The sequence below is a fragment of the Hemiscyllium ocellatum genome, chromosome 30, assembly GCF_020745735.1.
Source record: "Hemiscyllium ocellatum isolate sHemOce1 chromosome 30, sHemOce1.pat.X.cur, whole genome shotgun sequence".
NCBI lineage: Eukaryota > Metazoa > Chordata > Chondrichthyes > Orectolobiformes > Hemiscylliidae > Hemiscyllium > Hemiscyllium ocellatum.
In genome coordinates this window covers 11,382,866-11,644,965 of record NC_083430.1, presented here as the reverse complement: position 1 = coordinate 11,644,965, position 262,100 = coordinate 11,382,866, and the positions used below count along the sequence as shown (strand labels likewise).

At 41.4% G+C, this 262,100-nt stretch overlaps 1 protein-coding gene across 4 annotated transcripts; it reads right to left on the bottom strand.

Moving 5' to 3' along the window:
- Positions 1-33,960: 33,960 nt before the first annotated feature.
- inpp5b (inositol polyphosphate-5-phosphatase B) lies at positions 33,961-212,999 on the bottom strand. Of its 4 annotated transcripts, none has more exons than XM_060847209.1 (24): positions 212,927-212,999; positions 190,951-191,043; positions 186,309-186,406; positions 178,556-178,579; positions 174,277-174,387; positions 138,774-138,917; positions 98,867-98,954; positions 97,762-97,830; positions 93,984-94,154; positions 92,927-93,028; positions 91,639-91,753; positions 86,724-86,840; positions 74,383-74,570; positions 70,692-70,803; positions 68,461-68,570; positions 65,843-65,978; positions 63,968-64,078; positions 61,437-61,602; positions 60,122-60,357; positions 49,978-50,094; positions 49,780-49,864; positions 47,873-48,000; positions 42,201-42,312; positions 33,961-34,152 (listed from the first exon to the last, which is right to left on the bottom strand). In XM_060847209.1, the coding sequence occupies exons 1-24, from the start codon at positions 212,971-212,973 to the stop codon at positions 34,028-34,030; spliced, it is 2,805 nt and encodes a 934-aa protein (XP_060703192.1). In that variant the 5' UTR covers positions 212,974-212,999; the 3' UTR covers positions 33,961-34,027. The 4 variants fall into 4 exon arrangements, with proteins under 4 accessions (XP_060703192.1, XP_060703193.1, XP_060703195.1 ...); XM_060847210.1 differs by lacking the exon at positions 212,927-212,999 and adding an exon at positions 197,387-197,815 and having other exon boundaries at positions 190,951-191,030; XM_060847212.1 differs by lacking the exons at positions 174,277-174,387; positions 178,556-178,579; positions 186,309-186,406; positions 190,951-191,043; positions 212,927-212,999 and adding an exon at positions 146,681-146,804.
- Between the last annotated feature and the right edge of the window lie 49,101 nt (positions 213,000-262,100).

The following is a 262,100-nucleotide window of genomic DNA, read 5'->3' as shown; positions in this document are numbered from 1 at the left end:
GACGCTGATGTCATCCCAGTGGCACGTGATCCTGGGGCCCCGCCTCCTGCGGTGGAGGGGCGGGGTTTCCAGAAAGTTCAGGTCCCTTCTCCCCAGGACATGAGCAGGCAGCTGTGTTTATGATTAATTCAAGAACTCTGCTTTCAGATCCATCTTTAATCCTGTTCCAGTTATTAACATATTACCATCTGATATTGTTCCTCTCCAGAATTATGGAAAGGGGTGGTTAGCTCCCCAAGTTGGCCATGACATTGAAGGAGGAGAAAGTGTGGACTGCAGATGCTGGAGATCAGAGTGTTGCTGGAAAAGCGCAGCAGGTCAGGCAGCATCAGAGGAGCAGGAGAGTCAAAAGTACACCACATTCTGCAAGTTACCCTCCAACTCACTCAACTGACTTGGAAATATATGGCTGTCCCTTTGCTGCCGCTGGGTTAACGTTGTGGAACTCCCTGCCTGTCAGCCTTGCAGGCCTATCTCCAGCTCCTGGATTGCATTAGTTCACGTAAGGGGCTTACCACCACTTCAGGGGCTAATAGGACATGGGCTTAAATGCTGGCCCAAGATTAGAGTGGTGCTGGAAAAGCACAGCAGGTCATGCAGCATCCGAGGAGCAGGAAAAATTATGTTTCGGGCAGAAGCCCCTCATTAGCTCCTCAGATGCTGCCTGACCTGGTGTGCTTTTCCAGCACCACTCTAATCTCCAGTATCTGCAGTCTTCACTTTCACCTGCTTAAATACTGGCCCAGCCCACATACCCTTCATTCCATGCCTGAATTTAAAAATCACTATTCTCTCAAGTAAAATCCCAAATGTTGACTTGAAAACTGTTGCCAATGGTTTTACCATAAGATTACAGTAAGATGGCAGCAGATTAGGACACTCCAGTCAGAGCCAGAATAATTTCTCTGCTGTCACCTTGGATTCTTGGCCTCAGACACTGGCCCTAGCCTCCGACTCCCAGCCTCTGAAAGAGGGTCAGCCGCCCGGAGCGGGGACGTCAGCGGCCCAGAGCAGGGAAGCCAGCAGCCTGGGCGGGGATGCCAGCGATCTGTGTGGCCAGAGCAGGACAACAGTGAACCAATGCAGTTTGCTGCAGAGAGCCCTTGGAAAGAGACTGTGATGTTTGTCTTTTTAACTTTGCTTCTTGTTTATCTGTTACAGTTATACTGTTTATAGCTGTAATGTAACTTTTTTTTTCATTTTTCTATTCTGTAACTAAGGATTGTACCTAGGTACCTTTATACCTGAGATGGCGCAATAAGTGGTGACTTAGAGACTTTTCACTGGACTCATTTGAGTGCAAGAGAAAGTGAGGTCTGCAGATGCTGGAGATCAGAGCTGAAAATGTGTTGCTGGAAAAGCGCAGCAGGTCAGGCAGCATCCAAGGAGCAGGAGATTCGACGTTTCAGGCATAAGCCCTTCTTCAGAACCTGTTGCGCTTTTCCAGCAACACATTTTCAGCTCATTTGAGTGCACATGACAATAAACCTAATTCAGTTAAATCCAATGCAATGCTGAATGCCAACACTTCTCCTATTATCCCTCAAAAGAAACCATCAAACTGTCATATCCTGGTCCATATCTAACCTCACTCTCTCTATTGATGTTCCCTGCACAGCCTCTGACCTCACTGTCTTGCAATTGCCTACCTCTACCTCCTTCCTAAGATTAACACGTCAGAAATTAGTTCAACTCATTCTTGGTCCACGTAACTGATTTCCTCTGACGTGAACTCTTTTCCACCGTGCCTGAAGTCATTTTCCCCCTCTAATGAAGGGGAAAAATTAATTGATTTTGACCCCAAGCATCTCCTATTCAGTAAAATCATGGTTGCTCTAATTGATTGGACAAAGAGAGTTAGGTCACAGAGCAGCCATGATTTAATAACTTGAATTATCTTAAATTGATATCAGTCTCAGATTTTAAATTAACAGTTGGTCTAGCATCATTTGCCATTCACAGGAGAGTAATCCAAATTTCTACCATCCATTCTGTGTGAAAGTGTTGCATAATTTCACTCCTGAAGCGTTTGGCTTTTAGGCTATGTGCCCCAAAGAAAGATGGACTAGCATCCCACCTAGAAAAAAAGTTTGTCTCCACCTACCCTTTCTATTTCCCTCAGAAATGATTGATGAAATTACCTATGATGGCCCTTTAAAAGCTCAAGAATACTGAACATTCCCTTAGAAACAGCCTTGTATGATCACGTCTCAGTGAAAACACCATTGCACAGTCATGATCTTTTTCAATAAACTTCTGTATACCAATTCCATGCATTGTTCATACCTAACTGGTCCAATTCAAGCTGCGACTTAATGGTGTTAGCTCAGTTGGCTTGACAGCTGATCTGTGATACGGAGTAGTGTTAACAGTATGGGTTCAATTCCTTACATTGGCTGAGGCCACCGCGAAAGACTCGCCTTCTCAATCTTGCCTCTTACCTGAGATGTCATGAATCTTAGGTTAAACCTCCACTCATCTCTAAAAAGTAAGCAGCCCAATGATCTGATAAGACTGTGGCAACTTTATATGATTTAGAGTCATAGAAATGTACAGCACAGAAACAGACCCTTTGGTCCACCTCGTCCATGCTGACCAAATATCCTAACCTAATCTAGTCCCAGCACTTGGCCCACATCCCTTTGAACCCTTCCTATTCATATACCCATCCAAAAACCTTTTAAATGCTGTAATTGTACAAGCCTTCACCACTTCCTCTGGCTGCTCATTCCATACACGGACCACCCTCTCTGTGAAAATGTTGCCCCTTAGGTCCCTTTTATGTCTTTCCCCTCTCAGCCTAAATCTATGCTCTCTAATTCTTGACTCCCCCATCCCAAGAAAAAGACCTTGTCTATTTATCCTATCCATGTCCCTCATGATTTTATAAAACTCTATAAGGTCATCCCTTAGCCTCCGATACTCCCGGGAAAACAGCCCCAGCCTGTTCAGCCTCTCCCTATAGTTCAAATCCTCCAACCCTGGCAACATCCTTGTAAATCTTTTCTGAATCCTTTCAAATTTAACAACATTCCTGTGCTTCTGACAGTTGTTCCATGTAGTCCTACTTCTATAACTTCTGCTTTTTAGTGATGATAACTGGTCTGATGTGAAACTTACATTTGCCCTTGTATTGAGCATGGAACCGACATGTTTATTGATGTAGACAAGTTCTGTCCCTTCTGGGTCATTTGGGAATACCTCATGGAACCAAATGTCTATGGTAGCAATTTGTTTTGAGAGGTGAGAACTTCCTTTTAGATTCTTTTTCTACTCTTTTGTCATTTTTCTTGAAGTTAACGCTTAAGAATCTCTAACTTTATCTCCTGAAGCTTTCAGTTGCTCCATAAAGAGTCTCTTTCACTCAGGCCCTGACATTTTGATATGCTGGTTTTTCTCTCACTTCCTGTGAAATACGTGAAGTTTTGGTGTTGTATTTAAGAAAGAATGTCCTGGCATTGAAGGACAGCTCTTAGAAGAATGTTTTCCTTCAACCAAAGGTGATACAGTGTTCCAATATCAATCTCCATTAGAACTGAAAAACCATTTAACCAGATGTTTATTTTGATTGGGTCTGATTTGGATGTTGCTGAGCAATTTAACTGTTCTGGAGAAGATGTAGGTTAACTTTCCAGAGTATAAACTGTCCTGGATACTGGCCTACGAGTTATCTGAATTTAGGTCTAGTAGGAATCTTCAGCTGTATCGAGTACGCACCTCGGCAGCAACTACAAGGGATTGTCAGCCCGGATCCTGAAGAAAATTTTAACTCTTTGTCCAAGGCTTGGCTTAGTTTTGGGGTTTTGCTGTGGGCCAACCTAGAGTCCCTCTGTTCAGGATATACCCTGAGTGTGACTATGCAATGGCCTTTAGTCAAATGTTGCTCCCCTAACAGAATCAGCCTGGCGAGGGTGTCCATTTTTGTCAGAATACCCTGCAACACTTATGCTTCACTTGCCACTTTTTCCCATGATTAAGTCAGTTGCAGGGCCTGATTGAGGTCCAGCTGAGCTCCAGCTAGTAGGCATTTTTGCATTGTTACACCGTTAATCCCACATACCAAACAAACAGTCTCTCAGCCTATCAATGTGTTAAACCAAAGTCACAGGTTTCTGCCAGTCTGCTTAACCTAGTCAAATGTTCTCATATGGACTACCTCGGTACCCCAGACATGATCGACGATGCCCTCCACCGCATCTCCTCCACTTCCCGCTCCTCCGCCCTTGAGCCCCGCTCCTCCAACCGCCACCAAGACAGAACCCCACTGGTTCTCACCTACCACCCACCAACCTCCGCATACAACGTATCATCCGCCGTCATTTCCGCCACCTCCAAACGGACCCCACCACCAAGGATATATTTCCCTCCCCTCCCCTATCAGCGTTCCGCAAGGACCACTCCCTTTGTGACTCCCTCGTCAGATCCACACCCCCCACCAACCCAACCTCCACCCCCGGCACCTTCCCCTGCAACCGCAGGAAATGTAAAACTTGCGGCCACACCTCCACACTCACTTCCCTCCAAGGCCCCAAGGGATCCTTTCATATCCGCCACAAGTTCACCTGTACCTCCACACACATCATCTATTGCATCCGCTGCACCCGATGTGGCCTCCTCTATATTGGTGAGACAGGCCGCTTACTTGCGGAACGTTTCAGAGAACACCTCAGGGACGCCCGGACCAACCAACCCAACCACCCCGTGGCTCAACACTTTAACTCTCCCTCCCACTCCACCGAGGACATGCAGGTCCTTGGACTGCTCCACCGGCAGAACATAACAACACGACGGCTGGAGGAGGAGCGCCTCATCTTTCGCCTGGGAACCCTCCAACCACAAGGTATGAATTCAGATTTCTCCAGTTTCCTCATTTCCCCTCCCCCCAACTTGTCTCAGTCGGTTCCCTCAACTCAGCACCGCCCTCCTAACCTGCAATCTTCTTCCTGACCTCTCCGCCCCCACCCCACTCCGGCCTATCACCCTCACCTTGACCTCCTTCCACCTATCCCACCTCCATCGCCCCTCCCCCAAGTCCCTCCTCCCTACCTTTTATCTTAGCCTGCTTGGCTACTCTCTCTCATTCCTGATGAAGGGCTTATGCTCGAAACGTCGAATTCTCTATTCCTGAGATGCTGCCTGGCCTGCTGTGCTTTGACCAGCAACACATTTTCAGCTGTGATCTCCAGCATCTGCAGACCTCATTTTTTAGCTCGGTTCTTAAACTGCCAAGTAAAAATGATAGCGACTCAGAATTACAGGAGGCTTGGAGCCGTACTACTCCTTGGCTATGTCCGTCAATTCTTGAAAGGTTTTAGTATCTGATTGCTCAGGGAACATTAGGCTCCTTGTAACAGAAAAAGCTGTGGCTTCATAAGCGGTTAAGAGAATTACCTGTTGCTTTTCATCAGCCACAATGCCACTTGCCCAGAAAATATAACATATCCTTTCCAACATACTGAACCCAGTCGCCAACAGCAGGGTTGAACTAATCAAGCTTCCCAAAGAAAGGCATGATGTACTCAAAGAAGACTATTACAAGCATGTTTCTTAAGGATTGCACTTTACTCTTATTGCCATAGAAAAAATTCCACAGAAGCCAGTATTGCGATAGCAAGTCACTCTTTACTTACACATGAACAATCCTTGACTCTCATACTGCCTTTTCTGAGTCAGCTATCAGAATATATTTGTCAGCCAGTGCTCTCTGATTGGACCAGATTAACAGTCCCCATCAGGGGGCTATGAGGTCCAACTGGCTGACCTCATTACAATCATTACCAAGGTATTAGAAACCTGGTGCCGAGGTGTCTTTTCCATGGAAAGCAGAGTAAATAGCTTTAGGTTTTTTATTTAGACAAAAGAAGCATGACTGGGTGAGTCAGGCTCACACAGTCCCAGGGTTTTAGTTTTAGAACATAGAATGTTACAGCGCAGTACAGGCCCTTCGGCCCTCGATGTTGCGCCGACCTGTGAAATTAATCTGATGCCCATCAAACCTACACCATTCCATTATTATCCATATGTATGTTCAATGCCCATTTAAATGCCCATAAGTCAGCAAGTCTCCTACTGTTGTAGGCAGGCCGTTCCACAGCCCTGCTACTCTCTGATACCCTGATATCTGTCCTAAATCTATCACCCTTTGATTTAAAGCTATATCCCCTTATGTTAGCCTTCACCTGCTAAACCTGCTAAAAACCAGGCGTGAGGCCTTCAGATCAGTCCTACTCAAATATAAGGAATCCAAGTATGACCTTCACAGAGCCATTAAGACAGTCAAAGACCAATACCGATCCAACCTAGAGACCCAGACAGACACCCGGCGACAATGGGAAGGACTGAATGACATCACAGGTTCTAAAAAGAGACAGTGCAAGATAGCAGACGATGGCTTTGAGCAGACTTTCGGTGGAGAGGTAACACCTATTCCAACAAGTCCTGACACACTTATCCCAACAGTGACTGCATCAGAGATGGGATCAGTTTTCCTTTGTATGATTCCAAGGAAAGTGATTGGTCCTGACGGAGTATCAGACCGTGCACTCAGAGCGTGTGCAGATCAACTGGCAGCGGGCTTCTCGGATATCTTCAACCTCTCCCTGCAGCAGGCCACTGTCCCTGCCTGTTCCAAAAGGGCCAACATCATCCTAAGAAGGCTCATGCAGCATGTCTCAATGACTACTGCCTAGTGACCCTAACTTCGGTGGTCATGAAGTGCTTTGAAAGGCTGGTCATGGCATTAATCAACTCCAGCCTCCCCACTACTTTTGACCCACTCCAATTTGCCTAGTGGACCAACAGATCCACATCAGATGCCATACACTTGCCCTTCACTTCTCCCTAGAATATCTTGACACCAAGAACAGCTACGTAAGAATCCTACTCATTGACTACAGTTCAGCCTCAACACTATTAGCCCCTCGAGACTGATTACTAAACTTAATGATCTGTAACTGGATCCTCAGTTTCCTGACACACAGGCCACAACCAGTGAAGATTGCAGACTATATTTCATCCTCACTAACACTCAACACTGGAGCCCCCCAGGGGTGCATCCCCCTCAGGGGTACAGCCTCCTACTGTATTCACTGTAAACCCATCAGTGCGGTGCCAAATACCAGACCAATGCCATTTACAAGTTCATAGTTGGTCAAATCTCAGATGGCAACAAAACTCTCTGGATGTATCACTACCTGGTATGGCAACCGTCTCCATTCAAGATCGGAGACGGTTACAGAGAGTGGTGAACTCGGCCCGGACAATCACAAAGGCCAACCTCCCATCTACAGAAACCATCTACCAGGCCCACTGTCAAGGAAAGGCCGCCAGCATTCTTAAAGATCCATCCCACCCTGGCAAAGTTTTTCTACAACCTCTACCATTGGGGAGAAGGTACAGAAGCCTGAACACACACACCAGCCGGTTTCAAAATAGTTTCCAACCTGATGTTGTTCGAATACTGAATGGACTCACAAACTCTTAACATTCGTCTATACCTTGTTTTTGATTTTGCCGCTGTTTACCTGTTATTTAATTACCTATGCTACTTAACTCTGTGATCTGCCTGTATTGCTCACAAGACAAAACTTTTCAATGTGCCAGGGTTCTTTCAATTCAATTCACCATTCGAGGAAAAAGGCTCTCACTGTCGACCCTATCTAACCTTCTAATTATCTCATATGCCTCAATTAAGTCACCTCTCAACCTTCTTCTCTCAAATGAAAACAGCCTCAGTTCCCTCAGCCTTTCCTCATAAGACCTTCCTTCCATACCAGGCAACATCCTAGTAAATCTCCTCTGAACCCTTTCCAAAGCTTCCACATCTTTCCTATAATGTTGTGACCAAAACTGTACACAATACTCTAGGTGTGGCCTTACTAGTGTCATGTGCTGCTGAAGCATGAACACGTGCCTCTGAATCTCAATTCTCCCTATCAATAAAAGCCGACACATCATGGGCCTTTTTAACAACCCTATCAATCTGGATGGCAAATTTCAGGTATTTATGCACCTGGACACCGAGATCTCTTTGTTCATCTGCACTGCCAAGAATTTTACCATTAGCCCAGTACTCTGTATTCCTGTTATTTCTTCTGAAGTGAACCACCTCACACCTTTCTGTATTAAACTCTATTTGCCACTTCTCTGCCCAGCTCTGCATCTTATCTATGTCCCTCTGTAACCCACAACATCCTTTGGCACTATCCAAACTCTGCCTACCTTAGTGTCATCCACAAATTTATTAACCCATCCTCTACGCCCACATCCAGATCATTTATTAAAATGACAAATGCAGTGGCCTGAAAACAGATCCTTGCGGTACACCACTGGTAACTGAGCTCCAGGATGAACATTTCCCATCAACCACCACCCTTTCTCTTCTTTCAGCAAGCCAATTTCTGATCCAATTCACTAAATCACTTTTAATCCCAAAACTCCATATTTTGTGCAATAGCCTACCATGTGGAACCTTAGCAAATGCCTTACTGAAGTGCATATACATTACATCAACCGCTTTACTTTCATCCATCTGTTCTGTCACCTTCTCAAAGAACTCGAGGTTAGTTAGGCACAACCTAACCTTCACAAAACTGAGTTGACCATCTCTAATCAAATTATTCCTTTCCAGATGATTATAAATCCTATCTCTTATAAACTTTTCCAACACCTTACACACAACAGAAGTAAAGCTCACTGGTCTATAATTACCAGGGTTGTCTCAACTCCCCTTCTTAAACAAGGGAATATTTGCTGTCCTCCTGTCTTCTGGCACTACTCCTGTCAACAATGATGACATAAAGATCAAAGCCACTTTTACTTTCAGTTGCTGAAGTTGGGGTTTGGAGTTGAAGCTGCTAGATGCAGCTCTCTGTCTGCTGCTGCAAGAAGCTTGAGTTCTTTCTCTCCTGCTAGATTCATTCTGTCAGTGTTCCTTCTGAACTGGAGGAGATAGCAAGTGAGGGTATTCGCTTTTGCTGAACTTGCCTTTGCCATGGGTGTATTTATGATTGCCACTATTTTGACAGGGTAAAGTTATGCCAATTCTTCTTTTCTATTTTTAATTTTAACTATGGTGCCAAATAAAGTGTATTTTACTTAAAGCCTAGTAGTTTGATCAATTGATTCACAACTGAAAAGCAGTACCTTATACTTTCATAAAAGTTAGCATGTGGACTATCTCCTTGATATGTTTTGGAGGGTTTGGTCTGGTAAATAACACCTGGGGTGTGATGGACATCATCCTAGGATGTTGGAGAGATGACTACTGATAGAGTTAATGCATTGGTTTTAATGGGATGGGATTAGTTTAGAATGACAGCAGATGATGGGCAAAGGGTCTGTTCCTGTACTGTACTGTTCTATGCTCAGTGTTTTGATTAGACTTACAGTGTGGAAACAGGCCCTCCGGCCCAACAAGTCCACACCGACCCGCCGAAGCGCAACCCACCCATACCCCTACATTTACCCCTTACCTAACACTACGGGCAATTTAGCATGGCCAATTCACCTGACCCGCACATCTTTGGACTGTGGGAGGAAACCGGAGCACCCGGAGGAAACCCACGCAGACACGGGGAGAACGTGCAAACTCCACACGTTCTAATGAGAGATGATCTTTTTGAAATGTAAGAGATGCTAAGAGGGTTTGAGAGGATAGATATTGAGAAGACATTTCTACTGACAGGGAAATCTTAAACGAGGGACTGAATCTTAATTGAGTAGTGTTTGAGTTTTTTTGCAGGTTTTCACACTATGAAGCCAAGCAAATTTCTTATCCTATCCTGCCAAACTTGACTCACTAATTACCAACTCCACTCCATGTCATCTCTTTCATCTAATTTTCATCCTATTTTACCTCTGACTCTTACCAGAATAACTCATCACACAGCAGATTTCCCAGAATACACTGGCATCCCTTGTGCCTGATCCATATTTAAGAGTCGATTATGCAACCAGGTAAGTGTCAGTTCAGAGTTGCCCTGCACAGTTCCTGACATTTGCCTCGGATATGGCAGTCTGGAGTAAATTGGCACCCTACTTTATGAGAAGGGTCCTGGAGGTCTTGCTGGATAAGATGGTGCACAGAAAGGACTATTTCTTATCCCAGAAACAGCAGTAGAGGCCATAATGGCAGATTATTCCACACCCTGGTCGACTCCTCCATCACTACAAACACTCCTCACTCCCCACTCCGGCACATTCCCATACAATCGCATAAGATGTAACACTCGTCCATTCACATCCTCCCTCCTCACTGTTCAAGGCCACAAACTCGCCTTCAAAGTGAAGCAATGTTTCACATGTATTTCTTTCAATTTATTGTATTCAAATGCAACAAGATCTGGACAATATCCAGGCTTGGGCCAACAAGTGGCAAGTAACATTCATGCCAGACAAATGCAGGCAATTACCATTACCAATAAGAGACACTCTAACCACCACCCCTTGACGGTGATATGACCATCACTGAATCCCCCATTATCAATATCCTTGAGGTTACCACTGACCAGAAACTCAACTGGACTCACCACATAAACACATTGGCTACAAGAGCAGGTCAGAGACTAGGGATATTGCGGTGAGTAACTAACCTCCTGACACACCCAAGTCTATCCACCATCTACAAGGCACAAGTCAGGAGTGTGTTAGAATACTCCCCACTTGCCTGGATGGGTGTAGCTCCAACAACACTCAAGAAGCTTGACACTTTCCAGGACAAAGCAACTTGCTTGATTGGCATCACATCTACCAACATTCAATTCCTCCACCACTGGCATTCAGTAGCAGCAGTGTGTACTATCTACAAGATGTCCTGCAGAAATTCACCAAAGATCCTGAGATAGCACCTTCAAAACTCACGCTCACTTCCATCTAGAAGGTCAAGGACAGCAGGTAGTTGGGAACACCATCACCTGCAAGATCTCCTCCAAACCACTCACCACCCTGACTTGGAAATATACTGCCATTCCTTCATAGTCATCGGGTCAAAATCCTGAAATTCCCTCCTTACCAGCAATGTGGATCAACCCATCGCAACTGCACTGCAGCTATTCAAGAAGGCAGCTCACCACCACCTTCTCCAGGGCAAATAGGGGTGGGCTATCAATGCTGACCAACCAGCAATGCCCAAGTCCCACAGAAATGAATTTTTGAAAAATTTAGTGCTCCCATTGCACTCTACATCAATGAGACCGAAAGCGGATTGGGTGGTTGTTTTGCAGAACACTTCTGCCTGCCCATAGGAATGGCCCTGACCTCCCCGTTGTTTCCCATTTCAGTAAACTATCTTGCTCTCATGTAAACATTTCTGTCCCGGGCCTGTTACAATATTCCAATGAAGCACAACACAAGCTCGAGGAACAACACCTCATTTTCCACTTCAACACTTTACAGCCTCGAAGTCTCAGCATTGAAGTAATAATTTAAGAAACTGACCACTTCATGTGCCGTCCATTTTCCTTACATTCCCTGCCCCTTCCCTGCCCCACAGCTGTGTCATGTTTGTGTCTTGTTTACTTTGCACTTAACAGCGATGACTCATTCCCCGCCTTTCACACCTTAATTTACACCCTTTTAACATAATTGTTTTCTTTCTCCACAATTAACACAGTTTATCTTCTGCATTCGGCCTCTTGTCATCTGAGTCCTTGCTTCTCCACTGCCTCTGTCAAAAATAAAAAAGACTAATTTTCCAACACCTTTAATTTCCACAGAAGAATTGTACCAGACTCAAAACATTAACTCTGTTTCTCTCTCTCCACAGACAAATTCCTAGAGTTTCTCAAGTGTTCTGTTATACCAGACCACACCAGCCTGATCTAAATTGCCAAAACAGTCAATGTAGTCTCAGCAATCTGGAGGAAAGCACTGTACTATAAGGAGAGGTACATCACCTTCTCCATTGTGTCAGCTGGAGCGTGGCTATCTTTTCTCTGATACAAAACACCCATTCCATCTCTGCTACTGTACCCATTTCCCAAGAAGATTCATTGTCTAGCACTCTCACTATCGTCTGCAATATTGTTCCCACTTGCTCACACACACCCCAATTCCCTGACGCCACTCACTCTACATGATGTCCACGCTGCCTGATCACTCACTCGGCACACCTCCACATCTATACTGACAGAGACAGCTATGCCACCCACTTTCAACTCTTGTTAATACCTGCCCATCCCTCAAAGCAGGAGGCAAACAGCCCACAATAGGGCAGGACAATGGGTCGTTTGGTTCCTCTTCACATATGAAGAGAGGATCTTGCCCCAACCAGGGCCTGAATAGGTATTGGAGGCTGCCCATGACGTTTCTTGTATTCACCTGTGAGATGTGGGTGTCACTGACTGGGGTCAGCACTTATTGCTTGTCCTCAGTTGCCTTTGATAAGGTGAAGGTGAGCTGTCTTCTTGAACTGCTGCAGTCCACATGCTGTAGGTTGACCCACAATGCCCTTCAGGAGGGAATTCTAGGATTTTGATTGTGATGTATTTCCAAGTCAGATGGTGAGTGACCTGGAGGGGAACTTGCAGGTAATGCTGTTCCCATGTATCTGCTGTATCATGTATCATCTTTCTAGGTGAAAGTGGTCATGGGTTTAGAAAGTGCTGTCTAAAGGATCTTTGGTGAATTTCTGAAGTACATCTTGTAGCTCATACACACTGCTGCTATTGAAGGTCAATGTGGATGGAGTGATGTTTGTGAATGTGTTGCCCATCATGTGAGTTGCTTTGTCCTGGATGGTGTCTAGTTGTTGGAGGTACACCCATCCAGGCAACTGGGGACTTTTCCATCACACTCCTGAGTTGTGCCTTGTAGATGGCAGACGAGCTTTGGGGAGTCAGGAAGTGAGTTACTCCCTATAGTATTCTTAGCCTCTGACCTGCTGTTACAGTCATTGTGTTTATGTGACAAGTTAGTTGAGTTTCTGGTCAACCCTGAGGATTTTGATATTGGGGAAGTATATGATGGTAACCATTGAATGTCAAAGGGTGGTGGTTAGATTGTCTCCTACTGGAGATGGTCATTGCTTGGCATTTGTGCGAATGTTATTTGTCACTTTCTCAGCCCAAGACTGGATATTGTCCAGATCTTCTTGCATTTGAACATGGACTGCCTCAGTATCTGAGCAGTTGTGTATAATGCTGAACATTGTCAAACACTGGCGAACATCCCCACTTCAGACCTTATAGTGAAGGGAAAGTCATTGATGAAGCAGCAGAAGATAGTTGGACCTAGGACACTACCCTGAGGAACTCCTGCAGAGATGTCCTGGAGCTGAGATAACTGGACATTGGGACCAGTTCTGGGGAAGGTAGGACTATTATAAAATGGACGGTCTACATCTGAACCAGATCAGAACCAATATCCTTGGGGGAGTTTTTGCAACTGCTGTTGGGGAGATTTTAACATAATGTGGCAGGGGACTGGGAACCAGAAGAGAAAACAAGTAGGCAGCAAGATGGAGACTGTAGACTGTAAGAATTATGAAGATAACATTAATAAAGGGAAGAGTAGGCAGAGAGCAGATGAGCGCAATAAAACTGGTGGCCTGAAATGTATCTACTTTAATGCATGGAGTATAGTGTGGAAGGCAAATGAACTTAAGGCTTAGATTGGTGCCTGGGAGTATGATGTTATTGCAACCACAGACACTTGGTTGAAGGAAGGGCATGATGATGGGCAACTAAATGTTCCAGGATATAGACATTTCAGACAGGACAGGGAAGAAAGTGAAAAGGTGGGTGGAGTTGCATTGCTGGTCAGGGACGAAAGCTGAAAATGTGTTGCTGGAAAAGCGCAGCAGGTCCGGCAGCATCCAAGGAACAGGAGATTCGATGTTTTGGGCATAAGCCCTTCTTCAGGAATGGCTTGTCATGGTCAGGGACGATATCACGGCTATGCTAAAGGAGGACACTATGGAGGGCTTCAGTAGTGAGGCATTATGGCTGGAGCTGAGAAATAAGAAGGGTGCAGTTACAGTGTTGGGGATGTATTACAGGCCTCCCAACAGTGAGCATGAGGTAGAAGAACAAATAGGTAAACAGATTAAGGAAAGATGTAGAGGCAATAGGATAGTGGTGATGAAAGATTTTAATTTTCCCAACATTGACTGAGATACACTTAGCATCAGAGGTCTGGATGGGGTAGAATTTGTAAGCAGCGTCCAGGAGAGTTATCTAGAGCAGTATGTCAATAATCCGACGAGGGAAGGGGCCATATTGGACCTGGTACTACGGAACAAGCCAGAACAGGTGGTAGAAGTTGCAGTGCGGGATTTCTTTGGGAACAGTGACCATAATTCTGTAAGTTTTAGAATACTCACAGATAAAGAAGAGAGTGGTCCGAAGGGAAGAGGACCAAGGCCAATTATATCAAAATTAGGCTGGAGCTCGGAAATGTGGATTCGACACAGCTATTCGAAGGGAAGTCCACATTTGAGATGTGGGAGTCTTTCAAAGATAGGTTAAAGATAGTGCAGGATAGGCATGCCCCGTTGAAGGCAAAGGATAGCAAAGGCAAGATTCATGAACTGTGGATGACAGGAGACTAGCCAAGAGGAAAAGGGAAGTGGACATAAATAAGGTCGAGGCAGCTAAGAATAGAATGGGCCCTGGAGGAATATCAGAAGAGTAGAACCAGTCTTAAATGAGGAATCAAGCAGGCTAAAAGGGGTCATGAAATAGCTTTAGTGAGCAGAATTAAGGAGAATCCCAAAGCATTTTATTCATATATAAGAAGCAAGCGGGTAACTAGAGAAACGATTGGTCCATTAAAGGATAATGAAAGAAGGCTGTGTGTCAAACCTGAGAGAATGGGTGAGATTCTGAATGATTACTTTGCATCAGTGTTCACTGAGGAGAGGAACATGATGAATGTTGAGATTAGAGATAGAAGTTTGAATATTTTGGATCACGTTGACATAAGTAGGGAAGATGTGTTGGGTAGGCTAGAAGTTATTAAGGTGGGCAAATCCCCAGGACCGGATGGGATCTATCCCAGGCTGCTGAGGGAGGCGAGAGAGGAAATAGCTGGGGCTCTGACAGATATCTTTGTGGCATCCTTAAATACAGGGGAGGTGCCAGAGGACTGGAGGGTTGCTCATGTTGTCCCCCTGTACAAGAAGGGTAGTAGGGATATTCTGGGTAACTACAGACCAGTGAGCCTGACGTCGGTGGTGGGAAAGTTGCAAGAGAAGGTACTGAGGGATAGGATCTATTTATATTTAGAAAAGAATGGGCCTATCAGTGATAGGCAAGATGGTTTTGTGCGGGGGAGATCATGCCTTACCAACTTAATAGAGTTCTTTGAGGAAGTGACCAAGTTGATAAATGAAGATGTTGATGTCATATACATGGACTTTAGTAAGGCATTTGATAAGGTTCCCCATGGCAGACTAATGGAGAAAGTGAAGTCACATGGTGTGCAGGGTGTTCTAGCTAGGTGGATAAAGAACTGGTTGAGCAACAGGAGACAGAGAGTAGTAGTTGAAGGGAGTTTCTCGAAATGGAGAAAGGTGACCAGTGGTGTTCCACAGGCGTCAGTGTTGCGGCCAATGTTGTTTGTAATATACATAAATAATCTGGAAGAGGGCACTGTTGGTACGGTCAGCAAGTTTGCAGATGACATGAAGATTGTTGGAGTAGCAGAAAGCATAAACGACTGTCAAAGAATACAGGAGGATATAGATAGACTGGAGAGTTGGGCAGAAAGTGTCAGATGGCTTTCAATCCAGACAAATGTGAGGTAATGCGTTTAGGTAAGACTAATTCTAGAACAAATTATACAACGAACGGAAGAGCCTTGGGAAAAGTTGATAGGCAGAGAGATCTGGGAGTGCAGGTCCATTGTATCTTGGAGTTTACTGCACAGGTGGATAGAGTGGTCAAGAAGGTAAATAGTGTGCTTGTCTTCATTGGACGGGGTATTGAGTATAAGAACTGGCAAGTCATGTAAAAATTGTACACGACATTGGTTCAGCCGCATTTAGAATACTGTGTACAGTTCTGGTCGCCACATTACCAAAAGGATGTGGATGCATTGGAGAGGGTGCAGAGAAGATTCACAAGGATGTTGCCTGGTATGGAAGGTGTTAGCTATGAAGAGAGGTTGAGTAAATTAGGTTTACTTTCATTAGAAAAAAAGGAGATTGAGGGGGGGCCCTGATTGAGGTTTACAAAATGATGAAGGGTATAGACAGGGTGGATGGAGACAAGCTTTTTCCCAGGGTGAAGGATTCAATAACGAGAGGTCATGCTTTCAAGGTGAGAGGTGGAAAGTTTGAGGGGATACACGCAGCAAGTACTTCACACAGAGGGTGATGAGCGTTTGGAACGCGTTGCCAGCAGAGGTGGTAGAGGCAGGCATGGTAGATTCATTTAAGATGCGTTTGGACAGATGCATGAGTAGGTGGGGAGCAGAACGATACAGATGCTTAGGAATTAACCAACAGGATTAGACAGTACATTTGGATCCCCTCAGGCTTGAGGGGCCGAAGGGCCTGTTCCTGGGCTGTAAATTTTCTTTATTTTTGTTCTTTAATCTTCAACAACTTGGTGAAAGTGGGTACTACAGATGCTGGAGATTAGAGTCAAGATTAGAGTAGCGCTGGAAAAGCACAGCAGGTCAGGCAGCCTCCGAGGAGCAGGAAAATCGATGTTTCGGGCAGGAGCCCTTCGTCAGGAACTCATTTATTGTCACTTGTACCGAAGTAGTGAAAAGCTTTGTTTACCAGCAGTCCAGGCAAATCATAATAAGCCAACAAAAGGTTCAGGCACGAGGTAACATTGCACAAAAGTTAGCAAAAATCGGTGTTATTTGAGGCTAGAGTCCATTCAAATGTCTAATAATGGCCAGGAAGAAGCTGACCCTGAACCTACTGGTGGATGTTCATGCTTCTGTGTCTTCTGCCTGATGGAAGAGATTATTATCAGGATGTGATGAGTCTTTGATTTGTTGGCAGCGAGCCATGTAAGTAGGATCCATGCATGGCAGATGGGCTCCCTCCTCTGCCAGGGAGTTGTTTAATTGTGACCTTTATTCATTACTGGATGTGGAAGGACTGCAGAGCTCAGATCAGATCTGGTTATGGGAATGCTAAGCCTTGTTGTTTATGTTGGCATGCAAATAGTCCTGTTTGGCATTTTCACCAGGGTGACACTTCACTTTAGTGTGAATTTACCATCATCCCTGATGCTGCTCCTTGTGTGCCCTCTTGCACTCTCCATTAAATCAGGGTTGATCCCCAGCTTGATAGTAGTGGTTGAATGGGAGCTATATTGGGCCAGAAGGTTGCAGATTGTGCTGGAGTACAATTCTATTGCTGTGATGGCACACGATGCCTTATGGATGCTGAGTCTTGAGTTGCTAGATCTGTTTAAAGTCTGTCCCATTAATACAAGGATAATGCCACACAGTATGATAGAGCTTATTCTCAATGAAAACGCGGAACTTCGTCTCCACGGGGACTATGCAGTGGTCATGCTTAGCAACAGTTTCATGGACAGATGCATCTGCAGCCAGCAGATTGCTTAGGATGAAGTCAGGTCTTTCTTTTCCTCTTGTTGGTTCCCTCACCACCTGCTGCAGACCCAGTTTAACAGCTGTCTTTAGAACATGTACAGCTTGTCAGTAGTAATGCTGTCAAGGCACATTCTGTGGGGGACATGAAATCCCCCAACAAGAGTACATTCTTTGCCTTTGCCACCCTCAATGCTTCCTTCATGTGGTGTCAAACATGGAAGAGCACTAATTTATCAACCAAGGGAGGATGGTACATGATAACCAGCAGGTTTCCTTGCCCATATTTAACCTGAAGCCATGAGATTTGATGTGTTCCAGAGTCAATGTTGAGGACTGTGAGGGAAATTCCCTCCTGGGTGTACACCGTTGCACTGGTGGGACAGGACATATCCAGGGATGGTGATGGTGTTGTCAGGGACATTGTCTGTAAGATATGATTCTCTGAGTATGACTGTGTCAGACTGTTGCTTGACTTGTCTGTTGGATAGCTTTCCCAATTTTGGCACTAACTCCCAGACTTTGAAGGGTAGAAAGGACTGTTTCTGCTGTTATCTTTTCTGATGTCGAGGTTGATGCCAGGTGGTCCCTCTGGTTGCATTTTTTTGTTGAGACTTTATTGCAATTGATACAACTGAGTGGCTGACTTGACCATTTCAGAAGGCAGCTGAGAATCAACCACATTGTGATGGGTCTGGAGTCATATATCGGCCAGGCTAGGTGAGGATGGCAGATTTCCTTCTCTGAAGGACATGAGTGAAACAATTGTTTTTGACAATCAGCAATGTTTTCATGGCCATCAGTAAATTCTTAATCCCAGATATTTTTTCTTGAATTCAAATTCTGTTATCTGCTGTGGCGGGCTTTGAGCCCGGGTTCCCGAAACATTAACTTAGTCTGAGAATGTCAGGAATTCTTTATTTCAGAGAATTTCAGAGGCCACATCATTGAAAATATTCAAAGGGGAGATAAGTGGATTTTTAAAATGTTGGGGAGTTGAAGATTGCAATGAGCTGGCATAAAACAAGAGTTGAGGCCTGGGGCATGCTTGAGGGGTGAAATGGCCTATTTGTGCTCCTGTTTCTTATGTTCTTATATGATTTGTCCATAGCCAACAATCTTGCCTCAATATTCCATTCCAGCATCTGAATAAAGTATTGCTTTTAGAGTGGTGAGCTGGAGTTTTTGCTCCTTCCATGTCTGCTGCTGCCTCTCTGTAAGTTATTGTATTCAGCCATTGACCAACTGTCTTCCAGAGTGACAAAAGTGAGGACTGCAGATGCTGGAGATCAGAGTCTAGATTAGAGTGGTGCTGGAAAAGCACTGCAGGTCATTCCTGATGAAGGGTTTTTGCACGAAACGTTGATTTTCCTGCTCCTCGGATGCTGTCTGACCTGCTGTGCTTTTCCAGCACCACTCTAATCAAGACTTTGGCTTCCAGAGTGGTAATGTTCTTAAAATAGTTCACTCAATTGCTTGAATTTCTTTTCCTCCTGGGGAAGTCAAATTTGCACTGCTACAACCAAGTGCTTTTGTTCCCAGAGACCACTCCTGGTACCTTGCAATATTTGCCACCTCTGCAGTATATGGTGCTGGGTAAAGGGCTGTTTGAAGTGGTTCACTATCGCTGTTCCTCCTTTGCTTTTGCTTTGTCTTAGGTTGACCTAATAACTCGTGGTTGAAGATATACCACCATAGAATATTTCCAGAAGAGGTATTGTTCTTAGATAAAGGGGAAGGTTTATTGCATGATACCAGTCAGCACAATTACACTTGGTAATTATGGTAGTTACCAGGATCTTAGTGAGTTGGCATAGTTACAGCTGATTCCTCGAAATGCAAGAGAACACTTCCCTGTCTCCTCCCAGAGATTACACGTGATAGCAGTAGAATGGGTGGAACCAATGTAATATGAATACTAGTTCATTTAATTTCATCTTATACAAGAAAGCTCCTGATTAAGAATGTCACGTGCTACAAGTTTTGTGCAATGCGGGATCCCAAAGTGTTGTAAGTTACTCTTGGACTCTGGGCTGGCCCCAAGCAGTGAAGAGCACCATCTGGGTTTGGAACTGTGAGACTGATTGATGCAGGGATTTAAATGGAAACTACTTGATAAGGAAGACTGAGCCCAGCTTGTTCCACTCTCAGAGCTGTCCATGAGCAGGGGATTGGCCATCTTTGATGCAATCATAAATTAACAGGGTCGAGTTCAGTATCATATTAAGCTCATTAAAGTTTAAATATTTCAAACTAAAATACTGGACATAAAGGCTTTTGACATCAGACAGGACACAGACTAACAAACTGACTGTCCACCAAAAAGACTGAATGAATGGCTACCTAAAATAATTCCTCAACCATCTAAATTCCAGGGATTATAATCCTAGTTTTCTTAATCTCATTTTGTAATTTCACTCTAGAAGCGTAGTTTCCAGTGACTTGTATTCTAATACAATAGATATAAAGGCTGGGATTCCATTACCTTTTTGGATTTTTTTTTGTACCTGGCATTGTCATAATGTATGAAATGCAAGTTCTTGTTGTTTTTAATAGCTGAAGAACCCGTGATGTTCCAGCCTCTTTTCATAATATTTATCTCATTTCATTCTCCTCCTTCATACCACATTCACACCAGTTAATTTGCTTATTCTTTCTTGACCAGTGTTGAATTTAATGCTGACTGTGCCAACTGAGCAAAATGTTATGTAGCTTTGTTTACACTGGACTGATTTGATAAAGTAGTCCAGCATTCTGTTTACTTTGGTGATTGTTGCCATGTGATGACTGGACATTGTAAACATTGAGTCTACCAAAGTCTACCATCACTCTTAGATCTTTAGATGCTTAAACTTTATTCATTAGCTTCCTATTGAATTTAATTAATCATAAAACTGACAGCTTATTATTTTGGGGTCAATCCTCTTGCAAAATGGGAACCATCCAAGTGAATAGTTGATATACCACAATTTTAAATCTTAACCTGTTGTTCTGGACAGGCATCAGATCATGAAGATATCCAGTGTATACCATTAATTTTGGGTGATCTATTGGTTTGAAGCTCTTTGAACCCAGCTGATAACATTTTACAAGTGATCTCCAAGTCATAGAGTTCATGGTGGAACTTTTTATGATGCATGGTATTTTACTAGTGTCTTCTTCAGTCAATAATGTTACAAAGCAATTTGTAAAATTTGTACCGATTAATTTTGGCTTATCTTGACTTCTTTGTTTGCTCTTTTGCTATATTATCGGCAGAGTGTCTTCCTGTTGAGTTTGGTGTCTGTTGTACTGTCTGTTTCTATTTACATCATTCATATTTTTTTGGTAGGTTCTCATGTTCTTCACGAGTGGCTTAGCTGTGTCATCCCCCTCTCACCTACACATCAGAAGATTCTGTGCAGCATTAGGGAATTAAGCAGGTTATGTTGTGAGGTCAGGATCATTTCCAGGTTCCGTTCCCACACAGTGTGGATGATCTTTTGAATTGGCCAGGGGTGTGTTCACCATCCAATCTCAGATGGCAAGCAAGTTCCCAGTACCTGAGAGTGAATAGGAGGTACTCCAGGACGTAATAAGCAGAAGTCTGACAATGGAGATAACGTGGAGAAGAGAGAGCCTTAAGACACAGTCACGTTCTCTGCATATTTACAACTTTTCAGAATATAAATGCGACAGCTGTCAGACAACCATTTCAAGATGGAAGCCCGTTCCTCCACCTGGCTCTGGAGAATTCCAGACTCATTCAGCTTTGTTCCTGTCAACAGCAGCCCTGTGTTTCTGACGAAGCTTAGGCTGAGGCCCAGCCTCTGAAGTGGATATAAGAGATTCCAGGGTGTTGGTTGAAGAAGAGAAATCTGTCCCCTAGTGTCCAGGACAATGTTTGCCTCTAACCAACAGCATGAAAACAGATTAACTGTCATTCAGTGTTTAGACGGTGCCATAGAATTTGGCTGATTCCATAATAACAGTGCCAATCAGTGGCGAAAGTGAAGTGGCAAAAACCACTCATAGGCTGTTATTTCTTTGTAATGCTCCAAGAAGAATACAATTCTTATTAAGATCACAAAATCACAAAACTTTTCTTTCCACTCCTCACTTTTCCCTTCAGAGTTTGTAATTTCTACTTTTTAATTCTAAGTTACATTGTCTTGTCAAACCATTTAGATTTAAATCACCTCAGTCTGCACATCATTGTTCTGATATAAAGTTGATCCAAAGACAAATACTAAAATGCTTCATTAGGAATGAAGAGTCTAGGTAGCAATATTATGTAAACTGGTTAAATAGAGGATGTGTGTAAGAAAATGGCCTAATTACAGTGTGTGAGGGTGAGAGTGCAAGGGGCACAGTCTAGTTTTTATTACTATGATGCAGAGGTGAGAAGTCCCTCTCCCTTTTTCCCAAAGAAAGACAACCAATAAGGAGGCTGGCAGATCCAACAGCACTCGCTCTGAGCCATTGGGTAGTTGCGGTCCTGTAAGCAACATTTATAAATGGAGAAGACTGTGCTGAGAGCTTAGATCAGACCCAGATCAGAAAGTTTCAGTTAAAAAAGGACAAAATGTTTTCCCACCTTACCAGTTCATTTCACTTTCATAATATAGCAACAAAGTGCAGAGTACAGAATAAGAGAGAGAAACAACCAGATGGGCTCGGCCAGTTGCTGCCTCAGCCTCAGCACCAGTGAAAGGAGCACTCTACAAGGTTGGGAGCTCATGATCTGATTTGCTGCTTCTGTTGCCCCAGTTGATGTTCCAGCCTACAGCTTGGGAAGCGCTGCACTGGAGCAGCAGGATGACTCAATGGTTAGCATTGCTGTTCCACAGGGCCAGGGATCCAGGGTCGGTTCCAGCCTTGGGTGATGGTGTGGAGTTTGCACGTCCCTCCCGTGTCTTCATGGATTTCGACTGGCTGCTTCTGTTCCTTTCCACTGTCTGAAGACATATAGGCTAGGTGGATTAGCCAGGGTAAATGCAAGGTTACGGGAGCAGGGTTGCGTAGGATGCTCTTCAGAGGGTTCGCGCAGACTTGATGGGCCGAGTGGCCTCTCGCTGCACTGTAAAGACTCTATGAGTATTACATCTGAAAATATTCACAGTCATTGATCCTTAGTTGACCTCTCTAGTGATGAAACCATCTCTGAGGCACCAAGTCAAGCTTACTTGTAGAAGGTCTGAGTTGTGACAATGCATTCACATCAAAACTGGGAACACATAATATCTAGGTGTATCTTAGCAGTCAATTTTAAATGATAGGGTTGATGTTCAAGAATGAGGGGAAAATAAATGCTAATTAACTGCAGAATGTTCTTATGTACACCTGGAATCAGTAATATAGTGGATAGAAATCTGGAGCAGTGGAATAACATTCAATTATTTCCAGTTTATTTTGGATTGTTGATGACAGCTGCTTAAGACTCTTTACAGTCAGAAATTGCATTCAGAAAATCTTTTTTTTCACCATTAAATACACACTACATAATAAGTGATAGCTTTGTAAGTAATATAATCTCACGGTAGTCTTAAAATGCACAGTGGCAATTGGAAAACTATTTCATAATTTAAACAGTTGTTTTAACTGTGGACGCTCAGAGGTTCTGTTACAGAGAGGGATTAATCTTTGCTGGCCCTGGCTTGTTTTTTTTTACTTTTAGAATTGACTTAAAACAACAAAGCTTCAGACAACCAAGACACATGTGAAGGCGTTTCCAAATCACAACCCAACACAAGATACTGATGGAAAGGACCTCTTAGCATCTGGGAGTTTTCAATCATCAATATTTTCCAGCCTTGAGGAAAGAGCATTGCTTCAATTTTCTTCCTCATATACAACATTTCATATAAAAAGGGGAAATTCCTTTCTCTCTGTAATTGAGGAACCTCAACATCATTTCTATTGGTAATTTAAAAGCCATTGTTTTCCAGGTTTTATTTTCGGTGTTTAGAAAGGAGAAAGTCAATGGAAAACTTTTGAATGTGTAAAATCCAAGTAAAGTTGCAGAATACTAGTAAGAAATAATAATTTCTTCAATGCCAAAACCCAAAAAGCAAGGCATTTGGCAATTAAGCTAAATTACGATGTGAAAGTATTCACTTTAGGGCATCACTTTAAGGGCCTCACCATCCGGCTTCACCTCTACATAATTTAAAAGATAACTAAAAGTAAAATTGAAGAGTTGCTATTTATTTTTGTGGTTTTAGCCATTTGATCCGAGCTGTGATAGTTTGGGAGGAAAAGCTGTCACAGATGTGACATTTATTTGCTGTGCCAACTGTATCAGCAGTAGCTCAATGACCACAGCCTTAGGCTTGATAAGCCTCGAGGTACACCCTAGTCTCTCCAAGAATTAAAAATTGCTCTTCAAGATACTGTTATTATTATGGTATGCTAGTACTATGATTTTCACTGGACCACGAATCCAGAAGGCTGAAATAATAACACACAAAGACAAATCCCAATGTTTTAATAATATACAGAAGCTATCAGACTGTTGCAAAAACTCATCTCAATTTTTTATGCCCTTTAGGGAATAAAATATACTGTCCTAACAACATGATCTGGTTTACATCACAATTAGTTGACTCCTAACTTCCCTCCAAGTAGTTTGACAAGTTACTCAGTTGCATCAAAAGCAATACAAAAGCTTTTCCAAAAGGACTGCTGTGGTTCAGGAAGGTGGGTCTCAATCACGTTCTCAAGGACAAGTAAGATTGTTGGTCAAGAAATGCTTACCTTGTCAGCAATTGCCACATCCCGTGACAGAATTTAAATATTTTTTAAACAGTTTTTCAAGTAATGAAAATATTGTATTGGGTCAAGAAGAGTGATCGTCATCAACCATCCAATCAGGTAAAGAACAAGCTGTTCATTTTCTGATCATTGTGGGAAGACCTCAAACTGTGAGGTTGAGAACTCTGTTTGGCCTTCAGTGCAAGCAGCAGGTTAACTATTGATACTGTACAGTCCCTGCTCCTTATTCAATTAGTGAAGGGTAATTTTGGCTGGGACTGATTAGTCCTCCAATTCTTGTCTTTTGTCAATCCCCCAACTTTCTTCTCTATCAGCTGTCCATGCCCAAGCTCTACAATTCCTTTCCCAAAACACTGACACCTACCTATAAAACCTTCCATTTTTTAAAACACCCTTTAGGCCATCTGTTACATTTGTCTCTATTTCAGTTTTTGTTTGATTACACACGTATTGAGTTTTCTCCTTTAAATATTCTGAATAATGCAAGACTTTATTGTATTTACAGCAATACGTGAATAGAGATAACATCCTACATTTGATTCAACATTTGAAAATTGTACAACCCTCATTGCTTACTTTGTTGAATGTCAGGTGCAGTGATACATATACATTCTGTTTTTGATATATAGTAACATTCCTGTAGTTTCTCAAATCTGGTAAGAAGCATTTTTCCCATTTGACCACTGAACAGTTGCCATTGCTCACTGAAGGTGTCAAACCAGTGTCAAAGATAGAGTGCTGTTAAGCATAAAATATATTTGCATGATCTACTACTGTTGGCTAGCTTACTGTGAAGAGCAACAGTGTGTGCGAGCCTCTCCTGCTAGATTATAATCTCTGCATACCAATACCACCTGGAGTGCTTCCTCATGGTGTAAGAAGGTAACCAGACACCCTGTGGTCCTTGGCGGAAAGGCAGAGAATCTTGGAGAAACCTTGGTCCCAAACATGAGATATGCATGTCCCCTGGCATAACCTGGAACGTGGAGGAAATTGGAGCCGGAGTGATCGAGTTTGAGAGAGTCAAAGACCAGGTGTGAGTCCGATAAGTGGCTGTATTCCAGTAGCCTCCTGATGCTCGGCAGATCTCTGTCTCCAATCCTGTCCAGTCTGTGTAGCCAAATCGCAGATTTCCCTTCTTCCTAACCTACTACTGACCATCCCCTCACCTTTTCATACAGCATGATCAAATCAGATTTCTACTACTCGAGGTTCCAAGGAATATAGAACTCAAAATATTTTTTTCTTTTTCCACAGATAGTGCCAGACCTGCTGAGCTTTTGCAATTTCTATTTCAATTCCGGATCACGAGCATCCACGGTAGCTTTCTTAAGAAATTAAAAGACATCAACCAACAGCAATTTTCAAAGCCGTGACCCCCTATTACATAGTAGGTGGCATTATCATGATATGAAATGGTTTATTGATTTTCAAATTTCGTCATCTGACTTTAGTGGCTGGGTCATCCATGGACTGAAATTAAGTTAAAAATAAATAAATACTAACTTAAAATGGCCACCACAATCAACTGGTTAGCTAACCACTGTAAAATCATTGAAGAGTAAGCAACATCATCTGAGCTGAAATTTAAACATTGACACTGGAACTAGTCCACCCAGTCAGCTAAGAAGAATCCCTCGTTTCCTATTTTGATGTATACCTAGAATCATATAATCCCTGCAGTTCAGATAGAGGCCATTCAGCCCATTGAGTCTGCCCTGCCCCTCCAAAGGGCATCCCAACCTATACTTGTAACCCGCCATTACCATAGTTAAACCACCTAGCCTGGATATCCCTGAATATTTGCAAATCAATTTAGAATGGCCAAGGGACCTAACAGCCACATCTTTGGACTATGTGAGGAAACTGAGCACATGGCGGAGGTCTACACAGACCATTGCCTGAGACTGGAATTGAACTGTTCTGGTCACCCTATTATAGGAAAGATGTGGATGCTTTGGAGAGGGTTCAGAGGAGGTTTACCAGGATGCTGCCTGAAATGGAGGGCTTATGAAGAGAGGTTGACTGAGCTCAGACCTTTCTCATTGGAAAAAAGGAAGAGAGGGGACCGAATTGAGGTGTACAAGATAATGAGAGGCATAGATAGAGTTGATAGCCAGAGACTTTTTCCCAGGGCAGAAATTGTTAACACGAGGGGGCATAGTTTTAAGCTGTTTGGCAGAATTTTGGAGGGGATGTCAGAGGCTGGTTCTTTACACAGTGAGTTGTGAGAACAAGGAATGCGTTGCCAGCAGCAGTTGTGGAAGCGAGGTCATTGGGGTTATTTTAAGAGACTGCTGGACATGCATATGGTCACAGAAATTTGAGGGTTCATACATTAGGTTTACCTTACATGAGGATCAATGGTCAGCACAACATCGTGGCCTGTTCTGTGCTATACTGTTCAATGTTCTATGAACCTGGGTGCCTGTTAACAACTGTGCCACCACGCAGCTGTGAAGATTAGTTTCACAATTATCAATGTTGCAAACACTAAAGACATTGGAATAAACTAAGCATCTTTATGTCAGGAAGCTCTTTTGGCCGAGCAGGGGAGATATATTTATAACTTCATCCAGCTGGAGAAAATGGTCTCTTGGCCCCTCAAGAAAGAATCATGCCTAGTGACATAACTGATAAAAAAAAAACATCTGAACAAGGAGAACTCAAGGGACAACTGAAATATTCACTACTGCTGAGGCTACAAGATATAAATTAAACATGGTGTCAGATTAAACTGTATATCTCAAGGCCACCTTGAGGACTGTAAACCGTATTCCTTTTGCCCTGAACATGATCCCTTTTTAACTCTGGGCTTGTGTATTTGCATGCATGACTCCATGTCTTTCTTAACATTTTCAGTGTTGGCAAAACATTAAATTGCTTTTTGCGTCACTGAAGAGACCCTTATAACTGGCTTCTTACTGATACACCCTTCTTCACTTGGTTGTAGCTCATGATTAAGGGCAGGTGCACAATAACATCACGATCTGTAAGTTCTTCAAGCCACACATCCTGACTTTGAACTGTAATTGCTGGTTGTTCACAGCGCTGGATCAAACTCCTGGAACTCCCTTCCTGTTAGCACTGACAGTACACCTATTACCCAAGGACAATAGTGTTTTAAGAAGCAGTAATTTAGCATAACCTTGTCCAGAACAATTAAGAATGGACAATAAACACTAGCGAAGCATGTGATGCTCACATCTCATGAATGAACCAAAATGATTTGGAAGATGATCTACAAAAGGTGTAAGGTTAGTCTCACTGAAATGGTCACTGAATCATACAATACAGAGGACGCCATTTGGCCAAGTGGGTCTGCAAAATCAACAGTGTTTATCCATAGCAATTACAAATGTATTAAGCCAAAGTCCATCCTGGAAAGTGTTTATAAAGTTGTTTTCTTTGTCTGTTCAGATTCCTTTCAAAACCACTTTTACTTTCGGACTGTGGGACAGTTGAAAGCTTATTTACTATTTTTGCCTTTTGTTTGGTTAAATTAACAGGTGACAAAATTTGAAATCGAGAAACATTATGCTTCCCCGCCATACTGCAGATGGAATAGACCAGTTTCTAAAACCAGACAGAAAAGATGCATTTCACCCCAGTCAAATTCTAAAGGTCATACCGAGAGTAAATTGCATCACAATAGCAACCAATCCATGTGATATTTATGCTCCACTCAAGCTTCCTTCCATCATTCCTCATGGAAATCTAATATCATAACTCTTTATGATCATCCTCCCAATATGCTTATCCAGCTTCCCCAACATCTGTCCTGTTTCCTTCAGTCACTCTCTGGAGTAGTGAATTCTATTCTGTATGAGGAAGAGACTTAGTCTGAATTCTCAATTGGATTTACTGGTAACTGTTATATTCATGGCCTATAGTAATGGTCCGCTCAACGTGGCAACTTTCTATTTCTATCCATTCCATCAAAAATTTTCAGGAGTTATGAATTACGTCATTCTTCCACCTTTGCTGTAGAGAAAGGGGACACAATTTTTCAATATTTTCCTGATATGTTTACCCATGAATTTCTGGTATCATCATTGTAAAATTTTTCTGCACCTTGCAGTGCCTCTATATGCATTTTGAAAATTACTGATCTAGCATGATGTCGAGTTTAATGTCCTCTACTAAGGTGTTTTTGGTAGAGGGCTCCTTTAATCAGTTGGCAGGGTGATGAGTAGGTACTCTGCTGCCTTCCCATTTGAAACCCATGATAGGAAGGCTGGTTGATGTCCTTCTCACCATTTCACCATTGAAGGCCAAAAGCAGACAATGCCAAGCTGAGAGCATCAACCAGTTTCTCTGGTATTTATCCAGCAGCAGGTTAGGAATTGCTATGAGGACAGCATGACAAGTAAGCCGAATTGGGATTGCTTGCTGGTTCCCAGGAGCTGGTGTTTTGGGCCTGGTACAAAAGCTTAAGTGCTTAATTGAGGGATCGAACGTTGGTAAGAGGGATGTGGGAGGGCACGGAGAACCACCTCCAATCTCCATCCTGCCCTCTCCCACCTGTGGTCTGGAATCCATAATGATGTGAGGCGTTGTGTGGCTATTACATGAGAAAGGTGTGTCAGCTGGGTGCCTTCCTCCCCTCTACTCCCATCTTACCGTAGTCCAGTTAAATGATTGAGTAGCATTTAATTTAGCAGCCTTCCTGAAAAGAGACAATACAGGCTCCTGATGGTGTCCAAGACCCCTGTTGCTTCTGTGAAATCCTGTCCAGTGTTTGTTGAATGAAAGTGATTAAAAGGCTGATGGTGGTAAAAGTTGGATTGGTGATGAGGGACAAAACAAAAACAGATAAAACATGCAATTCTTTAATACTTAATGTTAGGTTTCACCTCAAACTTCAGCTCAAGACTATAATCTGCAAAATGTGCTTACAGAGCAAAATAATGCATAGCTTCAGGATACCTGTGTTTATTCAAGTTGTGATGTTAACAAGTTATATAGTATTAAAAATGATGAAGCCTTCTATCAATGTATAAATAATTTTAATAAATCACATACGTACAAAAGTAACAATTTTGCACTACATAACAGAATATTAAATAGTTGGTCCAGCAATGTGATAGGTCTTGTGACATACACATTGTTACGCAATGATTCATTTTGACACATACTGCATCATAAACTTTCAGCATAGACAGAAAGACTGGCCAAACATAATCATGTCAACAAAATCAGCAAAAGGTATGGTGTTTCTACAAGATTTTTGCTGCTGAAATTTCTTCAAATTGCACATAGGAAGTTTAAATAATTAAGCACCTCTTGCTTACCCCATGCTTTTATTTTCCATGCGTAAAGGGGTGCAATGGCCTCTGCAACAGGTCTCTCTATTAATGTTGATAGATAAGACAAGTCACATTGTTAACCCTTCTACCCTTTTTCTTGACAGATGAAGCACTGTGCCATCATTAATATTAATCAGTCTAGTGAACATATACTCGAGTCCATCAGTTACAGCTAATACAAGCCTTACCTAGAAAGTGATGCTTGAGTATCCAATGGGTTGCTTAGTCAACATTTGCTCTACAGGATTACTCTGAATGTCACTTTATCCTAGATGCTGCTGGATTGAAAAGGCTGCTCGTGATGTCCTCATGCTGCCTGGAGCTTGGGATCTGCCTATTCTGGCCTCACTCCATATTATGATTAACTACAAGGGAGAAATCTTTGCTCTTTATTTTAAACAGTACCATACCTGTATCCTTTCTTCACTATGGTGGTTGGTATTTCAGTCCATACATCACCATATTAGTTTCATACAATAATAAACTATTAATATGTATGCTCTGGAGGGATTCCTGATTTATCCTAAATGTTGATTACTTTTGTGCATGGAGATGCCCAATTAATTAAAATTTGTGTCACTGCCTGTGGTCAGTGAATTGGATGTAAATGTGAAAGTCTGCATTGTAACTGCGATCGTGACACTGCTAACAGAGGTAAAGAACATGCAAAATATTAATGTGTCTCAGTCAATGATTTAGCACTAGTTTCCAAGATAGCTTTAACTATGCTAAAATGCAATACATTCTGAGTTGTACTGAAGCTTGCAAATGATCATTATGCATGGTAAGGTTTATAGTTTCAAAAGAGATAATTTCAAAGATGGGAGGAGCAGGTTCAACAGTATTTCCATAGTCGAGTAGTGGTATACTTTTAAGGGCATAATGTTACACATACAGGACAAATATATACACACAACCACCAGCTGTACCTCTATATAGGTCAGAATTCAATGAACTAAAATGGAGCCAAGATGACGGAAACCAGTAGTAGGGGTTAAAACAGGTGGATGCACAGGATTCAAGATCCAGTGAAATGGAGAGATTATAGAGTATGGGTATTGTAGAAGTTGAGCAGTTGCATCTAGACAGGGTTTAATTGTATTGATATGAATTTTAAACTGAAGGCATTAGGGTCTTGTGAACTGTGATCAATCAATAAAGGCAGATGTCACTCATGAGCAGAACTTGATATAGGATAGTCAGGGAAGATCCAGGCCACAAACATAGTTAACTTGGTTTTGAGGATGAGACATCCCAAGTAGACTGAAGTAGGCCACAAGCAAGACTATCAGTTTAGCTCAAAGCTGCAAGAATTCTGGGTAAATTTACAGATCACATGTGTAAACAAGTAAATGCTTGTGCATTACCAGGAATGCTTCTTCTTACACAGAATTTCTAATTTTCATAAAGAGGAGTGGAGGCAAAAATACCATAACAAATGACAAATAAACTGGACAATGGAATAAATGGACTTATGGTTCAGTCTGGATAAACTAAGATAATTCAAATTGCTTTCATGTTGCCTGTAATTATTTAATGATGCCATTGAATTGGTATTCAAACTCAAATCTATTATTTGAATATTTTTACATTCCAACTCTGAGCTAACAAGCCAGAATCTGTTACACCATACCTCCTGCTGTTACAGCATGGATTCAAAGACTGCAGTTGAAAATAAAGCATCTATTTCACATAAAAGTTATGAAATTTAAATACTTTCAGCACCATGTTAGAATTCTCAAACAACAAATGCATTACCGGAATATGAACCTGGAAATCCGAGACATCTGTATATTAAAAGAGAGACTGTACACAACCTAAAATCAACCAAATTTCCAGTTGACTCAATTGGTGACCAGTTTATTTAAAGTGTGCGTGTCTAAGCAGAGTGGAAACATTCAGCAATTAGCATCAGCCCTCTGTCAAAGTGGAACAGTGGAAAGATGGTTTTTCATAACGCCGTACAGTTTTAAAGAAGTACAGTTGAGGTGTAGTGTAGGGATGTTACTTCAAGCCTCAAATGCTACTCAGTTCCCCTTCTCTGTGATGTTGCTGTGGGAAGCTGTTCAGCTACTCCATGAGAGAAAGAAATGGGAGAAACTATATAACGAGTAAGGAGTTATATTGTAGCCACTGTGAGATGTCTCCTGACAGCTTGTCAAGAGCAATGTTGTATCAGTAGCTTGGGAGTGGGCATCATTTGATATCCTCACAGCTCTACTGGCTTCAAGAGCTAATGGTTCTCAAGTGAGTCCTGAGGAGATATGGTTAGCAAGGGGCAAAAATGTTAACTTCCCTCAGCCAGATAACAAAATGGAATAGGACAACAGTGAAGAACAATATCTTGGAGGAATCCCCTGAGTTTTGTCTGACATGTAAAATCAGTCAATACCAGAAAAGTCTTATATACAATAAAAGCTTCAGAATTCTGTTCACGGGAAAGACTGAAATTACTTGACACTGTAAAGCATGTACAATGGCTTGATTCTGCTTTTGTGTAGATGAATTGGTTTTGAGCGAGTTAAAATTTGGCCCATAAATTGGAAAAATAAAATGGAAATTACACCATCAAACTAATTAAAAGGGGTAAAAAAAATGGACTGACATGGAAAGATAGTGTAATAATAAGAGTTATTACAGTGAATTTAAGATTTAAGAATACACATGATCCAAACATGAAATGGAATAAATCAACTCAATCCTGCCACATGCAAGTTCAGTACAAGATTAACAAATTCATCCAAACATACAGATTTAATGCTACGATAACCACTTTACCTGATGACACCAGAATTTAGGTGTTGAATTACAAATATTTAAAATACCTTATCTTTTATTCAGTGCTTATTAGCTCTGATAGTAGTTGCTATGTTACAAAGATAAACAAATTTATCCAGGAGTCCTGATCTTGGCAAACCTTTGAACAGGAATAAGGAAAGAAAAGCTTTCGTATATACACAAATCCCTTTTATAACTCTAACTCTAAAAGAATCAATGAAACACATTTTGTGGCCTGAGATCTGTGAATGCTCCATATTGCTCCATCAGTTTCTCTTTCAGTCACTTAGAAATTCTCTGCTGATTATTCACTTTGTTTAAACACAGAAAATGTTTTGCATAAGTCTGGTTCCATTTTTCTCTCTGTGAATGGGTCTGTGTACTGGACAGGCGTACTGTCAAATTAAATCTACCCTAGTATTAGTAGCTTGAAATAACATCTATCATTGCAGTGTTTTGTCAACTCATGAGGTAACAAACCATATTTGTTGCATGGGGGCAACTTCTTCTGGCTGACATTCAATCCACAAAGACTATCATTCTGTTAACTTTGTAAATATCTTACAAATGTGAATTGTCCACCAAATGCAGTAACCAGTACACTGGGTTAGACCAATTTTATGCAAAATTTTGACAACTTCAGAAATTAAAACTGAACATTTTTGTTCGTCAAGTTCTGTCATCAGCTATCTAATCCTTCTATCTTTCTTACAGAGATGCTTCTGGGAAATAGTGGTCAGATAGCAGCTCCATGAAGGCAGTGTCCCAATTCTCTCCCTCTCACAGTCAAAACTGGCTCTTGTTCATCTGAAGAGGACTCCCTAAATTCTATATAGCTCTATTTATCTACTATCTTTAGAAAATACACCTAGCTACAGATTATACAAGATGAAAGGTTTTAATTACATCGTGCAGGGAGAGCAGAATAGAACAGAGTAGGCAGTGGTTTGGTCACTTCATCACTACAGACGGCGTTGTCGATACAACTCCAGATTCAGTCAGCTCGACAAGTTGAGACTGCCTAAAAAGACTAAATGATAGGCAATTACATTTGAACTATATAGGAAGCAGTTAGTTGAATTCCCCAAATACTTTGTGCTTAAATAAGTTAAGTACTGCCTTTGTAATGAGAACATATAGCAAATGGCATGCACTATTTGTCTGATATGAGCAGGGACAGACTAAGTGGTGAGCACAAAGCAGAGTCAACATTTTGTGCTCTGAAAAAGGGTCGCTGGACCCAAAAAGTTAACTCTGATTTCTCTCCACAGGTGCTACCAGACCTGCTGAGCTTTTCCAGCAATTTCTGTTTTGTTTCTGATTTCCAGCAGTTCTGGATTTTCTTGGAATTTTTTGTTAAACGGTGACTGCGTTTCCAAAAAATAAAAAAAACTGTGTGCTCGCAAAATTGTCAGTTCCCTGAACCTGATGCATGACAAAATACAATATCTAAAGCATTGTAGCCATAAAATGGAGGTGACAAGAATGACTCCAGCTTTGAAACTTTAACCATACGAAGATAATTAGATTACAAGTACATAGAATCTTCTTAAAATTGCTTGTATAACTCTTAAGATATTTACCTTTATACAAAAATACTCTTGACTGAAATTGTACAATTTTATTGAAAAGTATAAAATAAACACTATGTTGGCTGGGTCAGGCTGCTTCAGTTAACAATCCTTCCATGTTATCAAACGTGCAATGAACAACTGTGCTGCCTTCTTATTCTCAATAACATTATCCTGATTTGTGGCATTGGGAGGTGGTCTCAGCAAAAGTGTCCCAAAGATGCTTGCTGTGAAGAGAGGAAAAAGGAGCTTGTGAAGTTCCAATTACAGACTGGAATCCTGAATTATAACATCATGTGAAGGGTGCAGCACAGAATCCAGAGATACCTTTTTAAAAACTGTAAATTACTTACATACAAAATGATATTCATCTACATCTGATGCATTCTAACATTTCCTAAAGATCTTTTATTCCTATCATTCAGTATCTCTCAGGTGCATCCATTTTACTATTCTGATAAAGGGCAGGAGGACTGAAGTTGCTACAATATCCCGGCCAATATTTATCCCTCAATTAACATTAAAAGGGTACATTATCTGGTCATTATGACAGTGCAGTTTTCTAAGTTATAACAGTGACCGCATTTCAAAAGTACTTTATGTGATGTTCTGAATAACGTGCTATATAAATATAACAAACATGGAGCATGCTGGAAACATCTGTGGAAAGATAAATAGTGTTAACATTTCAAGTCTGGTTTGATCCTACTTCAGAACATATAAACGTAAGCCCTTTGTTTCTTTTACAGCATCCACTGTACTGCTCCAGGATCTGGTGCACACTTCAGTGCTGGAACTGCAAACGTGAAATTTAATAGATATTTCCTTCACTTAAATATTGCAAAGTCTGAAGCCATTGTTTTTGGTTCTCACTCAACTCCATTCTCTTGTCCCAACCTTGATGTCACATTTGATTCTGAGCTGAGCTTCTGACCTCATGAGCAGCATCTCTAGGGCGGGTTATTTCCACCTCTGTTGCATCTTGACTTCACCTGCCTCAACTCATCCAATGCAGGAACCCTCATTCATGCTGCTGTGACCTCCAGCTCAACTATTCCAACATAATCCAGGCTGGTCTCTGACATCTTACACTCCATAAACATGAGGTCATCCAAAATTTTTGTTGGTCATGTATTAACTCACAGCAAGTCCTGTTGCCTCTATGTTTGCTAATCTACAATGGTTCCCACTTAACTGTTCCAATCCCATTTTCCAACAGTTGTGCCACAACCTTGTATGCCTTGGCTTTGTAAGTGCACATCTAAATACTTCTAAATTGTTGAGGGTTTTTGCCTCTCTCAGCCTTTCAGGCAGAGGATTCCAGATTCCCAGCACTGGGTGAACAAGTTTTCCTCACATCTCCCATAAACCTCTGCCCCTCACCTTATATCTATGCCCTCCGATCAAAGATCCCTCCATCAAGGGGAAAAGTTTCTTCCTGTCTACTCTGTCTATTCTCGTTAATTTTACTCGGTCATGTCCCCTCTCATGTTGTAGCACCTAAGACAAATAACAAAGGAAATCTATGTAGTCTTTACACACAAATTAAGTTGTGAATAAACTTAATGCATGAAGCAAATGAAATGGAGCAAATGAAATGTCTTTGATTTGTATAAAAGCTGCGGATGCTGGAAATCTGAAAAAAGTGATTGCTGGAGAAACAGAACGGCTCTGGCAGCACGTGTAAAGAAAAAAAGAGTTAACATTTCAAGTTACATATCAAAATATTAACTCTGCTTTTTCTCTTTAGATGCTGCCAAGCCTGCTGTGCTTCTCCAGCACTCTGCTCTTGTCTTTGACAACAAGGCATTATACAAATCAATGTCAGGAACGACTTTACACACTGTATCAAGAACAATACAGCACAGGAACAGGACCTTCAGCCCACCTACCCTGCACAACACAGGATGCTCTTCTAAACTAAAAACCCCATGTCTCTGTGAGGTCCATATCTCTCTATTTCCTGCCTTATCTGCCTTAACCACCTCTTCTAGCAGCAGATTCCAGGCACTTACCACCATCTGTGTTAAAAAAAATTGCCTCTCACATCTTCTTTATACTTTCCACCTTTTACCTTAAACCTATGACCCCAAGTAATTGACATTTCTATACTGGGGAAAAAGACTCCCACTATCCATGCCTCTCAATCTTGTAAACTTCCATCAGACCACCCCTGAGCCTCCAACATTCAAGTAAAAACAAACCAAGTTTGTCCAATCTCTCCTCACAGCCAGGCAACATCCTGGCAAACTTTTTCCGTATCCTCTCCAAAGTTTCCACATCCTTCTGGTAGTGTGGTGACCAGAACTGTGTCCAATATTCCCAACTGTGACCTGATTAAAATTCTATACAGCCTCAACATGACTTGCCAATCCGTGCCTTGACCGATGAAGGCAACCATGCCATGATCCTTACTGACCACCTTACCTGATTGTGAACTTCAGTGATTCAGTGCCAGTGTTGCTTTGCAGGCAAGATAAAGTTGAGTGTCTTAACAACACCTTTAATAAAATGTTATGAATCCTTCACAGGAGGAAGTATGACACTGAGTCACAGAAAGAAATATTAAGTCGGATTATCCAAAATCTGATTAAAGGGTTGTTTTAAAGTGTGTCTTAAAGGAGGAAACTGAGCAAGACAGACTAAGAATTATAATGAAGGAATTTCAGAGCTTGTGGTCTCAACAGTTAAAACCATGGCCATCAATGTTGGAGCAATGACGAATGGGAAAATGCGAGAGGTCAGAATTAGACAATCACAGATAGGTTGGAAGGTCGTAGGCCTGTCCAAGATAGGGAGGGATGAGACCATGCTGCTCTTTGTAAACAATGAGAATTTTCGAATCAAGGGCCTTTTCTCCTGCGCTGTAGGTCTCTATGACTCTATAACAATTGATCAATGCCCCAATAGCTGCCAAAATTTCACTTGCAACATCTCTTCACTTTATAACTTTCTCTGACCTTAATTTATTTAATTTGTATCACGTGTCCTTTGCAAAATTCCCCAGCACCAACTACTAGTTACTGTCTTCAATGAAAGGATCACCCTGAGGATTTTGAAGAGGTATTTGATTTCACTGATATGTAACATATCAGAACTGGGCTTGTCCGACAAACCGGCTAGCTTTTAAAAAGATATTAGTTATACAATGGAAGCCAATTTTACCAGAGAAGCATGACAACAGAAATAACTTTAAAGAAGTGTTGATTTATGTGGGCAATATCATATTTCTGAAGATGGAGATCCCATACTATATAGAGGCTTCACAAACTCCAGAGCGTGATCCCTACTAGGTTTGTGAGTCAAGATTTTTGTGTTTAGAGCTGTATAGCAGGAATGATAGAAGTGGCCTAAAAGGCAGATCTGTAAAGATTCTGTAAATAAAGCTGTAAAATGTAGATGCTCATTTCTACTGGTCAAAAAAATCTGCAGTTTAAACAATTCTCACCACACTGAGCTCCCCCTCCAGCTGCAGAGACTAACTTACCCCCATCCCCAGCTGCTGAACTGCACTACACCCGTTCAGGTCACAGTCTAAGGTATTTAAACGAGGTCATGTTTTGAAAAAGTTTGGGATGCCCTGCATTACAGATCACAGCAAGATGGGACAAGAAACATGGTGGCTAATTGCTCTCACTGTTCCAAGTATCACAATTTCATTGCTACAAATTTTATAGATTATTTTGAAGTGCACTTTTCATTATGACAACACAGTCATCTTTTAGACAGACTTATATAACACAGGTCCAACTCGTCCATGCCAACCAAATATCCTAAACTGCTCTAGTCCCATTTGCCAGCACTTGGCCCATATTCCTCCAAACCTTTCCTATCCATATACCCATCCCGATGCCTTTTAAAATGATGCAACTGTACTAGCTTCCACCTCTAGCCACTCATTCCATACGCACATCACCCTCTGCATGAAAAAGTTACCCCTCAGATCCCTTTTAAATCTTTCCCCTCTCGCCCTAAATGTAAGCCATTTCAGTTTGGACTCCCCTAACATAGTAAAAAGACCTTGACTATTCATCCAATCTATGCCCCTAATGCCCTCTATAAGGTCACCCCTCAGCCTCTAGAGAAAACAGCCCCAACCTATTCAACCTCTCCCTATAACTCAAACCCTCCAATCTTGGCAACATCCTTGTAAATCTTTTCTGAATCTTTTCAAGTTTAACAACATCTTTCTGATAATAGGGAGACCAGAATTGAACACAATATTCTAAAAGTAGCCAAACCAATGCATCATAAACATTAACCTGGGCACTGATGGGAGCTGCCTGTACCTTTCCTGTACCTTGCTAAACATCATGTTGAAATAGATCAAGTGGGCAGGGTTTCAGTTCAAAGGGTGCTAACATTTTGACGAGCTCTGATACTTGGAAAGGAGGAAATTATTTCTGCCCATTGCAGAGTCAATGACAAATTGGCACGAAGACTAAGGAGAAGGATTCGGAGAAATTGTAGCAGGTGAAGTGCAGTTCAGCAACTGGGGATGAGGGTGGGTTAGTCTCTGCAGCTGGAGGAGGAGCTCAGTGTGGTGAGAATTGTTTAAACTGCAGATTTTTTGTCCAGTAGAAATGAGCATCTACATTTCACAGGCTTTATTTACAGAAACTTTACAGATCTGTCTTTTAGGCCACTTCTGTCGTTACTGCCGTTGAGCATTTTTGCCACAGCCAAGTGATTGAAGTAGATTCCAATTCATTAGATTAGACTTCCTACAGTGTGGAAACAGGCCCTTCGGCCCAACCAGTCCACACCGACCCTGCGAACAGTAACCCACCCAGACCCATTTCCGTCTGACTAACGCACTTAACACTATAGGCAATTTAACATGGCCAATTCACCTCACCAGCACATTTTTGGACTGTGGGAGGAAACTGGAGCACTTGGAAGAAACCCATGCAGCCAAAGGAAGAATGTGCAAACTCCACACAGACAGTCGCCTGAGGCCAGAATCGAACCTGTGATCCTGGTGCTGTGAGGGTGCAGTGCTAACCACTGAGCCACCGTGCTGCCCTAGATATGTAGCTGAAAAATCAACTGATATTTATACAGTATCTTTAACAGAGGACAATATCCCAAAGTACTTCACAGGAGCATAATGAGACAGAAATTAACACTGCAACATGTACTAGTAACGGACTAGTATTCCACAGGCCAAGGTCTGGCAACATTCAAATTCCATGGGAGTGGCTGGGAAAATCGGAATTCAATGAATCACTACTTTTAAATGGAAAATTTCCCAAGTAGTCAGCAGTAGTTTTTAGCTCAGTCTCACTTTATCAGTTGCCATTCATTCAAGTATTTTACTCAAAATGAAACCCACAAAGGTCCTCCTGAGAAGCTTGCTCAAATACTAGATGAATGCAGGCATTTTATCTTTTCTGGAATTCTCACTTCCTTTCTAATTCCTTTCAAATAGATTGAACTGACTCAACGTCAAGTATTATATCTGTCATTTCGAGAATTGAGTGTTCCCTTTTTGTGGCATTAAGATGTCACTTTTAAATATTAAGAAGCACTGTGCAGTTGGATAGAATATAAAATTCTGGTGGATAACATACAAGTTAGTGTCAGTGTTAGAGCATCACTCAACAGAAACCTACATTAGATCTTGATGAGCCAAGTAAAAGTGAACTGAAGGAAAATGCATCTCAAGAGCAGATTGAGAAAACATTCAGATGCCATGATATTCAGATAAACTTTATGACTTACAAATTGCATATCATTTCAGGAAACCTACTTTTATTGCTGTTATATGCACTTTAAATTTGTGATCGAAACCACTCTATACTTGTGTTTTTTGTTCATTTACAGAAAATAATACACTGACTAATATGTATACCATTAGAAATCAAAATGACACCGAGATCAGCTAGACCAGCAAGTCAAAAAGTCCCTTCAGTCGAAGGTCAGTAACATCTTAGCAGACCCCAGAATCAATTATATATTCACTGTTCAGTAAAATCTATCTGGAATCTAAAATCATTAGAAAAATGTTGCCCCTCAAAATTCAATGCTGTATCCATTTTTCAAGCTTCAAGCAACAAATAAACTTAAAATTCTGCAGCCAGGAAATGTGCAGACATTTCTGACATCAAATGCACTGCACATGAATAGGGAAGGTTTGGAGGGGTATGGCCCAGGAGCAGGCAGGTGGGATTAGTTTACTTTGGGATTATGATTGGCGGGGACTGATTAGATCAAAGGACCTGTTTCCATGCTGTATGACTCTATGGCTCTGTACTGGATCAGGGACATATACATTTGACTGGTGTGCACATAGGGGACATTTGTTGTTCTGATGAAGGGCTTATGCCCGAAATGTCGCTTCTTCTGCTCCTCGGATGCTGCCTGACCTGCTGTACTTTTCCAGCACCACATTCTCGACTCTGATCTCCAGCAAATGCAGTCCTCATTTCCTCCCTTCCGACATTTGTAGTTCTGCCATCTCAAATTGGAGTGTTATGCAGGATCTACTTTCAATTTTGGAAGGCCTCTGCATTTCACACTCAAAGCACAAATTATAGATTTGGAGAATCATACAACACGTCCATGCCAACCAAGTTTTCCAAACAAAATTAGTCGTATTTGCCTGCATTTGGCCCCTTTCCCGTCAAACCTTTCCTATTGATGTAACTGTTCAAATGTCTTTTAAATGTTGTAATTGTACCTGCATTTACCACTTGGATCTCTGGTGCTGGGAGGCAGCAGTGCTAACCAAGTCCCAGAAACTTCCTTGGAAATCTTTTCTGAACTCTCTCCAATTTAATAATACCTTTTCTATAGCAGGGCAACACAGTTCCAGATCAATGTTCCGTACGTCATCAACAGGACAATGCGCTGACCAGCAGGAAGGGACTGTTGCTGACCAGAATTGAAAGAGCACACGTTGCTCCTCACAGGCAATGATTACCTCCTTCTTTAGAGGCCGCAATTTCCCTTTATATGTGGTTAAAGATGCCCTCCAACGCATCTTGTCCACATCCCGCACCTCCGCTCTCAGACCCCACCCCTCCAACCATAATAAGGACAGAACGCCTCTGGTGCTCACCTTCCACCCTACCAACCTTCACATAAACCAAATCATCCACTGACATTTCCGCCACCTCCAAACAGATCCCACCACCAGGAATATATTTCCCTCCCCACCCCTTTCCGCCTTCTGCAAAGCCCATTCCCTTCGTGACTACCTGGTCAGGTCCACACCCCCCTACAACCCACCCTCCCATCCTGGCACCTTCCCCTGCCACCGCAGGAATTGCAAAACCTGTGCCCACACCTCCTCCCTCACCTCCATCCAATGCCCTAAAGGAGCCTTCCACATCCATCAAAGTTTTACCTCACACCCACCAATATCATTTATTGTATCCGTTGCTCCCCATGCGGTCTCCTCTACATTGGGGAGACTGGACGCCTCCTAGCAGAGCGCTTTAGGGAACATCTCCGGGACACCCGCACCAATCAACCATACCGCCCTGTGGCCCAACATTTCAACTCCCCCTCCCACTCTGCCGAGGACATGGAGGTCCTGTGCCTCCTTCACCGCCGTTCCCTCACCACCAGACGCCTGGAGGAAGAACGCCTCATCTTCCGCCTCGGAACACTTCAACCCCAGGGCATCAATGTGGACTTCAACAGTTTCCTCATTTTCCCTTCCCCCACCTCACCCCAGTTCCAAACTTCCAGCTCAGCACTGTCCCCATGACTTGTCCTACCTGCCTATCTTCTTTTCCATCTATCCACTCCACCCTCCCCCGACCTATCACCTTCATCCCCTCCCCACTCACCCATTGTACTCTATGCTACTTTCTCCCCACCCCCACTCTCCTCTAGTTTATCTCTCCAGGCTCTCTGCCTGTATTCCTGATGAAGGACTTTCGTCCGATGCTCCTCGGATGCTGCCTGAACTGCTGTGCTGTTCTAGCACCACTAATCCAGAATCTGGTTTCCAGCATCTGCAGTCATTGTTTTTACCTTCTACCCTCCCACACCTATCTGAGATTTATTGGATAGCCAGCAGGGGGCACAATCCACATTTCGATTTCCTGTCAATTCTGTGCAGCCTCAAGAAAATGAAGCAAGAAGTTCAAAAATGGGAACACGTCAGTTGTCAATATTTAGATGCAGTTATCTTTCCAAATACAGTAATTTCACAGTCAATACATCTGTTTGATTCTCAACATTTAATTCTCCAATTCTGATTTGATCAGTTTTCCCCTGGGAACTCATAGCAATTGATCTCGAGAGGAACCTTTTCACTTACCAAGTGTAGGCACATCAAGGTTATTGTGATCAGCATTTTTCAGAAGGTCTTGGAGGAAAGCCATTAAGTAATTGAACACATTCTTATGGACTTGAGGTAGCATGGCAACAACCTTCAGGAGGAAAAGGTAAAGAAATGTAGAACAAAGATGATGGGTATAATGCACTCACCGTTTACCAAAAGTACAAAATTATTCTTTGCGATCAGTTTACAGATGGAAGATTAATGCATCAACAATAAAAATGCATTTATAGAGCCCTCGCAACATTGAAAATCATTTCTAGGTGTGCGTGTGGGCCGAATGTGGATGCCAATATTTACAGGATAGTTAGAAGAGATTGGGGAAAATTTAGTAAGATGACTGTGCAATTCCACTACTAAGGATTTTAAAGAGAAAAATATTCATGTTTCTGCTTCAAAAACTTTTAAATTGAAAAACTTAAACTTGAAAAGTCCCTTAAACATGAAAATCACAGCAGATGGTCTCTTATGCAGGGCTGGTTCAAAGCCGTACAATTTTATTAACAATTGAACAATGAGTTACTTTGTATGGTGAGAATTCAAATCTTCTGGGAAAGTAAGAGACAGAAAAGCACATCCACAAAATTAACTTATTTGGTTAGGCAATAGCCCAACATGATTTAGCACAGCAGCATTTTGTTTTGGTTGTGATAAAGGCAAGTTGTGAAAATCATTTTGTGCATAACCCTCAAAGAAGTAATCAGAGACAGCATCAGAGGAGTTTTTGGCCATTGGAGCTCAAGGTACAAGGCCTTCAAGAATAACTGCTGTTCTGATGGAAGAGTCCAGGAAATCTGCAAGTGCCATAATCACAGAACCAGTGAAGAATAATAAAACCTTTTCTCTCTTACCCCAAATCCTGCTGAATTCACCTGTACAGTCAAATGCTGACGATTCAACTACAGAGGTCAATGTATCTTCAATATGAATTCAGGTTTAAACGTATTTGCTTCAGAAAGGGAAACTTGAACAAGTAATAGGCCTTCAATATTCTTCAAAACTAACTTTTCTTTTATTTCTAAAGTATCTTTTATCATTACCTCCCTTTCATCTTTTAATGTGTACATTTAGTTAATAATTTTATTACTTTTAAGTGTATAACAATAGCAATTATTTTGTAATAAATTAATCTTCATCTTGTTGAATACTAAAACTTTTTTGCTTGTTATTTCTACATTGAACCACTCAAAAATTTAAAAGGGATTACAAATGAACTTTTTATAATTGTTTGCTCATGAAATACTGTTAGGATATGTCTGGTTTATAGTTGTGACATTAATCAAAGGATGGATTTTGCCAATATTTCTGAAGCAGGAGAGAAAGCTAAGAGATGAAAGAACTTTATAATGAACTCTGAGAGAGCGTGGCAGAGGCAAGTGAATGCAGGAAGGGCAAAAGCTAGTGAAGGGATGCCCAGAAACCAAAGTCTAAGCACTGGGAGTATTCAGGGTGTTACACTTGAGGAGCTGATGGAGATAGGTCAGAAAAGGCTGTGGAGGGGAAAACGATTACTTAAAATTCAATCTTGGGTTATGAGAAACTAGTGTAAGGTATCAAAGTCGAGGGTGATGATTGAGTGAGCAGCAAATGGGGCAGGGAAGTTTTGAACAATTTTACTTCTTCTTTTGTCCCTACAGTGTGGAAACAGGCCCTTCGGCCAAACAAGTTCACACTGACCCTCCAAAGAGTCAACCCAAACGCATTCCTTATCCTGTACTCTACATTTACCCCCAACTAATGCACATAACCTACACATCCTTGAACACTTTGGGCAATTTAGCATGGCCAATTCACCTAACCTGATTGTTGGAGGAAATCCACATAGACATAGGGAGAATGTGCAAACTCCACACAGACATTTGCCCGAGGCTAGAATTGAACCCGGCTCCCTGGCACTGTTAGGCAGCAGTGCTAACCACTGAGCCACCATGAGTGATCTTGCTCGAAATTATGGCATTACATCCTTTTTGTTCTCGGCGTTCCACCACAGGAAGTACATTTTGTCTACATACCTGATTAAATCCTTTAATCACATTGTTTACATTTCAACAATGTGGAAAATTGTACATTTACTGACGAAACATTTACTATCCCTCCGTATGTGCCAAGTAAAACTCTAACTATTACCCTTCAGCTGATTACAATAAAACACAATCAATATACAATAAAGCTGTAGGCTTTAAGCCATACCATTTGGACTTGGAAATGATTAATGTTCTTTCACTGCCCATTGTTCAAAATCCCAAAACTCGTCCCTAACAGAACAGTGCATTCATCACAGGGGACTGTAGCAGTTCAAGGAGGTGGTTCACCACCACTTTTGAAAGGGAATTAGAGATGGTTAATAAATGCTGGCCTTGACAGCAGTATCCACATTCCATGAACAAATAAAAATACTTCCATAGATTCATCCCTTGTCCTTCAACATTCATGTGAACATAGGTCTCACCTATGCCACACAGTCCTCATTACTTCATCATTTTAGCCCCAGTATCATTCTTGTGAATCTATATTGTCGCCTCTTCATGGTCAATATAAAATTTTAATGAAGTCTAGTGTCCAGAACTGAAACAGTACTCTGAACAGGATAAAAAAACAGTTCTGTATAACTACGATTTCAAGCTCCCTGCATTGCAGTCTTTTCAGTTAAACTGCAACGTGCCATTCACCTTTTAAATTCTTTTCTATACCTCTTGACTTGTTTGTGATATCTGTACTTTAATCCAGAAATCTCTCTGCTCCCCTACAGTAGCTCAGAACCGAGTACACAGTTCATTTTAAACTCTCTTTCCCACAGTTCTGCCCGTTCACATTGTCTATCAAAGTCCCCTTCTGTACTGTGTACATTTAAGAAAGGAAATGGAACTTGAGACCCAATTTGTTAACTAAAGGATCCTGACTGAAAGAAGTCTCCAGAAGACCAAGAAGATATTTGTCTGTTTTATAGATTATGAGAAAGTTTTTGACAGAGTACCCTATGATAAATTCAGATTTTTAAAGACAGATGAGATACCAAGGTAAGATACCAGAATTATCGGAATTTTGTGTTGAGAATACTGAACAGAAATGAATGCATAAGAAACAGGAGCAAGTATAGACCAGACAGCTCCGAGTCTCTTTGACCATTTAATACAATCACAACCGTTCACGGACATTCCCTCCACTCTTTTCACATTCCCCATATCCTTTGATACCCAAATTGAATAAAAATCCATTAACCTTAGCATTAAATATATTCAGTTGTGAAGCATCCACAATCCGTTGGGAGTAAAGAATTCTAAAGATTCACAATGCTTGAAGTGTCCTACATGATACACAACTTCACAACCTCCTTGCTTTTATACACTATTCATAAAAGATCCTGTGCGCCTTGGAACTACTTTTGCAACTTGCCTGCCACCCACAATTCACTGCAATGTCAGATGCAAGTTGTTAGTGGGAATCCTGAGGGAAAGGATTTACATGTATTTGGAAAGGCAAGGACTGATTAGGGATAGTCAACATGGCTTTGTGCGTGAGAAATCATGTCTCATAAACTTGATTTGAGGTTATTTTAAAGAAGTAACAGAGGATAAATGAGGGCAAAGTGATGGAACTGATCTGTATGGACTTCCGTAAGATTCCTCATGCTAGGCTGATTAGCAAGGTTAGATCACATGGAATACAGGGAGAACTAGCCATTTGGATACAGAACTGCTCTAAGGTAGAAGACAGAGCGTAGTGGTAGAGAGTTGCTTTGCAGACTGAAGGCCTGTGACCAGTGGTGTGTCACAAGGATTGGTGCTGGTTCACTGCTTTCCATCACTTATATAAATGATTTGGATGTGAGCATAAGAGGTTTAGTCAGTAAGTTTACAAATGACACCAAAAGTGGAGGTGTAGTGGGCTGCATAGAAGGTTACCTCAGAGTACAACAGGATCTTGATCAGATGGGCCAATGGGCTGAGGAGTAGCAGATGGAGTTTAATTTAGATAAATGTGAGGTGCTGCATTTTGGAAAGACAAATCAGGGCAGGACTTATACACTTAATGGTAAGGTCCTGGGAAATGTTGCTGAACAAAGAGACCTTGGACTGCAGGCTCATAGTTCCTTGAAAATGGAGTCTCAGGATGGAATAGTGGAGAAGGCATTCAGCATGCTTTTCTTTATTGGTCATAGCATTGAGTATCATAGAATCATAGATCGTAGAATCCCTACACTGTGGAAACAGGCCCTTCAGCCAAGCAAGTCCACACCGACCCTTTGAAGAGTAACCCACCCAGACCCACTCCCTCACTTTCCCCCTGACTAATGACCTATCCTATACATCCCTGAATATTATGGGCAATTCAGCATGGCTAATTCAACAAACCTGCACATCACTGCATTGCGGGAGGAAACCCATGCAGACACAGGACGAATGTGCAAACCCTACACAGACAGTTGCTCAAGGCTGAAATCGAGCCTGGGTCCCTGGTGCTGGGAGGCAGCAGTGCTAACCAATGAGCCACTGTGTGTCATCCATTTTTTTTGAACAATTTATTTTTTCCATTGGTGACAGATATTACATTTAATAATATAGAGCCCAGATCCCAGCTTCTGGTACAATTTAAGACAAATCACTATTTCTCTTTCCTCCTGCTACTGTAGGAAAAATAGGCAAGCTACAATTATAAACAGCACCAAACTAAACTTGCTCCCTGCTATCAGTTCAGTTGCTCTCCCCCAGGGTGAGCCTGTCAAACAGGTACTCTCCCAGGCCATTCTCAGGGGCTCCCAGGCTCTTCAGGTTGGTGATGTGATTTCCCAGCTTCTTGATCATCTTCACTTGCTCATCCCAGTAGTGCCTCTCCAGCAAGTCACAAAGGAGAGGGTCCATGTGGTCAGAGAAGAGTTTGTGCAAATCCAACAGACTGTGGGTCACATCCTCCTCCATCTGCTGAGTTCTCAAAAGTTCAGAGTATAGGAGTTGGGAGGTCATGTTGCAGCTGTACAGGACGTTGGTTAGGCCAGTTTTGGAATATTGTGTGCAATTCTGGTCTCCTTCCTATTGGAAGGATGTTGTGAAACTTGAAAGGGTTCAGAAAAGATTTACAAGGATGTTGGCAAGGTCGGGGGGGGTTTGAGATATATGGAGAAGCTGAATAGGCTGGTGCTGTTTTCCCTGGAGCATCAGAAGCTGAGGTGTGACCTTATAGAGGTTTATAAAATCATGAGGGGCATGGATAGGGTAAATAGACAAGGTCCTTTTCCTGGGTTGGGAGAGTCCAGAACTAGAGGGCATAAGTTTAGGGTGAGAGGGGAAAAGATTTAAAACAGGCAAGTTTTTCACGCAAAAGGTGGTGCACGTATGGAATGAGCTGCCAGAGAAAGTGCTGGAAGTTGGTACGATTACAACATTTAAAAGATATCTGGATGGGAGCATGAATAGGAAGGCTTTAGAGGGATACAGACCATGTGCTGGCAAATGGGATGAAATTAATTTGGGATATCTGGCTGGCATGGACGAGTTGGACCAAAGGATCTGTTTCTGTGCTATAGATTTCTATGATTCTATCTGTATAGGAGGTTTATATGATTGCAATCCTCTGATTTGCTTAGAATTACCTCAAATAATCACACTGGGAATACAAGCAATCTGTGCCTTAAAGCAGTGGATTATGCTCTTTACCTGTTTGCTGAGAGTGTAGTTGCACGAACTCTCCAAACATTTCTTGTAGAATTTGTAAGGGATGACTGGTTCTGGAAGGGCATCCAGAAAGAGCAACAGTGCTTCAGTTACAGAATGGTTACTGCCAGCTGTAAACACAAGTTAAAGAAAAATGCAAAGTACCTACTTCTACACAGAAAAAAATATTCATCAGCTCACTGCAGAAATGATGTTAAGCAGGGAAAGGGGAAGTTAACAAGTATCACTGTAAGAGAATGATTGGATTTCCTTCCAATCTAATAGTACAAACAAAAGTTAAACATGAACTGATCCAGGATTTTCACCAGTAAGTTTGCACTGGTGTCTCTCCATTGCATTTTGTTACTAAAAATGCTGGAATTGCAACTGTTTTTTGTGCAAACCACTGTCACAATGGTCATCCTGAAGGTCTACTCAAGCAGCATTATGCGTAATGATCACCGCCGCATATCCCTCCCACAACCCCTCGAAAGCAGATAAATATTTTGAAGAATAGTTTCCTCCCTTCCACACATACCTCACTCTGTATTTTGTGTTAATGGAGTACAGAACATAACCAATATTATTCTAACATGAACTCTTAAATGTGCTTATACGAAATTGCTCTATAGACTTTTTTAAATAGAAGCTGTAACCAATCTAAAATAATGCAATTCAAGACTGGCTTCAGGTAGCATGAAATGGAATTTACTACAAGTGATGGTCAGATAAGTATAAATTAATTGCAAAGTAAGCTATTCCAATGAGAAATTTTGTATTTCTCCTCAAGGCATCTCAATGGATCTCACAACTAATAATTAGTTTTGAAGACTAATTATTAGTTTTGAAGCTGTTTCATGACAAAAAAAAGGTCCTGAGTCTCCAGATCTGTGTTACACTTCCAAGAGATCTCGATATGCAGCTTTCATGGTACATGTGCTGTCTGATTCTCTGAAAACCAGAAAATCTGGCCTGTTTTACCTGTAAATAAACACAAATATTTGTCCAGCTTAAAAAGCTGGTTAAAGGTCAGATGCTGACAGCAGCGAAGCAAACAGCTGCTGTCTTGTCAAAGAGCGATACACAAGTTTCAAGTTGGAAATGATCATTCAAGCCATCATGCTTTGGCTGGTTCTTTGCTCGAGTACAGGAACTGGTGTGAGAAACCACATGCACGATGGTATTGAAGCTCAGAGACATGAAAAAATTAATCTGTTCAAAGAGAGTTTTGTGGCAGCATTACTCTTGGATCATTAACAAATTACAGATCATATTCTGTTACCATGAGATACGTAAAGTTAATTTTCATTAGTTCTGTTTTTTTCAACTGCCTCATGATTTGTGTCTAATTCTGATAGCGAAGTACAGAATAAGACAGCACAAAAAGAAAAAAAAATGTTTGGAAGAGTTACCCACTTTGTCTCTCTTTCCAAACTTTGTCTTTAAGTATTTACCCAATTTCCTCTTCAAATTTAGAAGTGAATTTTCTACTACCTTTTCAGGCAATGTATTTCAGAATGGAGCAACTTTTAAAAAAAAACATCTCATTTCTAATTCTTCAGTGTTCAATCTGCATCAACTATCACCAAACCTTCTGCAAAGGAAAAGACCTCTTGAATTGCTCCATCAATACTATTCATGTTGTGAACATTTTTACTAAATCTTCCTCGGGTTGACCAAAAGATATCAACTTGGGCTGACCTAATGATTACTCAATGTTTTGCACAAGCTCTCTTTTAAGCTAAGTACCTGCACAATTTTTCAAACTTCTTTAACTTTCCTTATCGCATTCATGGTTTGTGTACTAACAAGCCCTGGTTTCTCTGCTTCTGAACCCTGTTTAAAATCATATCATTGACAATCATAATGAGGCACATTTTATAATTCAGTTACAATTTAGCCAAGGATACGGAGGAAGTCTGGGATTCCAGTATCTAAACAGTCTCGTATTTCCTCAAATTCTGACTTCAGTCCTGGCTGTTGGAACAGATCATCCTGCAAATAACAAATCCATGAAGAGCAGGGTGAAAAGGGGCAGGAAAATACAGACTGAGACTCATAGTTTGGAATTGGTTACTATTGCAATAAACATATTTTTCTGACAAGACCTGGAGTGAAGCATTTCGGTGCAAGTGGTCAACCAACATCCAGAGTTCTTTAGGGATGTCAAGTGGCTCCTCATTTGCAAAGATATCAAAAGATCTATTCTCCTTGACCATTCTTTCCTGCAAAGTAAACAAATTCATGTTAAAAATTTAACACAATGGAGATAAAGTACATTTTTTCATCTGCCCAGGAATAATGGCATTTTCACTCATTTTCAGATATGGCAAACAGCAGCTTTCATCATTCACTGCAAGATTTGGCTGGTATACAGCACAGGCGGTGTGCTACCCTGACACTGCTCTCATCGGTTGACATAACTTAAGATAACAAAACCATTCTTTTCTCCAGTTAAACTATGTTCTTAAATCCTTTTCCTTTATCTCCTCCATCCTCACCTCCAACAGTAACTCTGAGGGCCTCATAGATAGCCATCTTTGTTATGTCGCTCCTTTCCACGAGCACAAGTGGCCAAAGTTTCTTGAAAGCTGTCCTAGCTTTGACCTTGCATCTTTCTCTTGGTTATTGCTCATCTGCCCTCATACCCTCTCCCAGCTCATCCTTAAATGTGTAGTCACTTCCCAAACGCAGTCTAATCTTTCCTGGAACTCCACATTGTATCCCACCAATCAGGTTTCCACTGTCCCTCACTGCATGGATACAGCTCTTAACAAATTAATAATGACATTCTGTTTGTGATTTTCAACCAGTTTGCTCTGATAGGCTGTTTTACTGTGAGATCTGTCCAAAAGTGCTGTGGAATTTTGTTCTAAGGTAATGAAAATCAATGTAAAACAAACAATATTCTATCCAACTAAAATTATAAAACATAAAATCCATGAAAATTAACATATTTTTCTAATCAACCTGTTCAGAGATGCTATTACACACCTCCAAAGCTGGTAGGACCTGAACCTGCGTCTTCCCATCCAGCCTTAGGGACACTACGCCACAAGATGATTCCAGATAAGGGACATAGAGTCAGAGAGATGTACAGCATAGAAACAGACCCTTCGGTCCAAACCGTCCATGCCAACCAGATATCCCAACCCAATCTAGTCCCACCTGCCAGTACCCGGCCCGTATCCCTCCAAATCATTCCTATTCATATATCCATTCAAATGCCTCTTAGATGTTGCAATTGTACCAGCCTCCACCACTTCCGCTGGCTGCTCACTCTATGCAAATACCACCCACTGCGTGAAAAAGTTGTCCCTTAGGTCTCTTTTATATATTTCCACTCTCACCCTAAACCTATGCCCTCTAGTTCTGGACTCCCTGACCCCAGGGAAAAGACTTTGTCTATTTATCCTTTCCATGCCCCTCATAATTTTGTAAACCTCTATAAGGTCACCCCCTCAGACTCCGACGCTCCAGGGAAAACAGCCCCAGTCTGTTCAGCATCTCCCTGTAGCTCAAATCCTCCAACCCTGGCAACATCCTTGTAAATCTTTTCTGAACCTTTTCAAGTTTCACAACATCTTTCCGATAGGAAGGAGACCAGAACTGCACGCAATATTCCAACAGTGGCCGAACCAATGTCCTGTACAGCCGCAACATGACCTCCCAACTCTTGTACTCAATACTCTGACCAATAAAAGAAAGCATACCAAACACATTCTTCACTATCCCATCTACCTGCGTCTCCACTTTCAAGGAGCTATGAACCTGCACTCCAAGGTCTCTTTGTTCAGCTCCCTAGAACCTTACCATTACGTGTGTAAGTCCTGCGAAGATTTGCTTTCCCAAAATGCAGCATCTCGCATTTATCTGAATTAAACTCCATCTGCCACTTCTCAGCCCATTGGTCCATCTGGTCCAGATCCTGTTGTAATCTGAGGTATCCCTCCTTGCTGTCCAATACACCTCCACTTTTGGTGTCATCTGCAAACGTCGATTTTCCTGCTCCTCGGATGCTGCCTGACCTGCTGAGCTTTTCCAGCATCACTGACTGTACCTCTTTTTCTTGCATCTAAATAATTTTTATAAATGACAAAAAGTAGAGGACGCAGCACCAATCCTTGTGGCATTCCACTGGTCACAGGCCTCCAGTCTGAAAAACAACCCTCCAAGATCGCACTCCGTCTTCTACCTTTGAGCCAGTTCTGTATCCACATGGATAGCTCTCCCTGTATTCTATGAGATCTAACCTTGCTAATCAGTCTCCCATGGGGAACCTTGTCGAAAGCCTTACTGAAGTCCATATAGATCACATCTACTGCTCTGCCCTCATCAATCCTCTTTGTTACTTTTTCAAAAAACTCAATCAAGTTTGTGAGACTTGATTTCCCATGCACAAAGCCATGTTGACTATCCCGAATCAGTCCTTGCCTTTCCAAATGCATGTACATTCTGTCCCTCAGGATTTCCTCCAACAACTTGCCCACCACTGATGTCAGGCTCACTGGTCTATAATTCCCTGGCTTGTCCTTACCACCCTTCTTGAACAGTGGCACCATGTTAGCCAACCTCCAGTATTCAGAAACCTCACCTGTGACTATCGATGATACAATTATCTCAGCAAGAGGCCCAGCAATCACTTCTCTAGCTTCCCACAGAGTTCTAGGGTACACCTGATCAGGTCCTGGGGATTTATCCACGTTTTTGCGTTTCAAGACATCCAGCACTACTTCATCTGTAATACGGACATTTTGCAAGGTGTCACCATCTATCTCCCTACAGTCTGTATCTTCCATATCCTTTTCCACAGTAAATACTGATGCAAAATACTCGTTTAGTATTTCCCCCATTTTCCATGGCTCCACACAAAGGCAGCCTTGCTGATCTCTGAGGGGCCCTATTCTCTCCCTAGTTACCCTTTTGCTCTTAATGTATTTGTAAAACCCCTTTGGATTCTCCTTAATTCTATTCGCCAAAGCTATCTTATGTCCCCGCTTTGCCCTCCTGATTTCCCTCTTAAGTATACTCCTACTGCCTTTCTACTCTTCCAAGGATTCACTTGATCTATCCTGTCTATACCTGACATGTGCTTCCTTCTTTTTCTTAACCATACCCTCAATTTCTTTAGTCATCCAGCATTCCCTATACCTACCAGCCTTTCCTTTCACCCTGACAGGAATATACTTTCTCTGGATTCTCGTTGGCTTACTTCTGAAGGCTTTCCATTTTCCAGCCGTCCCTTTACCTGTGAACATCTGCCTCCAATCAGCTTTTGAAAGTTCTTGCCTAATACCGTCGAAATTGGCCTTTCTCCAATTTAGAACTTCAACTTTTAGATCTGGTCTATCCTTTTCCATCACTATTTTAAATCTAATAGAATTATGGTCGCTGGCCCCAAAGTGCTCCCCCATTGACACCTCAGTCACCTGCCCTGCAATTGTGCCAGCCTCCACCACGTCCTCTGGCAGCTCATTCCATAGATGTCCCATCCTCTGCATGAAGTAGTTGCACCATAAGCCTCTTTTATATATTTCCCCCTCACCCTAAACCTATGCCCTCTAGGTCTGGATTGCCCCCAACCCAGGGGAAAGACTTTGTCCATTTACCCTATCCATGCTCCTCATTATTTAATCAACCTATATAAGGTCACCCCTCAGCCTCCGAAGCTCCAGGGAAAACAGCCCCAACCTAATCAGCTTCTCTCTGTAGCTCAAATCCTCTAACCCTGGCAACATCCTTGTAAATCTTTTCTGAACTATTTCAAGTTTCACAACATCCTTCTGATAGGAAAAAGACCAGAACTGCATGCAACATTCCAAAAGTGGCCTAACCAATGACTTGTACAGCCACAACATGATCTCCCAAATCCTGTTTTCAATACACTGACCAATAAAGGAAAGCATACCAAATGCCTTCTTCACTATCCTATTTACACACGTCACTACTTTCAAAGAACTATAAACCTGCACTCCGAGGTCTCTTTGTTCAGCAACATTCCCTAGAACCTTACCATTAAGTATATATCCTGCTAAAATTTGCTTTTCCAAAATGTAGTACCTCACATTTATCTAAATTAAACTCTATTGGCACTCCTCAGCCCATTGGCCCATCTGATCAAGATCTCACTGAGGTAACCTTCTTCACTGTCCACTACACCTCCAATTTTGGTGTCTTCTGCAAATTTACTAACTATAGCCCGTATGTTCACATCCAAATCATTTATATCAATGATGAAAAGTAGAGGACCCAGCACCAACCCTTGTGGCACTCCACTGGTCATAGACCTACAGTCTGACATTATAAAAATTACTATTTTTCAAGAAGCACTATATTGAGTACAAAGTAGTATGAAACACCCTTACTGCCCAATATCACATTTCTCCTGTAGTTTGTCAACACGGAGATAAATGAGACTCACTAGCTGTAATACAGGACACTGTGTGATGTGAAACCTCTGGAAGGTAGGTTTTTATACACAGGCAATTCAATCCAGACTTCGGTTTCTAGCAGTTCTGAAAGTTCCAATTTTACTGCAGTTTGTTTTTATCTTCCTAATTTCTGTCATATAATGCTGACCCATATCTCAGTAATTCCGAAATAAAGCTGTTCAGATGATAGAAGAAACTATTAATATTAATAGATAATACCAAAGTAAACCTTTTTCGACTGAAGTTTGCCAGCCGTATGTTGATACTGAAGCTGTTGAGTTACCAGCCTACTTGAACCCAGCAACTCGTGACGGCAAGCTACTTTCTAAATTGTTGGCCACGCTGCCACCTACCATATGCTGAGGTAGGTCTCTTTTTGGTTGCAGGACTTCCAGGTTGCAAGATTCAGCCCAAAGTTTCTGATATTTTACTCTGCATCCTCACACTTCCTTTTCCTTTTCTTCCCCTGTTTGCCCAAATTAAATCTTAATTCTGAGAAACACAATATAATTTAGCTTTTCCATGACCTCTTACTTGATGTTTGGCCCTTTGAAATTATACTTACTTCTTTGCCTGTCTGTACATTAAACTTACAGACACTAACCACACTGTGGAAGACCACCTCTGGCGGTCAGGTTTTAGCAAATCAAGATTCAGGAAGTGAATCATTGGTGTAGCCAGTTAAAAGTCAGACTATTATAATTTCTGAGAGACCAAGATGAAAGCATGCTTTCTGAATGAAAGAAATGAAACTGCAAGGATAACAAAATATCTGGTCCAAAGCGTTTCTGTAATTATCGTGCTTACAAAGTGCCTTTTATGTCCTGAGAACGACTAAGACACTTCACAATCATTGTGACACTGTTCTCATTTGGCTATAAATTCTGTGTCTTATGATCTTATTCTCCACAACCACCTGATGAAGGAGTAGTGCTCCGAAAGCTAATGTTTCCAGGTAAGCCTGTTGGACTGTAATCTAGTGTTGTGTGATTTTTAATTTTGTCCACCCCAGTCCAACACCGGCACCTCCAAGTCATCACAATTATTAAAGTACTTTTAAAATGCTTTTTGTGTCACTATGTAGTGAAATATGTCAGCTGATTTGTGAAGGGTAAGGACTCGCATAAACCGAGCGTAATAAATAATATTATTATTTATAGTAAGACATCGACTGCTCCATTCTCCACAATCAGACCATAAAGCTGTGCTCCTTCTCCCAGCTTACAAGCGTACACTGAAGTGTAAGGAGCCGGGACAGAATATTGTACAGTGCTGGTCTGAGGTAATGGATGAGCTCCGACGTGACTGCTTCACGTGGATGGACTGGTCCAGGTTCAAGAACACTGTGGCCAATCGAAAAGAGTATCCCACTACCACCACAGACTTCATCATTACGTGTGTAGAGGACTGCAAACCGAAGAAGTTAATCCGAGTGTTCCCCAACCGGAAACCACGGATGAGCCGAAAGAACCTTCCTTATGGGAGTCCAGGTCTGAGGCATTCAAGTCAAGTAACCCTGACCTATACAGGAAATCTAGGTATGATGTTCATAAAGCCATCAGGTACGCCAACAGATAATACCAGACTAAACTAGGGTCCCAGATTAACTACACAAACACATTGATAGCGGTAAGGCTTACACGATATAAAAGGCTACAAAGTAGCATCCTGAAAACAATGCATCCTTTCCCATTGGGCTCGATGTATTCTTTGCTTGTTTTGAACAGAAGGTCAGTGAAATGATGTCGCCTGCCCCGATGGCCTCAGGTGCACCTGTACCCACAATCACTGCCACAGATGCCGGGTTGACCTTCTTGAGAATGAACCCATGGAAAGCAACTAGCCTGATGGAGTCCCCAGTCAATGCATCAGATCCTGCACAGATCAACTGGCGGGAGTATATGCAGACAACGTAAACCTCTCCTTACTATGATGTGAGGTTCCCACCTGCTTTAAAAAGGCCGCTATCATCACAATGCTAAAAACAAAGGCACACATCAACTCCAGCCTCCAAGATTGCTTTGATCCACTACAATTTGCCAACCATTACAAAAGGTCCATGGCATATGCCATCTCCCTGGCTCTACACTCATCCCTGGAACAGCCAGATAACAATCATTCCCTCAATGTCAGCAAATAAAGGAGTTGACTGCAGGAAGCAGAGTGGAGGACATGGCCCTATCTGTATCAATGGTGTTGAGGTGGAGGTAGTTGAAAGCTTTAAGTTCCTTGGAGTAAATGTCCCCAAACTGTCCTGGTCCCTCCATATCAATGTTAAAGTTAAGAAAGAACACCAAATACTTCGACTCCCTCAGAAGACTAAGGAAATTCAGCATGTCCCCAGTGACTCTGACCCATTTTTTTTTTAGATGAACCATACAAGGCATCCTATCCACATGCATCATAGCTTGGTATGGCAACTGTTCTGTGCAAGACTGCAAAAAATTACACAGCATTGTGAACACAGCCCAGTCCAACATGAAAGACAGCTGACCTTCCATTAACTCCATCCGTACTTACTTCTGTTTAGGAAAGCAGCCAACATCATCAAAGACCCTCTCCCACCCCAGTTATACTTTCTCCCACCCTCTTCCCTCAGGCAGAAGATCTAAAAATTTGAAAACACGTACCAATAGATTTAAGAATAGCTGCTTCCTCACTGTTATCAGACTTATGAATGGACTTCTCATATATTAGAGTTGATCCTTCTCTGCACCTTCTCTGTAGCTGTAACACTATTTTCTGCATTCTGTTCTATTACCCTGATGTACTTTTGTTGTAAGATTTGTCTGGTTAGCACACAAAACAATGCTTTTCACTATTTCTCAGTATGTGACAATCATAAATCAAATTATGTTATTTATTTTGGCAATGTACTGGTTAAAGATTAAGTTTTAAGAATGTTATGCTATTCTTCAAGTAATTAAGCAGAATCGTGTCCATCCACCTCAAAGAAGGTTAACGAGTGTCTAACGTTGTTTTATTTCACAAATATACCATATACATAAAAAAACTTTATACACAAACATAGTCACTGAAGCAGCTCAGTTCTGCACAGTCTTTGCATATGGAGAAAAAAAGAAATATTAGAATTTTATTTGCCCGACAATTCCACAAACTCAAAGGCATTTCTGACTTACGCAAGATAGTATTTACCCATATATTTGAGGCACTGGGAGGGTCTGATAAACTGAACAAAGCTCCATTGTACCTTAGCCAAAAGACCTTAGATGGTAGTCATAGAGTCCTTATAGCACAGAGACAGGCCCTTTGGCCCAAATGTGTCCATGCCGACAAAAATGTATGTTCACGCTAACTCATCTCCCCACACTTGGTCCATGTCCTTCTAAACACTTCCTATCCATGTATTTGTCCAAATACCTTTGAAATATTTTGTTGAGGTACCTGCCTCAACCACTTCCATTGGCAGCTCATTCCATATGTGTATCATCCTTTGTAAAAAAATTGCCCCATAGGCTCCCTTTTATTCTTTCCACTCTAACTTTAAACTGATGCCCTCCAGTCCTCAATTCCCCATTCCTGGGAAAAAGATTGAATGCATTAATCCTTTCCATGCCTCTCATGATCTTATATACCTCTAAGGTTGTCCCTCAGTCTCCAATGCCCTAAAGAAACAGGCCCTAGTTTGTGCAACCTCTCCCTATAACTCAGACCATTGAGTCCTGGCAATATCCTTTTAAATTTCTTCTGCACTCTTTCCAGTTTAGTAACATCCTTCCTATAACAAGGTGATCAAAACTGAACACAACATTCCAAGTGCAGCCTCATCAATATCCTGTATAGCTGCATCATAACTTCCCAACTTCTATACTCAGTGCCCTGACTGATGAAGGCCAGTGTGCCGAAAGACTTCTTTTTCACTGCTCTGTCTACCTGTGAGTCTACATTTAGAGAACTGTGAACCTGAACTCCAAGATTTGTCTGTTCCAGTACACTCCCCAAGGCTTTACCATTCATCATGAAACTCCTACCTTGATTTGACTTTCCAAAATGTAAAACCTCACACATATCTATAATTTAACTTCATTTGCCATTTCTCTGCCCAGTTCTGCAGATGATCAAGGCTTTGTTGCGATTTCTGATAACCTTCCTCACTGTCCACAATACCGCCTATTTTAGTGTCATCAGCAAACTCACCAATCATACCGTGTACATTCTCATCCAAATCATTGACATAGATAACAAACAGTACTAGGCCCAAAACTGACCCCTGAAGCACTCCACTCGTCACAGGCCTCCAGTACAACAAGCATCCTTCCACTATTACCCTCTACTTCCTACCAGCAAGCCAATTTTGTATCCAATTTGCTAGCTCACCCTAGATTCTATGTGATCTAACCTTCCAGAGCAGCCTACCATGGGGAAGCTTATCAAAGGCCGTATTGAAATCTATATACACTAAGTCTATGGTCCTGCCCTCATCAACCTTCTTGGTCACTTCATTAAAGAACTCTTAACAAAGGGTGAGGCATGATCTCACACTCACAAAGCCATACTGACTATTCCTAATCAAACCCTGTCTTCCCAAATGTAGTCCTGAGAATCTTTTCAAATAACTTACCCACTACAGATGTTAGGTTTATTGGTCTATAGTTCTCAGGATTTTCTTTGCAGCACTTCTTGAATATTGGCACAACATTTGCTACTCTCCAGTCTTCCGGGACCTCAACCATGGCTTACGATGATGCAAACATATCAGCCAGGGCCCCCACAATTTCTTCTCTAGCTTCTTGCAGTGGTCTTTCCCAACTTTCCACTAGTGGCAGCTGTCCCAAGTTTTAGTGCATCCCTCAGCACATAGTCCTTGACTTCGGAATGTGCAACACTGAGTCAAGGTCAATCCCTTGCACAGGAAGACCAACAAATGTTGGGCAGACCAAAGACTGCCTTTCACTGAATTGACGGTCATCCAGGCGCAGTCTATTTTTGTCTCAGTGTGTCCCAGGGAACAGACTATAGAGCATGGAGTTGTGCATCACAGACTTAAATCAGGACGAACAATGCATTTCTCTTCAGACTTCCTTTACAAAGGTATATTCCAGCAGAACATGTATGACATTCTCTACCTTCCCACAGCTGCTTTGAGGGCAGTGTGCGGTGGCAAAGAGAGTCCAGGCATGCATGAAGGATCTCACGTGTTATGCCCTTCTCATCACCAGCTAACCTAAGTCTTGGTGCTTGTTGGGAAGTTCTATTGATGAGGCATTCTGTCAAATGTTTCTGACAGTCTGCTCAAGGAACCACCCAACAGGATCCCTCTGTTCCTCCTCGCAGGATCTCAAGGATGCTATGAGCGTCCTGATGGACTTGTGGTCAAAGGTGTTTTTCTTTGCAAGTTTCTCCATGAAGGACAGATGACACAGAATGATCCAACTATTTGGAGTGTTTCGCAGTGCTGAGGCCACTCCCATCCTTCACAACACCAAGGAGCGGTAGAATCTCAGTACGTAATGACACTTGGTGTTTGTGTACCAAGTTCCTACTCACAGCTTGATGCAGCTACACACAAAGATGGCCATTAGGATGAGAGCGATATTGGGTACATCTTCTCCCCCTTCCTTATCCAGAGCTTTGATGCAGCATAGCATTCACTCAAGTGAGTGTCATCCAAAAATACATACCCCAATCCTGGAGTACTACTTGACTCAAAAACCTCATGGGTGTGGAAACAACTATAGCCTATCACAGATATTAAAACAGAGCAAACAAGTAAATATTGTGCCACTTTGCATAACAGTTTTAGAAGCAAAGCTACTTCCATCACTGTAGCTGCTTTAGAATAACAAGCTCATTTTCTCACCAGCTCCTCTATTCTTTCAGGTTTCACTTCTCGGATTGGCTCCTTCATGTAACAAAGTGCTTGTAACGAGGATCCAAAGCAACTTGGGAGGTAATTCCCACAAATGGCCACGAAGTAGTCCTTTCCTCGTTGCAGATGCAAAATTAAAATATCGTCAATGCGGTCGGTTCCCATATTTAATGAGAGTGCAGTAAATTTATTCACATACACTTCTAATTCAATTTCTACTCTTTCCCCTGCAAAGAAATGTAAAACCATGTTGATCAGTTGTTTCAAACCAACCCAAAACCAAATAATCTTCATCTGATTATTGCAAGAAATGACTCATTTAATTTGAAGAGAATTTCAAGACAACATTCTTCTGTACCTTTGTAACAAATTGAATTATTGTGGCTGTTATCGACAAAAACTGAATTGTAAATATATTTCAACTAACGAAATTAGGGAACAAGTGCTGATTTGTGACAATGATGAGATAAGTGACTCTTAAGTAACTGTATTTCCAAGGATTGAATGAATTCAATCCTACAATTAAGAAAGGGAACTGTATTTGTCGGCGGCACGGTGGCACAGTGATTAGCACTGCTGCCTCACAGCGCCAGAGACCCAGGTCAGACTCAGGCGACTGACTCTGTGGAGATTGCACATTCTCCCTGTGTCTGCGTGGGTTTCCTCCCACAGTCCAATGATGCGCGGTTCAGGTGAATTGGCCATGCTAAATTGCCCATCGTGTTAGGTAAGGGGTATGGGTGGGTTGCGCTTCGGAGGGTTGGTGTGGACTTGTTGGGCTGAAGCGTTGAGCCTGTTTCCACACTGTAAGTAATCTAATCTAGTTGAAAAGATGTTGTTGTCAGCCAGGAAATAGCTGACTGGTTACATCTCTCAGAAGAGTCACCACAGACTAAACATCTTCTTTCTATACTGTATCATTCTAATCTCAACTCTCTCCTTTCTGGATTTCCAGAAAATATGCATGTGTTTTTGTCATATGTTTAATGTGGTAGTCTCACTATTAAGCAACTTATCCTGCCCACGGCATATTATGGCTGTGGAGCCGGTTGTTTTAGTGGAAGCTGGCGTCTGGCAATCCCCTTGTAAAATGTAGCCCATGATTTTACACTAATTGTATGATTCTTTCTACTGAGTGTGAGAACTTTCCTCATACCCTGCCTTGAAAATCAACGTGGAACAACAATAGGTTAATTCAGTCTGGTACACTGTAGCATATATTTTTCATTTTTAAAGTTTTTCTCATAAATATGAAATAAAATATGGCTCAATGTTCAAAAGAGATGCATCAAAAGACAGGACTTACCCTCACTCAAAATCCCCTTATTCGGTGTAGCACTGAACCATGGTTTGCAGTACGAAGGCTCATCCAGCTTGGTGATGAATTCAAACTGACAGGGAACTAGTCCAGTGTTTGCAATTGTGAGTGTTTGAACCTGAAGCTGCATGAACTTCACATTCTCAAAATGAAACTGAGAAAAAGAAAACATCACAATATGCTGTAAACAAGAACGGAATCTTATACCATCTTTAGTTTTTGCAAATACTGTACACATGTCTATCAGATTTCATTAAAGTCGTAATGAGACAAAACGAATAGTAAAAACACCGTAGTGTGATAAGACAATGTTAGTCTTAACTTGCTCCATGCAAGATATCTGATCTCTGGCATCCAAATATTCCAGGGAAAGATAATATTACCCACCCAAATCGTAAATGAATCTCACTGTCTTCACAGTCAGGGTATGATCACCAGAGTGAAATATATTATGATGTGGAAAAATATGAACTCAGCTCCTCCTTCAACACACCCTCACTCATTCAAGAGTCATTCAGATTTTCAGAAGACAGAAAACCTGGAAGGTGAGTGGTGTCCATCAACCAGTTTCTTTCTAAAATCTAGGTGGAAAATTGCCAGACTCTCAAAAGATCTGGTTCCTTTGTCTGTTTCCTGTGGTCAATGCTGTTTTTCTCACAGTTCTCCTAAACAACTTTTAAGATACAGTGTAAGACCAGGAGAAATTCCAAGCCAACATTTTACTATTTGCACACTTTTTGTAAACATCACAGTGAAACAAATCTGCTTTTCTTTTTGTATTTGGACAGCAAATGTGATCAGATTCCAGAATTTATGAAAAATGAACGATCTGGTGTGATGGTGATGGCTCTCCAAGAGTCTAGGCTCAAGATCCACCTGTGGATCATCTCTGAAGAGGCTAATTAGAAAATGTCTTTATGGGCTCCCAGCAGTTCAAGATGGCAGCTCACCACCACGTTCTCAAGGGTAACTCGAATAGGTAATAAATGCTGGACCAGCCAGAAACATCCTGTGAGTGAATAAAAATTAAGTGCTGGGCTCTATAAATCATCAATGGTTTGATTTCAGTCCTTGATCTGTCCTATATCATAGAGCTCAGTCAAAGAGACTATGGATAAGCTTTAAAGCAGGGGGTAGGATTTCAAAATAAGTGAGCTCTATTTAAGTCAGAAATAAAGAGGAATTGCTTCTTTGAAAGGGTCGCTAATCTTTGGAATTCTCTTCTCCAAACACAAAGTCTTTGGACATAATAACAGCCAAGTTGGACAAATTTCTGAATAACGAGGAACTCAATGCACGGTGGCTCAGTGATTAGCACTGCTGTCTCACAGCACCAGGGTCCCAGGTTAGATTCCAACCTTGGGCGACTGTCTGTGTGGAGTTTGCACATTCTCCCCGTGTCTGCGTGGGTTTCCTCCGGGCGCTCTGGTTTCCTCCCACAGTCCAAAGTTGTGCAGGTTATCTGGATTGGCTGTGCTAAATTGCCAATGGGTCTGGGGTGGGTTCCTCTTCGGAGGGTCGGTGTGGACTTGTTGGACTGAAGAGCTTGTTTCCACACTGTAGGGTATCCAATCTAATCAATAACCAAGGTGGAGAGGTTGAAAAGTGGAGTTGAGGCCACAATCAGATCTGCCATAATGGAGGAACAAACTTGAGGGAGTGGCTTGGTCATATTTCTTACCTGCCTTATTAGTAAATTCAAAGACACTTCAGTCAAATGCTCAGAATGGGTCCCAAAACCCTCACAACAGCATCTTGGTTTCTCACAAGCAGGTGATTCAGTGCCATTTCAGAAGAATGACATCAAATTCAAAATGCCATAAATCACAGCACAGCGGATCAGTGGTTAGCACTGCCACCTCACTGCGCCAGGGACCCAGATTCAATTTCATCCTCAGGCAACTGTCCATGCGGAATTTGCACATTCTCCCAGTGTCTGCGTGTTTCTCCTCCTTGTGCTTCGGTTTCTGCCACAATCCAAAGATGTGGAGGTTAGGTGGATTGGTCATGCTAATTTGCCAGTTGTATCCAGGGATGGGCAAGTTAGGTGGGTTAGCCATCAGTATTGCAGGGTTAGGGAGGGAGGTGGATCTGCGTGGGATGCTTTTTGGAGTGTCGACGTGAGCTTGATGGGCTGAATAGCCTGCTCTCACACTGTTAGCTATTTGAAAGCTAGTTGGCAGTGGTCCATCTCAACTTGGTTATTCTGCTTAAAGAAAAAGACTTCAACTATATTTGGCTAGTTAAGTGCAAGTTTTGTGCAAATGAAAAGGGTGATCAAATCTATGATCAAATTTGTTTGGCAGTAACACAAGTTTGATTGAAGTAACAATATTTAAATGTTACATTGAAAAATTATTATGTCATTAAGTTGTCTATGAAGCCTGCAGTTTCACCTCATGGACAGATCCTTGATTCCTGTAGCAAGCAATTACTGCCCAAGGTGAACTGAAACGACAATTGCACATCATGGTAATTCAGAAAGATGGATGACTCTAACAGATAACGTAATGTCTTACCTCTGTTTTGGACAAGGATACTGAAGGAATAGAATCATTCTCCATCCTGTCTAAATGACGAACAATATTTTCATATGTCTTTTTGAATAATTCTTCATTGACCACCTTTATCTGTAATTAAAAAAGACTGTGCTTAAGATCCAAACACCAGAAAGTTCTACTTTTAAAGAACCTGGGAATTCGCTTATATTAAAGCAAAACAATGTGCGATACTGAACATTCTGATGCGAAAACAAATAGAAAACGTTGGAAAGAACTTAGTAGGTCAGGCAACAAAGTTAATGTTTCGAGGCAATGCCCTGCCATCACATCTAATGAAACAGTGCTTTGATATTAACCAGTCGATGAAGAGTGGAATAGGTTGTGAGGAGTGGACAGAATTGATGAATGAAAAACAGGGCAATGCAGTCACAATCTGTATCTTACACTGATGTTTTTATGGCACTGGATCGTAAACCATGTGAGCATTCTACTGTTCACAAAGGACATTCATCAATATGATTAAATAAGGTTCCAAAAGCACATTTGGGAGTCTGATCTAAATTTAATAGTTGTCAAATGTATTTTCAAGGATGATGGCTAGGGGCACTGCTGATTCCGGATGTAAAGTACCATTTGCAGCATGGCCAGGCGAACAGGAGCAAGAGCATCTCAACCCCCTCAGGAAACCGGCAGACTCACTTCTTTTGAAAACAAGCTCCCTTCTGCAATCACTGACCCTCATGCTCAATCTGTAGCTTTCTCCCTCTGAATATGGGACCATAACCATCTCCTCTCTCAGCATTTGCAGCTTTTAATTGTAAACTATTCCTGCTTAACCATTGCTGAAAGCTACTCCAAAATTATAAATATCCATAATAGAAATCACAATTAATAAGAAGAGCTTGATTCAATGCTGTGGCAGAGAATGGATTCAATTAACGTGGCAACATTAAAAGTGACTTAATTGGAGTGATGGGCGGTTCCTCATCGACTACTCTCTTGCTCAGTTAAGTAACCCTCAACCTCCTAATAGGCTTTGGGGAAAGGCATTAAGTTCTAATCAGAGTGACAAGGTGAAGAAATGTTATTTCTATTCATGACTGCACTATTTACGATTTTCCCTTCAAATCGTATCCCCTACCATTTTCTCAGGATATATACTAATTTGGAAACAAAGACTGCACCTCAGATTGCAATCAAACAATATGTTGACCACACTGCTTAGTTCCTGACAATCACAAATCTAGCCATCTGAATGAGGGATAGTGTTTCGTTTGTACTAACATGTCTTACAACAGTTAGAAATGCTATTGTCCTGGAAAGCAAAAATCAAATCTCTACAATGTAAAATTTAAAGTGAGGTTTTAAAGTAGGGTTGGAGATCTAAAGAATCCCTAAAAGGTTTCACATAGTATTCAATGTCTACACCACATATTTTCTAATGTCAGTACGCTGTCCTCCTCCTGTGTGCAATTTCAATCTACATCTGTTTATTCCTGTTGCATTGGCCTGGGTTGTGCTGTGAATTTAGTGTTGGGAAGAAGTAGAAGAAATCACTTCAAACTGCTACACTGTGAGAACTTTGAGAAACAGTGAAGCCCAATTGATATCAGCAATAATGCAAACAAGATCAATTTAGCATTATTCCTTTCACTCCAGCAAGTTCAGCAACTCCATTTTTAAGTTTTCTTTTTAATTCCAAGATGCTTTGAGTTTCAGTTCACTCTGTCTAATTAATTTAGACAACCACTGAGACTTATAATGCTTGATCATTTAAAAAATAAACTATTTGACATTTAAGCAAGCATGCAACTCCATCTGACAATTTCTCTTTACACAGGTAATCAAGAACTAGGTCTGAACAAGATTAAGTGTATTAAAATGTTTCCATACCCCAGCTAAAAAGATTGCGCTAACTGGTTTATGGTCACTGATTTTCAAAGCCATGTGACTGCGATATTCCAATTGCTTGATGTTGCTTCCTTTCCAAAGGATTCGATCACACCATGCGGGAACTCGACATTTCTCACTAAGTAGTAAATAAGACATCATATTGGTATAAAGCATTACAGACACTCTGCCTGTCCCTGAGTAGCCGAGACACAAACACACAAAACTGATGATGCATTCAGTTAAACCCTTGAAGTAATTAATTATTGATTCATAGCCTCATCTGAATTTGTTGATCTGAGTCAAGTATTTAGAATAATTGAATTTTAGCAGTCATTCACAAGAAAGGAGAGAAATTGATAAGGCTTCTCTATCCTGATTGTATTTATTCATTTTAATTAGTGGTATGTGGGTGGGGTAACTGATATTGGGGATTCGCGTTTGCTCCTTTCAAATCTCCAAGGAGAAAGTGAGGTCTGCAGATGCTGGAGATCAGAGCTGAAAATGTGTTGCTGGAAAAGCACAGCAGGTCAGGCAGCATCCAAGGAACAGGAGATTCGACGTTTCGGGCACAAGCCCTTCATCAGGGCTGATGAAGAGCTTGTGCCCGAAACGTCGAATCTCCTGTTCCTTGGATGCTGCCTGACCTGATGCGCTTTTCCAGCAACACATTTTCAGCTCCTTTCAAATCTCATCTACCTCATAACATATCCAAACAGAATGATTAAAAAATATTCCAAAAGAACAGCAGACAAGTCAGTTAGCCACGTGGTTAGTATGTAGTTCAGAATAACACCATTGGTGTGAATATGATTCCTATTCCAACTGAGATGGACTTGTGATCTGCCTCCTTGCTCTGCCCCAACAGTGGAAGGCAATGGCAATCCAACACTGAAAAACTGATACAGGGTGAAGCATTAGCAGATTATGGGGTTTCTTTTCCAGCCTGAGCCAAAAGCCTGCTCAGAGAGTGAGTCAAGAATCTGCCTTTGTGGCAGGCCATTGAGGGAATGAAGTACATCTGAGCTCTAACTCCTTGACATAATCACAACCTGTTAAGTAGGAACACACTGAAACTATCCTGTTGGATTGGGAGCTGTGCGTTTGTAGTCTGTATCTCTGTAAAAATATAAGCTTTTTAAAAAGGTATAAAGATTATCTCCAATCTATCATTAAACATCAGTCTTTCTGGAATATAACACTAAGCAGCATCAAGTAACTCCAGTGAAACATCCATACATACATGTCATACAAGAATGAGACTGGAATCAATTACCATGCTTTCCACGGTTGAATGTTACATTTACCAGTTTGCCAACAACCGAAATTTGGATTCTTTTGCTTCTTTACTTCTTCAACCTCAGTGAAACGGCTACTCAAAATTCAACTTTTAGACTGATCTTTAGCCACCACTGCTGAACCCTGTCAGCTTCTCTTGCTCTTACTGTCCCTTTGTAATGTGTCATGAAATAACGTGTTGTGTTATTGGTGCTCTATAAATGCAATTATTTAATTGTTATAGAATCATAAAGTCATAGAGTCATACAGCACAGAAAGTGACCCTTCAGTCCAACTAGTCAAAGCCAAACATAATTCCAAATTAAACCAGTCCACCTGTCTGATCCTGGCCCATATTCCTCCAAACCTTTCCCATTCATGCATCTATCCAAGTGGCTTTTAAACCCGCATTCACCACTTCCTCAGGAAGTTAATTCCACACGCGAAACATCTACTGCGTAAAAATATTTGCCTCATGTCTTTTTTAAATCTCTCTCCTCTCACCTTAATAATATACCCCCTAGTCTTGAAATCCCCCATCCTAGAGAAAAGACAACTATCATTAACTCTATCTATATCTCTCATTATTTTATAAACTTCCATCAGATCAACTCTCAACCTCCTACACTTGAGCGAAAAAAAGTCCCAGCCTTTCTTTATCACTTAAACCTTCCATATTCAGCAACATCCTGGTGAATCTCTTCTGAACATGTTCCAGCTTGCTAGTATCCTTCCTATAATTGAGCAAATAGAACTGGACAAAATATTCCAGAAGAGGCCTCATCAAAATGTCCTGAACAACTCAACATAGCTTCCCAACTCCTACATTCAAAGGACTGAGTAATGAAGGCAAGCGTGCCAAACATGTTTTTTCACCATGTTGACAAGAATGTGAAGCAAACTTCAAAGAATAATGTACCTGAAGCCCTAGGTCCTCCTGTTCTACAACACTAACCAAGGTCCTTTCATTGCATAAGCCCTACACTTTTTGTTGTACCAAAATGCAATATCCAACTGCCATTTTTCAGCCCATTGACCCATTTGATCAAGATCTCTTTGTAATTTTAGAAAACCTTCTTCGCTATTTACAATGTCACCAATTTTGGTATCATTCACAAACTTACTATAAATGCCCTCTGTATTCTCATCCAAATCATTTACATGAAGGACGCAGTAAAGTCAGGGGTGGACGGCATTTATTGTGGAATTGTACCCTAAGAGAAACTGGTAATCTGTATTTATAACTATCTAGTTGACCGTGATTGGACAATGTTTCAAGAAAACATCTGCCAGATCCAACATTGAAAAATTATTCATAATAAAAAGCCCAAGAGGCCAGTTACCTTGTGTCCCAATTATCAGAGCCAATATCGTATTTGTAGGTTGGTTGAAAGTTGATAGGTCCTTCCATGAATCCTTGAAATACACCCGACTCCTCCATATGTTTTGATAGCTAGGCAACAATAGTTGAAGTGCTCATTGGTTCAATATTTACTGCTGCATGACAACAACTGCACAATGTGTTATATCATAAATTAGTATTTTTGTTAAATCACCTAATTTTCATATATGAACTTTACGTCTTGATTAATCACTCTGATTCAGCCGCTAAAACAGAATTCAAATATGGTGGGTTAGACCATAAGTAGGCCCTTTAGTTAATTGAGTCTGCTCTGCCATTCAATGAGATCATGGCTGATCTGATAATATTCAACTCCACTTTCCTGCTTTTCCCCTTTGATTCCCCGAATTACAAATTTGTCCTTCTCAGCTTTGAATATGCCTGATGAGCCAACCTCAACAGCCCTCTGCAGAAAAGAATTCTACAGGTTCATTACATTCTAAGACAAATTCTACTGCATCCCTGTCATAAATGGATGACCTCTTTGTTGGAGATTATACCCTTCGGTCACAGACTTTCACACAACTGCAATCAACATTTCCACATCAAGCCCCTGAAGAACTTGGTACGTTTCAACAAGTTCATCTGTTATTCTTCCATATCGCAATGAGCACAGGCCTAATCGACTCAACTGTTCTTCATAAGACAATCCCTTAATGCTTGATACCAATCTAGTGAACATTCTCCAGACTGCCTCCTGTGCCACTATATCTTATCCTTAGATCAAAGGAGCAAATCTGTTCATACTGCTATGGCCTGACTAGCACCTTGTATAGTGTTAGCAAAACCTCTCCACTTTATATACCATTCCACTTGAAATAAAAGCGAACGTCCCCTATTATCCACAGAACTTGGATGCTACTTTTCTGCAATTTATGGACACAGACTCTCAATTCCATCTGTTCCATAGCTTTCTGCAGTATTTCACCATTTAAATAATACTCAGATTCTCTACTATTCGAGCAAAAATGCACAACCTGAAATTTCCCCGCATTATATTCCATCGGCCAAGTTTTTGTCCACTCACAACTTGTCTCCTCTAAATATGGAGTGATATATTGTGAGATTTTGTTTAAGTGAGTCTTGGAAGAATGAGGGGGGAAAAGGTATGAAATAAGTCAAAGCTACCAGACCCTACCAAATCTATTTCTGCCATGACCATCTACAAGCTATCATCAGCTGAAGCAATCATCTTAACCTGATTAGTTTTTATGATCTGCCCCCAAGTATTGGTCAAACCTTGGAACATAGATAATCATTTCCTCATTTGCTCTTGATGCATCTTACTTTAATTAGAATGACTATGGATTCAAGAGGTGTTGGCACCATGAGAATAGACTGCTGGCAAGTGGCAACAGATTACAGGTGGGCACCATGCAGTGCCCACCAGAATTAACCAGGTAGGTTAATTTTAATTGAGTTAAAATTTAAAAATAATGATGCTTTGCACTTGTAAACATAGTATTTTTTTGTCAACTCTTTTTTAAACAGGCGGATTTGTGACAGCGCACTTGTACCATTAGAGAGCTGACTGTTTCTCTCTGCATGAAATGTTCTACATTAATTTCCCCTCATCTCCAAGTCTCCCTAACATTCATCCCATAAGTAACTGTTTATCACACTCACCTGATCATTTTGATCTACACTTGTCCAATAAAATTTCCAAACTCATTTTCAACAAAATATATAACAAAGTGGTTTTTGAATGACTATTGCTGACATCTATTACACATTCGCTATTCTGCAGGGTGGAGGGAGAGGTATACTTCTTGTAATTTGTAGTTTTGCTGGAAATTGGTTTTGAATGTATGGCCTCCGCCATTGTTCTTCTAGCACAAAACAATTAGTATTTATATCCAAACCTTTCAACATTTTGAAGAACACTCCACCCTGCTCCTTCTCAGGCACCTGGATAACTTGACAAGTTCAGTTTTACGAATGACTCCACATAGCCTCAAGCACGAATCTTGCAATTAGCCCAGTTGCTTTTCTTAAAACTAAATAATTTGTTAACTGACAGCAGGCAAACATTTTCCTTTTAATGGTAACTTCTGTCTTTTTGGATCTATCTGAGCTAAACAGCAATAGAAACCCATGGAGACAACATTCTTCCAGTGGGTCAGAAGTTATTACAGTCCTAGGAGTGATAAGTCAATGTAATTTTTATCTTACCTGATCATATTTGAAGAGTTTCTGATAATCCTTCAATGCTATTAGCTTTTTAATTACTTCTACGTCTGGATGACATATTCTGTAGTTCAGATCTCCAAGCCAAATTATCATGCTTTACATAAAGAGATGGAAGAGAAAAAAGTAGTAAACATGACATAATTTATATTTAAAAATCTTCTTTTTTCCAAATCATAGTTTCGTTTAGAGCAAGGTTCTTTTAGTACAGACTTCAAGATACTTACCCTGTCAGTTCAACACTGAAATTTGATTATCAATGCAAAAGTCCAAGTGCCAGAAGGGTACTTAATGATGGAAAAGATGGCTGATGTTATCATCAACATTGCCATGGGCACTGTCCAGTGGGACTAACTGATTTAGCATAACAAGGAAATTAATTAAGACTCAATGTCCCACTATGTTTTGTCCCTTCAAGAATTTTCAGGTAAGGCAAAGCTCCCTCCATTTTGCTTCACCCTTAAGTAATAAAAGGACGAATATAAAAAAATGGTTATTCCCTATGTTAACAATTTCAAGTTTATATTCTACAAAGGACCAAATCTTCTGAGAGAAATACACAGCTCTAGTGGGTTTTTACATCAGCAGTAATTCAAAGGTTTGGACTAATGATATAAAGACAGATGGGAGAGGGGTCCTTGTGGTGCACTTGTGGTGCTCCTACCTCTGAGCCAGGAAACCTGGATTCAAGTCCCATTTGCTCCAGAAGTGTGTAATAACATTTTAGAAATGGTTAATTTGTAATATCACTCTTCTTAAAAAGTAAGTACAAATAAACAAAATAGTTTGGTCCCAAACCCAGTAAATTCACGGCACGTTTGTTGTTGCAAGACAGGATGATACTGAATGTTCTATCCCAGCTGGGAATGAAGGGAATTTAATTGGGGTAGTGAATGGTGGGTGGTGATACTGACTCCTTCCCACCTTTGCCCCAATTAAGTCAGAGCAAGGAAGGATCATGGATGGCCTTATCGCACTGAAACCCTTAACTGGGCAATTCGTTCATATTGCTGCCTTTGGTATTCAACCAGTAGCTGGCAGAGCACGTGCTATGTGGAAACTACTGAGAGCTACTTAAAGTAGGGTTACTATTCCTGCTTTCTTACTCAAATGTGCGTTTCTCCCTGTATCAAACTATCAGCCAGAGCGCTCCAGGTCTCCACAACTTCGGATGAAACAACTTCACTTCAAATTGAATCTACGCTGCCCTGGATATTGAGTTCCTGAAACATGCCTTTCTCATCCACCCTATCTTAGCACCCAAAATTTTAAAACATGGAATTAAATCTCTCGTCAGCCTCCTTTGTTCCAAAGAAAACAACCCAACTCTATATGATCTCTTCACCGCTAATATTCTCTTCTCCAGACAAGATACTCATAAATCTCCTCAATACTCATCCTTCCTGTAATTGAGCAGCTTCTTATGAGCAGATCTGGCTGCTGCACCTTGGGAAGGACATAATGGCACTGCAGGGAGTACAATGTAGATTTACAAAGATCTGGGCTTCAGGGGTTATGAGGAGGGATTATATAAATTAGGCCTGTTTTCTCTAGAATTGACAAGGTTAAGGAGTGATCTAATTGAAGTCTTCAAGGTTTTAACAAAAAAAGACAGGGTAGATAAAGATAAAATATTTCCAATTATTGGAGATTCTAGAACTAGCAATCATAGTCTGAGAATTATGGCTAGAGCATTCAGGAGAGATGTTAAGAAGCGCTTCAGCACACAAAGGTTTGGAGATATTTGGAACTCTCTTCCACACAGGACAGTAGATGCTAGATCATTTGTTAATTTTAAATCTGAGATCAAAAAAGCTTTGTTAAGAAAGTATTAGGGGTTAAGAGTCAAAGAAAGGTATATGGATCTAAGTCACAGATCAGTCATGATCCTATTGAATGGTAGCACAGACTTGTGGGCTGAATGGCCTACTTCTAATCCTATGTTTTTATAATAGGCTGACAGAACTGGATGCAGTATTCTTGCTGTAGCCCATCTTGCTGTCTATGCCTGGGCTAATAAAAAAAGGGTATCTGTATTGCCTTCTTAACCACCTTGTCCATCTGCCCTGCTTTCTCAAGGGATCTGTGCATACCAGTATTCGACCACTTATTCAGTTTCACTCTGCCGCATTTACCAAAATACATTTGTCACTATACTCCAGACGGAGTTTCATCTGCCTGCCCACTTGATTAGTCCATGATATCTTGCCACTGACTATCTCTTTCTTCAACATTATGAACTATATAGCCAATTGTGAGTCACTTATAAATTTAGTAATTCCTTCAACATGTCAGTTTAAGTCATTCATATATACCACAAAAAGCTTGGGACCTGGAACTGAACCCTCTGGAAGCTAGGCAGAAATAGCCCTCCAGAGACTGATTAGCAAGGTTAGATCTCATAGAATACAGGGAGAACTAGCCATTTGGATAAGGAACTGGCTCAAAGTTAGAAGACAGAGGGTGGTGGTGGAGGGTTGTTTTTCAGACTGGAGGCCTGTGACCAGTGGAATGCCACAAGGATCGGTGTTGGGCCCTCTACTTTTTGTCATTTACATAAATGATTTGAATGTGAGCATAAGAGGTACAGTTAGTACGTTTGCAGATGACACCAAAATTGGAGGTGCAGTGGACAGTGAAGAGGGTTACCTCAGATTACAGATGGAGTTTAATTCAGATAAATGCGAGGTGCTGCATTTTTGGTAAGCAAATCTTAGAAGGACTTATACACTTAATGGTAAAGTCCAAGGGAGAGTTGCTGAACAAAGAGACCTTGGCGTGCAGGTTCATAGCTCCTTGAAAGTGGAGACGCAGGTAGATAGTATCGTGAAGAAGGCGTTTGGTCTGCTTTCCTTTATGGGTCAGAGTATTGAGTACAAGAGTTGGGAGGTCATGTTGTGGCTGTCCAGGACATTGGTTAGGCCACTGTTGGAATATTGCGTGCAATTCTGGTCTCCTTTCTATTGGAAAGACGTTGTGAAACTTGAAAGGGTTCAGAAAAGATTTACCAGGATGTTGCCAGGGTTGGAGGATTTGAGCTACAGGGAGAGGCTGAACAGGCTGGGGCTATTTTCTGTGGAGCTTCAGAGGCTGAAGGGTGATCTTATAGAGGTTTACAAAATTATGAGGGGCACGGATAGAATAAATAGACAAAGTCTTTTCCCTGGGGTCAGGGAGTCCATAACTAGAGGGCATAGGTTTAAGGTGCGACGGAAAAGATATAAAAGAGACCTAAGGGGCAACTTTTTCACGCAGAGGGTGGTATGTGTATGGAATGAGCTGCCAGAGTAAGTGTTGTAGGCTTGTACAATTGCAACATTTAAGAGGCATTTGAATGGATATATGAATAGGAAGGGTTTGGAGGGATACGGGCCGGGTGCTGGCAGGTGGGACAAGATTGGGTTGGGGTATCTGGATGGGTTGGACCGAAGGGTCTGTTTCCATGCTGTACATCTCTATGACTCTAATCTCGAGCATCTGCAGTCCTCACTTTCGCTGGGCTGATTGTTATGTCAAAGACAGTCATATAGAGCAATCCTTAATAGATAAACAGGCTCCTTGAGAACAACTGCAAAGTATAAGGTATTTAAAGAATTATTTAAAGTATAAGGCTGCTTAAAGAATTACATCCTATGCAAAGTTTCAGAAGTATAACCCACCGATACTGGAGACTTACTCATGTTTCATGATTGTGAGAGAGGTTAGTGGCAGAGTGGATTGAATAAAACGCATTCTGCTACAGATGTCTTTGTAATCTTGATTTCGCCTATCACATTCTTCAGTATGAGCTGCAAGGTGCGAGTTAACGACACACAAGGTGGTGTTATGAAATTGAAACCTTACGCTTACTCCGCCTTTGTTACCCTAGGAGGGAAAAACAGGAAGACAACTTTTATGAGAAAGTTTAAGAAAGATTAAACAAAAAATCACACAGGACTTCACGAAGGATCAGAATTGTTGGAGAAATGTGTTAATGGCATATATTGTCATTAATGTCCAAATCTGAGAGATTCAGGGCTGTACTGTGAGTTTCTAATAACCAAGTTCCTGGTCAATTTGTGCTTGATCTACCATTTGCTTCACACAAATAGAATGCGACTTTATCCTCTGGATTATTTTCTTATTGTAAACATAACGGTTCTGCCATTGAAAGATATCTTTCAGTAATAGAACACATCTCATCAGTAATAGAACACGTATCTTCTTAGCATTGTGATAATTGCTAATGTCAATCAAACTGCTGTACATCTCTATGACCTCATAAATTATTCTAAGATTTTAAGTATAGTATCAAACCTTACATTACATTCTTACATTTCCTGTCACTCTTATCTATATGAATCCAATCTTCCTTAGCCTCTACTTCTCTTGTTGTAGAGAGTTAAACCATTGTCACCATATTTCTTTCTGTTAATCCTGTTTCTCAATCCTTAAATGTCAGTGGGTAGGTAAATGGATTATTGTTCTCACTGTTCATCAAGGTCTCGGAGATTCCATTGGCCTTGAACAGCATGGAAAACTGATGTTCCCATGCAAGTTGACCTCGTTAAAATTACCGTGTGTACATAGCTGAGCAAAAAATTTCAATTTACATAATTTGTCTGAACATAAGCAAAAAGGAATCAAAGGACTATTGTCCTCACTGCAGCATTATCAGCTGGCAATATCCATCAAGTTACAGGGCAAATTTATCAAGCCAGAAGATTCAGAACTAAAAATGGCAGGCCGCAAATTCTCCACTCCAGCATAATCTGGTAGCATTTCTGAGATCATCATTCCTGTCTGTTCTTCGTCTTTCTATTCACAGTCAGAGTACAATCAAACTTCAATGATCTGCAATTATCCATGAGACTCTGTGTTGATGGTGGGAGGCCAGCTCAGAGCTATTACCTCTTTCATTCTCACCACTTGCAGAAGTAAGGATCCTTTCCTTCAGATGAAAAGAGCAAAAGTATTCATTATTAAACATACTTTGCTATCCCAATGTCTCGAGGGCATTGGTTCAGTGACAAGCTGAGTTGATGTAGACTAGGATACTGAGATTTGATTCTCAGTCTGCGCTGATGTGCTTCCTATCAATTGGCTTGTTATGGAATTGGCACCATAACAAAACTCTCTGCTGTTTCCACTCTTAATCACTACTCACTGGTTTTGTTGGGTGCAGACGCAATGATCAGTGTACCAGTGTGATGTCTATTTGTACCTGAATAACCATCTGACAATCGCCATCAAACCCAACAGATCAGTTGCCAATTTGGGGAGTCCCTAGCCCATCTAGCCATTCCCCAATAAAGTCAGCTTTGAGGGGAGAGTGAGGCATAGCAGAAGACAAAATTGGTGAGCAATTAATTTATATTAGAGATTGGTAGCACCATTATAGTGGCCACTGAAATCAAGGGGTAACAGGTAGCATGAGCTCTTACAGTTCCAGGGTTAGTGCAGCAACCTCCTTGAGCTGGTTAGTGCTTCTGCCTGAAACGTCTGCGCCTTGGATGCTGCCTGACCTGCTGTGTTTTTCCAGCAACACATTCTTGACTCTGATCTCTAGGCATCTGCAGTCCTCACTTTCTCCTACAACAAATACTGCTAAAAGGTATACCATTTACTCCAAACAACTGTGAGCACAGCCACTGGAGATTTACATACATAGAAATGTGACAAATAAAATAAGTAAATGCTGATATCCTTATTTGCATATGAGAACATAAGAACTAGGAGCAGGAGTAGGCCATCCAACCCTTCGAGCCTGCTCCATCATTCAATACGATCATGGCTGAACTTTTCGTGGCCTCAGCTCCACTTATCCGTGCTCTCACAGTAACCCTTAATTCCTTTATTTTTCAAAATAAAACTATCTTAGCTTTAAAAGCATTTATTGAAGTAGCATCAACTACCTCACTAGGCAAGGAATTCCACAGAGAAACGACCCTCTGGGTGAAGTAGTTCCTTCTCAATTCAGTCCTAAATCTGCTCCCCCTAACCTTGAGGCAATGCCCTCTTATTCTCGCTTCACCTGCCAGTGGAAACATCCTCTCCAATTCTATCTTATGCACTCCCTTCATAATTTTAAATGTTTCTACAAGATCCCCCTCATTCTTCTGAATTTCAATGAATGAAATCCCAATCTATTCAGTCTCTCCTCATAAGCCAACCCCTCAACTCCTGAATCAACCTGGTGAACCTCCTCTGCACCCCCTCCAGTGCCAGTACATCCTTTCTCAAGTAAGGAGACCAAAACTGCACACAGTACTCCAGGTGTGGCCTCGCCAGCACCCTGTACAGCTGCAACATAACCTCCCTGCTTTTAAACTGCATCCCTTTAGCAATGAAGGACAAAGTTCCATTTGCCTTCCTAATTACCTGTTATACCTGCAGACCAACCTTCTGTGATTCATGCGCAAGGACACCAGGTCCCTCCGCATGGCAGCATGCTGCAACTTTTTACCGTTCAAGTGATTATCAAGTAATAACCTTTTTTACTGTTACTCTGACCTAAATGTATGACTCCACATTTATGAACATTGTATTCCATCTGCCAGACTTTATCCACTCACTCAACGTATCTATGTTCCTCTGCAAAGTTTCTCAGTCCTCTGCACACTTTGCTCTGCCACTCATCTTAGTGTCATCTGCAAACTTCGACACTGTACACATGGTCCCCAAACTCCAAATAATCGAAATAAATGGTAAATAATTGTGGTCCCACCACTGTTCCTTGAGGCACACCACTAGTCACTGATTCCCAGCCAGAATAGCACTCATTTATCTCCACTCTTTGCTTCCCGTTAGTCAACCAATCCTCTATCCATGCTAATACTCTACCCTAACTCCATGCATTCTTATCTTATGCAGCAGTGTCTTGTACGGTGCCCTGTTGAAGGCTTTTGGAAATCTATGTGCAACTGAGTTTTCATATTTTATTCTACAGCTACTGTACATGAAGGCACAGTAGTACAGTAGACCAATGTAGATCTTCTCATGACCAACATCTGAGGTGCCTCCAAACGGTTGGTCTTCATAAAAATGTGGCCTGGGCTGGAGCAATTTAGCTAAGGAGAGAGGCTGGGATTGCTTTTCTTAGAGTATAGAAGGCTGAGGGGGTCTGAGTGAATGAATAAAGTTATGAGGGGTAGGTTTATCCTGATTTACCTTTCTCCTTAGAGATGGGTCACTAACCGGGGGTATAGTTTTAAGGTTAGAATGTAGCAGGGAATTTAAGGGGAAAAGAAAATCCACCAAAGGGTGATGGATATCTGGAACTGAATTCTAAAAGAGTGTAAGAGGCAGTATCCATCAAAACATTTAAAAAGTATTCTAAATGGCTGAAGTGTTAATTGGATACTTTACTTACAAGGTAGATGGAGCCCAGGTCATGCTGACAAAGGACAAAGCATAGTTACTTGAAAGAGTTTAAATTGATAAAGAGATGGGTTTGAGTAAGTCAGTATGGAAAGTTGATAAGGTACTAGGATCAGATGAAATGCAGAGCTGAAAATGTGTTGCTGGAAAAGCGCAGCAGGTCAGGCAGCATCCAAGGAGCAGGAGAATCGACATTTCAGGCATGAGCCCTTCTTCAGGAATCTTGTAGAGGGAGGAAGAGAGCTCATTGCCGAAATGTCGAATCTCCTGCTCCTTGGATGCTGCCTGACCTGCTGCGCTTTTCCAGCAACACATTTTCAGCTCTGATCTCCAGCATCTGCAGTCCTCACTTTCTCCTAGAAGATTTTAACCTACTGCGAATCCTCTTACAAGGATGCCTTCCTTGAAGAAGCTCTTTTCCTCCCTCAGATGAAATGCATCCAATGATAGTGAAGGAAATAAGAGTGGAAATTGCAGAGGCACTGGACATAATACGATGATAAGACAGAGGAGCAGAGGTATGTCTTCCAATCTTCCTTGGATTCACGGATGGTGCCAGAGAATTGCAAATATTAGGCCCTTGTTGGGAGAAAAGAAAAAGTTTGTGGTGTGGGCACAGAGGCCCAAGTGGAGACCAGGCATTTTAACAGATGTGTTGTACGTGGACTTCCAAAAGATATTCAATACTGTGCCACCTAACAGACCTGTGAGGGTAGTGTTTCATGCACAAGAACACCCAGTTATGTCTTTCCAACCCGAAAAGACCCATTAATCCTGACTTTCTGTCTTCTGTGTGGTAATCTATCTTCAATCCCATGGACGAGTTGGACCAAAGGGTCTGTTTCCATGCTGTACATCTCTATGATTCTATGACCACATCCACTGGGCCCCCATTGTCCACCTTGTTCGAAATGTCTTCTTCAAATTCCAAAAGATTTGTCAAGCATGACCTGCCCTTCATGAACCCATGCTGAACCTGTCCAACAGGACAATTTTTTTGAGATGCCGTGCTACTTCTTCCTTGATAATAGACTCAAGCATCTTCTCCACTACAGACGTTAAGCTAAATAGTCTATAATTCCCTATTTGATAGCAGAAGCAGTAATGCAAAGGTTAGAAAAAACAGTTTTACCGCAACTACAACCCAAACTATGGGTCAGATACGTGGACGACACCTTTGTAATCATTAAACACACAGAAATAGAGAACACACACCGGATCATCAACGCCACACTCACAGGAATCCAATTCACGAGAGAAGAAGAAAAGGACAACCAGCTCCTATTCCTGGACGTGATGGTACAAAGAACACCGAACGGAGATTTCACCACGAAGGTATACAGAAAAGCCACACACACAGACCAAGTCCTGAACTATGAAAGCAACCACCCCAACACACACAAACGAAGTTGCATCAGGACATTATTCAAAAGGGCCACAACACACTGCAGTACACCTGAACTACAAAAAGAGGAAGAAGAACACCTATACAAGGTATTCAACAAAAACGGATACCCGTGCAATTTCACCAACAGATACCTCAGGGAAAGACAACGAAATGAGGACATGCCACAACCCAAAGGACTGGCCACACTTCCATACACCAGGAGCATTTCTGAACTGACAGCCAGACTGCTGCGACCACGAGGACTCATAACAGTACACAAACCAACAGCCACTCTCATACAACAACTCACCAGGACAAAGGACCCAATACCCAGCATGAGCAAAACCAACGTAGTGTACAAAATCCCATGCAAGGACTGCACAAAACACTACATAGGACAAACAGGAAGACAGCTAACAACCCGCATCCATGAACACCAACTGGCCACGAAACGACACGACCAGCTATCCCTAGTAGTCATACACTCAGATGACAAACAACATGAATTCGATTGGGACAACACCACTATTATAGGACAGGCCAAACAGAGAACAGCCAGGGAATTCCTAGAAGCATGGCACTCATCCACGAATTCGATCAATAGACACATCAACCTAGACCCTATATACCGGCCACTGCAGCGGACAGCAACTGACAACCGGAAGCGGCAGATTCAAACCAGTATAAATGCCGGAGGAATCAGCACAGAAGCGCTTCACAGGAGGCTCCCAAGCACTGAAGATGTCACCTAGAAAGGGGACGAAACGTTTGCAAGAAAAACTCCCAGCTCGGCGAACAGAACCACAACAACGAGCACCCGAGCTACAAATCTTCTCACAAACTTTGAATTCCCTATCTTTTGTCAACCTCCCTTTTTAAACAGTGGCATCACATTTGCTGTTTTTCAAATTGCTGATACTGACTTTCTATTGACCTTCAAAGTTTTCCCAATCTTCTAGTTTCATGCTGTTTTTAGCCACTTTGTATGCTTTCTCTTTCAATTTGATAGCCTCTCTTATTTCCTTAGACATCCATGGCAGATTACCCCCTTTTCTTACAGTCCTTCCTTTTCACTGGAATATACTTTGGCTGAGCACTTTGAAAAAATTCTTTGAAAGTCCTCCACTGCTCGTCAACTGTCCCACCGTAAAATCTTTGTTTCCAGTTTACTTTAGCCAAGTCATCCCTCATTCTATCAAGTCCCCCTTGTTCAAGCACAGGACCCAGGTATTGGATTTTATCTTCACACTCTCCTGCTGTATTCTAAATCCAACCATACTGTGATCACTCCTTCCAACAGGATCCCTAACTATGAGGTAATTAATTATTCCTGTCTCATTACACAGGACCAGATCTAGGTTAGCTTGCTACTTTGTTGGTTCCATTACATACTGTTCAAGAAAACTATCATGGATACGCTCAACAAACTCCCCCTCAAGGATACCCTGACTGAGCTGGTTCAACTAATCTACATGTAGATTAAAATTCCCCCATAATAATAGCAATAGTTATTTCTTTTCTATTGCCCGTCCTAATGTGATATTATTATTTGGTGGCCGATAGACTACGCTTATCAATGACTTTTTCTGCTTAGAATTTCTAACTTCCACCCAAATGGATACAACCTTATTTTCCATAGTACCCATATCAGCCTCGCCCTGAAGTGGTCCTTGAATATCAGCTACACCACCTCCCTTACCTTCCTGTCTGTTCTGCTGAATAGTCTGATACCCCTGGATATTTAACTCCCAGTTGTGACCATTCTATAACCATGTCTCAGTAATGACTACTAAATCATATTCATTCACAATGATTTGTGCCATTAACTCATCAACCTTGCTACAAAAGCAATGAGCAGTCAGGTAAAGTGCCTTTATGCTAGCTTTCTGACCGTCATGATTCACAACATCTCTAATATCTCCTGAGTTATCCTTCTTTTTTACTTCTTTCATAGTCTGCCTTGAACTTAAACCCTCCTGCATACATGCTAACCTGCTGGTGACCTTTTTATTTATCATATTTCCTGTCGCTTTCCTTTTCCCTTCCTCTCCTGACTAAGAGCACTACTAGCAGAGTTCCAGATTTCAGGCCAGTCCTGGGGATTGTACATGGAAACCACAATCAAGAATAGAGAATTTAATCTAAGTTTTAATAGTGTCCAAATCACCCTCTACCATGAAAATTTGGCCCAGGAAGGACAATCATTTAGCTAAATGGATTGTATACCCCTCAGTTAACAAATAGATATTTATTAATGCCTCCCATATATTAAATAAAAGTATAGAACTGCTAGAGTAACAGACAACTGCTGAACTAGGAGTAGCAGAATACTGGAAAATATGATTTTAGGGTGGCCATCATGCGTTTTGAATGACTCAGGATCAAATCGCTCACAACCTACGCCACACAGTAAGTTAATTCTCTTTCATCATTTCGACACTCCTTTGAAGTTCTATTATTAAATGCAGAGGCAATACAAAGTAAAATTAGCAAAATTATCACTACAAACTATAAAGTAACTATAAAACAAGCAACAAAAAATTTGAAAGCAAGGACTAAAAATGGATCATATTTCAGCCTTCATTCACTTTAGAGTTTATTATAATAGAGCTATGAATGTCAATGAAACAAATAAATAGTTACATAATAATTACGCTGTACAAAACAGCAGGAATGTTCTTTTTAAAAATAAAGCTAATTTAAATCAAGTGCAACTTATAAATCTGAGTTATGAACAACAGAAAACGGGAAATTGGAGTCTACTTTAATTTATACATTTCACATTAATATCACAGGAACAAATACACTCCGCAAGGAATGCTGTATCTAAATGAGAAGTCTACCACTCCATGATACAGCCTGAAATTGTATTAGTGTAGTGTAGCTTCAAACCCAGGCAAGAATTGATTTCCCTGGAGGGCAAGGATCATTACAAGTTGCAACCTGCAAAGCCTGAATGGACTTCTTCAAAATCAATGGGACTAACAATGTGGGCTGCACAGGCAACAGTCCACAATGGCAGCGTCTGCAGCAATGGTAATGTCTGCCCACAGGCCTATCACAGGAATCAAAGCAGTTAGTCAATGTAGTAATGCTGTGAAGTAGCACAGGTAAACGATCCTTTATCTGAAGTTCCAAAATCCAAAAAGCTCCGAAATCCAAAGATTTTTTGTCAATTTTTTTTCTCATTAACAAGGTTGTTTGGTGTGCGAACAGTTAACCCAAGTCGACACCTATTCGAAGTGTGTCACTCAGATGTGACGTGAGGGGGGCGTGGCCCAGCCATGGCAGACCTGGATTTTCTCTCAAGACCTGTTTCACTTTGTGAGTCATGCTCTTCTGATAAGGTTGTTAAAAATTTCACCATCAAACTGTCACTTATTCTGAAATTCAAAAAATTCTGAATTCCGAAAAACAGCTGGTCCTGACGATTTCAGATAAAGGATCACCTGTACTATATAAGTCGTTAGCTTAATTAATGTAACTTTGTTCAATCTGTGGAATTTCTTATTTCCAGCCACACTTAAGAAATTCCTGAATAACAGACACCATGAAGCATACCTACTATCAACATTCCTTTAGCTTGAGCAAGGGAAAGCGGAGTGGAATGATTCATCTGCAGAGGACCCATTCCACTGTTGTTTGTCATTTATAAAAACAATTTGGATGGGAATATCGGAGGCATGGTTAATAACCTTGCAGAGAACACCAAAACTGGACAGTGAAGAAGGTTAACTAAGACTACAAAGAGACATTGATCAACTGCGTCAATGGGCTGAGGAGTGGCAGATAGAGTTTAATTCAGATAAATGTGAGATGTTACATTTCGATAAGATAAACCAGGGCTGGACTTAAACAGTTAATGGTAGGGCCCTGGGGAGGGTTGTCGTACAGAGAGATCTAAGGGCTCAGGTACACAATTCCTAGAAAGTGGTGTCACGGGTAGACAGGGTGGTGAAGACGACATTTGGCACACTTGTCTTCAGTGATCAGAGCATTAAGTATTTGAGGTGGGATATCATGTTGCAACTGTAAGGCACTGGTGAGGCCACTTTTCGAATAATGTGTATACTTCTGGTCACTCTGCTATAAGAAGAATGTTATTAAAATGGGTCTGGTGCAGAAAAGATTTACAAGGATGTTACCATGACTGAAGGGTTGGAGTTATAAGAGGCTGGAGAGGCTGGAACTTTGTTCTCTGTAGCATAGGAGGTTGAAGGGTGACCCTTATTGAGAGACATAGATAAGGTGAATAGCCAAGGTCTTCTCATTAGTGTAACAGAGTCCAAAGCTAGAGGGTACTGGTTTAAGATGAGAGGAGAAAGATTGAATAGGGACTTCAGTAGTTATATACACAGGATGGTGCGTATATGGAATGAACTTGCCAGAGGAAGTGGTAGAGGTTGGTAGAATTACAACATTTAAAAGCTATTTGGACAGGAACATGAATAGAAAATGGGCCTAAAGCAAGCAAATGGGACTAGTTTAGTTTGGGAAACCTGGTTGGTATGAGCGAGTTGGACTGAAGGGTAGCTATTTCAGTGCTACAGGAGTCTATGGCTGGAAAGAAGTGGTAGAGACCATTGTGTCCGTTGTTCCCCTTGTTTTTTGGCTTCCCTGGGAGGGTCTATTCAGCCCCATGTCTTTAATAATGTCAGGTTTCTCCCTGAATGAGGTGGGAGGAGTATTCCTGACCTACTATCTTTTTTATTACCCATTCCTAACCAGTCAGCCATGACAGATGGGCAGCTCGTGGTCAATATGGTTTGACATCCTGTCTCTGTGTGCAGAATTAGATTCTTCATTCATCAATGTACTCAGAACAACTGAGACATCCATCAACAGGTGAGAAGACTCCAATGCTATACAGCTTCATGGGAAGGGCAGGTAAACTAGTCTTGACATTATACATAATCAATTTTGCAAAGGAGCGCCTTCGCTAATATTAATGCAAATCATTCAACTGATATTCTAAATGAGTACACAAAGCAAGATAAGCTTCTAATTAAAACTAAAAATGCATATTAATATATTATTCAATTAAAGGTACATTTGAAATTTCAAACATTTTTTCTGCATCAGTTCATTTGCAGTTCTGCTGTGAAATAAAAAAAAATTACCAGATTGACAGATAAATTATTAGCCATGTTATACTGCATCATGAGACTGTGTGAAGCAGGTATGGCATTTGCCTGTACCACCACAAATAAACCTGGCTTCTACATCTGAAAGGCAATGAACAGCCTGTTTCTCACTGCCACCTGCTGGCAGGGAGAGTTACAGGTTCTACCCCTGCAAGCAAATACTTTTCACTGAGTGTCCTGCAGTTTCTAAAAGACTGTTATCACCATTATTTTTTCTCTTTATACAACAATGCCTGTAAAGTTAAAGTAAATAAGTGGAACTTCCTGTTATATGTCTCTAAATATTACATTGGCACAATAACTGAACTGCAATGTGTGTTAGAGCACGTTGAATAAAGCACTACTTATAACCATGTCTACCTCAGCAGGGCAACAAATATGTACCGTGCTTTTGTTAACTGGTCCTGTTGTGCTAAAACATACTTCCGCTTTACATTTCCGAGGAATAGTTAGAACAGGAAGTTTCATAATTGGTAAGACCCAGAGTACTTTTCGCTTTTAAAAAAAACCCTAAGAACTTCAGATGCTGGAAACCAGAAACAGTAACAGAAATTGCTGAGAAAACTCAGCAAGTCTGGCAACATGACTGTCTGTAACTTGACTAGTCTCAACACTCCCAATAGTGAACAGTTAAAATATATTCAGCACTTATAGGCCTTGATACAGAGAAACACAACTAGAGGTAACACTGTCTATCCCTTGACACAAGAATAGGCTCTACTAGAGTGAAATTATATGTAAGATGCACAAGTACGACATTGCTATAATGTTGATACTCTAGTTTCTTAAAAATAATCATGTCCATTATGAAATTATATTTTTCTTCTGACAACTTACTTCCAGACTCCTCTCCTGTAGAACTGCCCTGCCCATGGAAACAAATCTTCTCAAAACTCACTAACATAAACAAGGTAAAAACTGGTCTCAAGCTTCGGGTCAAGATTATAGGATCAAGAGAAGGCTGTTCACTCTTCTAACTTGTTAATCAGATGGTGGTTTATTTGAATATCAATCTCAATTATGTTCCATATCCCTTGAACAAAGATCTATTGATCTCAACTCTGAAAATCTCAATTCTTCTTCAGCCACATACATCCACCTACCAAACAGAGTTCAGGATTTCCACAAGTCTCTCTGAGAAAAAGTGTTTCTTGATATTTCACCTCAATGATTCACGATTATTCCCCACTGCTCATAATTCTTCTACAAGAGGAAATAGTTTATCTGAATCTGCTCTCTTAAATTCTTTCATTATTGTAAAGGCCTTGATTAGAGGTGCATCTTAGCCTTCTGAACTCAAAGGAATCATAGAAGCCCTACAGTGCGGAAAGAGGCTATTTGGCCCATTGTGTCCACACCGACACTCCGAAGAGCATCCCACCCAGACCCAGCTCCCACCCTATCCGTGTAACCCCACGTAACATCATGTTAACATAAATGATTATGAGAACAGATTGCCAAAAATTAAGTCCAGATATCATTCTAGCAAATTTGTGCTGTATCCTCCTCAAATTCAATGTATCTTTCTTGATATTTGGAGCCCAAAACTAAAAACATTTTCAGGGAAGTATATGCTTGCACTGGAGGTGTTAGAGTGAAAGTTTAAGGATGAGTGGTTATCCTATGAAGAAAGGATGAGTAAATTGTGCCTGTGTATTCTTTGGAACATAGAAGAATGAGAGGTAATTTCATTAAAACATACAGGATTATGAAGGGGTTAAAGGTCAACTTAAAAGTTGTTTTCCCAGCTGGGAAATGTCAAACACAGCATCTTGGTCAAGGGGACTAAGACAAGGAAAAACATCCTCAAATTTAGAGGGTTGTGAACGTTTGTAATTCTCTACCCCAGGCATTATTGATGCTTCATCGTTGTATACATTTAAGAATAAAAGAGAAGACCTCCATTTTCACTTTTCTCGGGTCTGACCAAAGTTCTGTATAATTGAATACAGTACCCCATTGTATACCAACTACCTTTAACAAAGGTCTGACATCCACAATTTTGGCAAATTGTGTTTTACATAAAGAATTATTACCCTCACAATCTACTTGAGTTCTGAGAAATTGTAGCACTCATTCACCGAAAAGACAATAAACTGTCCTAGCATTTTTTTCAGTCTTTCTTACCATTCTTCCCATGATGCCTGTTCCCACTGTTTCCACTTCTACTTCAGTTACATAGGCAGCATGTTCTTTCTTCACAAACAACATGAGCATCATTCCAACCAACCGGACAAGCTTGATCTGAAATTAAAATTCTCTTTTACAGGGGTTTCAAATGTAGACATTTATGATGCCGCGCATAAGGACAAGGTAAAACACAGCAGGGCGTATGGCTACTATTTAATTGCTTCACCAGAATGCAGGCCTTTATATGTCATATTTGTCAAACCTAGAGTTTAATTAAATCCCTTTTAGCTGTTCTCAGTAATGCTTGTGTCACGAGGACGCAGGAGTAGAAACTAACTCCATTATATTTCACGATTGTAATTACTGCTGGAAGTGCGCCTAAGGACATTAAAGAACTAGGTAGGGATTGGTCTCAATAAGGGTTCCACTGTTTATTTTATATCAATATAGTGTAGTGCAGATTTTTTTTTAACATGTAATCCTGAGGCCCTGAATTATTAGGAAAAGAAGACTTGCATTCATAATGTTTCACAACCACCAGTTTGCTCAAACTGTTCTGCCAACAGTTAAGTATCTTTTGAAGTGTAGTCGCTGCTCTTAAGATAATATAGGAAACATGGCCGATAAGTGCTCAGCAAAATTCCACAAATGTTTTTTTATTACCAGATAACCTGTTTTATTAATGCTAATTCATAAAAGTCATTGAATCCTTCAGTGTAGAAACAGACCATTTGGCCTATGAAGTCCATACCGACCCTCTGAAGAGTAACCCAACTAGACCCATTCCCTGACCCTATTGTTCTACATTTATCCCTGACTAATGCACCTCATCCACACATCCCTGAATAATATGGGATAATTTAGCATGGCCAATTCATCTAACCTACACATCTTTGGATTGTGGGAGGAAACTGGAGCACCCGGAGGAAACCCACACAGACACGGGGAGAATGTGCAAACTCCACACAGACAGTCGCCCGAGGCTGGAACTGAACCCGGGGTCCCTGGCACTGTGAAGGAGCAATGCTAACCACTATGCCACCCAAAAATAAGGGCTCATTTGGGGTTAAGTATTGGGGAGTACACCAGGGGATAAATCCCATTCTCCAAAATAGAGCCATTGGATTGTGTTACTTCTAGTAAAAAGTGAGGTCTGCAGATGCTGGAGATCAGAGCTGAGAATGTATTGCTGGTTAAAGCGCAGCAGGTCAGGCAGCATCCAAGGAACAGGAAATTCGACGTTTCAGGCAAAATCCCTTCATCAGGATGAAACGTCGAATTTCCTGTTCCTTGGATGCTGCCTGACCTGCTGCGCTTTAACCAGCAACACATTTTCAGCATTGTGTTACTTCTATCCAAGCAGGATGATGGAGCCTTAGTTTTAAAGCATCTTCTGAAAAATGGCATTTCTAATACTGTTTCTTTGGTATAGCACTGGAACATCAGTTTTGACTCTTGTGCCCAAGCTCTGGAGGGTAACTGAACCCTGAACTGCATAATTCAGAGACATCAACTGAACAACAGCTGACACAACAATAATAGAGAAAATAAATTAAAATTTGGTCATGAGTGTTTGAAAATTTGCATCCAGTTTAAAATACATGGAATTCAATGAAAACTGGCTAAGTGACTATCGGATTATTATAAAAATTCAGGATGATTCAATAATAACCTGGAAGAAGGAAACTTACCATTCTTACCATCTGACTCCGGTTCCACATCAACATGGTTGACTAAAAATTACCCTTCAAAGTAGTTTAGCAAGCCACTCACTGAGGAAGTGTCATACTGAACTTGAAATGCTAAATCTGTTTCCCTCACTACAGATGCTGTCAGACCTGTTGGTTTTTCTCCAGCATTCTTTGTGTTTGTTAGCAGAGGAACGCCACATCTTCACAACTGCACCCCCAGTAATACTCCCCAGCTACAGGATTCTGATCAGGGAAAAATCAGTTATTTCCTTTCAGGTTGTCATGGCAAAAGCTTCAGACCCTATCAGTTTTCCTTCGAAGTTGAAACAAAATGCTTGCACTTCCCAAGTCCTCAAATTGTATATCAGACTTAAAATTGAGGTAACCAAGTACAGTTCTCTATTGTTTCTGGCATTTCATTACCATCAGCATATGACTGATGTTATAAAAATATTGGAGCTTAAATTGTGATAAAGTAATCAAGACTTTTAGGAAGAGATTGAGTGCTGACTCAACCATATCAAGCAAAGAATGTTGAAACCAATTCTCTATTACCAAATACAAAACAAAACAATAGTAACATTAGGGCACTATATTAGGAGGGTTAAAATCCTTTGGCAAACAGGATTAGGGAAAATCCCAAGATGTTTTATACATAAAGAATAAGAAGGTAGCAAGGGAAAAGGTAGGTCCACTCAAGGACAAAGGAAGGAATTTATACGTGGAGTCAAAGGAAGTGGGTGAGATACTTTACATTGATATTCAGAAAGGAGAAGGACCGCAGGAGGGGTATGTTGATATTATTGGGCATGTCAATGTATAAAACAAAGTCAGGTGTTTTAAAATGATTAAGGTAAACAAGTCCTGAGGATATAATGGGATCTCTAAGATCTGAGAATGCTGAGGCAGATAAGTGAGGAAATTGCTGGGGCCTTGTATGAAATCTTTAATCACAGATCACAGAAATCATCTAGTATCCTCTCCAGTCACAGGAAAGGTCCCAGATGACTGGAGAAGAGCCAATGTTGTTCTCTTTTTTAAATGAAGGGCAACAGGCATAATCCAGGAAATCACAGGTTGGTGACCCTTCTGTCAATGTTAGGGAAATTATTGAGAAGGTTCTCAGGGATAAGATTTACTCAGATTTGGAAAAATATGGACTTACTAATGATAGGCAACATGGATTTCTGTCAGAAAGATAGTGTTTCTTAACCTTGGTTGAGCTTTTTGTGGAAGTGACAAAGATGATTGATAAGAGCAGGACATAAATGCTGTCTATATGGACTTCAGCAAGGCCTCTGACAAGATCCCGCATGGCAGGCGAATACAAGGGGTGAAGTCACATGGGATTTGCGATGAACTGGTAAGATGGATATAGAACTGGCTTAGTTATAGAAGAAAGAATAGCGGTGGAAGGGTACTTTTCCGACAGGAGATCTGTGAATAGTGGTGTTGTGCAGGGATCAGTGCTGTGTCCCCTATTGTTTGTAATAGATGAATGATCTGGAGGAGAATGTGAGGCAGTCTGATTCGTAAGTTTGCAAATGACACGAAGGTTGGAGCTGCAGATAGTGAAGAGGATTGACAGAGAATACAACAGGATGTAGAAAGGTTGGAAACTTGGGTGGAGAAATGGCAGATGCAGTTTAATCTGGACAAATGCAAGATTTGGAAGATCTAATGACAGGAGGGAAGTGTACTGTAAATGGCAGAACCCTTAGTAGCATCAACAAAGAGAGGGATGCAGGCAAACAGGTCCACAATTTCCTGGAAGTGGCAACACAAGTGGATAATTTGGTCAAGAAAGTATTTGGCATGCTTCCTTCATCGTTCGAGATATAAATATTGGCAAGTCATATTGCAGCTGTATAGAACTTTAGTTGGGCCACTTTTGGAATATAATACAGAGTTCTGGTTAACACACTATGAGAAGGATGTGGTGACCTTAGAGAAGGTACAGAAATGGTTACCAGGATGTCGCCTGATTTGGAAAGTATTAGCTATGAGGAGAAATTGGACAAACTTGCTTTGTTTTCACTTCAATGTCAAAGGATGAAGGTGACCTGATACAAGTTTACAAAATCATGAGAAGCATGGACAGACTGCCAAGTTGGAGTCTTTTTCCCAGAATAGAAATGTCTTAGCTACTATCAGTTCTGAGGAAGGGTCACCAGACCCAAAACGTTAACTCTGATTTCACAGATGCTGCCAGACCTGTTGAGCCTTTCCAACAACTTCTGTTTTTGTTTCTGATTTACATCATCCACAGTTATTTTGGTTTTTATTAATAAACATCAATTTCGAGGAGAAATAGGTTTAAGGTAAAAGAGGGTAAATTTAAAGGAGACAGGAGAAGCAATTTTTTTTACACAGAGGGCGGTAAGTGCCTGAAATGCACTGCAGAGGAAGAAGCAATACAATAGTAAAAGACATCTTGAAAGAAAATGAATAGGTAGGGAATAGAGGGATATGGACTGCATACAGGCAAAAGGCTTTTGGTTTAGAAAAGCATCATGTGTCATCAGCACAGTCTTGGTGGGCTGAAGGGCCTTATCCTGTGTTGTACTGATCTTTGCTCTTATAACAAGGAGGCTGTGATGTAAATACTCTTACCCTGTAACAAGTGCGGTACCACTGTAGCAAAACAAAACAGGAAAGAATTTAAATATGGGAATAAGGCACAAGCATAAGCGCACTCAGTAGCTCTAACATCATGATTTGGGGAAAGACATACTATACATTAGATTTAATGGCAATCTTATCCTCCTGCACACACATTTAATTTTGTTTCTTATTTCCTGAAGCTGTGCTTAATTCAATATTGTTTGCAGCCTTCCAGTGCATTTTTCACTGGTGAGCCTTGACAAAATGACCAGGATTTTCCACGTCACAATGGTCAGACGATCATGGTTGGGGAAAAGCAATTTCTCAAAATGCGCTTTTGGCAAGCAGAAAATATATGCGAGCTGTCTGACCAAGAGGCCATTATCACCAGATCAAATCCTGTTTTCACCCTAGATCCGCTTATTTTGTTGTTGGACTGGGAGTAAGAAGTCTTTAATAATTTTGTTTCTCAATCCTGGTTCACAGTTTAATTCTGCTGTCTCAAAATTGCCCTGGGTGACACCAACTAACCAAAAAGAATTCAAGATAAAACCTATGCAATTTAATGCTGGTTAGATCACTTTAAGAGGGATGCAACAAAAATGCAATATACTTACCTTTGCGTATGCAGCTGATGGATGAAGACTTTCAGAAACAGCTATGAACCACTCCTCCTCCCTTGGTGTCTCATTAAAAAGGAATGTTTCTTTACTCAGGTCAATTTCCTGAAAACTTTTAAAAGCAAATAAATTTTGATTAGCCTGCTCTTAATCAGACACAATTATTTGAAATGGATTTGGATCGTAAACTATTAACAAGGCTTCAATTTTCATGAGCTTATAATTCTTCAATTATAACTGAGATGCAAATATCATTATGAGTTCACATGTTCTGGGCTTGCTACATTTGAGTTTTTACAGTGATGCCGATAATGCCTGTAAAATAGCACTGTGCATGAAAGTACCATTCAGACAACAGTACACGGCAAATTGGCATACTTCAGAGAGTTGCAGGTGCTGAGTCAATTGATTATATTCAAGACTGACAACGTTTTTGGATACCAAGGGAATCAAGGGATATTGGGAAAGTGTTTGATGGGTAGCTAATCAGCAATGATCTTACTGAATGTTGGGATTGGTCCAAGGGGCCAACTGTTCCCACAACTATTTTTAGTGTTCTTAAAAACTGTTCATGTTAGTGCAAAGTTTTGGAGTTGAGATGATTCATAGCTTTCAGCAACAAGACAGTATCAACTATCAATATTACATTATTTTAGGTTGCTTGAACAGAATTCACTCTTTTAAAAAAAAGTTATTTTTGACTCATAGTACACAGGAAGTCATTCAGCTACCACATGTATGCGTTCTCTACAAGAGCCACTTCCCTGTTTTCTTTTCTATATAATCCAGTGAAAAACCTATCCTTTTTAAATATATAACGAATTTGCAAGAGGGTCTTGTGGCACAGTAGTAGTGTCCCTGTCTCTGAGCCAGGAGAATTGTGTTCAAGTCTCGCATTCTCCGAACTGGTTGAGTAAAGATATCTATAACTAGTTCACTTTTGTTTCCACCACCCCTTCAGGGAGTGCACTCCAGTTCTTCATGCAAGCAAAAGGAAATGCTTCTCTTGCAGTGCCTATTCAGCAACTAGTTCTGTGCACATTGATTCTAAGTCAATGTTTCTAGTATATGTATTAAAATTCAGCAGGCAAAAATTCTTCATCCACCGTCCTTTCCAAGTCTGGACAATTTGGACTAGTTTGGGAGCAGTGTGTCATTTACACTTCAATTATGGTATTTTGTTTGATATACTGACAATTTCAAAATAAGAAGTGATTCCAAGGTTCTCACATTTATTACTAAAAATAGTATGAACAAAAATTGAGTTGTGTTGTCAGAGACATACCCAACACAGTAGATATCAGGTGGTTCAGAATCAGAGCTCAGCCAAGGCCTCAGATCCTCCTTAGGAGACTTGCCATTCACATTGTATGTCCCTGCAAAAATCCTACATGACATAAAATACTGTTTTTCAATATGAAATGCAGAATTAGAGCAATGCAAAAGGTGCAGACATAATTTCTAGTCTATTTTATTGTTGCATAATTCATTTGTTGGTTGGGCAAAATGATGCCAATTGCCCAAAGGGAAGGAAATCAGTTGTAAGTAATGTAAATGACAGCTTGTCATTGTCAACACACAAGACATATACCTTACTCTATAATTAGTCTTAAATGCATACATTTTTAAAAATGCACACCTAATGCATGAGGTACACTATGGTAGACTTAATTTGGAAGGCTCCAGCTTAAACAGTACATGGCTTGTCCTTGCTTTTTCCTTGAGCTTGCTTAGTGGAATGAGTGGCATATGTCGGAAACTCAATGAATCTGGCTGTGTACATCTAGAGCTCACATAAGTAACAGTAATGGTATCTTAGCTACAAGGTCAAAACCAAGTGAAGGTGCAGATAAATTGAAGAAAATAGTGATCTTCTAGTTTCCTCATCAGTCTCAATTGTTGATAAACTGACTGACATTTGATAAGCACATAAATACTGGATGAGCTACAGTTGGTGCTGCGGACTGAAGATGCATACAGTTTAGCGGGGATAAAAAAAGATGCTTCCTTCGAAAAAGCTGCCCTTGAGTGATCGACAAGCTAAGTTTCTAACTATTGCTTGATAATACAAGTGTTTGGAAATAGACTGACCCACGATAGGGATGAGGAGTAATGATCCCCACAATTAGGACAAGTGATTGGCGTGAGAAGGTTGGAAAGGGACTACGCTCACAGCGAGGGCTGGAAACTCCAAGACAGAGAATGGTTGAGGTGAAGATTGCAGATATGCATCTGTTTGGTGCTGTAGGGTATATACAATCAACATTTAAAGAGCTTACGCTGTACTCCTATTTCTCGAGATAAAATTGGTTCCAACAATATAGTTGTGCATTTAAACTAACCTATAGTTTCTGATGTAAGTGTATTTTTCTTCTTGCTTCAGCAACTCTGATTTGATCAGATTATCCCGCAGGCCAAACTGTGGCATCGTGAGGATTTGGGCTTTGCTTGTTGGCAAGATGTCAGCTTTGCGGACCTTGTCATCAGTTATGTCAGGTTTCATTTTCTCAGGCCTTGAAACACAAATACAATATTTTTGCCCTCTTATGTACATCAAGGCACAGCAAATTAACATTGAAGTGCAATGGTGAATCTCATACACAGAGCCTATGAAACCACAGTTGGAATTATTGTACCATTCCAGACTCCACACTATTGGAACTAAGTTGTGATAAGACAGAAAATACAGCATATAAACATTTTCTGTGACATGGGGAAATACAGATTTAACAAAATATTTAAAAGATTGAGGCTTTTAACTTGAACAGCGGAAATGAGGGAATGGCACAGAATAGGTACTAATGGGCTATTCTCAGTCATGGAACAAGGTTATGAAATTTAATTGCAACAGATTACAGCTGGAGACTGAAGAATTATTTTTCCATACACAACATTGTGAGATGGTGAAATGAATGCTAAGTCAAGGTGGGAAAGTTTCCGAAAAGAAAAAAAGGGAACAAAGGGACATAGAAGCACAAGAGGCTCATGGAATTATTAATACAGAACAGAAACATCACCACAGCCTGGCTGGCCTGCTTGCACATTGGAATTCCATTTAATCTCCTCTAGCAATAGCAATGGATAAACATATGGATGATAATGGGATAGTCTCGGTTAGATGAGCTCTAGATTGTTGCGCCAATCTGTAAAACCATCGAGAGCAGAAGAGCCTGTACTGTGCTGTACTGTTCTATGTCCTATACATCTCTTGTCACTCATGAGTTCATTCCTGATGCTCACATGATGGCTTTGATTGAGATATGGGAAGAGAAGCAATGACAACTTTCCTATAATTGGAGAAAAGCCCTTCTCAAACTGCTGTGTTAGTGTAGCACTCATCTGGGAACCACATCTTCATACGTCTCCTTACACCTTAGACAACTTTCCATGTTATTCCACTCTTCACAACTTGCATTTAAAATATTTGTTTCATCTTGCCAATGCAAATACTCCAAATTCCTCCAAGATGCTTTGTTTCCACTGCCTCTGTACTGCATGACTTTGTGTTGTCTGTGAGTTCAAGCCATCATCTTAATTCTCTGGTTCTCACTCTAACTTTAGCACTCTTCTTCCCTCCCTAAACCACTCTTTTTATATAAAGTCTCCCATCCCTTCAAACTCGTCACCTTACACCTCATTACCCTTACCATAAATACTGCTGTAATTAAATTTCTGATCTTTCATTGGATCACCTTCCACTCAATTTCCCTTGCCCAGCCCATTTCTTTTCTGTGTCCCACCCTGGAAAAAATAGTCAGAAAGGTTTTCTTTCAAGTAAACCTCTACATAGAAAGAAATTATTTTTGCACTGAGGTGAGTGAGAGAGTAACGGCTTTGAATTATTTAGAGGAATAAATATTTTGACTTTAATATTAGCGATTACTATGTTAACCAATTATTGCATACTCATTGAATATGCCTTGCTTTGATAATAAACCAATGATTACATTAGAGAACTGGTTGACAGACCTTTTTATTCAAAACTTGATATAGAAAATGGATTTAATTGGCCAAAATGGACATGTAGAAACAATAATTTTATCTTGTGATGTGTGAAGTAGTGGGCGAATGCAACAGAGCATTCCTCTAGCCTTCGTCATAACAACATGCCTTGCTAAACTCCCACATTCTACCCTCCGTAAACTTGATATTATTCAAATTTTTACTGCTTGGATCCTGCATACTCACCACTTGTGTTTGCTAACTACATGGAGGAGTTGCTTAAATATAAGCCAGTTACAGAATTAATTTTGGTGTTTTCAAATCACTTCATGGCCTCACCCCTCTATGTGCCTGGAACCTCCTTCCTCCTGAACCTCCAATCTGTGAACTTTGCAAATTCCAACCTACTGCGCATTTTCATTTTTAATCACTGTTGACAGACATGCCTCAACCCTAAGCTCTGGAATGGCCTATTGTCTTACTGTCTCCTTTTTCCTCATCTAAGACACTTCATAAAACCTGACCATTCTTGATCATCGAACCTAATATTTCCTTGCATGGCTCAGTTTTGTTCCATCATATACTTTGAATCATCTGCGGATGTTTTATTAGGTGCTGTATAAATGAAATTGTTCTTGTCAAAAGCAAGTAAATGGGACTGGTAAAAATTAGGGTAAGACCATGATTCAGACATTAGTCTTGTAATAATACTAGTAATTGAACTGCAGAATACATGAAAGACCACCTTATTCGTATAATAACTTGGTAACTTTCTCCAAGGTCACGTCAAAGCGAAAGGCAATTGAAGGATAATTTGAATACATTACTTGTTAAAAATAATGTGTCAGTGAATGCAGTAACTGATGTAACATGCTTTCAGGAACACTCATATACCTCACTGTAGAGGACATTAAAGGTCCATCACATGCCACTTTGGCAGAGGGAAGGAATTGCAATTATGTGCCTTTCACAATCTCACAAAGTCATTACAGCTAATTAAGTACTTTTGAAATCTCACCCATGTCACAACAAAGAAAAATGCACCAGCCAATCTAAGGACAGAAAATCCCACAAACAGTAATAAGATAATCACCATGTAATTCTGCTTGTTGAGTAATAAACTGTCTAGAGAATTATCATTTGGTTTCAAAGACCTGTTCCTTTCAAATAACAAAAATAGTCTATTCAAACTGTAGGATTTATCCAACCTATTTATTTGTCACAGGTGAAAGCTCTACAAATATTTTCATTTGCCAAATGCAAGTCAATCCCTGAATATTCAGTCATTTCTACACTTCAGTGACTCAACAGCCCAGTAGGTGCCCATGGTGAAATCCAAGCAAATAGTTAATTTAAAGCACTCATAATGGATACCTATCGGGCTCATTTTTAAAACACAAGTCAAAACTACTGTGAAAACACTGCAAGCTGTCTTCATTTTGAAAAGAAAGCAAAAGAATATCAGGACATTTCCTGTAGTGTGGGGGGCACAGTACTGAAAGTGAAAATCAGTTAAATTAGTATTGTCAATACACATTTCACGACAGACTAATCATTTCAATAACATGTTGCACATTTCTGCCACTGTACATATATACGTTGCAGATAAATTTTCATGAAACAAGCTTTGATGTGCAATCTTTCAGTAAAATGATGTTAAACATTTACCTGTTGTTACCAGTTAGAATTCCCTGACAAAATCTTTTGTAAGAAATGCCTTCTTTAATATTCCCCTAAAGAACATTTGCATCTGCAAAGGCTGAGAACTTAGCTATTTCAAAATGGGAAGCCCCACCTTGTCTGGAATATCTTTATTAGCATTGCCAGTGCAGAGTAGGTTATAGAACAGCACAACTTTGCAATATTTAAATTGACCCAGCAGATGTGACCACAAGAGAGTTGCAATGCAAGTTTTTGCATGTTGTTTTTAGCTTATGCCATACATGACAAGGTGACACCCTCAACTGTCATCCTTCCTTGCACAATTTTTACAAAGAATAAACAGGGAAAAAAAGTACTAAAAGGAGAAAAAAAAACACCTCACTGCAATTACAATATGTCAAGTAAACAAATCAGATCAATATTTCAGAACAAGTTAAAAATTAAACTTTCAAGAGAAAGCAACATAAATATCTTAATCATATTCAAACCCACAGACTCTTATTTGTTCTTACATACTTTGTTGCAGGAGGATGTGTAGAGCAACTAGTGGAGGCATCAGAGCATGTTTCTAGGTCAGAGGAATATCTATGAAGAGCAGTAAAATGCAATTAAAATAATGCATTTGCTTAATGTTACAGCTCACACTTTACAAAATACGGAATACTGTACAATGCTGATCATAATTGCATTAATTTAATTATTTTGTTTACAGGCTAACCACGGCATTATCCAATTTGGTCACCATTAAAACATATAAAGTATCAATATGCCAATACCCTAACAAGCTAACCTCTGGACATAGATATTCAAAAAAATCTGCCTTTTTACCAAAGAGAAAGAGAGAGAGAGACAGAAAAAGAGAGAAAATGAGAAATAGAACTGGAGAGAGAGAGAGAGAGAGAGAGAGAGAGAGGTGATGATGAATGGTCCTTTCCATCCTGCTGCCCTTAGCATGGAGTCATAGAAATGTACAGCATGGAAATTTCGGTCCAATGCCGACCATATATCCCATTCTAATCTAGTTCCATTTGCCACCATTTGGCCCATATCCCTCTAAACCCTCCCTATTCATACACCCATCCAGATGCCTTTTAAATGTTTCAATTGTACCAGCCTCCAGCACTTTATGTATTTTAACACAATGCAGCTCAAAAAATGAAAGGGCTGTTATCAGGGTCAATTTCCTGAACTTAAGAGATTTTCTGTGCCATTAAGTCACAAATATAGTATTTCCCTATTTACGAATGTCTGACAAATGCAATCTCACATAGGGGTATAATGTTAAAGTTCTGTTACTAATATGAAAGGTCTATAATTATAGCCAAACACTTTATACTGCCCTGCATTGTGTTCTGACTAGTGTACAAAATTGACTTGCATATTACTTCAAGAATAGAACCTGTTCACAACTTGGGGACTGCCCGTACTCTATCTTGCTGCTTCAAGAAGCAACAGTGCCTGGCACAGCTCAACAACTTGCAGCACTTAACTTTCAAGTTTCAAAACACTTCTGGTTTTTCAGAAATAGCAATCCAACTTCTATTCGAGAGTATAGTATGCATGCTCTCTTCCACAATTATACTAATTCAATAATCATAATGCACAGTATCACATGTCTTACTTTCCTGCAGTTGGGTCACAGCCATCTTCATACATGCAACTGTCCTTCTCTTTACCGCCATGTTTAATTGCTAGCAGATCAGAATCGCCTGGAATCAAACATAAAATGCATGGTCACATAAAAGAAAGCAAACAGAATGGTTCAGTAAGTTGTGACTGACTGAGCTAGCTGAGTCCTAAGTAACTGGTTGCTGAACGAAATTTGCAGCAGGTATTCAGGGATTCAACTGGAGGGAAAACCCCAACTGACCTCACCCTCACTAATCTACCTTTCCCAGATGCATTTGTCCCTGACAACAGCAGTAAGGCATAACACTACATACTCCATGTGGAGATAAGGTGCCATCTTCACAATGAGGGCACCCTCCATTATGTTGTGTGATGATATGACTATGCTCAATGTAACAGCCTTTGAACAGATCAAGCAACTCAAAGCCAGGCATCCACAAGATGCTGTGGGCTATCAGCACCAAGAGAACTGTATTCAGTTGCAATTTGTAACGTCATGGTCTGGCATTTTTGCCACTCTGACAGTACTATCAAATAGGGAGATCAATCCTATTTCAATGTAAAATGCAGAACAGCATGTCAGGAACAGCTGTAGATATACTTATAAATGAGGTGTATATCTGAGAAAGGTACAATATAGACAAAGAAATATGCAATACATTTAAGTGATTCCACAGCAACAGAACAGATCTAATTACTTGTGGTTAAACTGAAGTCTTGCTACATCCAGTCATAAATGGCAATGTACAATTAACAACTCATAGGAGGAGGAGGCTCCACAAATAGCAAGGGTGAAGCATTTGCATCTACCTTCAACCAGAAGACAAATAGATGATCTATCTCAGCCTCCTCCAGAGGTCAGCCTCACAGATGCCTGTTATTAGCCAGTTTGATTCACTCACATGACATCAAGAAATGGGTGGAGGCAATGGATACTGAAAAGATCCCTGACAACAGTCTGGTATTAGTACCAATGACTCTAGCCACACTGCTCCAGTACAGTTTCAACACTGGCATCAATCTGACAATGTGGAAAGTTATCGAGGTACATCCAGTACACAAAACGTCAGACAAATCCAACCCTATCAATTACTGCCCTATCAGTCTACTCTTGATCATCAACAATGAGTTGGAAAGGATCATTGATATTGTTATCAAGCAGAACTTCTAAAGGAATAATCTGCCCAATTAGTTTGAGGTCTATCAGAATCACTCACTCCTGACCTCATTTACAGCCACGGTCCAAATACAGACAAAAGTGCTGAAGTCCAGCGCTGAGGTGAGAGTGACTGCACTGGGCATCAAAGCTGCATTTATCCTATTAAAACAGGATACAAAGGGAATTGAAGGGGAAAAAATACACTGCAACAGTTGAAGTCATACTGAGCACAAAGGGAGATGGATGTGATAGTGGTCAATCATCTCTCCAGGAGTTCCACAAAAGTTGTGCTCTGGGTCCAATCACCATAGCCTTCCCTTCATCATAAGGTCAGAAGTGGAGATACTGAAGCAGGCTAATCCCGTATGCAAGATCTAGACAATATCCAGATGCTGAGACATAGCAATTAACATTACTGCCACACAATTGCCAGGTAATGATCATTTCCAACAAAGAGAATCTAACCTTCATCCTTGATATTAAATGGCATTATCAAGACTGAATACCATATCACCATCATCTTGACCAGAAACTGAACTGGACCAGTCAATTTTTTTTAGATTAGATTACTTACAGTGTGGAAACAGGCACTTCAGTCCACACTGACCCTCTGAAGAGCAACCCACCCAGACCCATTCCCCTACATTTACCCTTTCACCTAACACTATGGGCAATTTAGCATGGCCAATTCACCTAACCTGCACATCTTTGGACTGTGGGAGGAAAACGGAGCACCCGGAGGAAACCCAGACACGGGGAGAATGTGCAAACTCCACACAGACAGTCGTTGAGGCGGGAATTGAACCTGGGTTTTTGGTGCTGTGAGGCAGCAGTGCTAACCACTGTGCCACCATGCCGCCCATTTCATTGCAATAGCTACCAAAGCAGGTTGCACGCTCAGAATTCTGAGGGAATAACTTGCTTCCTGTACCCCCCAATGCATGCACATCATCTACAAGACCAAAGTCAGGAGTGATGGACTTCATTCCATATACTTGAACAGGCACAACTCAGACCACACTCATGAAGCTGGACATCTTACAGAACAAAGCAGCCCACCTGAAAGGCATCCAATCCACAAACTTCACCATTCATTCTCTTCATCACTGACACACTATGGTCGCAATGTCTACCATGTACAAGATGCATTATAACTATACACCTCTGCTCATTTGACAGCACTTTCTAAATCACAAGGTGAAGGGCAACTGCTGCAGTGGGAAATGAACTGGAAGTTCCCCTCCAGTCCACACATCATGGAACTACGCCACTGTTCCTTCACGTCACTGGGCACATTCTGAAACTCCCCTTTCAGCAGTACTGTTGGTGTTCCCATACCTTATGAACTCAGTGGTTCAAGAAGACAGCTCATCACCACCCTTTCCAGCGAAACTAGGGGTGGGCAACAAATGCTGATGCCACATCCCATTAATGAATTAACAAACAGTGTTAGCAATTACTTCAATTCTTCAGAGACACATCGGAAAATTTATAATGGGTGCAGCAGAAGGGAAAACAAAAAGTGCTTACAACAGCACTGGCAATATGGAACAAGTAGCTGAGAAACTCAAATGAGGAACCTGCTATGGAACCCTGATATTAATAAACAAGCAGGGGATGCTGGACTGCAAAAGGCATCTGTAGCCACCTTCACCCTGTTCTCATCTGGCATTCTCACAACATCCTGCATACCCAAATCAATTGTTGGCCATCAGACAGGGACACTGGAATCCTCTCCAAGTCCAGGTCACTGAAATGTATGGGACAAATGCATAAACCTCACCAGAGGGAGCTCTGAAAATAAATGTATCTTATTTGAATATTTATAAATTAGAATCAGGAAAAACAAATCAATGAACAGGAAAGCTGTTGGATTATTGTAAAAATTTAAACAGTTCTCTTAAACCCTTCAGGGAAGTGAACCTTCTAAAGGATAGGAAATGATTGCAAAATGGAATGCTATTTCACTCAAGTGGCTATTTAGTACCACAGACATTGACTAATTTAACAAGTTCAAAGACAATAGTGCAAAATTAAATCAATGACTCAGGCTAACGAATTAACTTAGGACAGGAATAAACAAAAACAAAATTTTAGGCAGCTCAGTACTTACTGGGAGCAGCAATGGCAGCAATAGCGGTGATGGCAGCAGCAGCAGCAGTGGCAGCAACACCAGCAGAAAAATACGTACAAAGTATTGTTGAGTGAATAGGTGGCGCACAGGCAGGGCTAGATAGCAGTAGGAAAGCACTTTTATTAGTTAAGGACCGGGAGTGACCCACCAACACAGGCGTAAAGCCATTTCTATGCAAAATGATAGCAAGGGGAATAGTAGAAGCTCAGATGTAACATATATGCTATATTTTGTACAATGCACCACTACTAAATATATTACAGTACTGATACGTATGGTCCACTGAATATTAATTTCCAACATTTGGTTGTTAGACTTTATACTTTTCTGGGACTAAAATGGTTTCAAAAGAAAATAACATGAATCTAAAATGGCCGCAATGGTCCTCTGGGTATAGATTGAGGCAAACATTGGATGACCACAATGGAATAAATGGAGCTATCCGCACTAGAAGTACCATTTTCATTGAAAGACACTGAAAGCAGGCATCTGAGTTACCATCAAGAAACATGCATGTCTTATTTAGCTCACACTTGTATGATAATTTTACATGTTGAGAAATGAAAGATTTACCTTCCAATTCACCAACTTGCAAAGACAATGGCGGGAGATTCTGAAATACACAGGAAATTGTACTTCAGCAGCTGCTTTTGAGCAGCAGAACAGAAAGAAACATGAAATTGTGCCATGAACTGGAACTCTCGCCCTATATCTCTCATTATCTTGGAATTCGGCAACTGGTGAAATAATAACCTTGGAAAACAACCAATCACCAACAACTCAATGACATCTACAGATTCCCCTACTGCTGAGGACACAGGTCAACTATTAACATAGAACATAGAACATTACAGCGCAGTACAGGCCCTTCGGCCCTTGATGTTGCGCCGCCCAGTCATACTAATCTGAAGCCCATCCCACCTACACTATTCCATGTACGTCCATTTGCCTGTCCAATGACGACTTAAATGCACTTAAACTTGGCAAATCTACTACCGTTGCAGGCAAAGCATTCCATACCCTTACTACTTTCTGAGTAAAGAAACTACTTCTGATATCTGTCTTATACCCATCTTCCCTCACTTTAAAGTTGCGTCCCCTCGTGTTTGCCGCCCCCATACTTGGAAAAAGGCCTTCCCTGTCCACCCTATCTAAACCTCTGATTATTTTGTATGTCTCTATTAAGTCACCTCTCAGCCTTCTTCTCTCTAACGAGAACAGCATCAAGGCCCTCAGCCTTTCCTCATAAGACATTACTTCTATACCAGGCAACATCCTAGTAAATCTCCTCTGCACCCTTTTCCAAAGCTTCCACATCCTTCTTATAATGCAGTGACCAGAACTGTACACAGTGCTCCAAGTGTGGCCGTACCAGAGCTTTGTACAGTTGTAGCATAACCTCCTGGTTCTGGAACTCAATCCCTCTATTAATAAAGGCCAAAACACTGTATGCCTTCTTAACAACCCTGTCAATCTGAGTGGCAACTTTCAGGGATCTGTGTACATGGACCCCCAGATCTCTCTGTTCATCTGCACTCCCAAGAATCTTACCGTTAGTCCAGTACTTTGCATTCCGATTACTCCGTCCAAAGTGTATCACCTCACACTTGTCCACATTAAACTCCATTTGACACCTCTCAGCCCAGCTCTGCATTTTATCTATGTCTCTCTGTAACCTACTACATCCTTCGTCACTATCCACAACTCCACCGACCTTAGTGTCATCCGCAAATTTACTAGCCCATCCTGCCAAGCCCTCACCCAGGTCATTTATAAAAATGACAAACAGCAGCGGACCCAACACCGACCCTTGCGGTACGCCGCTAGTAACTGGACACCAAGATGAACATGTTCCATCAACTACAACCCTCTGTTTTCTTTCAGCAAGTCAATTACTGATCTAAACTGCTATGTCTCCCACAATCCCATTACTCTGCATTTTGTATAATAGCCTACTGTGGGGAACCTTATCGAACACCTTGCTGAAATCCATATACACCACATCAACCGGTTTACTCTCATCTACCTGTTTGGTCACTTTGTCAAAAAAACTCAATAAGATTCGTTAGGCACGACCTACCCTTCACAGAACCATGCTGACTGTCCCTGATCATATTATTCTTTTCTAGATGGTTATAAATCTTATCTCTTATAACCTTTTCCAACACTTTACCAACAACTGAAGTGAGATTCACTGGTCTGTAATTACCAGGGTTGTCTCTACTACCTGTTTTGAACAAGGGAACCACATTTGCTATCTTCCAGTCCTCAGGCACTATTCCTGTAGACAATGATGTTTTGAAGATCAATGCCAAAGGCTCAGCAATCTCCTCCCTGGCTTCCCAGATGATCCTTGGATAGATCCCATCTGGCCCAGGGGACTTGTCTATTTTCACACTCTGCAGTATTTCTAATACCTCTTCCTTGTGAACCTCAATCTCTTCTAGTCTAGATGCAAGTATCCCTGCCTCTTCCTCACCAACATTTTCATTTTCTATAGTGAACACTGTTGAAAAATATGTATTTAGTGCTTCCCCTATCTCTTCTGACTCCACACAACTTCCCACTATTATCCTTGATTGGCCCTAATTTAACTCTCGTCATTCTTTTATTCCTGACATACCTATGGAAAGCCTTAGGGTTAACCCTGATCCCATCAGCCAACAACTTCTCATGTCTCCTCCTGGCTCTTCTGATCTCTCTTTTTAGGTCTTTCCTGACTTCCTTGTAACCCTCAAGCGCCCTGAGTTTTCACATTTTGTCCTAACATAAGCCTCCTTCTTCTTGACCAGGGATTCCACTTCCTTAGTAAACTACGGCTCATGCATTCTGTATCTTCCTCTCTGCCTGACAGATACATACTTATCTAGGACACATAGGAACGTTTCCTTGAATAAGCTCCACATTTTTAATGTGTTCATCCCCTGCAGTTTTCTTCCCCATTCTACGCTCACTAAATCTTTCCTAATTGCATCGTAATTTCCCTTACCCCAGCTGTAACTCTTGCTCGATGGAGTAGACCTATCCCTTTCCATCACTAAAGTAAACCTGACAGAATTGTGTTCGCTGTCTCCAAAGTGCTCACCTACTTCCAAATCTAAAACCTGGCCAGGCTCGTTACCCAGCCACTTTAGATTTAGTACTTCGCCCTTGTAGGCCTGTCTACATACTGTGTCAGGAAGCCCTCCTGCAAAAACTGACCCTTTTATAGTACTCTTACTGTAGTGATCCCAGTAAATATTTGGATAGCTGAGTCCCCCATGACAACTACCCTGCCTTGCTCACTCCTATCGAGAATCATCTTTGCTATCCTTTCCTCTACATCTCTGGGACTATTTGGAGGCCTATAGAAAACTCCCAGCATGGTGTCTTCTTCTTCTTTCCTGTTTCTAACCTCAGCCCATACTACCTCAGTTAACGAGTCCCCAAACATCCTTGCTACAACTGCAATATTGTCCCTGAGCAACAATGCCACACCTCCTCCTTTACCATCTTCTCTGTTCTTACTGAAACATCTGAATCCCGGAACCTGCAACAGCCATTCCTGTCCCTGCTCTATCCATGTCTCCGTAATGGCCACAATATTGAAGTCCCATATTAAATATTGTAGCCTCAGGTTATGAATGGCTGGGCTCCAAACTTAAGGGCTCCAAAGACTTAAACTGTGTAAACATTATTCCCCCTAACGAGAGCAGACATTTTCCCTTTTAACCTCATTTGTGTTTGTGTGTGCCCAATTTTTAAATATTTTAAAAAATTTTTATTATTTCTTCTCAGGTAGTAATAAAGCTAAACTTCCTCTTTCTTTCACTCAAGGGAACCTTGGTAATTGGCTCCTCCATTTTCTAGCAAACTACACTTTAATGAAGTGTGATAGCTCTATGCTAAATGGAAATATTTGTTGTGACCAATCAAAAAGCATTAAAAAGGGAACAAAATCCCTCTCCTCAGCTAGTTGTGACAGATTCTTCAACAGTGAACATTAATGTATTGGCTGCATTTGGGCTTAATAAACACAAGAATGTGTGTATGGCTGATCAATTCTTGCTTCGGAACTGCGCAGCAAAATTTTTCAACAAACTAGATATAGAAATCAAAACCTCATCAATATTGCTGATACTAAAAACAGTGACATTAACAGTTTAGCAGAGGGATAAATTTTGCAACTGAGTAAACACACATCAAATTAAATTGCTCAAACGAACGCGAAGTGATGCATATTGATTCAAGAATATTAGGTTATAAGTAGAAATAAATCACAAAATCAGTACAGTACAGAAGGAGGCCCAGGATAGGGTGAACTGGTTCAAAAATCAAGACAATTTAAGGTTTGCATCAATTTTAAAAAAAGAGTGCTTGTGTGTAAAGCCAGAAGACAAGCATGCAGAGGTTACATTACAGATTTTAAAATGGATTGGTTAGACCGCACTGGGAATGCTACATTTAACTCTGGTCACCACAACATGGTAGGACCTGTGGCGCACGAGCAAACAGTTAATAGCTAGCAGCAATGTTGCCCTAATCAGTATAAATGTGCAAACTGCTCTTGGCCTGTGGGCTGAAGTGAGAATACAAGACGGGCCAAATAAACCGTGGTTTAAATAAGCACAACCACTTCTTTCCTCCCCCAATGGACATTCTAAAATTTGTTCGTAACTAAACAATAAAAAGCAAGTTTACATAATTAACATCTGGAAAATTCTTTAAAATTCTGTATAGTCATTTCCTGTGTCAAAAGCATTGCTATAATTCTTAATCTGTCCCTCCCATATACTCTCTTGATCCATAAAAATATCAGAACTTTGACCTTATTATTTTCCATAGCACTTTATATTCACATACATCAACCATTCAAGACCCGCCAAATTGTGCGTTTGCATCTGAAATTTTAGAGAATTCCTTGTTATATTGTAAAACTGAGGAATTGGTATAAACTGAAAAGCAGAAAAAATGCCTAATTCATCATTTAGAATATTTACAGCAACATTCTATTTGAGGTGATCACACTATTTCAGGTGATCACCAGGAAACAATGCGTCCTTGCCGAATAATTAAATCACTTCAGAAATATGCTAAATGGAAACAACAGGACTCACCCACTCCCACAGGAGAAAGCAAACATCATGATTATAAAAAACAAGTTTCTGAAAATTCAAATCCAATTACTAAACAAAACAGCTGATGGGTTTATATGATTTCATTCTTATCCACCCTCTGTCTGATCTCAGTATTACTGGGCTCAGGTGCAGCAGATGACGTTAGCCTGCAGAGTTCAAACTAATTCCAAGTACCTCTTTAAAGGAAATGACTGTATCCAGGCAACTATATAAATGACCCTGCCTTTCACACTCTTGTTGTCTGGAAGAGGTTTATTTGCATCCTTGAACTCACACCTGCAGAGGGAACGTGGAGCAGATTCCAAATCAAAGTGTTTAACGCTGTGTCGATCAATGCTATTAGTGACAGAGTCCGCTGTAGATCAGATCACCTGAGGGACATTAACATTTGGAAGGCCCACCAGTGAAGGATGAATAGCATACATGTAATTAGAAAGATGTTCCACTGTTCCTTTCAATTTTTCACTGGGAGAAGAAGGGTGCAGAAGACCTTGGCAGAGCCTTTCTTTCCATGGTGAATGGGGTCATGTCAGAGTAGAGTGATTAGAATCTGAGATTAATGGGAGAAGGGTGAAAATAAGGCTCAGGCCATAGTGACCCTTGGATCTGGAACGCTGGAGGTTTGCAAATAAGAAGGAATGGAATAAACCTAACAGCTACAGGCTCATCAGTTTATTCTGAGGTTGGAAGACTTTTTTAAGAGACAATACTCCAGTACAAAATTGATCAACACTTGGAAAATTATGGACAGATAAATGAAGATCACTCTGAATCTGTAAAATATAAACCATGTTTGACTAACATTTTCAGAATTTAATGTAATGTAACGCATTGATTTTGATAGTATGACTATTATTTAAAAACACATTCAACATGCCAACAAAGCTCAATTTTCACAGCAGTGGCGGGGGCATTGAGAGTGAGAACGGGGGGTTGCCTGGAAGGTAAATTGATCCTTTAAAAACTTACCTTTTGAATAGGCAAAGCGCATGCTGAACAAGAGCAGACACAGGACACTGAGTCAGTAAGGTAAAATATTTGAGCAGTTGCTTTATCCAAAACACTACTTCCTCTTCTAACCAAAGAAAAAGGTTCAATGTGCCAACTCAATAAGGTTACTAGTCTTTTTTTCCAATAGTCTCTTTGGGAATTTAGAACAGTGGGATTGGATGTTATAGCAGTTGCATGCTCCTCCTGTAGAATGTGGGAGTTAAGGGTCACCACTAGTGTTCCCGCTGACTTCATCTGTGGGAAGTGCACCCAACTCCAGCTCCTCGGAAACCGCGTTAGGGAACTTGAGCTGGAGCTGGATGAACTTTGAATCATTTGGGAGGCTGAGGGGATTATTGAGAGGAGTTACAGGGAGGTAGCTACACCTGAGGTACAGGAAAAAGGTGGATGGGTTACAGTCAGCGGACAGAAAGGGAACTTGCAGGCAGTGCAGGGATCCCCTGTGGCCGTTCCCCCCCAATAATAAGTGTACTGTTTTGGATACTGTTGGGGGTTGGGGGGAGGGGGGGACACCTACCAGGGGAAAGCCATCGTAGACAGGTCTCTAGTACTGAGCCGTGTTCTGTGACTCACAGGGGAAGTGGGGGAAAATAGAAAAGTGCTAATGTCGGAAATTCAATTGTTAGAGGAATGGACAGGAGATTCTGTGGTCGCAAACGGGACTCCCGGAAGGTATGTTGCCTCCCAGATGCCAGGGTCCGGGATGTCTCTGATTGAGTCTGCAAGATTCTGAAGGGGGAGAGTGAGCAGCCAGAAATCGTGGTGCACACTGGCAGCAATGACATAGCCAGAAAAAGGGATGAGGATCTAAAAAGTGATTTCAGGGAGTTAGTTTGGAAGCTAAAAAGCAGGACAAGCATCGGAATAGTCTCAGGATTACTACCGGTGCCATGTGCATGTGAGGCGAGGAACAGGGACCGAGTGCAGCTAAATGCGTGGCTACAGAGCTGATGCAGGAGGGAGGGCTTCAGGTACATAGATCATTGGGGTACCTTCTGAACAAGGTAGGACCTGTATGTGAAGGACGGGTTGCACTTAAACTGGAGGGGCACGAATGTCCTGGGTGGGTGATTTCCTAGAGCACTCATTTGGCAGGGGGATGGCAACCAGAGCTACAGATCAGAGGAGAGGGTAGATGTTGAACAGGCAGAAATAAAATGCAGAGAGTCTGTCAGGAAGGATACACAGTTAATAGAGCAAAGGCATGCGTTAAAGTATATCTGTTTCAATGCAAGGAGCATCAGGAATAAGAGTGATGAATTTAGAACTACGATGTTGTTGTTATAATGGAGATATAGATTTCACAGGGCCAGGAATAGTTGTTGGATGTTCCAGGGTTTAGATCTTTTAAAAAGAACAAGGAGGGGAGGAAAGAGAAATTGTGAGAGTGCATCACAGCTGCAAAAAAGTTTGTTGAGGAGGGTTTGTCTACTGAGTCAGTGTGGGTGGAAATCAGTAACAGAAAAGGAGCAGTCACTTTATTGGGTGTTTTCTATAGACTCCCCAATAGCAGCAGAGAGAAGGAAGAATATATTGGACAGCAGATGTAACAGAGTTGTTGTTATGGGTGACTTCAACTTCCCAATATTGATTGGAACCTCCTTTAAGCAGATGGTCTGGATGGAGCCGATTTTGTCAGGTGCACCCAGGAAGGATTCCTGACTCAATATGTATGTAAGCCAGCTGGGGGGGGTGGCCATATTGGATTTGGTGCGAAGCAATGAGCCAGGCCAGGTGTCAGATCTCTCAGTAGGACAGCATTTTGGTGACAGTGGCCACAACTGCCTCACCTTAACCATGGTCATGGAGAGAGACGGGATGAGACAAATTGACAAAGGTTGAGCAGTGGATGTGATGTATGTGGATTTCAGTAAGGCATTTGATAAGGTTCCCCATGGTAGGTTCATTCAGAAAATTAGGAGGTATGGGACACAGGGAAATTTGGCTGGCTGAAAGAAGACAGCGAGCAGTTGTGGATGGAAAGCATTCCGCCTGGAGACTGGTGACCAGTAGTGTCCCAGAGGAATCTGTTCTTGGGCCTCTGCCCTTTGTAGTTTTTGTAAGTGCACTTGGATGAAGAAGTGGAAGGGTGGGTTGGTAAGTTTGCCAAAGACACAAAGGTCAGCGGTGTTGTAGATAGTGTCAAGGCTGTTGCAGCCTGCAATATGACATTGACAGGATGCAGAAATGGGCTGAGAAGTGGCAGATGGAGTTCAACCTGGATAAATGCAAAATTATTCATTTTGGAAGGTTGAATTAGAATGCTGAATACAAGGTTAAAGACAGGATTCTTGACAGTGTGGAGGAACAGTGGCATCTTGAGGTCCATGTACATCAATCCCTCAAAGTTGCCACCCAAGGTGGTTAAGAAGGCATATGGTATTTTGGCTTTCATTAACAGGGGAATTGAGTTTAAGAGCTGCAAGGTTTTTCTGCAGCTCTATAAAATCTTGATTAGACTGCACTTGGAATAGTGTGTCCAGTTCTGGTCACCTCATTGTACGAAGGCTGTAGATGCTTCAGAGAGGGTGCAGAGGAGATTTACCAGGATGCTGCCTGGATTGGAGAGTTTGTCTTATGAAGAGCGGTTGAGTGAGCTCAGAATTTTCACACTTGAGAGAAGAAGGAAGAGAGGTGACTTGATAGAGATGTACAAGGTAATGAGAGGAATAGGTAGAGTAGACAGCCAGAGACTTTTCCCCAGGGCAGAAATGGCTGTCACGAGGGGTCATAATTTTTAAGTGATTGGAGGAAGGTATAGGGGAGATGTCAGAGGTAGGTTCTTTATGTAGAGTGGTGGGTTCATGGAATGCACTGCCAACAGTAGTAGAGTCAGAGACATTAGGGACATTTAAGCGACTGCTGGACAAGCATATGGACAGAAGTAAATTGAGAGGTGTGTAGATTAGGTTGATCTTAGAATAAGATAAATGCTAGGCACAACATCGTGGGCTAAAGAGCCTGTATTGTGCTGTACTGTTCTATGTTCAATGTTCTAAAGATGATTGCTATAATCAAGCAAATAGATTTAGTAACTTTTCAGAAACTACTCAAAAGTCACAGTCAGCTAACTGGACAACCAACTCTTCAGGTAACTCCTGATAGGACTGAAGAGCAAACTACTTATGAAATGAGATAGAAAAAGTCTAAAAAAAAGACTTAGAAATTCAACTTAACCCTATCCTGTAAGAAGCATTAATGACTTCCCACTTAAACCTCTGGTGTGTGCTACTTATCCCTAATGCAGGATTTTTTCTCAATGGCAACAGGTTCCAACCCCTCCTACTCCTTTCAAGGAGGCTTGGTCACTTAACTCCCAATGTGCTGAACCCAACTGTCTTTTAACAATACAGTTTGTAACAGCAGTCAGTTAAGGGGTAAAAATTGGTTTTGTACAACATCTACTGACAATATGAAAATGATGAACTCTGGTTTACAAAGGAAAATACTTTTTGCTTGTAAAAAGCAGCCACCAAACGTTAAAACATTTTAGCAACATTCCTCATACGGCCGTTAAAGAAATTGTAAAGAGGAGAAACTGTCCATAATTCCTCAATTGCCAATTGGCCAATTCCAGACTGCTAACCAAAGACAGGAATAATAGTAAAAAATAGAAGCTTAGGGCTCTTTATCTGAATGCACACAGCATTTGTCACAAGATAATGAGTTGATGGCACAAATATAAATAAATTAATATGACTTGCTTGTTATTTTGGATACATGCTTACTGTACAGTCAAGATGGTTAACTCAATATTCAAGGCTATTCAATATTCCAGAAGAATAGGCAAAAGGAGAAAGAATTGTATAGCTTTGTAAATAAGGAGTTTATCAAGACAACAGTGAATAATGCTATTGGTAAAAGAGATCATTATGTGGAATGTAATGGGAAAGAAGTCATGGGTGGGAGTTGCTATTGGTCGACAAAGAATTAATTGTCTCACTGCAGGATAAAGTATAATTCAGGAAAGAATGGAGGCAGGTAAGAAGAGCACTGCAATGGTCATAGGTGATTTTAATCTGGATACTGACTGTACAAATCAGGTGGGCAAAGCTGATATGGAAAAAAAAACCTAGAATGCTTCAAGAATTGCTTCTTAGAGCATTATGTTGCAGAACCTACTTGGGAACAGGTTACCTTAGACTCAGTAATGTGTAATTAGGATTAATTAAAGATCCCATAGATAAGGATCTTCTGGGGTGGTGCGGCGCAGTTTGCGAATACAATATAGCAACATAGTTGAATGTCAAATTCAGTTTCAGGGACTGCAACTTCGATTTCAAACCAACGTCCTCAACTTTAATAAGGCAATTACAGATATATGAAGAAACATTCTAAAATGAGCTAGAAAACAGACTAAAAACAAAGTCTGCAAAGGAGCATACTTCAGCAGATATTTCATAATGGTTAGCAAAATTGTATTTCAGTCAAAAAGGAGAACTCAGTCAGAAGGATGAAACATGCATGGTTGACAAAGGCAACAAAAAAGTAAAGCATACAAATTGGCACAAATTGGTACTGGACTAGAGGATTGGGATTTATTTTTGGAACTAGCAGTGGATGATTAAAATGTAACAAAGGGGGAGAATGCTGATTATGAAAGTAAATTGTCAAGAAATATAACAAATAACAAGTACAAACATGGGTATAAAAAAAGAAAGTAGCTAAATTAAGTGTGACACCCTTGGGAGGATGTAACTGGAGAATTAATAATGGGAAACAGGGAAATGGCAGATAACTTAAGCCAACATTTTACAAGTTCTTTACAATGGAGACAAGTATGAATGTCCCAAAGATAAGAGGCAAGCAAGGTGCTAATGGGAGGGAAAATCTCTATCACAACAGGCAAACTATTTGACAAACTAATGAAACTGGAAAAAGACAAGTTGTCAGGACCTTCTAGTCTGCACTCAAGGGTTTTAGAGGCTAGTGGAGGCATTAATTGAAATAGTCCAAACCTCACTGGATTCTAGGAGGATTCCAACAGATTAGAAAACTGCTAATGTGATGCTCTTGAAGGGACGGAGACAGAAAGTAGGAAACTCAACATCAGTTAGCTCAACATCTGTCATTGGGGATATGCTGGTGTTGATAATTAAGGAAGAAATAGTAGGCCATTTAGCAAAGCTTAACTCAATCAAACAAAATCAACATGGTTTTATAAAAGGGAAATCATATTTGACAAATTTATTGCAATTTTTTGATGATATAACAAGCAAAGTTGATAAAGGGGCACCTGAAAGGTAACATATTTGGATTTTCAGAGGACATTTGATAAGGTGCTGCTCAAATGATTATTGCTCAGAGTTCAATCTGAGAGAGGTTGGGCTTCCCATGTGGCAAGTATCCTGCCAGCAGCAGTGATGTGAACTAATTGCCCGGTTCAGGGTTTCAATTGTTGGCAGTGCAGTAAGGCTGTCCATAATACTTCCTTGCTCGGACTTAATCAGGGCAGGAAGATGGCAGGGGTCACTATTCACCATACACTGTTCCAGTTAAATTCCCTTCATTCCCACCTTGGATAGAGTATTCACTATCATCCTGTCTTGCAACAACATACATGCACCATGAACCAAATGAGTTTGAAGATAGAAAAAATAGTTGATTTATACTTCCATTTTTTAACAAGGGTGATTTCAAGATTGTGCATCTGCTGCAGGAAACAGCCAATAATCTTGTTTGTCTAGCAAAACCAATCTGTTTTTTTCCAGCACAATGTGAGAAGAGACATAAAGAGAAACGGAGCTAAAAGAATCCAAGGCTCTTGGCAATCACTTAAAATTAACCCCCCCACCTCAGAAAGGTCATCACTCAGTTCTATCATTAATCAAAGAACTTATGCTAACAAGATAGTTTTGAAATTAGCTTGGTCAAAAGCCAAGTCATTATATTTGGCTAATAATCTTTATGGTAGTGTTAATATTCTTCGAGCTTGACAGCATAATGTGTTTTTTCTAAACATCTTAGAGAGCCTGGGAAAAGACAGAAAGAGATAGTTTGCTTCTTTCCATTCAAAGATAAGCCACACAACTGTAGAGTGTGACCTTGGATGGGATAATATTGCACATAAACTCACGTCTTGAATAAGACCAGTATTACATTGAAAAATGTTTGTCAAATAGTCAACGTGTAGAGAAGGTGGTCAAGAGAGTCAAAAAAGAGGTTAATGATGTTAAAAACCTACAATTTGAACATTACCTGCTCTATATCCCACCATTTCCCCTTCCACACCTTACCCCAGTTCCAACCTGCCAGCTCATGACCTGTCCCACCTGTCAATCTTCCTTCGCACCTATCTGCTCCACCCTCCTCACTGACATCACTTTGACCCCCCACTTCCATTCACCTATTGCATTCTCAGCTACCTTCTGCCCAGCCCCACCCATTTATCTCTCCACCTCGGTGGCTCCCAGCCTCATTCCTGATGAAAGGCTCCGGCCCGAAATGTTAATTTTCCTGCTCCTTGGATGCTGCCTGACCTGCTGTGCTTTTCCAGCATCACACTCTGAACTCTGATCTCCAGCATCTGTAGACTTTACTGTCACCTGCTCCATTTTCTACCTCAGTGAAGAATTCTGTCATGTTACGGCCATATTTTCCTACAGGATCTCTCAACAAGATTGTTAATTAACCCTCTCACTGCACAAAACACAATTTGAGTTGTGACGGAGTTGAACATCATATCTTCTATATACTGGCTTTAAAAAACCTGTCTTGTTTACACTTCAGGAATGTATTTGCCTCAGTATGGTAGTGGTAAGCATGGTATGCCAAGATTCAATGCAGATTAAAGTTATCCCATGATTAGTGCAACAGACCTGTTGCACTCACCTCTAATTTCCTGTTTAATGCCAACCCTACCTCACCACATCTGATTGCTGGTCTACAAACAACCCCCACCCCTGTGCTTTCTTAGCTCCACCTAGATTATTTTGTCAATATCCTTTTTTACAATTACATTGATTTAATTTTTTCCTAACCTCACCTCTCGTTCTGCTTTTCTGTCCTTCCTAAAGAGTGAATACCCTTGGATGTTCACTTCCCAGCCTTGGTCATCCCATAACCATGTGTCTATAACCGCGATCAAGTATTGATTGTATATTGTGTATTTATGTGCACTGTTAATTTGTCTGCCTTATTCAAAATACTCGGTGCTTTCAGATATAGTACCTTTAGATTTGCGTTTTTCATATTATTACAACTTTCTTATAGCCCAGCCCTATTTGCAGATAGTCCTTGTTTCCTTTGCCTTTCACGTTTGCTTTCTACTTTTCTATCTTTCATTTCCATTTTTGTTCCCTCAGCATTGTCTCGCATTTAGGTTCCCAACCTGTTAGTCTGGTTTAAAACCTTCCCCCATTACACCACAGAAGAGCCCTACAAGAACATTGGTCCAAATCAGACTTGAGTTCAACCCATCCAACTTCTAGAATCTAAATCCCTCCCACCTACACCATCCTTCCAGCCACAGGTCCATTCAGTGTATTCTCTTATTCATGATCTCACCAGTATGTGTCACTGGCAGTAATCTTGAGATTCTCACAATTGAGGTCCTGCTTTTTAATTTATTTCCTGGCTCCCAAATTCTGATTGCAGGAGCCCATCCCTATTTTAACATATACCATTGGTACCTCCCTCTCTCTTTAGAATATCGTGAAGATGCTGGGTGACATCATTCACCCTGGCACCAAGGAGGCAAAAGCACACCCAGTTCTGCTCCCGAATGATCAAATTCCCCATCACCTATTGCTATTCCATTCTTTTCTTTCTCGTCACCCTCCTCCCCAGTGCAGTTTCACCATCCCTGATGCTACAGACTTGACTTGCACTGCATTCCCCTGGTAAACCACTTCTCTTAACAATATCCAAAACTGAAGATGTGGAGGTGCCGATGTTGGACTGGGGTGGACAAAGTTAAAAAAAATCACACATCAGGTTATAGTCTTATTTGGAAGTACTAGCTTTCAGAGCACTGCTCCTTCATCAGGTACCTTTGTCCAAAACTGAAGAGAGAGATAGCACTAGGGTACTCCTCCATTATCTGCCTGAAACTTTTACTGTATGGTGGTCACTCGTTCCATTTCTGCCTGTGCAATTTCTAAGCTGTGATGTGACCACCTCACTGTAAACTGCACTGTCCACAAAGATCTCAACTTGCAGATATTCCATAGTGACTCCAGCCACTGCTCACGATTCACTAGATGGAGTTCCAGTAGTCTCAACTGAAGAAGCCCCTTGTATATGTGGTCACCATGGTCAATAGAGCATCCTACACATCCTGTGTTGCACAGGAAAAGCATTCCACTGGGTCAAGCTGCCTTGTCATGAATGACTCCAAAATTATTCCATTTTCATTTACTTTCTCAAGTTTTAGGAATATTAACAAAATACCACGAATCTTTCCTTTACCCTCTATCATGGGGTCCACACCTCATCTTTTCCTCTCCTAAGCAGCAACTGCACTGATGTCAAAATATAATCCTCCTGCAAGCACCACCCACATGAATTTCATCTTTGCTTCTTCGTACTCATTGTTTGATGTGCTGTAACTGACTGCATTTTTGTTCCAAATAGATTTGTAAGAGTATTAGAGATAGGAGTATGGAGCCTCTTAAACCTGCTTTGCCATTCAACATGATCATATCTGATTATCTCCTTCATCTCCACTTTCCATTTCCACTCTCATTACCTCTGGATTTCCTGGGAGATCAAAATGTTGTCGATCTCATTGTTGTGGTTCTGCGCGCTGAGCTGGGAATTTGTGTTGCAGACGTTTCATCCCCTGTCTAGGTGACATCCTCAGTGCTTGGGAGCATCCTGTGAAGCATTTCTATAACCTTTCCTCCGCCATTTATAGTGGTTTGTCTCTGCCGCTTCCGGTTGTCAGTTCCAGCTGTCTGCTGCAGTGGTCGGTATATTGGGTCCAGGTCGATGTGCTTATTGTTTGAATCTGTAGATGAGTGCCATGCCTCTAGGAATTCCCCGGCTGTTCTCTGTTTGGATTGTCCTATAATAGTAGTGTTGTCCCAGTCAAATTCATGTTGCTTGTCATCTGCATGTGTGGCTACTAAGGATAGCTGGTCGTGTCATTTCGTGTCTGGTTGGTGTTCATGGATGTGGAACGTCTGCAACACAAATTCCCAGCTCGGCGAACAGAACCATAATGAGTACCCGAGCTACAAATCTTCTCACAAATTTTGAACATTGTCTATCTTAGCCTCAAAGTTATACAATGATAGGACATCCAAGACATTCTGGGGCTGATAAGTTAAAAGATTCCTAATCCTTTGAAGGAAGGCATTTCTCCTCATCTCAGCCTTCAATGATCAACACTTTATCTGAAGGCTCACTCCCATGTACAAGATTCTGCAGCCAAGGGAAACAACGTTGAAAAAAAAATTGATTCAGGGAATCAGAGCATCCCTGACTCAGTCAGCATTTATTGCCTATTCCAAAAGGGCAGTTAAGAGGCAACCACATTGTTGAGAGTCTGGAGTCACATGTAGGCCAGCCCAAGTATGGATTGCAGTCTCCTTCTCTGAAAAACAATTAGTGAACCAGATGGGTTTTTCCAACAATGGACAATGGAATCATGGCCATCATTAAACTCTTACTTCTAAACATTTCTTTTCCATCCGCCATGGTGGGATTCAAACTGGGTTCCCAAAATATTAGCTGGGTCTCTGGAATTAGTCCAGAATTAGTACCACTAGGCCACTGCCTCCCCTTGAAGTGAAAGCCCTTCAGAATTTGAATATTCTAAATCAGATCATCTCTCATTCTTCTGAACTGTAGAGAGAATGCACCCAATTTATTCAGCCTGCAATCACACTCAAGCCTCTCTTCCCAGAACCCAAGCCAGTTAGTATTTGCTGTATTACTTCAAGTCAAATATATCCTTCCTTGCACAGAGTACTCCAGGTTTGTCTCACCAAAGCTCCGTACAAATACAGCAAGACTTACTTTTCCTTGTAGTCCTACACTCATGGAATAAAAGCCAATGTACCAGGCAAAGGATAGTTTATATTTTCCTACTGTCAGAGGCATACACAAGGCACAAACTTGGAACAGGAATCCACGTGTTGGAGGATGAAAAGGAAAGGTAGATGTTGATGAACACTGGGGCATGAATATCGTACAGAAGAGTTACAAAAGGAAATGGTGTCCAAATGATTAATAAAATCTTTTATTCTGTTCTGAATCAATACAGGCATTATGCAGTTAGAATGCAACCATGAATCGCAACCAGATCATGGGAGACAATTAATTTAAAATGGAAGTTTGGGTACTCTGACACTGGGCATGCTGACAATATTGGGTGTCTTGGCAATTCCCATGCTCAAATTTCTGTACCATCATATTATCTGCATTCTAAAGTCTTTGAATTCATAAAATACATTTGACTGTTTTGTTCTCTCTTGAACTACCTCCAGAATTCCCAGTCAACTAATTATTTCTAACATAGGGCTGTTTCAAAGATAAGTTTCCTTAAAATGTGAATGATCTTCTAGGAACAGCTTAATGATCCTTACTAGATAGGGATAAACTGCCCATTCATAAAAATGACCTGCAAAATATAAATAATCCACACAAAAGGCACCTTAGAAATAACTTACAGTCATATTTAGACCTTCCTCATGCCAAAGAAGTATGTTTTAAGAAATATAAGAAATTGAAGCTGCCAGCTTAAGCACAACAAAATCCCACAAACAACAATGATGCAAGTCATCAGATAACCTGCTTATGTCGGGTGAAGTCCAAAAGGAAAACAGAAGAACTGCTCTCTGCTGTTCTGTGGTTTTACATCTCACCTGACAATGGCACACACATCCCACATAATATGTTCAAGTCTGTGCAATGAAACTTGATGTGCCGACTCCTTCCTATCAGAAAGATGTGAAACTTGAAAGGCTTCAGAAATGATTTATAAGGACGTTGCCAAGGTTGGACGATTTGAGCTATAGGGAGATGCTGAACAGGCTGAGACTGTTTTCCCTGGAGCGTCGCAGGGGGGGGGGGGTGACCTAATGGAGGTTTACAAAATTATGAGGGGCATAGATAGAATAAATATACAAAGTCTTTTCCCTGGGGTCAGGGAGTCAAACTAGAGGCCATAGGTTTAGGGTGAGAAGGAAAAAATATAAAAGAGACCTAAGGGGCAACATTTTCACGCAGAGGGTGGTATGTGTATGGAATGAGCTGCCAGAGGAAGTGGTGGAGACTGGTACAATTGCAACATTTAAGAGGCATTTGGATGGGTATATGAATGGGAAGGGTTTGGAGGGAAATGGGCCGGGTGCTGGCAGGCAGGACTAGATTGGGTTGGGACATCTGGTCGGCATAGACAGGTTGGACAAAAGGGTCTGTTTCTGTGCTGTACATCTCTATGACTCAAAAGCAAGAGTGCTATCATCCAGCAAAGTCTAGATTTTCATTGTGTACACATTTGCTATTCCTATGTGGCATTTTACAGAAGAACTGTCATTATGAACTAACTCGGACGAGAAGGCTTGTCAGTTAGTAAATGAAATGGGGTGAGATTAGTGCTGAAGTACTTATGTTCCTAAGAATGTTTACGTTCCTGACTACCATTTCAGAGTTCAGTAAGGCCTTAACAAGTCAATTACAGGATAATATTCCCTTGCTTCAAAATGATGAGAGCATTTTCACTTGATAATACCCAGCACAAATGTTAAAAACAGAATGACTCATGATTGGTTTATATCTGTTAAGACATAGGAGCAGCACACAACCACTCATGTCTGCTCTGGTTGATCCCAGTCCTTTTTAAAAGAAAAATGGGGACTAACTAACTATTGTATTTTGTTTGCACATGCTGACATCTTCCTTCTTGGGCAGGAGGGCTCTTACCTGGGTCAATGCTAAATGTAAATGACATTTCCAGAGTAGTTTTGTTACTTAGCTAATGAATCATTGAATTGAGTAAACAGCCCAGTGGATTTCCATTTTCACATGTATATGAAAAATGTGAAACTGGAACCATTCAAGCAGTATGAATACCAACAGAAAGAGTAAACATTTCGGGAAATGAGCTCAGATATCGCAGCATAAATCAACCACAGAAACAAACTGGAAGCAAGTGAGATATCCTGCATTTAGCATAAATATTAAGTTTTATGATCAACTTTATGGAAGCAATCATCAAAAAACTTTGGTGCAGCTATCAATTATTTTCCTTTTGCTCTTGAGCACAGCATAAAGTCTGAATGACTCAACAATAAGTGATACTCAAGCAGATTATAGAGAAAAGGAAACTGACCACAGATAAAGTCAGAGTTTAAGCACACTGTTGCAACATTACTCAGTCACAAGAGTCCGTGATGCAGAGCCCCGATTGCAAAAAATGATCTTATCTCTGACACTAGCCATTTAGCAGGTATTGGTAAGGGTTCTTCATTTGGTGCACATTGCTGATGGGTGTTGAGGCTAATCCTTGACAGATAGGTTCTGACATACTTCTAAGATCACTACTTAACTAAATATAGTTTTATCAGGTGAAAATGTGTTATGCATACCAACTCCCTTCATAGGCAGTTATCCAGAGAAATGTCAAAAATGTATACAACTGAAGACTACTTCTTCAAATAGAAGGCACACTCCTTCAAAAAGACCAGGAGCAGCTGATCAAGCAGAAACATCAAGTATTCAGAGGATAGAGGTAGCAACTTGGAACACTGGTCGATATTATAAAATTCAGTCCAAAGATGTGTAGATTTGGGTGAATTGGCCATGCTAAATTGCCCATGGTATTCAGAGATATGTAGGTTAGGTACATTAGTCAGGGCTAAATGTAGGGGAGTAGGTCTGGGTGGGTGTGGACTTGTTGGGCCGAAGGGCCTGTTTCCACACTGTAGGGATTCTGATTCTGATTCTCAATATTTGTAAAAAGGTTCAGTTGTAATACAGCCTTACTCAAATTATACCTGTATACCTGTAAATGGTAAAGGAATTATATTTTATAGATCACTAATTTCTAATCATGCTAATATTGCCTGACTATGGTCTATCCGAAAATCTACATAGAAGTCGCAGAATTCTAACCATTCTATACACTATAATATGAGGCATGTTGCAGTTCACCTGCCTGACTGTAGAATAAACTCCATCAAGAAACCTGGAACAAAGATGTGCCATTTGTCTGCACATGTACAGTTTATAAGGCTGTAGCAATCACTCAATTTGAGAGTATGATAGTGGTAGAAACCAGTTTGCATTCATTTAGCAATTGATTTTAAGCATGTAGCTGCGATTTGGCATTCCTAAAATTATGCAAAAACTCTACATTTGCCTGGTGACGTAAGCTTCAATTCCAGTTTCCACACAAATATTTTGAGTGAAGATTGTCACACACAGCACTAACGAAACTGCTGCGGTTTCTAAAGTATCCAACAATTCCAACAAACACCAAGAACCTTGTTTTTTTAAGGTTAATGCGACGCTAATACTGCAGCCAAGATTTAGGATTCATTGCCTCCACCACCAATGCTCAGTGGCAGCAGTGTGTACTATCTGCAAGATGCACTACAGGAATTCACCAAAGGGCATTGGACAGCACCTTCCTAACCCATGACCACTTCCATCCAGAAGGACAAGGGCAGCAGATACAGGGCCACCTACACCACCACCACCTATACGTTGTCCTCCAAGCCACTCACCATTCTGATTTAGAAAGATAATGCCATTCCTTCACTGTTGCTGGGTCAAAATCCTGCAATTTCTTCCCTAACAGCACTGTGAGTTAACCCACAGTGCATGGATTGCAGCAGTTCAAGGAGGTAGCTCAGCACCATCTTCTGAAGGGCAACTGGGTACAGGCAATAAATTCTGGCCAGCCAGCAATAACCACGTCTCAGAAGGGAATTAAATAAATATATGCAAAGCAACTTGTCCAAAAGAGTCCTATACTCCAATGTTTATAAGATCAGAACCCGATTCCGCTCATTACTTCACATTGATGGAAAAATGATACAATAATTGAACTGCTAAAAATATTTGCCAATCTATGTAAAGAGTCTGGAAATACTCTGCATAAGACCAACTCTAGGTTACATCACATTCCAATACTATCAGTCACTTAATACAAGTTCTGGATGAAAATGTGTCTAAATTTTGGAACACCAACTTCACCTCACTGCCAAAGAGATTTAAACTAGTGCCAGCTACAAGTCCCCTACCCTTCCCTAGATGTCTTGGAGCAATGTAGAGAAGAGATAACAGACATGGTAATTTGCATCAAAGGCTCAAATGCTACTCAAGGTTTAAAAGAGGAAAATTAGTCTGAGTTTTAATTCTAAATGGAATTGTTTGTCCCTCTAATCCACAGATAAAGCTGGCTTCATGCACTGGCCAAACGCTCAAGGATTTAAGGTTTCAGTGTGTTTAGAGGGGGATCTGAAGTGGAATTGAAGTGTAATGATATTAAAATTCAACAATTTGCTGATCTGATATTTGCTTGTAAAATTGAGTATACTGTACACTTAAACCCTGATACTATTTAGAAGAGAAGCCATTGTATGATGGCATTAATTTCAAGATGATTAAATGATACTATGTTATCATTCAAACATCCCAAATATTATTGAATATCAATTAGACTAGATTCCCTACAGAGTGGAAACAGGCCCTTCGGCCCAACAAGTCCACACCGACCCTCTGAAGAGTAACCCGCCCAGACCCATTTCCCTCCGACTAATGCACCTAACACTATGGGCAATTAGCATGGCCAATTCACCTAACCTGCACGTCTTTGGACTATGGGAGGAAACCGGAGCACCCAGAGGAAACCCACACAGACACAGGGAGAATGTGCAAACTCCACACAGTTGCCCAAGGCTGGAATCGAACCTGGGACACTGGTGCTGTGAGGCAGCAGTGCTAACACTGAGCAACCTTGCCACCCCTTAAATGATTTAAATTTTTCTTGCATGTAAATGTAATCACACGCTAATCAGAATGAACTAATGTAATCATTTGGACAATTAATTCACATATGGTCAATACATGAAATTAATCAATTCCCAAAAGATAGTAAATCATCGCAGAAAATACTTTAGTTGGCTTAGCCAAGGAGGTTGTCTCACACACACAAAATATACAGTACAAAATAATTTCAGATTGTCAGCTTAAATGTGACAGATTGGTGAGATGCAAATCTGCTTTATGAACAGTGCAGAGACCCACACTGTACTTTGGAATTAGTGCCTTGCTAGATTAATGTCCTTCTTCAAAAGCCTCCAAAATAAACCAAATATCTTCACATTATTTCTTCTTAATCATTGCAAGCTCCTCCATGGTGGGTTAACTGAAACGCTGGGTGTGATTGGGATGGAGATATGAAAAATCCCATGTTTGTAGTAGTGTTAGGAGCCTAGCTCTTGCCCTTCCCCATGAGCACAGCCTCACAGGATGGTCAACAAAAACATTTTGAAAAACTGAGCACAAGATTGAAATGTCACATTTCTATTCAAAGTTCATCAATGGGATATTGGTGTCACTGGCTAGACCAGTATTTATTGCCCATCCATAACTGTCCAGTACTGTTACATTTACATAAATGTGTTGTCACCAGCAGCATCTCCTTTGTACAAATACTGAACGGAGTGAAGTTGCATCCACGTGGAACAAGAGATTTCAATAGAAATATTGTTTAATGCTAGTGATGGAGGTGGTTGGGGAGTAGAGTGGGAGTGTGCAGCTCATTCAGTTCACTTGATGGTCAGTGTGTGGATCACATTAATGACAACAACATGGGATTTAATCTCGCGATTCCACCACCACATCCCATGCAGGCTGGAGCTGAAAATGTGTTGCTGGAAAAGTGCAGCAGGTCAGGCAGCATCCAGGGAACAGGAGATTCGACGTTTCGGGCATAAGCCCTTCTTCAGGAATGAGGAAAGTCCTGCTGCGCTTTTCCAGCAACACTTTTTCAGCTCTGATCTCCAGCATCTGCAGACCTCACTTTCTCCATGCAGGCTGGAGCCTATTTTCCACCTTATAAAACACATCAATTTATATTTCAAGTTAATGAGCTAGCTCTATAAACGTAACTTCACTCTTCAGCTTTAGCTCAGTAGGAGGCTTGAAATTTATGAGCCAGCCAGTCCTTTTAGGAGAGGTAAGAATATATCATCTCCAACCCTGATGCCAATTAGAAAATGTTGTCTGCAGTTGATTTTCAAATGAGGGGGTTTATCATTCTTTGTGGCCTCCGAAATATCAACTTACTTTGAACAAACTGGGACCTGTGCTTTCAAGAGGCTAGATCCACCTAGGATCCAAAAGGCATTCCTTAAAAGGGTTTGCTGTGTTAAAATGATATCCAGTCAATTAGTTAAGCATCAAACTAGACTTGAACACTTTTCTTGACAATAGTCTTAATTTCTCAATGCAGCATTTCATATGCCAGCTTTTGTTTTCAGTAGTTTTGCCTTCACAGGTTCTCAACTGGAAATGCTCTTTGCTTGTGTAGCTTAACTGCAGAATTTATCATATCACGAACAAACAACAGGCCACAAAGAATTAAATACACAAATATAAAGGAGTTGAATTTTTGAAGGTAAAGTCATTATAGCTAAAGCAATAGGAGTCCGATGTTTGTTGTGTAAGTGTTAACAGTTTCTTTGTCGGAAACAATAAAAAAAAGCACCCCCAGCAAACCACACAAGCAAAACTACTTTAAATGAAAAGGAAATGCTTGCATTTGGGTAGTTACTTGTATTTTTTTGAGAGATAATTCAACAGTCTCCACATCAAAATGCTTTCAAAATGCAGCAAATGTTCTTTGGCAGCAATGATGACCACATTTATATACAAAACTTCCAGCAACAGATCCTAAAACAAACTAATGACTGATTAGTCCTCGGTAATTTTGGTTGACAGGCCAATGCCTTTCTCAATGGAATAATGCAATGAAAAACTTGTAGTCCATCTGAAAATGTACCACTTCTTCCAAAGACTGATGTCTGCAACAATGCAACACTCTTCACATGTCCTAGTATAGAGTTACACCCTCACTATGGTACAACTAATTAAACCAAGTTAAAACTGTTCCAAAATAATAGATAAATTAACAACTTAAAAGATTACCTAAATCCCTTCCCAGGAGCAGAAGTTGACATAAAGCCTGTTCTGTCACTCTGCAAGATCATGGTTGGTCTTTTCACATTTTCCCTCCTCGAAGGGAAAGATCCACCCCCTATATCAGAACTCCCACACAGTAGTGAAGCAAAACCTCTTCAAGAAAGTGTGAGCAATGAAAGTATTACCTGACTTTTCAGGACATATTCTCTAGTCCTGGGACATTCAAGGCAATTATCCACAGCAAAAAACTCCACCTCTTCAATTCATACTTCACAAATCCTCTCTCCTCTCTCTCTGCTCCCTGAATAACACCACTATATGTCGTCAAGGAGAATAATACAGGTACATTTAAGGAGAAAGATAAGGCCATTTCATTTGATTTGCTGCACTTTCATCATCTCACATAATTGGAAGAATATCGATGATGACGCAAGCTCAAGACAGAGAAATTAATAAAAATGTTGATAGGGTTAAATGAAGTGTAGCAAAAGGAGGCACAAAGCAATAAATAGTCACTTAGGAAGAGCAAATGAAAGAATGGCACTAAAGATGAACCATATTTAGGAATTAAGATGAGCCATTTCCGGTCAATCTTTCTGCAAACTGATAGGAAGGGAAGGCCGCTGAAGTCTAATGACTGAAGCAAGATCAAAATCAATAGCTAAAAATCAGATGCCAATTTGAACAAATATTCATAATTAAATAAATGAAAAACATTGCTCATTAGGCCTCAGCAATATCTCACAGGGCCAAAGGATTTAATTGGTTATTAATTTCTGTGCAGCGTACGTAATTTCAACGAGAAGATGAGTTAAGCGTTGCCACCAAATGACCATATAACTTGACAGCAATTAATTGTATCAATTTTACATGCTTTCAGGTAATAAACACTATAAATGCCAGATGTAAATCAATTTCAATGCAACTGTAGAAATGCTTTTGCAAGTATAGAAATTCTATTTTCACTGAAGTCTTCCTTTGCTGTCATCGCAAGCAGTGTCAAATCTTTATCGGTGTCAAAATATCTACATTTTCAACTCTATTCTCAAAGAGTTGGAGACCACAAACCAAACTATAATAGACGTCATCTACAAGGGCAAACAGAAAGCTATTTCTTGCATTCTGTTGATCTTAATATCATCCATTTCTATTTATGTGCAAATGAATTCCAAAATAAAAACCTGCAGCTGATGTCAAAGTGTAGTCCCTGCCTATAGATTGCTAATAACCCACAAGATAAACAAAAGCCTTCCACAGCTAAAGTTGCTGTTTCTTCAATGCACTCTGACAGAACAAGGTTCCACCATTAACAATTAATAGCAGATGGGATATCTCAAAACTGAACCCTACTGATGATGAGATACAAAGAATTACACAGAATGAGCCATCTTGAGTGTATTGCTCTCAACACAAAAATCAGCCAATAGTGAGTGTAAATCAAAAATAAAATTTGGATTTTGATGTTGTTTGGCTTAGAAAAGATGAAGGACAGTCCGTCTTTCTCATCTGTCATTAATGATGAGTCTGAATGTAGTCATGTCTCCAAACATATTTTCATGTTGTTAAAGTGTGTACCATCATGGCTTTATTAGAACCTTTTCTAAGATGTGACACCTCGCTGGGAACTGGTGTTGTGACTAAAAGCAGAAAATGACTGCAGGGAGAAAGGATTCCAGTTTGCAACAAAGTGCCATTTATTTCCACTGAGGAATAAGTAACTCACAATGAGTAAATATTTTTCCACACAGCTCCTCACCTGAGAACTTAGAGTAGGTATGTGTTTAAATCTCCAACTGCTTGCAAGAAGTATGAAACTGTTTTTATCAGGAAAATCAAATGACTGAGAAGTAAAATAAAAACAGTGAATGGAAGGTGCAATTTGAAGGCTGTATCCCAAAGTATGCACAAGAAAGTTCAGTATCATCCTTAATTCTTATTTATTCACTCACAGGATGGGTAATGTTGACTGATGTGGTTCCAATTAAGCAGGCTACTTTGAATGGTATTAAGCTTTTTGATTGAGGTTGGAGCTGCGCTTGTCCAGGCAAGAGGGAGGTATTCCATCACACTCCTCACTCATGCCTTGTAAATGATGGATAGGCTTTGGGGAGTCAGGAGGTATGTTATTTCCTGGAGTATTCCTGGCCTCTGACCTGCTCATGTACCACTGTGTTTATGTGGCGACTCCAGATGAGTTTCTGGTTAATGGTAATCCCCAGGGTGTTGACAGTGGGGGATTCAGAGATGGCAATGCCATTGAATGTCAAGGCACAGTGGTAAGATTGTCTCTTACTGATGATAGTTACCGCCTGGCATTTGTGTATGAATTCTGGATCAGTGGTGCTGGAAGAGCACAGCAGTTCAGGCAGTATCCAACGAGCAGCGAAATCGACGTTTTGGGCAAAATCCCTTCATCAGGAATAAAGGCAGTGAGCTGGAAGCATGGAGAGATAAGCTAGAGGAAGGTGGGGGTGGGGAGAGAGGAGCATAGAGTACAATGGGTGAGTGGGGGAGGAGATGAAGGTGATAGGTCAGGGAGGAGAGGGTGGAGTGAATAGGTGGAAAAGGAGCTAGGCAGGTCGGACAAGTCCGGACAAGTCATGGGGACAGTGCTGCATTCTTCTTCCAGGCGTCTGGTGGTGAGGGATCCTGAAGGAGAACTGTTGCTGGTGTTTTTGAATCTGTAGTCTGTACTGTTTGTCCTGTTCGGGTCCAAACTCTGCTGGTTTAAAGATGGTTCGGAGTCCGTGTGGGATGAGTTGGTTACGGAGGCAGGCACTGAGGAAGCAAATGTGGCTGTGGTACCGAGTTTGTTTCACGACATGGTTGAAGAGCTTCAGGGCAGAGGAAATGACCTGGGAGTTGCAGTGGGAGAGGGAATCCCTGAGATTCTTGTAGAGAGAGGAGGAAAATTTCTTCAAGGCAGGCATCCTTGCAAGAGGATTCGCAGTAGGGTTAAAGTCAACAAGGTAAAAACAATGACTGCAGATGCTGGAAACCAGATTCTGGATCAGTGGTGCTGGAAGAGCACAGCAGTTCAGGCAGCATCCAATGAGCAGCAAAATCGACGTTTCAGGCTCCAACGATTTCGCTGCTCGTTGGATGCTGCCTGAACTGCTGTGCTCTTCCAGCACCACTGATCCAGAATTTGTGTATGAACATCACTTGCCACTCTTCATCCGAGCCTGGATATTTTCCAGGTCTTTTTGCATTTGAATATGGACTGCTTCAGAACCTTCAGAGGAGTCACGAATGGTGCTGAACATGTGATTAATCAATGAACGTCCCCACTTCTAATCTTATGTTGGAAGGAAGGTCATTGATGAAGCAACTGAAGATGGTTATGCCTAGGAGAATTCCATGAGGAACTCCTTTGTAGGATGACTTACCTCGAACATCCACGACCATCTTCCTAGGTGCCAGGTTTTCTCTCTTATTTCTACTGATTCCAGTTTAGCCAGGGCTCTTTGATGCCAGAATTGTCAAATGTCAAGTCTCATCTCACCTCTGGAACTCAACTCTTTTGTGCATGTTTGAACCAAGGCCGTAATGGGCGAACCCAAACTGGATGCCAGTGAGCAAGTTATTGCTGAGCAGATGCCATTCATAGCATTGTTGATGACACTCCCTCACTTTACTGATAATCGAGAGGAGCCTGACAGAAAAGTAATTGACCAGATTGGAGTTGTACTGCTTTTTGTGGACAGCACATATCTGGGCAATTTCGCACACTACAGGGTAGATGACAGTGTTGTACCTGTACTGGAACAGCTTGGCAAAGGGTGCAGGAGAAGTCTTTAGTACTACTGCTGGAATGTGTCAGGACCCAAAAGCTTTGCAGTTTCCTAGTGTACTGAGCTACTTCCTGATATTGTGATATTAAAGAATTAACTTGCTCTGCTGACCCGCAGGAAATTGGATGTCCCAAGGCTCAGGTGGGATGCCTCTGACTTAGTTAAATTTTAAGAAATTACATACCATTTCCTTACTATTCAGAGCTATTTACATTTCCATCCCCTATTCAGAAATTAATAAGAACATTACAGTTGGAATTTCACTACTTCCCTATAGTTACAAAAAAAAATTCACATTAGATCTGGCCATTAAGGAATGATTTGCATTACTTGGTGTGGTCAGTGCATTGTGTCTTGACTAACATGTGATTGTGAGGGAGTTGCTGGGGGTTGTCTTGAGTGGCATGTGACTGCGAGGGGGATGGCTGGGAGCTTTCTTGTGGGCATTACTAACTGTAACGTAAATATTGTGTATAAAGGAAGGACTGTTTCCTTTGTTCAGACAGTTTCCATGGACATGCTTCCAAACCATGGAGAAGTGTTCAGGGTTCTTGAAAGCTTGTGTTGTACTGTAATTAATACATTTTTGCTTGTTCACAGAGGTTGGTGTGTTGCAGTTGCATCAAGTGTATAAGGAGCTCAGTGTAAAAAGAACTTAACAATATCACTTGGAGTGAAACAAATTGGCTGAAGACTGGCACCTGTGACATTTGGGTTCACTGGAGGGTAATGAGATGATTCATCCACTCAGCACTTCTGCCTAAAGATTCACAAGTAATTTGAATCCTGATATGGGGAGAATACATATAGTGAATACAAGACATTAGAAAGTGGGCCTATGTATTGATCAGGTTTCAGTTCGAAGGTACGAGAATGAGAAACATTCATTCAGGCATCAAGCAACCGATGCGATCTGTGTCTTCATGATGAATGTAAAAACTGACATATTAAATGACGTCATTTTAGCAGCCTCCAAAATGGCTGCAATATGATAGACAAGATATGCATACATAGAACAAGCTTGCTGTCTGTTGTGATTGTAACAAGGTCAGCCAGCTATCACAGAATAGGAGTTCCCTGATTGGGGCTGTTAACCTGGTCCAACTAGGGAGTCCTGGCTGACAGATATAAACAGAAGTGTCAAACATCTTGTTCACTCTGAGAGCTGGCTCTGAGGGGGTTGGATCAGTGTCAAGGACTCTTTACATGTAAATAAAGGGTGACTGGGTGTGGGATATCAACCTTTGTCAAGTTATTTCATGTCATCTGTCATATTGGCAGCCAAACATTTTTAATAATTAGTCTACTGGACCCCATGCAAGAAATAGATATTAGGCCTTTTACATTTGCAAATCAGGGCTAAAAAATTAGTTAGCCCTGAGATAGTTCGCACTCAATCATCTCATGAGATGCCACCATTACCTCTCAGACTAGTTGCCTCACCTAATCATTCCCGCTCCCTACTGCTTCAAATGTGAGCAGGGAACAGATGCTTTGGAAATGGCCCTGTACAAAACTGGCCAACAGACACAGAGCAAATGTTTGCCTGTCAAGCATGAGAGAACAGGCAGCAAGAACATACCAGTCTGTTTTATGGATATAATAGAACACAGCGAATGTTTAAACTCCAACTGCTGCTTTCTATTCATCCCACTGCAATAAAATAAATCTCACGCTAAAGAAACATTAAACAACCATACAACTGAACAGCTAACAGGTTAAATTTCATAATAATGTTATCACTGGAGAGTGGTAGACAATTGAACAAAATAGATAAATGTCAAAAGCACTAAATTCTCTCTTATTTAAATCACAAATTTTAATTGTCCTGAAGTATAGCTAATACACAGGAAAGTACAAACTTTTATAACACCATGAGGAAAAACACTGCAAACAAAAAACAGCAAAAGGCACTAGACCTCGTTGAAATAAATTGTAAGTTTTCATTTTAGTTTGTTGAAACCATCACACATTTTTGACTAAGCTGTTCTTTCTTCAAAGAATGCTTTGGAAATGTTTAATCCGATTTCTGTGAAGTATCATTTATGAAAATTCAAATCATAAAGAATTTATTTTAGCCAGCATTAACATTCGTTCTCCAAGAGTTTGAAAGTGACCCTTGCTTGCCCATTTTCAGGGGTTGGAAAATGGGGAAAGTGGGTGAGGGCATTTTGAATTTGCACTTTCATTTGCTATTGCAGTAAATGTAACTTTTTAGGTGTCATGCAATCACCCTGAGACTGAAGTTTTCCAACTTTTTGGTATATTCTCAGAAACAACCGTGAACATTTAAAAAAAATTTCTTCTAGAAAGCCCCATTCAATTAGAGGCAATGCTCATGAATAGAGTTTCCCTATCACGAAACTAACATTAGATACTGTGTGCTCAATGAGCAAATCACTTGATAACTTGAAACCTCAGAAGTACAAACCACGGTACCGGCTCTGTAAAAAGGGGAAACGTTTCTACCTGAAAGTGGTGCAGTTTCCCTGGACATTTCACAGGTCTGATTGCATTCTGCCGTCAGCTCCTTAACAAGTTCCTGCTTATACAAAGGCTCTATGACATCACTGCATTCATCTTACAGGCAACACTAGTCAATCACTGAGCCACTCATCTACCTCAATCCCAAGTACACAAGACAAAATCAAACACACACACACTTAATTAATTAAATGAGGCATGTTATTGGAAATTGATCATTTTCAAACTCTGCCTTCTTTTCGCTAACACAATTTAAGAACTTAATCAAATAGTGAATTAATCTCCAATACTCCCTTTCAGATAATGGGAATGTAAGTTTTATGCTTACAAATGCATAATATACTATACTTAAACACCCACTACTGTCACTACATTCAGACACTGCTGACAATGAAATTTTTAACACAGAGATATCAATATCAGACAGATGGAAAGATCATTCCGAGTTCATAAGGAAGCAAAGGAAAACCTTGACTTTGTCTAAGTTCCCATGACAGATCCACAGCAAGTATGAGATGCCTTGGAGAGAAAAGAGAAGAAATAGGAATGGAGGTCATTATTTGTCAATTGTGATCTTATCTCTCTTCATCAGCTCCCTGACAACATAGCTCTAATCCTGCTGTCAGAATAAAGAAAGCTAGTTTTAGCAACAGAGGTTACAAAGGACCTATTGAGATATACCTTAGGATATTAAAAATAGCTACAGAAATAGCAGATGCACCGATAGATATCTCCCAAGAGTCCTTAGATTGTGGAGATGTCCCAGACAGTTGGAAAACTGCCAACATAAAACCTTCATACAGAAAGGCAAGGAGGCAAAAAAAATGGTCATTATAGGCAAGTTCAATGAAAATCTGTTTTTGAGAAAAGATTAGAGTCTATTATAAAGGACATAATACAGAGCATTTAGAAATAGGTAATATGATTAAGCAGAGTCAGCATGGCTTCCCAACAGGGAAATCATGTCTGGAAAAGTAACTCAAATTCTTTGAGGAGTTAAGGTGCAGGACAGAAAAAGGGGAAGCAGTGGATGTAATGCATTTGGTTTTTCAGAATGCATTTGATAAAGTACCACAACTAATAACACAAGATTTTGTGGCATTAAAGGTAACATATTACATGGATACAGGATTGGCTAACTAACAGAATGGGATGGCATAGTGGTTCGGTGGTCAGCACTGCTGCCTCACAGCTTCAGGGACCCAGGTTCGATCCTAGCCTCGGGTGACTGTCCGTGTGGAGTTTGTGCATTCATCCTCTATTTGTGTGGGTTTCCTCTGGGTGCTCCAGTTTCCTCCTACAGTCCAAAGATGTGCAGGTTAGGTGGATTGGCAATGGGCAATTCAGGGTACCAGGGATGGAGGGTGGATTGCTCTTTGGAGGGTCTCGATTGACTGAATGGACTGCTTTCATAATGTAGGGATTCTATGGTAATAGAAGACAGAGTTGGGCAAGTCGTCAAAAACTTAACAGATGGTTCTGTTCGCCGAGCTGGGAGTTTTTGTTGCAAACGTTTCGTCCCCTTACTAGGTGACATCTTCAGTGCTTGGGAGCCTCCTGTGAAGCGCTTCTGTGCTGATTCCTCCAGCATTTATACTGGTTTGAATCTGCCGCTTCCGGTTGTCAGTTGCTGTCCGCTGCAGTGGCCAGTATATAGGGTCTAGGTCGATGTGTCTGTTGATAGAATTTGTGGATGAGTGCCATGCCTCTAGGAATTCCCCGGCTGTTCTCTGTTTGGCCTGTCCTATAATAGTGGTGTTGTCCCAATCGAATTTGTGTTGTTTGTCATCTGAGTGTATGGCTACGAGGGATAGATGGTCGTGTCGTTTCGTGGCTAGTTGGTGTTCATGGATCAGATATGTGGATGACACCTTTGTAATCATTAAAAACACAGAAATAGAGAACACACACCGGATCATCAACGCCACACTCACAGGAATCCGATTCACGAGAAAGGAAGAAAAGGACAACCAGCTCCCATTCCTAGAGTGATGGTACAGAGAACACCGAACAGAGAATTCACCACGAAGGTATACAGGAAAGCCACACACACAGACCAAGCCCTGAACTATGAAAGCAACCACCCCAACACACACAAACGAAGTTGCATCAGGACATTATTCAAAAGGGCCACAACACACTGCAGTACACCTGAACTACAAAAAGAGGAAGAAGAACACCTATACAAGGTATTCACCAAAAACGGATACCTGTGCAATTTCATCAACAGATGCCTTAGGGAAAGACAACGAAATGAGGACATGCCACAATCCAAAGGACTGGCCACACTCCCATACATCAGGATCATTTCTGAACTGACAGCCAGACTGCTGCGACCACGAGGACTCATAACAGCACACAAACCAACAGCCACTCTCAGACAACAACTCACCAGGACAACGGACCCGATACCCAGCATGAGCAAAACCAACGTAGTGTACAAAATCCCATGCAAGGACTGTACAAAACACTACATAGGATAAACAGGAAGACAGCTAACAATCCGCATCCATGAACACCAACTAGCCACAAACGACATGACCAGCTATCCCTAGTAGCCATACACTCAGATGACAAACAACACGAATTCGACTGGGACAACACCACTATTATAGGGCAGGCCAAACAGAGAACAGCCAGGGAATTCCTAGAGGCAAGGCACTCATCCACAAATTCTATCAACAGACACATCGACCTAGACCTATATACCGGCCACTGCAGCGGACAGCAACTGACAACCGGAAGCGGCAGATTCAAACCAGTATAAATGCCGGAGGAATCAGCACAGAAACGCTTCACAGGAGGCTCCCAAGCACTGAAGATGTCACCTAGTAAGGGGACGAAACGTTTGCAAGAAAAACTCCCAGCTCGGTGAACAGAACCACAACAACGAGCACCCGAGCTACAAATCTTCTCACAAACTCTGAACTTAACAGATGGAATAGAATGTGGAAAATATGAAGCTATTCCCTTCACCAGGAAGGGAAAAACTGATTATTATTAAAATGGGAAAAGACTGCAGAAAGCTGCAGAGGGACTTGGGGTCAGTGTGTATGAATTACAAAAGCTAGCATCCAGATTCACTGGGTAATAGGAAAGGCAATGGACTGTAGCCCTTTATGACTAAGATCAGAGTACAAAAGTAGGGAGGTCTTGCTAATACAATCGAAAACACTTGTCAGACCACACCTGGATCACTGTAAACAGCTTTGGCATATTAACATTGACCAAAGAAGGATCACTAGGATGATCCCAAGTATGAGGGAATTTGTTTATGAGAAGATTGGGCTTGCACTCATTAGGAATTTAGATGAATGAGGGGAGACTTTATTGAAACATGCAACATTCTTAGGGAGATTGGTGGGTTGTTTCCTTCTGTGGGCGAGTTTGGACCAGATGGTAAAATCACAGAGTCAGGAGGCACCCATTTAAGTCAGAGACGAGGAGGACTTTTTTTCTCTCTCGAAGGATAGTGAATTTGTGGAATTTTTTGCTGCAGAGGCCTGTTGAGGCTGAGTTATTAAGAATATTCAAGGCTAAGAAAGACTGATTTTTAATCAGTAAGGGCATCAAGGGTTATGGGATAAAGGCAGGAAAAAGTGGAGTTGAGGATGATCAGGTCATGATCTCATTGAATAGCTGAGCTGAGTCCATGGTTTAAATGAGCTACCTTTGCTCCTCTTACAGTTTTATATCAGTTTACCCTGGAAAGCACTGCGCTGAATGATTTAAGTGAAATTTGATGAAATACTTAATGCAGAGATAAAGACATTTAAAATCTTTCATTCAAATGTTGGTCCTAATTTATTTACAATAAAAAATGACCTTAATCTCAACAAATAAATCAGAACATTGAGTATATGAGTTGGGATATCAAGTTTATAAAATCATGAAAGGCATAGATGAGGTGAGTAGCCAAGGTCTTTTACCCAGTGTAGGGGAGTCCAAAATTAGAGGCTTAAGGTTAAAGGTGAGAGGAGAAAGATTTAAAGGGAACTCAAGGGTTTTTTCTATATTCTGTAATTTTCTGTACTATTTATCCAGATTTCCAGCAGCTTTAGTATTTTCTTTTTTTATCCATTATGGGTAGTCTACACTCAAGATTCAGTCCTTCAGTTTTCTCATCAATAGAGTAGCACTTGGAGAGTTGCAATGTCTCTAATGCAAATCCTGATTGGTGATTTATTTGAATGTTATTAAGAATATTAGTTTATCATTAGTTCAACATTAGTTTATCACATACAAACCATTTGAACTTTAAACAGCATATACACTATCCTTCTTATGCTGCCTCATAAATTATACTGCTGGAAACTGCTTATAGACTTCACATATGTATCAAATACAAAGGTGAAAAAGTCCTTAAAGATAAAGAACTCAAAAGGGGAGAGTGAAGTTTTTAGAAATGGTAAAATATTTCTTCAGGGACAAACGTGCCAAAGAGGGTGCCTTTAATTTTAAACAAAATACACCAAGCTGAACACAAGGCCTGATTTCTGTCAAGGTACTGATCACTGCATTAAAAGCATTTCCAAGGCTCAAGAAACTAAATGAAAATTATGAAAATATTCTTAAACTAACTTTTGAGTACTTTATACTTTACTTAGCTGCATTCTGTTGTGCTGCTGATGGACTTTAGTAATCTTCACATACACTTTCATTTTTCTTAAATCACTGTCTTTCATCTAGTCTTCTGTTACATTTTCCATAACCTATGTCTTAACATAATTCCTTTCCTAAGTTCTCCATTTAGTGTGAGCTCATGTATCTCTGTTACCATTTCTTAATGTTTTTTTTAAATATGAGTGCTTGTCAATTTGTTGGCAGCCTTAAATTTCAGCCATTTCCAGAATAAATGCTTAACACTAATTTAGGACACATCATTAACATAGTAGGCTATCACTTTTTTTTCTAAAACTGACTGTGAAAGATAATTACATAGAGATATTAGATTCACCCTTCTCAATATAAATACGGTATCAATTGGATAACCATAGATTTTGGACAGATCAAATAGCTGCAACTACACCTAAATGAAACTCCAAAGACTGTATAGCAAATGCAGTAAGTAAAGTTAAACTTGTAGTCTGATCCACATAAGAACATCTGCACATCACTCTGTTGGATTAGTCCTCCCTTGTTAATTGGGATTAATTGACTGTACATGCATATAAATCATCTGTTTATAGGATAAAGTAACTGGGATAGAACTTGACTTTGTCTCAGAGTGCGAAATGGGTAATTACTAGTCAGCAGTCTTTATAAATCTCTACCTCTAAACAACATAAAAAGCAAGGGAGATGCCAAACAATCTGCTACCTTCTTTCATAAATATTTCAGATTAATGCACTATGTCAAGATCAAATCCATGAAAATAAAATCAATTTATATTCTGCCAGAAAAATAACAGCCTAATTATTTGATATTTCTTTCAATTTGCTCAGGTCTTGACACAAAAGACACACAAAAACACCAAAGCACAGGACTTGGGAGCAGGAGTAAGCAATTTGGTCCTTTGAGCCTACACTGCCATAATTTGGTAAAATATTGGTTAACAGTTAAGAGTTCTAAAATGGAAACGATCTACTATGGGCGGCATGGTGGCACAGTGGTTAGCACTGCTGCCTCACAGCGCCAGAGACTTGCGTTCAATTCCCGACTCAGGCGACTGACTGTGTGGAGTTTGCACATTCTCCCCGTGTCTGCGCAGGTTTCCTCCGGGTGCTCCGGTTTCCTCCTGTGCAGGTCAGGTGAATTGGCCATGCTAAATTGCCCGTAGTGTTAGGTAAAGGGGTAAATGTACGGGAATGGGTGGGTGGCGGGTCGGTGTGGACTTGTTTGGCCGAAGGATCTGTTTCCAGACTGTAAGTAATCTAATCTAGTAAAAACATTACAAACCTAACTAGAAAAATTGCAAAACAAAATGTATCTGCTTTTAAAATTAGACATAACATTGGGATTTACAAGTCACTAACAGCTTTACAAATAAGAAGAATTCCTTAATAGGGTAACTTGTAGTTCAGTTATTTGCTTCACCTTTACCTGAATGGATAGCTGAAGAGCATCTTCAACTTTGATTTGAGAACAGATAGCTTGAATGAGCGTTATATGATGCTATAAAGTCACAATGATGGTATGTGATATCATAAAGGTGTCCAACACATTGCCAGGGAGACAAAATGTACCATCAAGTGTGTTGGATGTACAAATTTAAAAAGTATCATAATTTTAAAAGAATGTAAACCAATCACTGTAACAATACTCAGTGCCTGGATTTGACAATGCTATACTGTTCCAAGTTCCAGTCCAAGAAAGCCACAAAAGTGGACAGACTGTGGAATTCACAGCCACAAAAACATTGTTGAACATTAAGTGCTCTTTTAAAATTGAATTAGATAATTGGTTTAAGCAAAAAGAAATATCTAAGGGTGTGCAGCCAGTAGTCGGTATGTGCAAAAAGAGTAACATTGCAGATGTGATGTATCAAGCAGCAGAATTCTGTGAAGTAACCTTCTATTATTCTAATACTTCCAGACTCAATGCATTTTCCATAATCCAAACACAAGCTTTCCTCCATGTAATACAGAAACTAACTGATCTCAGCTGTCTGATCAAGTGTCCTCAATTTCATGTAGTATGTATTTGATTTGTTGTGTCAGATTTACTCTGAAAATACGTAACTATAATTCAATACTAAGCATCACTGAATGTCATCAACTAGTACAATTCTGGGCAGCAAAACATAATTCAGCATACAGCTCAGGAAAATCTCAAATCCAATCCTTAATCCAAGTTAAAAGATTTCAGCTAAAAATGGTATTCAGAGAACTCTAATCAACAACAGAATCTCTAGGTTATGTGGAATTACGTCAGCTGGAGCTTAAATTCCTGATTATCTCAAGGAACAGGATAATCAAAGTTGATGCTCTCCTGCACTTGAAAAACCTATTTACACGGAATCTAGACTCAATGTACCCATTCACAATGGGATGATACTGGAAACACAATCAGCCCTTTGAAAATAGGACTCGGGAAAGTTAGCAGAAACATGGTAAAGTTGGAAAGGACTTTTCCACATATTTTGTGGATAATCTTCTTACCTTTCTGGCTAGTCGAGGATGAAGGACAATTTGCATGTTCCATCCGCAGGGATCTGTGCAACTGGAAACCTTTCTTTTGTTTATACTTCGATAGCCATAAAAATTGAGGTGGGAATCCTCCAGATACAGCTTGTTTGAGTAACTCTATAAGAAACAAACACCTGAGTAAAGCACTGGACATTCTTTCAGTCTCTATTGTAAGGCATTTTGTCTCATAAAAGTGAAATTTTATATTCTACAATATACTCTGCACACCTCCATCAGTACTTAGCAATAATTTGAAGGTTGTATTTCTGGGTTAGTACAAATACAGATGAATGGTTGAATGACCTGGAAAGAAGTGTTTAATTTCCATCAAAACATCTGGGGAATTTAAATTCAATTAATTAAATAAAAAGTTCATCTCAGTCATGGTGCCAAAATTGCTGTAAAAACACACCAAGTTTATGGCCAATCGTGACATTTTATGCTTGAGGGCAGAGCAGTATAATGGCAGAATATGAAACTGGATAATGAGGCAGTAACTGACTGCTATCCTGTACTTCTGCTTGCAATACTAATTGATAACAAACACGTACTTTCTTGCTTCTCAGAAGGAATTTATTTTCATTTGCTTTTTGGTGCAATCCAAAACATTAAAAACTTTTTATTTCTTTGCTCATGGCGCCACTAATATTGAAGATCTGTCTTTTTAAAAGCACATTAATTGTCTAAGACTAAAAATCAGCACAGATAACATCTGCTGATTGCAGAAGTGTCATTGGAGACTGGGCTCTCCTTGTTCAAAGACAGCTAGTCTAAATGAAATAGTTTCACAAATGGTGGCCAGACTCTGCAACTGAGTCAAGAAAGTAAACTATTTGAAAACTGCACCAATACAGTTGAGTTGATAATACCTGTATTAGAATATCACACACATGCACTTTCAAGCAGAAAACCTCTGGATGAAAATCAGGAGCAAGAATCACAGCAAATTCCTTGCTAGTCCATGTAAAAGATGTTATCTGCTTGGACTTCAAGAAGACCGTTGACAAAGTGCCACACAGGAGGCTACAGAGTACGATAAGAGCCTGTGATGCCAGAGGCAAGGTGCTAGCATGGATAGAAGCTTGGCTGTCTGGCAGAAAGCTAAGTGAGGGAATAAAAGGATCCTTCTCAGGATGGCAGACGGTGACAAGTGGTGTTCTGCGAGGCTCAGTGTTGGGACAACTTTTCATTTTATACATTAATTAGATTAGATTAGATTACTTACAGTGTGGAAACAGGCCCTTCGGCCCAACAAGTTCACACCAAACCGCCGAAACGCAACCCACCCAGATCCATTCCCCTACATTTACCCCTGCCCCTAACACTATGGGCAATTTAGCAATTCACCTAATCTGCACACTTTTGGACTGTGGGAGGAAACCGGAGCATCCGGAGGGTACCCATGCAGACAGGGAGAATAAAGGCATTGAGGTCATTCTGGCTAGGTTTGCAGATGTTACAAAGATAGAGAGAGGGTCAGGTAGCATTGAGGAGGCAGGGAGGCTACTAAAGGATTTGGACAGGTTAGGAGAGTGGTCAAAGAAGGGGCAGATGGAGTACAATGTGGAAAAGTGTGAGGTCATGCACTTTGGTAGGAAGAATAGAGGCAGAGACTATTTTCTAAATGGGGAGAAAATTCAGAAGTCTGAAGTGCAAAGCGACTTGGAAGTTCTAGTGCAGGATTCTGTCAAGGTAAACTTGTAGGTTGAGTCAGGAGTTAGGAAGGCAAATGCAGTGTTGGCATTTATTTTGAGAGGACTAGATATAAAAGCATGGATGTACTTCCCACGGTCTCTAAGGCTCTGGTCAGACCGCATTTGAAGTATTGTGCACAGTTTTGAACCCCATATCTCAGGAAGGATGCGCTGGCCCCAGTGCGTGTACAGTGGAGTTCACAAGAATGGTCCCAGGAATTAAAAGCTTAACATATGATGAGCGATGAGGACTCTGGGTTAATAATTGATGGAGTTTGGAAGGATGAGGGAGGGAATCTAATTCAAACATACAGAATACTGAATGGCCTGGACAGAGTGGTTGATGGGAAGATGTTTCCATTGGTAGGAGAGTCTAGGACCTGAGAGCACAGCTTAGATTAAAGGGAAGGCCTTCTAGAACGGAGAGAAGGAAAATCTTCTTCAGGCAGAGAGTGATGAATCCATGGAATTCATTGGAGGCTAGGTCATTGAGTATATTTAAGACCGAGATAGATAGGTTCTTGAGTATCAAGGGGATCAATAGTTATGGGGAGAAAGTGGAAGAATGGGGTTGAGAAAGTGGGAGAATGGGGTTGAGAAACATATCAGCCATTATTGAATGGCAGAGCAGACCCAACGGGCTGAATGGCCTAATTTCTGCTCCTATGTCTTATGGTCGTAATACTGAGGCCAACTGTTAATGATGGTATCAGAATCTTCAGCACAGAGCTGGAAATACATCAAGACAGAGGATGGGAAAAGGTTGTGGCTGTGAAGAGATGTTCTTTTTTTGAGATATTATACGTGTTGCAGGTGATTTCCTGGAGTAATTACTGTTTTATAAGCTGTTGCATTGTTTTGGAATTTTAGGGAAAAAAGATCAAATCGACAGCACTTTTAAAAGGAGGAAGAGAGACAAAGGCAGTGACCACTAGTCAGAGAAAGAAACTGACACTGTAGTCTGACGCAGCAGTGAATATGCACAGCTACTGCCTTTGCTGTTAGAGTTCAAGTAACTCTATCAAATATCAAATTGCATTGATTGGTTGGAGCGGCAGTTACATGCAAGGAGGAATTTACAGGAACTAGAGGGTGTGACAGATGGCATTTATTGGAAGGGAGAAAAAACAAAGATACAATCAGATAGATGAGTTACCACCAGGAAAAGTAGGACAGGGAAGCAGATAGTGCAGGAGTCTCCTGTGGCTATTCCCATTTCAAACAAGTATGTTGTTTTTGGAAAATATAGGGGGTGATGGACTCTCAGGGAATGTTGCACAAACAGCCAAGTCTCTAATGCAGAAACTGGCCTTAATGTAAGAAGGATATGTCAGGTTTCAGACGATCAATTGTGATAGGGGACACTCTCATCAGAGGCACAGACATATCTTTCGTCAGCTGACAGTGAAAAATCACAATGGTGTGCTGCCTCCCTGGTGCCACGATCAAGGATATCTCGGAAGGTGTGAAGAATATTCTCAAAGGTCATTTACACCACATTGGAACTAATGACATAGGAAGGGAAAAGGATGAGATTCTAAAGGGAGAATATAGAAAGTTAGGCAGGAATTTGGAAAAAAGTCTTCAAGGGTAGAAATATTTGGATTCCTTCCTGGTATTACAAGCTAGTGAGAGTCGGAATAGGAGGATAGAGCAGGTGAATACGTGGCTGAGGAGCTGGTGCAAGGGAGAAGGATTCACATTTTTGGATCGTTGGAATCTCTTCTGGGATAAAAGTGACCTATGTAAGAAGAACAAATTGCACCTGAATTTGAAGGGGATTATTTACTGGCAGGGAGATTTGTTAGAGCTACTTGCGAGATAGTAAGGAAAGAGATCAGTCTGAGGCTGATACAACTGAGAAAGGGAGCAAGTCGAACTGTCAGGGCAGTTAGGAACAAAGCAGAGAATGAGGAAGGACTGATAAATTAAAATGCATTTATTTCAAGGCAAGAGGCCTGACAGGGAAGACCCCTTGTTGGGAACATAGGACTGGGATATCATAGCAATTACAGAAACATGGCTCAGGGATGGACAGGACTGGCAGCTTAATGTACAATGCTACACGAAGGATAGAAAGGGGAGCAAGAAAGGAGGGGATGTGGCATTTCTGGTAAGGGATAGCGATACAGTTGTACTAAGGGAGGATATTCCCGGAAACACATCCAAGGAAGTTATTTGGGTGGAACTGAGAAATAAGAAAAGGACAATCATCTTATTGGGCTTATAGACCCCCAGCCCCATCCTCCTCCAACAGTCAATGGGAAATTGAGAAACAAACTTGTAAGATCTCAGTTATCTGTAAGAATAATAGAGTGGTTACGGTAGGGGATTTAACTTTCCAAAGAGTAGACTTAGACTGCCACAATGCTAAGGGTTTAAACAGAGAATAATCTGCTAGGTGTGTACAAGAAAATTTTCTAATGCAGTTTGTGGATGTAACTACAAGAGAAGGTGCAAAACTTGACCTACTCTTGGGAAATAAGGTAGGGCAAGTCACCGAGGTGTCAGTGGGGGAGCAATTAGGGGCCAGCGACCATAATTCTAGTAGTTTGAAAATAGTGATGTAAAAGGGCAGAACGGATCTAAAAGTTAAAGTTCTAAATTGGAGAAAGGCTAATTTTGGCGGTCTTAGGCAAGAACTTTCAAAACTTGATTAGGACTGGATGTTCACAGGTAAAGGGTCAGCTGGAAAATGGGAAGCCTTCAAAAATGAGATAATAAGAGTCCAGAGACAGTATATTCCTGTTAGGGTGAAAGGCAAAGCTGGTAGGTACAGGGAATGCTGGATGACTAGAGAAATTGGGATTTTGGTCAAGAAAATGAAGGATGCTTATGTCAGGTATAAACAACAAAGATTGAGTGAATATGTAAAAGAGTATAAAGGCAGTAAGAGTATACTTAAGAGGGAAGGCAAAAACAGGCATCAAGATAACTTTTGCAAATAGAATTAAGGGGAATCCAAAGTGATTTTATGAATATTTTAAGGACAAAAAAGGGTAACCAGGGAGAGAAAAGGGCTGCTCAAAGATCAACAGACAGCCTATGTTAGAACCGCAGGTGACGGGGAGATACTAAATGAGGATTTTGCATCAGTGTATACCGTGGAGAAGGATATGGAAGATATAGAATGTGGGGAATAGATGGTGACATCTTGAAAATTGTCCACATTACAAAGGCACTGGTGCGAGATGTCATAAAATATATAAAGGTGGATAAATCCCCAAGACCTGATCAGATGTACCCTAGAACTCTGTGGGAAGCTAGGGAAGTGATTGTTGGTCCCTTGCTGAGGTATTTGTAGCACTGATAATCACAGGTGAGTTGCTGGAAGATTGGAGGTTGGTTAATGGGGTACCACTATTTAAGAAAGATGGTGAGGAAAAGGCAGGGAACTATAGGCCGGTGAGCCTGACATTGGAGGTGGGCAAGTTTTTGGAGGGAATCCTGAGGGACAGGATTTACATGTATTTTGGAAAGGCACGGACTGATTAGGGATAGTCATGTGTGTGGAAAATCATGTCTTACTAACTGGATTCACTTTTCTGAAGAAGTAATGAAGAGGATTGATGAGGAAAGAGCAGTGGACATGTTCTATCTGGACTTCAGTAAGGAATTTGACAAGGTTTCTCATAGTAGACTGGTTAGCAAGGTTAGAACACATGGAATACAGGTCGACCTAGCCATTTGGATTCGCAACTGGCTCAAAGGTAGAAGACAGAGGATGGAGGATGGAGGATTGCCCTTCAGACTGGAGGCCTGTGATCAGTGCTGCGCCATAAAGATCAGTGCTGTACCCAATGGTTTTTGTCATTTATACAAATGATTTGGATGTGAACATAGGAGGTATAGTTACTAAGTTTGCAGAGGACACTAAAATTGGAGGTGCAGTGGACAGCAAAGAAGGTTACCTCAAAATGCAACAGGATCTTGACCAAATGGGCTAATGAGCTGAGAAGTGGCAGATGAAGTTTCATCTAGATAAATGCGAGGTGCTACATTTTGGAAAGGCAATTCAGGGCAGGACTTATACACTGAATGGTAAGGTCCTGGGGAGTGTTGCTTAACAAAGAGACCTTGGACTGCAGATTGATAGTTCCTTGAAAGTGGAGTCACAGTTAAATAGAATAGTCAAGAAGATGTTTGCTATGCTCTCCTGTATTGGTCAGTGCAATGAGAAGACAAGTTGGGAGATCATGTTGCACTCATACAGGGACATTGGTAAGGCCAATTATGAAATGTTGTGTGCAATTCTGTTCTCCCTGCTAAAAACGAATCTTGTGAAACTTGAAAGCATTCAGAAAAGATTTACAAGGATGTTGCTAGAGTTGGAAGGTTTGACCTTTAGGGAGAGGCTGAATAGGCTGGGACTATTTTCCCTAGAGTATCTGAGGCTGAGGGGTGGAGTTCGAGATTTATAACATCATGAGGGCCATGGATTGGTACAATTATAGCACTTAAAAGGCATTTGGATGGGTATATGAATAGGGTTTAGAAGAATATGTGCCAAGTACTGGCAATTGGACTAAATTAGGTTGGGATAGCTGGTCGGCATGGACAAGTTGGACCGAAGGGTCTGTTTCTGACTCTAAATCTACAACTTTCCTTGTATTTGCACATTACCAATCATATCAAATTCTAAGGTTCATGAGAGAAGCACTATAAAATAAATCCAAATTAATTCAAGCAGTTTTTCTTGAATTTCGTGAACCAATGGATGCCAGACAACATCTATTGTTGATATGTTTCACCAACATATTTCCCTCCGTCTGTATGATAAAGATCACAACCCAGATCTTAAAATGCTGCATCAGTGGTAACTACTATCAACGTAGCTATACAAATGTAGACTACAAGAGCAGGTCAGAGGTTAGGAATCCCGTGACAATTAATTCAACTCCTTACTTCTCAAATCCACGCCACTATCCACAAAGTATATGTCAGGAGGATGATGGAAACTCATGACTTGCCTGGATGTTGAACTTCAAGAACTCTCAAGAAGTTTGGCACTATCCAAGATAAAGCAGTCCACTTGGCTGGCATCCCATTCATCACCTTCACCCTCTCCACCACTACACGCAATGGCAACAATGTGTATGATATACAAGGCTTCTTTAACAGCATCCTCCAAAACATAAAAAATAAAAAGGCAACAGAACTTTCCAAGCCACACACCATCCTGACTTGGAATAATGTCATTCATTGTCAATGCATCAAAATTCTGAAACACCATTCAGCACCATGTAGACTGTGGAGGTTCAAAGATCATCAAAGGCAATTAGCACTGGGCAACAAATGCTAGCTTGCCAGCAGCATTTACATTCATCTTTTTAACATTTTTGAAATTGTGCCTGCAGACACATTCAATTTGCCTCTGAAGGCAGTAGTAGCAGATATTGTCAACTGTTCATGCATTATCATGTGTGAAGTAGAATAAGTTACAAGTTATTTGACAATGCTGAGAAAGGAGGAATAGCTTAAAAGTATTTATCCATACATGCATTATTTCCAGTACCCCAACTGTGATTAGGATATTGTTCCTTCCACAATTAAGTTTAACAGTAGTGTCCCCAAACTCTAACCAAAAAATACAGATAAGCAAGCAGTGGTAAAACCTTGCGCTTTTATTGTCCACTTGAGCAAGTATCACAATGAACAACACATTTATCGTTAAGCTGTGAAACATTAGAAGAGGTGGTGAACATTTAGCCCTTTTGCAATTCAACAAAAGATCATGGTTATCTGTCACCTAATTCCATATACTGATTTTGTCCCAAATTCCTTAATACACGTGGTTAACAAAAATCAATCAATGACAGATTCAAAACGAACAAGTGATCACGCATCAACTACTGTTTGTGGCAAATACAGTGTAAAGGGCACTGTATATAATAGGAACACAATTGCTCAGGAATCTCTGAGTTACTGACAGTGCCTCTGATGTGTTAATTCAGTTCCCTCACAATGGCCAACCACAAAGCAGAAACATACTGGCTATATGTGACCAAAGACATTTGCTACAAATCAGCCCCAAAGCATCCACAAAGGCATCGAATTCAACTGCTAGTCTTATTGTTGATAGATTGGTGTACACTGGGTACATTCTCCAAATGATTGGGCCACATAACGCTACCTGTGTCACAAATAAACATGCTGCATTTCAAACTAGTGAATACCAATACTCACCACTGCCATTTCTGTGTTCCTTATACATTTGAGAGCCTTTTGGTCCAATTTAACAATTCTTAGCCAACAGAGTGGCTCCTGGTTAAGTTAGCTAGAGGCTCAGGAAAGAATGCACAACTGGGTACAACTTGAGAAAATCATTTGTGCTTAAATAAGCATGAGAAATATCACCAGTATGATACTATCACAGACGCCGTGAGAACTGTGAAAATCTAACTGGCTGCAGCACGCAACTGCATAACTTAATTGCAGCAGAACTCTCTCCGGGGGGAGGGGAGAAGGAAGTGCAAACTTATTACAATCATAATTCAAGTTACTTCAGACCCTTGCTCTGAACAAGGAACTGAATTCGATATTCTAAACAAAAAAATACACAAAAGAGATAAAGTATATTGTCCTAATCTTGGTCACTTTACATCTATGATTAATTTGAACTGAAATATGCAGAACAAACTTCTTCAATATTACATTTTAAAAGGAGCCAGTTTTTGTACTAGGTTTTGTTTAAACTGAACCAAGCTTTTCTGAGCTAATTTCTGGTGAATACACTGGGAAATTACAAATAATCCTGTTGACTATGACACTAAACAAAGAGTCCATTTGTGATGGAGACTATTTGCAAGGTTTCCCAGTAGTTAACCAAGAGAAAGTTTGACTTATCTAATAGAAGTTCAGAGGTTTATTCAATTATAACCTGGAAAGGGTGGATTAACACGAGAAGTTGGACAGACGAGGCTTGCATCTGCCGGAGTTTGGAAGACTGAGAGGCAGCTTGATTGAAATGATTCAGATTCCAAAGGTTCTTGACAGGGTGGATGCGGAAAGGATGTTTCCTCTTGTGGAAGAATCAAACTCAGGGCTTACTGTTGACAAATAAGGAGTTGATTATTTAAAGTAGTGATGAGGAGAATCTTTTTCTCACAAAGAATTGCAAGTCTTTGGAGCTTTCTCCCTCAAAAGGCAGCGGAAATATTTTTAGTATTGATCACTTTTAGCATATTTTCTTAATAAGTAAGGGGGTGAACGGTTACAAGGATTGGCAGGAACATGCAGTGATGATATCAACCCTGACCCTTCTGAATGGCAGACCAGGTTTGAGGGTGAGAGTGACTTACAACTGTTCCCAATTCACATGCCTGTATGTACTGGATTAGGCAAGCAGTATGACAAGTTTCAAAAGAAGCAGATCAGAAGAAGCAGTTATGGATTTCATCAATATACATGTGGAAGAGAATACTGTATTTTTGGATATTGCCAAGAGAAAGTCCAAGATAAATCCTTGGAGGGTCATAGCAGAAAGAGAAGTCAGTGTTGTTGATTATAGTAAAAATTTAACTTGTTTAATTTATGCCTTTGTAACACCTAGACATGACTATTCCAATGTGCCACTGGCTACCCTGCAACATTCTACCATCTATAAACTAGTGCAAAGTTTTTCTGCCAGTGTCCTTGCTCCCGCCAAGTCCCATTCACCAGTTATCCCTGTGTGCTTGACATACACTAACTTCTTGTCAAGCAATTCTTGGATTTTCAAATTCTCATCTTCAATTTCCAATTCATGCATGGCCTGGCCCATACTTATCGCTTGTTGTCTCCACCAAGTTAACAATGCTCCAAGATAGGTGCACACCTCTGATTCTGGCTGCTTGATCATCTTTGAAATTATTATTCCAATGACCATGCTGAAGGGTAAAAGGAAGCTCCTTCTTTAAGCCTCTCCACTTCTCAAGACCGTCATTCAAACCTAGCACATTGACCGATCTTTTTGCCAAGTGCCCTAATATCGTCTTCTGCAGCTTCGTGACAAATTTTGCTTCAAAACACTCCTGTAACAGGACTTGAGTGGTCTTATCCTATTATAAATGTCTTATAGATCCAAAGCTATTGTTCATTTCAAATATTTGTTTGAGAAGGCCATGTGTCACGCTCGCAGATCTGGGCTATACGTGACTCCAACTCCACACAAATGGTTGACAATTAACATCTTAGCAAACGACTTCAATTATAACCACTGAGAAATTTCAACAACCAGGAAAACTGAACCAAGTCATACACCAATTTAGGGTGTAGGTTTGCTCGCTGAGCTGTCAGTTTGATATCCAGACGTTTCATTACCTGACTAGGTAACATCATCAGTGGTAACCTCCAAGTGAAGCGAAGCTGTTGTCTCCTGCTTTCTATTCATGTCTTTCCCCTGGATGGGATTCCTGGGGTTTGTGGTGATGTCATTTCCTGTTCATTTTCTGAGGGGTTGATAGTTGGCATCTAGATCTATGTATTTGTTTATCGCGTTGTGGTTGGAATGCCAGGCCTCTAGGGATTCTCTGGCATACACCAATCTGCATTAAGATCAAAAAGCAAGCAAGAACAGAGCATACAGCTCAATGTTCAATTCTCAACTCATGTTCAGTTACCCAATTTCAAGAATAGCAAAATTAAATACACCAATGCCTAAGATTTGAAATAAGAAAACATCAGCAAGTCAGGCAGTGATGAAGGAAATATGAAAAAAAGAGTTAATATTTCAGGTCAATTCAATTCAGAATGCTATACTTGCTGCTCAATGTGTGGTCTCCTCTCCAATGGGGATTGTCGAAAGGCTCTCAAACGCAGGCTGGGTGATCGATTTGACTAACACCTCAGTTTAGTCAATTAGTGCAGCATTATGACCCTGGGCTTCTGGTCACTTGCCATTTTAATTCTCCACTGCACTCATCTCTGTCCTCCACATCTCAATTGAAATAGGAGGAAGAGATCCTCATTTTAGGATTGGCCATTTCATAGGGTCATACAGCATGGAAACAGACCCGTCGGTCTGACTAATCCACGTCAACCATGGTTCTAAAACACAGTCCCACCTGCCAGCGCTTGACCCATATCCCTCCAAACCTTTCCTATTCATGAACTTATCCAAATGTCTTGTGAACATTGTAATTGTACCTGTGTCCGTCACTTCCTCTGGCACTTCATTCTATAAATGAACCACTTTCTTTGTAAAACAGTTGTCCCTCATGTCATTTTTAAATATCTCACTTCTCACCTTAAAAATATGCCCCTTTGTTTTGAACTGGCCCATCTTAGGGAAAAGGCCCTATCATTCACCTTATCGACACCCCTCAAGATTTTGTAAACTTCTATAAGGTTGCCCCTCAACCTCCTATGCTCCAGTGAATAAAGTCCCAGCCTATCCAGTCTATTTTTATATTTCAAACCCTCTATTCCTGGCAACATCCTGGTAAATCTTTTCATCGCACTCCAGTTTAATAATATCCTTCCTATAACAGGAAGACCAGAACCGCACACAATACTCCAGAAGAGACCTCAATGTCCTGTACAACCTCAACATGACATCCTAACTCCTATACTCAAACATCTGAGAAATGAAGTCAAGTGTGCTAACCACCCTGTCGCCTGTGATGCACCCTTTAACAAATTATGTACCTGAATCCCTCAGTGTCTCTGTTCTACCACACGACCAAGGGCCCGACCATTAATTGCTTAAATCCTGCCCTTGTTTGCATAAACAAAATCAATGACTCATATTTATACAAATTAAACTCCACCTGCCACTCCTCAGCCCATCAACCAAATTGATCAAGATCTCTTTGTACTCTTAGATAGCCTTCTTCACTGACCACACCATCAATTTTTGGTGTCAACAGCGAATTTACTAACCATACCTCCTATACTGTCATCCAAATCATTTATATAAATGAAAAACAAAAGTAGCCCCAGTACCAATCCCTGTGGAACACTGCTGATTACAGGCCTCCAGCACCACCCTCTGTCTCCTCTGTTGTAGTACAAAGTATATTGATTACAAAAGATTATAACTTACACACCCTTCAAATGATTGTTCTATACAGGAACAAGTCATGCTTTCTTTTATGTTAAAACAATTTTTTATAAATTGAAGGAACAATACAGAGCTCACTTCAATGTGTTTTATAGTGTTGAAGACTAATCATTCTCTCTCCATGACTCTCTCACATTAGTTCTCTTACATCATCCTTATGGGAGTTGTCCACATAGTCCAAAATATTAAACCTTCACAAACTCTAATGCTACAGAACCTAAATTAACCTTTAGACTTTGTTTTATACTTCTTACCTTTAAACAACAACAATTTTGTCCTTGCAGATTTTAAGATTAGTTACAGTGTGGAAACAGGCCCTTCGGCCCAACAAGTCCACATCGACCCGCTGAAGTGCAACCCACCCAGGCCCATTCTCCTACATTTACTCCTGCACCTAACACTACGGGCAATTTAGCACAGCCAATTCACCTAACCTGCATATTTTTGGACTGTGGGAGGAAACCGGAGCACCCAGAGGAAACCCATGCAGACATGGGGAGAATGTGCAAACTCCACACAATCAGTCGCCTGAGGCGGGAATTGAACCCGGGTCTCTGGCGCTGTGAGGCAGTAGTGCTAACCACTGTGCCACCGTGCTGCCCCCTATCCCCATTATGGATGTTCCCCAGGTTATTAAGTTGCAATCCCAATCAGAGACAGCCAAATGTTTGATCACCCAGGATTGAGTACTTACTTTGACATGAAAGCAGTGGCAACATTTGGAAAAGTATTTAATTGGCTATAAAGCACTATGAGATGTTATGAGATTGTGAAAAGCACTATATGAACTTGCTTTTAACACTGGAATATCAATTATTTGCCATTACAGGTGAGTATCTTTCTACATACAAATATCTTGCTACTTTTTCTCAATTTGGTAACATAATTCATCATGCTGGGTAATGAAGGAATATTTTTCTTCCCTTTTTCAGAAATAGCATCCTTAAATCCAACACTGGAAGAACTGTTTTTATTTACTTTACTTATTTCCTGATTATTTGCAACTTTTCACCCTGATTTTATTCAATTTTAGCATTCAATATCTGAGTCCAAAGACTTCAAATCACAATTATTGCTAGTATTTTTTTCCAGATAGCAGTTGCTGGTAAGCGTATGCTCTTTGTCTGATCTAGTATCAGTTCCTGATGATTGAGAACGGTCTATGGTTATGCTTGACAAGGTGCTGCTGTAGCTTGCCGTTGCCTTCTGCAGATGACTGACCATGCACCTCTCCTGCTCCTATCACCAGCTTATGTTGGGAAGAATTTACAAGTTAGTACTTCCCCGTTAGTCCATAAGACCATAAGACATAGGCCAAATAGTCTAATTTCTGCTCCTATCAAGTCTGCCATTCAATCATGGCTGATAGATTTTGTAACCCATTTTCCTGCTTTCTCCGTGCAACCTTTGATTCCCTTGGCAATCAAAAATCTATGTACATCTATTTTAAATCTACACAATGACTTGGCTTCAACAGCTTTCTGTCCCAATGAATTCCACAAATTCACCACTCTTTGGCTAAAGACGTTTCTCCTTACCTCCATTCTAAAAAGGTTTTCCCTTTACACTAAGGCTGATCCCTCAGGTCCTCATTTCTCCTGCCAATAGAAACATCTTCCCAACATCCACTCTGTCCAGGCTATTCAGTACTCTGAAAGTTTCAACCAGATCCCCCCTCATCTTTCTAAGCTCAATTGAGTATAGACCCAGAGTCCTCGGAGAGGCTGAACAGGCTGGGGCTGTTTTCCCTGGAGCGTTGGAGGCTGAGGGGTGACCTTATAGAGGTTTACAAAATTATGGGGGGCATGGATAGGATAAAGAGACAAAGTCTTTTCTCTGGGGTGGGGAGGTCCAGAACTAGAGGGCATAGGTTGAGGGTGAGAGGGGAAAGATATAAAAGAGATCTAAGGGGCAACATTTTCATGCAGAGGGTGGCATGTGTATGGAATGAGCTGCCAGATGAAGTGGTGGAGGCTGGTACAATTGCAAAGAGGCATTTGGATGGGTATATGAATAGGAAGGGTTCAGAGGGATATGGGCCGGGTGCTGGCAGGTGGGACTAGATTGGGTTGGGGTATCTGGTCGGCATGGACGGGTTGGACCGAAGGGTCTATTTCCATGCTGTACATCTCTAACTCTGTGTTAAGCCTTTCATTCCTGGGATCATTCTTACTAACATCCTCTGGACCCGCTCTAGGTCCACTACATCCTTCCTGAGGTATGGGACCCAAAAATGTTGTAGTAGTCTCAATGTGGTCTGACCAGAGGCTTATAATGCCTCAGAAGTACATCTCTGCTTTTATATACTAGTCCTCTCATGATTAATGGCATCATTGTACTGCCTTCCTAACTAACAACTCAACCTGCAAGTTTACCTTAAGAGAAACCTGGACTAGAACTCCCAAGTCCTTTTGCACTTAAGATTTCTGAATTTTCTCCCCATTTAGAAAATAGTCCATTCCTCTAATCTTCCTACTAAAGTGCATGATCTCACACTTTCCCATGTTGTATTTCATCTACCACTTCTTTGCCCATTCTCCTAACCTGTCTAAATCTTTTTGCAGGAGAAAGTGAGGTCTGCAGATGCTGGAGATCAGAGCTGAAAATGTGTTGCTGGTTAAAGCGCAGCAGGTCAGGCAGCATCCAAGGAACAGGAAATTCAACGTTTCGGGCAAAAGCCCTTCATCAGAAATCTTTTTGCAGCCCCCCCACTTCCATACTGTGAACACACCTTCCTTGATCATCAGTTCCAGAGCTTTTGCCTCGGAGGCAGAGATGCTGCCCACTGCATATAAAGTTTTGATAAGTATTCAAATTTTGTCACAAACTGTTACTCTTCCCATATTTTACTTGTCCCATTACTAGCATCTTTAAACTTGCATCATTATCATCCCTTTTGTCATTTCACCAATTCTGCCTTTCATTCATTCACAGACCTTCCTTTTTGTTCTTTCCTCCCTCTATCCCAATTCTGTGTTTTTGTATTTGCCTAAAACCAGTTACAACTTTAACCTTTCATAGATCTGACTAAAGACCCTGTTATCTCGGATTCTCTCCCTCAAACCCATCGATTTGTTTAGAATACCTACCATTTTTTGTTTTTATTTCAGTTGAGAAATACTTATGCTACAACTATTGTGCATTTTAAGCAAACGTTTTCAAATGAATGCTCTTTGAGATATGGCTGCAGTTAGAGCTACTAATATAAGTTATAATCAAATAAGGTCTGCATCTGTCACTGCAAGAAACGACAAACATGCTCTCTGCACATGACCACTTTAATCCAGAAATGCATGGGCTTCACAAACAAGCCCATCGGAGTGGTTGAACTGGATACAAAGGGCTTCTTTGATAAATGTTTAATTGCATTGCTTGTTCATACAAACTCAAGGTCAACAGTTGAGCTAAATTTATGCCTATAATCCAACAATATGAATTGCCAAAATCGTGTTCAGAAATGTTTAGAAGGTCTAAAATCTTTAATCCTCAACACACTGATTGCAGCTTGCTTTATTTTCTTGAATCCTCCATTCAACAGCCACTGTTAGATCTTTAATATCATAATCATTTTAGGAGTGACTGTTCCCTTGTGAACTAAAATTTAGATAAACGTATCTCCATTCCAACAGCTTTCAGAACCAGAAATTTTTTCAGATTCACTAAACTGAACAAGTTAATCTACCTCACGGAACTCAGGATCAAGTCAAATATATCGAGACACTCGACACAATCATACCACTCAGAATTGTACAACTTTAATCGCATTACATTTTCAGGAGCCGATAAGTAAGCAACACTATTTCAGACTTACATAAAGCTGTTATATTATTTGCACTAATATATAAATAAAAATTCCCAAGTCAATCAAATATGAATAATGCTTTAAGCACCAGATGTTAACCAATAGTATTTTATAATTAGACAGACTGGATTCATAGTCATACAGTACAGAAACAGACCCATCAATACAAGTCAACGCCAACCATAAACTAACTCCGCTTATTTCTCACAATTAACTAACATTTCTACATAGGAGGTACATTTAATTTTTTCAAATACCCGCTTCAGGAATGTCAGTGGGTGAATTACTAAGTAATGATGATTAAGAAGCTTGTAGCTGTGGTTTTCTAGTTTCTGCACCACCTGCAATGGCTTTCCTAGTTTGCTATGAGACACAAAATGTTTCTATACACAGACATGAGTTGCAGCTTATTGTCATTCACTAACTGACCTTGAGGATGGTTAATGTTGCCTGTTTGAATCATTGCACTTGTGATACACTTACAAAGCTTCTGGCATGTTCCAGCATGTTAACCCTATGACAATGAAGCAACAGTGATAATAGTTCCAAATCAAAATAATGTGTAGTTTAAGTAGTAACTTAAAGGTAGCAGTGTTACCATCAGTCTGCTGACCTCTTTCTAGATGATAGAGCTCATAGGTTTGTTAAGTGCTGTGACAAGAGAATTAGAAAGCTGTTACAGTGCAGCACGTTAAGGGTACTCACTGAAGTCACATTCTACCTGCGGTGGAAGACTGAATGTTTGATTTGCAGATGACAATCTTGCAAATGATGGCCCTTTAAGAATAAACCTGCATATGGTTATGAGGTAATAGTGATCAGTTGATGCTCAATGCCACAGATATACAAGTACTGTTTTTCACCAGAAGGGATAGTTGGTGAGGAAGGACAGAGAATAGACTGGTGTATAAACTATGAGATGTAAGAAAACATGGTAGGTGACAGACAGGCAGACAGACTACTCCCACTTCTTGCTTCAGTAACTGGATGAACAATAGTTCAACAATGGATAGATGCCAATCAAGCAAGGTGTTTGTCCTTGAAGACACTGAACCATCCAAGCTATGAATCCACAACATACAATCTGACTAGGTGAAATTCTTACCAACTTTTAAACCCCTAAATACACACACACGCATTTGTTGTACTTCATCACGAACAGTTAAAATCAGTTTTCCATAATGAAGTTGCCATCATCAGGGGTGAGTAAGAACAACTAACAGATAGTAGGCTGATTTTTAATGCTGTTTTCATAAATTAATTTTCTCCCCAGACCCTTGTTGAAAGGTCAATTTTTGGTGAGCTGCCAGTCCTTAAGTGCTGACAAACCTTCAATGCTTGCCCAAGTGCCTTCCTGCATTCCTAAGTTTAGGCAGCAGGCTACATGAACAAAATCCAATCCTCTTAAGCCCAAATGTTCACAAGCACAGGTTTTTTAAACAATGATGATCAAGACCAAAGCAACAGGCTTAAATGTGGTATCCATGGGTGTCTCTAACTCAGAAACACAAACCAGAAATTGAAATTGGTATCATTTGCTCCAACTATAAATTAATGAGTTTCATTATGAGTCATGATGATATGGTGTTTTCTTGGAGTAACGTGCCAGCTTCAACATTATAGTCAAGCCACTAGCAAAGATTCCTAAAAAGAAAGGACCTCTATTCAAGTTGGTTACAGCAATGAGGTTTGTGGGAGAGGCCATGGAAGATTTGAAATTAAAGATCAAAATGATAAAAATCAAGAAACAGCTTAACAGCAATTCAATGCAGATCAGTGAGCACAGTAACAATAAATGACAACTTACAATTATATAATACAATGACTCACTTGTAAAATACAAAAGCCCAGGGGCAAGGCCTCAGAAGTTAATGATGTAATCAAAGTATACCAAGTCTCCAATTTACCTGTCTGATGGAATGAGGTGAGTAAAAAAGATTGACCTGGTTCGCATACTTACCAGCAATTACTGTTAATTACAAATAGATAAGTTACAGCCACAGGTAAACAAAACTATGAACCAATGATACATAATCTGAGTGGTTGAAATTCTAAACGTTTAAACCCTGCTCAATCTTACCCACCCACCCATATATACATATTTTTATATATACACAGACACAGACACAGACACAGACACAGACACACACACACATATTAGTGTTTTGAGTGGAGGAAAGAAATTGAGAAACACAATTCAATAGCATCAGTGCGCAGAGTTGAATGAACAATTCCTTTTGTTTCTCAAGACCTTTTGCTCTTCAATCCCTATGTCTGGGGAGGAGGCACAATGAGACTGATTAATTAATTATTTACTGGTTAAAGGTAACTGCTTACATCATCTGGTGGTGGAAAGTAAATGGCTTTCTTCAGGCTTTCAGTGCTTCCAGCTCAGACAGATAGAGATACAGAACTGCTGCCTCTACTACAAACACTCAAGCTGTTCACCTGCCCAGAAGCCAATCAGGAGCTGTTGTCAGGTTGAAAACCTCCAACATCCACACCCAATTATATTTGCTCAAACTAAATCTGGTGCAATTACCTCAGAATGTTAACAATAAGAGTAAGAGTAGGCTATTTATTCCCTCAACTTTGCCCCACTATTCAACAAGACCATGGCTGCTCTTCCCCAGTCAACTTCTCTTTTGTCCCAGTTCAGCACAGCCCTCAAATCCTCAATATTTCAAATACCTATCTATCTTAGCAACTTTTGAGAAGATTTGTCGCTCAGGTTGAGGTTCTGGATGTAGGTTTGCTCGCTAAGCTGGAAGGTTCTTTTTCACATATTTTGTCACCATACTAGATAATGTCTTCAGTGAGCCTCCGGTTGAAGCACTAGTGGTGTAGCTCGCTTTCTGTTTATATGGTTGGGTTTCCTTGGGTTGGTGATGTCGTTTCCTGTTCTTTTTCTCAGGGGGTGGTGAATGGGATCCAAGTCAATGTGTTTGTTGATAAGCGTTCCGGTTAGAATGCCATGTTTCTAGGAATTCTCATGTGTGTCTCTGTTTGGCTTGTCCTAGGATGGATGTGTTATCCCAGTCAAAATGGTGTCCTTCCTCATCTGCATGTAAAGATACTAGTGAGAGTGGGTCATGTCGTTTTGCGGCTAGCTGATGTTCATGTATCCTGGTAGCTAGTTTTCTGCCTGTTTGTCTAATGTAGCGTTTGTTATAGCTCTTGCAAGGTAATTTGTAAATGACACTAGTTTTGCTTGTTGTATATTCCCAGAAGCATGGCATTCCAACCGGAACTCTATCAACAAAATGCATCGACTTGGATCCCATTTACCATCCCCTGAGAAAAAGAAGAACAGGAAATGACATCACCATAGGAAATGCCATCACCACAGGAAATGACATCACCAACCAAGGAAACCAACACAGAAATAGAAAACGGGGTACACCACCAGTGCTTCAACTGGAGGCTCACTGAAGATGTTATTTTGTATGGTAACGAAATGTCTGAAAACGAACCTTCCAGCTCAACAAGCAAACCTATACCCAGAACCTACCTATTTACATATTCTTTACCTATTTTCAGTGATCTAGCCTCCACAATTCTCAAGGGTATAGAATTCCAGATAACAACCCCTTTGAAAAAGAAATTCCTTCTCATTTCGGTTTTAAATGAGTGTCCTCTTATTCCATAAATATGTCACCTAGTTCAACGTTCCTCCACAAGTGGAGACATCTTCTCAACATCCACCCTGACAAACTCACTCATAATCTTGTGTGTTTTGTCAGCCAAATTATTCTCTGCACACACTATAGTACCTTGCTGTCTTATCTCAACTCTACTACTCCTCACAAAGCACGAGTATAAATACAACTCACAATAAGTTAATTGAGTCATAGAACCTTACAGACACTCCAGGGAAAAAACATTGTCTATTTTACTTATTCATGCTCATCATTTTATAAAACTCTATAAGGTCACCAGTCAGCCTCTGTCACTCCAGGGAAAACAGCCCCAGCCTAATCAGCTTCAGCCTATAGCTCATCCTGGCAACATCTTTGAAAATCTTTTCTGAACTCTTTCAGGTTTCACAACATCTTTACGATAGGAGGGAGTCCACAACTGCACACAATATTCTGCAAGTGGCTGAACTAATGTTCTCCACAGTTGCAACGTGACTTCCCAACTCTTATACTCAGTGCTCTGACCAATAAAAGAAAGCATACCAAATGCCTTCTTCACTATCCTATCTACCGAATCTCTACAGTGTACAAAGCCATTCAGCCACTGAGTCTACACTGACCCTCCAAACAACATCCACCTATACCCAGCAACTCCCACCCTATCCCTAAATCTTGCATTTATGATGACTAGTCCACCTAGCCTGCACATCCCTAGACACTACAGGGCAATTTAGCATGGCCATCCACCTCACCTGCACATGGGAGGACTGTGGGAGGAAACCAGGGTACCTGCTGAAACCTACACGGACACAGGGAGAACATGCAAACGCCACACAAATAGCCACCCGAGGCTGAAATCAAACCTGGGTTCCCTGGCACTGAGACTGAGTTCAAACTACTGAGCCACCATGCCACCCATCAACTTACTCCATTATCTTATTTCCAAAAGTGCAGCAATTCATTCCACAATACTCAGTTAAAGAACAGCTCTTTCCCCTTATAATACCTAATCAAAAAGTAAAATTTAAAATGTATAGTCTTTATAATTTCAATTTTGAGGTCATGAAATGTCCCAAAGCACTTCACAATATTATCAAACAAAATGACAGGTTGTAATTAACAGGACTAGGTATGAGTTAAGACACAGAGGGCAGAGTTTTGGATTACCTCAGGTTTACAAAGGAAATAGAATGAGGAAGATCAGTCAAACGTGTGCTGGAATAATTAGGCGATGTAAGTGTGAATGGGGGTTTCAACAACAAATAATCTGCAATAGGGCAGTTGGACAATCCATTTTGGAGGTCAAAATAGGTCTTAGTGATGTTGCAGATAGCAGGCCTGGAGCTCATTTCAAAATCAAATGACACCAAGATTGTGACAGATTGGCTTAATCTCAAATTAACTGTCAACAAGAGGAGAGTCAGGAATCAAGGAATTGATTGGGAGAGGAGATTGAAAGTAGTGGCTTCAGTCTTCCCAGTGTTTGATCAGAGGAAATGTCAGCTCATCCAGTATTGTAGGTGAGGCAAGCAGCCTGATGGGTTAGCAACAAAGGAGGAGCCAATAGAACCAGTGTGGTAAAGGCTGGATATCATCAGCATACATGTTAAAACAAACACTCCCTTGTGTGGGAGCAATAAGAGAAGCAATTGCAGGTGTTTCTTTGGCTTGGATCAGACAGCTGAGAAACAGAACCCGAGGATTTTATATCATCTGAAGGCCAGTCCTGATACAAGGTCACACAACAAATTGCAACGTCAATACGATTTTACACATTCCTGACTTTAATGACTCCATCACCAGCAGCCGTGTCTTTAGCTACATAAACCCTGAACTGTAAAATTCTCAACCTCACTACTTCTCTCTCTTCCTCTTAGCCTGAATTTGGGTTACTTCTTTTAATAGATCCTTGCATGAGTTGGTGCCTAACATTATTTTATAAAATCCTTGTGAAGACATTTGAATTTTCATGACATTAAATGCAAATATAAATGATGTTGCAGTTGTTCTTCATGAAGAAACATTTCCCATGCTTTTTATTTCTGTTGCTTAGGCCACAAAGTAAACGTACTCATTGAATTCAACTTCACAATGAGACATGAATGCATTTGCGATTGGTAGCAAACTACCACTTTGTGTGACTGATGCTAGCACTCAGATATGTGAACTCAACTTAAACAAGAACAAGTTTAAAAACTATCTTACATGACAACTGTTGTTGAACCAATTCTCTGAGCCTGGGTGGAAAAACTTATCAAAAAAAAACAAAGAACTGCAGATGCTGGAAATCAGAAACAAAAACAGAAATTGCTGGAAAAAAATCCAAGCTGCTCTGGCAGCATCTGTGGAGAGAAAGCTGTGGAAAGAAAATCTTATTTTGGCTCTGTCTTCCTCGCAGTATTACCACTCGCAGTACCTATACCAGTGAATGCATTTTATTAAAAGCCAGGAACACAATAATGTTTTAGATTTGACTATGGTACAGAAACACACAATGACACAGCACAGTCGGTGGCCATTTGTCTCATTACCACTGTGCCAGTTCTTGGAAAAAATATTATTCATTGCATTCCTATCCTCTTCACTCAGTGCTCACTAATTCTCTTCTCTCGAGCACTTATCCAATTCCTGCATGAATGTTACCATTTGTAATTTGTTTCCACCACTCTTTCACAGAGCACAATCATGATCACAACAACTTGCTTTGCAACAATTTAGCCCTCACATCAACTATGGCTCTTTTGCCAATTATCTATGCTCTCTGTTTACTAGTTATTCTACTAATAGAAACAATTTCTGCTTAATTATCCAATCAAAGCACTTTAAGGTTCTGATTACACCTCATCTGCTCCAAGAAGCACATCACCAGCTCCTCAGGTTGTCCATGTAACTGAAATCTTTCAGCCCTGACACCATCCCATGGCTAGGTGACACTTTTGCTGAACTATTAATCCAAAAATCAATTATGTTCCGGGAACCCAGGTTCAAATTCCATCACAGGAGGTGGTGGAATCTGAATTCAATGAAAATACCTAGAATTAAGAATCTATTAATGACCATGAAAGCATTGCCAATTGTCAGAAAAACCCATCTGGCTCACTAATGTCCTTCAGGGAAGGAAATCTGCCATCCTCACCTGGTGTGGTCTACTTGTGATTCCAGAACCACAGCAATGTGGTTGACTCTCCATTGCCCTCTGGAATGGCCAAGCAAACCATTTAGCTGCACCAATTACTACAAGGTCTCAACGCAAATCAGAGCAGGACTTATAAACTTTATGGTAAGGTCCTGGGGAGAGTTGCTGAACAAAGAGAACTTAGAGTGCAGGTTCATAGCTCCTTGAAAGTGGAGTCGCAGGTAGATAGGATAGTGAAGAAGGCTGTTGAAGTCCACATTGATGCCCTGGGGTTGAAGTGTTCTGAGGCGGAAGATGAGGCGTTCTTCCTCCAAGCGTCTGGTGGTGAGGGAGTGGCGGTGAAGCAGGCCCAGGACCTCCATGTACTCGGCAGAGTGGGAGGGGGAGTTGAAATGTTGGGCCACCGTGCGGTGTGGTTGATTGGTGCGGGTGAATGGGAGATGTTCCCTAAAGCTAGGAGGCGCCCAGTCTCCCCAATGTACAGGAGACCGCATTGGGAGCAACGGATACAATAAATGATATTAGTGGATGTGCAGGTAAAACTTTGATGGATGTGGAAGGCTCCTTTAGGGCCTTGGATAGAGGTGAGGGAGGAGGTGTGGGCACAGATTTTACGGTTCCTGCGGTGGCAGGGGAAAGTGCCAGGATGGGACGATGGGTCGTAGGGGGCCGTGGACCTGACCAGGTAGTCACGGAGAGAACGGTCTTTGCGGAAGGCGGAAAAGGGGTGGTGAGGAAGATATCCCTGGTGGTGGGGTCTTTTTGGAGGTGGCAGAAATGTCGGCGGATGATTTGGTTTATGCGAAGGTTTGTAGGGTGGAAGGTGAGCACCAGGGGCGTTCTGTCCTTGTTACGGTTGGAAGGGTGGGGTCTGAGGGCGGAGGTGCGGGATGTGGACAAGATGCGCTGGAGGGCATCTTTACCCATGTGGGAAGGGAAACTGCGGTCTCTAAAGAAGGAGGCCATCTGGTGTGTTCTATGGTGGAACTGGTCCTTCTTGGAGCAGATATGGCGGAGGCGGAGGAATTAGGAATATGGGATGGCATTTTTGCAAGAGATAGGGTGGGAAGAGGTGTAATCCAGGTAGCTGTGGGAGTCGGTGGGTTTGTAAAAAATGTCAGTGTCAAGTCGGTCGTCATTAATGGAGATGGAGAGGTCCAGGAAGGGGAGGGAGGTGTCAGAGATGGTCCAGGTAAATTTAAGGTCAGGGTGGAATGTGTTGGTGAAGTTGATGAATTGCTCAACCTCCTCGCAGGAGCACGAGGTGGCGCCAATGCAGTCATCAATGTAGCAGAAGAAGAGGTGGGGAGTGGTGCCGGTGTAATTACGGAAGATCAACTGGCCGACCCATTGTCTCAGCATGCTCCTGCCCCACTGAACTCATCTCTACCTACCTCGACACTGTCCTATCCCCCCCAGTCCAGGAACTCCCCACATACGTTCGAGACACCACCCACACCCTCCACCTCCTCCAAGACTTCCGTTTCGCCGGCCCCCAACGCCTCATCTTCACCAGGAATATCCAATCCCTCTACACCTCCATCCGCCATGACCAGGGCCTCCAAGCCCTCCGTTTTTTCCTCTCCAGAGATCCCCAACAGTACTCTTCCACCGACACTCTCATTTGTTTGGCCGAACTGGTCCTCACCCTTAACAATTTCTCCTTTGAATCCTCCCACTTCCTTCAGACCAAAGGGGTAGCCATGGGCACACGTATGGGCCCCAGCTATGCCTGTCTCTTTGTTGGCTACGTAGAACAATTGATCTTCCGTAATTACACCGGCACCACTCCCCACCTCTTCCTCCGCTACATTGATGACTGCATTGGCACCACCTCGTGCTCCCGCAAGGAGGTTGAGCAATTCATCAACTTCACCAACACATTTCACCCTGACCTTAAATTTACCTGTACCACCTCTGTCCCCTTCCTGGACCTCTCCATCTCCATTAATGATGACCGACTTGACACTGACATTTTTTACAAACCTACCGACTCTCACAGCTACCTGAATTACACCTCTTCCCACCCTATCTCTTGCAAAAATGCCATCTCGTATTCCCAATTCCTCCACCTCTGCTGTATCTGCTCCAAGAAGGACCAGTTCCATCATAGAACACACCAGATGGCCTCCTTCTTTAGAGACCGCAATTTCCCTTCCCACGTGGGTAAAGATGCCCTCCAACGCATCTCGTCCACATCCTGCACCTCTGCCCTCAGACCCCACCCCTCCAACCGTAACAAGGACAGAACCCCCTGGTGCTCACCTTCCACCCTATAAACCTTTGCATAAATCAAATCATCCGCCGACATTTCCGCCACCTCCAAAAAGACCCCACCACCAGGGATATATTTCCCTCCACACCCCTTTCCACCTTCCGCAAAGACCGTTCCCTCCGTGACTACCTGGTCAGGTCCACACCCCCATGACCCACCCTCCCATCCTGGCACTTTCCCCTGCCACTGCAGGAACTGTAAAACCTGTGCCCACACCTCCTCCCTCACCTCTATCCAAGGCCCTAAAGGAGCCTTCCACATTCAAAGTTTTACCTGCACATCCACTAATATCATTTATTGTATCCGTTGCTCCCGATGCGGTCTCCTCTACAGTGGGGAGACTGGGCGCCTCCTAGCAGAGCACTTTGGGGAATATCTCCGGGACACCCGCACCAATCAACCACACCGCCCTGTGGCCCAACATTTCAACTCCCCCTCTCACTCTGCCGAGGACATGGAGGTCCTGGGCCTCCTTAACCGCCGCTCCCTCACCACCCGACGCCTGGAGGAAGAACGCCTCATCTTCCGCCTCGGAACACTTCAACCCCAGGGCATCAATGTGGACTTCAACAGTTTCCTCATTTCCCCTTCCCCCACTTCACCCGAGTTTCAAACTTCCAGCTCAGCACTATCCCCATGACTTGTCCGGACTTGTCCGACCTGCCTAGCTCTTTTTCCACCTATCCACTCCACCCTCTCCTCCCTGACCTATCACCTTCATCTCCTCCCCCACTCACCCATTGCACTCTATGCTACTCTGTCCCCACCCCCACCCTCCTCTAGCTTATCTCTCCACGCTTCAGGCTCACTGCCTTTATTCCTGATGAAGGGCTTTTGCCCGAAACGTCGATTTCGCTGCTTATTGGATGCTGCCTGAACTGCTGTGCTCTTCCAGCACCACTGATCCAGAATCTGGTTTCCAGCATCTGCAGTCATTGTTTTTACCTAGTGAAGGTGGTGTTTGGTATGCTTTTCTTTATTGGTCACAGCACTGAGAATAGGAGTTGGGAGGTTATGTCACAGCTGAACAGGACATTGGTTAGGCACTTACACAATATCCTGTGCAATTCTGTTCTTCCTATCGGAAGGATGTTGTGAAACTTGAAAGGGTTCAGAAAAGATATACAAGAATATTGTGGGTTGAAGGATTTGAGCTATAGGGTAAGGCTGAATAGGCTGGAACGTCTGAGGCTGAGGGGTGACCTTGTAGAGGGTTACAAAATCATGAAGGGCATGGATAGGATAAATAGACAAGGTCTTTCCCTGGGGTGGGTGAGTCCAGAATTTGAGGGCATAAATTTAGGGTGAGAGGGGAAAAATTTAAAAAGGAACCGAAGGGGCAACTTTTCCAAGCAGCGGGTGATATGTGTATGGAATGAGTCGCCAAAGGAGTTGATGGAGGTTGGTACAATTACAACATTTAAAAGGCATCTGAATGGGTATAAAAATAGGAAGAGTTTAGAGGGATATGGGCTAAGTGCTGGCAAATGGGACTAAGTTAGGTTCGGATATCTGGTCGGCATGGACGAGTTAGACCCAAGGGTCTGTTTCCATGCTGTACATCTCCATGACTCTAAACGAAAATCAGACGGATCACACAGGCAACGGTAAAAACAACAGCAGAAGCAGCCCTGTCAACCCTGCAAAGTCCTCCCTTCTAACATCTAGATGCTAGTGCCAACATTGGGACAGCTGTCTCACAGACTAGTCAAGCAACACAGTCACTCTCACAGAATCATACTTTACAGACAATGTCCCATACACCACTATCACTATTCACTAGATATGTCCAATCATACCGACAGGATAGACTCAGTACAGCTGGTGACACACTGGTCTATCGTCTGGAGAGAGGTGTCTTGGAAGTCCTCAACATTGACTCCGGAGATAATGAAATCTCATGGCTTCAGGTTAAATATGGGCAAAGAAACTTCCTGATTATTAGGTACCACGCTCCCTCGGCTGATGACAGTTAGAGAAGCACTGAAGATGGCAAGTGCACAAAACATACTCTGGGGATTAGGGGATTTTAATGTCCACCACCAAAAATGGCTTGGCACCAGTACAATTGATCCAGCTGGTCAGATTCTAAAGGATATAGCTGCTAGACTGTGTCTGCAGCAGATGGTGAGGGGACCAACAAGAGGGAAAAAAACATACTCATTCTTACCAATTTTCAGCTGCAGACGCATCAGTCTGGTAAGATTAACCACCACACAGTCCTTGTGGAGACGAGGCCCCACCTTCACATTGAGAATAACTTCCATCGTGTAGTATGGTACCATCACCATGCTAAATGGAACAAACTTCAAACAGACAAGCAACTCAAGACCAGGCATTGATTATGGCTGTGTGTCATTAACAGCAATAGAATTGTGCTACAACACAATCTGCAATCTCATATCCTGACTTATCCAACACTCAACCATTACCATCAAGCCAAGGGAATAACCCTGGTTGAATAGAGAGTGCAGGAGGGCATGCCAGGAGCAGCACCAGGCAGAGCCAAAAATGAGGTGTCAACTTGATCAAGCTGCCAACAAGATTATTTGTATGACAAACAAGACAAGCAGCAAGTGATAGAGTTAAGATCAGATCAAAATTCTACAATTCAGCAACATCCAATCCTGAAAGGTGGTGGAAAATGAAACGGCTCACTGGAGGAGGAGGCTCCACAAATATCATCATTTACAATGATGGAAGAGCTCTTCTAATAAGAAGGCAAACGGTGTGTTAGTTTTTATTAGTAGAGGGATCAAGTTTCAGAACCATGAGGTCATGCTGCAGCTGTACAAAACTCTGGTGCAGCTGCACTTGGGAGTATTATATGCAGTTCTAGTCACTGCATTATAAGAAGGATGTGGAAGCTTTGTCAAAGTTCAGAGGAGATTTATTAGATGTTGCCTGGTATGGAGGGAAGGTCTTAGGAGGAAAGGTTGAGGGACTTGAGGCTGTTTTCGTTAAAGAGAAGAAGGTTGAGAGATGAGTTAATTGAGACATAAGATAATCAGAGGGATAGTTCAGGTGGACAGTGAGAGCCTTTTTCCTAGAATGGTGATGGCTAGCACGATGGATCGTAGCTTCAAATGAGGGTGATAGGTATAGGACAGATGTCAGAGGTAGTTTCTTTACTCAGAAAGTAATACAGGTTTGGAGCGCAGTGCCTGCAATACTTGTAGACTCACCAACTTTAAGGGCATTTAAATGGTCACTGGATAGGCATATGGACGAGAATGGAATAGTGTAGGTTAGATGGGGTTCAGATTGGTTTCACAGGGCAATGCAACATCGATGGCTGAAGGGCCTGCACTGTACTGTAATGTTCTATATCTATAGCCCAGCAGATCAGATCAAATGATAAGGCTGAAGCATTTGCAGAAATTTTGAGCCAGAAATGCTGAGTGAATGATTCACCTCCGTTTCCTCCAATAGTCCCAGCTTGACAGATACCAGTCTTCCGTTAATTCAATTCACTCTACGTGATATCAAGAAACAGTGGATACTGGATACTGCAAGGGCTACAGACCCTGACAACATTCCCACGATAGTCTTGAAAATGGGCTCCAGGGCTTGCTGCTCCCCTAACCACGATGTTCCAGTAAATAACAACACTGGAATCTACCCGACAATGTTGAAAATTGCCCAGGTATGTCCTGCACATAAAAAGCAGGACAAATCAAACCCAGCCAATTATCAGCCCATCAGTCTCCTCTCGATCATCAGCAAAGTGATGGAAAGTGTCATCAAGCAACACCTACTCAGCAATTGCCTGCTGATCAATAACCTGCTCAGTGATTAGATTAGATTAGATTACTTACAGTGTGGAAACAGGCCCTTCGGCCCAACAAGTCCACACCGACCCGCCGAAGCGCCACCCACCCATACCCCTACATTTACCCCTTACTTAACACTACAGGCAATTTAGCATGGCCAATTCACCTGACCCACACATCTTTGAGACTGCGGGAGGAAACCGGAGCACCCGGAGGAAACCCACGCAGACACGGGGAGAATGTGCAAACTCCACACAGTCAGTTGCCTGAGGCAGGAATTGAACCCAGGTCCCTGGCGCTGTGAGGCAGCAGTGCTAACCACTGTGCCACCGTGCCCAGTTTGGGTTCCACCAAGTCCCCTCAGCTCCTGATCTCATTATAGCCTTGGTGCAAATATGGACAAAAAAGCTAAATTCCAGAGGCGAGATGAGAGTGATAACACTTGACGTCAAAGCTTTATTCAACCGAGTGTAGCATCAAGGTGTCCGAGCAAAACCGGAATCAGCGGGTACTGAGGTCAAACTCTCTGCTAGTTGCAGTCACATTTATCACATAGGAAGATGGCCGTGGCTGTTGGAGGTCAGTTATCTCAGCTCCAGGTCATCTGAGCAGGAGTTCCTCAGGGTACTGTCCTTAGCCCAACCACCTTCAACTGCTCCAGCAATGACATTCCTTCCATCATAAGGTCAGAAATAGGAATGGTCGCTGATAATTGCACAATGTTCAGCACTCTTTGTGACTTCTCAGATACTGAAGCAGTCCAAGTTCAAATTCAACAAGATCTAGACAATATTCAGGCTTGGACTCACAAGAAGGAAGTAACATTCATGCCACACAAATGCCAGGCTATGAACACCACCAATAAGAGATAATCTAACCACTGCCCCTTGACATTCAACGGTGTTCCCAAAACTGAATTACCCACTAACAACATCCTGGAGGTTACCATTCACCAGAAACTGAACTGGTCTTGCCACATAAACACAGTGGCTGCAACAGCAGGTCAGAGGCTAGGAATAATGCAGCAAGTAACTTACCTCCTGATTCCCAAAGTCTGTCCATCATCCACGAGACACAAGTCAGGAGTGTGATGGAATACTTTCTACTTGCCTAGATGGGTACAGCTCCAAAAACACTCAAGAAGTTTAACATGACCCAGGACAAAGCAGCTTGCTTGATTGGCACTACATTCCCAAGCATCCACTTCCTCCACCACCAATGCTCAGTGTGTACCATGGACAAAATGTACTGCAAAAATTCACCAAAGATCCTCAAACAGCAACTTCTAAACCCATGGCCACTTCCATTTAGAAGGACAAGGGCAGCAGATACATGGGAACACCAACATGTTCAGTATCCCCTCCAAGTCATTCATCATTCTGTCTTACAAATATATTGCGATTCTTTCATCATTGCCTGGTCAAAATCCTGGAATTGCCTCCTGAAGGGCATTGCGGTTAACCCTATAGCAGGTGGACCGCAACAGTTTAAGGAAGCAGTTCACCATCACCTTCTCAAGGGCAACTAAGAACGGTCAATAAATGCTGGTCCAGCCAGTCATACCCACATCCCACAAATGAATGAAACAAAAATCTCAGTTCCACCAAAGCATTCTTTCTGAAAAACTGGTGCCAATTGTAAAGAAATTAATAGGTCATCAAGGATATAGAAAATGAGGGTACTTGGAAAATTGGTGAAGGCAAACTGCCATCTGAAGAGAAATTAGTGTTCAGCTCTCAGAGAAAGTACCATATCATTAATTAATAAAGGTACCGCGGCACTCTTAGCTAATATTCTCGACAGCTGAAAATGTGTTGCTGGTCAAAGCAAAGCAGGCCAGGCAGCATCTCAGGAATAGAGAATTCGAATTTCGAGCGTAAGCCCTTCATCAGGAATGAGAGAGAGTAGCCAAGCAGGCTAAGATAAAAGGTAGGGAGGAGGGACTTGGGGGAGGGGCGATGGAGGTGGGATAGGTGGAAGGAGGTCAAGGTGAGGGTGATAGGCCGGAGTGGGGTGGGGGCGGAGAGGTCAGGAAGAAGATTGCAGGTTAGGAGGGCGGTGCTGAGTTGAGGGAACCGACTGAGACAAGGTTGGGGGAGGGGAAATGAGGAAACTGGAGAAATCTGAATTCATACCTTGTGGTTGGAGGGTTCCCAGGCGAAAGATGAGGCGCTCCTCCTCCAGCCGTCGTGTTGTTATGTTCTGCCGGTGGAGGAGTCCAAGGACCTGCATGTCCTCGGTGGAGTGGGAGGGAGAGTTAAAGTGTTGAGCCACGGGGTGGTTGGGTTGGTTGGTCCGGGCGTCCCTGAGGTGTTCTCTGAAGCGTTTCGCAAGTAAGCGGCCTGTCTCACCAATATAGAGGAGGCCACATCGGGTGCAGCGGATGCAATAGATGATGTGTGTGGAGGTACAGGTGAACTTGTGGCGGATATGGAAGGATCCCTTGGGGCCTTGGAGGGAAGTGAGTGTGGAGGTGTGGGCGCAAGTTTTACATTTCCTGCGGTTGCAGGGGAAGGTGCCGGGGGTGGAGGTTGGGTTGGTGGGGGGTGTGGATCTGACGAGGGAGTCACGAAGGGAGTGATCCTTGCGGAACGCTGATAGGGGAGGGGAGGGAAATATATCCTTGGTGGTGGGGTCCGTTTGGAGGTGGCGGAAATGATGGCGGATGATACGTTGTATGCGGAGGTTGGTGGGGTGGTAGGTGAGAACCAGTGGGGTTCCCTTGGTGGTGGGGTCCGTTTGGAGGTGGCGGAAATGACGGCGGATGATACGTTGTATGCGGAGGTTGGTGGGGTGGTAGGTGAGAACCAGTGGGGTTCCCTCCCCTCCCCTCCCCTATCAGCGTTCCGCAAGGACCACTCCCTTTGTGACTCCCTCGTCAGATCCGCACCCCCCACCAACCCAACCTCCACCCCCGGCACCTTCCGCTGCAACCGCAGGAAATGTAAAACTTGCGCCCACACCTCCACACTCACTTCCCTCCAAGGCCCCAAGGGATCCTTCCATATCCGCCACAAGTTCACCTGTACCTCCACACACATCATCTATTGTATCCGCTGCACCCGATGTGGCCTCCTCTATATTGGTGAGACAGGCCGCTTACTTGCGGAACGCTTCAGAGAACACCTCAGGGATGCCCGGACCAACCAACCCAACCACCCCGTGGCTCAACACTTTAACTCTCCCTCCCACTCCACCGAGGACATGCAGGTCCTTGGACTCCTCCACCGGCAGAACATAACAACACGACGGCTGGAGGAGGAGCGCCTCATCTTCCGCCTGGGAACCCTCCAACCACAAGGTATGAATTCAGATTTCTCCAGTTTCCTCATTTCCCCTCCCCCCACCTTGTCTCAGTCGGTTCCCTCAACTCAGCACCGCCCTCCTAACCTGCAATCTTCTTCCTGACCTCTCCGCCCCCACCCCACTCCGGCCTATCACCCTCACCTTGACCTCCTTCCACCTTTCCCACCTCCATTGCCCCTCCCCCAAGTCCCTCCTCCCTACCTTTTATCTTAGCCTGCTTGGCTACTCTCTCTCATTCCTGATGAAGGGCTTATGCTCGAAACGTCGAATTCTCTATTCCTGAGATGCTGCCTGGCCTGCTTTGCTTTGACCAGCAACACATTTTCAGCTGTGATCTCCAGCATCTGCAGACCTCATTTTTTACTCTAATATTCTCGACAGCCATGACTTGGAGCCGGAGTTGGACTAGAGTAGCCAAAGTTGAAAATTACACAATATCAGATTATTGTCCCACATGTTTATTTGGAAGCACTAGCTTTCGGAGCACCACTCCTTCATCAGGTGGTTGTGACAGCAGAATTCACAAAAGAGAACATTCCTGACAGAAGAACTGACACAAGAATTTGACAGAGAGAGGCATTCCTGGAAGAAGATCAGCAGAGAGGGCTAGGTTCATTCCAGAAGATGTATCCTAGCAATAATATTGAGAGATTAAATTCTATTGTTTTACTATATAAGTGAGACTTCTATATATTGAAACAGCAGACCATTAGGATTTGATTTTATTATGGAATAGTTAGTAATTAAAGGGGAATTGTTTGGTTTTTTTCGTGGTGCTGTTCATTTGTTCACTGTTGGAGTTGGATAAATAAACTGTTACTTGCTGCTTACAGAGTAAATTAGGGGTTTAGATAGGGTTGACCATGAGAACCTTTTTCCACTTATGGAGTCAGCTATTACGAGGGGGCGTAGCTTTAAATTAAGGGGTGGTAGGTATAGGACAGATGTTAGGGGTAGATTCTTTACTCAGCAAGTCATGAGTTCATGGAATGCCCTGCCAGTAACAGTGGCGGACTCTCCCTCTTTATGGGCATTTAAACAGGCATTAGATAGGCATATGGAGGAAAGTGGGCTAGTGTAGATTAGGTAGGCTTGGATCGGCGCAACACCGAGGGTCGAAGGGCCTGTACTGTGCTGTATTTTTCTATGTTCTATGTTCTAAATGAAAGGGCTTCATTTCAGTTAACCACTCCATTATAACAGATTGGCCGGGGGGGGACTTTTTCAGAATCTAAGGATTTTTGGAAGATTACAATCAATGTGTTCACTATCTCTATACTTACTTACTTTGAAATCCAATGATGCAACCCATCCAGGTAACTTATCATCCTTTCGACCTATCATTTTCCTATTACTTTTAATCTCAAGATAGCAATTGCATCAGCCCTTGACCACCCACCTCCCCAATCCTTTCTCCCTTGATTATTTATATTTTCCGAATGCTATTTTTGTACTCTCTCATGAAGATTGGTACAAAGCAATTATTCAACAGCTCTGTTATTTTCTGGTTCCCCATAATAATTTTCCCAGCCTCATCTTCAAATGGGGCCAATGATCACTGTGGTTTCTCAGTTCCTTTTAATATATTTAAAGAAGCTCGAACTGTCCATTTTTATATTATTTGCTCATATGCCCTCAAAGTTTATTCTTCTTCTTCATCTTTTTAAAAATATATTTTTATTGGAAAAACAGATATTTTAATATTACACCAAGTACAAAACAATACAATTCAAAACAATACAAAAAAGACACAAGTAAAAAACCCTCAACCCACTCTCATGTACAAACATATAAACATATATTGAAAAATATAGAATTACAAAAAACCCAAACTGGCTATTTAATTAAATAGATAAATAGTAGCCAACAATAGACTAATAGATAGTAATAACTTAGCCAAGCCAAACAAAACGCTCATACGTTCACAGTTCCTCCTCCCTGAATATTGAACTCATAAAACACAATTGTTATGGCTATGTAAAAGTGAGGCAGATAAGTCTGTCCAAAACGGGCTGCCATGTCTTACAAAAATTTTCAGTTTTGTGGTGTACCATACTGGTGAGAAAATCCAAGCGAATATGCTCCATAACAATCTTCCGCCAACCCGACAGGCCTGGGGGGTTTAGGATATCCAACCTAGCAAGCTATTCTTTCTTGCACAGAACGGGAGAATATTGAGAAGTTTTTTCTTTTGAGCATCTGCAGGGAATGCTGTGGGCAGGCCCAGAAAGAGAGAGAGGGTCCTTCTCCATCCTTATGCCCAAAATTCTCTCCATCTCACCCGCCACAGAACTCCAACATATTTGAAGCCTGTCACAAGACCAGAAATAATGGGTAAGAGTGCCTGGACAGGTCTTGCACTTGGGACAAGCTCCCTTGATCACCCATAGTCAGTTTACCCCCTTCTGACAAACCTTCTTTGCTGCCATTTCCTAGCTCCCCATTCTTCCGCCATACCTTAAAGAACTTCAGAAAGTTAATCACTTATAATGTGTCTCCAGCAAATTCATGTTGGCTTTCATTAATTAACACTTTCTTCCCAAAAGCCAACTAAGTTTGTTTCAGATTACTGCCTCGAAAAGCTTTACCATCAACAATTGGCTGTCTTCCATGTAGAGGTTGGATTTACCCATCTTTCCTTTGTTAAATGGGGGTTCAACATACATAAAACCTTAAAACCTCCTCCATGTCATTATAATATTCTGACATGGGCACCCGCAATGACTTCATCTTAGGATACATCCTCTCAGCACTAAGTGTTATTTCTACTTTGTGTGCCACAAACATTTCATGATTTGGACTTGCCAGTGTTGGACTGGGGTGTACAAAGTTAAAAATCACACAACACCAGGTTATAGTCCAACAGGTTTAATTGGAAGCACACTAGCTTTCGAAAGCTAGTGCTTCCAATTAAACCTGTTAGACTATAACCTGGTATTGTGTGATTTTTAACTTTGTACAAACATTTCAAAGTACCTTGTATTTATGGATTTCTATGCTGTCCAATTTTTTGATATTCTTCTTTTCTGAGACATTGTATCTGTCTACAGTGAAGAGGAGGATGCTGCCAAAGTGCACATTTCATAGTCAGCCATGCTGTTTGTCTCTACAAGATCTCCTTTTCGGGCCCTACCCTTCCTTTAACTACCTTTTTAATGTTTATTTGTTTGCACGGAACATCAGGATTTCATTTTATCTACAGATGTATTCTCATATTCTTCGTTAATTGTGCTCATTTTTTGTATGTCCTTCTGCACTTTCTGTGAACCTTATGTTTGTTATATGTTTTATTTCTATGTCTTTACTATCTATTAAACTTTGCACCATTCATCATTCAGGAAGCATCAGTTTTGATTGCCCATTCTTTCTTTCTCATTATAATTAGTCTACTCTGTGTCTTAAAATTCTGCTCTTTGAAGCCCCCCACACTGTTCAACTGTTTTGACCATAATCTTTTAATTCTACTCTATCTATGCCTTTTTAATTCACTTGAGTTCGCCCTCTTCCAAATCAATCAATCATTCTTAATCACAATTTGGTCTTTATCCCACCACTCAGTGGCAAAGCCTGCAGGTTTGGATGAATATTAAAATCAAAAGTAAATTTTCAGAAAGAGGACTGAACATGACACCACAAAAACTTTCCACCAATGTTCAACGTGATGAAACCATCCTGGGACAAACCCATAAGGCCCGCTTCCTGCCCTTTGCAGGTCCACTTACAGACCCAATCATCCCGCTTTCATTTATGTTCTCTTCCATTTATGATGTTGACCTTAATGGTTCAGAAGCATAGCAAACATTTCCTTACCTTCACATACTTTATTGGCTTCCTGTAGGAAGATCTTGGCCTGTGATCCAAAGGGAAGCTGAAGTTCTAGATCAACATCTCTTGATATTATTTTGACTGTAGTATCAGAACCTGTAGAGTATCAATATGCCACTCAGAACAGTGTTACAGTTAGTTATATAAAACAGTGTGCGTGCAAGCCAAGCTATCTAATATGCACTGTAGCTAATATTAAACCATCAGCTTATCATAAACAAAAAAGATAATGCATCATAAGATTTGCTTCAGATTAAGGCACAAAGCTTGCTTTATTCTTTATCGGCAATCCCGTGTACATTTCAGAGCATCACTTTGCAAATTGAAACAAAATTACCGAAAATGTTCTCGTATATTTCACGCACCATATTTAAATGGGGAAAATTTACCCACTTTCTTAAACCAATACTTGGATAAAAATCTCAAGTATTTTGATGATTGTCATGGAAAAAGATATATGCAGGGCAAATCTTTCTCAATGAACTTGAAATATTTTTGCAGTTTAAAAATATAAAATATATACCATAAGGAACAATTTTTAACTTTTCAAACTTGTCATTCAAAACATCAGAACTCCATATAAATAAGCATACTCAACAAAAAACAGCTACAAGTATGATGCAACATTCCAGATGTAACACTCACATTTTAATGTCGCTTGCCCCAGAGAAATGAAAATGAAATAAAAACACAGTTATCAGTGATAATACTGACACCCAGTGGCACAAATTCTGATGGAAACCTACTTAACCATTTGTACCTATAACACCAGCATTGGTTGAGCAAAGGACAACCTGAAACATTGGATTTTCTTTAATGTCAAATAAAGCCTGCCCTAGAAACCCAATTTAGACATAGGTATTTAAAACAGAAAATTTCTGTTTGGTACTGAGGGTTCAAGGAATTCTGAAGTGGATCATTTTACTGGGTAATTAAAAATATGATCACACAGTTCAGCAACTTGAAAAATTAATGAATTAAAAGATCCCAGAAAAAGTACAAAGCAAAATCTAAAATATCCTTCATAAAGCTTGACAACTCTACAAATTGCTTCAAACTGATGGTAAACAATGACTTCGTGGATACTGAGCCCCACTTCAACACAGAATCAAAAAACAATTCAAAACATATTGAGTCCCAATAAATTGCAGTACATTAACATTTTCGTGGGAGCAAATTATATACATGAACCATACACAGATAATCAAGGAACCAGTTACAAAAATGAATGGACACTAACACCATTACACATCAACTCAAAAGAGGTGAAAATCCCATTGCTTAGAAGTGAAAGATCTCTTCATAATAACATTAATAAGAAAATGTCCTGCTCTTGTATTTTTATGCACATGATTCTACATGATGAACCACCACCTTAAATACCAAAAGCATTATGGTTCCAGCTGATGCTAATACTGAAGAAATCAGATTCCAGAGTGACACCAGGTTTGACAGATTGTAAGTTTAATTTTTGAAGCTGGTTATCATGGTGGGGTGGTTAGTCACTGAAACATATTCACGTTAGGCTGAAAATTTTCAAGCTTTAAGGTGCAAAGTAACTGGGATGGTTTCCACTTACCACCACCAATGCTGGTGTTATTGGTACAAATAGTTAAGTAGATTTCCATCAGAATTTAACAAAAGGACACAAGTCTATTATGTAAAAGCCCAAAAAAGGTATATAATAGAAGATATGTCAGAAAAATCTATATAAATAGCAAACAAAGTTTCAACTCATTTCCCAGCAAAATCTTTTCGACATTTAGTCCCACAGAAGTATCAAACTATCTCTTTTACTTAACAGACTCTATCTATTTTCCTCCTGGGACTAGTTCAACAGCTTTACAACTTCAGTCCAATTCTACTGACTTAAACCTCTTTCCAGGTTCTGACAAGTTGAAAAAATTCTAGACAAATTATCACAGTCTGGAGACTTCACTAACTAACAACTTTTGCTAGAGGTGCATTGTTCTCCTGAAGTGAAAACTTATTCTTCTGCTAGGAGGAAGCTTCCCTTCTCAACTGAACCCTTGATTCCTCTAAACTGATCAAAACTAAACTAATAGTCACAGGTCTTCTCCATATGTTGTAACCTCAACAATATAAATATGCCCTCATTAACATGACAGTATCCTGATAGCCACCTAACCAAGTTCCATGATTTCTTAGAAATAATGTACTCAGGTCACTTTTCCAAATTGCTTTTGACTTCACAAAAATACTTTCACCAGAATCAATCTGCCTCTAATTTTTAAAAATATATAAAATTGCAAATGATAAATACATATTTATCTCAAAAGCCACTGCAAAATATTTGTAAGTCACATCTTGGTGATCAAGTCTGCCAAATCTCAAACAAAACCGTGTGAGGTTTTACTTAGTATCTACTGAAAGGCAATACAGTTGAAATATTTAAGAATTGCACAGTGCAACCGTGCCATGGACTGCAACATTTCAAGGGGTAAGCCCACTAATGCCTTCTCAAGGCAACTGGGGCGAACGACTGAAACACGGCTTTGTCAAATAAACCACATCCACAAAACAATAAAGAACAGTACTCACACAATATTGGATTTGTAGTAGTATGCAGTTATTCTTAGTTTTTTTAAAAAAGAAGCCCAGGTGTAAAACATGTTTTGGAAGACTGAATATCAAGTGTTTTTAAAAAGTTATAAAAATAATTGTCAAATACACATGCACAAGGGTAAAGGTTTAGTGATGGTAACTGTCCATAAGTTCAGTCAGGACTTGGCAGTGTTAGGAAGGACATGAAGAACTGGATTGAAGTCAAAGTGGCTAGTACTAGCTGCTGGACAGCACGTGCTTCCACATGCTTCACATTTCCAACTCGTTTTTACTTCTTTCATTAATGTGCTGCAATCTTCTGCTGTCCAGTATGTTCTAACTCACAATGGAAAAATTATTCAGCTTTTTCCTTGGTGTGAGCTGCTGAATGACTAAAATTCAATGCTCTTACACTAAAGGTTGCAAAAGTTCAGAACTTCATTGTCTGATATCTCATAAGTCAACATGGCAGTTATCGAAAGCTCCCGAGCACAGGGAAAGACATGTCAACTTTTCAAGTGCGTAAAAGCACTGCTGCTAAGTCCAATTTTCCCTGAAGTTGCCTCTGTCCTCTCTTTGACTCCAAAATATGTCAACATTCTACAAATTCTTGAACAGCCTGGGAAACATTTTGTCCTGTCCAACAAATCAAAACTTAGACCTGAGGCTCTTCCCCTCCCTGGAACTGTTTAAAGATACTCAGCAATTTGCCATCACAAAGGAAGTGGTGTAACTAGCTCGGATGTAAGTTCATTAGTAAGCATTTGTGGTCAAGTTAGTTTCTTGTAGGAAGTTGAATGAATGTGGCCAGTTTCACAGTAACACTGCCAAAGCTCTAGAAGTTAGCTGCTCACCACAAATGATAACTTCACAAACCCATGACCTTTAGCAAAGGCCTCTTCGTATGATTACTAGACTATTAATCCAGAGACCCAGATACTGTTCTGGTACCTGGGTTCAAATCCTACCATGCTAGATTGTAGAATTAAACAAAAAAATCTGCAATTAATATGATCATGAAACCATTGCTGACTGTCAAGAAAAACCCATCTGATCTCCTTCCTTTAGGAAACTGCCTTCCTGACCTGGTCTAGCCTACATGTGATTCCAGACCCACAGCAATGTAATTGACTCTTAACTGTCCTCTAGGCAATTAGGGATGGGAAGGAAATGCTGGCCAAGCTAGCGATGCCCACATCCCATGAATGAGTTTTTAAAAATACAACATTTTGCATTCAAGTCCTGGTCATGATCATTTCTGATCCACATTAGCTCCAACTCCCATAATGCCTTCAATTTAAAATCCTGAATCTCACTTTCAAAGCCCTTCATGCCCTGCCTTACCCCAACTGTACAGTCTCTTACAAAACACTATTTGCTGAACTCTGTATTCTTTTGACCTAATCTTGCAGACAATTCCCCACGATAGATGGCTGTACTTTCAGCCAGCCCCACACTTGAGAATTTCCTTTGTACATTCTTCACTTCCCTCTTCTCCATTAACATCTTGTCATCCATCTCCTTGACATTTCAAATGTCCTTCCGTACACCTCCTTCCTTTGATGCAGCTTTCTGTTTATTTTTAAATTATACCTCTGTGAAGGAGCTTAAAGCGTTTTCTTGTCTTAAAGGGACTGTACATATTAATTTATAAATTTTGATATATATGCATGACTTAATTAAAACAAAGAAGACTTACCTATGACATGTGATTCCTGAAACACTGAAAAGCAAATGGAAAAATAATCAGAACATTCACATTACACATAGCTAAATATGATTGGTATATTTATTCATTTAAATGCAACATGTATAAAGTTAAAGAGGACTGATAACAGGCATTGGATCAGAACATTTCCTGCATCTTACCTCAGTTGATGGATTATTTAGAACTAACAGCACAGGGTAGCTCATTCAATCCCAACTTGTCCATGTCAGTGCTTATGCTTCACAAAATCCTACTCCCACCTTCTACATTTCACCCTCATGTGCTTACCGAACTTCTTGTTAAATGCATCTGTACTGTTGCAACTACTCATGTGGCAAAAATAATGACCTCTTTTCTGAATTCCTCAATGGATTTATGAGTGACGACTTCATATTCAATCGCTCCTCATTTGCACCATCTCATAAATTACTAATCAGAAGCAGCTAGCACTGTAATGTCCCATGTCCTTTGGGAAGAGCCTGTATTTGGTTTTCGTGCATTGTCCACTTTAAGACCGATATGATTTATGGAACATTTTGAAAGTGGGTTAACTAGTTCTCCGTTGGTCACATCATTAGGCTCCAAGGAATGTCTATGTAACCTGAAGTTTCAACACAAATGAACAACTAAAGAAGCAAAGAGTAACGAAAACTTAATTGCAGTGAGATTGGGTTTCACACCATGATCCTGTTTGGCAGTTAAGAACATAGAATTCATGAAAATCTTCCTTGTGGTGAAGCATGCATTTGGCAATACCACAGAGACACGATGGGTGTCATACAGTTGAAAAATACAAGACGCTTAAGATAGAAAGGGCAAGGGATTGTGGATTGGACAATATCTGCTTCAATGTTGCCAGAGCCCACTAGTCCATTTAAAGGGTTTTCTGAAAGGAGTCTCTGGGGATTCTGTACCTTCATGAACCAAGTAAGGGAGGGCTGTGGATATGTGCCTTGTTAGTGATAACTTTTTTTTATTTCCTAATCAAAGATGTCATCACACACCTCTGGAGCAGACAGGACTTGAACCTGGGCCTCCTGGTCCAGTTCCCTCCTGGGAACTGATCCAGGGCCATCAAATGGAATACAGTTGCTAGTTAAGGAAACTCAAGAGCTGAAATGATATAATGGGAATTGAGAGATCCTGCAAAACAGAAGCTGAGTTGGAAAAACTGAGAGATTGCCTTGGTGCCACACGTGTGGAAGGACTTTGCGTATCTATTACTTAACATGAAATGTGTCTTTTTTATTTGAGCTAACATTTTCCTGTTTATGTTTGCATTACATTGTTTTCAAGTGGTTTGCTACAGTAAACGTTTTAAAAAGTAAAATCCTGTCCATCAGTTTTTTTCTGTTAGCTTTGTGGAGATTCCTTTCTTTCAAAATTTACTGGTCTCAACTTTAAAAGCACAGGTCTTCAAAAGGAAAGACATGTCTGACCAAGGTTTAAAAATGCTTAAGAAATAATTAGAATAAAATTGAAAGAAATGAATTGGAAATTTATGCCAAATGTAACAACATATTAGGTAAAGCAGAATGTGATCACAAGAATAAAGATAGTTGTTAGGTTGTAACACAAGGTTGGGAATGAAAAAGTGAATGATGTTCTAAAGGACTGCTTTTCCTTATTGTAAACATAGAACTATCTGGCTAGGTTGAGTAGAAAAGTGCAAAATGGAATTCAATCTGGAAACATGCATAGAAATGCAGTTGAGGAAAACAAACAATGCAAGAGAATACACAATAATAAATAGCATTCCAAACATATGAAGAAATAAAGGAGCCCAGGAGAGCACGTGCCAGATATTCACTATTGAGGTAATTTCCTAACTTAGCAGACCTTTTTGGTTAAAGAATTCCATTTTATCTAATGCTAACTGTGAGGACTGGTATGTGTGATTGAGTTGAGCCTGCCAAACCTAGAAGCAGTTCAATGTGGCCACAGAGACAGGTGATTGCCAAGGCAATCTAGTTCGAAGGAACACCTTGATCCTTCAGAAATACACTCCAATTGTTTTAGAATCTGTTAGGCCCTCTACCCTCACTTCTTATTCACCTCCCCATGCCAACTCATGCCTCACGACCCACTCACATGCCGCTTTCCAACCTCTCATTAGCCTCTTTTAGTCCATATCACCTCCATAGATACTCATTCACTGTCCACCATGAGCAAACCTCAAGAACCATGTGATGAGAAAAAGAAACTTCCAACAATGTAATGGAGACTTCAATCCTACACAAATTACACCCATTAAAGGCATCTATTCAAAGTTCTTGGATTTCCAATAGTTAATCGATTATTAGAAACAAACTTCTATTCAGATGACACAAACACAGCTAGTCCTTTAGCAGCCTCTTGAAAAAACTGTCAATCCAATGCATGTGAATACAGAACACTCCAATAAAATAACCATATTGCCTGAAACTCAGCCAAGCATTCATACTGACAGAATAATAGCCATTGGGGAAATGTCAACAAAGAAGTCAACTGAAACTGCAGGAACAATTTTTTTCATCTACACCTGATGGCCCAGCAATCAAAGCAGTCCAGTAAAGCATCATTTTTATTAAAACTCTCACTGACGGAGAGTTTTCATATTTATCGATCAATGGATTATATAGTTATACTGACCTTTCATACCTTTCAAGAGCATTTATATCTAAGCTATCAATTTGTAATTTCCATATTGCAGGTTAAAGCTCTTTAACAGTCCTAAAGGGGTTTGTTTGAACTTATCACAAAATTAAAATGGCCCTGGTGAATTCAGATTTCCATCCAAAGTGGGGCAGGGTCTGTTCTATTCTCTAGGCTAACAAAAACAGAAATAAGGCAGCAATTCCACATTTGTGACTCCTCTGACATTTTTAAAAGTCTGACCCTAGGTCTCCAGATCCTGAAAACAGAAAGATAGATTGTTAAGGAGGACAAAAGATATGTGAAATTCCTTCCCTTATTGACCATGATCTAGAGTATAGAGTATATGGGCAGGGTGTTTTTGCCAAGACAAGGTAGACCACAGACAGATCACTGCATGCAGATTTCATTAACACATTAAAGAAGAATATGATCACACCAAAGAGGGCACTGAAAACTTCCAGAAGGATATTGCCAGGAATATAGATTTGTTCACTGCGGCCAAATTGGACAGGCTGGATTTAGATTGGAACAATGGAGGCTCCAGCAGAAAAAAAATTAAGGTGGCCCTCGATGGAGTGTTTAGGAAACACGTATTTCTGTTATCAGAGAGATCAATAACCAGAGGGCAAAAATCTAAAGTTATAATTGACAGAAAGATCATAAGGGTGTTGAGGAGTAATATTTTTATGCAGATGAGTCAATGATCTGGAACTTACTGACTGAAAGAAGGAAAGAGGCGTAGAGGTGGCATAGCTAGGGTTACAATCCAAGGGACTGAATGTGTGTTAAGACTGGTAGCTTTCTTCTATTATAGCAAAGGAGATACAGTTAGTAAGTTTGCAGATGACACCAAAATTGAAGGGGTAGTGGACAGCGAAGAGGGATACCTCAGATTATAACAGGACCTTGACCAGATGGGCCATTGGGCTGAGAAGTGGCAGATGGAGTTTAATTCAGATAAATGCGAGGTGCAGCATTTTGGGAAAGCAAATCTTAGCAGGACTTATACACTTAATGGTAAGGTCCTAGGGAGTGTTGCTGAACAAAAAGATCTTGGAGTGCAGGTTCACAGCTCCTTGAAAGTGGAGTCACAGTTAAATAGGATAGTGAAGGCGGCATTTGGTATGCTTTCTTTTATTGGTCAGAGTATTGAGTACAGGAGTTGGGAGATCATGTTGCAGCTGTACAGGACATTGGTTAGGCCACTGTTGGAATACTGCATGCAATTCTGGTTGCCTTCCTATCGGAAAGATGTTGTGAAACTTGAAAGGGTTCAGAAAAGATTTACAAGGATGTTGCCAGGTTTGGAGGATTTGAGCTATAGGGGGAGGCTGAACAAGCTGGGGCTGTTTTCCCTGGAGCGTCGGAGGCCGAGGGGTGACCTTATAGAGGTTCACAAAATTATGAGGGGCATGGATAGGGTAAATAGGCAAAGTCTTTTCCCTGGGGTCGGGGAGTCCAGAACTAGAGGGCATAGGCTTAGGGGGAGGGGGGAAAGATATAAAAGAGACAAAGAGGGGCAACTTTTTCACACACAGAGGGTGGTACGTGGATGGATTGAGCTGCTAGAGGATGTGGTGGAGGCTGGTACAATTGCAACATTTAAGAGGCATTTGGATGGGTATATGAATAGGAAGGGTTTGGAGGAATATGGGCCAGGTGTTGGCAGGTGGGACTAGATTGGGTTGGGATGTCTGGTCGGCATGGACGAGTTGGACCGAAGGGTCTGCTTCCATGCTGTACATCTCTATGACTCTATGACAGACACAATAGGTGAATGACCTCTTTCTGTGCCTTAAATCTTTCTACATATTTACTAAGGGCATTATGGGCAAGTATTTTGATTGCCATGATGTAACTATTGGTGTTCTGCAAAAATCAGTATAAGGGCCTGAACTATCCATCCATTTACTAATGTCTTAGATAGTGGAAAAGAAGGTTACACCCCTAAGTATTCTGATGACAATGACAGACAGCACTATAAGTGTGTGACTGGAAAAATAACAATCATGATTGGTTAGGAGCTGGTTAGCTCAGTTGGTCAGATGGCTAGCCTGTACTTGAAAATAATACCAATAATGTGGGTTTGAATGTTCTTCTAGCTGCGACAGACTTGGTACCTGCCACCCGAGGGCAGAAAAGAATGATAAACCATCACTAACAAAAACCACTGAGCAAAATGCTCAAGATGAGTAGACATTGAGCCAAGGAACAGCCTTCAGGCAAAGCTTGACCAATGCCGGCAAATGTATGATCATCCACTTTAGACCATAAAAAGATTATGACAGAATACTTTCTAAATAGTAAAAGATTGACAACAGAGGAATCCAAAAAGACATGAGAATCTAGAATTACTGATCATTCAAATGTCTGAATAGGTTCAGAAGATAATTAAAATATCTAATGGCATTTTAGCTTTTAAATCAAAGGAGTAAAAGTTATACTTCCCAAGTACCACACTGAAAGCACTGTTAGCAGTACTAGGAGGCTCAAGGTTATATTGCCCTTGAAATTGGTGTAATATAGATTTTTCAGAATGATAACTGGACTCCGAATATCAAAAAATGAAAACTGATTGCACAAAGTAATTTCGTATACCTTGGAATTGAATAGGTTGGTGATTTTCTCCAGGTTTTCAATATATTAATGGAGAATACACAAAAGCTATTCCTGCTGGTCTAGAACGAAACACCCAGTCTCAAAATTAGAGCAAATATTTCAACAGCAAGACAAGAAAACATTTCTACTTATAAAGAATGATACAAGTTGCTCTCCTGGAAATGGTAGTTGATGCTAGGTCAAATATTAATTTTAAAACTGAGAATTTCATGAAGCTAAGATATGAACAGGTATGAGGTAAACTTTGCTACTTGGGCCTAAGTAACAAATCAGCCATAATCCCAGAGAACATGCTAATGAGAGTGATTATGGCATATTGCACAAGCATGATCACTGTGTCATTCTGATTTAACTGGATGCAGTATCACTAATTATACAGTGATGACACCAACCTATCTTTTATTTCTCTTTAACGGCATTGCTGACAGAACAACCTCATCAGGGGCTTAAGTTAACAATGTTTTTGCCTTAAACCTATGCTTTAATCACATAACTAATAACAGAACAGTAAAAGTAACTGAGATAGAAAGCAAAGATGCCATACAAAAACAATAAAAACATCATCACTACTTTAAATACAAAATCCTCATTGGAAATATCACTCGTCATCACATACATCCCTTTTTTACTCAAAGTACTGCTTCTTCAAGGTGTGGAGACGTCTATTGTTGCAAGATGACTTTGGATTCTGATTGCAGACCTGTGTGTCTTTCAATAAGAATTGCCTGATTTTGTTGGGACTGTGAGTTCTATATCACTTGCCATTTGTCCTTGGCTCTCTGTATCTGTTGCTGATCAAAGAAAACATACCACTATTTTCTTTCAGTCCCCAGGTAATATTTTCTGAGCACTTCTCTCCCAGTCTGATAGACAAAGCAAATTTTCTAAGTTTTCTCTCTAAGGTATCCTTGAACCAGAACCTCAGTACACCTCAGCTGCAGTGTCTGAGTTTAAGTTGTGAACAGGAGATCACTTTTGAGATTTTATCATCGTTCGTATGTACGACATGTCCAATCATTTGAATTGGGGTCGGATGAGGACTGCTTCAATTCCAGACATTTCTGCTCTTTAAAATACTTAAGTGTTGAACACCTTGTCCTCTCTTTTGATGCCCATGAAATTCCAAATGCCTCTCATGGGGAAATTATCCATCTGTCTAATATGTCTGGAATAAATTGTCCATGTTTCTCAGACATATAGCATGATAATTATCATCACAGTTTTGTGCTCAGCAAGGTTTGTTCAAAGTTTTATACCTTATTTCATATACATTCTCTTGTGTAAAATTGGTAATGTTGAGATTGCTGTCAAATCTAATTAGCATTTTATTCATTCAGGTATTTCTGGAGCTTCTAGATGAAGTTATCTACAGCCTTCAGGGTTATGTCATTGATAATTGTTGTATGTTGGGTTTGGTCAGAATTTGGTGACAATTGGTGTAGTACCTTTGCCTTCCTTAAGCTGATGGTTAGCCCATCGCGAACAACACAGAAAACATGGCAGCAAGGAATAGACTGAAAAGCATAAGTGTCACGACATACCTCTGCACCATACAATTTGTTCTGAGAAAAGGGTCAGTCCACTCACCACAGTCAGTGACACTGGCCATCATTTCATCATGTTTGCTGCATCCAATTTATAGCTCAACCAGACCTTCCGAATTTGACCAAGACTTTCCACAAGGACTCTCTAATTACCAGGTCAAAGGCCTTCATCAGGCCAAAAAAGGTACCACTGCCTGCTGCTCTCAAAATTTCTGTTCTATTTCCCAAAATGTTGCAAGTGTTTTCCCCTTTACTTGAAATCATTTTGATTTTCTGCCATTACATATGTGTCCTTTGGCTTTAGAAACTTTGCTCAAATCTCATAAGTAGCAAGATTCCTTCCTGGTTGCCACACAGAGATTTTTGTCGTTTGTCTCTTTTCAAGTAAACAATTGTGAACTCAGAAGGGATGGCTTGATAATCCCACTTTTTGTGATTCAAATGTCTGATGGATCCGGGTGCCGGAATTTGTATATGTCTCCGGGGCTCCTATCTGATCCTGGAGCTTTACTTGAGGGTCGGGATCTGATACTTTTTCAACCTCCATAAGCAGGGACTTTTTTTCTCCCAGATTTCATTTGGAAAGTATGCATATTACTAAAATCGAGATTATCATATTCTCGTGAAGAATAAAGTGCACAAGAGGCTGTTAATTTAAACAGAACATTTGCCAGTGCTGAAGTTAATTATTTTATATAAGCCTTATTCATGTTTCAAACTATTTCAACATTGGGTGCATTGAAACCAAGTGTCAAACAGTTGAACTGCAGACAGTGTGACCAAGTATAATTTCCTAAGAAATGAATTCCAAGCACTGACTTGCCCACTTGAGCAAAGCTTCTAGGAGGAGTGAAATACTCATCCTCAAGAGTGTCAAAATGTTGGGTCACTTACACACATTATCCAGTATTGTATTGAGAATCACAAAAGCTGCAAGTCAATACCTTCTTCAATGATTAAATCTTCTGACACAGGCACTATTTCTTGCAATGAAACGTCTTCTGGGATAATTGCCATTCTTCTATGAGTGTACATGAAAATCCTAAAGGGAATAACATGACACAGTTTGTTTCAATAAAGACCGAAACAGTAAAGGGACAAAACGGTTTTAAAATTCATTACCAGGATGTGGGCATCACTTATAAGTTTGCCATTTAGGATCCATCCTAAGCTACTTGACTTAGGGTCATAGAGGAGAAAGTGAGGACTGCAGATGCTGGAGATCAGAGTTGAAAAGTGTGGCACTGGAAAAGCACAGCCGGTCAGGCAGCATATGAGCAGCATGTCACATTCCTACTTAAGGGCTTATGCCTGAAATGTTAGTTCTCTTGCTGCTCAAATGCTGCCTGACCTGCTGTGCTTTTCCAATATAATACGTTTTGATTTATTCAAAGAGTCATACAGCAGGGAAACAGACCTTCCCATACAACTCATCCATGTCAACCAATTTTCCCAAACTAAACTAGTCATACTGCACATCCATCTACCATTTTATCCAACAGTTCATTTCAAATACAAACCACCCTCTGTGTAAAAACGTTGTCCCTCAGGTCCATTTCAAATATTTCTCTTAAAATTTATACCTTTATTTTGATCTCTTTGCTCTTCACCTTATCTGAGTCCCTCATGATTTTATAAACATATATAAGGTCACCCCTCAGCCTCCTATGCTCCGGTGAAAAAACTTCACCATATAACTCACCCTCCAGTTCCATCAACATCCAGGTAAATCTTTTCTGAACTCTCTCCAATTTAATAACATACTTCTTATAGCAGGGCAACCAGAACTGTCCACAGTACTCCAAAACTGGCCTCACCAACGTCCTGTACAACCTCGACATGATGTCCTAACTCCTATATACAATGCATTGAGCAATGTAGGCAAGCATGCTAAACACTTTCTTAACCACCCTGTCTACCTGCCATGCTAATTTCAAAGAACTACATACCTGAACCCCTATGTCTCTCTATTTGACAACACTATCCAGGGCCCTACCATCAACTATATAAGTCCTGCTCTTCTTCATTTCACCAAAATGCAATACTTAGCATTTATTGAAATTAAACTCCGTCTGCCACTACTCAGCCTACTGGCCCAATTAATCAAAATTGATCAGTAGTTTGAGACAACAGAGGGGCTTGCTAAGCCTTTTTTGAAGGAAGCTAAGAGTCAACAACATTGATGTGCAACTGGATCATGCTTAAGCTGGCTGGGGTGAGGCCAGGTAGGATTTCTTGCACAAAGGACATTACTTGAGTTTTAATGACAATTGGCAGCTTTTTGGTCACTTTTATTCAGTTCAGCTTTTTAAAAAAGTTTCAGATTTTTTATTATAAATTGAAATCAAAACCTTAAACTGCCACAATGAAATGTAGACCTGCGTAATTTAAATAATCTGCTCCGACGATAAGTTGTTTAAACTTCTGGAATACTCATCTATAGTATAAACACCAGCCTAACTAGAATAATGCTACCTGAGATCAATCTTCGCTCAAATAATCGAAAAGCAGTCACACCTCCCTGCAATAAAATGTCAGTTTGCAGGTGATGGAAACAGCTTTCAAGTAAAACGTATAATCAAAACATATTGCAATCCCATTGCAGATGGAGACTTTTAGTATTAAGGAAACGATCAAATGTTTGGGACAGTATCTTCAAATCACCTCTTCTGTTAGAAGTCCAGGTATGTTTAAAAAGAAAACAACTATTTAAAATGTATTTATTTTGTAAAAGCTTACTTTTTGTTGGTAATCTTTTTGTCAGGATCTTGCATTTGGTAAAGCTATCCCTAAGTGAATAGACCTTGCAACCTTCATTTTTACACCTTTTGCTGTATTGTATTAAGGAGCACTTTAGAACAGGGCTTGGCTGAATTATTACATTTGACTTTATTCTAAGCATCAGCATGAAATAATATGAGAGTTGATATTTGTATTACTTACAATATTGGAACAAGAAATTCAATATTAACCATGGCCCAGATATTATGAAAGTTTTGATAGCTATCTGTTACACTTTGCGTCACCACCCCTCTGAATCTCACCTCAAACACAGCATTCAGCACAGCCAAAGATGAACATGGAAATCCTGAAGTTGCTATCTCTCATTCAGTGCTCTGTTCCAAGTTGCAGTGTGGATCCCTAACCTCAGCCAGTCTTCGATGTGTAAAATCGAGCAAAAACCATTTTTTTCCTGCTCTCAAATTACTGTGAAAAACCCCATAAAATTTTAAATGTTTTTCAGTGGCTTCAATAATGAGGTTTCTAACTGAAATCTGAGCAATGACTGCTTCTGAGTAACCAATCTGGTTCCAAAAATACATAATATTTTACATTATATACTGATAAAAATCTCCATTAAAATTGTCATAATTTGAAATAATTAAAGCAAGTTTTCTTCATATGAGCTTCTTTCTTCAACTTATTTATGCCTACTGCTGTCTAAATTTTATAACAGGTGCCTCGAATATGAATGCATTTTCATTTCCTAACCTCCTGTGAGTGTTGCTTGAACAAGGTGATGGAATTACTACAGTTTCATACTGAACTCCCCATGAAACAATTACTTTAATTACATATTGAGAAAGTTCATATTCTCACTACAGAAATCATGAGATTGAGGTCAGCAGCAAGTACCGTTTCGCTTTGTCATTGACCATAACATCAAGACCACTGTCTTTAAGGGTAAAGAATTACATTACTAACATTGACAAGATTTGAAGAATATAATTCATCCCAGTTTGCAGACCATGATTGTACTACCTCAGTTAATTCAAAGAATAAATGAGATCCCAGAATTGACAGCTACTTAATCTGTTAGATGTCAATTCGGGAACACACAGGCAAAGCTGGCGTTTTCCTCAGTGAAGTTTGAGGAAGACTTGACACGCGAGCTCAAAATCTGGACAGAGTAAATGGAGAAAAACAGCTTCCAATGACAGAAGGGCACCATTTAAAGGGATTGGCAAAGGAACCCAAAGAAACAGGAGGAAAGCATTTTTTCTGCAGCAAGTCATTTGGATCCAGATGCACTGCCAGAGTGTTTGGTGGAAGCAGATTCAACCATGATTATCAGAAGAGAAGTAGGTAATTAACTGAAGATAATACATTATTATGAAAAAAGGGGGGCAGTGGTATCAGCAGAATTGTTCTCAGGATGCCTACAAAGGATTGGATGGGCTGACTGGCTATAGCATAGAAAGAAGCGATTTGAGAAATCTGTGTGCAGGATATTAAAGTGAAACCTTTTCCCAATGTTGAAAAAGCATGTATAGCATGATTATGGGAAATGTTAGAGGACTGTTTCCATCTCCATATGTTAATCTCAAATCTTAAAATTTTAAAAATCCTTTAGCAGGATGTGTCGCTGCTACTTTAAGTTAGTATTTATGACCCATCCCTAATTGCACTTTCAAAGTTGCTGTTGAGCACTGCTGTTCATGAGGGGTAGGTCCATCCACAATGTTGGAAGGCAATTCCAGGTTTTTGATCCAGTGATGGTGAAGGAACAGTGATATAGTTCCAGGTCAGGATCATGCAGGAGATGAACTTGCAGGTGATGGTATTCCCATCCATCTGAGCCCTTGTGGTGGTAAGGATTGTGGTGTGGAAGGTGTTGTCAAAGAGCCCTGGCGAGTTGTTCAGTGCGTCTTGTAGGTGGTACACAATGTTACCAAGATATGATGGTGGTTCAAGGAGTGAATGCTGAAGGCAGTGGATTAGTTATTATTCATGCGGGCTGCTTCGTCCTGAATCAAATGCCTTCACTGTAGTTGGAGCTGCACTCATCTGGGCAAATGAATATTCATTATATTCATAACTTGTGTCTTGTGGGCAGGCTTTGGGGAGTTGGGAGAACTCCTAACACCTGAACTGCTCTTGTAGCCACAGTATTGACATGGCTGGGCCAGTTCAGTTTCTGGACAATGGTAATCCCCAGGAGGTTGATCAGGGGGATTCATCAATGGTCATGTCATTAAATGCCAAGGCAAAGTGGCTAAATATTTTATTGAAGATGGTCATTACCTGGCATTCATGAGAGGGCATGTTACTTGCCACTTACCAGCTCAAGACGGGGTGTTGTCCATGCATTTTTGCATAAGGGCATGGACTGCTTTAGTTGAATTAATCACTTATGACTTGATGCCAGGCAGTTTAGCTATAATATGCCATTTATCATTAACATTGAAATATTCCACTGAGGAATCAATAAGATTTTTGAAACAAACAGTCACCTCTAAAGCCACAACTACTACTATTTAGAAGGACAAGGGTAGCCAATACATCGGAACACCACTGTCTGCAAATTCTTCTCCAAACCACTCAACATCCTGACTTTGAAATATATCACCATTCCTTCAGTTACATTGGGTCAAATTTCTCAAACTTCCTCCTGACTGACATTGTGGGTCTACCTACACCAAATGGATTGCAATAGTACAAGACAACTCACCATCATCTGGCAATAAATGTTAGCCCAGCCAGCATCGCTGTGTAAATTTAAAAGTATTTTTAATTCTTAACATTGGTGTTACTTAACATCAAGACTGACAACAAAACTTTAAATGTTTAAAAACAGAAACTTACGCATACTCGCCACTGCACTCCACAAGTCCGATAATACGGCTTTCAATCGATTCTCCATGTTGCATTATCCCTTGTACCGCATACAAAAAAACGCTAAGGAACAAACAGAACTGCTGAAAGTCCAGTGAGTGGTATGCTTGCCAAATTAACAAAGTCCTGGCAACAGTGCACTTTAAACAGCTGATAATCTGCATATTCTTGATCCTCCCATTCCAGTGCAACCTTTCCCAATATTGATGTTAGATGGAAGAAACAGAATAAGGCAAGATATATCCATAAAATCTGGTATGACAAATTTGGGTTTATTGATACAGGCAGACTAACTCACTTGAAGTTAGAATTAAATAAGAATTCAAAAGCAAGTACCTGCTGTCATTTACTTGACTGCCATTTAAACATGCCAGGGAGGGACAGAAAAAGCACATCCTGAGGTGATGCTAAAAACAAATATCACACATTGCATATGCTGCTGTACTGCACACAAATAGAAGGCTGCCTCTATTTACAGACAACACTAATATGTTTGGGTAATAGCTAGTGAGTGTTCTGTCAGAACATAGGAGCTTGGGTCTCAACAATTTAAAAGTATATATTAATGACTTGAGGAGTTGAGGATAACATAGTCATGTGTGCTAACCGTACAAACCTAAGTGGTAAAACAAATGATGAGGTAGTCTAAAGAGCCTGTACAGTCAAGTCGGCTGTGTGCACAACAACATGGCAGATGGCATATGATGTGGCAAGTTAATCATGGTGAGAAGGGTAAAAAGCAGAATATTTTTTGATTAATGAGGAATTGGAAAATGTTTCCATTCAGGGAGCACCAGAGAGTCCCAGCACATAATTCACAGAAGGCAGGCATTTAGGAAATGTACATCTTTCTTAAATATTGAGGATTTCAGTCTTTATCACCCTTGAAGAGTGTGAATTCTATATTCCCACCACCTTCCTAGTGAAAAAGCTTTTTCTCATATCTTTTCTAAACCTTTTCTGCAAAACCTTAAATCTATGTCCCCTAGACATTGTTTTTGTTGGTGGAGGGATCATACATTTGTTTTTAACCTCTCTATGCCTCATAATTTTATACATCTCAAATACACAGACACATACACACACATTCTCTCTCTCTCCAAGCAAAAAGATCACAGCTTATCCAATCTCTCTTCACAACTTAATTTCTCCATCCCAGACAACATCCTTGTAAATCTCCTCTGCACCTTCTCCACTATTTTCACTACCATCCTGTAATTTGGATTCCAGAACCATGCACAATACTCCAGATGTGGCCTAACCAACCTTCTACACAGTTCTAGCATTACCTCCCTGCTCATAAACTCTATGCCACAGCTAATAAAGGCAGGTATTCATAAGAGGCACAGTTAGTAAGTTTGCAGATGATACCAAAATTGGAGGTGTAGTGGACAACGAAGAGGGATACCTCAGATTACAACAGGGTCTGGACCAGATGGGCCAATGGGCTGAGAAGTGGCAGATGGAGTTTAATTCAGATAAGTGTGAGGTGCTGCATTTTGGGAAAGCAAATCTTAGCATGACTTATACATTTAAGGGTCAGGTCCTAGAGAGTGTTACTGAACAAAGAGACCTTGGAGTGCAGGTTCACAGCTCCTTGAAAGTGGAGTCACAAGTAGATAGGATAGTGAAGAAGGCGTTTGGTATGCTTTCCTTTATTGGTCAGAGTACTGAGAACAGGAGTTGTGGCTGTTGGAATACTGCACACAATTCTGGTCGCCTTCCTATCGGAAAGATGTTGTGAAACTTGAAAGGGTTCAGAAAAGATTTACAAGGATGTTGCCAGGGTTGGAGGATCTGAGCTACAGGGAGAGGCTGAACAGGCTGGGGCTGTTTTCCCTAGAGCGTCGGAGGCTGAGGGGTGACCTTATAGAGGTTTACAAAATTATGAGGGGTATGGATAAGGTAAATAGGCAAAGTCTTTTCCCTGGGGTCGGAGAGTCCAGAACTAGAGGGCATAGGTTTAGGGTGAGAGGGGAAAGATATAAAAGAGACCTAAGGGGCAACTTTTTCATGCAGTGGGTGGTACATGTATGGAATGAGCTGCCAGAGGATGTGGTGGAGGCTGGTACAATTGCAACATTTAAAAGGCATTTGGATGGGTATATGAATAGGAAGGGTTTCGAGGGATATGGGCCGGTGCTGGCAGGTGGGACTGGATTGGGTTGGGATATCTGGTAGCCATGGACGGGTTGGACCGCACCCGTGATTCCATGCTGTACATCTCTATGACTCTAAGTACTTTGTCCACCTAGCCTGCCACTTTAAGAGATTGATTGTCATGCAGACCAAAGTCCAAACCAAAACCAACCCTTGGGGAACTCCAGCACACATCTTCCACCAGCCCAAAAAATATCCATTAACTCTTTGTTTCCTATCCCTTGGCCTTTTTCTTATCTATGTGGCTACTGATCCACTTACTCCATGAGCTATAACTTTCCTCATAAATCTGTTGCATGGCATTATATCTAACGCCTTTTAGAAGTCCATGTACATCACATCAACAACAACCCTCATCAACTCTCTCTGTTATCTCTTCAAAAAGCATCATCAAATTAGTTAAACACAATATTCCCTTAAGATATCCATGCTGGCTCTTCTGAATGAAAATACATTTTCCACTTATTTTCTATCCCAAATAATTGTTTCAGGAAATGACCCCACCACTGAAGTTAAACTGACTGATTGATAATTCGGACAAGGGTGCAACATGTGCAATTCACTAGTCATCTGGCACCACCCCGAAGCCAGAGAGAATTGAAAGATACTTACCAGTGCTCTACAATTTCCACTCTCACTTCCTTAGATATCCTTGGATTCATTTCAATGGTGCTTTATCAATTTTAAGCATCAACAGGCTAACCAACTCCTTCTGTTTATCAGTTTTAAACCCCTCCATCACCAAGGTTTTGACTTCTTTTGCAAAGGTAGATGCAGAGTATTCTTTTAACACCTTAGCCAACACGAAAATCCAACTTATGATCCTTCACCCTCCTTTTACCATCCATTTTCTATTTTTGTGCCTACAGTCTTTAAGACTTCCCTTTACTTTGGCTGTTAGTTTTTTCCCCATCATCCTTTATTGTTATTCTTATTGGCTGTATTATGTCCCTTTTGAACCTTTTGCATTCAAATGTATTTTTGACCTGACACTTGTTTTGATTTCACTTGTTCTTTTTCATCTTAAACGCCAACTCATTTATTATTCAGAGAGCTCTGGGTCTGTTTGCCTGCAGGGCATTACAAGGCTTCACCTGAAAGTCTACGTGAAGTTTTCTTACCTAAGGAAGCCTATTACCCTAAAGGCAGTATGATCACGGTTGACTGGACCAGTTCTAAGGATGAATGGATTTTCCATTGAAAAATGTTAAGTGAACTAGGTTTACATTAGATGGACTTCAGAGAGTTGACCTAATTGCAGCACATAAAACTCAAAGATTTCACAGGATGGATATTTAAAAATGCTTTGACTGGGTCAGGAATCTGGAACACAGGGTTACGGACTCAGAATGTAGAATTGACCATCTCGGACCGAGGAGAAATTTCTTCACCAAAAGAGTTCTTGCAAATTCTCTAGGCCAGAGATATGGATGCTCAGTAATTGGATGGTAAATTAAACAAGATAAAGGTAATCAGATTTGGGGCTAATAAGAACATCATGGAATATTGCAATAGTGTGGGAAGATGGAGTGGAGGTATATCAGCTGTGATCTTGTTAAATGGTGAAACAGGCTCAATGAGCTAAATTGTCTATGCAAAGATTGCATCTATTTGTGTCCTGAATCCTAGCTAGAACAATAAACAATGGAGTGAGTTTCTTGAGAGACTAAATCAACGAGGAAATAGAAGTTGGAAAATTGCATAAGGAACATCTAAAAGCAAGGTACGCTTTATAATTTATTCAAAGTTTGTGAGATTTGTAGCTCAGGTGCTTGTTGTTGTGGTTCTGTTCACCGAGCTGGGAATTTGTGTTGCAGACGTTTCATCCCCTGTCTAGGTGACATCCTCAGTGCTTGGGAGCCTCCTGTGAAGCGCTTCTGTGCTGTTTCCTCCGGCATTTATAGTGGTTTGTCTCTGCCGCTTCCGGTTGTCAGTTCCAGCTGTCCGCTGCAGTGGCCAGCATGTTGGGTCCAGGTCGATGTGTTTGTTGATAGAATCTGTGGATGAGTGCCAAGCCTCTAGGAATTCCCTGGCTGTTCTCTGTTTGGCTTGTCCTATAATAGTAGTGTTGTCCCAGTTGAACTCATGTTGCTTGTCATCAGAGTGTGTGGCTACTAAAGATAGCTGGTCATGTCGTTTCGTGGCTAATTGGTGTCCATGGATACGGATCATTAGTTGTCTTCCTGTTTGTCCTATGTAGTGTTTTGTGCAGTCCTTGCATGGGATCTTGTACACTATGTTGGTTTTGCTCATGCTGGGTATCAGATCCTTTGTCCTGGTGCGTTGTCTGAGAGTGGCTGTTGGTTTGTGTGCTGTTATGAGTCCTAGTGGTCATAGTAGTCTGGCTGTCAGTTCAGAAATGTTCTTGATGTGTGGTAACGTGGCTATCCTTTGGGTTGTGGCATGTCCTCATTCCGTTGTCTTTCCCTTAGGCATCTGTTGATGAAATTGCGGGGGTATCCGTTTTTGGCGAATACATTGTAGAGGTGCTCTTCTTCCTCTTTTTGCAGTTCAGTTGTGCTGCAGTGTGTTGTGGCCCTTTGTGGCGGGTTCAATTCCAGCCTCAGGCGACTGACTGTGTGGACTTTGCACGTTCTCCCCGTGTCTGCGTGGGTTTCCTCCAGGTGCTCCAGTTTCCTCCCACAGTCACAAAGATGTGCGGGTCAGGTGAACTGGCCATGCTAAATTGCCCGTAGTGTTAGATAAGGGGTATGGGTGGGGTTGCGCTTCGGCGGGTCGGTGTGGACTTGTTGGGCCGAAGGGCCTGTTTCCACACTGTAAGTAATCTAATCTAAACTTCTTTTGTGTGTGTTGGGGTGGTTGCTTTCATAATTCAGGACTTGGTCTGTGTGTGTGGCTTTCCTGTATACCTTTGTGGTGAATTCTCCGCTAGGTGTTCTCTGTACCATCACGTCTAGGAATGGGAGTTGGTTGTCCTTTTCTTCCTCTCTAGTGAATCTGATTCCTGTGAGTGTGGCGTTGATGATCTGGTGTGTGTTTTCATGATTCAGAAAATATAAATTTATTTACACCAAGATTTCACCTTTATGACTTGGATTAGTGTAACAATTATTAGCTGAGATGTTGCATTCTTGGAATGGTTAGGCCAGGTCTTGCTTGGTCTGACAACTTCATTGCACCACTACTCACAAACTTCTCATGAAGACTTGCAATGGCAGATAGTAAATCATCGGTTCTAACCATCTAACACCGTTCTGAGGAAGGATCACTCAACCCGAAACGTTAACTCCGATTTCTCTGTACAGATGCTGCCAGACTGTTGAGCTTTTCCAGCAAATTCTAACAAAACTCAAGTAAACATGTGAGTTCATGTCACACTACAGGTGACCACCGTTGCACTATATACACACAGACAGACCTATACACAGAAGCGCACACTCCTACACACACACACTCCCACGTGCACTTTCTCACAGACTTAAACCCATATACACACACACACTCACACTCACACTCACACTCACACTCACAACCCCCCAACCCAGACAGACACACACATGCACATATACATTTGTGGGGTGAATTTGTACTTTGCTCAAAAACTGCATGAATCCATGTAAGATTCTGTTAACTCATTTTTTTTAGATTAGAATCACTCTAAACATTATGGCACAGACAGGGAACACAACGGCCTAACATCTTCAACATCTTATCTGGCTGACACCAATTGTTACAGCGAACCTGAGAATGTAACTTTTTTTAAAAAAAGTTTTGTGATTTACATATGAAAGAAGTGAAACTATCATGGTCATTCTAACAGACGAGAGACTTAACAAACAAGCAAGCTGTTTTTCAATGTATAATTTCAGTTACACCACACTTTAAACTTTTGCTATAAATTCTGTGTCTTACAATTGTATCCTCCACAATCACCTGATGAAGGAGCGGCGCTCCAAAAACTAGTGCTTCCAATTAAACCTGTTGGGCTATAACCTGGTGTTGTGTGATTTTTAACAATTAAACAAAAGCGACCTAATTCCACAAATAAAAGCAGTCAGAAAGGCTCTCCAACCCAACATTTGAGCCACCTCCCAACACACTGTAACTTTGCTGGAGTCTGTGCCTCCTCCCTCAGGGAAACATAGTTAAAGGAGGGTCTGGAGACTCTCGAGGCCATACCCTTCCCCCACGACCACGTACTCCATCCCCGCTCCAGCTTAAACTCGAGGTCGAGGTCTCTGCTGGACAAAGGCCCGGGCGGCCCCGGGTTAGTCCTGAAGGATACTGTTAGGCAGCAGTGCCCTGGGGCCAGCGTCTCCTGCAGCACACCCGACTGGTCCATGGCAACCGGGGCAAGTGTTCCTCCTCCTCCTCCTCCCTGGCAACCGCCGGCTCCCTGGCAACGGCACGTGCCCCGGGGCTCCTGCCGATGCTGCTGCAATGCCCTCCCTGGGAGGGTGCAAGGTTCCTCTCTCCCCGGCTGGGTTCGGTTCCTCCCTTTTCTCCTTCGCCTCTGTCGTCTGTACTTTTCCGCGACTCCCTAGTTTCTCAATCGCCTTCCCCCCACCCAGTTATTCCTTTAAAGTTATTTATTTTTGCTCCGTTATTTTGCTTTGTTTGTTCCGCCCGCTTTGTTTTGCAATGCCTCTTTTTTTTCTCTCTTTGCAATTCCGTTGCAATCTTTCCCGTATCCTCCCACTCTGCTTTTTTATTTAAAGAAACGCTGATCATCGGCCCCTGTCTCCACCCTCTGCCGCTGACAGTCCGCAGACAGCTCAGGAGATTGCCACGTTTGATTCCAAATGTCAAAATCTCTGCTTCTCTTACTGGGCGAATTTGGATTTCAGTTCCCTAATTGCTTGCAAATTCCAAAAATATCCCATCGCATTCCATTCGCAGTTTACGTTAAAGAGTACCCTGCTGTAAAAATGTAATGATATTCCTTGCAGATGTAAAGTTTTTTAAAGAGTAAAGGATCGACAGGATTTCGACGCCCGCTTGTCTCAATTTGGGGGGGGAAGAAAACACCAACCCATGTCGCGTTCAGACAAGACAGAGAAGGTCTGGAATGAATTACTTGGCCTCGGTTGGGGAAAGAGGACATTAATCTGTGTGCCACTGGGTTTAGAAAATGAAAGAGCCACAAAAGTTGCTCGTGGTCACGGTTTAGTGGGTCCAAACTTTCTGAAATGATAAACGCAACCAAAGTTGAAGGATTCCATTCTAGCTGTGCTGGCAATGCCAGGCCTTCAGGAATAACTCATGAAATCTCACTCTCTTAACCTTTCCCCAAAGCCCTACAAATATTTTCTCCTCAGATAATTTTCCTGTTCTCTTTTAAAAGCCTCCGTAATACTCAGGTAATGCATTTCAGATCTTCAATACTCGCTGCATGAAATAATTTTCTATGTATCAATTTTGTTTTGCTTCTCGTCTTAAGGATGTACGGCACGGAAACAGATCCTTTGGTCCAACTTGCACATGTCTACCAGATATCCTAACCCAATCTAGTCCCACTTGCCAGCACCCAGCCATATCCCTCCAAACCCTTCCTATTCATATACTCATCCAGATGCCTTTTAAATGTTGTAATTGTACCAGCCTCCACCACTTCCTCTGGCAGCCCATTCCACATACGCACCATCTTCTGCACGAAAAGTTCCCCCTTAGGTCTCTTTTATATCTTTTCCCTCTCACCCTAAACCTATGCCCTCTAGTTCTAGACTCCCCCAATGCAGGGAAAAGACCTTATTTATTTACCCTATCCATGCTCATGATTTTATAAATCTCTATGAGGTCACCCCTCAGCGTCCAACACTCCAGGGAAAACAGCCCTAGCCAATTCAGCCTCTCCCTATAGCTCAAATCCTCCAACCCTGGCAACATCATTCTGAACCCTTTCATGTTTCACAACATCCTTCCGATAGGAAGGAGACCAGAATTGAACGCAATATTCCAAAAGTGGCCTAACCAATGTCCTGTACAGCTGCAAGCTCCCAACTCCTGTACTCAATACTCTGACCAAATACCTTCTTCATTATCTTATCTACCTGCGATTCCACTTTCAAGGAGCTATGAACCTGCACTCAAGGTCTCTTTGTTTAGCAACACTTCCTAGGACTTTACCATTAAGTGAATAAGTCCTGCTAAGATTTGCTTTCCCAAAATGCAACACCTCGCATTTATCTGAATAAAACTCCATCTGCCACTTCTCAGTCCATTGGCCCATCTGATCAAGATCCCATTGTAATCTGAGGTAACCTTCTTTGCTGTCCACTATGCCTCCAATTTTGGTGTCATCGGCATAACTATACCTCTTCTGCTCACATCCAAATCATTTATATAAATGAGGAAAACTAGTGGACCCAGCACCAATCCTGTGGCACTCCACTGGTCACAGTCCTCCAGTCTGAAAACAACCCTTCACCACCACCCTCTGCCTTCTACCCTTGAGTCAGTTCTGTATCCAAATGGTGAATTCTTCCTGTATTCTGAGAGATCTAATCTTGCTAACCAGTCTCCCATGGGGAACCTTGTCAAATGCCTTACTGAGGTCCATATAGATCATGTCTATCACTCTTCCCTCATTAATCCTCTTTGTTATTTCTTCAAAAATCTCAATCAAGTTTTGTGAGACAGGATCTCCCACGCACAACGCCATGTTGACTATCACTAATTAGTCCTTTCCAAATGCATGTTCATCCTGTCCCTCAGGGTTCCCTCCAATGACTTGTCCACCACCGATGTCAGGCTCACTTGTCTGTAGTTCCCTGGCTTGTCCTTACCACCTTCCTTAAACAGTGGCACCACGTAAGCCAACCTCCAGTCTTCTGACACCTCACCTGTGACTATTGATGATACAAATATCTCAGCAAGCGGCCCATCAATCACTTCCCTAGCTTCCCACAGAGATCTTGGGTACACCTGATCAGGTCTTGGGGATTTATCCACTTTTATGCACTTCAAGACATCCAACACTTCCTCCTCTGTAATATGGATATTTTTCAAGATGTCACCATCTATTTCCCTACAAACTATGTGTTCGATGTCCTTTTCCAAAGTAAACACTGATGCAAAATACTCGTTTAGTATCTCCCCCATCAGGAATGGACTCGGACCATAGAACAGGCTATCATCATAGGACAGAACAGGACCACACACCACAAAAAAAAGCACTAAAAGAAAAAACGGCCAAACTAACACACAACAGAGAGGACACCACAACACACTCCTGGGTTAGAAACCTCTCCCACAGACAGCTCACAGATATGGAAGAAACGATACTGGCCAAGGGACTCAACTATAATCACAGGGACGCCAAGACAGCAGACTTCCTAACAGCAGTAGAATGCACACTCAGAAACAATGGACTGACAGAACAGACACAAGAAACAGTGAGACAAAGTATCGTATCCCTGATAACAAGGAAAAGACAAACACACAACCTCAACACCAAGAAGAGGGAAGCACTAAAAACACTAAGAAATGATAAGAACATAATCACACTACCAGCAGACAAAGGCGAAATGATGGTCATCCTGGACAAAGCAGAGTACATCCAGAAAGCACAACAACTACTTGCAAATACCAACACCTACCAAACGAGGGAGTGTGACCCCACCCCACAGCTCACCAATAGGATAAACAACACACTGAGGAACCTGCAAAAAAACGGACAGATAACCAGGTCTGGCTTACAGAGAATGAAACCTGAAAGCAACAACACCCCCAGATTCTATGGACTACCTAAAGTGCATAAACCAGACATCCCACTCAGACCCATAGTATCACTACCAGGGACACCATCACACAAATTGGCTAAAGAACTACAGCAGAAACTGACACACCTGAGCAGCGGATCTAGATACTCTATACAGTCAACACAGGAATTCTAGTACATCATCAGAAATATACACATAGACAAGGAAGAAACTATGGTCTCATTCGATAGAATGGCACTGTTCACCTCTATCGACAAAATCCTAGCCAGAGAAACAATAGCCAACCTGCTGGACATACAGAACAGACAACAAGACAGGGAACCTATCAACAAAGAGTGCATACTCAAACTACTGGACCTGTGCCTCACAACACACTTCACATTCAACAACCAAATATATGAACAAATCAACGGCACATCCGTGGGCTCTCCCATCTCTGGACTCATAGCAGAAGCTGTAATGCAAAGATTAGAACAAACAGTCTTACCGCAAATTCAACCCAAACTCTGGGTCAGATATGTGGATGACATCTTTGTAATCATTAAAAACACAGAAATAGAAAACACACACCAGATCATCAACACCACACTCACAGGAATCCGACTCACTAGAGAGGAAGAAAAGGACAACCAACTCCCATTCCTAGACGTGATGGTACAAAGAACACCTAACGGAGAATTCACCACAAGGTATACAGGAAAACCACACACACAGACCAAATCCTGAACTACGAAAACAACCACCCCAACACACACAAAAAGGTAGCATCAAGACACTGTTCAAAAGGGCCACAACACACTGCGGTACACCAGAACTGCAAAAAGAGGAAGAAGAACACCTATACAATGTATTTGCCAAAAATGGATACCCCCCGCAATTTAATCAACAGATGCCTAAGGGAAAGACAACGGAACGAGGACATGCCATAACCCAAGGACTAGCCACGTTACCATACATCAAGAACATTTCTGAACTGACAGCCAGACTACTACGACCACTAAGACTCATAACAGCACACAAACCAACAGCCACTCTCAGGCAACAACTCACCAGAACAAAGGACCCGATACCCAGCATGAGCAAAACCAACGTAGTTACAAAATCCCATGCAAGGACTGCACAAAACACTACATAGAACAAACAGGAAGACAGCTAATGATCCGTATCCATGAACACCAATTAGCCACAAAACGACACGACCAGCTATCCTTAGTAGTCACACACTCAGATGACAAGCAACAAGAATTAACCGGGACAATACTACTATTATAGGACAAGCCAAACAGAGAACAGCCAGGGAATTCCTATAGGCATGGCACTCATCCACAGATTCTATCAACAAACACATCGACCTGGACCCAATATACCGGCCACTGTAGCGGACAGCTAGAACTTACAATTGGAAGCGGCAGATTCAAACCACTTTCAATGCCAGAGGAAACAACACCAAAGTGCTTCACATGAGGCTCCCATGCACTGAGGATGTCGCCTAGACAGGGGACGAAACGTCTGCAACACAAATTCCCAGCTCGGCGAACAGAACCACAACATCTCCCCCATCTCCAGCGGCTCCACCAGTCATCTTAAATCTGTGCCCGCTGGTTCTTGAACCAGTTCAACCACAGAACACACCAGATAGCCTCCTTCTATCAAGACCATAATTTCCCTTCCCCCTTGGTTAAAGATGCCCTCCAACGCATCTCATACACATGTCATACGTCTGCCCTCAAACCCCACCCCTCGAACCGCCACAAGGACAGAACCGTCCTGGTCCTCACCTTCCACCCCACCAACCTTTGCATAAACCGCATCATCCGCTGACTTTTCCACCACCTACAAACGGACCCCACCACTAGAGATATATTTCCCTCCCCACCCCTATCAGCTTTCTGCAAAGACCATTCCCTTTGTGACTACCTGGTCAGGTCCACGTGCCTAAACAACCCACCCTCCCCTCCTGGCACTTTCCCCTGCCACCGTAGGAATTGCAAAACCTCTGCCCACACCTCCTCCCTCACCTTCATCCACGGCCCCAAAGGTGCCTTCCACATCCATTAAAGTTTCATCTGCACTTCCACAAATATCATTTATCGTATCCGTTGCTCCCGATGCGGTCTCCTTTACATTGGGGAGACTGGACGCTTTCTCACAGAGCGTTTTAGGGAACATCTCCAGAACACCCGCACCAATCAACCCCACCACCCTGTGACCCAACATTTCAACTCCCCCTCCCACTCTGCTGAGGACATGCAGGTCCTGGACCTCCTCCATCACCACTCCCTCACCATCCAACGCCTGGAGAAAGAACGCCTCATCTTCCGCCTCATAACACTTCAACCCCACGGCATCAAGTGGACTTCACCAGTTTCCTCATTTCCCTTCCCCCCACCTTACCCCAGTTCCAACCTTCCAACTTAGCACCATTCTTATGATCTGTCCTACTTGCCAATTTTCCTTCCCACCGATCTGCTCCACCCTCATCTCCGACCTATCATTTTTATCCCCACCTCCACGCACCGATTGCACTCTCAGCTCCTTCTGCCGAGCCCCCCCCACCCCCCAACCCCCCACTCCACCCCAGAGGCTCCCAGCCTCATTCCAGATGAAGGGCTCCTGCCCGAAACATCGATTTTACTGCTCCTCAGATGCTACCTGATCTGCTGTGCTTTTCCAGCACCACTCTAATCTTGACTCTGATCTCCAGCATCTGCAGTCCTCACTTTCACCTTCTTGAACTTCTGCCAATGGAAACAATTTCTTCCGATCTACTCTGTTCAGACCACTCATGATTTTGAAAAGCTCTATGAAACACTAAAATAAAACAGCAGATGCTGCAGAAACCGAAATTTCTGGAAAAACTCTGCAGGTATGGCAGCATCTGAGGGAAGAAAGTGTATCCCAGGTTCAATTCCAGCCTCGAGCGTCTGTCTGTGTGGAGTTTGCCCATTCTCCCTGTGTCTGTGTGGGTTTCCTCCAGGTGCTCCGGTTTCCTCCCACAGTTCAAAGATGTGCAGGTCAGGTGAATTGGCCATGCTAAATTGCCCATAGTGTTAGGTGCATTAGTTAGAGGGGAATGGGTCTGGGTGGGTTACTCTTCGGAGGATCAGTGCGGACTGGTTGGGCCGAAGGGCCTGTTTCCACACTGTAGGGAATCTAATCTTAATATTTACAGTCTAGTGACTTAGAACTGTTCAGAACTGATCAGAACTGTTACCAGCTAGGAAAAAGAGAAATCCAGAGCAGAATCAGCTTACCAAAGCTAACTGTCTGTAGGAAAGCTAGGCTTGAGCTCATGAGGTAGGTGAATCTGGAGTCTCATGAATCTATGGTATGTGGAAAGGAGAGCAAGTTAACTGGCATGAGCATTTGTTGACAAAGTCTGTGTGAGCAGCTCTTGAGAGAGTTTTAAAGCTAGATGTTCAAAAGTGAAGAATCCTTTGTACAGGATACAGTTTTAATGAGATTTGGAGTATCACTGACATCTGAGGGAATTGCTGAGAAATCTGAGGGATCTGCCTTTACCATACCTGCTATTTGATGTGCTTTGAGGACTGTAGGACTACAACTTGTCTGTTGCCCATATTTACCATATGTTAATTATAGATGTTAGACTGGAAATTTTCAATATATATATGTCAATAAATTATTTTACTCTTCAATTTTGTGTTGTAAAGTTTATTTTTGTTTGTTCATAAGTGTGGAATCTTGGGGCTTTGTTCTCTTAGTTAGCAGCTGTGGTCTGAAACTACCTTCCTTCTAAGTGTTTTTTCCCCACTGTGTGGATCTCTGAGATCTACTCTGGTTCCTATCACTCAACCAATTTGTAATCCATGTTGCAACTGTTACTTTCATTGCATGGATGCTAACCTTGCTGACTAGCCTTTAATGTAGTACTTTATCAAATCCCTTTTGGAACTCATTTGGACCACATCAACTGCATTACCTTCATTAGCCTTCCTTTTATCTCATCATAAGACTTTAGCAAGTTAGTAAACACAATGCCCCCTTAACAAACCCGTACTATCATTTATCCTAATGTGTACTAATTTTGTTCACATTTGTTGTTTCTGCAAACTTCCCTACTCCTGAAGCTAAATTGACTGGTCCTTTGTTGAGCAAGAATTTAACTTTTAGGACACAGAATTTATGGTAAAAGATTAGTGTCATATAACTGATGTGATTTATAAGACATTGCTTGAGAGAATCATACTCCATAAGTCCCTGTAGGTCATGGGAAGTGAACCTTCCTGCAACTTTAGACATGGAAAGCTGATGTTTGGATGATCTCAAGTTCTCAGATGTTGAAATGTGCAAGACCAGCTCGGTGAATTGCTAAGATTAATTAATGCACCAATAGCTACAATGAATGAGTGTTTGTCAAAATAAAGGCCAGTTTATGGGTTTATGTCATCACATGTGACATGACACCAAGTCTCAATCTTGTCATGGTGGTGTGGTGGCAAAAATGGTCTATCAATTTTCGACTTTCATCTTCTGATTTTATTCCCTGAGATTTTCATGACTGAAATGGTTTCAAGGAAAGGAAACCACTAATATAAGTTGGCCGCAATGGTCACCTGAAGTCATAAAAAAAAACAGTCTGAGCTAAACTTGACATTGTTAATAAAAGGCATTGAAACTCAGATCTGTTTCTTCTGTTTGATTTATGCCTTTCTGCAAGTTTTACATATTAAGATGAAAATCATCTGCAGTTTCTTTTGAGTTTGAAAAAGCAGTGAAACCAAACATGGGAATATACAGTCCAACAGCATTTCCAGCAACAGCGTTTTGGACAAAAGAAGTAGGAAAAGCAGTAAAGACTATCTCTGTCTGTGCATTTTCCAGAAAAAATGGAGCATTGGAAGATATACTGCTGAGGATACATGTCATGAATTGAATAACTAAGATCTCAAATTAAAAGCTAGCACCTCAAGTATCCTCGGACTTGTTAAATTGCCTATTCTTGATCTTCCTTTTTGTATTAGGTACTCTTCCCTTTTTAAAGATTTTATCTGTGTTTACGTATCGTTTGATGTGTTATCATTTTTGTTAAGATATGGAAGTAAATAAATTCCTCCCCCTTTCACTCAAGAAGACCTTGCAACTGGCTTCTTAATTTTGACCAGTATGATGTTCTATTTGAAGTGTGATCTGGCTGCATGCTTAAAAAAAGTTAAAAAATCTTTGTTGCTACTCATCCAGTTGTAAAACTGTATGTAATGCATGTGAAGTTGGTGTAGGAGAGATTGAGGGAGTTGGCTTTGTGCCATGCTTGCTTGCCCAGAAGACACCTGACTTTGTTCTTTTCTCATCTGGAAATCGTTTGATGATAAAAACTTTTCTGTTTAGGCCTATCTGAGGTTTTTTTTTCACTGTGTGCTAGGATCCAGTTCGCAAGCTCAGACTGACTCTCAGATTGTCTTTATGTCTCAGTTTGAGACGTCCTGTGTTGTGGGTTCTCATGTTGAGCTAAATTTAGAACATTGACTTTCATATGAGTAAGCGTCGAAAAGTGTGACGCTGGAAAAGCACAGCTGGTCAGGCAGCATCCGAGGAGAAGGAGAATTGACATTTTGGGCATAAGCCCATCATCAGATATGTGGAGGGGGAAGGGGCTGAGAGATAAATCGGGGGTTGGGGATGGGATGGGATGGGCTGGGGAGGAAGGTAGCTAGGAAGGCGATAAGTAGATGTGGGTGGGGGAATAATTGTGATAGGTTGGTTGGGAGGGTGGAGCAGTTAGGTGGAAAGAAAGAAAGGTAGAATAAGTCAAGAGTTAGAGGGTTGAAGCTGGAATGAGGTGGAAGGAGGGAAGATTTGGAAACCAGTGAAGTTGACATTGATGCTGTGTGGTTGAAGGGTCCCAAGGTGGAAGATGAGATGTTCTTCCTCTAGTTGTCAGGTGGCTTTGATTTGGCAGTGGAGCAGGCCCAGGGTTTGCATGTCTTTGAGGGAGTTGAAGTTCAGACACAGGGTGGTGGGGTCCTTTAGTGCATGTGTCCTAGAGACATTCCCTAAAATGTGCTGCGAGTTGGCGTCCTGTCTCCCCAACGTAGAGGAGACCACATCAACAGCAATGGACACAGTAGATGAGGTGGATGCATGTCGGATGTGATAAGATTAAGATCCTTTGGGGTGTTGGACAGAGATGAGGGGGGAATGTATGGGTGCAGGTTTTACACCTTGTGCAACGACAAGGCAAAGTGCTGGGTTTGGAGGGTGTGTTGATCTGGGGTGTGGGGTGGTAGGTCAGGCAGCAATCACGGAAGCAGTATAGTCGATGGTTGCTGTGGTGACTTTGGCGGCGGGGGGGGGGCTAAAGTGACGTCATTATTTGCGTCAGTAGTGCTGGCTGTAGCGGCCGCATGGATATTGGCATCCAACTGGTTCCAGAGCTCGGGAAAAGGGCCTGGAGTGGTTGAGGTATCATGGGTTTCGAGGTAAATTTGAGAGAGTTTGGTGTACTTATGTTTGTAAGAACAAACTGCCTGACTGGCCCAGTGAGCTTGACCTCTGATTAGCATATTCCCAGTTATAGGTATACAGCACTTGACAAGAGCCACAGTTTGGTAATTTTGTCCTGTCACCTGATGTTACAAATAGATCTCAGGTGGTGAAGTTGGAATGCTTCTGGTTATTTTGTGAGAAGTTGATAGATTGTCCAAGTCTAAGCACCCTTGAAGAAGATATAAAAAGTACTATCTGGTCAACTTGTTAGAAAAGCACAGCAGGTCAGGCAGCATCCAAGGAGCTGGAGAATCAACGTTTGGCAATCAGCCCTGAAGGGCTTATGCCTGAAACGTCAATTTTCCTGCTCCTCAGATGCTGCCTGACTTGTTGTGCTTTTCCAGCACCACACTCTCTGCTCTGATCTCCAGCATCTGCAATCATTATCTTCCCCTGCTTGGTAGACTTGTTTCTTTTCAATGAGACAAACTTCATGCTGTTTTTATAAGTGACACTGCGAAACGTTGAGCTTTTGTCAGGCAGTGGTTGATTTAACCATCCTGCAAAGTGTTGTCGTATTACATTGTGTAATGTTGAAGGATGCATTAAACTACATCTAATCTGTGATGTCGTACTGGCTTGGATGAGTAGAACATCTTGGGATTTGTACCCAAAGATTTTCTCATAGTCTTAATAACAATGCCTAAGGGACTAATATTTTTAATCAACCTGTATGGACACATTAGGACATATGTCTGGGGCAGGTGGGACTTTAATCTAGATATTATAGATCAGAAGTAGAGATATTGCCATGAAGAACACCACCAGAGTCCTGATAGATAGGTATATTTTAATTAACATTTTCAGGCATTTAATGCCATGTATCTGAAACAGGTGAGACTTGAACCTGTGCCTTCTGACCCAGTGCCTTCTGACACTACAACAGTCCTTTCTAATAAACTATTGTATAATGTACTTAATTGTGATCATGCGAGAAACAAGAGCCCCTTCTTAGTAGGAGTTAAAAATGATTGATCCTCTGCCAATTAGGACTTTGGGCCCAGTCAAAGGGAAGAGAATTTGTGGCAGCATCCTACCACCAACAACTACCACATACCCCTGTGTCCAGTTTTGATTAGATTCCTTACAGTATGGAAACTGACCCTTCAGCCCAACAAGTCCACATTGACACTCCAAAGAGTAACCCACCCAGACCCATTCCCCATCCCTATATTTACCCCTGACTAATGCACCTAACACTATGGGCAATTTAGCATAGCCAATTCACTTGACCTGCACATCTTCTCCAGGAGAAGCACCCAGAGGAAACCCACGCAGACACGGGGAGAATGTGCAAACTCCACACAGATGCCCCAAGATGGGTCTTGAACCGGGGTCCCTGGTCCTGTAAGGCAGCAGTGCTAACCGCAGAGCCACGGTTCTTTGCGTAAATATTGGAATGTGGCTGGAGGATAAAGCAAACAGGGCTGGAGCCATAAAATTAGATTTAGATTCTAAGATATAGTAGCAGAATTAGACCATCTGGCCGATCAAACTGCTCTGCCATTCGATCATGACTGATATGTTTCTAGCTCCATTCTCTTGCTTTCTCCCCATAACCCTTGATGCCCTTCCTAATAAAGAACTTATCTATAAATACACTCAGTGACTTGACCTCCACAGCCCACTGCTGCAATGAGGTCCACAGATTCACCACACTCTTGCTGAAGAAATTCTGCCTCACCTCAGATCTAAAGGGTTGTCCCTCACTCTGAGACTATGCCCTTGGGCCTTCATCTCTCTCGGACTAGTCTCTCTGAATAGTGGAAATATCTCTACATCCCACTCTATCCAGGCCTCTCAATATTTTGTAAGTTTCAATCAGGTCACCTCTAAACTCCATGGAGTACAGACCCAGAGTTTTCAACTCCTGTAAGCCTCCTCTGGGCTCCCTCCAGGGCTAGCACATCCTTCCTTTGATACAGGGCCCAAAACTGCTCACAATATTCCAAACATGGTTTGACTAGACCTTATATAACCTCAGCAATGCATCCCTGCTCTTGTATTCAAGTCCTCTCCAAGTGATTATTAACATTTACCTTCCTATGCCAGTCTCCTGAACCATGACTAAGTCCTTTTACTCTTCATGTCCAAAGCCTTTCCCCAGTTAGAAAATAGTCTATGCTTCTATTCTTCCAACAAAAGTGCATAATCTCACAATTTCCCACATTGTATTTCATCAGCTATTTCTTTGCCCTCTCTCTCGGCTTGTCCAAATCCTTCAGCACCTTCCTTGCCTTGTCAATAGAGTCATAGAGATGTACAGCACGGAATCAGAGCCTTCGGTCCAACTTGTCCATGCCAAACACATATCCCAACCCAATCTAGTTCCACCTGCCAGCACCTGGCCCACATCCCTCCAAACCCATCCAAATGCCTCTTAAATGTTGCAATTGTACGAGCCTCCACCACATCCTCTGGCAGCTCATTCCATACATGTACCACCTCCTGTGTGAAAAGGTTGTCCCTTAGGTCTCTTTTATATCTTTCCCCTCTCACTCTAAACCTATGTCCTCTCATTCTGGACTCCCCCAGGGAAGAGACTTTGTCTATTTATCCTATCCATGCCCCTCATGATTTTACAAACCTCTATAAGGTCAACCATCAGCCTCTAAAGCTCCAGGGAAAACAGCCCCAGCTTATTCAGCCTCTCCCTGTAGCTCAAATCCTCCAATCCTGGCAACATCCTTGTAAATCTTTTCTGAACCCTTTCAAGTTTCACAACATCCTTCCAATAGGAAGGAGACCAGCAGCAAAAAAGGTTACTTCAGATTACAATTGGATCTTGATCAGATGGGCCAATGGACTGAGAAGTGGCAGATGGAGTTAATTTAGATAAATGAGAGGTGCTGTATTTTGGGAAAGCAAATCTTAGCAGGACTTATACACTTAATAGTAAAGTCCAAGGGAGTGCTGCTAAACAAAGAGACCTTGGAATGCAGGTTCATAGTGCCTTGAAAGTGGAATCGCAGGTAGATAAGATAGTGAAGAAGGTGTTTGGTATGCTTTCCCTTATTGGTCAGATTATTCAATACAGGAGTTGGGAGATCAAGTTGCAGCTGTACAGGACATTGGTTAGACCACTTTTGGAATATTGCGTGCAATTCTGGTACTATCTGTTCCCCTACCTATCTGCAAAGTTAGCTACAATGCCTTCAGTTTATTCATCCAGAACATTAATATATAACGTGAAAAGTTGTTGCCACAACACTGGCCTCTGCAGAACTCCATTAGTCACCAGCTGTCATCCTTAAAAAGACTCTTTTATCCTCACTGTCTGCCTTCAGCCAGTCAGCCAATCCTCTATCCATGTCAGTATCACCATTGGCTCTTTTCTTATTTTACTGTGTAGCACCTTGTCAAAGCCTATTGTAAATCCAGATAGATCACATCCACTAGCTCTCCTTTGTCTAACTTGGTCATTAGCTGCTCAAAGAATTCTAACAGATTTGTCAGGTATGACCTCCTGTTGACAAAGTTGTGCTGACTCGGCCCTATTTTACCAAGTACTCCACAATCCCAGTTTTAATAACGGACTCTAAAATTTTATCAATAGCTGAGGTCAGGCTAACCAGCCTATAATTTCCCACGTGATGTCTCTATCTCTTCTGATGTTTTATATTCGCCATTTTCCAGACCTCTGGGATCCTTTCTGACTCCAGTGATTCCTGAAAGATTACCATAATACCTTTCCAATCTCAACCACCTCCTTCAGAATTCTGAGGTGCAGTCCATCCTGTCCAGATGGTTTATCACCTTTTGACCTTTTCAGTTTCCCCAGCATCACTCAGATGTCATTAGTGACAAATAGGGCATCAAATGAGATACCACATAGCATCACACCAGCCATTATGCCATCATAAAATGGACAAATGATGCTGATTAATTTTCAGGACAGCTTTATTTATTCAGAATCCTTTACAGAGCTTCCTGGTTTCAAATGTCAAAATCTTTGGTGAAGTCTATTACACTATATATCCTGTTCACAGGACGTTTGTCGGATTTGATACACTTCAACGATCACGTCGACTGTTCCTCAACACCCACCAAAGGCACTCGGTAATACTGGATACAAAGACCTGATGAGATAAGTTAAAAACTGACCAAGAATAACTTTTGCAAGAACTTTATCCATTGTTGAAAGTGATGATATTCCTGATGATAGTCACTCACTTAATATCTTGTTATTATTTAAGTGTGTCAATACATTGCATTAATAGACCATAACACCATAAGATACATGAGTAGAAAGAGGCCATTGAGCCCCCTCCACCATTCACCAAGATCATGGCTGATTTAATAATCCACAACTCCACTTTCATGCTTTTCCCTGACTGATTCCCTTGCAGATTAAAAATCTCTCTCACAGTCTTGAAGCACTTAATGACCCAACTTCAACAGCCCTCCAAAGTGAAGAATTCCACAGATTCACTATTCTCTGAAAGAAGAACTTCTGATTAGATTAGATTAGATTACTTACAGTGTGGAAACAGGCCCTTCGGCCCAACAAGTCCACACCGACCCGCCGAAGCGCAACCCACCCATACCCCTTACCTAACACTACGGGCAATTTAGCATAGCCAATTCACCTGACCCGCACATTTTTGGACTGTGGGAGGAAACCGGAGCACCCGGAGGAAACCCACGCAGACACGGGGAGAACGTGCAAACTCCACACAGTCAGTCGCCTGAGGCGGGAATTGAACCCAGGTCCCTGGTGCTGTGAGGCAGCAATGCTAACCACTGTGCCACCGTGCCGAACTTCCTTCTCATCTGTGTCCTAACTAAGCCACTCCTTTCTCTGAAATTATGCCCTTTGCTTCTACACTCTTCCACAAGGGGAAATAACTGGTCCTCATCTACTCTAGCCCCTAAAAAGTTTGTACTTTCAATAATAAACTCTCTCATTCTTCTAAGGTCCAATGAATACTACCCAACCTACTCAATAATATCCTCACAAGAAAATTCTGCCAATACCAAGATTAATCTCATGAATCTTTGCTGGCCTTCCTCCAATGCCAGTGCAATATTCCTTTGATAAAAAGAAACCAAAAACTGTTCACAGTATTCCAGCTGTGATCTGACGGGTGGTGTGTATAAGTTTAGCAAGATTTCCCTATTTTTATACTCCATATGGCATGTTTTGTAATCTCAGCATATATGAAAGTGTTTTGTTGCTCGTGAAGACATGTCACCTTTGCGATGAAAGAAAATGTTATAAGTTCTGTTTTCACATTAGATACTATCAGTGTTAGCATCACAATATTGACAGCATCACAATAGTTGGCAACAATCTCCTATATGCACATGGAGTTTAGGACAAATGTGTTCATGAATGAAATGATAAACCTTAGTTGCCACAAACTTATATTTAAAATGAGTGATTGTTGTACTTTTCAATGAGATACAAACCCCAATTCAGGAACAGAAGTAGGCCACTCCAGAAGAGCCTGCTCCACCATTTAATAAAATTATTGCTGATCTGATTACTCAACATTACTACTTATCTCCTGATAACCTTTCACCCTTTGATTTCATGATTCTATCTACCTTTCCCTTAAAAATAATAATTGAGGAAGAGAGTTCTAAATACTCACCAGGAAACATAGAAATTCCTGAAGAACCTCAGCAGGCCTGGCAGCATCTGTCAAAGAGAAACGCTTGGAGATTGGTGGTCAGAGTACTGATGGTCAGGATACCCTCTGTCATCATCCATGATTTAGATTTAGATTCCCTACAGTGCGGAAACAGGCCCTTCGGCCCAACCAGTCCCACTCAGACCCATTTTCCCTCTGACAATGCACCGAACAGTATGGGCAATTTAGCATGGTCAATTCACCTGACCTGCACATCCTTGTGATTGTGGGAGGAAACCGGAGCATCTGGAGGAAAGCCACGCAGACACGGGGAGAATGTGCAAACTCCACACAGATAGTTACCCGACGCTGGAATTGAACCGGTGCTGTGAGGCAGCAGTGCTAACCACTGTGCCACTGTGCCACCCTATATGAATAAATAATTCCCCATCATCTCTACTTTATATGGACAACCATTTATTTTTAAACATTTGTCCCAATTCTAAATTCCTTTACAAGAGGTAATATCCTTTCCATGTTCCACCCTGTCAAGTTCTGTAAGGATCTGATAAATTTCAATCAAGTCCACCTCTTTTAATCTGCAGCAGATACAAGCCTTGCCCCTCCAACTTTCATCATAAAACAATCCACCTATTTCAGGCATGAATATTTGAACTACGTCCAATACACTTATATCCTTCCTTAAAGAATGAGACTGATGCTATCAAGTTATAAAATAAAGAATTTGAGTGCCTTATTCAACAGTTCATAAATAATGCTTGCTGCACCACATATAGAGTTCCTGCCAAACATCAAACAACGTACTAATGTTGCAAATGTTCAAACCATACTTCAAGTGCTTTTTGATAGGAAATTAATAAATCTCAATGGAAAATTGTACTATCTTCATTCATCTCTTCTGTGTAAAGTAGTTTTTGTTCTGTCTTGCCTTGTTGGAATGATTTCCAGTTCATCTTTCAGAAAGTAAAGAAGTATGTGTCGGCAGGTTTTGATCCTGGGTCATAACATCACTAAACTAGATCAAGGAGAATGAAAGTACATTTTTATCACATCTTTCATAACTTTTGGATATTCCAAAACATTTCACAATCAATGAAGTACAAGAACGCAAATGTTTTATTAACCAGTAACTGTGGGACCAGGAGTATGCCAGGTGACTAAATATTCCAGTTGATCAAGAGATTACATAATCAATGTAAAAGCACACACAAAGTAATAGAAATGTAATGCAAGGGAATACACATCACTGTTACACTTTATTTCCAGCGTAAATCGATTAAACAGTAATTTAACTTTGCCTTAAATAAAACTTACTGGCAGAGAGACTTCCCACTCATACTCTCAAGTGACATCTTGGACATTGTGAGGATCATGACAATACAGTTACCTTCTGGTAGCTCAGGTATGACTTTTTCGTCAGTTTTTCAAGACAGCCAGTTCATCAGGTGCCAGTTAAAACAAAGTTTGGTGTACTGTATTATACTCAAACCCCAAACAAGGTTCTCTGATTTATTAGAGTTCCAGATAGGATATCTCAATTTGTTACACTCCCTGGTAAGGAGGGACAAACTGGCTCCCTTCTTTATTCACCCACACCATCAGTTGGTTGCAATTAGATTGTCTTAAAAAGGAGCCTTCTCTGATGGATACCTTTCTCCCAAGCCACATGAACTTTGGTTTTAAAAGGAGCCAATTAAACCATGCTTTCTCTAGTTAGCAAAGACAAACAAGAGACAATAAACCATAGACAATAGGTGCAGGAATAGGCCATTCGGCCCTTCAAGCCAACACCACCATTTATATGATCATGGTAATCCTGTTCCTGCCTTATCGCCATAACCCTTGATTCCACTATCTCTAAAAGCTCTATCCATCTCTTTCTTGAAAGTATCCACTGCCTTCTGGGGCAGAGCATTCCATATATCCACTACTCTCTGGGTGAAGAGGTTTCTCCTCAACTCCATTCTAAATGGCTTACCCCTTATTTTTAAACTGTCTCCTCTGGTTCTGGACTCACCCGTCAGTGGAAACATGCTTCCTGACTCCAGAGTGTCCAATCCATTAATCATTTTATACGTCTTAATCAGATCCCCTCTCATCCTTCTCAACTCATGTATACAAGGCCAGTCGCTCCAACCTTTCAACATATGATAGTCCCGTTATTCCGAGAATTGACCTCATGAGCCTACACTGTACTCCCTCAATAGCCAGAATGTCCTTCCTCAAATCTGGAGACTAAAACTGCACACAGTACTCCAGATGCAGTCTCACCAGGGCCCTATACAGCTGCAGAAGGACCTCTTTGCTCCTATACTCAATTTCTCTTGTTATGAAGGCCAGCATGCCATTTGCTTTCTTCACTGCCTGCTGTACCTGCACGCTTGCTTTCATTTACTGATGTACAAGAACACCTAGATCACGTTGTACTTCCCTTTACCTAACTTGACTCCATTTAGATAGTAATCTGCCTTCCTGTTCTTGCCACCAAAGTGGCACAATAAACTGCATCTGCCATGCATCTGTCCACTTACCTAGCCTGTCCAATTCACCCTGTAATCTCATAACATCCTCCTCACATTTCACCCTGCCACCCAGCTTTGTGTCATCAGCAAATTTGCTAATATTACTTTTCATGCCTTCATCTATATCATCGATGTCAAGAGAATTAGTAATGCAACACATTTACACAAGCTCGAAATTATTTGTGAAGAACAGATAGTCAACTGTTGCGTCTGATGCAGTGGATGTTTAAGATCGCGTTGACGGTAATTGAATAGGGATTCAAAATCATTACTTGTGCAAGAAAATGCTGAAGAAGAGCCATGATGAACTCAAAATAGACCTGCTGAGCTTCTTCGAGTCATAGAATCATACAGTATAGAAAAAGACTTTTCGGCCCAACTCATTTACATCAACCAGGTTTCCTAAACGGAACTAGTCCCATTTCATTTTCAGCACTTACTGTTTTTATTTCAGATTTCCAGCATCCACACTATTTTGCTTTCCCCTTAGATTTGCAGATGAGTTGAGATTCTATCGTTTCTTCTCAACAGTGACATAGTTACAGTATTCAAGATGAGACAGAGTACATTTGTTGTCATGTTTCTCTTTTTTCTGGCTAGCTGAGTTCTAGCATTAAGAGTGGGAGAGGAATTTACCTGCAACATATGGTTTACTAAAGATTAGAAAATTAATTCCAATGCAAGCGTTAAGTTCAGTCTCATATTAGTGTTTCATCTCTAACTCAAATTGAAACAAAGAGCGCAGCTGTGACCATCTGAAGAAATGATATGGAGGTGCTAGTGTTGGACTGGGGTGGACTAGGTCAGGAGTCACACAACAGCAGGTAACAGTCCAACAGGTTTATTTGAAATCACAAACTTTTGGAGCGCTGCTCCTTCATCACTTGACAAGGGGACAGAGTTTCGAAAGCTTGTGATTTCAAATAATCCTGTTGGACTATAACCTGCTGTCATGTGACATCTGACCTCACCTGAAGAAAGGTCACAAGAACCGAAATATTAACTCGGCTTCCTCTGCAGATGTTGCCAGACCTGTTGAGTTTCTCCAGCAACATTTTTGTTTCAGCTCTGACCATATCTTTCTTTTGCCTTTCTGCCTTGTTCATCACTGATAAGGAGTTCATGAGTGGGAGCGTGTTAAATGTGCCTTCTTCATCCTTACACATTTTCAAAGGTGCAAAATATTTCTGCAGTCTTGATTTTATCCATGGATAGTATGCAGGGACAGGAGGAAAATTAACATTTCATAATTGATTTAGTTTAGTTATAACTGCAGTATCAATGTATATTTATTGATTAATCTAATGTATTATTCTGCATAACTGTGATTAATGTAGATTTTAGTACTTCCATGTGACTCTGTTTAGCCTCACTCAACAAAGAAATACGCCATGGGATAGTGACAATGGACAGAAAGCCCCTGATTAGCTCAGTTCCATTTCAGGATTGTGAGAACATGCAAACTTCAAGGTTAAATAAGGAAGATTTAACGTACCCCCAGTTGAATATCTCCTTAACAGCAACAAAGGAGGCAGAAAAGAAAGTTGTGGCCATAGCTGTCATCTTCGTTTTTACTTGTTACAGAGATGAAACAATTATATGCAACAAAGCTTAACATTTGTATTAGAATTAACTTTGTAACAATGCAGCTTTGTAACCAAATAATCTTTTAGACTTTTATTACCAAGACTATGTATTAATTGAGTAAAAATATTTCATCACTTGAATTTTTTACGTACTCTACTTAACAATTTATTTAGATTAACATATATCATAGAATCCCTGCAGTGTGGAAGAAAACCATTCAGCTCCTCTGAAGAGCATCCCACTCACTCACCTGACCCTGTAACCCTGCATTTCCCATGGCTAATCTACTTAGCCTGTACATCCTTGGACATTATGGGAAATTTAGCACAGCCAATCCACCTAACTTGCACATCTTTGGACTGTGGGACGAAACCGGTGCACCCAGAAGAAACTCACACAGACGCAGAGGAATGTGCAATCTCAACACAGACAGTGGCCTGAGACTGGAATTGAACCCATTAAGGCAGCAGTGCTAACCACTGGGCCACTCGCTCAAGATTAGTACTTTATAATTTTCTGTATTAATTTTTTAAGGCTTTGAGGTTACAAGCAACTTTTTACAGTCTTTTACCTTTAAAAAAAACATGTAATAAAACCACTTTCCATGCATTCAAACACTACAATAACAGATACAAAACTTTTAATAATTTGCCCCTCAGAAAGATCAAAGGCTTGATGACTGGTGGTAACGAAGGGTTATTGCTGAAATAACTTAGCTGGGAGCATGTTAGCCTGATAATCTAATGGTTCTTGGTTCAAACAGTGAATGTTATTGGTTTCAGATCCATATTGGTCACCAAAGTAAGAAGACATATCATCATTTGAATGGCTACAAATTGAGAGAGGTACACACTCAACGTAGTGTAATTGAGTCCCTATAGTGTGGAAACAGACCTTTCAGCACATTGAATCCAGACGGACCCTCCAAAGACCATCCCATCCAGACCCAACCCCCGTCCCCATAACCTTGCAATTTTACCATGCCTAAACCACCTAGCCTGCACATCCCTGGACACTATGAGCAATTTAGCATGTCTACTCCACCTAACCTGCACAACTTTGGACTGTGGGAGGAAATCAGGCACCAGAGGAAATCTGCACAGGCACATGGAGTACAGGCAAATTCGACACAGTCACTGGAGGTTGGAATTCAACCCGAGTACCTGGGGTTTGGAGGCAGTAGTGCCACCCACTAAGTCACTGTGCTGCCCTGAGTTGATAAGACCTCTAAAACCATAAGAACAGGAATAGGCCATTCAGCCCCTCAAGCATGCTCTCCCATTCAAGAGGATCATGGCTGATCTGACATTCTTCATATTCACTGTCCTGCATTTCTCTATAACCCTTGATTCCCTTACGGATTTAAAATTTGTCTATCACAGCCTTAAGTGTATGCAAGATCTCTACCCCCATGCATCTCTGTGGCAGGGAGTTCCAAAAACATACAACCCACTAAGAGAAGAAAATCTTTGTCATCTTAGGCTTAAATTGGCACCTCTTTGGTCCTAGACTGTCCCATGAGGAGAAACATTCTTTCAGCTTTGAACTTGTCAAACCCCTTAAGAAACTTTTTTGTTTCAGTGAGATCACTTCTCAGTCTTCTAAACTCCCGTGAGTTGGATCCCAATTTGTTTAGCCTTTGCTCATCAGGCAATCCCTTCATACCAGGGATCATTCTCGTGAACCTTCTCTGAACTGCTTCCAATGAAACAATATCTTTTCTGAAATAAGGGGACCAAAACTGCCTACTGTACTCTGAATGCAATCTCACTAGCACCTTGTATAGTTGTAGTGAGACTTCCCTACTCTGATACTCCAATTTACTTGAAATAAGGGCCAATATTTCATTCGCATTCCTGATTATCTGCTGCACCAATGTGCTAGCTTTCTGTGTTTCACGCACAATTACCCCTTACTATTGCAGCATTCTTCAGTTTTTTTCTCTATCTAAGTAAAATTCTGTTCATTTGTTCTCCCTTCCAAAATAAACAACTTCACATTTTCCCACATTATATACCATTTACAAATGTTTTGCCCATTTAGTTAACATGCCATTATCTTTTCTGACTGTAAGAAAGACTCTTAACTTTCGGTTATCTGCCACCTGAACACTCCACCCTGGTCCCTGACCGATATTTGTTGCAGTGCTCCATGAAGCTCAGTGCCAGCTGGAAGAACAGCTCTTCTTTTTCCACTTGGGAACACTATAGCCTTATGGACTTAACATAGAGTTCAATAACTTTAGTGCTTGAGATCACGTCCTTACCTCAACCCCCACACAACGGGTCTCCTCATCACATAGACTGTTACCACATACAATCCATTGTCAACTACTAGCAGCTATTCATTCCCCCAGACTGACCTGTAACCACTCCTCTGTCTGCTCAACTGTGTTTCTCTCTCTTTGGGCTCTATCTCCATATATCCTTTACTACCCTTCCCCACCACCCCCGCCACCCCTTCTCTTGCATAAATATCAACCCTTTCCAAGCTACCATCAGTTCTGAGGAAGGGTCACTGGACCCGAAACGTTTACTCTGATTCCTCTCCACAGATGCTGCCAGACCTGCTGAGCTTTTTGAGCAATTTCTGATTTTGTTTTTGTTCCATGTTGCTATGTATCTGATTTAACACAAAACTTCACCGATTAAGTGAGAATTGAGATGACGGGCTCAAGAATATCAAATATTTGGTATTAACAACTTACATTTCTCTTTTCTAAAATAAATATATAAAGGACATATCAAACGATCCTTTTACCTTGGAAAACACCATAAAATAACAACTAACAAAACATAATGGACGGTTGAAAGAACCAATCAGGAGATAATGGGAGTTGATATTAGTCAATGTCCATCACCTTCAGAGCCAATTAGAGATTTATCATGCATCCCTTAAGTTAGCACTACTTATCACCTCACTGATGGCCAATCAGAGTGTAATGATGTCATTGATCAGGCTGTGGGTTGTAGATTGGAAAGAGTGAAGAAGCAGTGATGTTCACTGACAAAGACATACATCAAATTTGATCACGATGTTGTCTTGCTGTCCAATCAGAAACAGATGACGTTTGAGATATGGTAGAGAGAGAGACCAGAGTCCTAAGCTGAACTGGAAAACAAGAGCTGCACTATGCTCAGAAAGTCACTGATCAGTATTATTTAGAACTTAAATAGCATTTCCTGAATTAGTGCACTAGACTGTGCAGCATGGCAAAATCCTGACCAATCAGAATTTACCTACTTGGGCCAAGCAATAAGATCAACAGTTATGGAAACAGAAATTGCAGGAAAAACTCAGCAGATCTGGCAGCAGAAAGCAGAATTGACATTTCAGGTCCATTGAACGTTTCATATGAAAGATCACTGGACCCCAAAGTTAACTCTGCTTTCCCTCCACAGATGCTGCCAGACCTGCTGAGTTTTACAAACAATTTTGGTTTCTGATTTCCAACATCCATAGTTCTTTGGGTTTTTTTAAGTTGAGATTGACAGTTAATTGTTCTTGTTCAGCTACCTATCAGCCCAACCAATTAGCACTCTCTTATCATGCTGTGTAAAATCATGTTGCTTTGTTCAAATCTATTTCTTATGTCCTGGTTCTGATGAGTGCAAGATAAAAAGCTTCTACTGTCCTCTACATGTCGTCACAGATAATGGAATATGCCAAACTACAATATTCAGTTGTGAACTGCTCTTTTCTCTGGAGGATCAGCACGTTTCAGGAAGACCAAAAAGCATCTTTTACAGAGTAAATGGATGTCATGCTGCAGATATTGTTTATTTCGATATGTATCCTTGTGAATGTAAAGCACAGAGTCCTGGGATATGACAGTCCACATCTGATGGACTTATGGTTGCATTTCTGTACAAATGTGTCCTTGGGTGATGATGGTAGGTCATGAATGCAATGTTCTGCAGCAACATGACCCAGATTCATCCATTGTAATACCAGGGAGAGATAGAATCCCAGCATGAGGTGCATAGTTATAGTGACTAGCAAATGTCTTTTCCCTGTGGTAGGTGAGTTCAAAAGTAGACGACATAGGTTTAAGGTGAGAGGAGAAAAATTTAAAGGGGACCTGAGGGGCAACTCGTTCATACAGATTGGCTCATATGTAAAATGAACTGCCAGAGGAACTGGTCGATGCAGGTGCTGTTATAACATTTAAAATAAATTTGGACAGGTACATGAACAGGAAAGGTTTAGAGGGATATGGGCCAAAAACAGGCAAATGGGACCAGTTCAGTTTGAGACAGAAGGGTGTATTTCCAAGCTGTATGATTTTACAACTCTATGTAATGGCACTGTATGTTTGCATTAATCTATATTTGATGCAGCTCCATACAAATGGAGCTGCATCAACACTGCACCAGGATGAGGACAACAATGATACATTGTTGGCACAACAAAGACTTAAACATTATGCCCCACTATCAAGTCCATTTCAATATCCCGATAGAACCGAAGACGGCTTAGGTGAGTACCACAGTACAGCAGTGGGGTCTGGGCCAGACCTACACCAAAAAGAGTAACACTGAGATCTCCTCACAGCTAATTCTAAGTTGATGGCAGTGATGGAGAGGAAGCTGTGCTCCCATATGCACAGTTCCTGTTTCATTATGTTTATACTTCCACTTTCTGATGCCCATTGTGGCTTCTCCCTGGCACCTTCAGGTGGTCTGACCTGATGGTGTGGAGGAAAAAGGATTGCTGAGCTCTTACTGTTTTGGTCCAAACATAGATTGAAGAGCTGAATTCAGTAGGTGAGGTGACAGTGACTGCTCCTGGCATCAAGATACCATTTAACCAAGTGTGACTTCAAGAAGACATCATACAGTCAGTGGCAGTCAGGAGAAAACTCTGGTGGTTGGAGATGTATAGAGCTAAAAAGGAAAATGCATAACTTATGGAAGCCAATAATCTCAGTCCCAGGGTATCACTGCAGGAGTTAGTTGAGATCTTCATTAATACCTTTCCCTCCATTTTAAGGTCAAAAGTAAGGATATTTGCTGATGATTGCACAATGCTCAGCACCATTCACAACTCCACAAGCCATGAAACAAAGCTTCAGTAACTTTCAGACTTGCTATTATAATTGCCAATGAATGCTCATGCAACTCAAGTATCAGGCATTGACTATCTCCAATAGCATAGACCCTGATGTTTCCCCTTGTAACTCAATGGAACAACTATTAGTGAATCCCTTGCCACCAGCACCCAGGGCTTACTGTTGACCTGGTGAAAAGAGCAGGTCAGATTCAGAGGCTGGGACTTTTGAGGTAACTGTTCCCAAAACCTGTCCACCATTGACTAAAGCTCAAGTCAGGAGTGTGATGGAATATTCTTCACTTTTCTGGATGAATGCAGCTCCAATAACATTCAAACAACTCAACACCATCCAGGACAAAGCAGCCTGTTTGATTCACATCTCATTCATCACCGCCACATTTACTCCTTCCACCACCATAACTCAGTGTAACATCTACATGCACTGCAACAACTCACCAAGCCTCCTTCAGCAACACCCCACAAACACATCACAACTACCTAAAAGGTCAAGGGAAGCAGATACATGGGAACACCACCTTCGGCAAGTTCCCTCCAAGCCATTTACCATCTTGACTTGAAAATATATCACTATTCCTTCACTGTCACTGGTCAAAATCCCACACTTCTCTCCTTAACAGCACTGAGTGTATCCCTACATCTCAAGGATTGTAAGACTTCAAGAAACAGTTCACTGCTACCTTCCCAAAAGCAAGCCAACAAATGCTGACCCAGCCAGCAAAGGCGATATCAATTAAAAGATTTGTCAGGAAGTCAGTGCATGAGAAGATGGTAGGCCAGAGTGGAACATAGGAGGGTCAGTTAGAAGAGATAGAAAGGACAGAAAGATTTGAATGTGAATAAAGAGAGTTTTGCAGTAACGGACAGTGCATCAAGTTGATGGGAGCTGGATAGTGAGTGGACAGTATTCCTATTTCAGTATAAAAATGTGACACATAAGAACACTTAATATTTTGGAGCAAATCACTCAAAAAGAGTCAACAGGGAGAAACCTGAACATTAGGTCTTATTTAAAGTCATTAGTTTGGAGGATCAGCCACTTGGTGGCGACAAGCCTCATTTTCTTGTTTACACATGACAAAGTTAATTGAATAACAGCTGTGCAGGTCAATAGGAAAATCCTCTTCAAACACTTTTGATAACACCATCTCAGTTTTAAAGTTCTCACCCTCATGTTCAGTCCCTCCATGACCTTGTCCCTTCTACTGATATAACCTCTGAGACATCTGACAATCTTCTGAGATCTCTGCATTTGTTCAACTTTGCGTCCCCAAGACCTTTGACTAAATCATAGCAGCTGTATTTTCTGTTGCCTTGGTCCTGTGCTCTAAACTTTATGTGTTTAGATTAGATTAGATTGGATTCCCTACAGTGTGGAAACAGGCCCTTCGGCCCAACCAGTCCACACCGACCCTCCGAAGAGTAACCCACCCAGACCCATTTCCCTAATTTACCCCTGACTAACGCATCTAACCTACACATCCCTAAACACTATGGGCAATTTAACATGGCCAGTTCACCTAACCCGCACATCTTTGGATTGTGGGAGAAAACTGGAGCACCCGGAGGAAACTCACCATCTACCACCTAAAACCCACCACCTTGACTAAACTTGCGGTCCGACAGAAATCATGTGGTGCAGTGTAGCACCCCTATTTCTGAGCTAGGAGCTCCAGGTTTGCATCCCAACCTGATGTTTGGTGGGTAAGGAAGGTGCCTTTAAATATAGAAACATAAATAAGCATATTAGGAAGACATAACATCAGAAATATTACTGCCAGGGTGATTTGATTTCAGAGATGGGCCAACTGCCACATGGAGTTTGACATCTTGGAGAAAATAATTCTTAAGATAGATAATGCCTACCAAATTAGTTGGGAAATCAGAAACTAAATAAACTAAAGCATTTCTAAGTACAATTGGGAGTATAGCTAATGTTGTTATAACCCATCAAGGGATAAGAGAAGCAACAGATACCGTTGAAGAAGTACTCAAAGTTTTTGACAATTTTTAACTCAGAACAAATAAAATTCTTGTAAGAGCAAGATTTAACTGAAAAGTTCAGCATCCAGTCGAATCTATTAATAATTCAAACAGCTACCCATAGAAGGAAGATAATGAGACAGAATATTCCACATAAAAGTAAAGCTTAAAATATTTCAGACTATGCCTTTTTAACTTGATACAAGGACACGTGTCACTATACTGGTAGATTATGAACAATGTTTAAAAAAGCAACACTGTCAATAGCTGACAAAGTTACAAACACATGGGCCAAGAGGTTCAACACTTAAGATTAAAGATATACTACAAGCAACCCTCCAGCTCAAGTGGCATCAGAGAGCAGGGAACCTATGCTTCTCAATTAAAAATTCTCACTCTTTAGTATGAATGTATGTGTGGAGCTCAATCGTCTTCAAATGGCAGAAGAAGTCAATCTAGTTAAAGACAAGATACGGTTGATGCAGGAGCAGGAGGACTTGGAACATCAAGTCAAGGAAAGTTTGGTTAAGGAACCATGAATCAACCATCAAAGAACAATGGGACAATATTTCATAAGGAGTTCCACACATTATGGCAGAACCCAGAGAGAAAGCCAGGTCCATTGAGATTAGTTATGTCAGCGCAAGAAATTTATTTTATTCTTTAAGCAAGATGAAAATCTGAAACTATATTGGATTGGCAGAAATTTTTTTTTACTGGAATCAACACTGAAGAGAGTACAGGCTACAAGCATCAGCAAAGTTTGCAAGCAAACATTCACAATCAGATAGCCAAGAACAGTCTACTTGAATTAACTGTTGCATCTTCACCTCAGGTAACTCAGAGTGTGACATAGCTTAGTGAACAATTAAATCTGAAAGATATAAATTTGAAGTCAGATGTTGCAATGATTCAGATGATGCAAGTTCAAGTTGTCTTCTCAGGAAAAATCCTCAGTAAAAGCAACAAATGTCAAGCAAGAAGCAATCCTCAAACAGTGGAACTGAACAAGTAAACATGATAGCTTAGCCAATACAACAATCACTGAGGCTGAATGAAAGCATCAATCTAATCAAATTAGAGAGTCCACAGACCAACGCAAATTTACTAGCAGATCAAAAATAGAAGGCTGCTGATACATTTCGAAGATGTGTTGTAACTAACCTGATGGAAGCCACCACGGAGAATGAAAGACCAATATGTTGTGATCCTGGACATCGTCAAGCAGAAATAGCCTGATTCAGGGATAGGAAAGTGCAATGAAGAAATAGCTTTTTTCAATAAAATGGTCATTATTTGTGAAGGGAATACATGAGATTAAAATTCCTCCAGATGTTACCATGCACTAATAGCCTGTTTCAGCAGCAAAGGGAATTTTAGGAATTCTAGGTTCTTCAGTTTGAAGGGAATCTCTGCCCTCCAGTTGCCAGTTACAGTTTCAAAGTAAACAGTCTTTAATCCAACAACCCACCAATCCTTCAAATCCAAAGAGAATAGGGTGTTGATGAGGTCCCAGTCTGGTGATAGTTGAAGCAGAGGGAATGAGGAGGGTTTGAGGATTGGGACTACTGGCAATTACAGTAGGCTGGTCAGCTCCAGTTTGGTGGGGGGAGCAGGGGAAGGTTGGGTCCCTGTTGGGGGTCATATAGGGATTAGAGGGGGTGGTGCAAGGAATCTGGGGTGGTGTAGTTAAGGGCGTGTGAGCTAAGTATGCGGTCTATTAAATAGTCGCTCGGGAATTAGACTATGTATTTAATAGTCTAACTTTTCCCAAATAACTGTTTTACTTGATTTCAACAAACCATCCAAAATCTCCAATCTAAAAACTTTGTGGGCATTCCTAGTGTAGAGGAATTGCCCAGCAAAAAATTCAACTTCCCAGCCAATTCCTTCAGAGTGTACTGTGATGGACATTCCAGAGAGTTCACATGTACAACTCCCATCGCACAGGAATAATAACAATCTGGCCAACTCAAAGTCAATGTCCATTATATCAATGTAGCTTGAACTTTGTTACTAACATGCAACTACATTTCATTCAAGGCAAGAACTTCTACTCGTGAGTTAGCATTATCTTCCCTTGCCAACTCAAATTCATGTACTTGCAACTCTCTCTTCCATTGCATGCTCCTTCATCTTTCTATCTCACATCAGCTGTCTCCTATTTTTCCATATCCCTGGTGGTGACATAATAGTAATTTCACTGGATTATCACTCCCAAACCCCAGGCCAATGCTTGAGGGATGTGAATTCAAATCCCACCAAAGAAGTTGGTGAAATTTGAAATTAATAAAGTCTGGAATAAAGAGCTGTGTAACCACTGTTAGTGGTTATAAGAATCCATCTGGTTCACTCATGACTTCGAGGAAGGAAATCTGTTGTCCCCACATGTGACTCCTGACCACAGCAATGTGATTGACTCAACTGCCTGCTGGACATTAAATGCTGGCCTAGCTAATGATACCCACAAACAAATATAACTTAGTTTTTATCCTTTTTTTCATAACTCAATCTTAGTTTTTGCCAACTCTGGTTAACTGTGAACAATCATGAATAGAACAGAGTTTTTGTCCCTCAAGATGGAGGTATTTTCTCCAACTCTTCAAGGATCCTGCTACTCTTAGCCACTGACCTTACATTAGTTGCCATGTGCTCTGCTAAAAGCTGTAATTTGTAATTTCACAACTGTTTCAAATCTTTAATATCAAATCTTCTGCCTCAAGAAAGGCTGGAGCTCCAAGGTACCCGGGTTCATTGCCCAATAAGATTAAGTCAAAAAGAAAGCAAAACCTTCACAGATTCACAGAATAACAGAATTATTACGGTGTAGAAGGGTCCATTCAGCCTGCCATGCCTGTACCAGCTGTCTTGTCTAATACCAATTTCTTGCCTTTGCCAAATATCCCTGCATATAATTACTATTCAAATAATTGCTGTCCAAACCCTTCTTGATTGCCTCAGTTGATCCTGCTTCCAGCCAAGACATTCCATATTCTAACTACTGGCTGGATGAAGAAGCTTTTTCTCACATCACCCTTGTTTTGTTTGCACCTTATTTTAAGTCAAGGCCATTTCTTTCTTGATTCTTTTACAACTGGGAACAGTTTCCATTTCATCCAACCTACTCATGCTTTCCAGATCTCCTCTCAGCTTTTTTCTCTCCAGACCTTAAAGCTTGATTGTTTAAGTCCTGGAAGATTGCAGTAAACACATTTCTGTTTCTGGTTTCATCCCCCCAGGAGTCCACGATATTGTTACAGCCTGGAATCCATAAACTAAAGCAGTCAAATTTTCCAAATGACCACACCCCACAGTTCATGGGACGCAGAAATCATTGCCTGACCAGCGTTTATTGCCCATCCATATTTGCACTGTAAGTAAGTGAGTTGCTCAACCATTTCAAAGCCAGTTGAGAGTAAATAACATTTCTGCATGGAGCCACATGTAGGTCAGACCAGATAACAACAGCAGATATCCTTTTCTAAAGGAATCAGTAGATCAACAATTGGCAGTGGTTACATGGTCCCACTGGGCTAATATCAGATTTTATTGAATTCAAATTTCACCATCTATCAATGTGGGATTCAAACTAACGTCCCCACAACATTTACCCACAACAACTACTAGTCCATTGACATGACTACCGCACAACTGCTTCTCATGACCCAAATTTATTGAATTATCGCTCCCAGCCAACCACCCACCTCACCTCCCACGCAAGATGAAAGCTCCACACAAGATTTCACTTTGTGTAACTTTTACTTTATCATAAATTAAAGTCAAGGTAAATTAAACATAGATTAACTGGCAAATCATCATCAGTGCAGAATATAAATGACACATGCAATATCAGATACAACAGAAGCTATCTCATGGATAGAGAAAGCAGTTGACTATATAATCCTCATTTCAGTCTCATGGTTTGTCCAATGAATTAATCTCATTCAAAGCAATGTTGGAAACAGAGAATGGATTAACCATTATTTCAGCTCCAGATTCCTGCTCAGTCTGGAAATTACACATTAGTGGTAGGGTGAATGGAAGGGAAAGAGGAGTTTTTTTGAAGCCAATGCCAAAATCTCTTTCACTCAAGGAAATTCACTCATTTCTGTGCCATGTCCACAGATAAGGATGAGCATGTTGGCATGCTGAATGGCAGCATTGCCTGACACTATTGTGACTTGAAGCTGTTACAGGGTCAAAATCTTGAAACTCCCTTCCTAATTGCACTAAGGCACTGCCCCTACACATAAAGACATGCTTTGGGGATGAGCACTAAATACTTGCCTTGCCAACACCACCCACACTCCTTAAGTAAATGAAAATAAACAATGGTACGAACCTGTGTACTGGTTTGAATGGTTATTCTTTTCACTGTTCTCTTTCTACCCACCCCCTCACAAATTGTCATGTCTCCTATTTTTGACCTGTTGAGTTTCGTTTTTCGAACTGCCTTGCGAATGAATCACAGCTGAAATGGAACACCCACACCAGGGAGCATGGCTGATAAAAAGTTTAAACAAAGTGAGAACTCAAAGTGGACAAAGTGAGATCTTAGAGGCCTTGCTGACATATCTCCAACAATTTAGCTCTGTTCGTTCAAAATGGAGGTGAGGGGTAGAATAAGTCTGGGATTTTCACTGCCAGCTAAATATTTACACATTCTTGAGAATAGAGGATCATATATGCTATGGCAGGGTTCCATAACTTTAGCCTAATGTTCCATCTTTGATGCAAAGGTTAAGGCAGTAATTATTGTCCTGAACTAAACAGAAGGGGGAATGAGCCTGGTATCATGCTCTGATCATTACCCAGGGACAGCTATTATTCTAACCATAGCACCTTTAGCATTGCAGAACGTCTCATGGTGTTTCAGTCAACATTTGGCACCAAGGAATCTAAGGAGATATCCCAACAGAAGACCTAGAGCTTTGTTTTTCTTTCATTTGTAACACATATTGTGGGCACTTCTAGCTTGAACTACATTCAGTGCACACTCCTTAACGAAGACATTGGTAAGGTGCCCTGTTGAAGTGCTATAGCCCATCTGGTGCAGGTATATGATGGGAGATTGAGAATTTTGAGCCACTGACAGTGAAAGACCAGTCATACATTTCCAAGGTGTGTGGTTTGCAGGAGAAAACTGCATTTGGTCTTCTTGTGTTTATAGGTGTAGAGGTTGCGAATTTGGAAAGTACTGTCATAGGAACCTTACGGAATTGCTGGAGTGCATCTTGTTACATACCACTGCCACTTTGTTTTGTGGATGGAGTGAACTTTTCAGCGAGTGCATGCAAATTTATCAAGAAGGTCACTTCATCCTGGATGGTGTAAAGCTCATCCAAGCAAATTGTGAGTATTCAATTAGACTGCAGCCTCATGCCTTTAGGATGGTGAACAAGCTTTAAGGAGTCAAGGCATGAACTTCTCACCATAAAATTCCTTACCTCTGACCTTCTCTTGTAGCAACAGTGTTTTCTGACTGTTCTAGTTCAGTTCCTGGTTAAAAGTAAACCCCAAGATTTTATCATGGGGGAGTTCAGCGATAGTAATTTTAAGGGGGCGATGATTAGCTTCTTTCTTGTTATAGATAGCCATTGCTTGGCAGTTGTGTGGTGTGAATGTTATTTGCCACTTGTTAGCCTAAGTTTGGATATTTATAGACAAAAAAACTACAGATGCTGGAATCCAAAGCGGACAAGCAGAAGCCTAGAAGAACGTAGTAAGCCAGGCAGCACCTAGGTCCTGAAGAAGGGTTATATCCAAAATGTTGACTTCTCCACCTTCTGATGCTGCCTGGCTTGCTGTGTTCTTCCAGCCTCTTGATTGTCTAATAAGTCTGGATATTGTCCAGGTCTTGCTGCATTCGGATATGGACTGAGGAGTCGCAAATGGTGTTGTACAATGTGCAGTCATCAGTAAACATCCCCACTTCTCACCTTATGGTGGAGGGAAAGTCATTGTAGCTAAAGATGATTGGACCTAGGACACCAATCTGAGGAGTTCCTGATGTCTGGGAACTGAAATGCTTGATCTTCAACAATTATAATCATCTTCCTGTGACTCTTGCTGTTGTATATGGATGCAAGAGACCAAAAGGGTAGGTGTTGGTTAATGGTAAGGATTCCAACCAGCAGAAAGATTCACCCCCCTGTCCGGACTACCATTGACTCTGTTTTACTGAGACTCCTTGATGCTATACTTAGTTAAGTGCTGCCTTGATGTCCAGGGCTGTCACTCTCACATTACATTTGGAATTCAGATCTTTTGTCCATGTTTGAACGAAAGCTGTAATGAGGTCGGGAACTGATTGTCCTTGGTGGAGCACAAACTGAAAAACTATGAGCAGGTTACTGCCTGATAGCACTGTCAATAACCCTTCCATCACTTTGCTGATTTTCAAAAGCAAGTTAAAACCATAGAATCATACAGTGTGGAAGCAGACCATTCAACACATTGAGTCCACACCGACCCTCTGAACAGCATCCCACCCAGACCCATCCCGCTCATCATCCCCCCCCCCCCCACACCCCACCCCACCTCATGCCCAACTGCCAATCCCTGTAACCCTGTGTTTCCCAATGCACCCAACCTTCACATCCCTGGACACAATGGGCAATTTAGCATGGCCAGGTTGTTAGGCCTGGAATTGTCTGGGTTAGATTTGACATGCTTTTTTTGGGCAGGATGTACCTAGGCAATTTTCTACAACTTACGTTGGAAGTCATTGGCTGTAAAGGAACAGAAGAATACAGAGAAGATTAAAGAGATGGAAATACTTGAAAACAGGAATGGGAATTTTTAATTAAACCATGATTAGTGAATGGAACTGGTTATGATTTAGGGTATGGGGAACTGAATATCGGATATACTCAAGTTTCTGGATTGTTAAAGATATGAGGACATCCATCTCAACCCCAATGCCAGTTTGTGGAGAAGTTCACTCAGAATGGTAACTGCAGCAAGGCACCATTGAGAGACCAGGATCAAAGGAACACAGCTAAGGGTGAATCAATGCTCTTGTTGGGTAAAACTGGAGTCTTCACATTGTAATGTGGTGAGACAGCTGTCAATGCTTTATGTTTTGTATTGTGGACAAGTGAGGACCAAGTTCTTCAGCCATTCTCCCACTTCCACTGTGGCGGCTAACTGAAGGACAATAGACAATCGACAATTGGTGCAGGAGTAGGCCATTCGGCCCTTCGAGCCTTCACCACCATTTATTATGATCATGGATGATCATCCACAGTCAGTATCTTGTTCCAGCCTTATCCCCATAACCCTTGATTCCACTATCTCTAAGGGCTCCATTCATCTCTTTCTTGAAAGTACCAAAGACTTGGCCTCCACTATCTTCTGAGACAGAGCATTCCATACATCCACCACTCTCTGGGTGAAGAAGTTTCTCCTCAACTCTGTTCTAAGTGGCCTACCCCTTATTGTTAAACTGTGTCCTCTGGTCTGGACTCACCCATCAGTGGAAACATGCTTCCTGCCTCCAAGGTGTCCAGTCTTTTAGATTAGATTAGATTAGATTCCCTACAGTGTGGAAACAGGCCCTTCAGGCCAACAAGTCCACACTGACTCTCCGAAAAGCAACCCACCCAGATCCATTCCCCTACATTTACCCCTGACTAATGCACCTAACTACGGGCAATTTAGCATGGCCAATTCACCTGACCTGCACATCTTTGGACTGTGGGAGGGAACCGGAGCACCCGGAGGAAACCCACGCAGACACGGGGAGAATGTGCAAACTCCACACAGACAGTTGCCTAAGGCGGGAAATGAACCCGGGTCACCGAGCCCATTAATAATTTTATACGTCTCAATCAGATCCCCTCTCATCCTTCTAAACTCAAGTGTATACAAGCCTAATCGCTCCAATCTTTCAACATATGATAGTCCCGCTATTCCAGGAATTGACCTCGTGAACCTGCACTGCACTCCCTCAATAGCCAGAATGTCCTTCCTCAAATCTGGAGACCAAAACTGCACACAATAGTCCAGATGTGGTCTCACCAGGGCCCTGTACAGCTGCAGAAGGACCTCTTTGCTCCTATACTCAAATCCTCTTGTTATGAAGGCTAGCATGCCATTTGCTTTCTTCATTGCCTGCTGTACCATGGTTGTTTCAATGTACAAGAACACCTAGATCTCATTGTACTTCCCCTTTAACTAACTTGACTGCATTTAGATAGTAATCTGCCTTCCTGTTCTTGCCACCAAAGTGGATAACCACACATTTATCCACATTAAACTGCATCTGCCACACATCCATCCACTCACCTAGCCTGTCCAAGTCACCCTGTACTCTCATAACATCCTCCTCACATTTCACCCTGCCACCCAGCTTTATGTCATCAGCAAATTTGCTAATATTACTTTTAATGCCTTCATTTATATCATTGATATATTTTGATGTAAGGAGTTGAGAGCCTGTGAATTTCTTGGCTTGGCAATGCATCGAGAAAATCATACTCATGCAAAATTACAAAACAGAGAAGGTTGGTCTGTCAAACTTGTTCCCCGAAATGTTTGTGATGCAACTTACAATCATTACTTCCCAGTGTTCCATTCTCATTGTGGTCTTACAGGAAAAGTGAATAAGAGGCAGATTATAAAAAACCTTTAGGCTAAATCTGGGAAATCCCCCACACTGACTGGTTTCATGGTTCATTCAATAATCATATTGATGAGGTCTGACTGTGACAGTGCAAATTGTTTGAGTCTCCTGCTGGTGTCCGCAGGCAGAGGGGAAATGATAGCTGCATTGTTCAGATAAACCATATCAAGAGCTGGGCAGCATTGCAGGCCTTTTACCTATCCCATTGCATTCTCCTGTGCCTGTGAGCCGTGAGCATTATATCCTCACCCTGCATATCCAATCTCATGGAATAACACTGCCTTTTATAGTTTTCAAATGACTATATCATACATTCAAACTTTGAAATATTTTAGTTTCAAAAATATATTTTATTCCTAAAAAATATCATATATATATATATATACACATAGTCACAATCACAGTCTGGTTCTATACAGTAACATATCAAGGAAACAAACAAACATTGGAGTTTGACTCTATCCAGACAATCCGAAGACATCGCTTATTTGAACAAGACTTCATTTGCATGCATTTGAGGCACCAGGATTGTTGCAGCAGGAGATTATTAAGTTACTCTTGTACTCTATGGCTGCAAATCTATGTAATTAGCTTTGGTTTCCTAACCTTTTTCCATTCAGACTTTTTTCTAATGTGTTTCTATTTTCCTTTTGCCTCAATGGGAGTGTTCTCATTTTGAAAATACTGCATTCTTGAGTGTCTCTTATTGGCTGACATCTGTAGTGCCATGTGGGAAAATGGGAGATTTATAAATGTCACCATGATTGATTTCCCAGCGTTGTTTTATAGGTGGAGTGCCATATTCCAACAGAGAGGCTATCTCTTCACCAGGGGCAGAAACACGTGTCATTCAGGGACCTCCACAGTTTCGAGTTTTCTTTGCGATAATTTGGTTCCCAGGCTTCACTGGATCATTAAGGCAGTGGATGCTGGGCAGAAGGAAGACGGCACAAAATGCCACCCGTGGAGAGGAGATTAAAGTGAGAAACATCCTCTCCCTGTTGAAATGGTTATCCAGTAACAGCAATGTTGGAGGTGACACCTTCAGATGAGGCATTAAGCCAAGGCACCAATTGTCCTTTTAATTCCAAGGTACTGTATCTCCCCAGTGCCCTCGCAATATTAATCCTTCAACCATAGTCACTATCAGGGACATTATCGCATTCTATGCGTGACAGCTTGTTGCGTATTTGTTGGCTGACAAGATTCCTACATTACAGCAGTGAATAAAGAACACTACAGCTCATCAAGACTGCACCGACACATGACACTTTTCTAAACTATAAATCTTTTGCCTCTCTGCAGTCCTTCTATTCCCTACTATTCATATACCTGTCAATAGCCTGTTAAATGCCACTCTTGTATACGCCTCCATCATGTCCTTTGGCTGTGACATTCCAAGCTCTTACCATTCTTTGTGTAAAGATCTTGCCTCTCACATCTGCTTTAAACTTATGCCCTTTTAACCTAAACCTATGATCCCTTATAATTGTCACTTCTACCCTGGGAAAAAGACTCCAACTATCTATTCTATCCATGATTCTCAAAATTTTGTATGGGGTCATCCCTCAGCCTCCGACTTTCAAGTGAAAAAAACCAAGTTTGTCTAATCTCTTCATAGCTAATATCCTCCAAACCAGACAACATCTCGGTAAACTTTTTCTGTACCCTCTCCAAAGCCTCCATATTCTTCCGGTAGTGTGGTGACAAGAACTGTATGCAGTACACCAAATGTGGCCTAACTAAAGCCCTATACCAGACAAGCCAATGTTTATACTCTATACTGTGATCAATGAAGGCAAACATGGCATATGCCTTCTTGACCACATTATCCACTTGTGTTGTCAGTTTTAGGGAACTGTGGACCTCTACACCTAGATCCTTCTGAATGTTGATGCTGCTAAGGGTTCTGCTATTTCCTGTATACTTCCCTTCTGTGTTAGATCTTCCAAAATGCATCACCTTTCATTTGTCAAGATTAAACTTCACCTGCTCTTTCTCCACCCAAATCTGCACCCAATCTATATCCTGCTGTATCCTCTAGCAATCCACCTCACCACCCCCAACTCCCCCAGTCTTTCCAACATTACTCTCTGTACTCTATTACTAAGCCAATGTTGTATCTATTTGCCAGCTAACTGTGGATCCCATGTAACGTCAGCTTTTGTATCAGTCTGCCATGAAGGACCTTGTCAAAGGCTTTGCTAAAGTCCATAGAGACAACAACTACCAACCTGCCCTAATCAATCATATTTGTCATTTTAAAAGCCTCAATCAAGTTTGTAAGATGCAACTTTCCCCACAATTAGCCAAGCTGTATATCATTAATACACCCATATTTTTCAAAATGTGAGTAAACCCTATCCCTAAGAATCTTCTCTAATAATTTCCCTGCCACTAACAGAAGGGTCACCAGCCGTTTCCCAGTTTATCCCTGTTGCCCTTTTTAAACAAAAGAACAACACTGGCCATTCTCCAGTTTTTTTGGATCTTTCGTGTGACTAAAGAGGATACAAATAATTTCCATGATCTATGGCTAAAGGTTTCATACAAGGCCCCAGCAATTTCCTCACCTGCCTCCCTTAGTTTTCTGGGCTAGATCCCATCAGATCCTGTGGACTTGTCTACCTTAATGCTTCTTAAAACACTTAACACCTCCATTTTTATATTGACATGCCTTAATTATCAACATGCCTGTAGTGATTGTAGAGAGATCAGCCAGGTGCATATCATAGAATATGAGTTCCCTGATTGGGGCTGTTAATTTGATCCAATCAGGGAGCCCTGGCTGATAGATATAAACAGCAGTATCAGACATCCTGTTCACTCTGAGACAGCTGGATCGTATCAATGACTCTCCACGTTTAAATAAAGGGTGTCTTGGTGACAGGATACCGGCCACTGTGGAGTTATGACAATACTTCTCCTGAGGCTCACCATTTACTATGTCCTTCTCCTTTGTGAAAATTGATACAAATGATTGGTTAAGGAGCTCACCCATATCCTCTGACGCCATGTATAAATTCTTTATTTTGTCCTTGACTGGACCAATCCTTTCCCTAGCTTACGCTCTTACTTCTTACATATGTGTAAAATGCCTTGGAATTTTCCTTAATCTTGTTTGCCAAAGTCATTTCATATCCCTTTCGGCTTGAGTTCTTTCCTGTTATCTTTATTTTCTTTGAGGCTCTGTCTGTCTTCAGTTTCCTAAACCTTTCATATACCTCCTTTTCCTGTTGACTGAGCTCTCGATTTCTCTTGTCATCCAAGGTTCCCAAACCTTGCCATCCTTTTGCTTCATTTTCACCAGAATATTTTAGTCCTGAACTCTAATCAACTGGCGTTTAAAAGATTGACAAATGCCTGATGTGGATTTATCATCAAGCAGTTGCCACTATCTCCATTCCTCAGTTCCTGACTATTATTGTTCTGGTTGCCTTTCTCCAATTTAGCACCCGAGCACTACACTCATCCTTATTCACCAGTAACTTAAAATTTACAGAATTACAGAGTCATAGAGTTATATAGCCAGAAACAGACCAACTTGTCCACACCAACCAGATATCCTAAACCAATCTAGTCCCATTTGCCAGCATTTGGTCCACATCTCTCTAAACCCTTTCGATTTATATATCTATTCAGGTGCCTTTTAAACATTGTAACTGTACCTACCTCTCCCATCTCTTCGTTCCATACACAGACCAGCCTCTGAGTGAAAAAGTTATCCCTCAGATCCCTTTTAAATCTTTCCCCCTCATCTTAAACTTATGCCCTATAGTTTCAGACACCCCTACCCTGAGAAAAAGACCTTGGCTATTCACCCTATTTGTGCCCCTTGTAATTTTATAAACCTCTACTAGGTCACCCCTCAGTCTCCAATGCTCCAGGGAAAATAGTGCCAGCCTATTCAGCCTCTCCTGATAGCTCAAATCCAACACTGGCAAAATCCTTGCAAATCTTTGCTGAACCCTTTCAAGTTTAACAACATCATTCCTAAAGCAGGTAGACCAGAATTGAATGCAGTATTCCAAAGACATCTTGGACACACCAAATGAACTTTACCTACCCACCCCATCCAAACCACTGGCACAAAGTGAGTCCCAGGAGAAAGTGAGGACTGCAGATGCTGGAGATGAGGGCTTATGCCTGAAACGTTGATTCTCCTGCTCTTTGGATGCTGCCTGACCTGCTGCGCTTTTCCAGCAACACATTTTCAACTAAGTGAGTTCCAGTCAATATAGCGGAAGTTAAAATCACCCACCACAACAACCCTGTTGTTTTTGACATTTGTCCATATTCTGTCCATATATTCTGTTCCTCTTTCACCTGCTGGCTGTGGGGAAGCCTGTAATACAACCCCAACAGTGATTGCACCTTTCCTATTCCTGAGCCCTGCCCAGAAAGTCTCATTGGATGACCCTTCCAAAGTGTCCTCCCTCAATACAACTGTGACTAATCTTCAAAAAGTATTTAATTCTGGGGACATTGTGGTGTCGTGGTAACGTCACTGATTGTGTAATCTAGAAACCCCAGGCTGCTGCTCAGTCAATATGGTTTAAGTTGGTGTTGGTGGAATTTAAATTAAATATATATAACGTGGATTTCATATTTAATGTCAGTGATAATTGATTACTGCAAAAACCTAGCAGGTTCTACTAATCTTTATCTGATCTGACTTATGTGTAAGTCCAGCAATGAGTGGCTGACTTTTAACTAGCCTGGGAAATGACAGAGCAAGCTGCTTAGCTTAAAGGGAAGGCAACTGTCAGCAATTTCCACACCCCCAAAGAAAAATGCTGGCTGTAAAGCACCTCAGGACACCTTGAGGCTGTGGAAGGTGCTATATAAATAGAAGTCTTTCCATCTTTTGTAGGAGAGAGAGAGCTTCTTCCCGTCAGCAAATGGTATATTGGCCTAACTGTGAGATTCATAAGGGGAATGTTGATAATATTGAAATAATGAATTGAAACTACAGGCCCCAGCCCCCTCAGTACTTTCCTGAGGTTTGAAATGCTGTGCTTATATCAGTAGAGAAAAAAAGTAATTGGCTGGGATTCACCGAATTTGTACAGAAAGTGTTTTCTGCAATTCCAGTGACAGGATAGAAAAAAAAAACTGACTGCATGTAGAGCCAGGAAAACAAGTAAAGGTTCCTGGAGAAATGAGTCATCTCCTGATTGCAGCAGCCAAAACCCGTCAGCTCAACTGCACGTCATGAATACATGCCAAGACATTGAAGTCTGTCACATGAACACCAACAACACTGACATTGCCACTCTATACCAGAGACATTCTAAGATTTAGAACATAGAACATAGAATATTACAGTGCAGTACAGGCCCTTCGGCCCCCGATGTTACGCCGACCTGTGGAACCAATCTGAAGCCTATCTATCCTACGCTATTCTATTTTCATCCATATGTTTATCCAATGATGATTTAAATGCCCGTAAAGTTGGCGAGTCTACTACTGTTGTGGGCAGGGCATTCCACACCTCTATCACTCTCTGAGTAAAAAAACTACCTCTGACATCTGTCCTATAGCTATCACTCCTCAATTTAAAGCTATGTTCCCTAGTGCTAGCCATCACCATCCGAGGAAAAAGGCTCCCACTGTCGACCCTGTCTAACCCCCTGATTATCTTATATGTCTCAATTAAGTCACCTCTCAACCTTCTTCTCTCTAATGAAAACATCCTCAAGTCCCTCAGTTTTTGTTCGTAACACCTTCCCTCCAAACCAGGCAACATTCTAGTAAATCACCTCTGAACCCTTTCCAAAGCTTCTACATCCTTCCTATCATGTGGTGACCAGAACTGTACATAATACTCAGTGTTGTACAGATGCAACACGACCTTGTGGCTCTCAAACTCAATCCCTCTACCAATAAAACCTAACACACCATATGCCTTCCTAACAACCCTATCAACCTGGGTGGCAACTTTCAGAGATCTATGTACATGGACACTGAGATCTCACTGCTCATCTATACTGCCAAGAATCTTACCATTAGCCCAGTACTCTTTATGCCTGTTGCTCCTTCCAAAGTGAATCACCTCACACTTTTCCGCATTAAACACCATTTGCCACCTCTCAACCAGCTCTGCAGCTTATCTACGTCCCTCTGTAATCTGCAACATCCTTTGGCACTTTCAACAACTTCACTGACCTAAGTGTCAACTACAAATTTCTAACCCATCCTTCTACGCCCTTATCCAGGTCATTTATAACAATGACAAACAGGAGTGGACCCAAAACAGATCCGTGTGGTACACCACTGGTGACTGAACTCCAGGATGAACATTTCCCATCAACACCATTGTCTGTCTTCTTTCATCTAGCTGATTTCTGATCCAAACCACTAAATCGTCCTCAATTCCACGCCTCCGTATTTTGTGCAATAGCCTACCGTAGAGAACCTTATCAAATGGCTCACTCAAATCCACATCAACTGCTTTACCCTCATCCACCTGTTTGGTCACCTACTCAAAAAACTCAAAAAGGTTTGTGAGGCTCGGCCTACTCTGCACAAAACTGTGTTGACTATCACAATCAACTTATTCCTCTTTAGACGATTATAAATTTCATTTGGACAATCAATTATTCAGTTAATCATTTAAATGCCTTTCCTCTGGGGCTGGGAGTCTGCTCCCCTTTGAGGAGACTGAAGCAAGACACAGCGTGCGAGACCCCGCCCCAAACCCATCCAACCCTGCCCCCCCACCTGCCCCGCGCCCCAACCCCACCCCTGCCCCACCAACCCCATCCAACACCACTCCCTGCCTGCCCTCCTGCCGTGCAACCCCACCCACCCCTGCGCTCCCTCCGGGGCAACCCGACTGGACACTAACAACAAGACTGCTGCTGCCTTTGTGGGTAAGTCTCCAAATAGCGCGTGCACACACACACGCACACACAACCTTACGACAGGTTCCACGTTTGCCCTATACAGGACTATGTTGGAGAGATTATCTGGAGAAGCGGGAGGGGGGGTTAGGGTACACCCCTCTGTAGAATTCCAGTGAAAATGTGGGGAGAGAGAGAGGGTGGGAGGTCAGTCATTTGGAGATGGTGCCTGTTTAATCACTGTATACAAAAGATGCGATCACTGTTGGAAACACATCTTTGATATAATGTTTCTATCAGAACCTCAAGATCTCCTTCAGATAATCCGATTTTTGGATAATTGGTATTTGGATAATCAAGATTCCTCTGTAATTACCAGGGTTGTCTCTACTCCCCTCTTGAACAAGGGGACAACATTTGCTATCCTCCAGTCTTCTGGCACTATTCCTGTAGACAATGATGACATAAAGATCAAAGCCAAAGGCTCTGCAATCTCCTCTCTTGCTTCTTAGAGTATCCTAGGATAAATCCCATCAGGCCCAGGGGACTTATCTATTTTCACACTTTAGAATTGCTAACACCTCCTCCTTGTGAACCTCAATCCCATCTGATTCCTGAAGAAGGGCTCATGCCCAAAACGTCGATTCTCCTGCTCCTTAGATGCTGCCTGACCTGCAGTAACACATTTTCAGCTCTGATCTCCAGCATCTGCAGTCCTCACTTTCTCCTCAATCCTGTCTAGTCTAGTAGTGTGTATCTCAGTATTCTCCACAAAAATAAAAAAAATACTTCCCTTGTTCCTTTAAGATATTTTGCAGAGGATGGAATTCACACACACACACACACACACACACACGCACACACACACAATCCCAACTCAGAAATATATCACTGTTCTTGTACTGTCACTGAGTCAAAATCATAGAGCTCCCTCCCTCACAACATTGAGGGAACACGTTGTACACCTTACAGATAGCTCTTCACCACCTTCTCTAGGGCAATTGGGAATGGATAATAAAAGCAGGTGTAGCCAGTGATACCCACATCCCATGAAAGTTACAAAGAATTTATTGTGCTTCAAGTAGAAGATCCAACATTGCTTTCTTGAGACAACTGGGATTGAATAATGAACACCTGTCTTGCCACTCATGTCCACATTTCAAGAGTTTTTCCGTATTTCTTTCTCTAGCTCACCAGCCTGTGATGCACTGGTGTTCAGCTCCAACCTCCAGGCTTAGCATAGGAGCCTTGTCAGTAAATGTTGGGAGGTTCATCAGCCTTGGTCGACAGGAACATCTCACCTGAACCTGACTCTGTTCCAACCAATTCTCATTTCTCATGACTCATCAGAATCTTTGTTTGTAGCACGGCGGCTCAGTGTTGCCTCATAATACCAATGACCAGGGTTCGATTCCACCCCCGGCTGACTGTCTGTGTAGAGTTTGCACATTCTCCCCTTGTCTATGTGGGTTTCGTCTGGGTGCTCTGGTTCTCTTCTATGGAGATATACTGATTAAATGGATTGGCCATGTTAACTTGCCTGTGGTATCCAGGGATACTCAGGCTGGGTGGACTATCCATGGGAGTGTAAGGTTATAGGGATAGGATGGGGGGGTGGTGTGGTTCAGGGCGGGATGCTCTTCAGACGGTTGGTGTGGACTTGATTGGCCGAATGTTCTGCTTCTGCACTGTAGGGATTCAATGATTCCACCCACTATGGTACAGGATGCTGCAGCCTGATGGAACTGGAGAGAAGAAATGACAGAGTGAGATTGTCCCTCAGAGATATTCACAGCCTTTCTCTTGTGAAGATTAATTGAGCAAAGACCTATTGGCTTGGCATGCTGTCCTGGAACGGAGCCATGGAGCACTTTGCCTGATCATAACTTCCTTGAGAGTTATTAGAATTTGTTCGATAAATTTATGATTTTTTTTAACATGTAAATTGTAGGGTGGTTGGAAGGTGATGTATAGATTTAGGAAGCTTGAATTTTCAAAAGATATTTGATAAATATCATACATATGATTAGTAGCCAAGATAAAGACACTTGGAGCTGGATGTAATATATAAGACTAGTTCATGAAAAGGAGGTTAAAAAGTAGGAAAAAAACAGTATTTTCACCTTGGCAGGCTATAAGTAGAGTGCTGCATGGATCACTGCTGGAGCATCAGCTGTTTACAATCTATATTCGTGACTTCGCCAAAGACAGTGTGAGTAATGTACCCAACAGTACAAAGCAAAATGGGTATGCAAGCCATGATAAGGATACAATGTGGCTGCAAATAGACATACACTAGCTCATTTTATTGAAATGTTTTTGTCTTCTACTTATCAGGACATCTTTTATTTGCATTCTCCATGGCAATGTATCTGCCAATCAGAATCCACTTGCTAACCAATCAAGGTGAGTCAGGCAGACTTCTGACCTCTTAAGGAATGATGTGAAATGGGAGCAGAAAAGAAAGTGGAGTTGAGCCAGAAGATGAACTGTGATTGTATTGTGGGCTTGAGGGGTCAGATAGTTTCCTCCTGCTCCTATTTATATTCTCCTGTTCTCAAAGCACAGCTCTCTGCAAAGTAACAGTAGATGAAATACCCATGGGAGCAGATAAAATTTTATCTTTAACGTACTTCCTGAAACATCCTTCATTTCCTAATTAGTGCAGTGGGTTAAATGAATAAAACCTTCATTTTAACCACAAACATTGAGTTATTGTTCTTGTTCTTGTGCTAGCACAATGTCTGCTAAAATATGGCCTGGTCAGGTTTATCACGTCAGCTGACAAGTATTCAGGTAGCCATGCCTGCATTTTCCAGCTGCATACAAACCTCTCCCCCATTTTTGTGACCGAGTTGCACTCACCACTGTTGGCAAGAAATCCTGCAATGTTCTTGTGAAGCTACAAAAAACTTCAACTCCTATAGCACAAAGATGGTAGAAAATCGTGGGGTAAATACAAATCCTTTACATGGCCCCTACTCCTGGTTTCTGTAAGTCCTCTTTCAGGTCTCTCCTGGTGGGTGTCTCAGATTTGAAATAAGCATTTGTAACTAAAATGTACACAATTTCCCCATTTTAAGGAGCGCAGATGAAGTATCCCTTCATGCAGCAGTCTCCATATATTCCCCAAAGAGTGCTGCACTTGGCCTGACAAGATGGCCGTAATTGTGAGTTCACAAGAATTGTCCAAGCCCAATGTACCACTGGCACCAGTGGAAATTCAAATATGGAACACCAATTAATGATTCAGACCTGAGATGTTGACTGTGCAACAATGCAACAATACCAACTTGGGAATGTTTTACAGCTGGCCAACCCAAAATCTGAAAGTCAGTGCCTCTGAACCCGAGCCTTATATTTCCGAATGAAACTGTGGAAGCAGAATTAGACCATTCAGCCCATCGAGTCTTTCTCATCATTCAATGAGACCATGGCCAATCTGATCATACTCAGCTCAAATTTCCTGGTTCATCCGCAAATCCCTTGATTGCCTCAATGACTAAAAATCTGTCTATCTCAACCATGTCAATATTCAACACCACACCTCCACAGCCTTTTGTGGTAAAGAATTCCACACAATTCCTTCTGAGCAGAAAATCCTTGTCTTCATTGTCTCAAATGGACAACCTCTTACTCTAAGATTATGCCCTCTGATCCTAGACTGTCCCACAACTGAAAATAACCTCTCCATATCCATCCTGTTGATGCCCTGAAAAATGTTAGATGTTTCAATAAGGATGCCTCTCATTCTTCTAAACTCCAATGAGTACAACATCTCCTTATACAGGTCATTCTGCTATAACGTGTGTTTCGTCAACACGGATTGGCTGTCAGGTGACTGACGAATAGGAGACGCTGTTTCTAAAGCATGACCTTTTTAAACATGTGATGGCTATAACGTGATTGCAATGCCAACAGTAAGTGCTACTTTTATTGAAAAATTTTTATATAGCACGGGGTCGCACAAGAATGCAACCATGGCATTATAGAAAAACTACCTATAAGCCAATCCTGGAATAAAGCTTGCAAACTGTTTATGGACTGCCTCCAATGCCTATGTATCTTCCCATTGATAAAGGGCCCAGAAGTGTTCATCGTATTCCCGCTGGTGAATGCCTTGTAAAGTTTTAGCAAAACTTGCTTATTTTTATACTCCATTCCCTTTGATGAAATAATTTACTTTTATAAGCTCTCTGATTCATTGCTGCTGATTCTCCAGCCAGAGACTGACTTGTCATGAGGCTTAAGGTCCTGTACTTCTTGATGTTCCACAGAACGAGCACCTTTCCAACTCTGGGCCAGCAAGATAGGCAGTCAATCTGTTTTGTGTTTTTGACACTTTAGTATATATGCCCATCTCTTGCTGATAAGCAACTCACCCCTTCTGTAAGGGAGACCAGTTCATCCTTTGTCAATGTAAAGGAGACACAGTGTCCTCCCTTTCATCTCCTTTTATACCTGGGACTACCTGGTAATCGATATACTTTCCAGTCACAGGATTGTGATCCAGTCTCCTGTTCGATCATTGCTAAAATTGCCAGAGACTTCCCAGTTCAAAAGTAATCTTTTATGGATTACTGTTTCTCTTCACTGGAGTTGCAGATCATCTGTGGTGAAGAAGGGATACATTTAGCCCAATGAATCCATACTGACTTCCCGTGGAACAATGTTTTCAGTCCTCATCCCATGCTCATTTCCCGTAACCTTACAAAGCTTCTTTTATTCAAGTGCAAATTTCCTCTTGAAATCATTATCTCTGCTTCCCAGAAGGAAAAACCAGTAAATCGTGTGAATGACTCATACTGGTCCTTTTATCTTAAAGAACTCCAGTACAACCGGTACATTCATTTCAAAGTATTGCTCATTCTCTCTCTGGTTCTGCCAGCCTCAGAACTTCTGAACTTCAGGTCTCTACAGCTTGCTGCATTAAAATGTTCTTCCTCACATTGTTCTTGTGTCTTTTGTTCAAAGTAACAAATCCATGTCTCCAAGAATTTGTACTGTGAGGAATTGGCTTCTGGCTGAATATGACCACTTGAGCAGATGCTTCTGCAGATTAAATTTCAGAGTTGGCCTTCACTTGAATATGCCATTACAATGAGGGTGATCTTGATTTATTTTCATTTCTTTTGAATTTATTTATCTTCTGCTGAAGATGTTTCAGTGAATTGGAATAGAGTGATATGATATGGAGAACATGGTCTTGCCACCTCACTCAAGTGGTCTCATTCCATGTGTGGGGTCTTGACAGTGAGTTACTTGAGGTCATCCTTTCATCCTCCTTCTTAAATGTATCCTTGAACGCACTTGATTAGTATCAGGAGCATTAACCCAGCGACTCATTTCCCAGTGGGCAAGATTGAAGAGTTCTACTGCATTCAGTGGCTGAGATCAGCCAAGGCAACACAGGAAATGGCCTATATACCAGTCACCACACACCAAAGGTATTCATTGCATGAGGTGTGGGGAGATTTTTCATTAGTTCTATGTATTACCATAATTACACTGGAAACTACAGAGAGTGTGCTTGCAGATGTAAACATTCGACTTGGGCGTTCACTTCTCCATTTTACTTTCCTTCTAAAAGGCAGCTACAGATTTAGCATTGTTTATCTTCATGGTAGATTTCTCCTCTTGTTCTTCTTCAAGTTATTCCATGGCACTCATGAGGAAGAGCGATTTTCACAGTTTTGCACTTCATTGTGGCAGGGAATGTGCTTTTCCAGAAGAGGAAGCAAAATTAAACCCAGTTTTCTCCATGATCAGCCTTTTGCACAGTTAAGGTGGCTAACATTTGTCACAGGATTCTCCAGTAATCAATGATTTATTTCCCAAAAGCACTGTACTAGAAAGCAGGGAGGAAAATTGGGAGCATTTTATTAAAAATATCATTGTTCTTTCGCAGCTATTTCTTTGAGCACTGTTCACTTCCCTCTCAATCGTCCTGTTGATAGATATTGTAGAACACTTCCGCAATAGATGGGACTGAAACCTGGGCCTCTTGGGTTCAGAGATAGGAATATTACCACTGTTCAACAAGAGCCTTGCTCTAATACTTGAGTTTATTAGTAATAAACATGTTGGAGATGGGAAACAAAGAGTTTTTGACTGAGCCAAAAGTCATTCATCTCCATTAAGTAAGTGTGTGCTTTCCAATTCACAAAGGAAGACTGTTCACTATGAGGATGAGTGCATTGTGCAAGTCATGGTAGAGAGTTGGGAAGTGAGATAGAGTGAAAGACAGAAGGCCCATATACACCCAACCAATCAGGATCTACCAGAATGACAGTGGGAGATCAGGAGAGAACCTACAGACACTCTAAGTTCAGGGTCTCCAGTAAAGAGAGATACAGAAAGGAGCCAAATTTGACAAAGAAACCTATATAAAGTACTGGATGATTGGAATTATAGAAATGCTTCAGAAAGAAGATATTTCATAACTTTCAAAGAGTTCAGGGTTCAATTTTGAAGAGTTCCATTTTTAATTATTCCAAAATAGATTGAAACAATGAGTGGACACTGTTGTTGATTCTATCGGTCTGATTTAACTAAGGCATTCGCAGGATAACACATTGTATAGACTGGATATGTTGAGAGAGCTTGGTTAGTCTTAATCTTGCTTGTCAAAAACTCTGATTTGGTGAAATGTTCTCATGGTGCAGGAAAACCCCAATGCTACTCCTGGCTTTGAAGGCCTATGGCATCACAAACAATGGCTGAGTCGAGGTGTTTAAGCATTTGGTAAGGTTGTTAAAGAAAAACTCTTTCCTTGGGTGGACATAATCTCAAATTTGGAGTCAATGGCAAAACACAAGAAGTCAAAGTCAAAATCGATCCCAATGTTGTACTTAAAATTTCTAACTTTTATTTGTCACTGACCACAACAACTCCTCACATGTCAAGCATGGCATTATTAAAGCTTATGAGTTCAAGGTTCAATTTTGAAGAGTTCAATTTTTAATTATTCCAAGATAGATTGAAACAATGAGTGGACACTGTGTTGTTGATTCTACAGACGTGATTTAGCTGAGGCATTTGTAGGATAACACAATACACAGATCATACATGATCAGAGAGCTTGGTTAGTCTCAGTCTTGCTGAAGATAAGCAAATTAGATTGGTCAGTAAGTTGTCAAAAAGAAGTAAAGCATTGACAAAGAGATTTATAGATAGGTTAAATGTGTGGACAAGAAAATGACAGAAGGGGTATAATGTGCAAAAATGTACACTTGTCCTCTTTGGAAATAAGAACAGAAAAGCAGTATATTATTTAAATGGAGAGAGACTGTAGAACTCTGAAATACAAAGGGATGTGGGTGTCCTGGTATATTAGAATTACAATTAGTTTTTATTGTCATGTGTACTCAAACACAGGCATACAGGAGTACAGTGAAAAGTGCACAATATCGCCATTCACAGGTCATCTTAGATGCAAGGCACCTCGGTACAAAATCATAGGTTAAAAAGTAGAAAAATAAAGAAATAAGTTAAAAGTTCAACATTACAGTTCTTCTCAGTATCAAATAGTAAATATGAAATAAAATTGAAAGTTCCAAATTACAGTCCTTTTTGAGCTGTGGACCTGTAGTCACTCCCTGCTGGGCTTTACCCATGAGGGCTCGATCTCTCACCCATGCTGGGCTCCATCAATCAACTACTGCGCGTCCGCACTGCCATCTTTATGCATCATGATCATGACACAGCAAATGATCATAAAAAAGCAATGGAATGTTGATGTTTATGGCAAGGGGAATGGAAACTAAGAGGAAGGGTGTTGTGCTGCAATTGTACAGGGACTTTGAGTGTTCACACCTAGAGTAGAAGGTACATAGATTTGGTCTCCTTGCTTGAAAAAGGATATAGTTTTGTTAGCTTCAGTTCAGACCTAGTTCAGTTGACTGATTCCTGGGGTGTAGGATTATCTTAAGGTTGAACTGGATAGGCTTATACTCCTGGGAGTTTTGAAGAATAAGTGGTGATCTTTTTGAAATATGTAAAATCTTGTGGAAACTTGGATAGGGCAGATATCACAAGGATGTCTACTTTTGTGGGAGAGACTAGAACTCAGACACGCCATTAAAAATAACCTATCCCCAATATATTCCAGCTTTGAATGAGTGTTGTGTTGTTTTGCAATTGCCTGCACACCTTGAACGTCATGATGCATTGTTGAGCATGAGCTGCATTGTTTCATTTGAGCTGGATTTGTATTGTGAGTTAAAGGGCACCTCCACAATTTGGTCATATTAATGAGGATATCTTATAAGGGAGCCTTACTGAGATGGCAAAGTCTCTTTGTCAGCAATCCTTACACTTGATCTCATTGGGCAAGCAGAGTCTGCAGCTTTGAGTCTGACTGTGCATTTCTCTATACCCTCTGTGAATCCAACATGGTGGATTCAATTCGGACTATCAAGACTGTGGCTTTCTTCAAAGTTAAATTGTTATCTTTCACGAAGCAATGTAACCTAATTTGTGGAATTAACATTTTCTAAATCAGCTGGTCACAAATTAATTTGTTAGTTATTGTGCCAAATTTATGGGTGGATATCAATTGGTGCAGTGCTGTCACATATTGTGTCATGGGTCACCATTGCCCTGGCATCTCTGAAATAATGTATTTCATCTGATCATCATACTTTTCTTTGATCTGAAGTAATTCTTGAGAGCACTTCCTGCCATATCAAAGTTCGACATGCATTCTGGGAGCTCCTTCTTGCCTGGGTGAGTATCACTTTCTTGCAGGTCATTGTTACCCATGGAGAATTCAATACCCATTGTGACCAAATCAATCCTGTATCCCAAAATGTATCACCTCCCAGTGAGGAAGACAAAAATGCTAGATTGAGTAAATCTGAGCCATTGTCACGATGATAAAATGTAATGTATTAATCTTTAAAATCTCATCAAATAACCTAAAGGCCTTGGATCAAAAACTTTAATCCAAAACTTGTTATACAAAGTGGAGGATTGACCCCCCACCACCGCCGCCCCCCCCCCCCCCACCAAACCCCGCTAAGCCATTGCTGATGTGTTTCCATTCTATGTAGGAACTTTTGAACCAGGCAGTTACTACCCCATTCACTGCATCTCAGATCTCAATCCCTGATTTAAATGTAGCAATTTACACAGTTTTCATTTCAATAGCATCCATGACATTTTTCCGAAAGAGTAGCTCATGAATTTCTGCAGCCTTAAGCCAGAGATTCCATGTTCATTTTCAAGGAATTCATTATCTCAATGATTTCAAGTTTTACTGACTCCTGGTTAGCTCAGTATACCTTTCTTAACAGATTTAAAACTGTTCTCACTCCTTTGCACCCTCCTTCACCTCTCTCACTTTCCCATCTTTCTCTTTCCCTGAATTTGTAGTCTTCTTTTCTGTCTTCATTTCAGCCTCCTTCTTACTTCCCGACCCTTGCAGCCTTATCCTTTCCTACACCAACTCCTTGCTGACCTCTTTTTCCAACAACCATTTTTGCGATCCCCTCCTTTCTATCACACCCCATGTTATAGCCTCTTCAATTTCCAACACTGCACCACCCATTGGAATCCTTTCCTTTTCAACCAACACATGCGCCTTGCACACCTCCCTGCACTGTTGAGATGGAAACCGAATGGTCTCGTCTCTACGTGTTCGTTGGAAGGAGAGATCAAACCGGCTAGAGTTTGGAGCAAAAACACCGTTTATTACAGAATCAAAACTGGCACACTATACAACGAATTCAAAAGCATGCAAATTCGTTGGAGAAGGCGTTCTCCCTCTCCCTTCGGATCTGGTGCAGTTATACTTCGCGCTTCCTCGAGTTCCCGGTCAGGTTCCCCTTGTTCGGCTCTTTCATTGGTCGGTTCACCTGTCTGTGAAGGGATTAGTGTCTCTATTGGCTGCCCCGAGATACCTGTCCCACTCCTGCTGTGCCGAACAATGGGTAGACATCCTGGGTTCGGCAGTTTCCGATCTTGTAAATTAAAAGTTTATTGTTGGAAGGGATTCCTCATTGCCATGCGTCTGGCTGTCTGGGCGTTCACAATAGTTCTCCATAGCTGAATATACAGATATTATCATTTAACATAGAACCCGAATGAGTTTGACGTCAGCGGAGGCATTAGCAAGTACTTTATCAATCAAGTGTGGTATCGGTACGATTTACACTTTCCGATAGTTACCGGTTTCCTTTATTAACAATGAGAGTGTAATAGGATGATCTGAAACTGACGGACATGTTCTAATCCCCCAGGAATGTGGCCCCAGGCAGGCAGTCCTGCAGTGGCTGGGTTTACTTTACATGGCTGTGTTTTAGCTGGTATCCGACAGTGTCTGCTTTAATAATGGTGCTCCCCTCCCTAGCCCCAATGTAGGTACCCCGATAGCAGATTCTCCCCAACAGCACCAACACCTGGGGTAGCAAGCACATGCACCAGACCTGGCTTGTGACAATACCTGAGGCCTGGGCCTAGTTCAAGCACATCAAGCTCTCCAAAACTCGCCCACCACACCATCACTAATAACCATTGCCAGGTTTTAGACTCTGCTGGATCCCTCAGCCCCTGCAACCCAAAAGATGTAGACTCAGACCCAGCCAAGAACAATCCCAGTGGCTCACTCGTTGCAGTCATGTAGCCTCTTGGCTGTTTATTCAATCAGGGTTTGTCTTTCTCTCTCACACACACATATTTACTGCTGAGAAACTCATCCATGTATCTACCAGCAGCCAAATGGAGGAGAAGAACAGCCTTTGGTTGGTGGAGCAGCTCCTCGGACTTTCTGCCTCTCTGTTATATAAGGACGATTGACTGCTCCTTGGGATGGGGCAATGCTGTTGAAAGCCAGGCCCCACCGAATACTCTGATCCTGGTGATAAACACCACATGCAGCTCTGCCAGACCCTGGAAGCTGATAAAATGTCTGCTGTGGTTGTCAATGTCTATTGATTTGAGGATGCTATCTATTAAGGATTGCGGGTTTCTTCTGCGGTTCTTCACGTGAACAGGCCAATTTCCAACTAAACCCCCATAGGATATTTTTCTTCCCCAGCTCTATTGGAGGCCCCAGTTGAGGCAGTTGGCTTCATTTCTTTGCTGTTAGATGGAAATAAGCTAACGAGCTAATATGCATGAGTTACAGATGCATTTGTGGTCCATTGTGCTCCATAAAGTGAAGAACCGAGCACAATGATGGTCTAGTTGGTAGAAGAGACACAGGGTTGGCTTCTTACTCTATATACATATCTTGCTGTCCTTAGAGAGTTCCAATTTTTCAGTGGAGTGAGTGTAAACATAGGCATGGAGACTAAAGATGTGGAATCACATTTGCTGAACAAGATGTAAAATGCTGCTTATTCAGTTCTGCTTAGTTCACCGTAAGTGCACATCAGATAGACCATGCAATAGATGAGCATTGTAGTTGGACCTGCTTCACATTACTCTCCATATCTGTACCAGCCCCAGAGACCTAAGCGCTCTCAGAACTAATGTCTCCAAAAGAAAGGACTGTTAAAACTTGAGATTGTTACTTTGCCTCCAGTCACCCAGACAGTTTGTCCGGGAGATTGCCAGGGTGTTCTATTCCAGGAAGGCCGTTGGTGGAGGATAGAACTGGAACCAATATTTACATGCTTCTCTTTTTTTTTAGAATTGCAATTGTACACCACACAAACCAACAACCACAATTTTAAATGTGTCTATTTATATTGATTCAAATGAAATGCCAGTTAATGTCCACCACTTGCATGGAATTAAAAATAACATTATATTCAAGGAAGAGGACATTGTTTGTCAGGAACATTTATTTTCATATTGCTTCTCAGCCTCACTGATGTCTGTAATACCACAGAATTTAAGGACATTAACATAAAAACATAAGAACCAGAGTAAATTGTATGGCCCATCTAGTGTGTTCTGTCATGCTGTTAAGAAAGCATATGGTGTTTTGGCTTTCATTAACAGGGGGATTGAGTTTTAGAGTCGTGAGATCTTGTTGCAGCTCTATAAAACTTTGGTAAGACCGCACTTGGAATACTGCGTCCCGTTCTGGTCACCCTATTATAGGAAAGATGTGGATGCTTTGGAGAGGGTTCAGATGAGGTTTACCAGGTTGCTGCCTGGACTGGAGGGCTTATCTTATGAAGAGAGGTTGACTGAGCTCGGACTTTTTCATTGGAGAAAAGGGGGAGAAGAGGGGACCTAATTGAGGTATTCAAGATTATGAGAGGAATAGATATTGTTGATAGCCAGAGACTATTTCCCAGGGCAGAAATGGCTAACACGAGGGGTCATAGTTTTAAGCTGGTTGGAGGAACGTATAGAGGGGATGTCAGAGGCAGGTTCTGTACACAGAGATCTGTGAGAGCATGGAATGCGTAGCCAGCAGCAGTTGTGGAAGCAAGATCATTGGGGACATTTAAGAGACTGCTGGATATGCATATGGTCACAGAAATGTAAAGGTGCATACATGAGGATCAATGGTCGGCACAACATGGTGGGCTGAAGGGCCTGTTCTGTGCTGGACTGTTCTATGTTCTATGTTCTAATATGGCCACAGCTGATCTTTGACTTTAATTCCACTTTCCTGCCCACTCCCTTGATACACAAGAGATCAAAACTCTGTCGACCTCATCTGAAAGGTACTCAAAGAACAAAGAATAAAGAAAATTTACAGCCCAGGAACAGGCCCTTCGGCCCTCCAAGCCTGAGCCAATCCAAATCCACTATCTAAACCTGTCACCCAATTCCGAAGCTTATATCCCTCTGCACCCCACCTGATCATGCATCTGCCCAGACGCATCTTAAACGAATCTACCGTGCCTGCCTCTACAACCTCTGCTGGCAGCACATTTCAGGCACCTATCACCCTCTGTATAAAGTCAATGGTACTGGGATAGGAAGTGCCAATGATTCTCAACTCTTTAAGTGAAGAAAATTCTCCTTTTATCCTTCCTAAATAATCAACCCTTTATAGAGTCATAGAGATGTACAGCACGGAAACAGTCCAACCCGTCCCTGCTGACCAGATATCCCAACCCGATCTAGTCCCACCTGCCAGCAGCCAGCCTATGTCCCTCCAAACCCTTCCTATTCATATACCCAAATGCCTCTTAAATGTTGCAGTTGTACAAGCCTCCACCACTTCCTCTGGCAGCTCATTCCATACATGTACCATGCTCTGCGTGAAAAAGTTGCCCCATAGGCCTCATTTATATCTTTCCCCTCTCACCCTAAACCTATGCCCTCTAGTTCTAGACTCCCTGACCCCAGAGAAAATACTTTGCCTATTTATCCTATCTATGCCCCTCATAATTTTGTAAACCTCTGTAAGGTCACCCCTCAGCCTCCGACGCTGCAGGGAAAACAGCCCCAGCCTACGCAGCCTCTCCCTATAGCTCAAATCCTCCAACCCTGGCAACATCCTTGTAAATCTTTTCTGAATCCTTTCAAGTTTCACAACATCTTTCTGATAGGAAGGAGTCCAAAATTGCATGCAATATTCCAACAGTACCCTGACCAATATCCTGTACATCCGCAACATATCTTTAAGATTCCTCAGCTGAGGGAAATAACTTCCCAGTGTGTTCACTGTCTCGCCCATTCAGAATCATACACGCTTAGATTAATTTACCTCTCATTCTTAGACACTCCAGACAGTAGATGTCCAATTTACTCAGCTGATCATTCAAGGACAACCCTCTAGGAACCAATCTAGTGAACCTTTGCTATACCATCTCTAATGCAAAGATATCCTTCCCTGAATATGGTGACCAAAATGAGGTCTCACCCAAACCTTGTCAATACCGCAAGATTTACTTATTCTTGTGCTCCAATCACTTGGCAATAAAGGATTATGTACAATATGCTTTCCTAATTGCTTGCTGGAAGCTTTAATGCTAACTTTATGTCTTTCTTCTGTGTGGACTGAAGATTAACATTTAAAAGTTTCACACCTTTTCAAAAACCCTGCTTTTCTTACATCCAAAGTGAATGACTTCATATTTCTTCACATCTGTCACTTGCTGCTCACTCACTTAACCTGTCTATATCTCTCTGTTGCACTGTTTGTGTCCTGCTCATGGCTTACATTCCCACTTAACTTTGTATCATTGGCAAATTTGAATTAATTAATATGCATTATAAATAGCTGAGGCCCCATTGATACTTCTGGTATTCTTCTAATTACTACCTGCCAATTTGAAAATGCCCCATTTATAACAGCTCTCTGCTTCCTACATACAGTGTCTGTAAACCTACAACCTTTCCATACTAATATATCACCTATTACACCACAAACTCTGATTTTGTGTATTCACTTCTCGTGCAGCACTTATCAAATAACTTTTAGAAATGCAAGTACACTGCACCTACTGGTTCCCCTTCACCAGTTCTTCAGGTATATCCTGAAAAAAAACTTCACTAAGTTTGTTAAAGACAATTTCCCTTCTGTCAATTCTTGCTGACTTGTTCTGATCTCACTGCACTTTGTTAAGATTTCCTCCATAATAGATGCCATGCCTTTTTTGTTGGCAGATTTCAGTCTATCTGGCATGTAGTTCCTGTTTGCATGTTCACTGCTTTTGAAGAGAGATGTTACATTTAGTAACTTCCAATCTTAAATCATTAGAGATCTGTCAGAGTTTTAGTACCTTGACTTTCTTCAGTGCTTTTGTCTTTGCTGACATTACTTTAATTTCCACACTTTATTTGGCACTAGGTTAACCTCCAATTCTGTTATGTAACTTGTGTCTTCTGTGAAGATGGACACTAACACTTGATCAATGCCTCAGACGTTTCCTTTATTTTAATTTTACCGTCTCTACTTCAAACGACCAACACTTACTTACTTTGGATGCTCTCTTCTGTTTTCTATACTTGTAAAAGGTTTTACAGTCTGCTTGTGTACTTCTAGTTAGCTAACTTGCATATTCCTATCATTTTCCCCATTTTTGATGGACCTTGCTAGATCCTGAAACATTCTCAATCCTCAAGCTAACTACTATTCTTAACTACATATTTCACTTGGATATTGAACTATTTTTCAAACAATGGCCCTACCGACAGTAAAGTGACTTACAATTCAATTTTGGGGTCTGTGGGAAAATTAAAATATTTGCTCTCAGCCTCCATTCAGATAGATAATGCTCCTTCTTACTAAAAGAGAAAGAAGTATAAAAGGCTGAAAAGAAGTAGGCGTACATTTGGAGCATGAAAAATAACCTTGCTCATGATTCATGTTTCCCAGTCACTAATTTGTGGTTGAACTATAATATGTAATAACAAACATTTTATAACTCTAAGGCTGCATCTCAATGGGCTTAAAGGTCACTGGGCACTTTTTAAAGCCTTTAGATGTGGCTGAAACTCTCCCACATCCAAACTCGCCAAGTTACAGCATCTGATTGGACCAAAATGGCTGTTGGTTTGAGGATTAGACTATATTGAGAGTATGAAGATGCCTACACTTTCCTAGTGAAAGATAACAAATTGTGAGTGGTTGAGACTTTTATTCCCTCATTATCCTTATCACTACTATGCAAATCAAACTGCTTTGAACTGAAGATCACCTAGTTAAAGGAAAAGGTTATCTGTCTCGAGATCTAAAATAGTTGTTGCTAATTGCCACTTAAGGTTGATATCTTATAAATAAGACTTACAGGGCTTGGTGCTTTTTATCTAAAAAATCCCACAAGATACATTAAATGTACATTAAATAGTCATGACCTCAGCACTTGGCACAGATTAAGTAAAGGGCCATTTGTCTGCTCATTCCACAGTGTAGTATCCAAGTCTAACATGAAGTATACCACAAAGCCCATCATCCATGGACACACGTATCTTTGTAGTAAGGATTTCTCATCCTCGGTGCTTGAAAGAAGTGAATGCAGAGATAATGGATACATTGGTTGTAATCTTCAAAATTCTCTAGATTTTGGAGAGGTCCCACCAAGTTGGAAATCTGCAAATGTCAATTCAAATGTAATTCAAGGATAAAGGGGAATAGAAAACAGAAAACTTTTCAGCCAGTTAACATCTGTCATTGGGAAGATGTTAGAATCTATTATTAAAGAAGTAGCAGCAGTAAGTTCAGAAAATCGTTATACAATCAGACAGCATCGGCCTTGTTTGTGAAAGGAAAATCAAGTTTGACAGATGTACTGGAGTTATTGAGGAAGAAACAAGTCAGGTTGATAAAGAGGCAACAATAGATTGAGAGAGTGTTTCGATTTTCGAAAGGCATTCAATAACGTGCCACATAAAAGTTTGCTGAAATGCTCATGGTGTTGGGAAATGATACATTAGCAAAGATAGAGGATTGGCTAACCCACAAGAAACAGAGCTGGGATAAATATATCATGTTTAGTTTGACAAACTATAACTCGTGGAGTGTCATGGGAATCAGTGCTGGGGCCTCAACTGTTCTCAATCCATACAATGACTTGGATGAAAAGACAAAACAGATTGTAGCTAAATTTGCTGATTGTACAAAGCTAAACAAGAAAGCAAATTGTAAGGAGGATTCAAGGGATCTGCAAAGAGGTAAAGATAGCTTAAGTGAGTGGGCAAAAGTTTTGTAGGTGGAGTATAATGTGGGAAAAAGTTAGGGTATCCACTTTGTTAGGAAGGCTAGAAAAGTAAAATATAATTTAAATAAAGAAAGACTGCAGAATGATGCTCTACACAGAGATCTGAATGTCCTTCCATAGAAATCTGAATGTCCTTCTACAGAAATCACAAAACATTAGCAAGCAGCTATAGCAACTAACAAATAAAGAGGGCATTCTGTAGTGCATATATATCATGCTATGTTAACATCATTACAATTGCATAGCACCTCTCTGCCTGGTTGATGTTTTGTAACTACAAAGTTGAAAACAAAATCTTTTCAATGCGAACCCCATTTCACGGAAGACCTTCAAGCTAACCTAATCAAACAATTTGTTTTGAAAACTCTGCTCACATTTTGCCTACTGTGATATATTCCACCACCAGCAGAGACAAGTGCACCATTTCAATATGAACAAATCCTTCACAAAACTTCAGGGTTTGGATTTAGATCCACAGCTGATAATTTACATTTCAGCATCTTAAGGAAGTGACCCTAGAAATAATGGATGAATTAGTGGTCATCCCAAGATCTTTGGTCTCTTGGACAGTTCCTATAGATTCCCAGAGAATGTAACCTCTATTCCTGGCGAAGGGCTTTTGCCCGAAACGTCGATTTTACTGCTCCTCGGATGCTGCCTGAACTGCTGTATTTTTCCAGCACCACTAATCCAGAATCTGGTTTCCAGTCATTGTTTTTACCTAGAGAATGTAACCCCACTAGTTAAAATGGAGGTACAAAGGAAACAGGGAAATCTTGACCAGTGAGTCTAATGTTGGTCGTGGGGAACATGTCAGAATTCATTATCAAGGATGTTAAAGCAGAATAGTGATAGAATCAGACACAGTCTACATGGATTTACAAAAGGGAAATCATGCTGAACAAAGTTACCTGAATTCTTCAACGATGTAACTAATATACTTGATCATGGAGAGCAAGTGGATATGGTGTTTTTGAATTTGCAATAAGCTTGTGACAAAATCCCACATAAGACATTAATGTGTAATTAAACGTATTGAATTGGGAGTAGTGTGTTGAGATGGATAGAAAATTGGTTAGCAGACAGGAAAGACTTGGAATTTATGGATCTTTTACTGAATGGCCGGCAGTGATGGTGATAGGGTGGAGCAGATAGGTGGGATAGAAGATGGATAGGTAGGACAGTTCAAGAGGGTGATGCCGAGTTGGAGGGTTAGATCTGGGATAAGGTGGGGCGAGGGGAGGTGAGGAAACTGGGCTCCCCCACCACCAAATCCCAGTTACTTGATGCCCGGAGGAAGAATGTCTCATCCAACCACACGGGATCAAAGTTGGTTTCCCAGTTTCGTTATCTTCCTTCCCCCCACTTTATCCCAGATCCAACCTGCCAACTCAGCACCCCCCCCGAACTGTTCTACCTGTCTGTTTTCTTTCCCATCCATAAGGACTGTGTGGTGATTCCTCTTATTTATACCCTCATGAACAGATGCATCTTCAGACTGGTGAGGATGAGGTCAAGTGTGTTTCTCCCTTTTGTGTTGCCTCGCCACCTGCCACAGATCCAATCTAGCAGCTATATCCTTTATGACCAGCACAGCTCGATCAGTAGTATCACAGCCAAGTCAGATTCTGTGGTTGACACTGAAATCTCTCATCCAGAGTACATTCTGTGCTCTTACTGCCCTCAGTGCTTTCTCCATGAGTTGTTCTATATGGAGGAGTACTGGTTTATCAGCCGACAGGGAACAGTACACGGTAATCAGCAGGAAGGTTCCTTACCCATGTTTAACCCAAAACTATGAGACTTGTTGAGAACTCCAGAGCAACTCCCTTCCAACTGTATCCCACTGTGCTGGCATCTCTGCTGGGTCTGTCCTGCCATTGAGACAGGACATATCCAGGGATGGTAATGGTGGTGTTAGGGACATTGTCTGTAGGATATGATCCAATGAGTAGGGCTAGGTCAGGTTGTAGCTTGACTAGTCTGTGAGACAGTTTTCCCAATTTTGGCACTAGCCCCTGGATGTTAGTAAGGATGACTTTTCAGGGTTGAATGCTGTTTCTGCCTTTGTCTTTTCCAGTGCCCAGGTCAATGCCAGGTTGTCCAACCAGTTTCATTTCTTTGTTCAGACTTTGTTGCGATGGACTAAACTGTGTGGCTTTCTAGGTCATTTCAGAGGGCAGCTGACAGTCAACCACACTGCATAGGCTCGGGAGTCAAATGTAAGCCAGGCCAGGTGAGGCTGACAGATTTCCTTCACTGAAGGATGTTATTGAGCCAAATGGCTGTCTGATAATTGACAATAGCTGAAAATGTGCTGCTGGTTAAAGCACAGCAGGTCAGGCAGCATCCAAGGAACAGGAAATTCGACGTTTCGGGCCAGATCCCTTCATCAGGCTCTGGCCCGAAACATCGAATTTCCTGTTCCTTGGATGCTGCCTGACCTGCTGTGCTTTAACCAGCAACACATTTTCAGCTCTGATCTCCAGCATCTGCAGACCTCACTTTTTACTTGATAATTGACAATAGTTTCATTCAAACCCAGATCCCCAGAACATTAGCTGAGTTTAACAATTTGGTGATAATACCACTAGGCTGTTGCCTCCCCTTAATGAGGGTGGATTTCCTAGAAATCAATAAAATTCTAACAAGACTAGACAGGTCAAATGCAGGAAGTATGTTCCCGATGGTAGGGAAGTCCAGAAGCAGGGATCATAGGATGTGGGAGAGGAGATAAGGAGAAATGTTTAACCCAGAGAGTGGTGAGCCTTAGTTGAGGCTGAAATATTATGTGTTTTCAAGAAGAATGTAAGTATTGCTCATGTGGCTTAAGGGGTCAATGGGTATGGTGGGAGGACAGGTTAGGGTATTGAGCTCAAAGATCAACTATGATCACAATGAATGGAGAAGCATGCTTGTGGGGTTGAATGGTTGCTCCTATCTTCTATGTTTCTATGTTCTACTCAGCAGATCTATTAGAACCTGTGGAGAGAGAAACAGAGGTCCATAAGACCACAAGATATAGAAGCAGATGGGCCATTTGGCCCATTGTGTCTGGTCCACCATTCAATGTGATCATGGCTGATTGGACAACCCTTGAATATAGGTAAAAACAATGACTGCAGATGCTGGAAACCAGATTCTGGATTAGTGGTGCTGGAAGAGCACAGCAGTTCGGGCAGCATCCGAGGAGCAGTAAAATCGACGTTTTGGGCAAAAGCCCTTCATCAGGAATACAGGCAGAAAGCCTGAAGGGTGGAGAGATAAATTAGAGGAGGGTGGGGGTGGAGAGAAAGTACCACAGAGTACAATAGGTGAGTGGGGAAGGGGATGAAGTTAAAAGGTTGGGGGGGGAGGCTGGAGTGGATAGGTGGAGAAGAAGATAGGCAGGTAGGACAAGTCATGGGGACAGTGCTGAGCTGGAAGTTTGGAACTGGAGTGAGGTGGGGGAAGGGGAAATGAGGAAACTGTTGAAGTCCATATTGATGCCCCGGGGTTGAAGTGTTCCGAGGCAGAAAATGAGGCGTTCTTCCTCCAGGCGTCTGGTGGTGAGGGAGCGGTGGTGAAGGAAGCCCAGGACCTCCATGTCCTTGGCAGAGTGGGAGGGGGAGTTGAAATGTTGGGCCACAGGGTGGTGTGGTTGATTGGTGCGGGTGTCCCGGAGATGTTCCCTACAACGCTATGCTAGGAGGCGTCCAGTCTCCTCAATGTAGAGGTGACTACATCGGGAGCAATGGATACAATAAATGATATTGGTGGATGTGCAGGTAAAACTTTGATGGATGTAGAAGGTTCCTTTAGGGCCTTGGATGGAGGTGAGGGAGGAGGTGTGGGTGCAGGTTTTGCAATTCCTGTGGTGGCAGGGGAAGGTGCCAGGATGGGAGGATGGGTTGTAGGGGGGGGTGCGTGGACCTGACCAGGTAGTCACGGAGGGAATGGTCTTTGCAGAAGGCAGAAAGGGATGGGGAGAGAAATACATCCCTGGTGGTGGGGTCTGTTTGGAGGTGGCAGAAATATCAGCGGATGATTTGGGTTTATGCGAAGGTTGGTAGGGTGGAAGGTGAGCACCAGGGGCGTTCTGTCCTTATTACGGTTGGAGGGGTGGGGTCTGAGGGCAGAGGTGCGGGATGTGGACGAGATGCGTTGGAGGGCATCTTTAACCATGTGGGAAGGGAAATTGCGGTCTCTAAAGAAGGAGGCCATCTGGTGTGTTCTATGGTGGAACTGGTCCTCCTGGGAACAGATACAGCAGAGGTGGACGAATTGGGAATACGGGATGGCATTTTTGTAAGAGGTAGGGTGGGAAGAGGTGTAATCCAGGTAGCTGTGGGAGTTGGTGGGTTTGTAAAAATGTTGGTGTCAAGTCGGTCGTCATTAATGGAGATGGAGAGGTCCAGGAAGGGGAGGGAGGTGTCAGAGATGGTCCGGGTAAATTTAAGGTCAGGGTGGAATGTGTTGGTTAAGTGGATGAATTGCTCAACCTCCTCGCGGGAGCATGAGGTGGCGCCAATGCATTCATCAATGTAGCGGAGGAAGAGGTGGGGAGTGGTGCTGGTGTAATTACAGAAGATCGACTGTCCTATGTAGCCAACAAAGAGACAGGCATAGCTGGGGTCCATACGTGTGCCCATGGCTACCCCTTTGGTCTGGAGGAAGTGGGAGGATTCGAAGGAGAAATTGTTATGGGTGAGGACCAGTTCAGCCAAACAAATGAGAGTGTCGGTGGAAGGGTACTGTTGGGACGTTGGGAGAGGAAAGAAATGGAGGGCTTGGAGGCCCTGGTCATGGTGGATGGAGGTGTAGAGAGATTGGATATCCATGGTGAAGATGAAGATGAAGTTGGGGGCCGGGGAAACTGAAGTCTTGGAGGAGGTGGAGGGCGTGGGTGGTATCTCGAACATATGTGGGGAGTTCCTGGACTAGGGGGGAATAGGACAGTGTCAAGGTAGGTAGAGATGAGTTCAGTGGGGCAGGAGCATGCTGAGACAATGGGTCGGCCAGGGTGGTCAGGCTTGTGGATCTTGGGAAGGATGTAGAACTGGGCAGTGCGGGGTTCCCGGACTATGAGGTTGGAAGCTGTGGGTGGGAGAGCTCCTGAGGTGATGAGGTTCTGTATGGTCTGGGAAATGATGGTTTGGTGATTGGGGGGGGTGGAGTCAAGGTCGAGGGGGTGGTAGGAAGAGGTGTCCTCGAGTTGGCATTTGGCTTCAGCGGTGTAGAGGTCAGTGCGCCAGACTATCACTGCGCCCCCTTTGTCTGCTGGCTTGATGGTGAGGTCGGGATTGGAGCAGAGGGATTGGAGGGCTCCAACCTCTCACCCTCACAATGCGCAGCCCTTTAACATCTTTAACATCTTCTGACCATTGTGGGGAAATGTGAGTTTCTGCACTTTAGCAGGAAGAACAGTGGAATAGAGGAGCTGAATGTTATTTAAATGGAAAAGGGCTGCCGAAAGCTGCAGCTTAGAGGGATTTGGAAGTCTTTGTGCATAAATCACAAACACCTACAAATTGCAGCATTCCTTAGAATCAAGGGGAACAAGGTCCCCTTGGTCCTTAGGGGGCCAAAACTGTTCACAATATTGCAAGTGTGGCCTAACTAGTGCCTTGAATAGTTTTGGCAAGACTTCCATATTTTGAATTCCATTATCTTTGAAATAAAAGCAAACATTCCATTTGTCTTTCCCATCAACTACTGAACTTGCACGCTACAGCCTTTTGTGATTTATGCACATGGACTTCCAAATCCTTCCGTGCTGCAGAATTCTGTAGTCCTTTTCCATTTAAATAATATTGAGTTCTTCTATTCCTCTGTTCTTCCTGCCAAAGCACATAAGCTCACACTTCCCCACAATGACCTTTTGTCATAAGATGTTAAAAAGCACGTGCAGCCAGAAATGGCTTAAGAAATGCTTTAGGCTCTCCAAATATTATTTCAGGGAGGATATATTTACCTTGGAAAGAGTGT

Excerpts from the sequence above, each read along its gene's own strand:
- inpp5b (XM_060847209.1), bottom strand. The coding sequence starts at position 212,973 with ATGCTGCCAGGCCTGCTGAGGTTCTTCAGGAATTTCTATGTTTCCTG. Across the intron at positions 178,580-186,308 it reads AGATTTAATCATTGAAGAAG|TGTTTCAGGAATCACATGTC; the intron begins GTATTGACTTGC and ends TTTGCTTTTCAG. Across the intron at positions 74,571-86,723 it reads CAGGCATCATGGGAAGAATG|GGTAACAAAGGCGGAGTAAG; the intron begins GTAAGAAAGACT and ends TTTCCCTCCTAG.